This window comes from Lathamus discolor, chromosome 4 (assembly GCF_037157495.1).
Source record: "Lathamus discolor isolate bLatDis1 chromosome 4, bLatDis1.hap1, whole genome shotgun sequence".
Lineage (NCBI taxonomy): Eukaryota > Metazoa > Chordata > Aves > Psittaciformes > Psittacidae > Lathamus > Lathamus discolor.
In genome coordinates this window covers 70,748,264-71,036,621 of record NC_088887.1, presented here as the reverse complement: position 1 = coordinate 71,036,621, position 288,358 = coordinate 70,748,264, and the positions used below count along the sequence as shown (strand labels likewise).

Genomic DNA, 288,358 nt, shown 5'->3' with positions numbered 1-288,358 from the left:
GTTGCAAGAGGTCTCACTTGATCAAGCGGATTTTCCCTTTGTCTTGCAAGACCCTGGCCTTGAGCTGAGCGACACTTGTCAGTGTCAGAGAATTGCCAGGTGTCACTGCATCTGAACACAGTGTGATCCCTTCCATTCTTAACTTATCTGACAGCCAGTTCAGTAAGCATCAATAAGATATAAAACAAGTTGCATCAAATTGTGAATATTTTTATAGTTGCTTGTCTTTCTATACTTAAACAGTATTTGAACTGGAAAAAAAATCCATTTAGGAAGACTGGAGTTTAAACAACATACAATGAAGAAATTACAAATGGCTTAAATGCAGGTGAATGAATAAATGCTTATGTAAAACTAATGGCATTCATAAACAGCAGGAAATCACATTTTCTAATGAATGAATTTTGATTGCTTCACAGTTTTTGCATTTGCATTCATTATGTGTGTGTATGCATTTGGGAATGAGACCATCTTCCCAGTTGTGGTTACTTGCAGGAAGACCAAATCACACCTCTCCATGAGTTTAACAGAAGTGACCACACCAATTGGCACATGACCTTCAGAATGTGGATGGTTGGGAGAGAAGGTGAACTAGAAGGACACAGTTTACTGTTTTGTTTTATTTTACTAATTAAAGCCACATTTCCTGTTTCAAAACCTCTTTTCTCCAAGGGGGGAAGGGAAAAAGTAACTGATTCATGATTATCAAAAATTATCTTCTGTCTCTAGTGGAATTAACACAGCAAGTTAGGTCTACCAGCCACTGTGACTAACAATAATTATGTTCTACTGCATTCTTAAATTGAGTATTCATTCACTCTTCTTTTGTTTATTCTTTGAAAAATAAACTAAGCCTGCAAGCGTTCGAGCCAGTTTGGTATTGACGTTGGGCCAGGATTCAGGTTTTGATATTTATCATTTGTTCGATGAAATGGAACTTTTTAAAGACAGTTAATAAATCACTTTGTCAGCTGAAGAGTGAACCACCAGGAAAAGAAAGGAAGTGGTAAAAAGACTTTTAAAAATATCTTCTACATATTCTGTGACTTCCTGTGGAAACTTCAGATGGGACATTTTCAGTCAGTCTCCTTCAATACGTTCTTGCTTGTCCTCTCAAACTTCTTATGCGGCTGCAGGGTCTAGCATGAGATGTATGTACACATGCCAAGCTGAAAAATAAATGTGGCCCTTTGTTCTAACCAGTCCCTCTGGATAAACCCAGTACATTGTAATGGAAATACAAGTAGGACCTGCCGTTCACCTCTACAGGCTGAAGTAAAAAGATGTATATATCTGGAACTACCAGGACCAACATGGCATTTCTAACAATAGACCAACACCAACAATCAATGAGTGAGAATGCCAGTGAGGTAATTAAATGGCCATTTCACTTGAACATCTGTCTAACTGCCAGAAAGCTCAAAGCACTAAGTTACAGGACTCTTGCAGTATGAAGAGAGTGTGTGACCCTGGGATGGGCACGTAGAGCTCATCTGGGCATGTGGTCAGGCAATGGGATGCCACCAGGGAGTAGGCCAGGACCCCCAAGCTCAGAGGTACCTGTACGTCCTCTCATTTGGGCACACCCATGTTCTTGCCAGGTCAGCTCTGAGGATTTTAACACTAGCAAACCCTGAACTGAATCTCCACTTAAAGCTTAAATATGGACTCCAGTCCACAGTCTTGTCCAGATGTGAATCTGAATGTTATTGCTCAATTTCTACTAACAATGTAATTGTACAGTGATATAACAATATATCATGAAAGCCCTGAAAACGTAATCCTGCATTTACATCCCTTTTTCACGTAAAAGATCCCATCTGTGAGAGGAAGCAGTCCAGTATGAATACAATATTATTGGTTAAATTTCCTTATATGACCCAAAAAATGTAAATTCAACCAATGCAAATATTTCAGAAGGAGCCTGGAATGTCTTTCAAGACTATTATTAATGTAGGTAATTACATTCTGCAGCAAAGCCAATTTATTCAACATTTACTATATTGGACGATAGGTGTCTTTTGTGCATGACAGCAGGTAACAAAGTATAGCGCCTTTAGTAATCAATTCTTTTACATCAGTGACTGTGTTGGAGCATGTGATTGAGTGTGCAATATTCATGTCACCATTTTCAGCAATTTTACCCAAAGCATGACAATTTTTATTTTGTAACAGTTGAAAAAGCAATTCCACTATGCTGGGATTTTTCATTAGTCTGCTTTGACAATTACGGGATGTCCAACATGCTCAGGACAAAGATAGGACAAATTACAACTGCCACCCTTTTTGGGTGCACTGTTCTTCTTTCAATTGCACTTTTATCAATATTCAGCACTTCAGGCAGTGGGATGTTGTGGTTTGCTTGCTTTTTGTATTTCAAAGCAGCCTTTGTAAAGCCAAAGCTACACATTTAAAACCTAAAGGAGTGATGAGCTAAAGGAACCTGCTGCAGTTTTATCAGTGCACTCTTGGCTGACATATTAGAGCAGGGTAACTCCACTTATTTCTGCTGCTTCAAGAAGCTGTTTCTGACCATGTCAAGCAGAAGTGGGCCAGTTGGTTGTACTGAAGTGTGGGGCCTAAAGACATGCTTGCTGGTGGAGGTGTGTGTGTGCTCCATCCCTGTGGGGAAAGTACTGGAGAAGAATGTAGATGCTCACAGTCTAATTCTCAATTACAATAACGACCTCTCAGCTGTCAATACAAGGGCTTTAGAGCATGACAAAGGTACGGCTGCACTTACTATTATTTATACTCTGTCATACCGTCAAAATGGAATTTCCAGATCCCTGCCCTGATGGGTCAATGAGGACCAATAGCGTTCACCTCTCTTGCGTGACAAGCCTGGTCATCTCTTTACAGCTTCAACCCCATGAGTAAAGGTTTGGTTTAAATTCCTCTGAACTCAATAAAAAGGACTTTGTAGAAGATGAAAAGCTACGGCCTTGATACTAAAAGCATTTTCTTGTTTGGAGCATTTTACTTGGTTTGTCCCCTTGTATTCAGTATCTTCCAGACACGCTTTTTCTTAGGGTTTTGCAACACATTGATGGGAAGTGCAGAATAACTGCCAGGACCTTGGTTTTGAGACTGCTCAACACAAGCCCAGCTCTCACATCCTCACATACAATGAGCCTCAAAGTCTTACACACATCTAGTTTTGTCCTTCTCAGAAGACCTTGTGAGAGAAAAGTAATGAGCATTCCTGGTCACTTATATAAGCATATGGTCTTATTCTCCATATTTTGTTCTTTCTCTCCATGTTCTCCCCAGTTTGGTACCAATGAGGTTCATTGGTTTGTTATGTCAAGTTAGGATGTAAGCTCTTTCAAGCATATGTGCCATCTTTTGTGCTGGTGTAACATCTGATTCCAGGATGGCCATTGCAATGGACCCCAGATCCATGTTCACCTTACTGAGTTGTGCCACTAACTGCAGATAGTAACAATAGTTTCAATACCCCTAAGAACGTATCGTTAGTGCTACATTTTTGTTTGTATAATGGTGAAGTACATGACTGTGGGGGTTTTTCTACGAAAAAAAGCCCTGTTATTTCAGCAGCTCTGTAGGCTGATTTCATGAGCAAGTAGTACAAGAGCAAATTCACCCCAGAGCCCTGATAATCCAGCAAAGCTTTTGCTTTTGATTCCCATGACATGACTCCTTTGTGAGGATATGAATTCTCTGAATACTTATTTTCAAGGAATATCTCCTCTTAATGGGGTGAGGTGATGTAAAAATATAACACATTATGCAAACACAAAGCCACAGTTAAGTTTTCAAGGACAATATATAGCCTTGCTTTCAGCTGCTTCAGTTCATTCAGTTTTTCTTGAAGTTGTGTATTCTCCAGAATGCTTCTTCCAACCAAAGAAGAATAAAAACTTTTTCATTTGGCATTAGCTATTCTATTTCTTTACAGAAAAGAGCAGCAGCCTTTGTAGTGTTCATGCTCTGCTATTACGGGCTAAGAAACCTTTTCCTTAATTATATTTTTCAGACAATGCCTTCATTTCACATTTCCCAAGGCAGACAATGCCACATTACAACACATCAAATCCTGGCACACCAGCTACACACCTCATTATCCCAGGTCACAGGATGGAATACAACAAGCCTGGTATAAATGGATGTCATGAAGCGCAGTGTAGGATGTCAGGGATGAGTCCTTGACATGCACTACTTTTCTGCAAAGTGTAGCGTGGTGAAAGAGCACCTTCTCTTAACATTCCAGCATCTAAGAGCAACAAAATCAAAGCATGTGCATAGAGAACTCCAGACCTTGTTAATTTGATCCTTTTTCAAATCTTCTAAACAGAGGCGATTACCTGGTCGAAGTTGCAAGCAGAAATGTTTCAATACAATAAGACTTCAGATAATAGGAGTCTCTTCCTGCTTCTCATCTCTCAGGATCCAGGCCATTCAGTTTTGAGAGACAGGATTTCTGTCCCTCTGGGAGCCATCGAAGTCAATGACGCATCTTAATTTTCTCTACAGGAAAGCATGGCCCTTACTTCAGAAGCATTTCTTTGTTAGATACCTAAAATGTATGTATGAAGCAAATTGATAAATTAGGCAGACTTACTACATTCCTTCCTTTTATTTCTTCTGTTAGAGGTATATTTGTCTTATTAATGACTAATTTATTTAATGTATGGAAACCTTTTACAGATAAAAAAATAACCTCTAAAAAATTTATTTTATTATGTAAGAACAGAATTTGATTATTTTTAATAAACTAATCAAGATATCTGCGTCAATCATTTAGAAGAAACAGAGTTAAAACTTCCTGTCATCTGAATGAAAGCAGGAAATAATTTTGAAACCAGAATCCATTTTTAGCACTTACACATCCTGTAGCCATTAGGGGCAGGGTACGCATAACAGGGGGACTGAACTGTAATAAATGAAAATGGCTTATTCTTTGGGAAAAAGAAAAGCTATCAGCTTTCCCAGGGAAAAAAATGAAATAGAAGAATCGGGGCTCCTCCATCTCATGTTCTATTCATCAGCCTCTCATCACCTCTGGCATTCTTGCGGCATATTTCTATGGTGTTGTCTCCAGACTTGAAATGCATTGTAATATTTTGATGGCACATATAGTGCTCTGAATCCTGTAAGTAGCATTCATTCTCTCAACTTGATGTGGTTGGAGACAGGCAGATTTGCTATTTGTAACAACAAAATTGAGGAGGAAAAGGATCACTCAGAGCAGACTACTTTGAGTGTAAAAGTATTTTGTGCAAGACCCCCCAAAATTGTGCTGTTTCAGCTTGAATGGGTCTATATTTTTTGAGCTGTTTCACTGAAGCCTGAAGTACACAAATGGAAGCAAATTTTAAAACACTTTTGCTTTCTGGGATTTTTTGTAGCTATTACATGAATTATTTATACCTGTTAGATAAAATGGAGGAGACTGAAGAGGGTTCACTTGCTGCTTAGTGCTCTTCATTGAAGGTAGTTCAAAATCCCTCCTAAAACGAAAGTGCAGTCCTTTTGCAGATGTGTGACAGATGAGCATAAAGCTCAGTAAATGTTGCAGTTACGTGCCCATTTGCACGTTGTTTTGACCTGAAACAAAAATGCTTGGGCTACAGCTCTCTGTTTTATAAGCCTACATCATTTTGCAAGGCCAGAACCCATGCAGCCGGTGATGCTCTTGCAAAACACCATACTTATATGGTGCCACCTTCCACTCCTCCCCAGCATGGGAGAAGGGCATTTGCCTTGTGCTCTGCTTCTTCCGGACTCCTCACCAGGGCTGACCTCTGTGTTGAGGAGCTGTGAGAGCACCCCTAGCACTAGCAGGCTCCTGAGATGCAGGCTGCACTGAGTCAGGCACACTGGGATTACAAAGTATTGTATCAATAGAAAAGGACTGCATGAACACAGCATGAGTCTGTTTGTCTTCCCTAAAATTTACTCGTGTGACTCATGACTGGCTTTCTCTGTGCTGTTAATGGGATAATTGAAATACTTTTCCAGTGGTCAATTTAACATGCTTTAAACCCAACAGTCAGATGTCACGAATGACAATTGTACTCACACGCATTCTGTAATGTTTTCAGTCTCCACAGGCTGGGTAGAATATATGCTTGTCTTCTAAAGGTATGGTAGTTTGTGGGTGTGCACCACAATGCTGAACTCTCCCCACAGCTCACGCAGGATATCAGTGAGCCGTAGGCCCTGGCTGGAACGGGATCAAATCTGCCTATGTGTTGCTCAAGCCAAGATGGCAGAGAGGTAAAGAAAGGAAAGCAAGGCAAAGAGCAGCAAAGTGACATGAAGGGACATATGGACAGGAAATGTTATTAATGAAGTAGCAAGAGAAAAAATGTAAAGTGTGGGATGATACTCAATGGATGGCTGGAAAAGAGCTGATCCTGGTACGAGATATAAATGAAGATAAGACAGATAAACAGAGAGACAGTGAAGCAAACTATTTGGGTTGGTGCAGAGAAGAGGGAGCGTTGTGAAGTGTGTGCTGTACAGAAATGAGAGGCTGAAGGTGTCCTGCTGCCTTCCCTTTCATTACATGTCAGCACTTGCTGGTTGTAGAGGAGCAGCCTCACAGAAGATGCAAGCAGTAGTTCTCACTCCAGAGCCTGCCAGGTCCAGCAGAGCTACAGGCTGTACTGCTAGTACAGAGCTACATTTCACACAGAACAGTATTCATTGTCTTTGTGAGGAGTTTGGGCAGCCAAATTCGTGCTGCTGACAGCACACTTGGGGGTCAGTCAGCCTTGTCACACAGGCAATGCTTCTCATGACTGAGCTGTTGCTCTTGGCCCCTGCTAAGAAAGCAAAAGTTGCAAGCTGTTGCACTGATCGTTTGAAAAGTACCTCTTTGTCAGTTAGAGAATAACCTTGGTTTCTACAGCAGGGGCATGACTCTATGTCACATACCTAAGACTGAAGATGCTTAGAAGAAACATCTTTTTGGGTGAATTCGCTTCCTGGGACTGACTCTCTAAGTTACAAATTCTGCAGCCTACAATGTACTATTCTGATGTAACTCAGTACAAGACTCTGAACAACTTGAGCTGGACCTGATTCCTTTGAGTTGACGGCAAAAAAACAGATCTCAGCTTCCTTTTTTTGCCATTTTTCAGCATTGACCAGTGCAATGACACACACATGCACTCGAGACTCCACACAAGGCTGTTATCTGGGTGCACTCAACGGTTGTTTATGCTGGTGATGTGCTGGTATGGCCATACAGCTTTGGTTTCCATGTGAGTCCATTCTGACCCAGACCCTGTGCAGAACAAACTTTCTTTGACTCCCAAAATTTCCTCCTGTATCAGAAAGATTCACACATGGATGTTAATGGCAGCCTTATAGGGGGGCTTTGCTGGGTGAAGGATTTCACCCAATGACTTCATGGCAGCTTCCTAGCTCTGTATTAAAATAAGGACAGAGAAGTTTTTATTTTAAAAAGTGAATATTAATATCCTTTGAAATACCTAACTGGAAAATATTTTTTTACAGCTAGATGGAATGATTATAGCACTTTAAAAATCAATCACTGTTCCCCTTTTAAAAGGTTCTTTGCATTTACCAAGCTGATGAATAGCCTAATTAAATTCAAAGGAGTTAAAAAAAAACAAGTTCAGAAACTGAAGCATGCCAAAGCGCTATTTTGGGGAACACAAAATATGACTATGTCAAAAGCCTGTTTGGTGAAACAGCATGTGATAAAAACCATCTTACTCAATTAAGACTGCTCCCTTTCTAACTCTCGTAAAGATTTTGAATGAAAAATAGAAGTGCTGTTCTTTCATGATTGGAGTTCTTGTTTCATCTGCACCTTGCTCACTTCCAGGAGTGATGTAAAATAGGAGGAAATTATAAATGCAGAAGTGTAAGTTACTGCTCTCCATTTTTATTCTTTGTGGAATTATGGATGCACAATCATTTTTATGGCTTATTTTACTGCCCAGGCAGAGCAGAATTTTGTTGTGCAAGGCACTATGCAAAGCATATAGTGGGCTGAGTAACTTAAGTGTAAAAGGGGCATGAGAGAAAGTAGAAAACCTTTTCTCCTCCCTTGAACTGGGAGATTTAAGGGATAATCCTGCATTGCTACAATTAAAATGTTTTAAATTTTGTATCTTCAATAATATAGCTAATTTATATTTATTATCTATTTATATTTATTTATTGTTTATGTCAATTTATGTTCTATTTTGAATTTATATCTTCTTTACACTTCAGTCCAGTGAAACAGAAGGATGCTATAGACATTTATGTTTGCTCTTTCTAAACGTCTAGTGAAGCCACCTTCTAGTTTCTCAGGCTTGTTTAGTTTTCAAAGACAACAGGAGGAGATAAGATTTCCTTAAAGACGGTCACTGGATCTCCAGTGTGAGAAGTTCCCTAATCTTGTAGGGACCTGCTTTACTCAAAATTTTGAAATATTATCTCAAATAAGGTGAAAGAAACAAGAAGGGACAAAGACTATTTCGGGTATTATTTGTACCCCAGATTTGAAAAGGCTGGCTGCAAAAGAACTTGCAGTTGTGATTAGAGAAAACATATCATAACATCTGCGGTTGTGATTAGGGAAAACATACTATGCAGGCAAGTAGAGATACTGTCCAGCAAGAAACTTGATTGGTAGGTGACAGATGGAGTTGAACTTGGGCAAGCAAAAAAGTGGAGGAAATAAGAGGCAGCTGAGGCAGAGACTCACAGCAGAAAAGTCAGAGGTGGTGGAGTAAGGGAGGAAAGTCAGAGGACTGTTAAAAATGAGAGCTGCAGACAAACCAGAGTGCCGTGTCTAAAAAACATGAGAACGAAATGTTAGCAAAGAGCTTATTAAAGCAGTCCAATGAGAAAGAAAGGAAGAAGCAGCAGGCATGGAAGAGTAAAATCCAGCTCTGCGCTGGCCTTAACAGTGAAGTACCACAGCTCAAAGGAAGGGGCAAGTGTCAGCTAATGTGAGGAAAGGGACAAAGCAATAGGGGAGGACACTGAACTAAAGTGATAGATCTGTGTTTTTTAAACACTGTGCTCTGTGAAATGCGGGTTGACTTTTCCTCAAACTGTCAGGTTTTGAGGCATGTTCAGGATTACCCTTTGCCCTGGAGGAGAGAGAATAAGAGATTTCTCTGATTTTTCTAGTTGTACATCAATGCTTTAGAAAAATAAATAGAAGAATTTCAGGTAAAAAGAAACTGCCAGCAGCTCCTTTTCTTCCTTGGGTTTCTTTTTGCTAGCACATACTGGAGTTTGACATTACTTTCTCTTTGCTTCCAGATGCATTAGCACATACTTTTCTACGATAATAGTGTCACTGGCAGGTTTGGACTGACTTCTGCTACTGACTGACTTGGAAAGTGAAGCCTTCTGGGGGAGATAAGCTTCTAAGTAGCTCCATAAAATTTCTACTTGTTTCTTTTTTTACATTGTGCAGAGGTTATCAGGCAGCCAAAGTTCATGCGCTCTCAAGTGCAGCTCACAGCTCAGGAATATACAGGTGCCAGAAGAATTTATTGCAGAGTGGCACAGCCTGATTTCAGTGGGAGAATGGTCCCTCCAATGAAAAATTCATAGCACACAGAACCTGGAGTTTCCAAAAAGCATCTCACACTGAAAAGTTGAAACCTATTACAAACTTAATAGGGTTTTTTTGCTAACTTTTTTGGTTTGTAAATTTCATGTGTTTGGGAAAGGTATCAATCTCCTGGCCATTTTATTTAGACATTACAGTTGTTAGTTAAACTCTCATTTTTCTTCTTGTTTCCATTCATTTTTTTTCTTTCTGATTGAGTTTCTTTTCCCTTTGCACCTCAGTAGGCAATAATCTTGGTCTAGTACTAACTATACAACCTTCTACCAGCAATTCACAGAAAATGGCTTGTGTGTCTCTATTGGGTAGTGAACACAGCAGCACGTTTGGTCAGTCGAATGTTGGGAAGTTTTAGAATCTGGTTTTGGTCTTGTATGCTGAGCCAAGTTTGCAAAGCCATGTGGGGTTAACCACATCAACAGGTTGATTATCATTGCCTGCTACTGCTTTGTGCTCTTCCCACAGTGTGCCGCAGTTATGTGTATGTGCAAACAAGACATACATACTGCTTCTTCATGTTTAACTTAAAAAAGGTATGTTTGGTTGGCCAAACTGCTTCTGTGTATCTATGCTCTATTTTTCTTTTCAGCTTGCTTCATTTGTAAACCCTGTGCTCTGTGTGCACAGAGATAGGTGACCTCGAGCCTTAGTTTCAGTAATATGAAGATGTCATCCCAGGTGCCCAAGTTCATCGTGGCACTTTCATGAGTCAGCTCTCAAGTGAAAAGATCCTCATCCCTCTTGACTTCTCTGAACTGCAGACTGCTGGGAGCAACAATGAAGAACTGGAAGACTACCTAGCAGTGATAGGTTTCACTGAATATTTGGGCTTCTAAGTTTCTGAATGTTCATTACCAACTTTTACATGTATTGAATCTAATTTTATTTAAAAAAAAAAAAAAACAAACAAAAAACAAGGCTATATTTAAACGCCATTACTGCTGCCAACCAACCATCTCAATGGGGGTGGGAGTGTTCACATATTAATGGTATGGGCTGCTATTTACACCAGAGCAGGATCTGTGCCAGGGAACAAGCAGGGCAGCTGCTGCCCATGCAGGTAGGGGAGCCAGAAGCAGAAGGTGACACCCAAGCAAGAGGAGCAGAGCAGGTCCGGGGAAGGTCACCTGGCTCAGGTGAGAGTCCAGATGTCCAGGGCAGATCATGGCAACAAGACAGGGCCAAGATCAAGATGGAAAGCCAAGTCAGCACAGCAAGGCCAGGCTTAATGAAGTACAAGACTGAGCATTGCTTTTCCTGTTGTGTAGCACAGCTAGTGACAGGGGGCTGAGCTTGAAGCTTAGTTTAAGCCTGTGTTTAAAAGCAGACACCAAGTCAAGAGATGGGTAGGACCACTTTCTCTGACCCAGCTCCTTCCCAGCCTCCTGCCCCCAGGTGACAGAGCTGAGCCGTACCAAAGCTGGCTTGAGCATTGGCCAGGTGAACCTAAGGGAGGTGAGAAGGTGGAAGAGGTTGCAGAGCCTATTCATGCCATGAAGTACATAATGATTGCATAATACATGAAGTACATAATCAGGAAGCTCACTGTCCTGCTCCCCATCACCTAAATCAGGGACGTGGCACTTGGTGGCTCATGCCTTGCCTTTTCTTCCAGTGGAAACCAGCCTGTAGGGAGAGAATGGAGAAAACACAGCCAGAGCTCTTATCTTAATGCGTAGTCCGGACCTGCCTTTGGGAGCTGAATGACAACCTGGTCCTTATTGTTGGAGGACCTATTGTTTAGGTCCTTCACTCTTTAGAGATATCAATGAGAAAAGTAGCATAAGTGCCCACTAATTTTTATGTCCAGCCTGAGACTACCAGATTCTGGTGTTCCAAAGTTGCTACTCTTTTGCAACCCATGACACACAGGTATTGGGGCCAGTTTCATAAGAGTTAATGTGAGAGTCTGCTGGAAAGAGTTTGGAGTGGTAGCCAGGGAGTACATTTTATAATAGCATTACAGTGCTTGTTTTGGGATCTCAGGCCAGCATCTAAGTTTATAAAGTGAAGCCACCATGTTCATTCTGGGGAGCACAGAGAACCTTGCAATTCCATCTAGCTAGTGCTTAGCACAGATAACACCTTCAGCTACTGTGATGATCAGACTCTATTGCCGCTACCGGCAAACTAAGCATGTCTATTAATTTTCTAGGTTGTTTACATTTGTGCAGATCTTTATGGGAGAAAAAACATACATCATGCCAATAAACTCAAAGGTTCTTTTTTATAGCATGGGAGCATTTGTGCTCTTCACAAAAATACTTTTAATAGCAGAAAGACAAAGAGCTTGTCCCCAGTTTCCTTTTTACCTAAAATCTTGCGAGAAACTACTAAATCCAAACAAATTTAGCCCAGAACTTTGGTTAATCTTTGGCAACATTTTAAGTAACTGGAAACAGAGTCTTCTAGTAGAATGTGTCAGGCGAATTGAACTGTAGGAGGGATTGTCAGTTATACCTATGATTTCTTATACTCATCTCCTATTGGAGATATCACTATATAAAAATCTTAAAACATAATTAGCATGAGCACTGCACCCTTCCTAATAGTTTTGCTTATTTGAGACTGATAATTGTCCATTACACCACATTACTGCAGTTAATCATACCCTTCTTCACAGGTTTGCTTGCTTTGCCGTCAAGTTTTGCCTCAAGTAACAGCTGTTTTTAGTGTTGTTGCCTTAAGGTCTAGCAACAATCTAGTTCTTGTTTCTGGTGTCTTGTGACATGCAGATAGGATAGTTGTCTTGAACTAAATCCAGGAGGAAATGCCATTGCCACTACTTGAGAGACCCATAGAGAGCACATATCTAGCTTTTAATTGTCTGAAGTTAGGTTAAATTAACCCCATCCCAGTTGGAGTTATTCACTATTACCCTCCTCACTATCAGACAAAGGACAAAGAAACACAAGCAAATCCCCAAATTTTCACCTTCATTTGCAGGTGTCACTTGACATTTTAATGTTATTCTCCAAGACCAGTGAGGATAGTATCCTGAACCCAAATTCAAACTAGGCAAATTCAAACCTATGCAATCAAATAAAGAGATCACATCTGCCAATTCTGAGGACTAACCAAGCCTAAAAGCTGTGCTGTCATCCAAGGTCATAACAATCTAAAGGACGAAGGATCTGTAAGCCATCTTTAATCATAGTATGGCCAATTCTTTATTTAGAATCCTCTTTAAAAAAAAAAAAAAAAAAAAAAAAGTAATAAGATTGTGATTTCCCTCTAATTCAGTCCAAGAATTTCTCTTTTTTTATCACTTTGCAGAATACTGATCCAAAACAAAAACCCTCATGGCTCTGAGGAAATATCAGGTCTCCCCTTCTCAACACATCACATATGGATTCTTGTAAATCTGGTGGGTTTTGTTCCTATTGGAGAAGCCCTTCCATTCTCCAACAAGTAAGAGTCTGATAAATAACAGAAAGCCCTTCCTTCCCATCATCTCTTCCAACTGCTTCAAGCCAGATGGAGTGTTCTCTTTCTGCTTCTCCCACCTTTGATTTTGGAAACACTAAACTATTTATTGTTCAACCAGAAGCCACAGCTTGTCTTTCTCTTCTTATCCTATTTTGTGTCTCCTGCTGCTGTAAATAGTTCCAGACTGTCACTGTGACTCTTCTTCAAAGCTTCTCCAAGCTTATGGAGGAGGACTCTGACCCAAGTTTTGTCAGTTGCTCAGCTGTCCCCAGCTATCCCAGCATTACTACCGTCCACAGCAATCCCAGGGGTACCAATTCATCTTATTCTAAAACAGATACCTAGGAAAGATAAAGTGCCAAGGACCTCATCCAACCATAACAGTTGGGAAAGCTGGAAGCAGCAGTAAAATCACTGGCAGCTTGTGCCCATAACTTCAAGGAAGACAGCATTGCTCGTCATTCCTGCTTCATGTTCAGGTTTTCATCTAAACCACACAGGCTCAAGCCTTTTATTTCCATACTGATATTTAAATAAAGCTAAAATTCTACTCTTGTTTGGAAGAAATGAGGTTAGAGAGGAGCTGTTTCGTCAAGTCTTACATATTTAGTAACTGACATCTTCCACTATATTTAGCTTGTGTACTGAAGAGCATATAGTTGATTATACAACAAATTGAACTTTTTCTGACCTCTTTGCAATGAGCAGGGCATTCAGCACCTTGATTACAACTGTAAACAATTAATAATTATTGTAATAAGGACTGTTATTAATCTAGCATTAAACTTCGGAGATTTTCAAAGCATTTTACAAAATAATTAAGACTCTTCTTTTTTGGAACTGAGGATTAAGGTCCCGAATTGGAAAGGAATGAAGATGATACTGACTCAGGTTTCAGTTTTAGCATTAACAATATTGATAACATTTAATTAAGTGTTTAAGCTCGTGTAACTTCTGTGCCTGAGTACAGTAACTGCTAAATTGTACTAACCTACAGTTGGCCAGACTTTTCCAGAAGTTTTGCTTGCTATTTATAATGAAAGCACAATTAACCCAAGTGTTAATGGACTTATAAATCCTGATAGTGTAACATTTGTTAAATGCGTGAGGAAAAAGAGGAAGGCTGGAAAAAAATTCATGCAGCAGAAAGCCAGGCTTTTAATCCCCAGTTAATGGTGAACCAACCATATAAGTTACCAGACATAAGGATTTTTTTTTTTAAGAATGGTATTTTTGTCAGTGTTTAATTTCATGTAGTTGGCACTTTCCAAAGATTACTGAGGAAGTGGATGGCATCGAGACTTTGAGATCTGAAGAAATTTCCCCAAATACCCAGGCCTTTCATTTCTCAGCACTCTCCTCTAAAAATTAAATTCTCACCCTCCAATGAGAGAATGAAACAGATTTCTGAAGCATCATTACTGAGCTTTATAACTCCAGAAGCAAATCAGGAAAGAAGCTGCATAAGAAATATGTATCTTATACTCTTTGGTTTCTCTCGAAGTGTTAATTATCAGTGCTATTCTTAAAAGCTCTATCTGTTCTTCTTTTTGTGATTGATCTTTTGATCATTTAAGAAATTACCACGGTAAACAAATTACTTTGACTGGTTACCTGTGCTGTAAATTGGCTGTTATTACAGCAACATTTCTTAATACTGTGTTTCTGTATACAGCTGTGGGTGAATTGACTAATGTTAAATCAGTAAGGAAACCTGCAGTTCTTCTTTCTAGTTTCACAAAAAGAACCCTGACAAACCAGTATTCACATTTGAAATAGAGAAAAATTTAAACATAATCTCTGTAGCTGATTCTACCAACTTGCTGTTGTTTGGTTCATTCACGCTTATGCAATGTGTGGGCTTAGCCATGATACGCATTCCAGTTTTAAACCATTTAAAAACTGCAAATTTACTGTTGATAAATTAATGTATATTTTATCATCTGTTGAAGTGTCAGCCCTCGGGAGATGGATAATTTTATATTCTGTATTCGCTAAGGAACCACACACTACCTGTACAGTACCACACACTGGACACAACAAGCGGATCAGTTTAATTCGGAACAAGCTGTATCTCTCAGGACAGCAGGATTTGCATTTGACTTAATGTATGCTTTTTGCATTATTAATGCATGCAAATTAATTGATTACTTTTGGTTTTCTTCGGATAAAGACAGTCTTTCACTTTCCTTCACTTATTTATTGACATTCTGATGTAACTTTTAATGTGTCATAAGTTCTTTTCTCTTTTAGTAAAACAACTGCCACTATATTTATATATATATATAAATATATATTTATATCTTTTTGTGATAAACAGTAACTTCAGGTTTAGCAGAATTTCATATTCAATATGAATATGAAATTATAATTATTATGAAATTATTATTTGATATAAATATGAAATATTTGATATTAGATATTCGATAATCTTGTTACAAGCCACTCTTCCAAAAGAAAAATACATCAGAACTAAAGAGTGGTAAAAAGAACTGCCCAGTTTCCATGTGATCCTATCCTTCCTTAACTCAACATGCAACATCACTGATCAGGCAGTACAGAGGCAAAAACATTGCCCACCAAATTAATGATAAAACACTACATATCTCCTGTCCTTTCACTTTTCCCTTCTCATTTAGCCTCGAGGGAGAAGAAGTTTTATGCTCTTTTCTTTCCTTCTGGTGTTGTTTCTACAGTTTTGTGGGTTGGGTGTGGTTTTTTTCCCTAATAGCAACCCTTGATATTTGCAGAGCAATGGACTAGCTCATCGACTAGTTTCCTCAACTTTAATATCTGTAATTTTTCTCTCTGGGGAAGAGAAGGCATCAGATACAATGGCTGAAGTCCTGACTGCTTTGTGACATTAATTGGGAAGCTGACATAGAGAGCAGCTCAGATGAGAAGCCAGCACAGATGTGTCAGTCTCCAAGCTCAGGCTCACACAGCCATCGTAACTACCTGATGGCTGACCCACGACAAATGTGCCCCAGCTCAAGACAAATGTGATACAGTACGATTTAACTTAGCCCACTGTGAATAAGGATAACAGCAAGTCACTTCCCATGCTTTCGTCATGGTCTAGGAACTGTGTTTCTCAGCAGATGTGCACTAACATTTTACCCTGCGACAACCTGGTCATGTATCTGAGCCTAGTGAAGAAAGTGCTAACATAGAAAAGCTCAGCTACAGGGAGCTGGGGTGGGAAGAGAGAATATTTTGTTGTAGGCACAATGTGTTTGGAGTATGGTTAGAAGCATTTGGCATGCCACATTTGGCTTCCAATGCATGTCTTCCCAAATGTGCTCAAAGGCTTAACATTTTTAATTGAAGACTTTTGTTTAAATTACTGAGCACTGGGAGTGTTAAGAATTTCCTGGGTGACAACTGTATTACTTATGGCAGGCTGCTCAGTTTCCAGTTAGCAATAACATTAAATTAATATGACACCAGTATAGAAGTCAGATAGAAAACCATGGAGTATCATATGAATTCATTTGGGAAGTCACTGTATCAGAGGCTTACTGAGATTAAAACTCAGCTTTGAACAAGCATCTGATATATACACACAGCAGATCCAGAAACTTTAATTGTTTCTGAATTGCTGTTATTAGTCAATTTTTAGTCTGTTAGGAGTATCTCAACACACATGTTAAGCAACACAGATTACCATAGTTTAGTATCTTCTCACTCATCCTTCCATTTTTCAGCCAGTAGGTCTGTTATGAATCACAGAATCACAGAATCACAGAATCCCAAGGGTTGGAAGGGACCTCAAAAGATCATCTAGTCCAACCCCCCTGCAAGAGCAGGGTAACCTACAGTACATCACACAGGAACTTGTCCAGGCGGGCCTTGAATATCTCCAGTGTAGGAGACTCCACAACCCCCCTGGGCAACCTGTTCCAGTGCTCTGTCACTCTTACAGTAAAGAAGTTCTTCCTGATGTTAACGTGGAACTTCCTATGTTCCAGTTTACACCCATTGCCCCTTGTCCTATCACTGGATATCACTGAAAAAAGCCTAGCTCCATCATCCTGACACCTACCCTTCACATATTTGTAAACATTGATGAGGTCACCCCTCAGTCTCCTCTTTTGCAAGCTAAAGAGACCCAGCTCCCTCAGCCTCTCCTCATAAGGGAGATGTTCCACTCCCTTAATCATCTTTGTGGCTCTGCGCTGGACTCCTTCAAGCAATTCCCTGTCCTTCTTGAACAGAGGGGCCCAGAACTGGACGCAATATTCCAGATGCGGCCTCACCAAGGCTGAGTAGAGGGGGAGGAGAACCTCTCTTGACCTACTAACCACTCCCTTTCTAATGCACCCTAAGATGCCATTTGCCTTCTTGGCCACAAGAGCACATTGCTGGCTCATGGTCATCCTCCTATCCACCAGGACCCCCAGGTCCCTTTCCCCTTCACTACTTTCCAGCAGGTCAACCCCCAACCTGTACTGGTACATGGGGTTGTTCTTCCCCAGATGCAAGACTCTACACTTGCCCTTGTTAAATTTCATCAAGTTTCTCCCCGCCCAACTCTCCAGCCTGTCCAGGTCTCGCTGAATGGCAGCACAGCCTTCTGGTGTGTCAGCCACTCCTCCCAGTTTTGTGTCATCAGCAAACTTGCTGAGGGTGCACTCAGTTCCCTCATCCAGGTCATTGATGAAAATATTAAACAGCACCGGTCCCAGCACCGACCCCTGAGGAACTCCACTAGTCACAGACCTCCAGCTAGATTCTGCGCCATTGACCACAACTCTCTGCCTTCTTCCTTTCAACCAGTTCTCGATCCACCTCACTACTTGATCGTCAAGCCCACACTTCCTTAGCTTATCTATGAGGATGCTGTGGGAGACAGTATCAAATGCCTTACTGAAATCAAGAAAAACTACATCTACCGCTCTACCATCATCCCTCCACCTAGTCACTTCCTCATAGAAGGCTATAAGGTTGGTCATACATGACTTCCCCCTCATAAAACCATGTTGGCTGTTCTTAATGACCCCCTCATCCTTGATATGCCTAGTGATGGAGTCAAGAATAAGTTGTTCCATCATCTTTCCAGGGATGGAGGTAAGGCTGACCGGTCTATAATTACCCGGGTCCTCCTTCTTGCCCTTCTTATAGATTGGTGTGACCTTTGCCATCCGCCAATCCTCAGGCACCTCGCCCATTTCCCACGACTTACCAAAGATGATGGAAAGTGGCCTACCAATGACCTCCGCCAGCTCCCTCAGCACCCGTGGGTGCATTCCATCCGGACCCATCGATTTACAGATGTCCAGTTTGCATAGCTGATCCCTAACCCAATCCTCATCTACCAAAGCAAACTCCTCCTTTGTCCTGACTCCTTCTGGGGCTATAGAAATCCGGGGCCCTCGGGGAGAGTCTGCAGGAGTAAAGACAGAGGCAAAGAAGGCATTCAGCACCTCTGCCTTCTTTATATCCTCTGTCTCCAGGGCACCCACTTCGTTCAGCAGTGGGCCTATATTGCCTCTTGTTTTAGTTTTATTTGCTATGTATTTGAAGAAGCCCTTTCTATTGTCTTTAACCCGACTAGCAAGATTGAGTTCCAAGGAGGCCTTAGCTGTCCTAATTGCCTCCCTACATCCTCTAACAACTGTCCTATATTCCTCCCAAGCGGCCAGCCCCTCCTTCCATAATCCATAGATTCTCCTTTTCCACTTGAGTTTGCCCAGCAGCTCCTTGTTTAACCACGCCGGTCTCCTAGATCCCTTACTTGACTTCCTACTCATTGGGACGCTCCGATCCTGAGCTTGGAAGAAGCGGTCCTTGAATGCTAACCAACTATCTTGAGCCCCTTTACCGCCTAGTACACTTTCCCATGAGACTTCCCTTAGCAGTTGACTGAAGAGGCCAAAGTTGGCCCTTCGGAAATCCAGAACTGTGGCTTTGCTAGGTATTCTATTCCTCCCACACAGGATCCTAAACTCCACCATTTCATGGTCACTGCAGCCAAGGCTGCCATTGACCGACACCACTTCAACCAAACCCTCCTTGTTGGCGAGTACTAAATCTAGCAGCGCTGCTCCCCTAGTTGGTACGTCCACCATTTGCATTAAGAAATTATCATCGATGCACTCGAGGAACCTCCTAGACTGTGAATGACTGGCTGTGTGAGTCTTCCAGCAAATATCGGGGTAATTAAAGTCCCCCACGACGACTAAGGCATGTAGTCGCGAGGCTACTTCCAGTTGCCTGTAGAAAGCCTCATCAACTCCTTCGTCCTGATCAGGAGGTCTGTAATAGACCCCCACAACTGTATCACCCGTGCCAGTCAGCCCCTTGATTCGTACCCACAGACATTCCACTTGCTCCTCATCCGACCCCGGACAGAACTCAATACATTCTAGTTGCTCTCTCACGTAAAGAGCAACTCCACCACCTCGCTTTGCTGACCTATCTTTCCTAAAAAGGACATAGCCATCTATGACCACATTCCAGTCATGTGAACTGTCCCACCATGTCTCTGTAATCGCCACTAGATCATAACCTTTAGCCCGCACACAGACTTCTAACTCCTCCTGTTTATTCCCCATGCTGCGTGCATTGGTGTACAGGCATTTCAGGGAGCCAGTCCTAGTACCCTTTTTCCCCTGCGGGACAGGGTCTAAAAAGCTATCCTTTCCCACAAGTGAAACAAGAGATTGATAGTCCTCCTTAGCCCGCCATCCTTCAATCCCTAGCATGTTCCTCTTGGGCTTGTCCCCAACAGGCCCAGTTAAATCCCCTCCCCCCTTCATAACTAGTTTAAAGCCCTGTCAATAAGCCCTGCTAACTCCTGCCCCAAAACCCTTTTTTTTCTCTGGGACTGGTGTATCCCGCCTGTCACCAGCAAACCAGGTGTCCCATACAGCAGCCCGTGACTGAAAAACCCAAACCCCTGCCTTTGGCACCAGTCACGTAGCCATACATTAACCTGCAGAGTCGTATATATCCCTTCACCCTCGCTTGCAACAGGTATGGAGGCAAACACCACTTGCGCTCCAGACCCTTTAACCAGCCGTCCCAGGGCCCTGTAGTCTCTCTTCATCGCCCTTACGTTCCTCGTAATAATTTCGTCACTGCCAACCTGAAAAACCAGCAGTGGGTAGTAGTCAGACGGCTGCACCAGTTCAGAGAGCTTCTTTTTAACATCTCTAATCCGAGCCCCAGGCAGGCAGCAGACCTCCCTGTGGGGTGGATCCGGTCGACAAATGGGCCCTTCTGTTCCCCTCAGAAGGGAGTCACCCACCACAATTACTCTTCTTTTCGCACTATATTACTTCTAATCTTTTGTTCTATTTTAACCTAGGACAACCCACTGCCTTTTGTTCACATATGTGGCAGAATGTCACTATGGTAATAACTGTGCTATTTTTTCAGCTGTTTTAATGGTATGTTAATATTTGCTGGAAGATAGAGATTTTGCTGGGGTACTATTTCTCACATCTGGACTATATTGACCACTGAGGTTTGCATTGTTGATTCAATTACTGATTACAAATCCAGACCTGAATTTTATTGTTCTCCTTGGTTTTCACTGAATGAACTAAATTTGTGGTTTTGTATTCTTTATGTGTAATTTTCCTTAAGACACTCTGTGAAAATCACTATGTAAGAGCAATTTGTGCTGCATGGTGTTATTAAGTATTCTCTTTTAAGTTCTACAATGAAAGAACTGTATAATTCATTTTGTGGTAGCTTCCCAAACAAATATATTTTGCTAAAATATTTTTGATTTAAAATCAATGTGTCATGTAGCTTCTTCCCACTGATTTTAAAGTGAACACAAATAGGATTGACTGAAGGATTTTCAAAAGACATGCTCGTCTCATGTATTTTCTTCAGCTTAAATCTGAAAAGGCTTCCACTGTTAAAATACCATTTCAAAGCTACCACATGCAATTTCCTATGCCAATATTCCTATGGAGGTCAAGATTTTAGAGTCAGATCATCAGTAACAGAATGTAGACTTCATAGTTGATGCGAATCAATCTCCTTTCACTTTGAATTTCAATATTTCAGATCATAGTATGGAGCACCATGGTATGCAGTACTGCCTAAAATATTCTGCTGGTGAGAAGGCAATGTGAGAACTGCTATTTAAAATAAAAAATCCCATTTTTACGTCAGACCAGGAGGTGATTATGCACTGCTATTTCGCAGTTCACTGTAACAGCAGTGAATAGTGAGTGACTGCTTCAAAAACATGGTTGGCTGAGTTTCTAAACAGATTTTAACCAAACTGCACTTCCACAGTAATCACCTATGGTGCATTAAACATCTAACAGGTTTGTTTTTTCTGTTGTACCACAATATATTGTGGTGTACGAAATTTGGGAGGTTTTTTGAGAACAGTTCTTACAAAACTTGCCTTTAATTCTTTGCAAATGGATAGCTTTGTGTGTGGAGCCACAGCCAAATTTTATCCTCAGAGCTACATGATCAGCTTCTATCTTCATAGTACTGACAAATGTATATACAAGCTGATCTAATCTCATTGTGCCATAGCTTACAATGATCAAAAAAGTTCCAATTCAGATCAATCCTATATATTCCCTTCTTTAATAACCGTTAAATTTGAATCAAAATGCAATTGAAACCTAGGAATATCTCCAGGTTTCAATATGCACCTGAGTTCCACTGAAAGTAATAAAGTTACTCAATCAAATCTAAATGGAAATACCCTTCAAAGTGGGGAAGTGAACTGGATATGAGTTTATGTGACTCAAAAATATCTTTAACAGTTGAATTATGAAGTTACAACTGTTTTTTGATTTATTGACATATCCAGAGCACAGCAAAAGTTTAGATCCTCTGCTAAGCTCTACTGTAGTCCTATTTTTATTTGTTCTTGAAGGAAGCATCATCTTTCTAAGTCACTGCATATGATTACATCTCCTCTGCTCTTCTCAATGGCCCTTTCCATCAGCTTCAACTTGGCTCACCACTCCTATTCTGCCTGCTCTGCAGTCTTTCCATTCCTCAGTCAACATATTGCTGGCATATATTTTTATTTTCTCTACCTTTCTGGAATCTCACTTCCCGAGAAACCTCTTTTGCTCCATATTCTCTGTGAACAGTCTGTTTTATACTTGTAGCTTCTTAAACCTATGTCTGCTCCTCTGCCCAACTGTTGGAGGTGGGGAGGCAAATCTAGGCTAAGTAACTCAGAAGCCAGACTTCTGCCTCAATTTTCTGTTCCTAGTTCATCAGTTCCTGTAAACTAGATGAGTCTGCTCTATAGCTAATAGAGTGAAGAGTGTGCTTTTGAAAGCCTTCAGGAGGAGGCCCTATCTGCCTAAATTTTAAGTGCAAGTTAAAAGCCTGTGTGTCATGTTCCATGACTCTCTAGATGGAGATATGAGATATTGTTTAGGCCTGTACTTCCTCAGTTTAAGACTCCTAAAACTGAATTACCTTTCTTCATATCCCTCTCTTATGTTATTGTCATTGACATTTCAGATCTACTTTCAGTGATTCGGATTTCCACCTGTGTCATGCTTCTCATGGGCGGCTTTACTTTTCTGACATCCTTCAAAAGCTATCCTTTTCTTTACATCTTCACCAGCAAAATTTATGTAATTTTCATGTAATTTTCTTTTCCAAGGTTACAGTACCCTTCTCTTCCTCCAGTTTCTCTCACTGAAGATTTCTTTCTTACAACTTGAACATTCATTCAGTCCCACTCTAAATTACAACTGACATGAGTTCCAAGAACCTCAGTGGGGTCCCTGTATCATGTAAGATAAAGCATTTACTCTGCTCCCTCCTGTTGAGAGAACCCACAATAAGTTACTGCATAATTGTAGTTCTTCTCATTTGAGTGTCTTTTCACTCTTGTACTCCCTCTCCGCTTCCATTCTCCTACTTTGTTTCTTTCTGTGCCTTTTCTCCCTCTTTTGGAGGCTTTTCATGTAGCTCTAGCTTAAGGTGGTGGAGGTGGGAGCAAGGCATAATACATCATGTTAGATTTCTGTTCCCAGCCAGCCTGGCAGGACCCTCTTCCTCTCTCCATTGGCTATAGAAGGAGGCAAAGACAGCAAGCCTCTGTTGGGCCAGCCCCCTGTTGTGTCTTCTCCTATACTCGCCCCTCTGATTAGTGATTTTCTTGTAGTACATTAAGGAGCATACAATGTCTTCCTATCCAAAGCCTATTTGTCTTCAGCCTTCCAATCCAGCAATGATTCCCTGTGTCATTGCCTACTAGATAGGGTCAGCAGCATCTTAAGGTTGGATTGCTACAGATAGGAAAGGATTTTATCCTTTTAAATCTGAGAGATATTGGTAATTGTGGCACCTGTACAAGATGTTCTCATGTGCAGGGAGTGCTGGCTTCATACTATATCTTTCATAACCTTTATTTCTACAAGATTTATTTTTAATATCAAAACATTCATGTCAGAAGATGTTTTTTAAACTTTCCTTGGTTTTATGTTGAAACTGCACTGAGAGTAATATTTCGATTAAAATATTTGTCTTAGACTTGAATGTCAGAGCATATATTAATGACGGATTCTGCTTCACAGGAGCTGCAGAGAATGAAACAATCTTTACAAAACACATTTTTTGTTCTGCTCACTTGAACAGTGAATGATTATGCTACCTGCCTGTGAACTGCACTTTTTGTCCTAACTGTACTTTGAGTTCCCAGAGGAGGGTCACACAGGACAGAAAACATCCATTCATTCTAGCAGAAGTCGGGTCTAGTGAACTTCCACTCCACATAAAATAGTATGAGCTGGTCACTTTCCCACAAAAATGCATTGCAGTTCCACACATGTATGACCATGTCTCACTGACCAAAAATTCTGACCTTTTTGCATTAATATTCTGACTAGAATGTTATTTACAGGAAAAAGCAATGGAAGACTTTAGTTATCTGCAGCTTCCTTTCCGTTCACAAAAATCACTACTCTCTCTTCACTGGCAGGTATTACTAGCTCAACAAGAAGAGAGGGCTCAATCCAGTATTTATATTCAAGGTTGTTTTACTGCCACTGCAGAACTTTATTTCTACTTATTTCTTGTCCCATCTGACTTCATATGATGTATTACTTAAAGTGAAAAATTATTCAGAGGTAACATCTCACATCACTCCAGTGCAATCTCACATGAAGATAAATGCTTGAAGTGCTCTGAGTTTAGGCTTGTAGAAAGGAAAGACTGAAGAAGCTCAACAAAACCAAACGACAACACAAATGGGCTTTCAAAGAAAGATTAGAGTGGAAGTGAGATAAGTGAGATAAGATGTTACTCCAATAGAGGACAAAGCCTTGTTTGTGTCTGATCAATGTTCCTTGCAGTTTGGGAATGAAAGGAAAGGAAACATGACTATTAGACAGTTTTGTTTGAGGAGTGAGGTAGAGTAAAAATAAATACTAGATAGCCAGATCCCTGGCAGAGACTAACCAGAATGACACAAAACCTTTTCTTAACAGTTGCTCAGCACTGGAAGTTTCCTTTACATGGATAGCTTCAGACAGAGACTTCGAGTGTTTGCTCTGCTGGGTTTACGGCATCCCCATCTAAAGCTGGTGTCAAAGGTCTTGGCCTCACAGCCAAGAAACTGAGTTTAGGATGTATAATGTCTCCTGCAGTTCCTTCTGTTTCTCCTACTGGTCTTGGACATCTTAGTGGAAGAAACGGCACAGCTAGTAAATCTGCCCCAGTTTTCTGCAGTGTTTCTGCACTGACTTTGGGTGATAGCCTGCAGGTATCTCTCTGAAACACAGCAACAAAGATGAGAAGACTATGGTGTAGGAGCCAGGAAACTGCATCCCTCAAAAAGCTGTTTGAGAGCTAACACTCAGAAGTAGCTCCTTCTCTAGCCATCTCTTTGAACACACAAGGTTCTTAGATGTGGCAGCTCATGCTTGCTGAGGAACCTGTATTTGTCACTGACTCAGAGCACTTATAGGTACAGAAACAAAACACCCACCCCATTGATAGCAGACCTTCCTTGCACAGATGCCACTACTAGCTCTGGCAGAGCCATGCATGACTCCATAAGTCCTGGAAAGCTTTCACTCAGCTGTGAGCGAGGAGGAGAGGAGGGCTTTGAAGACATCCTGGAAGGGAAGCTGGAAAACATTTGGTAGTCACTAAGCAGAAGCCCTGCTTTGTAGTGCCATTCTGCCCTGTGACCCCATATAAAGCACCTAACCCCCATGGAGCTTTCTCCACACAGAGAGAGGCCTGGTTGCCTCCTACATCTTGGACTTTGCAAGGTCTGAGGCATATATGGAAGCTAGGTTGTGGGATTAGAGAAGTCTGGATATAACAAGAGCAGCCAAGGTGTCAGTACATAGCAGAAGAAGAGGGCCTGAAAGTATCATGTCCTGACTGTCCCTGGTGGGGTCATTCTATGTCATACAGCCTTCTCAGAACAATATTTCTGATACATTTGACAGTGTCCATTATGAGTGAAGCTCTGGCTGCTGTAGACATGGGGATCATGCAGCACCAGGGGAACAAAGGAGTCTCTCCTGGCAGTCACTCCTCTGATTAGCATCACTAGCACCCAGAAATGGAAAAGCGGCATCTTTCTTACACTTCATCAAAAAGAGAGCTATGCATGAGGATGTGGGCCTTAAGCTACACTATCAGACCCCAAAAGGGCAGGGGACAGCCTGTGGATGTGGTGAGATCCATGATGTGAGGTCGTTGAGAGGACCCAAGAGAGAGCCAGAGACCAGATTCCCAACTGTACAACTGTTTTGGAGGAGGATGAGAGATTCCCAGCTGTACAAAAGCACCCACTTTTCAACACTCCCGCATCCTTATAAGACAGCGTTAAGGACAACACATGCTGTGCATCTTCATGTCCTGAAGATGCTCTTAGAAATTCTCCTACAAGACATCATAGACACAGTCCATACAGTCCACTTTCAGCATTCTGACTTTAAATAGACATCTTTCTCCCCAGAAGTAAACTCTTGTAGCATCTAAATATTTTGAATTTTGATGCTACGCTAATGTATCTGAATGCTTTTTCCATACTTACAGATTTATTCCTAGCAGAAGATGCTCTCTGTTTTCCCTGAGGAAAAGTGTGTCTTTGCCTACAGTCAAGCAAAAAAGAAGTAGCAAGCAACTTCAGTCCCTGCCATGCAGAGTTGTTTTAGATGTCAACCAGCAATCAGCTACTGCTCTCCAGTTAGAGTACTAATTCTTGAAGAAGTTTTAACCTCAGACTTTGCAATTAAAGGAAATTAAAAGCCAACATTGCTACCCAAATTTTATTTCAGAACAAGTAAGCTTTGTAATATCTGAACTGGCAGTCAAAATTTGCTATATTAGGAACTGATGTCAAATGCAGCTATAATCAAAACCTAAAACTAACAGAAAAGTTTGACATGCTAGAGTAAACAGGGTTCTGACAGACAGCTTCTGAGAGAGGCAATCTTACCATTCTTGTATTGTGAAAAGTATGTTAGCAGTAGAGCACAGTAAGTGGTATATATGCCAGTATGCAACAAAACCTGCCTGGAATTTTGTATGTTACTTGAAAACAGGTGATATAAAGACAGCTTCAACTTTTCTTTGTTTGATTGATTTACAAGAACAATGGAAAAATCAGATAAACCTACTTAGAGTATCTAAACTGCTTAAACTATAATAACTTTTTTACTGGTTTGTTTTCTGGGTTTGGGTTTTTTTTCTCCCTGATTTTCAGGGTAATAGATCACAGAATCACAGAATCACAGAATCCCAAGGGTTGGAAGGGACCTCAAAAGATCATCTAGTCCAACCCCCCCGCAAGAGCAGGGTAACCTACAGTACATCACACAGGAACTTGTCCAGGCGGGCCTTGAATATCTCCAGTGTAGGAGACTCCACAACCCCCCTGGGCAACCTGTTCCAGTGCTCTGTCACTCTTACAGTAAAGAAGTTCTTCCTGATGTTAACGTGGAACTTCCTATGTTCCAGTTTACACCCACTGCCCCTTGTCCTATCACTGGATATCACTGAAAAAAGCCTAGCTCCATCATCCTGACACCTACCCTTCACATATTTGTAAACATTGATGAGGTCACCCCTCAGTCTCCTCTTCTCCAAGCTAAAGAGACCCAGCTCCCTCAGCCACTCCTCATAAGGGAGATGTTCCACTCCCTTAATCATCTTTGTGGCTCTGCGCTGGACTCCTTCAAGCAATTCCCTGTCCTTCTTGAACAGAGGGGCCCAGAACTGGACGCAATATTCCAGATGCGGCCTCACCAAGGCTGAGTAGAGGGGGAGGAGAACCTCTCTTGACCTACTAACCACTCCCTTTCTAATGCACCCTAAGATGCCATTTGCCTTCTTGGCCACAAGAGCACATTGCTGGCTCATGGTCATCCTCCTATCCACCAGGACCCCCAGGTCCCTTTCCCCTTCACTACTTTCCAGCAGGTCAACCCCCAACCTGTACTGGTACATGGGGTTGTTCTTCCCCAGATGCAAGACTCTACACTTGCCCTTGTTAAATTTCATCAAGTTTCTCCCCGCCCAACTCTCCAGCCTGTCCAGGTCTCGCTGAATGGCAGCACAGTCCTCTGGTGTGTCAGCCACTCCTCCCAGTTTTGTGTCATCAGCAAACTTGCTGAGGGTGCACTCAGTTCCCTCATCCAGGTCATTGATGAAAATATTAAACAGCACCGGTCCCAGCACCGACCCCTGAGGAACTCCACTAGTCACAGACCTCCAGCTAGATTCTGCGCCATTGACCACAACTCTCTGCCTTCTTCCTTTCAACCAGTTCTCGATCCACCTCACTACTTGATCGTCAAGCCCACACTTCCTTAGCTTATCTATGAGGATGCTGTGGGAGACAGTATCAAATGCCTTACTGAAATCAAGAAAAACTACATCTACCGCTCTACCATCATCCCTCCACCTAGTCACTTCCTCATAGAAGGCTATAAGGTTGGTCATACATGACTTCCCCCTCATAAAACCATGTTGGCTGTAGATCTTTGATTTTACAATGCTCTGTGTTGTAGAAGCCTCATCTTTTGTTTTGTGGTTAACAAAACAAAAGTACAAACAGATTTTTGGACTGTTTGTACTTCAGGAACATCTAACAGTGTATCTGAGCTATAACAAGAAAAACAGAATTCAGCCCAGTAATTACATTAGGGACTTCTACTATTCAGTATAATGCATTTTTAATACATATTTCCCAGTCTTCTTTTATAGACTGGCCCTTATAGCTTTACACAGGCAAGCTAGGCTTTTTCCACTCCTGTACTTTGCAAGACAACAAATTGGTAGACATCTCCTATTCATCACCAAAGTGGCACCTCTCTAATACATAAGTTCAGTAGTCAAATGTAATTAAGATATGCATTATTGATGTGTCTCTGCAAGAAAAGAAGCAGCAAAAATGTATCTTTGTCATCAGGATCAAAATGAATATGATGGCTATTGAGGTGCAGAGATGGCAGCCTGCCCATGCAAGTTCACTGCAGAATTTGGACATAGCAGGCAATATAATGCCTTTAGTACCAAACCATCTCATCCTCATAGCTGGTAATACTGAGTCATGGTTATCAGTCACAGAGGAGTAGAGATGATTCAGAGGATCATTAATTAAGAACTCTTTTGACGTAGCTGGAAGCTATGCTAATTAGGTTCGGAGATACAGCCAGAAGATTCAAGAATCTTGTTGTTCCCTTTTGTTTGCTTGTAATTTCTGCAGTACAGCAGTTTTCAGCACTAAGGGATTTATTTCTAGTTACTATAGAGTATTATGTTACCCTTTAATGTAACTCTCTGGTGACATTTTTAAATGATTCATACCCATTTTATATGTACCAGCTTATTAAATGGAAGATGAAGAAGAAAGTTGTAAAAGATACACATCTGTATTGGGAGCCTCGCATTCGAGGAGTCAGTGATCTTGGATGGGCCACATCTGATCTTTTAGGGCTCGTACTTAGGTCTTGAGAAGCCATTATGTTATTAATATAATCTGCACTTTATAGTATACCTTTGGGAAAGGTAAACTCTACATGAATCCAGGGGTAGTATGTACTGATTCTGACCAAGAGAGTACTGTTTGTGCCACCTGCCCAGCCTTGACTTCATCTAAAACGGTAGCAATAAGTTCTTGTGTGAATATCCCTTAGGAATAGAGTTATTTCCTTGTGTACAGTACAATTCTTGTATTATACAATAGCTTGAATGGCCAAAAAGGGAACGCTTCTCTCCACAGACAGGATCTGCTTTGAGCAGCACACTGGGAGAAAATCCATCCAGACTACACCCGATGCTGTACTAATGCAGGTGTCCAGCATCTGAATAACATAACATTTACTCACTATCTATATTCCTCTTTCTATTATTTCTTATTAAAGCAGTTATCTTACTAAGCCTTTTGTTGACAGGCCTTTCTCACTGAGATCCAGGAAGGGCCCTGCACAGGCTTGCCCTCTCTCTCATCCTCCTCCAAAACAGCTTCCCCATCACTCCACTCACTGCTCCAGCACTGTGCAAAGTCACTAAGGCTCTTAAACAAGCACTAACCTGATATTTAAGAGATAGCTAAAGAGCAAAAGCACAAACTAAAAAAATAGCAGAGTGAAGCAAATATCAGTAACTAACTGAATTCAGGACTTCCACTGAATGATTTAGTTTTCTGTGGTCACTGTCTGTAAAAACCAGACTGTTCCCATTTATACAGCTTAGTAACAGGAGGCAAAGCAACACAAGGGAGGAAATAAAATCCATGGTATATTTATTGTTAAAATATTACTCTGAGCCTGGAAAACCAGCACCTGAAGACTTAAGATACTGAGGGAAGAAATTTGGTCGGGAGCCTATACGCTTAGAATAATACTTAGATTTCTCAGGCAGAAAGTCAGATGATGATATGATTAAAACATGGGAGCATAAATCAAGATTCTCATCCAGGTGACTTTCATGAGAAACTTTAATTAAAGTTTGATTAGGTGTAGATTCGAGAGGAGAGGTATTTTTGTCTTGCCTATCCACCTCTGTGTTCACCTCTCCGTTTGTTCACTGTCTAATAATCTTTGAACCTACCAGCCAGTTCCAATCAAATATGACAGGTCAAGGTCTTAAATACATCAGGCACAAGGAAGCAGTGACTGGGTAGAAAAGGGTCCCAACTAAGCACTGCCATGAAAGGGGAGGCAGTGATTTCTCAGCTATCAATCCTATCAGTCCCTAGGAGAAGATGTCCCCTATCAAACAGCAAGAGTCTGAGGGGCAGCTGGCCGGGGCATGACAGCCCTGAGCTTGGCAAAGCTCAGATTAAGCTGGAAGAACAGTCTGTGCACTGAGGGACAGGCAGGACAAGAGCTGGGGTGAGGAAAACCAGCTCTCATCCCCTTGCAGCACAGGGAAAAGCAGAACTCACCAGTTCTGCTGCTCAGAGAATTATTTGACTTTTCTTCTCTCTCTCTCTTTTTTCTTTTTTTTTTTTTTTTAATCTTTATGTTGTGTAAAAGATTGAAATGTTTCTGTCCTTTTTTGATCAGTTCATAAAATCAGTTAACCCATAACCTATTTCCAGCAGCAGCTGGAACAAGAAAAGCATTTGTGAAATTACAGCATTGCCCATCTATAGTGAGACCCCTATTCCCACGCCCTTTCAGTTAATAGCTGTAGCTTGGACTGAACTTGATTTTTATATCACTTCTCTTTCCTAGGTTGGCTTTCTGAAGGCAAAAGGAATTCATGACTGCTCTGCCCACATGCCTGTGTGTCCAGGTGTGTCTCGTGCCCACCAAAACCATTGAACTAACTAGCTGGTTTTTAGCAAAACCTGAAAAAATAAGAGAAGCCAGTGACAAACCAGTGAAAATTGGTAGTTCTGGAAAGGGGCTCATATAAATGTTCCCACTGAGAAAAGGTCTGGCAAAATTCAGCCACAATACACCCACTTTGGCAGCAGCCCAGGAGCCAGCCTGCACACAGAGAGCTACACTAGCGCTGCCTCTGGACAATGAGCATTGTCACCTGGGGAGTTAGGGCTAGGGCACACTGGGGAAAAGCAGATGAGAAGGCAAAGGATACAGTAAATCTGTTTTATCACTGTTTACAGACAACTTCAGAGACTGTTGTTTCCCTAGCAAGAAAAACAATAGTACAAAATACACATAATTTTCATGTTAGTCTCTTCATGTTAGCTATTCTGGAAGAAAGGAAGGAAATGCTCTCTGGCACCAGAATAAAGTTTGTACAGAATATCTGCAGGGAGTACCTCCATTGTACTAGCAGAAGCTTTAACCAAAACGCATGAAGTGTGTATGAATTTTTTAATCCATGTAAACCAGAGCTGTTTAATTACATAAAGAAAAGGGTTGCATAACCTCTGTAAGGCGCTGAATATTTCATCTCAGCCTAAGAATGCTAGAGTACTCCATTAGCTGAAAAAACCCTTGAGGATGTGTGAAAATGGCGAGAGAGAGCATCTCTATGAATGTCAGACCAGGAATGCATGAATATGTATCTATATATATGTGTGCATATATAAGGGAGGAGAGAGTATACGGACATGTAATACTGTGAGAAGTAAGTTGTATCTCACTGAGAGGAAGCGGGTATTTATAGAGAAAGATACAATCAGCTTTCATTATAAAATCCTATTTTAATAGTATAATAATTTTGACTTGAAACATTGTTTTGCCTTGAGTCTTGCCTTTGATTTTGTTTAAAGAGAAAAGAGAATGCTTATGTAAAGTTGAATAACATTCATGAACTCTTATCTGAGTATCAGGATGTAAAACAATATCCTGCCTGTAATATTTGGCATTTTCCTAAGATGTCTTTGTTTCTATGTAATCAGCTTGCTGCTGAACATTCACACTCCTTGTGGCTATTTGAAGAAAACAAGATTTAATTTAGCAAGGTATTTATTGTTAATTTGTTAGATAATTTGGTCTCCACTGACGTAGATACTTTATGCATTCAGTCATTTACTTTGCTCCTGGCTTCAGCAGACACAGAACATAAAACACATGAATTCTCCTAATAGTCCAGAGACGGCATACACTATGTTCCCTGCAGTTTAGGATTACCAGATTACACCTTCTGAAGAGCAGGGCTCTGAAATGAGTCCAGCACCCATGTTGGGTGCAGGTAAATTTGGCTATCCAGCCATGCTCACTTAAGCAAGAACATCCCTCTCTCAGTAGGTACTGAAAACTGCTGCTAATACATGCATTTCATTCATCTGTCCTTGAAATGTCTCCTAGATTAACCCATTAACAGCATGTAACAGTTTAACCATTCAAAGCTGTCCCATATTTAGCCGTTATAAAGCATAACACTTGGCTTTTCTTGCCTGCCACAGACCTGCAGCACAGGTCTGCTCTCAGCAGCATTCTAGCAAAGTCCAGAAACATGGGGACCACATTTCTCTGTAGGCACCAGGCACCTGGTCCAGAAGGCTCCTCTGTAGGTACCTGGCCCAAGAGACCTTCCTGCGCAGGATTACTGCTACAATGTGGCAGAGCAGAGCAAGTGAGGAAGAAGTTCAGCGAGCACTGTTGTCACGTACAGGGCAGACTGCAGTTTGCCTCTTCTGTCTGACCTCCTCATAAGCCCGTCTCTCCTTCCATATATCTTCCCTAAAAGACACAGAGACTTGTGGAGTAGGAATCTGGGACAAGCTTCATGGTACAGGCACTGAAAAATCCCTCACCAGGAGCTACGTGGCCAAAAAAAAACCAGTTTTATTTAAAAAAGCATGCTTAACTAAAGGTCTGCAAACATCCAGGGAAAGAGCTGAGGCAATAAATGGCTGGTCTTTGCCATAAAGAACATAAGCAGGTCTGACAAGCAGTCACTCTCTTCCTCTCCTGGTGAATGAGACTGCTGCTTTGCTGTCTCTTCTTTGATTTCATCCAAGCTGCCTGCAGTGCTCCTTGGCCCATTTTTTTATTCAGCATGTTGTGGTTTAACCCCAGGTGGCAACTAAACCCCACGCAGCCTTTTGCTTACTGCTGGTGAGATGGGGAAGAGAATCTGAAGGGCAAAAGTGAGAAAACTCATAGGCTGAGATAAAGACAGTTTAATAGAGAAAGCAAAAGCCATGTGCCCAACCAAAGCAAACCAAGGAATTCATTCACCACTCCCCATGGTCAGGCAGGTGTTCAGCCATCTCCAGGACAGCAGGGCTACATCACAGGTAGCTGTTACTTGGGAAGACAAAGATCATCACTCCAAACATCCCCCCCTTTATGTATGTCATGTATATGCTTCCCCCAGCTGTATATGCTGAGGCTGACACCATATGGTGTGGAATATCCCTTGGGTCAGCTGGGATCAGCTGTCCCAGCTGGGTCCCCTCCCAGCCTCTTGTGAACCCCCAACCTGCTCGCTGGTGGGGTGGGGTTAAAGGCAGAAAAGGCTTTGACTGTGCGCAGGCACTGCTCAGCAACAGCTAAAACATCCCTGTGTTAGCAACACCATTGCTAGCATAAGCCTAAAACAACACCATACAAACCAGGATGAAGAAAATTAACTCCAGCCCAGACAAAACCAGCACACAGTGCCACAAGATGGAGGTTATCCCAGGCTCCTCACTGGGAAGGCCCTTGGCTGACCTGCCTGCCCCATGTCTGTATGTGATGTTTCCTCCAGGGAGCATGGGGTGAACAGCAGAATCAGCTGAGCCCATCAAGCCGTCCCTTTCACGATGCAGGAAAGGTAAAGCCCATGCTAAGGGACAGCAGAGTCTTGAGCTTTCCCCTTTAACATGCCCTGGAACTCTTCAAAATGCTGAGCCTTCAAGTTGTGTTGGACTGGTACAAGTGCAAGACAGGCTTGGGTTCAAAAAGATATTCAAAAGTCCATGCTGAAACACAGTGTCAACTTAACCTTGTCATCCAGTATGATGTCAGGGTTTTATTTCATCTGACAAGTTTAAACAGGTTGTTTGATGAAATCTGTCATGGGGCTCAATCACAGAAGCAAGCTTTCCCGAGGTAACCCTGGGAATGCCATCAGCATACTCTCTTTTCTCTCTTGCTGAGGCGTTCAAAGTTGCAGCTCTCAGGGCTACCAGTCAGCACCTGCCATAGAAACACATTGGATATCTCAGCAACAACTGCATCTCAGTTTCAAGGGCTCCTCCCCTGTGTTAGGCTATGGTCTCACAGTTGCTCTGATACAATGGTGTCACCGCCGAATAGGAGAGGATCTGCTTCTCTGTCCTCTTTTCCCACAGTAAAACCAACAAAACCCCACAAACAAACAGAAATGCTTCGCTTTGTGCTGGGACAGCAAACAAAATTTGTCTCCAAAAGCTCAGCAGGAGGCATATGCATGCAGAAGGCACCAAGGCAGACTGAAGAGGAAGCAAGACTTCTCAGTTGGCAGTGGTGGATTTTAAATCTGTTCCACCCCATCCTGCAAAAACTAAGTTATGAGCATAGAGAGGTGAGTGGCTTTAAAATGGATCTTACCTAACCACAGTCCGAGGCAATTTAACCAACAATTCAGTCTGTTCATTTAAAAAGCTAATTACAGCGAGATACTGATTGAGATTGCTCTAGGCAAAGTGCATCAACGCTTTAGGATTGCTGTCAGTGCCTCACCTTGTCCGCGTGAGGAACACCCCCTAAATCCCATTTCTCCAAAATAGATGCTTTTAGCTCTCATTTTTACCTTTGGAAAAGAGCTTTATCAGTCCTGGTTATCACCTGGAAGATACAGTTTCACTCAATGGGTTTTTGCTGTTCCCACAACTCCTCTAGGCAGTTTTTTCCAAGAGATACCTCATCTTTGCTTCACTTACTGTCCTCTTTCCCCTAATCTGTTCCTTTAATGTCATATAATCATTCAGAATACTACCAGTTAGTCAAATTACAGAGCAGATGACACTCTATCAGCCAGAAGGAAGGAGGGGAATTACAGAGGCTGGTCCAGCAACATGCCAATATCTAATTAGTTGACATCTTATGAAATCCTGTGATATTTTTGGACAGCGGGGGTAGGCAGCAGAAGAAAGGAAGGTGCTGGTGACCATTTTTTCCAATAGTCTCCAAAGGAAGTGGTTGATACCCCTGTCTTCGAGTATTTTGAAAATTGCCATAGGTAGAGCTTTTTTCTATCTCTAAGCATTTTTCGTCTCTACTCTCTATGATGCTGCCAGGAAATACTTCAGAGTTAATTAGAGAATATTTGTAAATCGCTTTAAATACTCAAGTGCTGTGTAAGTACCAAGGTATCATTAACTACGATCCAAATGAATTAGGGAGGAAATTTAGACTCCAACAGCACCAAGCAGGCACTGCTGCCAGGCTGACTTACAGAAGAGGGAAGCTGGGAGGGCAAAAGAGGGTTTCAGAGATGTGTTGCAAATTCACTTGAGGCAGGTGAGCGGCAACATGAGGAGGTGACCATCCTAAACACGCTAAACCAACAGTCACCGAAATGGTTTACAGGTATAATTCTCCCTTACTACTGGTTCCTAAATAGAAATCTCTGCAGTACACCATTAGTAGTTAGCAGTTACTAGCTGGGAGGAACAACCATCAGCTTCCTCTTTGCTACACTGTTCCAGTCTCTTTACGTATAGAGGATAAAGAACTCGGCCCTTTTGGTGGGTGACCATTTTCATGTTGACACTTTGATGTTATATATGGAACATCTCACACATTCCAGCTCAAAGGGAACAACTCTTCTCCTAGGGCTCCTGCTGAGTTGAGCTTTTCAGATTGATACTGTCCCTCACCTATCCACAAGCAGAAAATTAGAGTGATGCTTTTGATGATGTTTTGGTAACTTCCCACCATACTGAGTTACATGAATAAAATTCATCAGCAAGCTGCAGCTCACTGAGGGAAGGAATCTGGAAGGCTTCTGGTTGGATACATACCTTGAGTTCTTTCGCTACTTGTGCTGCTAAGCTGGGCTATATAAGTTGGAGGGAGAAGAACCTGAGGCCAGGGAAAAAGCACTTTCTTATAGCAGCCTGCTGCTCTGTTAGTGTTCACTCTTTCCAAAAGACATGGTTCCTTTGAAATCCCTCCAGCCCCTACGCATGGTTTGCACCAGAGATCTGGTGACCTGCGATGTTAGATTTTGGAAAACAGTTTGTTTCTATCATTTTTTGAATCCACAGAGAGACAGGTAAGCCATTTTATTTGCCTTTTGTCTTAAGAGAACCATGGAGATCCTCATGGGATGGATTTTTCATTCCCTGGGAGTATGCTGTGAAAACTGTGATTGGCAGCTACCACGACAAAAGGGTCTTACTGTGTGTGCAGAAGTCTCATAATCCATAGGAGCTCTGACTGGCTACCGGGTTTTAAAATCAGGTCTTTTATGTTCAATGAACACAAAATATGTAACTTTAGGTACCCAAAAGAAGTACTTCGAAATCCATTCTAGTGCACTGCTTGTTGTAATTTTCTGGCGTTTCTTATCCTCTTCCATTGCTCTCAGCATGGTGCAAGTTGGACAGTTGTCACATGCCCATGCTTCGGCTTCGAGCCATGAGTTTGCAGGCTGAAATCTGAATGTGTTTGTACAGGAAGGTTGTGGTCCTCAGCCTCTGCAATGCAGAGGGCCAGTGCTTTGCTCTTCTTACTGGTCCACTTCACCTGCCTGCCCAAGTTTTACCACTACAGGCCACAAGCCCCAGATATCTTAAATGTCCAGTAGTGCTTCAATAATTCATTCAGGCCTTTTAACACTGTTCATAGATGGGAAGGTGCCGCAGGTGGTGAATCAACTTCAGTTCCAGCGGGGCTTCAAAGGGTCTAGTCACAGGACTGAGAATTACTATGAGAAGTAGGGCTGGGATTATAGCTATTATTCTTGCTGGCAGGAAAGGAAAAAATCCCAGCCTGGTGACAAAGCAGGCTTCACAGCACATGAGGTTGGAACATCCCCAATGGCACACTTAAAAAACCCAAACAGTTTTAAGCAAGCTGATAAAATGGAGAAAGTAACTAATGATTTTATCAATTAGTAATTAATTAGTAACAGCATTTCTTTTTGCCCCCACTGGAGCCTACGTGATGGGGAAAGGAGTGATTCCTGCCCCTTTTGGGTACTACTGTTGCAATGCGGCTACTTACCTCTCCTGCAGGACACTATTTAGTCCTATGATCATCCAGGTTTCCTTCTCAGACATTTGAGAATACCAATGTAGCAGTAACTCAAACTGAATCCTCCAGCCAGAACCCTGTCAGATCAAACTGCACCGCATGGGCAATAACTTGAATGAGTTTAAACAAAGAGGTCTGCATCAACATTACTTTCTTTGGGGGACATATGTGGGGAACAGAAGACTGGCAAACCTACTGTAGTGTCAGCCTAGGAAGCCCAAACCATTACAAGTCTGTGGGACTGCTGCTCTTGTCTCCTGACAGAAAGTGGCAACCACCCCTCCTCTTCAGTCCTTCTATTGTTGCAAATCACTGTTGAACCACCAGGAATTGCCCTTCTCCATGCTTATACTCACTGAAACCTGGACCCCAATACTGGGAAGCTCTGTCTCTCATCCCTGTCAAATGGATAATATAGGGGCTCTATTATCTTCCTGGGCAGCACTGGTATCTGTTGCAGCTCTGTCCCACAGTGGGGATTCCCTTCAGGAATCTTCCTGTAGTAAGTAGCTGTGGCCCCATTTAACAACCATTTCTGTCACCACTGCTTTGCTCCTGGTTGTTGCCTGTGCTCCTTCCAGTTGCCAGAACTCTCTTGTCAGTGGCATCAACGAAACACCATTGCTTTCCCTAACGCTTTCATTTATTTTATTCTAGAAAGAAAGAACTGCAGTACAGCTCCTGCCTGCACCTGTGCCACAAAAAAGACAGCCTTTGATGGCCTATTTTTGTTCTGCTTCTCTTTCAAGGCCACAGCAGCTAACTGTGGTGGCTCCTTCCCCAAGATATTTTTAGCATAATTCTCTCATTCAGATATTTTCAAATAACAATACAAATGCATGGCTTGTCACTATATGTGTGTGCATATATCTATATATATAAAAACTTGTACCTATAAATGGTATATACATTTAATTGGTGTGTATATATATATATAGTGTGTATGAATGTATATATAAAATGGTGTTTATATATGCCTGTATGAGATATACATATATGGGGTATGTTTTAGGAAAATGTCCTGAACTGCACACAATTCCTAGTTGACCCAATCAACAAAACTTCTCCAGTAAAGGCTGATAACTGCTCCCTTCGCTACTTGAAGTTCATCAGCTTGATAATCCAGATGATCAGATGGACACCTCTCTCTCTTCCCAAAGGGAAGTGAATGGTAACGTTCTCTGCAAGGTGTCAGACTACATGCCTACAAATGGCTTCAGAAAAGGAACCTGATATTTTGCTGTTATGATCAGGGTCTGACAATAAAATCTGAAATTTGTATTAAAGCAATGGGGATATTGGCACAGAGAATGCCAAACTCCAGGAGCAGCGAGGACAATTGAGAAATGCATTTTTTAATGTTTATCTCTTTTCATTAATACACTAACCTGTCACAATCTGTTCCAGTAATCTTTACTTGAAGTACTGTTAACACACTGAGACACGTATTTTTTATTTGTTTTATGACAAAAATGACCATAATGACTCAAATATTTTCAGCATGCTAGTAATGGTTTTGCCAGGTGACTGCACTCCATTTCATATCAAGTGACATATTAGCTTTATTTTATAACAAGTATGAACAACAAAAATATAGATTAAAGCAAAAGCTGGGGCAAACATTTCTACTGAGAGTTGGTTCTGAGGCTGACAATACTTTGTTGGTAAAATAAAACAGGGTTTGGTATTTGATTCACTTCTAACTGGACAAACTGAAATAGAAGATTATGAGACAAGAGTGTATTAACTATAACATCTGAAAAGGGGTGACTCCCTTAGGACAGAAGATGATGAAATAAGAGTGGCCACACTGGCTCAGATTAGAGATCCCTTCAGCCCATTCCCCCATCCTTGGCAGTAACCAGGGGTAGACGCTCAAGGAAGTATGGAAGAACAGGACAAACATGCAGGATGTTTCTCCTGTCCAACATAGAATCATAGAATAGTTAGGGTTGGAAAGGACCTCAAGATCATCTAGTTCCAACCCCCCTGCCATGGACAGGGACACCTCACACTAAACCACCCCACCCAAGGCTTCATCCAGCCTGGCCTTGAACACTTGCAAGGATGGAGCACTCACAACCTCCCTGGGCTACCTATTCCAGTGCCTCACCACCCTAACAGGAAAGAATTTCCTCCTTATATCCAATCTAAACTTCCCCTGTTTAAGTTTTAACCCATTACCCTGCCACTACAGTCCCTGACGAAGAGTCCCTTCCCAGCATCCCTATAGGCCCCCTTCAGATACTGGAAGGCTGCTATGAGGTCTCCACGCAGCCTTCTTTTCTCCAGGCTCAACAGCCCCAACTTTCCCAGCCTGTCTTCATACGGGAGGTGCTCCAGTCCCCTGATCATCCTCGTGGCCCTCCTCTGGACTTGTTCCAGCAGTTCCATGTCCTTTTTATGTTGAGGACACCAGAACTGCACACAATACTCCAGGTGAGGTCTCACAAGAGCAGAGTAGAGGGGCAGGATCACCTCCTTCGACCTGCTGGTCACACTCCTTTTGATGCAGCCCAGGATACAGTTGGCTTTCTGGGCTGCGAGCGCACACCGAAGCCGGCTCATGTTCATTTTCTCATCGACCAGCACCCCAAAGTCCTTCTCTGCAGGGCTGCTCTGAATCTCTTCTCTGCCCAACCTGTAGCTGTGCCTGGGATTGCTCTGACCCAGGTGTAGGACCTTGCATTTGTCGTGGTTGAACTTCATAAGGCTGGCATCAGCCCACCTCACAAGCGTGTCGAGGTCCCTCTGGATGGCATCCCTTCCCTCCAGCATATCAACCGGACCACGCAGCTTGGTGTCACCGGCAAACTTGCTGAGGGCGCACTCAATCCCACTGTCCATGTCAGCGACAAAGATGTTGAACAAGACCGGTCCCAACACCGATCCCTGAGGGACACCACTCATTACTGGTCTCCAGCTGGACATTGAGCTCTCCAACTTTTTGTGGCCTGTACACTTAGTGGTCTATAAGCATTAAATAACTGCTACTTGGCTAAGAATCATAAGGTCTCTGAATCCATAAATGTTTAGCCCATGAAAATGGATCCTGGAGTTTAATGATACTGCGTGCAAAGATATACAACCAGTTTTGTTTGCTGCATGCCAGGTTTTATACTGGGAGGTAGAGAGGAACCTATTCACCCTCAGCATGCCACTCATCTATTTACAGTCTTCTGCCTTACTCCCCTCATTTCTCATTCTCAGACAGCTTCCAGCATCCCAGTTTACTAAGAAATGCATGAACTTGCTCAGCTTTGCAGCTGTTCTCTGAACTTCTTCCAGCTCTGTTTTCTTATTTCTCCTGTCTGGACATATTTTTGTATTCTTCCATTTTTGAGATGAATTGAGTAGAACTGCATGTAACGAACAACGGCACTGTGGCATAACAATGTTCTGTCCTACTCTCTGTACCTTCTGATAATAACTCTTAATGTTTAGGTTTTAATCTCTGCCAGGCATCAATTCAATGTTTTCATCAAAGCATACAGAAAAATCAAAACTGACATTTCTGAATACATGTACGTATACATATATATGTATAATTACATATTTTATATATGATACTCTCTTTCTTTGCCCTCATTTCCCTGAATGATTTAGTATTACCTGAAACATTACCTTGCCACATCCCTTTCTCCAGGCGCATGCACATGTTCCAGTATAGATCTATGCAGAACTCACTTATAATTTCTTTCCTTTTAAGGAGCTGAAAACTAATTTCTATACTGTGTTTCCTTTTCCAACCAATTACTTGAACATAAGCCACCAGCATCCCCAAGCAAAAGAGACGGCCAACACCATCCGGGCCTGCGTCAGCGGGAGCATGGCCAGAAGATGAGGGAGGCATCTGTCATCCCCTTCTGCTCAGCACTCGCTAGACCACATCTAGATACTGTGGCCAGTTTGGGTCCCCCAGTACAGGAAAGGTATTGATCTATGGCAGCAAGTTCAGTAACAGTCAGGGCTGGAGCAGTGCCCTTGAGAAGGGGGGCAGGGGGCTTGTCCAGCCTGGGGCAGAGGTGGCTTTGGGGACACTTCACAGATACCCTGGTGCCTATGGGGAGGTCATGAAGGAGATGGGAGTCAGACTGTTCAGTGTGGTGTGCAGTGGTAGGATAAGACACAATAAGCATAAATATTCTTCTCTGAAGTTTTGACTGTTGTATCAACCAAAAACATTTTAAAATCTGTATGATGTATGCACTGACTTAAAGACCAGTATGTTATGCCCATGCCTCACGGTCTCTTAAGGCTCACAGAATATAACTCCTTTATTTTTGAGGATTCAAAAGTCTCGGAGTCCCATTCTGAGCTTGTTTTCACCTCACAATGACTTGCAATTCCCTTCGTGATTGCACCTTCCTCATCCATACCATATTCCTCATGAATTCATAGGCAAGGGCAAGTTGAAGACTGACTCCAGAAGGCATTTGGAGCTAGTTATATGAACAGGACAAATAGGTGTTAGACATCCCGTTGGTGTGATATGGAAAAAAATCAATAAATTTATTGAATTAATTATTAATTAGATCTAAGGATTATTTGGGAGTTTGGATAAGTAAATTAGCAATTGAAAAGGCCTTTTCCAATTTCCCAGTTCTATCTGAACTGTAAAATATTTTGAGCATCTAATCAAATCAAAAAAGAGCATCCAGTAGATATTCCACGCAAAGATTACTAATTTACTTTTCTACTACCAATTTATTTTTCCAGAACGAATGTTTTTCTTCTAATACAAAGACCTAATTGCTAAGACTTCAGAATAATGAACTAATTTATTTTCATCGCTCTGCAACATCCAAGGTGTAATTTTTTTACAGAAATGCTGAATATTCAAAGTACAGAATTAAGGACACAGAACTAGAAAGCTGCAGAGTTATCCTACAATATTTTTAAGGGACGACTTAGAGCAATGAATGATGTTTCAAGTATGCTCACATAGAGCAACAGTCACATCTAGTGGCCGTAAAGTTAATTATTTCTGTATACTTCGCATGGTTAATCTGAAAGGCATTTTTTAGATTTGGTATCTGATGCTATTATTTTCTATTTACATTGTATGCATCTTAATAGAATTTAAAATTTAAAATACAAACATGTATCTGGGTATGCATACTTTATAATTCTGAATCATTAGAGAAAAAATGTTACAACACTAATGGAGGGAAGAAGAAGAAATTCAGAAGGTATTTAAAGATACTCATATAGGTAAAGAAGCCTTTTTGATTTTGGCATAGGATGATGCCATATATGAATCCAGTATAATGTAACATTTGAAATGGTAAAATAGCCGGAATTATCACAGAGTTAAGAGTTTTATACCCTTGAAAACAGAAGGAGGACCCTGAGGCTTGCCATAAATCACAGCAAGCAGACGTGTACAGCATTTTATTGAACTAATCCTTCAGGGCATGTTAGACCATATGGTTGAAAACCTTTCCTTGGCTAGTCCAGATAAATTGCCCTTCTGGTGGAAGAGATATCTGCCTGGGAAAGAAAAGGAAGGCTTCCCTGAGATTAGATGGAGGCTCCATGGCCACAACTCTGAAGGACTTCAGGGAAGCGATACTGATTTCGCTGGCTCCCCCGGCATTCGCCGCAGCATCGGCACCCATCCTTCCTGACTGCTTCCACACATGGCTGCCAGTGCCTTAATTCCCAACAAGGACTGATCAGCAGCATTCCTTGAGCTCCCCAACCAAAAGAGAGAATATGGCACTACAACTGGACAAGGGATAACTCTGCTTCCCAACTCTATGTGGGATAAACTGCTGTTCCATCCAATGCAGGTCTTCTCCTCTGGCCTCCCTTCAAAGAATTACACAGGCAGGACGGGACTCCTCATGATCCAACAACAGTCTTACAGATGGGCAAGAAACATTTAGCTTGTTTCTTGCCCATCTACTAACTGCTACTAACAAGTTAGCCATCCCGGAAAGTGATGGATTAAGTCCAGCCATACAGCTAGACGGAGCACTGAACCACATGCTTTTTCCATCAACCGAGATGCAGTTCACCTTGCACACCATATAACACAACCTTGCATGGTCAGGTCTCCTTCATAAACCTGCATGCGCATGCAAAACCCACTGCCTTTCACACCATCACAAGTTTCATTCTTTTGGTCGACACAATATTCTTTCAGGATCCCTTCCCTAAATTTTCTGTGCCTTATGATGAACTGGTCAATATCACCACGAGTGAAGAATCTAAGTATATGTAAATTACTTGAGGATTTAAGGTATGCGATTTTGATAACACATCCACAGTGTATACGTTCGTGCGACGAAACTGCAAGTACTTCTGTATAGTGCAGTTTGGTACAAACCAGCTACACCACACAGAATGCTATCCAGTTTTCCTCAGAGCTAGAAATAAGCCGTAGAACAAGCAGAGGACAACCAAACTCTTTCAATTGTTCCCTGGAGCTCTGCATCACTTTCAGAGTTTGAGGGCATTTTGTGTTCTAGGACACGAAGTAAATTCAAGGGAAGCAGGTCATTCCTGGGTCAGGCATACTTTCTGGCAAAGAGAAAAGTTCTGAATCAGTTTTATCAATAATACCAATGTAGCAGTAAAATGAGACTTACTAATGTACATTTGTAGCACTGTCAGCCTGAAAGGTTACACTTGTCTAATTCATTCTTTTCTCTAGCTTCATTCAAAGATTACACAGAAGTCAGTTATCTTCAGTAGTAAATACAGCACTAGTTCAAACTGTTCTTGATAGCTCTTTCCTTAATGAATGAGGAAAGAAAGATTGTTCCTTTCAGGCTTATATGAATTTGATGACAGCTAAGAGTTCGCCCACCACTGGTGCAGCACGTTGCACCAGTACAAGTAGTATCAACAGCTGGTGTTGTGTTGAGGTGTGGAAATACTTCCTGAATCCTGCTGCAGACCTACTGACCACTGCAATCGTTTGCATTTACTTGTTCTGCCGCATAAGCCCACACAAGAATGAAGCCACATGGGAGACACACAAACAGGCAGACCCAGCAGCTATGCTGGTAGTTTTTCTTATCTTGTTTGTAGGTTTTTCCTTCTCTCTGTCTGAAGGCAGAGCACTACATCCATGGTAAAGACTCAATAGATAGAACATAGCCAGAAATATCATTCTTCTTGGCTGGGCATGTGTGAATCACCAGAGCTGTCCACAGCAACTAGGCTTCTCACAAAGCCTTTGTTTGAGCTCCATTACTATGAAAACATGTTAAACTTTATCACACATGACTGCAACAATGCACAAGAAGAACAAACAAACAAAAAACCTGCTTAATTTTTAGTGGATGACCACCGTTTTTGCACCTGACCTTACAAACAGTGGAGACATTATGAAATGTAGGATATGTTTCTACATCTCAGTTACTCTGTTTTTAGTTGGTTTATAAAGTGAAGACGTGGTTTCATACACTGCATTTTCCGCTTAAGCTTTCAGGCTTCACCCTTTAGCATAAGAGATACAGAGCTGTAAGTAGAGCTGTACTCTGAACCATGGGGGCCAAAGGACAAGCTATCACTGGCTTAATACAAATTCAGGATATTCTTTATGACACCATTAAGAAACATGAACAACTTTCAGTTCTGAATGTCTGCTGCCCTCAAGAGGAGAAAAGAGAACTTTAACAAATATCTATTTCATGACATTAAAAGCAACGACCTAGGGGTGCTGGTTTTTATGTTTTGCAAAACAAAAACACATCCAAGACATTTTATCCTCAACTATTATGTTTTTAAAGGGTTTGCAGAGTCTGAAACACTTAGCTTTAGATTTATTCATATTTTCAAATCTGATAAAAACAAAAAACACATACTAGATGGCTGTAACCCCACCACTGCCAACATATAGTTTCAAGTAGAGATTAAATATATATTTGGAAGACAGATCCATGTAAGGTTACTATATAGACAGGTCTTATCAAGTTCAGAAGGCCTCTTGAGCTGAAAATAGTAGAAGTTCAGGGGATAACTCACATAATTTATGTTTGCCCTGATTTTACTCCTCCCTTAGTGTCTGACAGTGGACTTCACTGAGAGATAGAATACCTGATCAGCTGGAGCCACCAGCCACTCATAGGTTCTGAGATATAGTTTCCAAGTGCTTCTAAAGTAACCTAGGAAATATTTTGTGAGCCAAGTATCCTCATTATCTCCTGAAAAGAGCTCTGCAGCTCTTAATGAAAGGCATTTCCTGGAAGCAGTTAAAAACTTTCCAGGAAATTCTCAGTAGTTTGTCCTTCTAGCAAAATGCTACCAATGGATTTACAAACTATTCTGAAATTCCTATTTAACCACATCTTTGCCTTTCTGAGAAAACTGAAGAGTAAGAAAAAATAAATGGAATTAGAGAGCAACTTAAGAACAAACAAGCAAAATAAATAGCTTGAGTATTTAAGCTCAAAACCAAACTAAATAGTTCCAGGTGTCATTCAAGCCTTCTTCTGTGAAATACTTCCCTTAATTGCTAGATGTTCTTTTAGCCTTGTGCTGCTCAAGAAACGACATTAAAGGCTCATATATGATATACAGTTAGAACAGTGTGCCTGTGATACTGTTTAGCTGATGGGAATCTCAACAGAAAATGATGTACCAGATGTCTGCACATGCATATAAAACACTGAAACTTGAAACAACAGTACCATAAAAGTCAGGAAGAGGTTATGCTGTTCTTTGTCACCCACTGGAAAACGGAAGACAAGGTCCTTGTACAGGACCTTGTAGTTTTCTCCTGCATTTCCTTTTCTCTTGTCAGTCTAAGTTGTCACTTCGCTGTCTCTATGATCCTGAAGAGAAACAGCAATATGCCCACTGAGGGCTACTAATGTGTTCAAGCAGTCATTAAAAAATCCCACGGAAATTACTTACAATATGCAAAAAGTTGCTACACATAATAATTAGTGCGTATGAGGTTTGTAGCTGCCCCCATTCTAAAATGGAGGTAAACACTCACTGAATACTTGTACCATTGCATGGTGCACAACAAGAAGGAAAGATTTAGACAGATATGGACATCATTATCTACAAGAAAAGACCTGCTCCTGTTTGGAGAGATTTCTCATAAAAGACAGCCCTTATGTTAAAGGAAGTTCACAGTAACTTCTCTTACTTTGATGCAGCTTTCTGTTTCTTTGCTTTCAGGACAAGCTGGTAGTTAAAGCACATTCCTTAATCCTGACTACTGGAATCTAATAGCTGCTGCCCATTTTCCTATTTGTGTAAGCCAAAGAAAGATACTTAGCGTTCAGATTATCAGACAGAAGCTCATGAGTTCCATTATGGGGAATATGTATATGTTTCATATATGTTGACAGATATATGATACACTTTTTAGCCTTTCTAAGATGGAGCTTTAGAGTTTAAGCAGATACAGTAAATTTTCAGAAACAGCTTGTAAGGATGTATGATTTACATTCCATCATAAATAAGCATGAATTACTGTACTTAAATCTGTAATAGTGTGTGCTGGCTTTAGCCATAGTAGCTGGCATGCGGCTATTAATATGGTTTATATATATGCAGCATATGTGGTTCTTTTGGATTGCTGGTGATAAACGCATTAACTGCAGAGTAGCTATATAGTGATAACAATATCTGAGATAACAAGCTGAGACACTGGAATCGGTTGCCCAGGGAGGTTGTGAGTGTTCCATCCTTGGCAGTGTTCAAGGCCAGGTTGGATGAAGCCTTGGGTGGCATGGTTTAGTGTGAGGTGTCCCTGACTAAGGCAGGGGGGTTGGAACTAGATGATCTTGAGGTCCTTTCCAACCCTAACTATTCTATGATTCTATGATTCTATAACAATATGATTGTAACAACAAGCTTAATTTCCTGGGTCAAAACACTCAGCATAGCTGAAAACATGATTCTTACTAAAGGCATCCCTTCCAGCAATGGCAAGAAGGACAAACCCATCACTCTCTCCCTATGATTTGGTGTCAAAATCTTGTCCCCCACTTTGGTATGAAATCAGGGTATTTTTATACCTTGTTAAATATTATTGCACACAGTGTTGTGGGTGCACTATGACCAAACTTTCTGGACATGTTGTACAGACCAGTTATACTTGGCAGCAGGTGCTGGTAACCATTTCTTGCAAGATCTTGCAATATGAGTCCATGCAGAAGGGACAAGCTAATAACAGAAGAATGGGACTGTATGCCTTTGCCCCACTTCCTGTTCCTCCCAAGAGCCACAGCAAGACAAACCACCAGACCTCCATCTGGTTTCGATGACTGTTGCAGTCACACTGTGCCTCATTGTCCACCTTGAACTTTTGCTTTTTCTTCACTGTTTTATGCTTCCAACAGTTATGTTTTGGATTTGTGATAAAAATGGTGCTGATAACATTGGAACGTTTTAGCTGTTGCTGAGCAGTGCTTGCACAGAGTCAAGGCCTTTTCTGCCTCTCACCCCAGCCCACCAGTGAGCAGGTTGGGGGTGCACAAGAGGGAGGGAACACAGCCAGGGCAGCTGATGCCAACTGGCCCAAGGGACATCGCATAGCATATGGCATCATGCTCAGCATATACAGCTGGGGGAAGAAGAAGGAAGGTCCATCACTTGTGGCAGAGCCCTGCTGTCCTGAAAATGGCTGAACACCTGCCTGCCAATGGGAAGTGAATGAATAAATTCCTTGTTTTGCTTTGCTTGTATGTGCTGCTTTTGCTGTACCTATTAACCTGTCTTTATCTCAGCTCACAAATTGTCTCACTTTTACCCTGACAATTCTCTTCCTTATCCCACCAGGGTGGAAAGAGTGAGTGCTCACATGGTGCTTAGTTGCCAGCTGGGGTTAAACCATAACGCAGTGTAACTTGCAGAAGACAATTTGCATTCATAAATTTAAAAAGAAACAAAGCTGTGGTATCTTACAAAATTCAACTAATTAAAAGTCTAAAAACCCTGAAGTGACATGTTATCAGTACATGACATTTTTCAGCCTTTGCTTGGTATTGTTTCTTCTGATGCTTTTACATATATACATTTCCGTTTGTAATTCATTCTATTAATTCTTGTATTTCTGTTACAAATCTCTGCATGTTATGCAAGGCCAAGTCTGGGAATAAGGCTCAACTCTGTTTTAAGCTTCAGAGAAAACTGAAAAATGAGCGGCATGCTCAGCTCTAGAAATAGCAAGTGTATATTTATAACCAGCAATCTTTGCTCATTATGCAGCATAGTTATAAAAGACCCCACAGACTTTCCTACATCTGTCCTCTGCTGCTGAAGATATGGCTGTCTCAGAAAGCACAGCTGTCTCAGTTTCATTCATGTTCTTAAACAGAACATATTACCTTTGCTTTGAATGCTGTCCTGCTAAAAAAACAGATGACGGAGGCCACATGTGCTCTAGTCTCATCATTTTGTGTTATACCATTGCAAAACCTCATCTGTAAGTTAATGAGACAATTACATTCTCTCATTCCTTTAAATGTCTGTCTCATCTCCCCCATGTGGGGCAAAAATTGCATATTTTGTCTTCTTAGGGAAGGCAATTTTCTGGACATTCTGCAATTGGAACACAGCCTCCAATTATGCAGGTGATTCTGAACTAGGAATTCAGAGAGGAATATTTCGTATAGGGTAAAGTGCCAGCCGCGTTAAGGGTCTGTGGTGACCCTCAAGGCTCTTTCTTACAACTAGGAATGTGTCAGAGGCAAACACTCTCTGAGCAGGTTCTTTGAGATATTCCAAACAAGGAGGGCTTCATGTTTAATACCAGATTTCCTTCTTTGTAGATATTCAATGTTTCACAGGATTTTGATTGATGTACTAAAGGCACAAGTGCAATATAGCAATTGTGATACACAATACAAACCTGATTGCCATTAGCAGTCCCTGTATGCTCATTGTTATGACATTGGGCACCCCAGTGTCCAGGAAGGAATACATGAGTTGAAACCAGCTCAAGTCAGTTCAGTTGCTCTCTTCAAAGTTCATTTTCTCAGTTGTTTTGCTTATATACTTCTAGGTTTGGCTGAGTCACATACACACTTCTCCACCCATGCTTTCTCTCCCGATTATCGCAGGCAAAGCTGTTTACACAACTCAAAACCCCATTGCTACGGATGGATAGCTAAAACCAAGGTCACCCTCAACACCCTTTGTGCTAAGTTCAGCTTTCCTTACAATAATTGGTGGCCATTCCTTATATTGTTCCTTGCCCTCATCACTTACACCCATGTCCTTTGAGCCTTCTTTCATTGTAGGCGTTTGCTGTCATATGCTGTGATGCTCTTATTTCTTTTTATACCAAAAAAGCGAACTTGAAAAACATTTGTTAAGTTACATTAAAGAAGCGAGTATGGCATTTGGTTTTGTGCCTCTATTCTCAAGGAAATATGTCTTTTAAAAGCAACCCTACTAATAATTTTGTCACAGAAGACCACGAGATGTTTGGGGCTTGGCTGGTACTGAACTTCAGCTGCAGCTTTTTGCTGAGGCCAGGGTCTTGCTAAATGAACCCTAACTTTTTTAATGTTCAGGACTAATCAGTTTTTTCAGGAACATTATTGAGAAAGTGTTTAAAGCAATATATGAACAGCTTTTCATATGGATATCATTTCAGACAATTTTTAATGATTTTGTAAATGACAGCATAGCCTAAAACCATTAGCTGGGACTCAAGACTCTGTGACAGAGAACAATGATTCATTAATTTTCACTTCTGCTTTGACAGGCATATTTGAAATACAATTATGTGGGAGAGTAACAGCCAGCTGTTGTTGACTAATGATCTCATAATTGTATGTGTATACAATGATCTTCTTATATTTATCAAGGAATGAACATAGCAAACTGACCCAACCAGGTAAATAACTTCATGAAGACAAAGCTGAGGACACACTGTCCAAGAAGGAAGATCTGTTATCAAAACTAAAAGATGGGTATGTGCTTTTCTCTCTATGAATAAGAATGCCGAAGTGCTCATTGCGTGGAGCTGATACCTTTGTCAACGCTGAACTGTTCTGTGTTAATAAAAAAGTACTAAGATTGATCCTTCTTTGAAAATCTTTATGAAACAGATCCACCAAAAAACTTACACAGGCATGTAGCTACCCAGGCACTTTGTGGAAGTCTCAGTACAGGGCCTGGTAAACAAAATCCAAATCCTGTAAATCAGCTTTCTCTTCCAGAATGCACTAAGGACCACATGCAGTGGCCAGGGCTCTCCATGCAGTACCACAGTCCCATGGCTGTTTAACCAGCAAGTGCTGCACTGTGAGAGATCACCTCCACTCTGCACCAGCACAAGAATGATAGAGGTGGCACAGGAACCTGTCTCAGGTAAATGCTCCCGACTGCTTTTGTGGGATAGTTTTCAGCCAGATTTATTCCTTTAATTACTCCACCATGAAGCCACACCAGCACACATGACCAGGCAAGAAGAATAAGAATGAATGGCCTAGGATGAGGCTGGGAGGGAGTGGGAAACTGTTCTTTCCTGAGGACTTGTTTTAATTTACACTTTCATGGGAATAACTAGAACCAGTATTAAGGAAATGGAGACAAAAGGCAATGGCAGGAACTAGGTACATCTTGACATCTACCTCATTCAAGGATAATCTATCCCCATTATAAACTAGAAGTTAAATTCTGAAGCTAACCCTCTCTCATGAAGTGGGAATGGAGAGGAGTCTGTACCTGAACACCTCAGATTACTGAATAACACTCAGAATACTGAAGTGCCTACCTTGCCTAATGTGATTTGATCAAACACCTCCTGTCCCAGTCTAATTGGTAGGTTCATTCCTCCCCTCAACATGTTGTAACTGAGGCAGGGTTGAGACATGAGTGGGTGAAATCTCTAATATGGTGACTAAGGTAATTGCTGGCAACTGAAATTTAATGAGTTCTTACACTCAATTCCAATTGATCCTTTGCATATAATAATTTAATTAGAGAAAGAATGAAAACCACAGTACTTTCCCATCCATGTCAGTGCTTGCACCAGCAAGATATTAGGTCATGTCATCTCCTGTTCACTTTGGGATGCTTCCATGCAAAACAGATATATTTGACTCAGAGAGAACCCTGCAGCAGCTAGAGCATTTAGTTTGCAGAAAGATGCAAGCTCAGATAGAATGGAGATTTGAACCCCAGCATCCAACTTCTGGGTGTAACATCAGGCAGAAGATGCAGCAAGTATCCTCAGCCTCTAAGGTGCGTTAAGGCTGCATGTGAAATCAAAGGGGACTGTTGGCTTGGCTCTGCACCTCAACAGGCCTGCTTTGAGAGAGGTGGGGAATGGCTCCTCAGGGCTGTCAGGACTGAAAGAGCTCTGTTGGCTCTCAGGAGCAGAGCTAGAAGCACATCCACACTGGGAGTATTCAGAGCTGAATCTGGATGGAGCACCATAGGCACACGGAGATCTAGCCACCCGTAGATATCTAAATGTTGCCAGGCCTCAAACCTATTTTACAGCAGATCATTTACAGAATGATTGTTAGGGAAGATGTGTGGCCCTGGTGTTCAACGCTTTCCAAGGGATCTGCAAATTATGTGCACTCATGAGAATCAGAGTCCTGGGATGTGGCAGCAGTTGCTTCCTCCTTCCCTTTGGTTCCATCCCCAGATTCAGATGCAAACAGCTGAGATGGTTCCTAATATGGAGATGTGAGTCTATTTAACACAGCAAACCCAGATAAACTACTGTACAAGCTTAGACCCCAAGAGAGGCTAAATCATTACCGTAATGACCAAACCGCATTGTCTCAAGAGGTCTTCTGACAAATTGTGAGTTTTCAACATGGCAGCTCTACTTTTGCCTTTACTTCTGTGGAACAACAGTAGTATTACTCAGAGCAAAACAAAGCTCTATTTATTACAATTCAGAAACTTAGACACAGTAAGGGGAATCAGTGTTGAGTGTGCATATTACCATTATAAAATACATATGTTGCAGAACTTTTGTAAAAAGCTCTATAAGCAAACTAATATCAGAAACCTGAGATGCTCAGAATTAAAATTCAAAAAATCTCAGTATGTTCAGCTCTGCAAAGGCTCAGTAAGATGCACAACCTTAACGCTGTATCCTAACAACACAACTGTACTCATACAACTGATACAGTACAGTCACCTTTTAAAGAGTGTAACCAAAATTAGGTTTTTCTTTCCTCCCTCATGGTCTTGCTTTAAAGTCGGTCAAAAGATGATTGGCACACCTTCCTCAAATCCCAGTATTTCCTGCAGAACCTGCCCTGCTACTTGCCAGTGCACATCACTGAGTTATGTATACCTGCACAATTAATGTACCTGCCAATTAGGTGACTTGTTTGTGGTGTAACTCCTTAAGACCAAGGCAACAGAACACAGCAGAACTTTTCACAGTTAGTAATACGCTTCCAAATTTTAACATACAGCCAGTTTATTGAATGAAATAGGAAACATTTTCAGAATTAAATCTCAAAATATACTTGCAATAGGATATATCTAGCGTCTGTTTTATCTGAACATGCTGCCAGAAATACAAGCCTCTCCCAGTGAGATGCGTCAGCAATGATACACAGACGGGAAACTAAATTAAAATGGGCAGTCAATTAGGTACTAAACAAGTGAAAAAACACCTTGTCAGAATAATGATCTCCCTGGATTAAAAACAGTCTATGCCTTATGTAATTCTAAAAAAGCCTGAACATGGCTGCCAGACACCAGCAGTATTCCAAGAAAGTCAAGCACATGGTACCTACATATAAAAATGTAAAATTTTGACTCATGACTGAAAGCAAAAGAGGGGAGCAGATTGAGCTGCACACTAACTACATATGGTACAGCTTTGACTATTTATTTATTTTTATTTTTTTTTTGTAGAATATGTATTTTTAAGACTGTGATCTTCAGGTTAATTTTAGTACTTTACTTGCATAAAAATTCTGTACATCTCCAAGTCACTGATGAGCTGAAAGTCATTGCTGATGGTAGCCCATAAAATGGGGAAAAAGCATAATGTGCCACTATTTGCTAGCAACCCACCCTCCCCATTTCTGCTAAGAATGAATAAAAGCCAGATTTACTTCAAAGATTAATGTGTGATATTCAGTAATAATTTCAGCAGACCCATGAAACAAAAACATCACACAAATAGAACAATTCTCAAAAGCCAAAATCCTCCTTGCTTTACAGTGAACACATCCATGTAGTCAGAGAAATTTCACCTGCTTCCTCTGATGTAACTCTCTGCACAGAAACTTGCTTGAGAAAAGCAAAGTGATACTCAAGTAACCAACCAGCTTGTACCATTATTGCTGGCTAAAATGGCTCAAAGCCACACGTCAGACACTACAACTAAGAAACAAGACATCTATTTAAAATAAACTCTCTGTATTTGGTTTCAGCTTTCTCTGGAAGCTTGTAGGTGACCACAAAAGCTAAAAATTAACCTTAAAACCCCACCTCAAAGTACTTTTTCCCTTGAATACTTGACAAATAAAAAAACAAACAACAAAAAAACCCCACACAACTTACTTGGAGCTCGACATAACCTTTAGTTATTTTTTATATTTATTTTGTCTTTACTAAACAGCAGCATAAGCAGCAAACTACCTTCCAACACTATACAAATGCCGCATCAACCCACGGTAACCGGGATACAGCGCTCCTGCGGGCACCGCGACATGTTTTATCCCGGATAATGAATCAGCAAAATTCAAATAAATAATAATGAAAAAAAGAAAAGTCAAATCGCACATCGGTTCTCCTGACTCCGGAGAATTTCGCGTCTACAGCACCGCCGGGTCCTCTCAGCAGTGCCTGAGGGGGCTGTGAGGGAAGCCACCCGCCACCCGCCACCCGCCACCGCCGCAGGCCGCAGCCCGACAACAGCCCTGAGGCAGAACCGGGAGCCCGAGGAGGCGGCCCGCAGCGCCGCCCCCAGGGCAGCGGGGCCGGCAGCGGGGCCCGCAGCTGCCCTCGCACCACGCCAGGGCACTCCCCACCGCCGCCGCGGTACGTGGCTGCCCCAGCGCCGGGCTCCGCTCCCTGCCCGGCCCCGCCCCGCTACCGCCCGCCCCTCCCCGTTGCCGCCCCTCGAGCCCGGCAGCCCTGCCCGGAGTTCCGGCGCGTGGAGCACGCCGCTTTTCTGATTGGCTGTCTTCCGCCGCGGGCCCCTCCAGCTCCGGCGCGAACGCCGGCCCGCAGCGCGGCCCGATTGGTCCATTTAGCCCTGGCGCTCTCTCGCTGCGGGCCGCGAGAGGGTGCACCTCCCCGCCGATTGGTGGGGCGCTACGGCGCGTGCGCCGCCCATGGCCTCGCCCGTCCTTCTGGCCGCCCGCCCCCCGCCGTCACCCCCCCTCCAGCCGCAGCTCCCAGCACCGGGTGCGCTCCGTTCTCGCACGGCTCCCCGTCACCCCGTTATGGCGGCCGCTGCGGAGGAGCCGTTCCCTTTCCACGGTCTCCTGCCTAAGAAGGAGACCGGTGCTGCCGCCTTTCTTGCCCGCTTCCCCGACTTCGACGGGCGGGGGGTGCTGCTGGCGGTGCTGGACACCGGCGTGGACCCGGGGGCGCCGGGCATGCAGGTAACGGGCGGTAGCGAGGAGCAGCCCCGGGCGGCGGCCCTGGGTTACGGAGGTGGGCGGCCCTCAAGGGGCGGTGGGAGCACCCGGGCCCTGCCGGGCTGCGCTACCTGGGGGCCGGGGCGCTCGTCCGGGTGCGGCCGCAGCCGCTGAGCGGCCGTCGGTAGCGGGACAGGCCCTTGAAGGGTTGTCTGGGGACTTGCAGTTTGGGTGTTTGTTTGCTTGCTCACAGTTCCCGCTAAGCACACACTTTGCGTGAGCGTGGGCTCTTGCTACGGGAAGGCGGGGATTCCTGCCGATGGGGCTCCGCGCGGGTCGCTTCGGGTGTTTGTGCAAGGATCCTCCTTTTAAGCCCTTCACAGAGCTTTTAGGGTACGTAAATCTCTTTCATTGTCTTCTTGCACGTAGCACTCGTTGTGAAAGAATAGTCTGTGGGTTTTGTTAAGCTTTAGCAAACTTCAACAGAAGGTAGCTTGAGGCTACGAACAGCGGCTTAGATCTTTTACATGAAAAGTGTATTTCTGGCAAAATTTGCATGCCTCTCTTTCTCAGTGTGTTTTTTGTGCGTCGTTTTGCAACAACAGTCTGTGTCAGATTTGGTTCTGCCAGCTTTGTTTGATCGTACCTCAGATCGTTCAGTGATTGCCGTAATTATCTCAATCTCAGTTTTGTAAATTTCTGTATATGTGATTTTAATTTTTGCACTCCTCAGCACTTCCTTATTTCTTTTAACTCTACCATGTAAGTTTGTATGTGGCCTTTTGTTTCGCTACTCCTTCCTGCTTCTTGTTGGCATATTTTCTCTGAGATGTTGCAAAGGAAGCCCTGAGAAGTGATTCAGAGAGAGTTACAGGGAACTTGCTTGGGTATGGAATCCTTTTTTTCTTTTTTTTTTTTTAATTAAGCAGGGCCTGTGTTGTTTGTATTGCTCTTTCTTTGGCACAAGCATAGATTTTAGTCCTAAGTGACCTACTTCAGGGACCTAACCCTGGCAGATCTTTAGTTCAGTGTTCTGAAATGACTCCTTATGGATTTCAGCTGAGAGAAAGGATGAGTGACGAGGACGGGTAGGGTGAAAGGAGGGGCTGGGTAGCTGTAACTTCAGTTGATTTAAGCTGCAGTGAAGCTAGTGATTTTGGCAAAATGTTGAGGGTAAGTGGAATAGTAATTGGGCACACCAGAAAGTAGTGAAAGACAATTAGGAAAATGTGAATATAAATGGGGTGTGCTTAGTTCTGAAGTTTCACATACGAAAGCAAAAAAAATCCTAAGTCTCTAAAGGTTATAAGTGAGGAGTGGTCAACTAAAAAAAAGGTGGGGGGGGCATGAGTTTATGGACAGCAGATGGAAGCTTTGTTCTGAGATAGGCAACCCAAGGCTCATGAGGGATACTTATGAACCATCATGATCTCGGTGTTGATGATACCAATTTTATTCAGCCTGCTTTATGTGGAGGATAATGTTACAGGTGGTGAAGTAAAAAGTCTGTGGAGAACTTTGTGAGTGTGTGTATGTAATTAATTTTGTGATGGGTGAGAGTGAGTTTGCAAGGATGTTGGAAAAACATTTGAAGAAGCTGTGTGTTCTTTCCATGCTGCTATAGAATGAGTAGTTACTGGGCTTAACAACCTTCTTGCATCTGGTTTATTTCTCTGTTGGTTGGCTGGCTTTGCCACACAAAACATTTTATTATTTAACTTCTACTTACTTTTGTGTTCTTTCTGAATCATTTTTAGCCAGTGCACTCTGGGGGAACGCTTTTCATCTCATCTTGCCTTGCTTCACACTCCACCTGTTGATGCCAACTATGAAGTTCAGTTGGTCTGCTTTTTTCATGCTAGTTTTTTCCCTTCTTCATCTCTTTGGTAGAATCTATTTCCTGTTGTTATCTGTTGTGTCATGGCTTGTAATTCCTCATTAAGGCACAGCAAATGGTAAAATTTTAGGTGGGCAGATAAGGTACATTTAATGGACGTGATGTGGTTGTGTATGTAGTCTTTGTTCAGCCCCACCCTGCCCTTTACCTGTTGCTGTTGTCTCTACTTACGTTTCACAATAGATAGGACTGTTCATCTGCTTCTTGCAATTTTGATTATTCTGTCAAGTTCCTGTTGGAGTTGTTGTTGTTATAATTATTATTATCTAAAACTAGCTCATACTTTTATGGGATGATGTTTTAGTAGTAGCAGCTTGAGTTGGCTTGACTTCTCAGCACTGAGTTAATTTTCAAATAATTTCCCTTTTTATTTGTGATGATGATCAGCTGTCCTGTGACCCAAGTGCTGAAGAACTTGTTCATCTCCTGTTGCTGCAATAGCTGTCAGTTGGAATCAGTAACACTGTATCCTCTGGCAAAAAACATGCTCAGATGCATCTGGCTTTGCCTTTTAATTTGGGATTGTCACAGATACTGGTGTTCCTCCGCTTCTGATCAGCTGCCAGGATAACGCATATAGATTTGGAGGGGGTTTTTTAGTGTGTTTACTAAAATTTACTGATTTATTTGCTTTACAGTGTCAGAGCTAACATGAGAGTATGTTTTTCAAACTTCAAACTTAAAAGCATAAACAAGTCATAAACTTGTAGACTATTTCGGGTATTTTTTCAAGTGGCTGTAGGCAAATCATGATATTAAAGGTAGAACTGAGGGTTCTAAATACACTCCAAATATTTTTGTGGTTTAACACAAAAGGTACTAAACATACCTTGTTTTTGTAATAAATTCATTTTTTCCAGTTTTCTTCTGTTCACATGAGGGGGTTGATCAAGTTCACCTTTTTTTATTTTTTTTATTTTTAGTTTTTCCTCAGAATTATAATCCTTGGAAGAATCTTTGGGGGAAAAAAAACAACCAACCAAAAAAATCCCCAAAAACCCAGTTGAACTGAGTTTCACTGTACAATTAATACCGGCGGGCAGTATGTCAAACTGGTCCATGACAGCAGAAGCAGCCACACTGGTTACTTGCACTAAATGACAGTGAACCTGTGTGGTTCACTGCCATTAGGAATTGAGTCTTGGACCCTTGCACCTGAAAACGGGACCTTTGCACCTGAAAACCAGGCCTTTGAGTCTGACTGCAAGACTCCAGTTTGTCAGTTCTAACTGTACAAACTTACATGCACCTTTGGACCTGCTGTTCAGCTAGGAGGTGAAGTGCCGTGTAGTATAAGAATTGTTCATTGTCTTGCTGGCCAGGAAACAACTTTAAAAACTACCCAAGCTCGCTGTGGCATAAATCTGTGTTCTGGCCACCTGTTGCTGTATAACTTGTCTCCTTCCAGCAAGTCACCTTGGATTACATTTTCATTCTTGTTTTCTTGTGCTTTGATAGCTGAATAATTCACTTTCTTTAGACGCATATTGAAAAATATCCAATTCTGATAATCTCAGGGTTGTCTTTGCAGTTGCTTTATTATTGGAGCAGCTCTTGACTTTTCTGTGAGTAGAGACTGGCATTTGGAGATATTAATTACAAACACTAGAAAACCATATGGTTTGAGTGCCTATGCACTGTGTTTCCCAAGTAAATTTTCACTACTGTGCAGCTGTTGTTCAGTTGATGTTTTACCAGGTTAACAATTTTCAAACTTGAACATGAATTTCTGTAAACTGAATAACAGTGCTGGTTTCTGTAATGGAAATTTTTCCTTAGCAAATCTCTTCTTAAGCAGTGTTTGTTACCTTCTGGGAAATGAAATAAATGTCCTTCTTATGGTTGTTATGAGTTTAGGATTTCTGGGGCTTGGTCATTTTTTTCTGGCCTGTTGAAACCTGCTTTTATATGGGAGAGGGGTTGCCTGTTACTTTTCTGTATGTTGTTTTGTTGAGTTTGGGGTTTTTTGAGGGGGTTGTTTGCAGGTGAGTGGTTTTCTGTTTTGTTTGGGGTTTGTTGGGTGTCTGTTGTGGAGGGTTTTTTCTTTGTTTGTTGTGCTTTTGTTTGTTTGTTAAGGTTTTCTCCTTAATCATAAGAATTTGACACCTTGGAAATACTTATTTGTTGAAGTGTGATAAAAGCTTGAACCTTGTTGTCTTTTTGACAGCAATGGAGTGATTTTTATGAAACAGCTTGGTCATGTTGTTAACTTCAGCAGCTGAATTCACAATTCCAGAGCATGATTTGAGCAAAACTACATGCCATGTATGTTATGTCTAGTATCAAAATTATTGATAGAGAATAAAGGCAACAATACCAAATATTTAAATGGTAGAGAAGAGCAAATATTGCTGCTTTTCTGAACAAGAAGCTTTTTTCACTTTCAGTGTAGTTATTGTATAGAAGGTGTTGAGAAGATTTTTTTTATTTTATTTTTTTTTTTTATCTTTAACATGGAAGCATAAAAAAATAGATGTATATGACCAATTCATAGCTTCATAGAACGGTTTGGGTCAGAAGGGACCTTTAAAGGTCATATAGTCCAGCCCCCCTGCAACGATCAGGGAAATCCTCAACTCGATCAGGTTGCTCAGAGTCCTGTCCAACCTGACCTTGAATGTTTCCAGGGATGTGGCATCTACACCTCCCTGGCCAACCTCTTCCAGTGCCTCACCACCCTCACAGTGGAGAATTTCTTCCTCATAGCTAACGTAAATCTACTCTTTTTCAGTTTAAAGCCATTATTCCATGTCCCATCCCTGCATGCCCTGAAGGAAGTCCCTTTCCAGATTACATGTTGACCCCCTTATAGGCACTGGAAGCTACTCTTAAGGTCTCCTGAGAGCCTTCTCTCCAGGCTGAAGAAGCCCAACTCTGCCTCCCTGTCTTCATAGGAGAGGTGCTTCAGCCATCTGAATTCATACTGCCTTTCAAGAAAATACTGCTGTATATGGAGTATAGTTTATTTCCCGAATGAACTCATACAATATCTACTAGATGAAGCATGTTATTACAAGAAGACAGTATTGAATATTTGTGTAAATGTAAAATAACATAAAAAAATCTTAATCATAGTCTTGGTAACTGTGTAGAAGGTTACTCTAGATGAAAGGAACTTTGGATAGGTTAGTGGTTTCTTTTGTGATGTTTAGTTGCCTGCAACTACTGTAAAGTCCATCAGGGCTAGTTTTTGTTTAATTTGAAGAGGCTTTAAAGTTATGGTCGTTAACTCTTCTTAGCTAGTCAGCTCCCTTTCTTCTCACCCTGGTAGAAATACTTCTTATACAGTATTAGGGTATATAGCAATAGTTCCTAAGACTTCAGGCTGATTAAAACAAGTAGAATCCTTGACAAAGAAAAAATAAGATTATGATAATTTGTGTTCCTTTTCAGTTTAAGTTCAGTTAAGAGACTCAAGCGTGTGAGTGCTTGCAATTAAGCACCTTTCATTTTGTTAGAGTTGTGTGTTCATGACGGTAAAATTTGGCCAGAATGGTGGGACGGAAGCAGCACAGCAACTTATTTGAACACATTTAGTAGTTTTTGCAAATTTCAGTTTGGTTTTAAATTGGGGCTCCTGTGCTTTATTGATACAACGTTTTTACTTGTTTGTCTTCGAAATCCTTTTTAGAAATTAGTTAGTAAATTTGTATAAACTAGAAAGATGGGCACATTGCTTTTAGATCATTGAAAATTTAAGTAATTTCAGGTTGGTTTTATGTCTTTCCATTTAATGTTGGGTGCTTAAGAAAGTTGGTTGATATTTTTATTAACAATCGAAGCCTTGGGTGAGATGGTTTAGTGTGAGGTGTCCCTGCCCATGGCAGGGGGGTTGGAACTAGATGATCTTGAGGTCCTTTCCAACCCTAACTATTCTATGATTCTATGAATCATGAAAAAATTAATGAATTTTGTGCTGAAGGGTAATCAACTACGTTTTCAGTTTTCTGTATTCATATTTTCAGATTACAACTGATGGGAAACCCAAGATAATTGATATAATTGATACAACAGGCAGTGGTGATGTAACTACATGTACCATTGTGGAACCTAAAGATGGAGAAATTGTTGGTCTGTCTGGAAGAACTTTAAAGGTGAGTATTCATAGCTGCAGAGACACTACTGGGCATCTTTTCCTTTTTTGTTTAACTACAGATTTAGTACTTATTTTAGTTTCTGCAGAACTTAGTTTCTTTTAAGCAGATGTCATGGTTTAACGCCAGCTGGCAACTAAGCCCCACACAGTCATGCACTCACATTCCCCCTAGCAGGATGAGGGGAAGAGACTTGGAAGGTAAGAATGAGAAAACTCACTTGTTGGGGTAAAGAAAGTTTATAACAGGTTAAGCAAAATCTGCACTTGCAAGCAGAGCAAAGCAGGGAATTCATTCACTGCTTTCTCTTGGCAGGCAGGCATTCAACTTGTGGGGAGATAGTTCTAGAGACAGAAAAACCTGTGAGGACTTGGTTGTAGGCTCACTGCATTCTCACTATAAATAGAACAGAAACCCTGTAGGGTTTTGAAAAGAATATGATGAGATCTAGCAGGGGTCTGAGCTTAGAACTACTGATGCTACTGGCATAATTTAGTTGATGAGGTGATATGAGGGCATCGACTCTTTGGATCTTCCCATGATATCAGCTTTCTTCTGAATTTTGCACAGAATACGATTGTAAGGGTGAATCTGTTGCGCTTTTTTTGCTTTTTTTTTTTTTCAACTAGGAGTAGTGGATCTGATATACTGAGAGTCTAAGCTGCAGTGAGATATGAAAGTAGATATTCAGATGTTTGTCATGACTTCAAACCATAACACCCCTTCATGCTATGGTGCTGCTTTTCATTTATAGCGCTGTTATTTTCCCAGACCTCTACCCAGTAAAGTCACTGCTGAGGCTTTATGTTTTCAAAGTAGATCATCAGGGCAGTGGTTACTTAGTTGTTCAATGGCAGTGTCACATGAATTAATAGTGATTCCTTTTGAACTGGATTGAAAATGCCATGTCATGTTGTTGAAACTTAGTGCACGAGTTACTGTCATAGAGGCAGGGAATTAAATTGGTGATATTTGTAAGTCTCTCCTCTAAGCTCTCTTACAGTGTTGATTTTTCGGGGTTTTTTTTTCTTTTTAATGAAATTGGTTAACGGATTTCTGAATGTACTTTTCTGCAGATTCCGGCAACCTGGGTAAATCCTTCAGGCAAATATCACATTGGCATAAAAAATGGCTATGATATCTATCCTAAAGCTCTTAAGGAGAGGATTCAGGTAAGGAATTACATTTTGCATCTAGTGTAGTGTATAGTCATACTTCACTCTTCTGACTCCTATTTTTCTAGGAAACTATGGTATGTGATTTACTAACACGTGTAGGCTGCTAGCCATCACTTGAAAGCTATTCTCTCACTTATTGTTGCTTAGTTTTGACATGATCCATGTCTTCTAGAAATTACTGATAGCAGTTTCTTTTGTCTGTGTGGTGGTTGATGTTCATTTATAGTATAGTACTGAACTTTTCTAGCTATTGTGTCTCAAAGTAGAATTTTTATATTACTTTTGTAGTATACATACTTGGACATAGGTATTTGTCCATATATTGAGGAACCTGGTTTTATTCTACAGAAAGAACGCAAGGAAAAGCTGTGGGATCCCATTCACAGACTGGCTCTAGCAGAGGCCTGTAGAAAACAAGAAGAATTCGATACGGCTCATAGCTCTCCCTCCCAGGTTTGGATAAGTAGATTTATAAACTTGTTTGCAACAATTTGTTACTGGTTGAGAGGATTAAAATACTTTGTTAGATGAGTGAAGGAAAGATAGTCGTGGTTCTTTTGGCAGATTGCTTGCTAGGTTATCTTCTGATTAATTAAAAAAAGTCTGTATATGGATGGTTGTTTCATTTGCTTAGCGCTGTTAACTTTCTAAACTTGTCAAATACAAAAAGGGTGTTACTTCAGATACTTTGTAGCGGGTTTTTTTTTAGTAAGTTTTATTTTTAATTTAATATGCTGGGTTTTTTTAAGGCTGTCATCCTTGGTGTGTTCAAAGTTGGAATCTTCTAAACATATCCTTTATTTTGTAAGCTAGGTACTATTTCAGTGAAGTACCAGGAATACCTCAGGTCACTTCTGTAACATTTGATGACGTGTAAATAAATAAATAGATAAGGGCTTTAAACTTTATAATTACAGAAATTGGAAATAGTTATGCAAAACGGGCCAAAAATAAACAGTGCACTGTTGGAAGACGATTAAACTTCTAGATGTTTGTGACTCCTTGTGCATTCTTGGTGAAGTGACTTAACAAATGTATAACATCAGAAAGAAGTGTAAGATTACCTATCTTGTAACAACTTTAGAAATAGTCTAATTGTATTCTTGTTGCCTTACTAGGTAAATAAGCTGATAAAGGAAGAACTGCAAAATCAGGTGGAACTGTTGAATTCTTTCGAGAAAAAATACAGTGATCCTGGCCCAGTATATGACTGTCTGGTATGGAATGATGGTGAGACCTGGAGGTAAATGCCTAAACTTGTGTAACTTGTCATCATCTACACGTAAAAATCCAGCTTGCATTAAAGGCTGTTGTCGTGGTTTAAACCGATCCACACAGCTCGTCCACTCACCCCCTCCCCTGACCCTCCCTGCTCCCGGAGGGATGGGGAGGAGAATCAAGAGAATGTAACTCCCACGGGTTGAGATAAGAACAGCCCAGTAACTAAGGTATAACACAAATCACTACTGCTACCACCAATGATAATATTGATAAGAGAAAATAACAAGAGAATACGATACCACCGCCGAATGAGTTCGACTCCCCCCAGAGAGAGAGTGTGCCCTTCCAGGTAACTCCCAGTTACCTCCCTGGGCATGATGTGCTGTGGTATGGAATACCTCTTTGGCTAGCTTGGGTCAGGTGTCCTGTCTCTGCTTCCTCCCTGCCTCCCCTCGTCCCCAGCAGAGCATGAGACTCACAAAGTCCTTGGCCAGATTAAACATTACTTAGCAACAATTAAAAACAATTGGTGTTATCAGCTCTCTGCCCAGGCTGGAAGTCAAAACACAGAGCTTGCACCAGTTACTAAGAAGGAGCAAAACGGCTCCTGGTAAACCCAGGACAGCTGTGTTAACTTTCAAATCTACTGTCTTTATAGAGTTCTTAAATATTATTTGCTTTAAGATAATCCTACTGCATCATTTGAATTTCATGACAAAGTTTGAATCTCAAATGAAGATGGGGTAAAATGAAGTCTTATTAAAGACAGCATGGTGCAAAGGGTAAGCCTGTGGGATTTTCCTGTGAGGCAGAGTAAAATTGCTTTGAGTATCCATTGGTGAGAGGGGGGAAAAAAGCCAACAACAACCAAACTGCAAAACAGCAGCAACAATAAAAAACAACCCCCCAGAACAGAAGTCTTTACATAAACTTCAAGATGTAACACGGCACTTTTCTTGACTTATAATGTGCATCATACAAAACAGTGGGGAAGACTTCAAATGTTTGTGTACCAGCCCTGAACAGCTAGTATTAGTAAGATTTCTTCCTTGAAGAATTTGCTTGAATTTCCATATGCTTGCTTTTCTAAGAAGGATTTATTTTAATTCAGTAGCATCTGAAAGTAAGTTTATTTAGAGATCTTTGCAGATTCTGAATCTTAAGTGCGAACAACCCAGTTTAAAAGTATTGACTTAAAGAATTAAGGTACTGTAAACACAGAACCAGACTTCTTGAAGTCTTTGTGGTGGTAGTCTTTGCTGGGGGGAGGGGGGAGGGAGGCGGGGCAAGATTACCAAAAGCTTACAGCAGCTGGAAAATAACCATTTTGTTTGGTCAACAGAGCCTGCATAGATACAAGTGAGAGTGGTGACTTGACAAGCTGTACAGTGCTGAGAACCTACAAAGAGGCTCAGGAGTATGGATCTTTTGGAACATCTGAAATGTTGAATTATTCTGTGAATATATATGATGATGGAAACCTTCTTTCTATTGTGACAAGTGGAGGTAAATGAAAATAATAAGAAAATTTTGCTGCTGAGCAGCATAGTTTTTGGGTCTTGATTTTGATACTTGGGATGGCTCAAGGCAGCTACCTTAATACAGCATTCATTGCTGCGGCAGTCAAGATCAATATTCAGATTTTCTGAACTATAGCTATAATGACAGCTCATTACCAAACTTGCTTGCATTTTTGTCTGAAATAGTTAACTATATATGTTTAAATGCCTACATATATACAGTATGTACAGCTTAAGTGCTCTATAAGGTGTTCTTGCATCTTAATGCCTAAAACAGAGAGAACCTTCTTTCAATGTACCTTTTTTTGTTTTGCTTCTTAAATATAGGTGATGACTGATTTTTAGTTTCTGTGCTTTGTGCTTGTATAATTTAAGAATCTTAAATAAGACATAGCTGTGAACAAAAGGTGTACTGACCTTTATTTTGGTTTATCCAAACTTTTTTGTGATGGCCGGTGTCACTATAGCTGAGGCTTTAGCCACTCTGAATGTGTGTGTTCTTTACCTAATCTTGTTATGTTTTGGAAGCATCCTAAGTGGTTACAGTGATGTGGATGTATTTGGTTTGAAAAATGCTCTTAATTTATCATTAAACAATCCTATGTCAGTAGAACTACAGAAGCAGTTCTGGTTTCTAAATTGATGATAATTTTTTGAGAGATTCCTTTTTATCTCAACAAAAACTTTTGTGCAGTTCTTGTTTTGTGGCTTTGTTTTTTGTTTCTTTGGGTTTTTTTTTTGTTTTGGGTTTTTTTTCTTGTTTGGTTTTTTATTTTGTTAGGGTGTTTGTTTTGTTTAGTTTTGTTTTTACTTAATCCCCACTGTCTGAGTCATCTCAAGTATAATTTTCTTAACTTAGAGGAGGAAGTGTTGAGCCTTTAAAGCAACTTCTGTTAGGAGAATTAAGTTAGTACATCCTTTTTCTCTGCCTCTTGCCTCCTTTCTCCCTTCAGAAAGCTGTTTTACTTTCCAGATTGCTGCTGTTCGCTGGGTTGTTTTGTTTTTTTTCCTTAGAATAACAGAACATTTGTTTAATAAGTAATTTAAATCCTGGGCTCATTCTACAGAATTGTAGAACAATTTAGGTTGGAAAAGACCTGTAAGATTGAGTCCAACCGTTAACATTATGGTGTCCCTAAGCAGCATGTCTACACCATATTTTTAATACCTCCAGGGATGGTGACTCAGCTACTTCCCTGTGCAGCCTGTTCCAATGCATGATAAATGTTTTAGGGAACAAAATTTTCTTCCTAAAGCTGCTCTGGCTTAACTTGAGGCCAGTACCTCTTGTCCTATTGTTTGTTACTTGTGAGAAGAGACCAACCCCCACTTCGCTACAGCGTCCTTGTAGAGGGTAGTTGTAGAGGGTGATAAGGTCCCCCCTGAGCCTTGTCTTCTCCAGACTAAACAACCCTAGTTCCCTCAGCTGTTCCTCAGAAGACTTCTTCCCCAGACCCTACACCAGCTTTGTTGCCCTTTTCTGAGCCACTCCAGCACCTCAATGTTTTTCTTGCAGTGAAAGGCCCAGTACTGAACACACGATTCAAGGTGCAGCCTCAGCAGGGTCATGATCTCTTCCCCAGTCCTGGCCACACTGTCTCTGATACAGGCTGGGATGCTGTTGAACTTCTTGGCCACTTGGGCATGCTGCCAGCTCATATTCAGCAGCTGTTGACCACCACTCATGTCCTTTTCCACTGGGCAGCTTTCCAGGCACTCTTCCCCAAGCCTATAGCCTTGCATGGGGATGTTGTGACCCAAGTGCAGCACCTGGCAGTTTGCCTTGTTGAACTTCATACAGCTGGCCTCAGCCCAGTGATCGAGCCTGTTCAAACCCTCTGTAGAGCCTTTCTACCCTCAAGCAGATCAACACTACTGCCCAACTTCATGTTACCTGCAAAATTATTGAGGGTGCACTGGATGCCCTCATCCAGCTCATTGATAAAGGCATTAAACAGAACTGGCTCCAGTCTTGAGTCCTGGGGAACACCACTTGTGACTGGCTTGTAACTGGATTTATATACTTAAAGCTCAATAAATGAAAATTAATTAGTGTATTAAATCTGTGTAAATGAAGTTCCCTAAAGATACAGTGATACAACTTTTTGTTTCCTCAGGAGCACATGGAACACATGTGGCTAGTATTGCAGCTGGATACTTTCCAGAAGAGCCGGAACGAAATGGTGTGGCTCCTGGAGCTCAGATTCTTGCAATCAAGATTGGTGATACAAGACTAAGTACAATGGAAACTGGCACTGGTCTAATAAGAGCTGTGGGTATTTCACTGACTAAACAATTAATTTCAGCTGTGTGACTTAGTGTTCCACAATATTCGACAATTTTGTTCTCCACTTGCTCATAGGGAGTGCTTTTATAGTTCTAGAATATTTCCAGCAAAAAGAAGTAAGCAAGCAAATACCAACAAGCCTTCCCCTCAAAGAAAATCCAGAACAAACAAAAATAAGCCAACCAAAAAACCCTGCAAAGTATACCAGAATGTATTTTAAAATATATCTTAATACTAATGTTTTAGTATAAAACAAGTATATGTTTTAGTGTAAAACAAGTCTTCTGTTGTACAGAGCATTTAGAGATTTTTACAGGCTAACAGAGTTGCAGTGTGTCTGGCTAGCTTGACATGGGTGAAGTTACTTGTATGCATATTTCTAGTTCCTTATTCTGTGTTGTGAGCATGTTTTTTTATAATTATATAGGTAACTATAGAATACTTAAATCTAGTGCAGTGACTAGTATCTGCTAATATGGATGATTTGGTTTTTGTCGGGTTTTTTGTTTGGTTGGGTTTTTGGTTTTTCTTTTTACTCACTTTTTGAAAAGTGAGGAAAGATATAATTCCTTTTTAATGAAAAAAGGCCCAAGACCTTTTCCATATAATGAATTGATGGGGGATAAAAATCACACAAGAAGAGGAACAGAAAACTGTACTTGTGGCCCATAGTATATCTTGCTATAGCAACACAAAGGTGTACTATAATGTTTTTACAACTTTTGGGAATTTAACCAAACTGCACAAGGAAAGAGAATTTTATGTTATTGAGTATAGGTATTTAAAGCAAATACTAATGAAGTCTGCAGTTTTCTCTTAGGGTACTGTTAATTTATAGCCTGGAACATGACAAAAGTAAGGCTGTTCAGGGACTGGTTTTTTTTTTTTTTATTCTGTTTATTCACTGGGCAAATAGCACTTAAATAACTGATTGAAGTAAATTATTTTCTAGAATCAAAAGAAATTAATCCCATTTTCTTAGATCTGTAGCAGATCAATTTAAGCAGATGTTCTTTGCCATTACTTATTTGACTTATTCTACAATTAGAATGTATTTTGGCTTTTATTTTTACTTTATCAGATGATAGAAGCAATAAAATACAAATGTGATCTCGTCAACTATAGCTATGGAGAGGCAACACATTGGCCAAATTCTGGGTGAGTACCACTGTGGTTAATATAAAGTATTCTAGTATGAATTACATGCATTTGTTGAGCTTTGTGTAAATGAACTGTCAGGCTTAGACAATTCATATACATTAAACCGTTGCAGTTTATATTTTTAACTGCCTATAGTATAAAAAATTTTTCAGAATAATAAAGATTTTTTGTAGTTGGAACACCACATAATTGGGGGGCGGGGTTTGAAGACCTAATTTTGCTACATAACTTACTTTTTTTTAAAACTAGAAAATATTTTTTGTGGTCAGCTTCTGTATTGGAACTGCCTCTGCCAGGTGTGGGGAGCAGGCTGCATAATATTCCTTGTTCTATGACTGGTCACATTGATTCTACAGGAAATGGGAGTTTTGCCCTGTGGGAAGAAAATATTTTTGATTAATTTTTTTTTTTTATCTTATACATCAGGAGAATTTGTGAAGTTATTAATGAAGCGGTGTGGAAACACAACGTAATCTATGTTTCAAGTGCAGGAAATAATGGCCCTTGCCTTTCTACAGTAGGATGTCCTGGTGGAACTACATCTAGTGTAATAGGTAAACCATTTTCTTTGGGGGTGGGGGGGGAAGTGTTGGCAGTATTCAGCTTCTGTGTAATTGTAACCATCTGAGAACACCACTCGGACCCTTACCTGCTGGTAAATCTGACTGGTAAAAATACAAGCAAGTTGGATTCTAAGTAATGTTCTGGAAGGCCTTGTAAGGCATTTTGAGTTGTGAGAATCACAATTTTAGATCTTTTGTCTTCATCAGATACTCTAATTTCTATTTGTAGTGAAACAAAGCATTTAACTTGGATGTAAAATGATCCCATGTGATGACCTAGGCAAGTCCTTCTAGAGGAAGAATTCTTTGAGCTGTAGTACCACTTCTGTGCAGGTCTATTACTGCCAAAAGAATTTGTTTTTCTGAATGCCTAAGTGTATGGGTTTTGATATTTCAGTGAAAGATTGAGATATAAAACTTGGCAAAATGTCTAGCATTTACGGGTAACTTCCCTAGTCTTTATTTTTATATAAATCTGATGCTGCATTACTAAGTTACATAAGCTGATTGTGAAATCTCAAAATTCTCATGCAAGAAGACTAGCATGTAGATTTGAAAGTTGGAGAGTCAGTATTTCAGGACAGCTAGTAGAACGCTGATTACTTTCTGAAGTTAATCTGCAATTCACTAATGAAACAGGGGCTGGAACTGGAACTTACAAGATCTTTTCAGGTTTGCATTGTCTTTGCTCTTACAGCACATGTACTCTGTCAGTTCAGTGTACTTGTATCACCCCAGGGACTGATTGATCATTCACTCTGCATGCTCTTTTTCTACCATCTGGAGTGAACCAGATAGGCTGGGGATTTTTTGTTTGTCTTTTGAGGGTAAAGCAAAATCAAGTTGACAAGTTGGCTTAGTTCACACAGGCAGCGTGGATGCAGATCTTGCCAAATTTGTTTGTGAGCTTGGTACGGTAATTTTCTACTATCCTCATAGTGCTTGTGCCACAGAGAAAATGGAGTGTACACTGTAGGTGTGTGGCACAGGTGCAATGACATTGTGTTTTAAAAATACAACTTTAGCAGACTTTGACAGTCATTTACATGCTCTGGGCACTTTGAACTGGTACATAGGAAAGTAAGTGATGAGTGCCTCATTGCTGTGTTTGAGCTGTGTGGATGTGGCCATCTGCTCTAGGTGGTGTAGCTATGAGCCATGTGAACATGAACCAACTCACACGAATTGCTTTGAGCTGTGTTTGGTGTACTTTGTAACAGCGTAAACACAGCCAAAGGCGTGTGGGAGAGAGCAGAGACATGTAGAAGTAGTTTGTTGTGAAAGAAATTTAGAAGGCGAATACGTTCTATTCCAGCTGAATAAAAATGAAACTTTGAAGTTTACATAATATTTCAATATTATAGAACATTTTTAGTCCATAGCATGCTGCTTTATACCTGCTTTGTAAAAATATCTGGGTGGAGTGATATGGAAAATGCATGTTTCCATTATTACATGCCAAGCGAAAAATTCTTATAATGAATTTAAACCACAGAAATTTTTTTTTTCTGTTAATAAAAATTCATTGCACATTTAAAATACTTGAACTTTTTTGCAGGTGTTGGTGCCTACGTTTCACCTGACATGATGGTTGCTGAATACTCTTTAAGAGAAAAACTGCCAGCAAATCAATATACTTGGTCATCCAGAGGACCTAGGTATGTTATACTGAAAGAACAAATTCATTGGTTTGGGGTTCAGATTATGTAATTCAAAATCCAAAAAGTGATCATTAATAACAGCATAAGGGTATTTCTTTCCCATGGGAAGAGCATAGGTAGTAGTCTGCTGTTCTTGGAAGGCCTTTGTACATGGGCCAGAACTCCTGGGGAAGGGTGAAGAGCACTGCGCTGCCTCAGCACAGGAGAAAATGTGTCAGGAAAGTGTATTTGACCACAGACATACTCACAGATCATAAAAGTTGTTTGGAAATTTGATCTTTTTCTGATTTTTTTTTTTTTTTTCCAGAGGATTTTTTACATAGCATTTATTTCATTAAGTTAGTGTGGTGAAGTTAACTGTTTGCTTAGTGTTGGAGATTAAAAGAAAAACTATTACTGCAATGGCATTATTTCTGGCTTCAGTGACATTGCTGTGATGGCACAACTTAAGGATTTTCCTTGGGTCCAGTAGAGGTGCGAGCAGGCAGAAAAATTTGCTTTTATGCTTCACATTAGAGAACATTTTCTTAAAGACCTGTGGAAGAAAATTATGGGGCTATGAAAACTTCCGCTTTTATTTCATGTCTCAGAAACATTTGGTAGTAATATGGTAGCCAAAAAAGGCAAAAAAGAATTGTTCTTGCATGGGGCAAAATTACAATATACTATATTTGCAGTCAGCCTACAGTAGTAGTGGGTGAAAGAAAAAAATAAAAAAACATGAGGTTTGTCATTGGTTTATTTGCTGGTTACATAGCAATCTTCAAAGTTAGCTGTCATGGTGTTTGTATATTTACAGGCAAGTATATTGTTTCAAGAACCTTATGTAGAATTGTCATGTTCCATGTAGGGAAAAGAGAAATGTGGTCTCTGCCTTCAGCTGAAAAAGGGAGAAAGATTTGTAATTAATATCAGTATACATACACAAAAACTATGTTTTGTGTGCTTTGTCACTTTGCGTTGTAGAATAGTCAGAATGAGCATATGTCAGCTAAAAGGCCCAAGTCTGGCTAAAGAAGGATTCGCCTTGTGCAGGGTGTAACACCCAGAGTTCCTAAACCTTTCCTAGAGCAGGCTTGGGCTAAGGGATGAGTCTGTCCGAGTAAGCAGGAAAGGCTTTCAGGCAGATGCACTGTGCACTGCTTGACCAGAAGTGTCGTGATACAGAGCCTGTCATTTACATAGGGCTGTCATAAAATATGTCCAAAGGTCACATTGCAGTATCATCCTGAGGGTACTCTGATTTAAGGCAGATTTTAGATGGATGAAGGTATTAGTGTGGGACATAAATACCCCAAAATACCTTACCTCTCCAGATAACTTAATAGCTCAGGCACAATGCTTGTTCTTATTCAAGTGGTGCAGTTTTTGTCTATCCAGAGCAAAGAAAACTGAGTATATCTGGCTCAGACCATTGAAAGCTGCTTTCATCTGTGTCACAGGTACTCACTCTGGTCTTAAATATATTTGGGCAAGAAAGAAAGATGTCTTAGGCCCAGCGGATCCTGATCCACCTGACATTCCTTTTTATTTTTGTCTTCTTCCCTTGCTCTCCTTGTCTCAGGCTCTGTATTCAGAATTTGATCTGGTAGTTGAAGTGGCAACATGCAAAATTAGAGATCTGCATTTTTTTTATCTTTTCTAGTCATCTCCTCCCTTTTACTATTTTTCTGTTAAGGCAGTAACTGTTAAATAGGCTATATTAAATACTGATTTATTTTTTTAAGTGTTTGATAGGTCTGTTTGTGTGCATTTTCCAATTCAAATCCCAGAAGTTACTCTGCTGACTAAACTGAAGCGTGGTGAGAAGAGTATTGAAGGAGTGTAAATTTAGAAGAGTTTCACTGTAAGATAGGCATAGCTGATGATTAATGTGACATTTTTAGATTGCTACTTAATGGCATGCTTTTTCTTGGGTTTAATGGGTTAATGGATTTAGTGAAATAATATGCTTGTGGACATTCCCTAAAGCTAAAATATTAAGTGCACAAAAAGCTTTTAGGTAAAGTGTGCAGAAAAGAAATTTGTTTTCAACCCTTCTGTTTTACCACTAGCACTGATGGAGCCCTGGGAGTAAGCATCAGTGCCCCAGGAGGTGCTATTGCTTCTGTTCCGAACTGGACTCTGCGAGGAACGCAACTCATGAATGGTACATCCATGTCTTCTCCCAATGCATGTGGAGGCATTGCATTAGTATTGTCAGGTAATATGTTACAATATTAAATATAGATGCATAGTCTAAAAGAGATTAGATTCTTCTTTTTTCTTCTTAAAAAAAAAAAAACAAAAAAAAACAAAAACAAAACCAAACCAAAAAAACTGTAACTTTCTAATATTTTGTCGTATCCAATAATACCCTTATTTCTAATTTCAGGACTCAAAGCTAATGATATTCATTACACTGTTCATTCTGTCAGAAGAGCTTTAGAAAATACCGCAGTGAAAGCTGAAAACATAGAAGTATTTGCACAAGGACATGGTATTATTCAGGTACTTAATAACAAAAACCCCAACATAATATAAATAACTACCAGTGGAAACCTGACTCAAAAAAAAAAAAATAAAAGCAGCTTTCTAGATGAGCGCACATTTGCTTCCATGCTGCTTGATTTTCAGATCTGATGGAGGGAGAAGAAGGGAATGTAGTGGGAGGGGAGGAGGAATGAGATTGTTCTTTCAGTTTCAGCATGAAGTTGCTGTAGAATAAATGTGTTAACTAGACACATTATTAGACTGATAAAAAGGGTACGTGGGCATAAAAGTGGGATGTGGATTTTTATCGCCTACATGTGGATTTGGATGCCTAAATTCTGTCCTGATTTCTAAAAATGTTCTTATGCTATTGTCAGAGAGAGCCGAACACATTCGGTGCAGACAAAAGCTGCAACTGTAAATTCTGGGCAGTGAAAATGAAGATACCCACACTGGTTCACCAAGCAGTACAACTGCAGTTGTTTGACTTTGCGACAGAACTGCACTGAAAACTCTGGGTGTTTGCTGTATCTTGTGTACAAGTAGCTTGGAAATTTGTGATGCGATACTTTGTATGATGATAGTCATTCCCTGTCTCCTGCATAGTGAAAGACAGTCTACCTGTGCATAAGCTTAGGTTCTTAAAGAGCTGCTGGTCAAATAGAGGTGCTGAGATTTTTCTCTCATGCTTAAAGATGCTAGATATGAAATGCTTAGCCCTAAACTCACGTTCTGGAGATGCTAAAACCTAGTAGGTAATAGCTGCTAAACACATCTGTTACACCGAGTTTGATACAGAAGGCCACAGAAAAATTAAATGCACCAGTCATATCTTACAATTTGTCTGTGATTAAAGCATGTGTTAAAACATGGTTAAAACTGATCTGGGAAACTGAGGCTGTATACTTATCTCAAAGGAGAGTGCCCTTATCTCCACTGGCAAGGGTATCTCACTGTGAAGTAGAAGAGAATGTAAGCTTTTGGACCCAGAAGAATAGAAAGTGAGATAGAAAGGTGTCTTTTTTAAAACAAAAAGGTGGGCTTGTCATCTGAGTTTATTCTGACAGCTCATTTACTGAAATCCGGGGTTGGATTTCCTGACATGATTATCTTATATCAATATATAAAGATTACATGGGCATCCTATATTGCTTCTCTCTTTTGAACTGCTCAACTTCTTGTATATAAGGTTTAAATGCTTAAGTGTTGTTCCACATATGAGAAAGGCATCTAAAATAGTATGGTAGGTGTGGGCCTTTGAAGACCTCTTTGTCTTCGAAGTCATCTCTGAAAACTTTGTTACACATCTTTTGATGGATTTATAGCTAAGGGGATTCATTTTGTGGCATTTTGGTTTTTAAATTTTCATGCCTTTGAGCTCTGTGTGGCTGTTGCAGACTGAAAATGTTGCCTCATTTTCTATACTAAGTATCATGTAAGGCACAATCAGTCACTCAGGTAGCGTGTCAGTTACTTTACTGTTTGTTGCTTTGATTGCTGCAAATGTCATAAATTATGATTAAGCTGAAGTTTGTTAATTTAGAATGTGTTCTTTCTAACAGGTTGATAAAGCCTATGACTACCTCATTCAGAATTCATCATTCACAAGTAACATAGGCTTTACAGTTACTGTTGGCAGCAACCGTGGAATCTACCTCAGAGATCCTGCCCAGACAGCTGCACCTTCTGATCATGGTGTTGGCATAGAACCTGTCTTTCCTGAGAATACGGGTAGGAAAGAGCTTTTGCTTGTGGGGTGGGGAAGAAAGTACCCTGCTTTACTTTATTAAATACAAATTGGAACTCAGAAAATTACCTATGTGTAGCATGATGTTTAAACAAAAAGCTGTGATAATGAGGATTGATGGCAATCTGTACTGTAAAAGCAGTAAGTGCAACTCCAAATTTCGTAGTACATGATGGCATGCAGCTAAACAAGTTTCCGATCTAACCTCAGAGTTATAGCTGCAGCACCTCCATGTTTTGCTGTTTCATGCTGCTTCTCGCTGGAAAGAGGGATGTCTCTTTGTTCTGAAGAACTTACTAACAGGGTAAAACTAAATTGTGCAAATGTAAGGTTTGACATGTTTTATCCATAAACCTTTTTGACCTGCTTTATTAAATGCAAATTAAGCTCACTGAGAGACTGAATTACATTGTCTTCAGAAACTGGTGCATGTGAGACCTTGTTACTGTGAGATTAATTCCTTTCTTAAAACCAGTGATGCCAAGAAGGTTGGCATGTGACAAAGGGGCGAGTTTATTTGGGGGAAGAAAGGGTATGAATCAGGACAGGTTACTGACTCAGAGCAACTTAGATTACATTGCAGTTGGTGTTCTTAATTTTACTCAATGACATGGAGAAATAAAGTAATTGTTCAGTATGTCCTTCTGCTGGAAGCAATCAATCTGAAAACATAGACATTTGTAATGGATGACTGGCTTGTAGTGTGGTGTTTCCCTAGTACCTTTCCAATTGTTACTTCTTTTTGGTGTTTTCAACAAGACTGTTAAGAGAAACTGTAGCAAGAGCTTAAGGGAGGCTGATCTGCTCAGTCTGACAAAGTTCTCTGAGCTTTTATTGCTTCTCATTTACCAGTGAGGGAATTAGATCTGATAATAGAGTGCTCTTTACTTAACAAAGATGTAATAAAATGTTTTAAAATTAACCTAATTAAGGTTAATTAGGACTAGGAAATGGGGGGGGTGGAGGGTGGGGAATCGTTAACCTTAAAGTGTCATTAACCTTTAGAGCAGGAGAAAGCTGGTTTTTAATCACTGAAACATTACAGCTAGGCTTGAATGTCTTTCTGGAAGCTGTGCTTTAACCCATAGAATCATAGAATAGTTAGGGTTGGAAAGGACCTCAAGATTATCTAGTTCCAACCCCCCTGCCATGGACAGGGACACCTCTCACTAAACCATCCAACACAAGGCTTCATAGCTTTTTTGACTTGAAAGCTCATTTGCAAAATCAGCTAAATTGACTATTTTGTAGAGTCAGACTAGATTATCATAGTAATTTTAAACAGACTTTACTTCTTGCTTAGGTTGCTCTACAGTGTAATTTGCTAATTAGCATAACCTTTTGAGTCAGTTCAATTGCTTTTTATTGTATGTCTCTGTATTAGGTGAGACTTTTTGTCTACACATGAGTGTATACCTGCTTCCAGACTATGTTGGGGGTAACTGAAGCATGGCTTACTAGCCTACCTTTGACTTCTGTCAGGTTTTACTGTTTTGGGGTGGGGGGAGGTGCACAGTGGGATTTCAAAGGTGGTACATCCTTTATTTTATTGTACACTGCTGCTCTTCTGTTTTTCTCAAGAGAAATAATAGAGAACAATTCAATGGCAAATACTATGTTATAGTAGAAAGTGAGCATGCATTTGTGTTAGTAAACTGTCTTTTAAATTTTGTGTCTCGACAGAAAACACTGAAAGAATATCTCTTCAGCTTCATTTAGCTTTAACTTCAAATACATCATGGGTTCAGTGTCCTAGTCATTTAGAGCTTATGAACCAGTGTCGACACATAAATATTCGTGTGGATCCACGTGGCCTGAGAGAAGGACTGCATTATACAGAGGTATTGAAGTACTGGTGTTCTAAGCAAGATTATGTGCCCTTTCCTTTTCATGTGGTCCTGTCAACTTTTCATAGAAGTAATTTTTAAGGAAATAAAAGCTGTGTGCTGTACAAACCAGAAAATAATGCCACACTCTATTCCACTATACAGGCTCAATCCAGGGCTCAGCACTAGTTATGCTATAGAGTGCTGTGTATAGCACATGCCAATGAGACTTTGAGAATCTGGTTTTAAAAAATAAAAGCATATAGAAAATATAAACCAAGTAAATATTCATTTAAGATCTTTTTCCTCTGGGTATATTTTCACCTTTGACTATCTGGCTCAGTCCTATATTGTTACTGAAGATAGAGATCAGTGGGTTTATGTGCTTGAGATCTTAAATACTTTCTTTCTGTGGTGGCTTAAGGACTGGCCTAGCTTTTGTGGTGTTGCCGTGCAGTCTTATACGGACCCAAGATTTTGCTTTACCTAAAGGAGTTGCTTGGATACAGTGATGGAACATATTATCTTGTTTCCTTATCTCTACCCCATCCCAGTTTGGAAGGTGAAGGAGAGTAATGCATGGTAATGGTTGTGTACAGCAAAAGCATTTCACTGACTTCAAGCATCTACATTCAAATTTAGAAAAATTTAATACAAAAGCCATGAAATTTCTCATTTTTGCTCCCAAACATCCTATTTCACTCCTGCAAAAGAAACTCACCAACAAAAGCTATTTTTCAACCTCTTCCATCCTCATCCCAAACCTTATATTAAGGTTGAAATGTTTCCATTGCTTTGTAGTTGTTCATAATGAAGATATCATCAGCTTGCTTTTTAAAAGTGACTTATTTAAGATGCTTAAAGTTGTAAGTTTCTTAGGGTATCACTGAGAACATTTTAGCCAAATGACAATGGAACAGATTTTCAGAGATAGTATTTAAAGCTTGGCCATGAAAGGCATGGTAAATCAAAGTGTATTTTCTCAAACATAATCATGAGAGATGTCGTGGTTTGAACCAATCCACACAGCTCGTCTACTCACCCCATCCCCCCCCCACCCCCCCTGACCCTCCCTGCTCCTGGAGGGATGGGGAGGAGAGTCAAAGAGAATGTAACTCCCACGAGTTGAGATAAGAACAGCCCAGTAACTAAGGTATAACACAAATCACTGCTGCTACCACCAATGATAATATTGATAAGAGAAAATAACAAGAGAATACAATACCACCGCCGAACGAGTTTGACGCCCCCAAGGAGAGAGTGTGCCCTTCCGGGTAACTCCCAGTTACCTCCCTGGGCATGCTGTGCTGTGGTATGGAATACCTCTTTGGCTAGTTTGGGTCAGGTGTCCTGTCTCTGCTTCCTACCGGCCTCCCCTTGTCCCTGGCAGAGCATGAGACTCACAAAGTCCTTGGCCAGAATAAACATTACTTAGCAACAATTAAAAACAATTGGTGTTATCAGCTCTCTGCCCAGGCTGGAAGTCAAAACACAGAGCTTGCACCAGTTACTAAGAAGGACAAAATGGCTCCTGGTAAACCCAGGACAGAAGACAAGCATTAAAATATTTTTAATGCGACAACAAAATAGCTGAAGTAAAATAAGGGTGTTTGGGACAAACTCCAGTTTGGAACTAGGTTGAACTTTTGATGTAGGGACTATCAAATGTGGGTTGAAAGCTTGAAAACTTCTGGGGAAAGACTGAAATGAGTGTAAGTATGAAAACAATTTTTTATTTTTTTTTTTCTTGGTAAGTGATGCTGTTTTACTGTTTCTAGGGTGACAGTGGTCAAATGAGGATCTTTCTCAGTGATAACAAAAATTCAAAATAATCTGCAACTAGTTCTGAGTTTAATTTTATCTTCTATAATTTCATTTCAACCAAAGATTTTGAGTCATTGTATTTTATTTTGTTAGGTGTGTGGATATGATATAGCAATGCCTAATGCAGGCCCTCTCTTCAGAGTTCCAATAACTGTTGTTATACCAACAAGGTAAGTAAACCCAGGCTTTATCTGCATTTTCAAGTTTTGTTTAGTTTTCTGTGCCCACTTGACGTGTCGTTTATCTTGCCACCTCCTTTCTCTAGGAGTTCTTGAACTTAGTACTAACATTGATAAGGTAGAGGAGTTCTAAAAAGGTTCTCTGGCAGACTTATGCACCAGTGGCTTTTTTGCAGTTGTGGTCCTGGCAGCCAGGAGGCAGGGCTTAGCCACACTGGCAGCAGCTTCCTGGTCCGTCAGAATACATATGACTTCTGGCCCGTTGACCAAAGTATCAAGATACTCATATGTGTAGGTCAACTGGAATTTGGTGTTCTGGTTTTTTTTGTTTGCTTGGGGTTATTTTGGTGGGTTGATTGGTTGTTGTTGTTGGCTTAGGTTTTTTTTGGTTTTTCATATCTGACTGGTGGACTAGAGTGCATAAAGGCGGAGGCATTATTTGGCATGTGAACATTGGGATAAACTTCCATGATGATTTTAATGCAGCGAATTTAAAGAGTTAGTGTGATGCTTATCATTGGTTTGAACATATGAATTTAGTGATGTTGAGAAGGGGAATATTTCGTTAAATCTCTTCAGTGGACGATCTCTCCTGAGAAAAAAACCCTCTAAGTTTTCTATAATTCACTCATAGAAATACACCTTTTTATATACCTTATCTCACTTAAGTGGAAAGTCTGTCACCCAGGAAAAGCAGATCCACTGAAAACTAGGATCCTTTGGTACTTACATTTAAGCACAGAAACTTAAGGGGGGGGTTGTGCCCACAAAATGTGATGGAGCCGATGTTTTAAATCCTTTAGACACATTGTGCTGTCAGATTCTGTACCAGTACAGACTAAAATAATAGGTGCTGAGGGCCAGATCTCCTCGTTGTACACATTTTTTTAGAGTATTTTCGCATTTAAAAATGCTTTTTAAAAAAATATGTTGCTTGGTTTCTTTTTGACATACAGAGTAGATGAATCATCAAGCTATGACCTGACATATACAGATGTTCATTTTAAACCTGGTCAAATCCGAAGGCACTTCATTGATGTTCCGCAGGGAGCTACGTGGGCTGGTAAGAAAAATAACCACATTAATTAAATAAAAGAAATGCATCTGTCAAACTTGACAAAGTTGTCTGGAAATCATTTTGAGTTCTACCTAAATAAGAACTGAAGGATTTGATCCATGAATATGTAAAATATTTATTTGCTTTTAAGCTCTTAAAGGAGTGATTTTGAGTCATTTCATGGTTTCTGTATAGTAGAGTCCTGATTCTCAGTCTTGTAGAAAACAGCAAATACAATTTGAAATGATGGAGGAATAGCCTATATTTATGGAGAAATATCATTGTCTGAGATTTGCCTAGTTCTTAAGGTTTATGGTTGTAGTGTTGAAAGATGTCTTAAATGTGGTTTTCATAATAGGCAAGTAGCTCATAATTCAGGAAGGAGGGAAAATGGGTTTATTGTCTTCCTGTGTGAGATTACTAAGTAATAATCTTTTCAAGAATCTTTCCTTTACCTTGAGGTTAATGATAAGACTCCTAATTTGGAACTCAGCAGCAGTCTGTCCTGTACAGATTATATTTCTGTACTGTGTGATTAATTTTCACTGGTTAGTTCAGGCATGGTTCACTTAAACTGGTCTCTGAATTTAGCTAGTTTTCCTTAATCTGAAAGAGTCTTTGCAAATAACCGATATATAAGCGTTACTCACATATGGAGCCACTGTGGATACTGTATGACTATTTTTTTCTGGTGATTCTCTGCTTTCCTTCTAAGATTCTTGGCTCTTTAAACTCAGGTTTTTTTTTTCTTTAATCTAGAAGTGACAGTATGCTCATGTTCAGCTGATGTGACTGCCAAGTTTGTGCTTCATGCCGTTCAGCTAGTGAAACAGAAAGCATATAGAAGTCATGAGTTCTACAAATTTTCATCCTTACCAGAAAAAGGATCAGTGACTGAAGCTTTTCCTGTCTTAGTAAGTACCTTAGGGCGGCATGGGGGAAGAGAGAAAAGTAGTATTTCAGTGCAGTATAACATAACTCGTTCTGGTTTTGGGTTTTTTTTTTCCCCAAGAAAAAACCCAAACCCAAGAAATCGTACATCTGTTCCAGTAGTGAACGCATCTGGTTTTCAGTTCTGAAAATATCCCTAATAGCTTGCTAGTGTGTTTTAATTATTTGAGAATGCCCTTATGCGTTGCTTTCTTCACTTTATTGGTACTTGTTTATACAGAGCAGTTTTTTTCCCTTCCATATAGGGGCTATGACTTGTTGGATAGCTGTGTTGCAGATTATGTTAAGTTTTACTGAATTTTTCTGTATTTTGTTTGTTTGTGAAAGTTATCTATAGGGATATCTTGACTTAAGAAGTTAGCCTTTATGTTAGCATGGGTTGCTGTGCTACTTGAAAACTGATACTGTGTAGCTTGAAGTCCCTGTTCTCTATTACATGTTAGCCTTAGTCCTTAGGCTAGACCATGACCAAATCACCTAGGGTCCATTGTATACAGGATGAGTTATCTGACAACCTAGCAAGGTAGAAATCTAGCCAGCCAACCTGGCAACAAAACTTACTTTAAAGGTGCCCTGAAGTAAACTGCCTTCATTATAATGCTAAAAAACAGACCTGTGGATCTAGAAGACCCTTGTCCAGGTGAAGACGCTTCCCTCATGCAAGCATAGTAATGGAAAAGAATGACGCAGCAGATACTATGTGCAGATCACTAACCAATCATTGTAACTGGGAGTGTACTACCTTATAATTTTTGTGTATAAATGTGACAACAAAATTGGCATGGGGCATGCATGATTTGTGGAAATTCCACCTAGCACCCAGCGCTGCAATAAAGAAATGCCTGCTTCTTAATGCTGTATTGGTATTAAGCAGTTTTATTTTCCTTCAGCTTTCGGTGACAGCTGTAGTTCAGCATATCTAGCCATTACAGCTGCATGTGAAAATCTGGGACATCTTGATGCTGAAGCCGGGCAATAACTGACTGTCTTGCATTCATACTGCTTAGATACAGCAGGCTTAGCTCTCTTTGGAGCTCAAGAGTCCAAAACAGAACCAGGGACTGAGCTAACAGTTCAAGGGTGGGAATGACAGGATCTACTTCTTGAGTTTGTTCCCTGCCTTATTTAATTTAGTTGCATAGCTCTAAAGTCTAAGGGTGCTATTCGCTCCCTTACCCTCTGTGAAAATGTCAGGTGGGGGACCTAAGCTGAATTTGTCCCACTGACACTTTGTGAATTCTATGGCAACAAAAAAACAACCACCAAACCACAAAAAAAAAAAACCTCTTAATCTTCATGTCATCTTACTGAGGCAGAGAGTATGATCTCTTTTTCTGATACACATTTTTACACATTTTTTCTGATACACAGGTTAAACTCATCTGTGAACTAACTTGACTGCCTAGTTTGAAGGATAGGGAAGGAAGATGTAATATTTAAAGGTTCTGTAGAATATACCCCAATATTCTTTGCTTTGATGCAAACCTCGGGCATCATATTTTGTTGGAGCTATCTTATGTTTTCTGCACATGTGTCTTATTTGGTACTGTACAAACATACACAATTGGCATAAACTGGACATAACATCATGGGTTTTGAGCTAGACTCCAATTATTTTGCCTTGGAATGAGGGAGTCTGGGGTGAATAGAAGTGAAAGATGGAAGCTTGAGTCTAATTGTGTGCTTTTGTTACCCAGGCTGGAAAAACCATTGAATTTTGTGTTGCTCGGTGGTGGGCAAGCCTTAGCGATGTTAGCATTAATTACACAATTTCTTTCCATGGTGTACTTTGTGCTACTCCTCAGCTAAACATGGTAAGTTTTCCAGAGTTATTTGGAACATATAATATTTGACTTTTCTGAATTTGAGTATTCTGAAGTCCTAGGGTATCTCAGAATGAAAGAAGCTTTGCTTCATTCTTGTCTGTAGCTAGAAAGATTTAAAGTATCTTTATACATGAGATTTTCATGTTTTTTCTTAAAAACAGGTTAATAGGAGCTTGATCCCACAGAATGGAAGTGCCATATTGTGATTCCTGTGGCTCTATGATACTGAAGGATTAAAAAAGTTGCTAAAAACATTAGTATTATAATGTTTACAGTACTTTTGTCTTTCTCCTTTATTCTTTACTGTCCTGTGCAACCTGACTTGGCTTGACTTAGCCTTAAAGAGGGCTCTCTTTGAGAGCTGAAATGGCAATACCTCTGTAAAGCAGCAACATGCTAATTTATACTGGCTCCTTCCTCTTTTCTTTTTTGGTTTGTTTGGTTTTTTGTTTGTTTATTTTTTCAACTATGGAATGGAGCAAATTATAGCTGTCCCACAGGTGAACTTGGATACATTCAGGCTCTAAGAGCTGAATAAACTGGGAGAAAAAAAAGTGGGTGTATTGTGTTAAGGTACTAGGTCTTAAAGCTGTAGAGCAGCAAAATAGAGCTTGTGGTGGTGCTGTGCACTGCAGCTTCCCCCACCCCAGCAGGATTACATCAACTGAATAATGGACAGTTGAAAATGAGAGAATACAGTAGTATTGCCCTTTCTTCTTGATCCCCTATAGCTTTCATGAAATAAATTTTAGTAGTGTGATATATTGGTCAGTTTGTCGTAGGACACTGGTAGGAAAAATTTCTCGAATTATTTGGCCCATTGCTAGCCTGTGTATGGCAATGCTGTTACTTTTTCACAAAATTAAACCATTCTGTAATGATAACCCTAAGCAGAAGCACTGTAAAATATCTGTTATAAGGTTCTAGATGAATAATACTTATTAAATATTCAAAGGAAATCATCACAAATGTACAAACAAAATTTAGCCCTTCCCAAAGTGTGACAGTTCTGTACAAATACAGTCTAAATACAAATTATTAACATGGAAACAAAAATATAGAGAAGACTTCCACTCCAGTTGCTAAAGTTTTGCAAGTCCCAGTATATCTATTATTGTAAAATACAGGTAAGCTTGCGACACTTGTGCACTGTTCTATCCAATAGTATAGTTAAATACAGCTTGCATTACGTTTTTGATGGTACACGTCTGATGTTATAAGTTCACAGAAGCATAATTGTTATATGCTCTTTCTTTAGCATGCTTCAGAAGGCATCGTACGATTTGATGTTCAGTCTCTGTTGAAGTATGAAGATATTGCTCCATGCATAAATCTGAAAAGCTGGGTTCAAACACTCAGGTAAAATTTCTGGGGAACTGTGTTGGGAAAGTGGGAAAATTCTTTGTATGTACTTGAAACAGTAACAACTGAGCAGTGAAATTTAGGATAACAAGTGTTCTTTGCAAATTTTAAGTAAGTTTGGAAGCATCAATTAATAAAATTCCTCAGCATTCTCTTTTTTGGTTCCTTTAATTTCAATAAAATTTGAGGATTATGGTGACTTTTTTCCATGCAAATTGTTTTCCTTAGCTAATTAAAAGGGGGGAAGGGGGCAAAAATATTCCATTACTTTTGAAGGAGCCACTTAGATGTAAACTGCACGGCTTATTTGGTGCTACTATTTGTTGTTTTGTGGGGCTTTTTAAGCAGCTGCTTCAGATCCTGCTGAGTTTTGACCTGGGAAGACTGTTTTCTTTCTCTTGCTTGATTGGAAGTGTTCTTGTAGGATCTGGTGCAGGATTTCTTGGGGAAAGTTGTGTTTATCTTGTCAGTTTGACACATGCTGATTTGGAGGAAAAGCTTTGGAAAATTCCTAACCAGTGCAGCGATTACTGGTCACTTCAGGTGGAAGAAGAAATGCTGTACAGTTTAACCAGTACTTTTAAGACTTGAGCCAGACAGATTACTTAGTAGTCAGTAATGCAAACTTTTCCATAATTTGGGCCTCTCTGTGGAGACCTTGGTCTCTCTCTGGGGCTTTTGAATGCTTGGAAATGGAAGTGAAGTAGCTAGGAGTTAGCCACTTAATATTAGATTCAGAAACTGACAATTTGATATGCCTTAAGTGAGGAGATAAAACAGTCCCCTAATATATCTTTGCCTCGTTCTTGGTTTGTAAAATGGAAATGTTCTTGCCTCCATGTAATATTTGAGACACTCATCTGATAGTAAACAAACTACAGTTAAGTAAACTAATGATAAATATTTAAGTGCTTAAATTAAGGCATGAATAGTGTCTCTTGAATGAATTAATGAGTTAACACAGAGGCGGGGGGAAAAGTACTGAATGGCTCCTCATTCAGTCCCTTGAGTTTCAAATGCTTGAAGACAGGGTGAATATCAGGGAGACATGTCATGTGTGGTCATGTTGGTTCTCAAGTCTTCTGTCAGCAGTCTATCTGGTGACTGCCAGACTAGGAAACATGGGTTAGATTGACTCTGTGGTATGATCCAGCAGAGATATTTTAGTGTTTGACTTGTCTGTACTCTTAGCAATAAAATAGCTGGCTGAATCTTACAGAGGATGCCATTAAAGGTTGTCTGAATGAAATGAGAAGTTAAATGATGCCAGGGCACACTCATTCCACTCCTCTATTTCTGAAGCCCTGATTTTCGTATATTATTATTATTTAGCCTATATTCTTTGCTTAAGATCTAAAGATCTATAAGGCCTTTTACAAACTTAAAGATTCCCTTCTGATATAACCTTCTATAACAAACAATTATCAACTATTTATTCTGTCTTCTAATTACTATGCCATTAATTTTTCGCTCTGTGAATAAACAAGTCTGAAGTCTGGGGGGTTTTGAGGGGTTTTTTGGTGGGGTTTTTTTGTTTTAATTATTTTTCGGATCAGATTTGCTCGCTTTTAGTTCTGTTGGCTTCTTTCCTTGGCAGTGTCTGTAATGTTACTAAACCTTATTTTTGTATGGACAGTCATTTTAACTGATGAATTTACACTGCCTGGACAGTTATAATTTTTTAAGAGATGTTATTGTATGGGCTGAATTCAGTTGTACTTCAGAATATGCTTCTGCTTAAGTAAGACAAATTTTGATAGAGGATACATGTTTAAGTGTACCATCTGTAATTTATTGTTTATCTGCAGACCAGTGAGTGCAAAAATAAAACCTTTGGGCTCCAGAGATATTTTACCAAATAATCGACAACTGTATGAGATGATTTTGACCTATAACTTCCATCAGGTAAAGGGTTCGTTGTTGTTTAAGCCCAGCCGGTAACTCAGAACCACACAGCCACTTGCTCACTCCCTCCCCCTGAACCCTTCATCCCACTGCTCCTGGAGAGATGGTGAGGAGAATCGAAAGACTGTAAATCCCATGGGTTGAGATAAGAACACTCCAGTAACTTAAGGTATAACGCAAACCACTACTGCTACCACCAATAATAATAATGATAAGGGAAATAACAAGGGAAGAGAATACAATCACTCGCCACCCGCCAACCGATACCCAGCCCGACCCGAGCAGTGATCTAGCCCTTCCGAGTAACTGCCCCCAGTTTATATAGTGGGCATGACGTGCTGTGGTATGGAATACCCCTTTGGTTAGTTTGGGTCAGGTGTCCTGTCTCTGCTTCCTTCTGGCTTCCTCTCCTCCCTGGCAGAGCATAAGGCTCAGAAAGTCCTTGGTCAGAGTAAACATTACTTAGCAGCAACTAAAAACATCGGTGTTATCAGTGCTGTTCCCAGGCTGAAATTCAAAAGCACAGCACTGCACCAGCTACTAAGAAGGAAAAAAATGACTGCTACTGCCGAACCCAGGGCAGGATTATAGATGATTGTGTTTTTTAAAAAAGTCATTAATAAATACACTATATTTTCTAAAGCCAGTTGTTAACTTTAGCTTTCTATCAGAAACAAGGTATAGATTTATACTGTGGACTCTCTACAGTGGAAATTCTGATTTGGTTCTTTTTAGGAGCTACTGTTGCTTGAAGTGGGCTTTAGTTCAGGTATTCTTTTGAATATGTGTGTAAGGATTGTACTCATTTTATTCAGTTGTGAATTGTTTTGATCTTCCTTTTAATAGCCTAAGAGTGGAGAAGTAACTCCAAGCTGTCCGCTTCTTTGTGAATTGTTGTATGAATCTGAATTCGATAGTCAACTGTGGATTATTTTTGACCAGAACAAAAGACAGATGGGTTCAGGAGATGCCTATCCACACCAGGTACAGAACAATGTATTTATTTTACCTTCTGTTTTCTGCACGTTGTGAAAATCTTCATTCTTTTTTACCTTCCAGGCCTGCTGTTAGCTCCTAACATTTCCTGATGCATAGATAAAGTGTTCTTATATCTTCACAAGAAGACAGGTTCAGTGGTGATGTATTTGTCTGGAAAAAAAAGTAATGACAGGTTTCTTTCCATGACATAGAACATTATAATTTTTTTTCCTCTTCCAAAGAAGGAGAAGGAGTGATAGTGTGCTTTATTTTACAAAAAGCTGTTAATTTGTGATATCTTGTGATGTTTTTGACTGCTGCTTCTCAAGGAGTGAATTCAAGTTCTTGTTTTCTTTATCATCTTTGTATAAAAATCAACATATCTTGAACTTTTCTGTTTAAGGTGGAAAGGATCCATTGTTTTTTCTGTAGTCTGACTTGTCTGTTGATAGATCAGAGGCTTCTGTATCCATGAAGGCTGTCTTCTGTGCTGTTGATGTCTTCAAACAGCCTTAAAAGGCTATAGCTTGGTTTATTCCTGTTGCTGCCTTTCAAATGGAGTTTTTTGCACGAGACTTATAGATACTGTACCCTCAGCGGCAGTCTTTCTGCTAGAACAGACTATGTTTCTGGATCATTCAGGGAGGAGAATAAAAAAGGAAGACAAAAACAAGGGAGAAACATTTTCTATAGGATTGTTGTTTTTGTTTTGTTTGGTTTTTGTTTTTTTTGAAACTGGTTTTTACCAATCCAAAATCACTGTTGAACTTCATCGATGTTATGTTTATTTTGGTTGATTCATCATTCTAGAAGTGTACAGGTGATCAGCTTTAAAGCATGTATTTGGATCTGGTAAATCAGTTTCAGAAATTGCATTACTTAAACTTCTGTTCCTTAACCTGCATTTTTTAAGCTGTTACAAAATCTAAAAGTCACCAAAGTAATCTGTTACTTACACCTTGTGGACCACCACACTGTGTATCTCTGATGTTGTGCATCATGGAAAACTCTAAAGTAACTCAAAATTAACTATCCAGGAAGAAATGCCAGCTGAATCCCTAACACAGGAGAGTGAGATTCTGGGAGCAGGGTAGTTCTGAATTATTGTACCTTTCTACTTAGGGCTGCCTTTCTACAGCAGCAGAAAGGAAGGTTAGCATGTTACTGCTCAAAACATCCACATGGTGCCCTTTTGGGTTGGTAGAAGTGAAAGAATGTTTTCAAAACTAAGAATTTGAGAGTCTGTTTAGGGGAGGCAGTGTTTCTGGGTTTTGCTTTTGGTGGTGGTGGTTGTTTTATATAAATGGAGATGATGTTATCTGCATAACTGAATATATGAAAAGCTCAGGGCAAAGAGTCTGTCAGCTCTTCAGAATGCAGCCTTAAATCTCACAGCATTACTGGGTCCTTCAGTGTGAAAGCTAGTACAGTGTTTGAGATAGTAGAAGATATTCTGTGATCTAAACCACAGAGTATCCGAAGTTATGTAGTAAGCTGAAAGTGTATCAAGGCAAATCTGCCAAAAGTTTTGAACTGAAATAGCAAGAATTCTGATTATTATTTGAGCAGTTAATGGTGTTACAATAGAACAAATTATGTCAGCTTATTTTGTGGTCTGAAAACTTTTGAGGTTTTTCAGTCAATCCAAAATGTGTTTTGGCTGCTATCAGGTCTTGAAAACACTGTTTTCGGGAGACACCCAAACCTAAGCAGTCTAGCGTATTTTAAATGACTACAACTATATGGATCAAGAAGAACATATGACAGTCTTATTTCTGGATTTCTTTGTGAATGGTGAGGTATTTAATCTTGACATTTATGAGAACTTCTTTCTTTCAGTATTCTGTGAAACTGGAAAAAGGAGATTACACTATTCGGTTACAAATTCGTCACGAACAGAACAGTGAGCTGGATCGCATCAAAGACCTTCCATTTATTGTTTCTCACAGGTTGTCTAGTACCTTGAGCTTAGATATTTATGAAAACCATAGCCTTGCTCTCTTAGGGAAGAAGAAATCCAACAGTTTGACATTACCACCAAAACACAGTCAGCCATTCTTTGTTACATCTCTGCCTGATGACAAGTAAGTTACTGAAGTCCTGTTTTGTTTTTTTCATCTACATCTAACCAGCTGCCTCTGCACCTAACTAAAATGATACTTTGATTGTGTCTATCTGTTTAGGCTTGGTATTTCCTCTTGTGTTGCTCTTTCACTGTTCCAGTTCTTTATTGTACTCCTCATGGCACATTAATGAACCTGGTTTTAACACTGAATTTTTTCTTTGAATAGAATACCTAAAGGAGCAGGACCAGGATGTTATCTTGCAGGAGCTCTTACACTGTCTAAAACAGAACTTGGAAAGAAAGCTGTGAGTATTTGAAATGGATGACAGCTTCTTTTTCTGAAATTTTCAAAGCGACTAAATTGCATGCCAGGAAGTGCTTATTTCATGATTTTAGTGCATTAGAGCACTAGGTTTATTCATGTAACACATTTTGGAAGCAGTTGTTTCCTCATAAGGTCAGAGTAAATTCTAAGCAAGTCTACTTCTATTTTTGTCTTATAATTTCAAATTTAATTGCGTTTTCCAGATTTTGAATTCTAATTCTTTCCCTCTGAATCCTTCCATTTGTAGAAACAACTGCTTTTTTTCTGGTGTGGAGCCTTTAAAAGTGATCTTGTGTGATTGCCTAGCTTAGTATAATTTTGTAATGAAAAAAACATGCATATGCAATTTTTTGCATGTTGGTTCTCTAGTAAACAGCTTTACTCTTCCTTGCATGCATACAATTTTCAGCAGACAAATGTGCTTTCTTAGCACCTACGTGCTACTGTTAAAAAGCAGTAAGAATTTTGCCAACCAAATGCATAAACAGATACTTGCTGCACACCGATGTTGTCAACCACTAATATGGCTGTATGTTCTGTTAGAATGATGCAAGATCTCTGTATGTGGTGCTTGAAAGAAGTTGTAGGGTTGTTTTGCTCATTAATCCTGTAGAAACTGCTTTCTAACTTGTATGAATCTGTAGTGCAACAGTGATTATAATAACCAGATCCCTTTTGTGTGTATCTGGTGCTAAAGTACTTAGAAGATTCATTTAGCTATTTTAAAATAGATTGCAAAGCTGAGAACAAATTTGAATCAGTCCTGGTGATTGTTAGTATTTAGAAATAGTCCATATATCACTAGATGTGGCTGAAAACTATGTAGAAAACATGTATAAAACTAGAACTGTATAAAACTATGTTTTCATAGAAAATAAGTTTCTGTGAGTAGATGGGCACATACCTTTAGATCTTGAGTCAAAAAGTTTAGTTCAGTCCGATTTGGTTGTATGTAGTACTTCTGGGGCAGGTTGCATGTAACTGTAAATTATATGTCTGTCAGGACAGTTTATGTATCAATGAGGAAAAAAACAGTAACTAAGAACTCTAAAATAGATCTAAGATAGACTCTAAGATAGATTCGTGCAAGGTTGCAAGTAAAAATCTATGAGATCTGTGGTAAATTCATTACAGTAGTGTAGTCTATTTTCCCTAACTTGAATTCTGCACTTCTTTGAACTATTGGTTGCAGTTCTCATCTGTCTTATTTTAAAACCAGACTAAGTGGTTATATACCATGATTTCTGGGATGGGAGAAGTAAGAGATAGGTATTCCCTGTCATTTCATGTGATGAAAATACTGAAGAGCTTACACAGAGAGAAACTGTAGCTGAAGCATGTCATAGTCCAAGGTATTACTGTTAGGTCATATTTCACTGGAAAAAAAGGATGGTACCAAATAGCATCAGATACTTTATGCTGCCTTTAGTGAACCTTGATCTGTACCAGGAAACAAAAAAGGAGGGCTAGGCAGCAAAGTTGTCTCTAAGTCAATAAGTGGATGCAATGTGAGGGGAAAGTGTATCTACTTTCTGTATATTTATATGAAATAGAACAATGCCACTAAACAGTCAGTTTCTCCACTTTTGAGGCTGAATTTCTGTAATTCTGAAATTAAGCTAAGTGGTTAACAACACTTGCTTGTCTTACAGGAATAACGGACTGTATAAACAATGATGCATTGGTTTATTAATTTAAAAAACATGAAAGAGCATGCTTAAGAGCATGTTTGATCATAGATGTGGCTCTCTAAAAGTTTAAAAATCTCTAGGTTGAAAGTATAATCATATTTGTACAGAGAAGGTGTCTCCATCCTGTGTGGTGTGTGCATGTTTTCTTACAGTATGTTATTCTAACTCCCAGGGGCAGTCTGCAGCAAAGCGACAAGGAAAATTTAAAAAGGTACTGAATGTTAGTTTTTGAAAAAGATATACTTAAGTCTTTTTGCATATGACTTGCAGAATTTGTCTACCAGTATTGGTTTTTTAATTTGTCTCCCTCATCTACTTTCTTAGTCCTGAGTTACTTACTTCAGCACCTTAAGTATGTCTACTGGTAGAATGACAAAACACTATTGTAACACAAAGCTGAGAGGCACGTGAGCATCTGGATTCTTCTGCAATAAGTGCTGTAAAAATGCATGTGGTGATTAGTGGTCTGTAATTTTTCTTTTTATGAAACACTTTGGAATCTTCAGTGTGTAGTGTCAAGATTTTCTGTGGCAAGTGTTTTTGCCTATTCTATTCTGTCTGCAAATTGAGAACTGAATACATGCCTAACACTGTAGAATTGAATATCTAACTGTATACCAACTCTAGTGAGTTGAGAACTGGCTTCATTACAGCCATAGAAACATGCTGTAGTAGTCAGGTTTTTCTTGGGAGGGATGGACTTGATTGAACAGTCTCTCAGTTATGATTCTACTCAAACTGAATATAACTAACTGTAGGCTAGAGTTTATATAATGATGTAGTAGGTAGTAGAATTTACAGAAAGAATTTTGTAAGCATGTATTAAGATACTTTGAATAAGGAGTTAGTGACTTTTAACATAGTAGCATTTAATATTGTGCTTTCTTTTACTTAAGGTAGTATAATATATTTTATAAAGACTGAAAGAGTCTTCATAAAAAACCCAAACAACTATTAGTGGCTACGATTTTAAGGCTTCTGGGTATTTTTTTGTTTTATTCTGAAGTTGTAAGGCTATTTACAACTTCATGTTTTGAAGGTACCATGTTTTGGAGCGATGCAGGAGTTAGTTGGCCTTGTCGGAAGACATGAAAATCGTCAATAACAGTGTATAGCTGTAATTGTTTTCTTGTTAACAGTGAGCTGGTAACTGTACCAGCCAGCTTAGTCTGATCTTGGTGTAGTTAACAAGTGTGAATGTGATTAGGCTTTACAAGAAGGATTTTAATACGCATTGCTGCAATTTTAATATTGCATCTGAAAAGCGTGCAGATCACTTCCAGCAAGGAGATTTAAAAGTGTGCAACTTCCTGAGGAATAGGGTATAAAGTCTTCACTGAGTGAATCTCTTACAAGGGAATTAAACTCTAATCATGATTTAATTTGTGTAAGAAACCCTATTAAACAGATGCAAGAGGCTGCATGGTCTTTTTTTTTTTTTTCTTCTTATGTTTCTAGAACAGAGATTTGTGTTCAGATCTGAGCAGTATGCCCACCCAGTTCAAAATTAAAAACTGTTCTTGATACTTCTACCTATTACTTGTGAGGCATCAGCATACTAGCAGCAAATAAATAAAACTGTATTTCAGAGCACTGATCTTCAAAAGCTCCATTAATGAATGTTTTTCTGAGAATGCAACTCTGCAGGCTTCCTAGTTTACAGGTTTTGAATATTTACCCTGCCCTGTCATGAGCTTACATGTCGTTAAGATGCTTTCCAGCATAGAAGGAGAGAACTTGTTGGCTTGCGCCTATGTGCATGACACTACCGGAAATCCAGGGTGGGTATTTCTGGTTGTTTGCAAGCACTGTTATTTTCACAGAATAGCTGAGGCTGGAAGGGACCTGTGGAGCTCATGTGATCTGATCCACTTGCTCAGGCAGAGCCTTCTAGAGCTAGTCTCCCAGAACCAGGTCCAGGCACCTTTTGAACTTTTCCAAGAGTGGAGACTCCATGAACTCTGGGCAACCTGTGCCCGGTATTCAGTCACACCTACTATGAAAAAGTATTTCTTGATGTCCATGGGAACCTCTTGTTCCTGTTAGTGATCATTGCCTCTTGTCCTGTCAGTAGGCACTGCTGAAAAAAAGTCTGCATTTTACTTTGCACCTTCCCTACAGATACTTACACAGATACAGAAAATCAATCCCCAAGTGCCTCCTGCCCTTCCACTCACCAAATGCTTTCTCTATGCCGAACAGTCCGTGTGTTCTCATCCTTTCCTTATAAGAGAGATGCTTCAGTCCATCAGCTTTGTAGATCTTCACTGGACTCTCTCCAGTACATCCATGCGCCTCTTGTATTGGGGAGCCCAGAACTGTACACAGTACTCGAGGTATGGCCTCCCCAGTGTAGAGGAGGAAGATTGCCTCCCTCTACTTGCTGGTAGTATGTCTAATGCAGCCCAGGATACCATTAGCCCTTTTTGCATCAAGGGCACATTGCTGGCTTGCATACAAGCTGATGTCCACTGGAATGCACAGGCCCTTTCCTGCCAAGCTGCTTTCCAGGTGGGTGGCCCCCAGCATGTACTGCTGCATGGGTTTATTTGTCTCCAGGTGCAAGACTGCATTCTCCTTGTTGAACTTTTTGAGGTTCCCGACAGACCATTTTTTCAGCCTGTCAAGGTCCCTCTATATCAGCCACTTCTGCCACTTTGGTGTCATCTGCAAACTTGCTGAGGGTTCACTCTGCCTCATCATCCAGGTCATCAATGAAGATGTTGAAGAGAATTCAATCCAGTATTGACCCCTGGGGTACATACAGGTTTCTGGCCTCCAACTGTGCTGCTGATCACCACCTTCTGGGCCTGGCAGTTCAGCAGGTTTCAATCCACTTGACTGCTCATCCAGCCCATAGCTCAACAGCTTCTCTAGTTTAGCTGAAAGTAGTTTGAGGTTAAGCCAGGAAACAGCAGCCTAATTTTCAAAGAAGATAACTAATTTCATTTATAACAGGAGAAAAGTGTTAGTGAATTCTTTCTATGGAATATGCAGGTGTCTTTGTTTTACTAGACAGGAGATTGAAAGTCTAATCTGTAATTTTCTGCTCAAAGAGCTCTTTTGGAGAACTTAATTTTCCCTAAAAACCCCAAACCAAACTCAAAATAACCCTTCGACATGGGTTTTTACTTAATGCCTTCTTGTCTTAGTGGGTCTGGACTTAAAAAAAAAAAAATAAGTCAATCCAATCTCTCATACATATATCATAGGATCTGTATTCAGAAGTTCAGAGTTCAGTGATGTGTTAACTTTGAACTGATCCCCACTGAAGTAGAGAGTGCCCTCTGGTGTACCCTTAGAAGAGCCCTTCGTCCGTAATAGGGAGGCATGTGCTAAGCAACTGTGTGAAAAACAAACTGTTTCTACATACCTTTTGTCTTTGACAGCTTAACTTCTGTAGCACAGTTGCAATCTGATTTTTTTTTTCCCACTTGTTTTCAAGTTGTTGTTGTTTTACCTAATGCAGCTTTTGAAGAGCAATAGGTAACAACTGGCTAAGGGGTAAAACATTTCTTCATCTTCCTACTTTGCCATCCTTTTCTCCAGTTTCAAGCAAGAAATGCATTGTGCAGATATTGATGAATAATAGCTTCATTCTTTTCCAAATGAATGAGTATTGCTGTAAAAATGAGCAATCTTACACAAATTGTATACATCTTAAAATTGATATAAATTCCATATGCACATTCAACTGTCTATGTGAAGATGTGCATGGTGTTTATTAAATGGAAGATGAGACCTGGGATGTGCTCCTTTAAGGAGCTTTTTCCTGTTGTTACTTTTCCTATGAATGTTTAAAGGTACAATTAACAGTAGTTCATGTATCTTTCCTATATAAAGTACCAGACATTGAATCATCAGACAGAAATCTAAATGTTCAAACAAAATCAAGTTGCCTGTTCTAAACTCTTTTAAGAGGTGATTGTGTGGAGGGCACTGTCATTGTTTATGTATACAGTTTGTAGTTCTGTTAAAAGTAAACTCACTGAGGCTTATCAAGCTGTGCACAGAGTACACTGACCAAAGTGCATATCCTGTATGCTTCCAAAGTTTTTGATACTGGTTTTGGGCTTTTTTTGGTGGTTTTTTTGGTGGTGTTTTTTTTTTGTTTGTTTGTTTTTGGGGTTTTTTTTTTTTGTGTTGGGTTTTTTTGTTCTATTTTGGAATAGTCAAAGGGAATCTTTCTCATTAACTTGGAAGTTTCCTTAAAGTAATATTTTCAACAGATAATATGCTCACTCGTGGCCTTCCTTTGGCTATAGCCCTGTATCCTTTCATAGGTATATATAAAATTAAATCCTGTACACCAGCAATTCTGTTGCTGTGGAACAGTTATAGTGAAATTTGAATAAGAAAACAGATTAAAGCTGTGAATTGTGAAGAACTGCCTTTCTTCTCCTTATCTCTAATGATTAATGTTTCTGTAATGGCAATGACAGTGTCATTCTGGGATCTTCTAGTATCTAGGGGGTTGCCAAGTTCTATAAATGGTGCTAGTGTTTACAGACAGAATAGAGAAAAGAAAGAAGATGTCAGTCCATCTTACGGTCTTGTGATAGTTTAATTAAATGTGATAAGCACCTAAACCTTATTTATCCCGTGAAATAAGTTTGATGTCTGTAGAGGAGAATGCATCTCTTTTCTTATAACCTCTTTTTCAGGAGGGTGCCTAGATGTGAAGCGCATTGTTTTCCTTTCAATGATCATAGCTTGTAATGCTTGCAGTATCTCATGAGACCAAAAACACCCAGCTGAGAGAATGGGGAGATGACATTTTCTGTTGATGGTTTAGTTACATAGAATTAGTCTCTTAAATGAAAGTGTTCATCCATGTAAGTGGGATTTTATTAATCTGATTACACTTGGCTTGAAACTTAAACCAGAGTGGTAGCCTTGTCCTGCAGAGAAGGCTTGAGAATGCAGAGACTGTTCAGGTGCATAACTCCAAATATCTTGCCAAGTAAGATCAAAGAGGACTTTCAAGAATGAAATCCTGAAATATTAGAAGAATATTTCTAGGAAAGCAGGTTTCTTTCTTTGGAAAGTATTAATCTCAATAAAGAGGACATCTTTTAAAAAAGCACTGCATACTACTGATTCAAATTTTTGTGCTGAACTAACTTTTTAGGCATCTTAAAATGTTTGGCTTGCTTTAATGAACTGTATTGTTGCTTTCTAGCATTCTAGTTACCTTAGACAGCTCCATACATGACTTCGTATCCTCCACTACATGTGCTTGCTTCCAGAACCCTTTTTGTCATGCTCTGGCCTAGGTCTTGCTGAAGTTGTAGGGGTACTGCCTGATCATCCACTTTGTGCTTTAGAATCGTATGTACAGGATAGTTCTTGTGACAGCTATATTTTGATGTAGATTAGTGATCTAAACTGGGTTTAAAAAAAATATGTAAACATGAATTTTGTGGTTCATCTGCAATTGCATATTAAGTAGCTGGAAAACTTGTTTAAGGGAATATTGATGTCACTTTCTGTTACCAGTATTCAGTAACCTGTAGTGAGCTGTTGGTCTTCTGAACTCCTTAAGTTCAAATAAAATTGTTCCATGTCAATGTTCAATGTCAATGTCAATAGTTTCAGAAGTGTAGTATCGAAGTCCATTATTTCAAGGTTTACATATCAATTTCTAACCGTCACTTTTTACTCACTAAGTAACCTGAAATAACTCCGTCTTGTGCACAAGATTTCATTTCATTATGCAACGCCGACCTGGTTTATGGGCAACATTCTCACAGATATGTTTTTGAATAATTGGCGTAAATAATTAAATTGCCATGACAGTTGGGCATGTAGCACAGTATTGTGCACAGTGTTGAGGCGGAGTAACAGTATGTAGAGGATTTAAACTGATCTGCTCTGTGAAATATCCTGCTTGTAAAACAATAGGACATGTGTCCTCTCTTGCTGTTTTAAAAATTTCAACTTTAAAACCAAACCCAACAAAAATAGCCTCCCCCAGCAATTGTAATGTCTTAGAAGCAATGACTGAAATCTAATGCTGGCTTATTTGCCAATTTATATGTAAACCATTTTGGGAAATGGACTGAAGAGCATGGTGTAAGATCAGTTAGGATTTTCCTTTTAAATAGCAGTAGCTGATTTTCTCATGGTAGTCCTTGACTAGTGTAGCATGAACTCAGACTACTCCTGTGCTAGCATATAGGGTTTAAAAAATGTCTTGCTGTTATGTCTACTTAATTTCAGCACAGACACAGGTAAAACTTCAAAGTCCATAGCAGCAAACTGGAAAACAGTTGACTGTGGATGCTTTAGCTAGTTCAGGAGGCACATGGAAAAAATACTGTCTCAGTAAATACCTGAGCATGGTATGACTCATGCTTTTTTTTATCCTATTGGGGTATTATTTTTTAGAATTCATTTCTCTTTATTAATTTGCTTGTTGCCAGATTTGTAGGATAGAATCTCTGATTTTTTTCCTTTTGCCTTTTAACCAAGTTACTTGCTTTTTTATAAGCAAACAAACCCCCCCACCCTTCTGATTCTCTAACTAGTATCATGTAAAATCATATGAACACAACAATGTCAAATGTGCTTAATTTTCGGCTTTCTTGTCTCTGCACCCAGTGTGCTATTTTAATATTTACATCCATGTTTTGCTTAAAATAAAAACTTAAAGCAGTTCCTGAATACTTAATGACTAATACCTTTTCAGAATCCTTACTCAGTGTATGCATTGCTCAGAGTAGTTGCTTGCTATGATTTAACTTTTATAAAGCATCAGGAAAAAAAATGTACTGTATCCGTCTCAGTATTTGTCTCTTCCTACCTACAGGATGTCCTTACTGTTCACTATCATCTGATACCATCACCATCAAAAAGTAAAAATGGCAGCAAAGACAAAGAAAGAGAACAGGAAAAAGAAAAAGATGTAAAAGAAGAATTTGCTGAAGCTTTAAGAGATCTAAAAATACAGTGGATGACCAAGTATGTCTGCTGTCATGACTACACAAGCTTGAAGCAGCTGTACAAAAAAATAGCCAGAATCTGTGCTTTCATGCTATGTCCTCCTCTCTTCTAGACTGGATACCACTGACATGTATAATGAGTTGAAAGAAGCATTTCCTAATCATCTTCCATTGTACGTTGCAAGACTTCATCAGCTGGATTCTGAAAAGGTCATTTAATACATTTTAAACTTGCTTGTCTCAATACTTCTGTGTAGCCTAAACAAATGAATCTTTCTTCCTGCGTGTTTGGTCTTGAAGTGACCACCAAAGCTATAGTCTATACTATAAAGCAGAAATTCCTAATTAGATTGTCAGCTGCCTCCCTTACTGTGGGATTTACTTAATCCCACAGCAAAATGAAATGGAGTATGCCTACCTAATGTGTTTGCTTATCATTTACTCCTTGTTAAATTGGACACATTGTAAGTTTTCTTACTGGCTTCAGCTGTAACAATATTATTCTAAATGGTGGTTACAGAGACAATCACACATTCCGTTCTACTCCTCTACTGGTTTGGTAATTTCTTCTAGCAGAATTGCTCAGTCACCTGAGGACAGTAACCCCTTGAAATGACACAGCTAAATCTACCATCTGTCACTGTCTTCAAAAATTAGGAGCATGATTTCATAGTGTTAAACACCTTTCTTATTCTTCTTCTAGGAACGAATGAAAAGACTTGATGAAATTGTTGAAGCTGCAAATACTGTAATTTCTCATATTGATCAGACAGCATTAGCAATATATTTTGCCATGAAGACTGATCCCAGGCCTGACGCAACTACTATAAAAAAGTACCTACCCAGTAAATAATTTTCTTGCATCCTATTTCTGTAATTTATGTACTTCGTCTCTGCTTATAAGAAATGGAATGACTGTAACTTTGTTGAATAACTTGCGCTATTTTTAGGGGTTCAGGTAATTTCAAATTTGACTGCAAACTTATTTTGTTATTTTATATCTCTAGAATGCAGGAACACTGAAACCTGCACATTTTTACTTAGAAATAGTAAATAAGGGTGCTTTCAGGATTTAAATGTGTGAGGAAAATGTAGTTTTGTGTAAAGATCAAGCCTGATACAAGTTTAACCGACTTTGTATCAAGATTAATCTCAGATCCAAGGGACCACTAGAACATCAATCTAGAGGTATGTGTTTTGAATGCTACCTGCCTTTTCATAATACCTTGCAACCTTTTGGATCTGTGTTTGAAAACGAAATTGATAGCAGTATAAGAAGTGACCACTTTCATTTGCGAAAAGCATGACAACTATACTTCAGAGTATTTTTGAGGCCCATTGTTCAGGTTTAGATTGTTCCTGTGTATTACCAGCATATATACTTAGGAAGACAGTATTTTGATAGTCACCTTAGTCTGGAGAATAACCAGTGGATTTCAAGCGTGTGACGTGCTGCTTGTTTAGTCACAAATAGAGCAGCAGATCTGAAAATTAGGCCCTTAAAATGGGAGATGCATACTTGTTGATTATTTTAGATAAAATACCAGGTTTCAGTTCTAAAACTCGGTTCTATCTACGCTGAATATTTGTGTGTAATTCTGGAATTGCTGATATAAAAGGAAAGCTCAGACACAGTAAACGTCATTCTAATACCATTTCTTGGTAAGTTGACCCATTAGGTCATGTGGTTGAATCACAGAATCACAGAATCCCAAGGGTTGGAAGGGACCTAAAAAGATCATCTAGTCCAACCCCCCTGCAAGAGCAGGGTAACCTACAGTACAATCTAACATCTGAAATTGAACACCAAATTCAGCGGTACTTTAGATGGGTGCAGTTCCTTTGGAGTTGGCAGACTTGTATCTGTTTATTTGTTAGTGGTGGGTTTGACTCTTTGTTTATAATGCCAGGAACTATAAAGCTGTATTTCTGGATGCTGGCTTGTTCAGTTTTGGAATCCTGAGTTGCCCTTGCCTCATCAAAGGCATTTCAGACTTAGAAGAATGATTGAGCTTGTTTAATGCATAGTGTCTCTAATTTTTTTACAGTTTATTTAAGTAGCTGTGCTTTAGGGGTTTTTTTTTGTGCTGATTTTCATTTTATGTGTAGTAACTGCTGCAAACATTTTACCTTAAGCACAGTACAGCACTGATTCTGTTCTTAATGAGGTATCTGCAAAAATGTCTAATATTTTACATACTGCTTTCTTCTAGTGAAATGGAAAAACAGAAGACTACTTTAGTGGATGCACTTTGTCGAAAAGGAAGTGCGCTGGCTGACCAGCTTCTTCATCTGCAGGCCCAAGAAGGGGCTGCTTCCAGTGATGCAGAAGGCAAAGATGAGGACCATGAGAGCTGCTCTGAAGCTTTGACAGAGACGTTCTGGGAAACAACAAAATGGACTGATCTTTTTGACAGCAAGGTAAGAGAGCAAAGCAGAATTTTTGGATTTTGCATGTTGGGTTTTTTGATGGTTTCTTCTGGATTTATGCACCGCCTTTGTGTGCACAGCCTCATACATTCCTCCCTTGTACTTTTTCACTCTGTCCCATATATTGTGCTTCCTTAATGACCTTTTTTCCACAGAGGTTTTGCCAAGCCTGTCAAATCCATGGTAAGCTCATCTCCATGCATGTGAACGTAGAAGTTAAGGGAAGGGTGTAGAAAAGTACCAGACTTCCATGAAAATGCTACTTGCTTTATTGAATTGCTTCTTTCTGTACCTTTCAGGGAATATTTCTGATTAACCCCTGCGCTGTTCTAGCTGTACACACACAGAAGTGTGCAGCAGCCCTGCTCTATTCACTTCTGCATTCTGTAGCCTCTTCTACATTATGGACAAGAGAAGTTTTATGTTTTGCTGTCAGTAATGTTTGTAGAGGTAAAGGAGAAACCCTTGGAAATAATTACACTTATATATTTATTAGTACAGATTTCCCTGTCATTTCAGGGTTCCTAATCCTGAGATTTAAATTGTTGTCTGCTTCATTCAGGACAGCTATTCCAGAAGAATAAAACAATCCATTGTATGTGATCAGTTATGTAGCTTTTAATTTACGGAGTTTATTACTTTTTACATTCAACCGTTGAATTATTAATTAGTTGCTGTACTTAATTCTAACATATGGCTCTGTTTTAGTTGAAGGTGAAGTGACCAATGTTTGTTTATAACTCAGTTAAATTGCCAAAGCACTTCATATAGTCACAAACAAAAAACTTTGAAATTAAAAAAACCTGCTTCATTTCCTTGCAGTAAATAATCTTCCCAGTAAGAACTTGTGCTTTAGCTGGAGGCTTGAACAAAAAAAGTTGATGGTGGTTATCCTTACTTCTTTTAATGTATGTTTCCTTGTACACCTACATCTTCTCAGCATATCTCTTCTAATCTTTACCCGATTATAATATCCTGTGGTAGCAGGTTTTGTGCTTTAATCATGTTGTCAGGCACATGATTTTCTTGCTGTCTGTTTGTAAATACAGTACTGTGTTCCGGCATAGTGACATCTGGTTTGATTTTTTTTTTTTGATTTTTTTTTTTTTTGAGGCTGTCAGGGATAATTTCAGTGGAAAAACAGCCAACATAGACATCTTGTTGGGAGTTTATCACTTCGTTACAGGTTGCTTTTCTTCTAAGACTGATATTGGTTCCTGGCACTCATGAGCTGTGGGCTCGGGGGGCTGGAATGAGTAACTGATTTGAATTGCACAAGTCAGGGATTGAACCTGTCTCTTTGGTTGCCTTAACCATGGATTTCTCTAAGTGCGTATTCAGTTTTTTCTCTGAAAATTGATGTCTCCATGTAATTGAATTGGTACTGAAAGGACTACAAAACTTTTTAGGTCTTTATAGTATTTCACATGGAAATAACTTCCATCCTGTTTATGCAGTATGTTTGTCTGCTTTTTCCTCTTGGTTTTACTAGTCAAATTGAAATATAAAATGGTTGACTGTCATGAGCCCTACACAGTCACTTTCTCTCTCCCCTGGAGCAGGAAGGAGAACTGGAAACATAAAACTGTCTTTATCTCAACCCATGAGTTGTCTCAATGTAATAGGTAATGTAAAATCTGCATGCGCAAGCAAAGCAAAAGCAGGGAGCTCATTTGCTGCTTCCCATTGGCAGGCAAAAGTTCAGCTATCTCCAGGACAGCCGGCCTCCACTGCACGTAACGGTTCCTTGGGGAGTAGCTCTACCTTAACTCTGAACATCACCCTTTCCTCCTTCCACATATCTTTTATTACTGAACATGATGTCTTATGGGATATCCCTTTGGTGCTGGCTGCATCCCCTCCCAACAACTTGTGCAGCCCTAGCCTGCTCACTAGTCGAGTGAGGAGCAGAAAAGGCCTTCACTCTGTGCAAGCACTGCTCAGCAACAGCTAAATTATCCCTTTGTGATCAAAACTGTTTTCATTGCAAATCCAAAACCTAGCCCCATACAAGCTACGATGAAGAAAATTAACTCTATCCCAACCAAAACCAGCACAAGTGTCTTGCTGATTTTAACGTGAGCTTCATCTGCTTCCAGATGGCCAATGCCAGACCTTCATCAACCACAGATCTGTTCTTCATGCCTATTTAATTATGTGAGGCCATCAGATCAAAAGGGAATGCTAATAAGCTTTCTGCTGTTGTTAGCAGTACAAGCCAGATGTGACCACACAGGAACAAGGTTCTGCTATCAGTTCTAGGCACCTCACCTCTCCCATGGTAATTGTTCAGTAATTCTAATCCCAGCAGTACCTAGCTAAAAAATAAAAAAGTTTGAAAAGAAATACATGCTGCTACTTAAAGCTTTCATGTGATTAATGGAGCTGAGACTTTAATTGCTCATTTTTATACTTTGAGGTTTTCTTCTTCTGGAAACTCTTTGAAAGGGATGAGGAGTGAGAATCACGTGGCTTGGGCTGTGATGGGTTTGAGAATTTTGCTTGGAAAGGAGATGATAGAGCACTGTAATGATTTTTTTCTGATAGCAGATTTGTGGGGAAAAAAAACTGTTTTGTTTTTCCTTTATTGCTTCCGAGAAGTTTCACACTTGCTGCTGTTCATATTTTTTGATTTCCTTTACTAATAGATGTCATGTTCATCTAGAAGTTTTCTTAGGAGCTGGCTGTAATAATGATAAAAATGTTTTCTGCCCTACACGATGGGCCAGTGGGATGTTTTAAATATCTGCAGTGGCCGTTGGTCATCTTCCTTTGCAGCTTCTTCTGTCTTTTTGGAAGAAACAGTTGTATAAGCCTTCACCTTGGTGTTACATGCAATATGCTGTTGTGTTTCTGGAGTATTTTGCTGTTTTAAAAACAAATTGAATAGCTTAGTGCAAGTAACTTTATTTCACAGACTGTTAGAGGAAAATTTGGAATTCCCCCATTTAAGGGAAACCAGACTTTTCACGTAGCTTGCTTCCTTTGAGATGGAAAGTTTAATGAACAATGTAATGCTTAAGGCTTCAAAACAGGTTCTGTATAAGAAATGAGTATTTTTGCTAGGGTAAGGGTAAAAGTTTCTCAGTCCAGCTGACTTGTTTATGCTTGGCAAAATTCGCCTTGGTAGGGAATAAGAAATTATGGCTTTAACAGCCTTTTTGTGATGCTACTCTGGACTGGCTTAGGCTGGACTGATAAAATGAAGTGTTGTGACATGACTTTATCACCTAACCTTGCATGACTCACTTGGCTTTTGGGGGAATAGATTTGGAAGGAGGAAGGGTAGAGTGGAGTAGTGATGCAGGATCTGGGATAGACCTTGTGTGAATGTCCTTCAAATGAGTCCTCAGGAGGCAGCCAACTTATTCTAAAGCACGATGTTGGAAGCAAAAATGTGGAGGTCTTCCTGTATGCGAACATGGTTTTGTGGCATTGGCACTTGAAAGATGGAGCAACTGGTTGAGAAAGGATGGAAATAAGGCACTTGAATACTGCACTGATCATTCAAAGTATATATGGCTTTGGATTTAACATTGTTTTAAGTTTTTTTACCTCTAAGTTTTCTGGAAGTCTCAGATCATCCAGATGTCAATAATTAAAAGGTGAAGTAAATTTCTGAAAACAGAGACCATGTTTTCTTCTATGTTGTTTTCAAAGATGAATCAGGAACTTCATCACTTTTCTGTGCGTTTCTGCCCACCATCTAATAAAACAAGTACTATCACTTGTTTCACCTCTCTTCTGCAGAAGTAGTACCTGTGTTGCCACTGGGCATTTGTTAGTTCTTTTGAATTGCCAGTTTTTCATTGAAATACCATGCTTGTCCCCATATTGCAGCAGGTATGTAGGAAAGCTGGTGCTGACCTTTGATAGTAATTGCATTTGTTCTCATTTTCAGCTATTCTAATTAGATCACTTGTCTCTGAATAATTTATTTTGAGTGAAACATGAAAGAAAATATTTATGTCCCATGCATACACTAAAGTGGTTCAAATAAGCTCCAGCTGAGACAGCTTTATGCAGCAAGTATTTGTCTGATTATGCTAACACATTTGTGATAGTGCTTTAGGGGTTTTAGTAATGGAATATAAGATGTGCAATTTTTCTTATTCCCGGAACATAGCTTTAAAATTTGTAGGCCCAAATCCCCAGGCTTAAACAGAACTGCTGCAGGAGAGTAGTAGAATATTGCCTGTTTGTTACTGGGAATGTCTCATCTGTAGAATTTAATGCCCTTCAACCTTTATATTAACTGAAAAGCAAAAAGTCATATCTAAAACTAAGTTTAAAAAACAAATGAAAGGCCTGAACCTTTCTGTCTTGTCTATTAAACATCTTTGGCTGGATTGTTTTTCATATTGCTGTTCGCACTGTCAGATGCAGCTGTCTTTTCCAGCTGATCGTATTCAGTCACTGCCGAAATTCTGTTGAATACTTGATTCCCTTAACTCCTCTCCCTCTCTTGAAAATATGAGTCAACTTTTTTATTTGAATATTGCTTTTATTTATAGTAGTCTAGGTGATAGAGCAGAGAGAAACCAACAACCGTAGCTAAGAAACCTTAGTTTATTACCATAGATGTATTAAACCTGGAAAAAAATAATTTCCTGTTACTAGTATTTTACTTATTTATAAACGTAGATACATTTTGATCAACTATTGGAAATAATAAAGTAACTGATTATACAAGTCTTGTTTTCCTCTCAATAGGTAACAAGCAGTATTGGGATACTAGAAAAGTTTAATTAGGTAGTTTAGCATTGCTGGATTCAAAAGTGTGTTCAGGCTTCTGAATACTTTAGCCCCGCAGATGGCAAATGTGTGAGGAGAGACTGTTTCAGCATTTTACTGTCCTAACTATGCATCTTTCTGTAGCCAATGGCAAGTTAAGCAGCTATCTAAGACATGGACGTCCAACCTCTTCCATGGGTCTGGCTCTTCACACACTTAGCATTGCAGGCCATTGCCATGGGGAATAAAATATCCATCAGTGATTCCCACCACGTTACCAGTATCCTCAAAGTACGGGTTGCTTTTTCTTACAACCCTTTGTTTATTGCTCTCTGGCCAATTTCTGGGCCATAGCACTTGTCCTGTAAAAGCTAGTCTTAATTATATTTATTGAAATTATGAAATAACGCCAAATACTTTGAATACATTCCTGTTCTTTCATCTAGGAACTGCTTTTAGATACTGCAGACTGTTTCACTTGCTGTTATTATACATTCAAATAGCAGCTGTTTTCTTGTTTACATCTTAATAGCACTCCAGTTTATATTTTGTTTACATGTATCAAGGAATTATAATCTTCACTTCTGTGATCTTTTAAAGCTTGCAATATTTTAAGGCTTAATTTGACCAATATGTGTATAAGATATAAAGTATTATTTCTTACCTCACATATTTTGTTTGTAAACTTATTCTGATATTAAGCATCTCATGCATTATTCTTAACTTCTGAAGTGCTAATGAACCTTTAGTATTTTTACTTAACTTGTATGCAGTGGATTGGGTTGTTTGGTTTTTTTTCCAAGCACTAAAACGGAAATTATTGTCTTTTATCAAGAGCTCTTGGAGCATTGTTTTCAACCTTTTGGTCCAGCAGAGAACTTTTCTCTCATTTAGAAATACCCAAACTTTTATTTGGCCAGAGCAAGGGTGTTTCGTAAAATGCTTTGTTTTCTTGCCACAAAAACTCTAGGAAGCCCTGTTACGAAAGAAATGCTGTCAAGTGGCTTTCCTCCTGCCTTTATCACTGATGTTCAATAACCATTCAAAACTTACAGGGTCAGGTAAGAGCTTTCTTAATAGAGCAGTGACATTATTTCTGGATAGCCTCCAATATGTTACATTTGCTGAGAGCTGAGATGCATTTTACATTTTACTTTTTATTTGTTATGTTTTTGTTTTGTGGTTCTATCATCTTTTATAGAAGGGAATTACTGTTTTCTTTATAAGCTTAGTTTAATGAACTAAAGCTGCTTATGGATCCACTGAGCAGTTATTCAGAAGTGTTTGCTAATGTGTTTTGCTTTAAGAAAATATCCAAAATAATTGGATGGAGAATGCAGCATGCAAAGTATTTTTCCAATAGCAATATTTGGAAAATCTCTATGTGAATGATGCTGTATGCTCATTGTTGCATATGTGTGTGTTTTAAGCTATGACACCTTAAGTGTGAACACCTCAACACAACAAAAAAAGTACTTGAAGGCATAAGAAGAATGAGCAACTCAAAGTGCTTGGCATATACTTTAGAGCTTCAGAATTACATCTTTATTTGCTTGATAATTAGTAAATTATTTCTGGTTTGGTTTTGTTTTGTTTTTTGTTAGCTCAGTTTGATCCTGCAAAGCCTTGTGCATGTGATTGACATTCAGTGGCAGTGTTCAGGTAGATAAAATTAGGCAGGTTCTTCAGTCCTTGTGGGATTCAGATCTCAGATTCCTTAATGTTTTATGTTCTTATGATTGTTATTTTTTTTCTTTGCTTTAATGCAAAATATTTATTTCTGAACATCCTTGAAGTGTGTTTGTTAGCTTTTCTTAACAGGATATTTTAAGTGGGCATTGGGAAAATGGAACTTTTGTTTGAGGAGTCAGAGGATAGGAAAATGATACAAAGAGTGAGGGGAAATGAACAGCAGACTAATATGAGATTTCATAAACTTTGCAACAACAGAAACACCACCATGTTAACCAACTTCGCTGGTATGTTGCTCTTCAGTAAAAAAATAAAAACACCTTTATTTACTATGAGTGTTTGTCCTGGTTTTGGACAGTGGAACATGACAGTGTTCCAAAGGGAATATATGAAACCATGTCTTGACTGCACTAATTCTTAGTGCTGTAACTGGTGAAGTGGTATGAACTATCTTGCAACACCCTGAAGGCTGTCAGTGCTTGGGTGTTAAGAACCCAATTTATTTTACATTAGGTCTTAAATAGACACATTTATTTGCACGTGTTAATTATAGTATTGATGAATATTGTGAGCTGTCTCTAGAATTAATGTTATCAAAAGGAAGCTTTTTATAATCTCTTCTTAATAAATTACCGATAGCGAGGAGCTGACCCCAAACTTGAGGCTTGTCTTCATGCTTACTTGTCTTCATTGCTTGTTTATAATTATGTGCATTTCTGTGTGTGTGTGTGTGTGTATCATTCATTATGTATGGTCATACTTGTTTCTACAGTAAGTTTGTGACTTACTAGGAATCAAACTTCTCAGCTGGGTCTGTTTCTGTGGGTCACAGATATACCTGCCTGGTTCTTGATATTTTCTTTTTTTTCTTTAATACCTTGCAATTGCATCTACAGAATGAAAATCCAAAGAAGGTAGAAATGTGATGAATAAAGAATTAGAATAGTGACATCTGTGTCACATAAGATGTTCTGAAGTCAAATATGTTCATGAAGTCAGAAATAGTCTCTAGAAAGTTCATGTTTATAATTACTCCTGTGAATTGGCTGTTTTACTGCAAAAAAAAAGTGAACTATCTTGTGTGTCGTACTTTGTTTAAATCACTTCTGCTACCTGAACAGAATCTGCTATTACTTGTTAAGCGTGCTAAGGTTAAAATATTGAAGTATCTGATTTATTTTTGTTTTCACATTATAGGTTTTGACTTTTGCCTATAAGCATGCATTGGTAAATAAAATGTATGGGAGAGGACTCAAGTTTGCCACAAAACTTGCAGAAGAGAAGCCAACGAAGGACAACTTGAAAAACTGCATCCAGGTAAGGTATATTTGGTAAAGGAATGCACTATGTTCATGCTGCATAAGCTTTTTAAAGTAAGATAGAAGTCTTTCTGAATTTTTGGTACATTGTAGAACTCACTAAATACAGCTTTAAATTTTAACTTTATCCAGGCTTTTGTGGCTTGGCCTCCATTTTTAATACTGATTTCTTCTTTTTCTGGAATAGCTACTTTGTGAGTGACTGTCATTTTTAGCAGATTTACATTCTCAAACCTGCTTTGGTGCATAAAAGACAGTAGAGACAACTTAGACAAAAATTTTCTGCATATTTAAAATCCCATTATGTTGCTGTTTAACCACTGTTATTTTTACTACTATTAATCACAATTATTGCTAGTAGAACATAGGTAGAGAAATAATGGGAATGACTGTAACTCCTGGGAAAAATTTCTGCGTGTTGAAAGACTGTAGATCATGTAAAATGGTTTTCCCCTTTCAGGAGCAAGTAAGTAGGAGATCACCAGTTCTCCAGCCTGTTAGCTTTCTGATAATAGACATATTTAGTAAGATGTTGATTTCAGTGCACTGTTTGATCTTAAAAAGAGTGAGACCCTAGCGCTTCTCATTGTTTTTAATGTTTGCTTTTTTTTCTTCAGCTGATGAAGTTGCTTGGATGGACTCATTGTGCAAATTTCACTGAGAATTGGCTTCCTGTCATGTACCCACCTGATTATTGTGTATTCTAGAAAACCAACAATTGTAAACTTAAAGTGATTTTATATGGGTCAGGATATTAAAAGATAAGTTTGACTTTTTATTGGAACGCATGTTTTCATTACTGAATGCTGATTATTAAATTGTGTGTATTTATCAGTAGAGGCACCTGGGTACAGCTTAATACCGGTTAACCTAACTCCTGTCATCAGGAAGTTTCCTTATTGTGCATCCCATTGCTGGCAATGGACATGCCAGAACTGCCAACACTTAAGGATTTGGAATTAGGCTGGAAAGGCTTACTGCATGCATGTTAGGTTCTTAACTGTTACTTTTAACTTCAAACCTGCAAAAGCTCCATATTTTTTACCGTAAACTGAGTTTTAACATGTTCGATCTTAATTTCGATTGTATGAAGGCCTTAAAGCTACTTCAGGAGTAGCTAATATCTTATTTATTAGACTAAAGTAATGGGACATCATTACCTGGATTATTTGCAAGAGTTTACATTTAATTTTTTTTTTTTTTTTTTTAAGAAAAATTCAACCTCTCAAACTGTTACAGTGTGTAACTCGGAATTGCTGATGCATAGGTGCTCTTGTAAATCTTCATTTTGGAGTGATTTCAGGCAAACTCAAAAATCCACATTAAGCAGGGTATCAAGACAGGCTGATACATGTATAAACGTGCCAGACAGTTAAATCTCGATCAGGTATTGTAAAGCTATACGTATATGTTTAATAATGTTTAAAATGTAAACCACAGCAGAATAAATGTGCAAAGCTGAAGATCAAGAAACACCATGTGCGCTCTGATACTTTAAAAGATTATTTTATAATTAATAAAAACAAATTATAAAGCTATAAATTGCATTGGTTTCTGACAGAGTACATAAATGAAACTTGCTGAAAGAAAACATCTTTCAAACAACTGAAGTTCAGTGCACCCTAGAAGATCAATGCTTTCTGTTGAAGACTTTACTAACGGTTGCTACTAACACTGTTCCTTCAGTGGAGTGAAATTGGTCTGTTTGAACAAGTCACATGTATCAACCAGAGACAAACTGCTTTATCATTTGTCTTGCCAGTTTTTTCATAACTTAAAACACAACACTTGGATACAATTGCAGCTTTACAAACATAAATGCACAGAAGGTGCACCCTAATGCTGCAATGCATTACAAACTCTTGACGTGCTGACACTAAATCAAACTTAGGAATAGTTTTCTCTTTAATTCTCTCTTACTGTAACTTTAAGCAGCTTGACATCTGATTCTGGAAATTCTGCTAGAATCATTGTGTTGAATATATTGCTGAGTTTTTCCAAAAATTCATAGTCTGCAGTGAATCTGAATTTATTTGCCCATAGTAATACTGTTCCTGGCTTACAAAAATACACCATTGTTGCTAGCAGGGCTTCCAAAGCTGCATGATGATATACAACATCACTTGCCAGTATGAAATCATAATGGTAAGTGGATAGAGGAAAGTCTTCATTGAGGCCTTCTCCCCATACCAGTTTTCTCACTTCAGGTTTGTGCATATTCATGTTTTGTGTATTTTTTGAAATATTATATGAGAGATTTTCAAGAACTTCAGGCAAATCAGTAGCTGTAACATAAGCTCCTGAAGAAAACATGAATTTGTTTCAGTTCACAGGTATGCAGTTGAATGTAAACATATATAAAACTATCTGCAAAAGTTCCCCAGCTTCCCCCTCACAAATAACTAGGGTAGTTTCTTAACAAAACAGTATTTTACAGTACTTTTCATTTTTAAAAAAGCAATGACAAACAAAGTTTACTAAAACTGTTGCTTTATTGCCTTAAAGAGACAGTGGCAGATCTAGATCATCTTTCACAAGAAATGCAAAAGGAAATATGAATTTACTAACCTAAGATACAGGCCACAATGGAAACTAAGCCTGTTCCAGCACCAATTTCCAAAACTTTTTTGTCTTTGAGGTTGAATTGTTCTTGATTTGATTCCAGATACTGAGATAAAGCCAGTGCCTAAAACAGTTAACACATCCATATGAGGGTAACAGGTAAGTTGCGTAGAAATTCAGTAGATGTTTTTATACAGGGTTTGTTGTTTTGGTTTGGGTTTTTTTATATGCAATGAAAAACACTAAAGGCTGTAAAGTAAAAATGTAATATGGAAAGAATTATGATGTGTCCTGGGTTTTTTATATAAAAGAAAATATAAACAGCTTATTTTTAGGTTTAGGTTTATGGAATATGGATTTGCTACACAGATTTATACACTGTGAGTCTTCTCACAGCCTAAGGTAGGCAGTGTTTAGATGAGAACCATGCAGTCAGAACAGCAAATGAGGTTCAACAATATCTAAAATGTAATGTTCTGGTTTATTATCATAAATGTTATGGTTTATTATCACTATGATAAAGTAGAGTCTGGCTCCAGCAGAGATTTTTTTTGAGAACTTTTTTTGAGAACAAAGGTGTTTTTTTGGGGTTTTTTTTTTTTTTTTGCAAAGGAAATATAAAATATTTGTTATTTACCAACTCAACACTTGTCTATTGGTAATGGTATAAGCTTTAAAAATCAAAAAGCCAAACACCAAAAACCAGCACTGTATGTGAGTATTGCTTATCAGACCTCTGTAAAAACCTTATCAATAGAATATTAATTGGCTTTTTATGAACAACATAAAGGAATGCCAAAGAAACTACCTTCACCCCTTTGCTTCTCTTCTCTAGAGTTGTGTTATTGTTTTAACTCTTGTGCTTTTCATAATGCAACGCTGGCTACCTGTTCTGGGAAAGCTGACAGCTAATGAATCACCAGGCCACTCTGTGCAACCTCTCGATTTTCCTGGAAAGGTTTACCGTTTGCATTCTGGCACCTGATCAATGTGAGAACTGATGATCTGACACTTCAAAATACAATACTGTTTCACTCCTCCATACGCTTTCTTTTCTCTATTGTTTTGAAATTGTCTGCCATTTTCTGTGAGCTTTTTCAATAAATGTGGAACTGAAAAATTTTGAAATCCTAATTTTCATGTCTTTATCAGTTGACCCTCGTTTCCCCCAAAGGCAGTGTTCTTGGTTCACATAAAATTCTGGTTTTAAGAGCAGGAGAAGCAAAGACTGAAGAACTGTTTGCAAGTACAGTTTTCCATGCTGTAATGGAACTGTTCTAGCCTGCTCTTTAGAAGAAGTGTATGAAAGTTTTTGTCCTCCTTTATGTAATCTGTTTTCTTTTTCAGCTTTCTTTTTGTACTGCTGATTGTTTATTTCCCAGCAGTGAATTGAAAACATGGAGAAAGCTGAACACTTCTTCCCAAGTTCCCTTTCTTAATTTTTTTTCAGTATCTACATCCAATTCACAAATACTTGGGTGCCATAATCTTTTTGGCATGAGCTGGCAAATTAGCATAAGGCAGAGCTTTCTGCTGAATTTCCTCACAGCTTTGTTTTGCATAAGGAAACCTCTGCTGTCCAAAGTGTGCTCTAAGAAAGCTTCATTAATGTTTGTGTGCCACTGTCATGGTTTACTCCTCTTCTGTTGTGTCAGCCTTCTGGGTTCTGTGTCATGTACTTACCCCCGGCCATACCACAGCTCCAAAGTGTTCTATGGACTCCTGAATGACGATCTGGTGGCCAACATACGTGTAGTGCTCTTTATCAAAGTAGTGCAAAACCCGAGGAGCCCAGCTCTGTAGTATTTTAAGAGTTACTGGCGAATCTGTGAGAGAAAAGATGAAATCTGTATTGTTACATGCAGGTGTTGGTATGGAGCTTGTTAAAGATAAAAATAATACATGGGCACATGGGCTAGGAAAACTGTCAGGCCATTGGCCTTGAGACTGGTTGTTGTCCAGAAGTGGATGGTCTGTTTGGCCAGGGACTGAAAGGAGAAATGGTCATTTCCTGCCATTCTGAGTGTTTGTATGGGCAATTTACAGATAGAAATGAGGCTTTTAGAAAAGATGCACTGATTCAAATATATAAATCTGCTAATACCCACTAAAAGACTTTCAGGACTAAATTAGCCTGTATTTTTTGGGTGTTCATGCTATGCCAGAGTATGCCATGCAGGGGGTCGTACTTATAGTTTTCATCTAGAACATGAAATTTCTTTTGTAAAAAGGAATTAGGATTTACCTCTTACATTGAAAAAAAAAAAAAAATGAATAACTAGCTCCTTTTTGTGGTTATTTATCCTTCCATAAAAGAAGGGCTGTAAGATATTCCAAGGATACATTGACATATACAGTGTTGCTCAGCAAGTCAGTACTACAGTAATGCTGTCCTGTAGGCTTGTAGTAGGCTTGTAGGTGAGGTTTTTCAGGACAGCCCTGCTGAACTGCTCACTCTGAAAACAAGGACATGGTTCTGAATGACTGTGCTGTTGGTGGAAGCCTGTTAGGATATGCACAGATGATTAACTTCAAAGAAACGTTTTGCTCTGGCTTGCACAGGCTTTACTTGACGCCTGCCTGGAATCCTTGGTAGGTGTTTGAGCAGTTTAGCCTGTTGAAATGTGTAATACCACAGCTTCAACAGTGACAGCCCAATTAATGCATATTATAATCATATCTGTGTAATTGAGAACTAATTCTCAGATGTCTAAATAAAATCCGGAGACCTTTTTAAACATCCATCTTAATTATGGAGATGCTCCTTTTTGTGATTTGGTCTGATAATAACTATAAATGTAAGGAAAAATGGTGGGAAAAATTATAAGAGATCAAAAGGAAGATTGACATGGTGACATCTCCTATTTGAAAAGAGAATAATTAAAGTATGAAATGCTAGCATGTTATAGCAATTGCAGTGTTTAAATTGGATTAAACCTGAGTCACACTCTGCTGTTGATGATGCATGGTTGGAGCTGCAAGTGCAGTTTTCAGAGCCATACTGCTCTTCGCAAATTTCTTCTTCCTCAGTTGAGCAGTCTATTACTCTTTGAATTTTGCTGGGGAACGGTGGCTGCTGTGCAGATATCATGGCAAAAAAAGCTGAAATGGAAGGGAGAAAATAATATTGTGAGAGCTTGCAGGCACTCTCTTTTTACGAGGTATAACTAGAAGCAGACAGTGAGTGCTTTGGGTGGGCTTTGGTTTGGGGCTTCTTCAATGATGGGAGGAAGAGGCAGGAAGCCATGATGAGAGGCAACATCCCCTCTCCACTGGAATTTGGTGCGAGCACTTTCTGTAGTGTAGTTGTACTGTCAAAAGTTTTATCATGTTCATCATGTTTATTTTACCATTTATGCAAAATCTTAGCATTATGTCACTGAATCAGTCTTCAGTCAGAAACATGAGCTACGTGCATGGTACTTCTATCAGCTGAAGCAATAGCTGAGAAAGATGAGCAGTCTTTTAACACCCATGACCTTATATATGTGATTTACCATTTCTCAACTCAGGACTTGACATTCCTGTGATAAAACTGGTTCTTTTGTTGCAGCCAGTGCTCTTAATTTTGTCTCCTTGTGTAGAATTGCTTTCTCTGCCTGTTTCCTGCAGGACAGCTAATTGAAGTACTTTGAAATGTACTGAACTGCAGAACATGCGGATTGTGGTCAGGAAATAATTGCAGTGAGAAGTTTGAATCTGTAAGCTTTTTTTGGAGAACTCTTTGTTACAAATGACTGCATCTCCGGTGTGCAGGGCAGCACCCAACCTAAGAAAGAACTGTTTGACACAGCTAACAGGCAGTAAAAGCAGGAGTAGGGCTCAGTCTGAATTTGCTTGAGGAGAAGTATGCCAGTGAAACTTCTAGCATAACTGGAGTTTTCTTCAGTGATAGCACCTGTGAGTATGTGTAGATATGTACACAGGTACATATGCATAAATAGGAAAAAAAACCAGGTTCTTAACTTGCTCTGGCCAGAGGCTGTACAAGGTCACTTTTGCCACATATCATGATGGCTGGAGTGTGCCGATTTTATCCATGATTTGCCTTACTCTGCTCATTCTTGAGAACATGTATTTGTTTGCTCTCTCCAGCCAGGTGCACTGCAGCCAAAACGTTGTATGATTTGGGTTGCATCATGTTGCAGGAGCCTGTTCTGGATATCCTGCCCAGAAGGGGGAGAGGTTTGGTAGCAGCCAGAAGGTTCAGCAGTGCCCGCAGGTAGTTTTTAAGGAGCAAGAGTGACTGCTGACTTGTGGGGGTGGTTTATTTGTACATATGATATTGACACCATTGCAGTTTTAATGATACCTAGTACATTCCTTACTGGTGAATAAGGACAGGATTTATTTGCAGGGACAGGATTTGTGTTCTACACTCCTGACACTGCATTTGTTCAGTCGTGGCAGTGGCTTTGTAGTGTTTCAGAAAAGAGAGTGCTCCAAAGTAAATGGATTTTGGCAGATGTATTTTTTTAAATACCTCTTTTTCCTCAGAAGGCTCTAGCTTGCTAGTAACAAGTTCTGGCTATGCACCTCTTTTGTATAATTCAAGGTATCATGATGGTAGATAAGAGACTTAAGTTAATGCTGCGGTTACCTGACATCTGAGTGAATGCATCTATGTTCATGTCTCACATGAAAGTGTGCCTCCTTACAACAGCAGTGGTAATCAAAAGTATACTTCCAGTTTTCAGCAATGCCTCTTTTTTATGCTTTGAGCTGGAGTAAAATCTGGTTGTGTTTCAGTGATTAAGGAAATCTCTAGGAAAATACATCAAGACCTGTGTAACTGGGAAGGTGAGTAATGGAAAGAGAAGGATCTGTTAGAACTGGTGATGGCTACAGGCAGAAAACCGTTGCTTGAAGACCCAGTCTTCTGAACGTCTCATGTTAAAACATGCAAAGCACATTTTCAAATTTGGGGATTTGGGGTTGGCTGGTTGGGCTCTTTTATTTTTGGTAAGGCTTTTCTAGCATGAAGCTTGTGCTGTTTAGGTGGAAAGCCAATCCTGAAATTACATAGCAGGAGGAAACTTTGCCTTGTCTGGTACTGTTTCATGTTAAAAACCAGAAGGGCTTGTTTAGTGAGTAAACTGTGAGTCTGGGTAGAAAGCGATACTTCTGTATTTTTTGACTTGCTTAGACAAGTTCTGTCAAAATTTCAGTTGGCTGTGGGCAGCAGTGACTAGCAGGAAATAGCTTGGAAACACGCTTAATAAATATACACTTGTTGCATATAATTGCATTGCTGATCACAATATATATACTCCATGATAACTCAGTACAGACTGAATGTTAAATTCAAATTAAAAACTTATACTTTCTCCTGGTTTGTCCTTGGAGCTCCTCTAAAATAGGAGTCTGCTTAAATATTTATAAAGGCACTTTGCTGGTTCTATTAAATCCCTTCTTAAAATCACAGAATGGTTTGGGTCGGAAGGTACCTTAAAGATCATCTGGTTCCAGCACCCCTGCATCTAGAAACTGGGGCTTCTGGATGCTATGGTAATACCATTATCTTCTCACAGGTGTAGATTTTGCTAAACAAAGAATTTTATATATATATTTATACATATCCTACTACCATAACTGTTAAATTATTTTCATAAAATGTAATTAAGTTACTGGATAAATTTGATCTTATCATTTCAAGAATTCAAGTATCTTCTTAGTATTTTGGCCTTGATGATGCACAGTTTTATCATTTTAAATGACAAACCACACCTGAAGACTACAGAACCAAGTGAGTATTGAGTAAGCTATTTGCAAATAGGTGGTATTTTCATTACGTGTAACATGGTCAAGTTGCTGCTGTGCTTCTAGAATTAAAAAACCTGGCATTGCTTACTATTTTGACATTTTTTGATCCGTATTTTACTGCAAATGCTACACCTCTAAAAGGATTCTGATTGAATAATATTGAAGCCGGAATCTGTTCCCTTATAAGATGTTGACTCTTTCTGAATGTTAGCAGCTGCCTTCTTTCCAAAATTGTCCTGATGGGAAATACTCATCTAAATTCTGTGCTTTCCAAAATTTTTAAACCAGTATTGACTTCATTAGTAGTCTTAAACTGTTGTGAATAAAATAACGTACAAAATCACATTTGATTCTTCAGAACCTAAGGAAGAAAGAATAATTCACAAAATTATGTCTACTTAATAATGCCACATAAAACTAACAACACAATTAAACACTGAACGGCAGATTGTAAGATGATGATAAACTTTAAGGTAATGGTTTATCCCCTATAAGAATAAAGTTTGTGCACTTGAACTTCAACAATCCATTGCTTGGAGAGAGCTTTTCACATCTACCTACATGTCCAAAAGAAAAGTAGGTTAGTGAGCAGTACTGTGTCACTGGGACTCCAGCTGTCAGCACAGCTCTGCTGAAATGTGTTTCTCTCACCTCCACACAAAGTTGCACAGCGTAGTCTGTTCTAGTCTGAATTACTTGGGCAAAAGCCAGTTCCATTTGCAAACATGGGAAGCGCAATTGCAGCATATGCTTTGCGAGATAGGGTTAGCCATACACTCATACAACACACTAACATCCATGTTTCCTAGAGCTCACACAACTTTCTCATGTTATCATGCACTAAATAAACAAATAATAATATAAATGCTAGGAAGTAAAGGAAATGTCAGTGCTAGGACCATCACTATAATAAACCTACATGCTAATTGAGTCCACAAGGTAAATGCATCCACCTACTGAAAACCTCAGTGATAGTCACTCCTCACGAAGAGTAGGGGTTAGGTAAGCTGGGTTTCACTGGCTAGCAAGAGCTGACCTGGAATACAAGAATTCAGACAAATGTTATTTCTGTTGTTAGTTAGCAGAGAACACAAAGGCATGTCAGACACCTTAGCTGGACAGCTGTTGTAGGTACCTGCTGTGACGGAAGACACTGGAGGGTTCCTGTGTCAGATGCATACCCCAGAGGTTTTTTATACTACCTGGAAGGAGGAACTCCCAGCTCTGCCCAGTCAGATTGCAGGCTATTTCAAGTAACATTACCAGGCAGCGCTTGAAGAACTTACTGTGTTACACTAAACACGCATTTACATGTGGAAAAATGCTCTTAGGCTTTGATTTCCCAAGAGAACCAATGTTCAGAAATAAAATCTCAGCTGCCTCCAAGCTCTTGCTCTGTTATTTCAGATTAAGTGTTCCCTGTGTTTGCTTTATGGTCTGCAGTGCTGACCCAAACAAGCAACTTGCTGTGGGCAAACTAGCCCATAAATAACGTGTGGCCACTTGGCAGTAGCCCAAACACAGGGAAAAGTTCAAGCTCCTAATGCCAGGGAAAGGTCAAGTCTTCCTTACTCTGCTGAGTACCTGGCTGGGGAAGCTCTGGGTGTCCCATTCCCCCAACCCTGAGTCATGGAGAGCATAGAGAACTGACAGTCCTGAGGAAATCAGCAGCTTCCCTGTCATTTTTAGAGCAGGTCATGACCACAGGAAATGTTGTATCTGCTAAAAGAGAGGGTGCAAACATGAACATCACACTTTCATCAGAAAATCTTGCAGTTCCTCGTTTTGAAACAGATGGATATTATAGATGTGGGAGATAAACCAAATATGTATTCCTTGCATGTCTCCAGAATTTGAGAGTTCTATATGCATTTACCGTGTTGCTGCCCTTCTGTTGTCCCTTCTTATTCTTTTAAAAAACACTGTAGTTCAGTTTCTTTCCAAGGGTACAAGAATTTAAAGGCACTTTGCAAGTCGTAAAGCTAGAAAACAACCCCCTGCTAATTAATGAACAACTGAAGGTTGGCAATAGAAATGGGGGGTGGGATGTAGATTCTTTCACTCAATTTATAGACATTTGCATCTTTGGATGGACAGCTTTTTAGTTCAGGTAATGCTTGCTTGAAGAGCAGCGAAGGAAAAAATGAGCTTTTTCTGTCACTGACACTGTGTATTACATACATTAGCTGCTGCGTGTCTGTAGTAGTCACCAAACACAGGAAACACTTGGCTGCTCATTCAAATGTTTGTCTCTTCTGAAATGTGATAGCTAAAAGATATATATTTTTTTTTATACTGGGGCCTCGTATTAAGATATTACGTGTATTAATCTGATATTGTAAACATTGCATCTCACAGACCTGCCTGACTTTACACGTAGTGCAAATGAGCGGTCCTGAGCTAGGTCAGTAGCTGTTATTAGAAAGAAAACAAGGAGATACGCTGCTGTTGGAATGGCTGCTGTACCCTTTTTTAAAGACATGGTCTTTTAGCTGGCACGTTCCAGCTGTCATGTTTATTGCATTTGTCATTGAGGGTGAATGTAGCTCAGACTGGTGCTGCTGGTGAAGTTCTGTCCTAAGCTTTGGCAATGGCTGAACATAAATAGTTTATTTTTTAAATCAGAGGAACTGCCTTACTGTGTGTTGTCTCTTGTGCTAAGGATGGCAAGTGTAGAGCCAGCGTTACAGCTTGCTTATAAATCATGTAGGTATGGCTTCATTTCTTGTTTGTAAGTGATACAGCAGTCAACACTGATAGTCTGAAACGTAGCTGCTGTTGACATACATTTATTCTATAATTTGTACAAATGCCTCTTATGCTACATTCTGTCTCCAAGCATTTCTTGTGGAACACTGAAAATAAGTGTTGTCTGGAGGTGTAGCCCCATGGAATTAAGTCACCAGTTGGTGCTGTGGTTCTTTTTCCTCTTTAGTGCTATGAAGCTAGCAGGAAAGCTGGAAAGAGTGTTCTTACAAACACTGCCTGTCACTGAACTCAGCAGTAGCATCCTTTTCAGTGTATAGGCCAAGTAGAATCATATTTATCTTATTGGATGATAAATTAGTGATTTAAATTTAAAACAAATATAAAAGCTCCTCTGCTATTAATAGTACCAAGTTCAGTGTAAAATTATTTAAAATTGTTAAAATTTTAATTAAAAGGCTGTGAGAAATAGGCATTAAAATTTTATGATCTTTTCTGAACCCATTGGGAGCAAAAAGTCTGCCAGATTTCTGCTGAAAGAAGGCAGAATTCATAGAATCATCATAGACTGGTTTGTGTTAGAAGGGACCTTAAAGCTCATCCAGTTCTAACCCCCCTGCCATGGGCAGGGACACCTTCCACTAGACCAGGTTGCTCAAAGCCCCATCCAGTCTGGCCTTGAGCAGTGCCAGGGATGGGCCAGTGCCCTGGGTTCAGCAGTAGCAGTCATTTTTCTCCTTAGTGGGTGGTGCAGTGCTGTGTTTTTGAATTTCAGCCTGGGAACAGCACTGATAACACCGATGTTTTTAGTTGCTGCTCAGTAATGTTTACTCTGACCAAGGACTTTCTGAGTCTCATGGTCTGCCAGGGAGGAGGGGAAGCTGGGAGGAAGCAGAGACAGGACACCTGACCCAAACTAGCCAAAGAGGTATTCCATACCACAGCACGTCATGCCCACTATATAAACTGGGGGCAGTTACTCGGAAGGGGGAGATCACTGCTTGGGTCAGGCTGGGTATCGCTCGGCGGGTGGTGAGGTGTTGTATTCTCTTCTCTTGTTACTTCCCTTATCATTATCATTGGTGGTAGCAGTAGTGATTTGTGTTATACCTTAGTTACTGGGCTGTTCTTATCTCGACCCATGGGAGTTACATTCTTTCAATTCTCCTCCCCATCCCTCCAGGGGTGAGGGAAGGAAGGAGGGGGTTAGTGAGCAAGCGGCTGCATGGCTGAATTGCCAGCTGGGCTTAAACCACAACAGACAGCCACAGCTTCTCTGGGCAACCTGTGCTAGTGCTTTATCACCCTCATAGTGAAGAACTTCTTCCTTAATGTCTAATCTAAATCAACCCTTTTTTAAGCCATTCCCCCTTATCCTATCACTATATGCCCTTGTAAAAAGTCCCCCTCCAACTTTCTTGTAGGACCCCTTCAGGTACTGGAAGGCTGCTAGAATGTCTCCCCAGAGACTTCTCTTCTTCATACCAAACAACCCAGCTTAGTTAAACCAGAAAAGTGAAAATATATTCTCATCTATGAAATTAATAGTCACAAATTGCCAGGACCAGATGGCAATTACCCAGAACTCTGCAGTGAAATTACCAGCTCCAAAACAGAGCATGGTGCTGCTGCTGAAAGTAGACTTGATATCCAAGCACAAGAAATGGTACAAATGTGTGGCATATTTCTGAGGGGGTCTTGGAGGGACCTAGGAAACAGTGGGCCAGTAAGTCTGACATCTGTCCTAGATAAACTGAGAAGAATGATTGTGTTGATGTTAGCTGATTAATAATAAGGCATACATAAAAAGGAAAGCATTTCTTTCCGCCAATCTTCTTTTCTTGGGGGAAATACCTAGATAAAGTTAGAAAGGTTTAACATCTACAGAAAGATCTGCATAATTAATGTGATTGGGTTTAATTTTGGCTAGTAACTAGCAGCTGTACTTGTCACCCATGTAATAGTCTAACCATCATGTAGCACGACGGCTCAGAAAAGGGAGTTGCAATTGCTTGTAGAAGGCCATTCTTCCAGCCTAAGGCAGGAGCAGCTATACCTTAATCACTCCTGGCAAATGTGTGTCTAGGCTGCTTCTTGAGACTCCCAAGGAGGTACAGTCTCCATTTTAGAGAGGACACTGATGGGCAGCACATTGCAGAGGCAGGGCCTGAGTGCCAGGGTGAGAGTAGGTTTGCACAGTTTGGTTTTGTACAGCCTCGGGTTGAAGCTCCAAGTCAGAAGATCACTCAGCTGTAGCACAGCCATTAAGGACATTCCATATCCCATTAAATATAATAAGATTAGATTGAAAAATGTATGCAAGCACTTAACTGAATGACAGTTGCAAATTCATTTGAGCGTGAGCTGGGATTACTTGCCACCTTGCTCAGTGGCACTTGTCACCAAGTGATACTGCTTAGGGGCTTGACTGAGACTTAGATGGCAAGAAGTTGCTCCAACCCCGTATGAGCCAACAAGATTCACCCGGAACAGTAAGAGTCGAGTGTCCTCTGAGTTAAACTGTGCTTCTTAGCAAGACTACGGGGCAAATGCTCATTTAAGGAGAAAATAAATAGCATAGGTGGACAGAAACCACTCTGCTCCCACCCCCACTGAATTTCAGAGCTGTTTCTAAACTGCAGAACGTGTACGCGACCCACTTAGTGGGTGCAGATGGTGCAGACGTCTGTTCTCTCAGAGAACTGCATGGACAGAAGTTCCTCACTTTGGCATGGGTTGTTTTTTTCCAAACTGCATCAGTCTGAAGACCGGACAAGAATGTACTCACTCCTCAAACCCGGAATGAGGTCTTGCAAATATATCCAGCATATATATATCCGGCAGAGTCTTACAGACTCAGAATTATCTCCAGCATCTGTGCAGGAAACATGAGAAAGGACATTCTCTCTCCATGGTTTAAGATGTTGCTAACGAGAGTAAGGTTGCCTCCACTGTTTCTTGTCAACTGCCCCATGCACATTCAAGCTAGTAGATCATTTCAAGCGCTCCCCTTCAACACCAAAGTGCTAAGGGCTCTTTTCTAAAGGCCACCATCTAACAAGCCTCGCATTCTGTAGTACACCTGTGAAAGCAAGAAAACTTGTCTAAGAGCATTCTCTGTGGCATCTGCCACTCTTCTTCTGTAGGAAGCTGTTATCACCAGCTTGGGTGTTGCCTGACTAGGAAAATACTTCACCTGAATGGAGAATCTGGGACCAGTTTGTCATTGTCTTGGAAGAGGCACTTTACTGCTAAGAACTAAGGGCAATGCTGGCATGCCTACTATGTATGGTAGCACAGCTCTTCTCAGTCAGCTGCTATCTGGGACCAGGACAGCAATAGCCAAAGCCACTAGAGTCAACTTGAAGTAGCCAAACCAGTGTAAAATTGATGCAAAAAATTGCACTTTCAGTGTTTGAAATCATTGATGAAACAAATACAGCCTCAGTTGAAGGGGACAATCTCTGCAAATGTGCTACTTACATCTTAGTGTTTTAAACATTTACTTCTGCACTTATAACATCTGGCTATGGTGCTCTGAATAGGAGAAGGCCTGCTTCTATGCTCAGGAGTTCCTTTAGTAAGGATTTTTGATTTGTTGGTTTTAAATGACAGCTCACAAAACATCAAAAATTCTTATCTGCTACAATAAATACGTAAAAAAACAACAGGAAAAACATGCGCAGAGCTGAGCTGCTTGTGTTTAATATTTATCTTTTCATTTAAATTCACCAGTGAGTAGTAGTGACACATTATTTAGGAGAATGCCTTGCCAGTGTTTGCTAATCACTCTCCCTAACAGTAACAGATACCCCGTGTGGTGAAACAGATTGTAAGGCAATCTTCAGATTCAGTGCAAGGCAATATCCTGAAAGAAATATTACTTTGGCAGTTTGTGACCAGCAACTTGAATTACAGCCCTGATACTCCAAGCATCACACTGTTTCATTTAAGAAGCATGACCACATGTTTGCGAAGTGAGGACTGGTTTTTTATTTCATCACAGAAACCAAGTTAGAAATCATAAAGATAGCATGATAGCAAGAGCCTGCTCTTCCAGAGGAGGGAAGATCAGAAACTGTTAAGTATAAGAGGAAAATAATGATAAATAACATATGTATAAGTGTTTATATTATATATAATACTAATTATAATACTGGGCTAAAGACTATTTATTAAGAGAGCTTCTGAGCTTGTTCCATTGCTCTGATTTCTGACTACAAATGTGGCATTCATTTTTCCATTGTGAGTACCAATTCTTACCAATTTATCGGAAACATTTAAATGACCAGTGTCCCCTGTCTCCAGAAAGGGCCCTTTGACATAATTCAGGTTCTGCAGCATTGCTGAAAGCTGGAACAGAAGAGAAGCAAAGGCCAGGGGCTGTCTTGCTTTGCATCACCATTGGTGATATGAAGGATGAGGCTATGACTCTGCAGGCTCTTGATGTCAAGAGCTGATGTGGTTGAGCACGTGGGGTTAAGCTGAATGGCGCCCAACATATACAGGGAGAACCTGCTCCGGTTATTAATCCAGAGGAACAATGATGGGAGCTGAACACAAAGCCTTTGTTGGAGACAAAATAAATCAGGAAAAAGTATTCAGGAAACCCTTCCTCCATCACCCCTTGGCAGACAAGGCAGGGTTGGGCAGGGGGACACCTCGATGGTATTCAAGCCAGCTAACACAAACCCCACTGATAGGTGAGGAGCTGCAGAAGGAGGAGAGGTGAGCTGTCGTGGTCCTGGTCTCCTGCCATGCCACCCAGAGCCAGACAGGGCATTTCTGACCTGCTGTCTTCAAGTACTGCTTAACTCAGCTTCATACAAGCCATGAGCCCCTCCTGAGCCAAGCATCACAGCACCCATCACTCAATCCTAGTTCTGACCTACTCAACCCTCCATGGGGTGGGAGGAGACAGCCTGCACAGGCCCCTGAGCTAGTTCCCAGCAGGTCAAGGGGTTCTCAAGGACAGGAGCAACAGCAAGTCAGGGCTTGGGCAGCTTGGCAAAGCAGCACCCATCTGCTCAGCCATCTCCACATCAAGAGGGGGACACCCTCAGCGAACGTGGCCAGCAGCTCCCAGCTACCGCAAGCATGCTCGAGTTAAGGATGTGCTTAAGAGCTTATGCTTTACCTTGGTCCCCAGCAGAAAACTCCTTTGGACTTGATGTGGAGGTAAGTAATCTCTTCTTCAGTTAAATCTGTCCTGGAAAGCAGCTGGTTAATGAGCTGCCGGTGGATTTAGGGGTCTTCATATTTAAGATTACTTCTTATTTTAAAAGAGCCTGGGATGTTTATTTTTATCAGAGGGTGGAACTCTTCACAAGTAATTATTACTGCAACCTGGAGCTTCCCACCATCCCCCAGCACTTTATTCCTAAAAGCCTTTGACTTTACTATACTGAAGGATCCTCAAAGTGTTGGAAATAATCTGTTCCCTTACCTCAGTGCACTTAAGATGTATAACCCTCCTGGAATACCCCTGACAATACATACACCTAAGAGAAATCATGGTTAGATTGAAATATGTATATTCATACGCATGTACATGGACTCTACACACACATGTATTTGACATGCACGCATTTACAAACGTGCAGTGAGCGTCTTGAACCCAGATGAACACATCACTCCCAGCACCCTTGAACTCATCTGGATCCTTAACTCTGCTGCCGGATCCCTGTGGCACTGGACACAGGCAGGCACCACAAGGCCAGCGCTCTCCTGACTGTGTTCACCACACCTCTGAGGAAAAAGAAAATACTCTGGCATGGTTCTTCCCCGGGCAACTGAAACTTGGAGTCAGAAGCACACACCACAGCCCTGCTGTTGCCTCCACTACGGATCCACCGGGATGGTGCCAGAGCCGCCTCTGGAATCTGTCATAGTGTCAGAGCTGTTAACATCCAGTTTACAGGAAAAAATGAGCTCTGCAACCAAAGGGAAAGGCTGATTCTGCCCTTCCATAAGCTGGGAGATTTGTGTTCCTTGGGAGAGAGGGGGTTTTACCATGAAATAAAATCACTGTGAGATGTGTTTCCATTAAATTGAGACTGAGGGCTTCTTTTAATGTGCAGCTGTTCTTTCAAAGTACAAGGGACATTGCAGAGACACTTTGCTAATGTATGAGAGTGGGGAAATTAAACTGTCTAGCACTGTCAAAGGCTAAAGTTACCTTGATCAAAATCTGAGACCTCCCTAAGTTCCAGAAGCACAATTTACTTTTCTCCACTTTTATGCTGTTCATTTTATACACCCGTTGGCATGTTTTATGCTTGCAGTTTTCAGAGCCTGTGGCAAGCTGTTATGTGAGTTAAAAAGACTGATGCAAAGAATGGCACCAGGAATTACCCTCTGCACATCAGTATTCAGGATCCCCCTGCCTCTGGGTTACTGGTGAGCAAGAAGGCCTTAGTGGTCAAAAATTCCTTGCGGACACTCCACTTCCCAACTTCCCCATAATAAGCAGCAAGGGAAGAACATCTGCTGTGTGTACCTACAGACACAGCTGCCTTCTTCACTCTCTCACAGAGGTTTGGGTGTCCCTCCTTCAGCAAGCTGTGGTTCCTTCCCTCACCCCAGGATGAACTGGGAGATGCTTGGTCTTGACATGTGCTCCTCAAGGCTGACAGAGGCTGTGCTGTCCCTTTGCAGCTACAGCAATGAGATGGCAAAGTGCTACCTTCAGAAAGCTGATGCAGAAAACAGTGGCCAGAAATTAACCCTATAGGGGCAAAATAAGTAATTTTCTTTGGCTTTTTGCCCATTCAGTTTCCTGAATGCAGCAAGACTTTCTACAGGAAAATCAACCCACTGGAAGAATACAGGAAAAGGCAGGAGAGCTGGGCAGTCACTAACAGGGGAAAAGAGCAAAGTTAAACGGAGTGTAACCTCACATTCCTACCTTCCAATGGGACGTGGACATCTCCTCTCATAGCAGGGGCTGAACTACATGCTTGTGACTGCTGGTAGTCAGAAGAAAATTTAAAGGTGAACCTTTAAAGATGTTTCAGCGGGAGGAGTCCAGTCTGTTCACAGCCCTTCTGCTGTCCTCACTGCCCAGCCCCCAGGAGGATGCAGGCACAGCATCCTTCCCTCCCAGCAACTGAAACAAAGACAAAACCAGGCAGCACCTCTTCCCCCACAGCCCATCGCAGAGGCCTCTAGGCACACCTCCTGACACCAACAAGTTCCCCACAGCACTTTGGGCTGATTGAGGGTGGTGCTCAATTGCCCAGAAAAGGAGAGCCCTTCCAGGGAACGGGACCTGTGGGGTTTGACCCAGCCAGGCTTTAGTGGGTACCTCTGTGCTGCCTGGGGGGACACCTGGGCATAGCCATGATGGATGCTGTGAACTGCAGCTTGCTGAGGCAGGGACACCCTGAACCTGTGTGAGAGACTGAAGAGAGCAGCAGCACTGGACTCAGCCAAGGCTTCGAACCCTACCCTGCAACAAACAAATCACCTTAAGCTGAGCTCCATGCCATGATGTTTTACTGGTTTGATGCTGCTGGGCTAGAAGTGGTGTTGATGGGCTTTCTGAAATGACAGCAATACAGACATACCTCAGGCTGCTCTTCTCCTCCTGACAGGGGTTTTGATGGGGATTTCTGTCATCCAGGAATATCCAAGGAAGAATTATCTGAACGGAGCAGCTGACCAGCAGGGATCCAGCCATCCTCAAAGCCGTCATGTGAGATTTTTCACAGGATGCCAGAGAGGGCACGAAATCAGCAAGATCACAGGTTCTCCAGGCATGGATTCCCAGTCACCCTACCTGTAACTATTAACACAACCATTACTTCACAGTGAACAAACTCTACTCATGCTCCCTTTGCAGACGTGGCATGAGGCTACTCCAACATTTAATTGCAATTAAGCTCTCAAAATAGGGCTTTAGCAAGGCTCAGATGCTGAGTTTGTGCTAGACCATCCAGAGGGAAGTTCATTTCATCCAGCATGTTCATGAACTCCAAAGCAACTCTGGTATAATTAAAAAATAATAAGTGCTGGTTTGCATGTACATGAGCGTATCTGCATATTTTTGTGGGTATTCCCAAGTGCTGGCACCCCATGAAGTTTCTGGCCAAAGATTAAATGGTATAAACACAAACATGAGAAAAGGGTTATTTCTGCTGTATTTTATTGTCTACAATGAGCATGACATTAGCACTACAAATGAAGAATGGGAAGTTCCAAGACTGTGAATGCAGCTCACCAATATCTATGTATTGCAAGCCTCTATCAGTACTCATCCTGTACAGAACAGAAAGCATTACCAATGATCCCTATGATCCCCTGAGGCTGTGATGCTCTAACCAGTCCTTGTGGCTTGGAAAATCCTTTTATCAATTGCCTTCATGCTAGTTAAAAGACCTACTGGCATATACATGGTGTAGTAAATATACATGTATCTCTTCCAAAAAGATGGTCTTATTTTCACAGCTGCTTTGCCATATGAACATTAAAATAAATATGCACTAACCAGCACTGTGTGCACAGAGGGAAACCAGCAATCCCTTTCAAAAGAAGATTCGTGGTTGGTTGCACAGTTCCCCTAGGCAGAAGGAGAGAGGACAAACATTTGATGCTAATGACATTCTTTAATGTTTAAGTTTACAGGGAATGAAAGGACTGAAGAGACTAAACAGATTACCCAGAGTCTGTACATACAGCCTCTTCTTTCACCTATTTGGGGCTATGTCACTGCAAACACAAGGGCTTTCTGCCATAATGTGGTCTTACAAGCCCTCGACAGCTACCACAGCATATGTCATAAATATTTCATTGGCAGGGATAGGATTAAATGACATAGCTGGCTTCTGATTCTCTTCTGTGGTCCTAGGAAAATGCCCTGCCACTGAAAATATATTTAACTGCAGTGATGTCAAAGCATCTACTGAGATATATTTCTGCTGCATCTCCTTCCTTGGGTTCCCACTAATACATATTGAAAGAAAGACTTCAATGATTTTAATAGACTGATTCATTGATGAAAAAGTGATGAAAAACCATTAGTTTCTTCCAACTCTTCTTTGACAACTGACCAATCTCACCAATCAGCTCATCCAACCTCATTCTTTACTGAAAGAAATTCATACCCAAGTTCTGGTTTAGACAAGGTACAGACCACACAAGAGCTTATAATTTCATCCCAGCATCTGGACAATGACAAGAGCTCACTAAGAAGTTCTTCCCTGTGAGGGTGGTGAGATGCTGGCACAGTTGCCCAGAGAAGTTGTGGCTGCCCCATTGCTGGCAGTGTTCAGGGCCAGGTTGGATGGGGCTTGGAGCAACCTGCTCTTGTGGAAGGTGTCCCTGCCCATGGCAGGGGTTTTGGAACTGGATGATCTGTAAGGTCTCCTCCAACCCAAAACATTTTGTGATTCTATGAAAAACAAGCTACCGAACAAACCAACAAAGAAACAAACCAAACCAAGCCAAGCAAACAAAAAACAAAAAATGACACACAAAAAAAAAATACCAAACCAAAACAAAACCTAAAAAAGACCCACAAAACCAAAATCAGAACCACAGGGAGCAAATGACTGAAAGCAGCAATTAAGCCACAAAACAAACAGCGCCATAAATTTTGTCCTGCAGACGATCTTTCCTGAGGTCTCCTTTTCACCACCCCTTTCATTAGCCCTGTCCCTGTCCATCACACTATAAAAAACAAAGCCAGAAACTCACCCTGTGTACCAGCACAAGCTGGCATAGGCATGAGGTAGTTTGCCAAGCCTGCCTCCTTCTGACTTTATGACCAGCTTGCCTCTTGACTCCAGGGGCGGTGTGCCTGATGTCATTGCTCAGACATCCTCAGTCTGATGTGCTGCCATTGGCAAAGACCTACGAATTCCCCATGGAAATGAGTCTTCCAACTTCTGAGTGTAATGTTACTATCAACATTTTTCCCATGAGGCTAAAGTGCAATGGGCTGCTTTTCTTTTGTGGTTGGTTTTCAGCTAATGTGATTAATTGCAGAACAGACATGTGAAGCACCTGCGATCTTAGGTCCAGTCTCCAAAGTAAACGACTGGGCTTTGCTTGTTGAAGTAACTAGGTGATTAGGTGTGCAAGGCTGCATGTCTGAAAGTTCAAAGGTTAAAACTGGGATGATGAGTCCAACATAAATAAAAGCAGTGTGATACTATGTGATCTTTGTGGTACTCACCATGGAGGAAATCCTGTGCTTCATCTTTCTTTTAAACTTGTTTGTGTCATACAATCTATTGATTTACAAGTCCTGAGGAAAAGAAGTGCAAAACACATCTGGGCCTAAAAGCTGTCACGTGGGCTCCAGTAATTTGTTGCCCTTGCAGCATCTTATGGAAGATTTTCCAGTTGGAAATGAATGAGTCCTTCTAAAAGGAAGGAAGGTTTTGTGACATGCAACCCATAACTTCAAGTGAAGCTCAGGGTCTTGGAATGGTGAATGTCACATAGCCAGAAGCTCAGAGAAGAAATATGTCATGACACATCCAGTGGTGTATTAGAGAAGCTCTTTGAGGCTTTGGAATTAAATGTGCCCCATGTATGATGTGAGCATTACTACCTGCACCATTCACAAATCTTCTCTTTCAGCCTATTGAAGATTCTGTGACAGCTGCAAAAGCCATTCCTATACAATTTATAACAGCTTTGGTCCGTTAACTTCGGTTGAGTTCCATCTGACTGACCCTAGCACAAGAAGAAAACAGCAGTCAGAGCAGATCTTTCAGCCTTATTCAACGAGCCTTATTCTTAGTTTGGTCACTATATAATGATCAAGTTTCTATGCACCTCTCTTAAATTTTACACATAAAAGTGCAGAGCACAAACAGGTGGGGTAGAGATCAGTGACACCACACTTAACCATTGTTTTGCAGCTCGATGTAGAAGATGTGGAACACTTGTTAAGAACTGAGGTGACAGTAGACCTGATTGGGATTGAAAGCTCCTGAACAACACTGCTTCAGACTGGCCCTTCCTTCAGTGGGAGATTGCAGAAAAGAAAGGAGGGTGAATGCAGGACAGCTGAGATGGAAAACATATAGTATACAGAAACAAAAAGTGGGGAGTTTCTGCTCAGTTGAGAGAGTATGGGTACAAGGACCGAAGAAAAGGGTAAAGGCTTTTCAGCTAGTGATGTGGCTGGGAACACAGCAGCACTGTAAGGCAGGACATCATCTCTCTGCAGTTGATTTCTCCTGTGTTCAGAAGAGCAGGTCTTGTAAATAAAGAGATCAGCACCAAAGGTACTTAACTCCAAGACAAACATCATTTCTCCAGGTATGCTCAGATTGGTTTTAGATATGTCACTAAACACAGGACTTCAAGAATACCCACCTACGTGGATTATCAAATGCGCTAAGATGCTAACTCCTGAAAACACTGATGCATGGAGCACATGCACCAAGATGAATTCACTAGTTTGCTGAGCACTGAGCGTAGCTTTGCATGACACTAAGCATTCCCCCACCCAGAAATCACTGAGCACAGTTCGGTGATGTCTGAACTGTCTTTGGACACGCTGTGATCTATAAGATAGCTCTGAGTAGCATCAATACTTTTAGAAAGTTCTGCGTGGAGCCATGCATAGCCACATCTGTAGTTAACAGACATTAACAGAGTTGTTTCCTTGCTTGCTAACCCTTCTAACACTTTCAGCGTGCATGTGTGTATGTATGATGAGTATGGATATTTGTGTTCAAAAGAATATAGCTGGTAGCAAACTAGATCCGTTTAACATATGTGAATTCATGAAAATGTGTAAGTTAAAAGAGGAAAATATGGAGAAGTTAATAATGAGACCTTTCAGTTTAACTTCAGTTCATAGGCACTATTAAAGCAAACACACACTTCTGTGTACACTGAAATCTACTTAAAGGTGAACAGTATCCAAGATGGATTTGCTAAGTTGTGTCAAGCCAAATTATTTTTGTCCTACCCCAGAGTAGCAGATTTTGTGAAGAGCAGCTTATATTGACTTTAATGAATGTTCCCCTTCTTCTTTCCATCAGACTAGAGAATCGAGGAATCACAGAATCAACTAGATTGCTCAAGATAACATGAAATAAACTTTCAACAGCAGCATGCACAGCCAGAAAACACTTCTGAGTGGTGTGAGAACACCTCCATTGGAACACAAGAATAAATCAAAGAGAGTGCCATGTCCTCCTTTCTGGAACTCACCATATTTAGAAACATCTTGAGCTACAGAGTAGGTAATGTACTTAAATGTACAGGTAATGCGAGGCTGAAGGGGATTGCTGGAATCACAGAATCACAGAATCACAGAATCCCAAGGGTTGGAAGGGACCTAAAAAGATCATCTAGTCCAACCCCCCTGCAAGAGCAGGGTAACCTACAGTACATCACACAGGAACTTGTCCAGGCGGGCCTTGAATATCTCCAGTGTAGGAGACTCCACAACCCCCCTGGGCAACCTGTTCCAGTGCTCTGTCACTCTTACAGTAAAGAAGTTCTTCCTGATGTTAACGTGGAACTTCCTATACTCCAGTTTACACCCATTGCCCCTTGTCCTGTCACTGGATATCACTGAAAAAAGCCTAGCTCCATCATCCTGACACCTACCCTTCACATATTTGTAAACATTGATGAGGTCACCCCTCAGTCTCCTCCAAGCTAAAGAGACCCAGCTCCCTCAGCCTCTCCTCATAAGGGAGATGTTCCACTCCCTTAATCATCTTTGTGGCTCTGCGCTGGACTCCTTCAAGCAATTCCCTGTCCTTCTTGAACAGAGGGGCCCAGAACTGGACGCAATATTCCAGATGCGGCCTCACCAAGGCTGAGTAGAGGGGGAGGAGAACCTCTCTTGACCTACTAACCACTCCCTTTCTAATGCACCCTAAGATGCCATTTGCCTTCTTGGCCACAAGAGCACATTGCTGGCTCATGGTCATCCTCCTATCCACCAGGACCCCCAGGTCCCTTTCCCATAATGCTTTAAAGATGGGGTTAGAAGGTGAATGTCTGTACAAACGAAAGAAATGACCTGGAGGACTGGTAACTGAGGAAGGGATGGCAGACATCCGCAGAGCCTCAGGGTTACTCTGCAGTTGCCAATGCTCTGACAATTTACAGATAAACAAAGGGCTTCATTTTCTGACCTGTGTGACTCTGTGAATTACAGGTAAAGAGAGGGTCAGTGTAAATTTCTGCATCTTGGAATGAATCAAGTTATTAATGGAAGTGAAAACAGCCTAGGAGCTTGCAACAAGATGCAAAATGCTCAGAGTTCCTGTATTTGGGGGCTGTAACACTGTGTTTATAAATAGTAATAATCACCTGATAAATAACTCTCTTGGATAACTAATGACATGACTTCAGAGGGTATCAGTATTTTGGCCTGAGAATTAAATGTTAAAGAGTCTCAGCTCTTAACACAGTGTTCACAATAACGGTAATCCTAGCAGTGACAATAATGTTCTTTACAATCCCTACCCATGCTAATCTCTTGAAGAAGCAACAGATATAAACAGAGTGAAATGCCAGAGTGAAAATATACATGGAATTGAGTTCAGCACTCAAAGATTGTACCAACATGCCACAACTATTAATTCTTTCCTTGCAGCAGTGGGAGCAGAAAGGTTTGCTCCACTGGCTGTTGGCCAGGTCAGTTCACTGCCAGCCAAGGGGAGACAATAGCCAGAGCAATCTCCTGCCAGCAGTCCGCCATGCAGTCCCAGCACACTAATAAATTGTAACAGCTGCCACTGGAAAACAACATGGTTGCACTTATTGAGAACAATGAGGGAATACAAAATATCTAACAAACACCCTGAGAAATGCATAGCATCCAAAAGCTGCCATCCAGAAATATGTGTTATGATGACATCCTCCTTAATTAAAGGAAGACTTTCAATTTAGCATGACAATTACAAAGCCAGAAATGTTCCCAGAGTCTCAGACAGTTTGAAATGGAAAGACAGTTTTATGCATTGCATATTTGTTACCTGATGTTATCTGTGCTCCCAGAGTTTGTGATCAATATAATGCTAAAAGGGACACCAGACATATCATAGTTTCATAAAAATCAGTATCTAACAAATACACATGACAGCAAGTGTGTTATTGATGTTTTGCAGTCTGAATAGGCTAATTAATGATTGTCAGACATAATGAGAAACCCGAGATCACAGGAAAAAATAGAATAATAAACCAATGATATTGTTATCAATATCAAATGAACAAATTGCTTAAAAAATACATTTCATCAGACTGAATTACAGAATTACCATTAATTATCATTAATAAATGGTTTCAGTAATTCACCTTCTATCTAGCCTAAGGTCCCAATGGAAGTTATAGCCAAGACAGTTTCTGACCTTACTGGTGGTCAATGTTCATATCTGCAGAATGTAAGAATCTGCCTTGCTCCTCCACCCTTCTTGTGGAAAATTAATGCCAAGTTCTCCAGTTCACTGTAAAGACACAGGGATTTACATGCCACACTAAAATCCTGTATTTTTTCAGCACATTATGGTGGTTCTGCTTATTGCCTGCCCATAACTTCCTCCTTCACAGAGGGCCTCGAAATCTTTTCAGCCCCTCAACAAGCATGCTACAATAGGTAAAAGTTACTCAGCATTATGGATATCACTATTACTCAGCATTATGGATACCGCAAATGAAGCCAGCTTCATTTCTGGCTCATGAAATAATAGCTTCCTGATCACTTTGAGAAAATCAGTAAAGGTGCTTTAGGTACCTGTGCACACAGCACGTATATGTGTTGCTCTGTACCCACATCCTCCGGAAAGGAAAAAAATGGAAGGTCTTAGGCAAAAGTAAAGTTTCTAAGTCAGAGTGAGAGGTGAACTTTTAAAACAAACATGTATGTCTCCAGCCTAAAGCAAGAAAAATATAATTCTGATGGTCTTTTATTAAAAATTTTAAGAATAGAAAAAAAACCTGTTTCAGATCCCCTGCCCTTCAGCCTTCATTTATTTTGTGCTGAAATACACAAAAGCCCCATATTGCCTTATATTTTTATAACTATTTTTATACATTTTTTTAAACAAACCTATTCCAACACAAGATTAGTGGGAAAGGTCATCTCTGTTGTTCCTATTGCGTAAAACGTAAGTCTCTGGTATGAAAAGCTGTATTTATAATCCAAGGAAAAGAACAGGGATTGTCTGATGTGCTACTGAAAGTTAACAGGTCCCAAGTTTAGGCTGTGGATAATGTCATTCTTTGATAAACAGTCACTGTTTCTTCAAACCCAGCTGTCTTTGGTATATCAAATCTGTCAGAGATGCTTACAGCAGTGTATAGCTTATAATAATACACAACATATATTCTCATTGAGACATGTTCAACCACATACCTTGCATAATTTTCATACTTTGTGGCAAATTTAGATTATTATACACCGCATACTGTTTTCAGAATAAACATCTATTTCCAGGAGTGATGTAAGGTTATTTATCAAATGAAGCCACACATCTAAGAAACCATGTTTTCTTAGATAATGAATTAAAAACATTAATTCAGAAGTTCAGAAAAGATTTATAGTCAGTATCTTCAAAGGTGGGAGCTTAAACATAAACTCTTAATGCATGTTTAATTCATACTTGCATGTAAAGGAAAGCAATTATGATTTTCAATTACTGCTGGCAGTGAATACTGCTGGATTTCAGAAGTTACTCAGAACACTTGAAAATCAACCAGAATCTACTTAAATGTCCCCCTAAAAGCATAGAAACCTAATTCTGAGGAGCTAAAAATATTGCAGAATTAAAAACCAATACCTAGTTACAAGGGTGGCAATTCCACAAAGCTAGCACCCATCTCTGCAGGCATGAATAAATAAATACCTCGACCCTGTGTATTTATTGGCTTCTTGAAGGCAGGGTGAAAAACAGATCTGGGACAACAGCAGCTTGCTGCATGCAGACAGAATATGAAAATAGTTTTCCAGTGGAAAGGGGTTACACATGTATCTATTTAATGGGAGGCATGATCCTCAAGGACCACTCTGAAAATGGTATGGAATAAAGCAGAGGAAATACAGCAGGTGGACTGAACAGGGAGGAAAAATTGAAAAGGGAGAATGCAAAAATCAGACCAAGAAAGAAGCAAAACACCACCAAAATTAGAAATTATTACCAGAGCACATTATCCATGCAGTACAAGAAGGAAAGCAATGAAGTAGAAAAAGCTAGAATATGAAGATTTTGTTAACTCTTTTTCTTCTTTCTTTCATTACTGTGTGTCGTGGTTTAAACCGATCCACACAGATCGTCCACTCACTCCCCCCCTTCTTGCCCTCCCCTGCTCCTGGAGGGACAGAGAGGAGAATCGAAAAGAATGCAACTCCCACGGGTTGAGATAGGAACAGTTTGGTAACTAAGGTATAACACAAATCACTACTGCTACCACCAATAATAATAATGATAAAGGAAATAACAAGGGAAGAGAATACAACACCTCAACACCAGCCGACCAATAACTCGCCCCACTCCCCCCAGCCAAGCACCAACTGATACCTCGTCCAACCCTGCAGTCCCAGCCCTTCCGGATCACTCCCTTACATCCTGGGCATGACGTGTTGTGGTATGGAATACCTCTTTGGTCAGTTTGGGTCAGGTGTCCTGTCTCTGCTTCCTCCCATCCTCCCCTCCTCCCTGGCAGGGCATGAGGCTCAGAAAGTCCTTGGCCAGACCAAACATTTGAGCAGCAACTAAAAACATCAGTGTTACCAACACTGTTCCCAGGCCAAAAAATGAAAACACAGCACTGCATTAGCTACTAAGAAGGAGAAAAATGGCTGCTACTGCTGAACCCAGGACAGTATCCACCCCTTATTCCATACCATTCACATCATGCTCAGATCCCACATTTTCAATATACCACCACTTTTATCTCAGTGCACTCCTATCTTGGTTCATGGACCAGTCCCTGTAAAGCTGCTGAGTCCATCTGATCCATGATGTCAGGCTCCATCTCTTGTAACAGTCACTCAGAGCAGGAGAGTCTGTGGACAGTGTTCACACTCGTGAATAACCTGGGCAATAGTGTCCATTGCTAAGTCCACCCCTCGATCATGAGTCCATCTCTATGTCGCATCTCTGCTCTGATGGCCTGAAGTGCCATGGGCCCAACAGGTTCAAAATAATTCACTGTCCCCTTCAGCAGTTTCTGCAGCTTGTTGCTGGGGACTCCATAGAGCTGCCTTCCATCTCTGACGCTTCCAAAGCACTGGAGGGGCCCAGTGGACTAGATACTGGCTCATACTGTCCCACACACCCTGCCACTCATGACTGTCCAGCTTTGGGGAAAATCTCCTGTTCCTCCTGTATCGTCGTCTAACCCTAGACAAGACCCAAACCCGGCTCTGCTTAACTTTTGAGATCAGACAAAATGGCCGTGGGTAGAACTCACTCTGTATGCGTGCCAACATGGTGATCCCCATCGCAATCAGCAAACAGGTCTCAACAATATTAAAAGGCCATTCAAGAACTTCAAAACTCTCAAATGATGCTGTGGCTGGTCTGAGAGGGGGGCTAGGAGGGTAAAAGAATGTCTCCTTCACAGGTTGACCAGCCGAGAAGGAGAAAAAAGATGTGAAATTGCTAAGCACCTTTATTATATACCTCCCAAAGTATAAAGGTGGTGACCACACTGGGAACATAAGACTGATCAGTTTCATGATCAATGATTCTATTGTATTACAAGTCATTATCATAAAGTACAATGAGACAAAAACCTTAGCCCAAGCCCCACACTTGAAAAACACTACCACAGCAAATACTGGCTGTATGTAATGTACAGAGTTCTGAACCTGTGAGATCAAGAGGAACAGCTTTGAGAGCCAATAAATCAGCATTGTGATGAGTGACTATTAATGTGGTCAGATCTGTCGTTATCTCAACCCTTCATGCCCCACGTTGGGCGCCAAAAAGAACCGTCGTGGTTTAAACCGATCCACACAGCTTGTCCACTCACTCCCCCCCTTCTTGCCCTCCCCCTGCTCCTGGAGGGACAGAGAGGAGAATCGAAAAGAATGCAACTCCCACGGGTTGAGATAGGAACAGTTTGGTAACTAAGGTATAACACAAATCACTACTGCTACCACCAATAATAATAATGATAAAGGAAATAACAAGGGAAGAGAATACAACACCTCAACACCAGCCGACCAATAACTCGCCCCACTCCCACCAGCCAAGCACCGACTGATACCTCCTCCAACTCTGCAGTCCCAGCCCTTCTGGATCACTCCCCTTACATCCTGGGCATGACGTGCTGTGGTATTGTGGAGAAGTGGCTAACAGAGAAAGGTCATGTTCCCATCAACGAGCTGAAACAAGACATCTGTGTAGAATGGTGCAGACTTACTAGCACCAGATAATGAGGAACTGAAGGACACCGGCAAACAGCAACATGCTATGACCAATCACAGCCAAGGACACTAAGTGATAAGTGCATGAGAAAGAGGATGGTGGGGGGGTGCACGGTATAGCTGCAAAAGTGTAGAGCTTACGCAATGCCTTATTTGTGCCAGAACCAATCAAGTGCCTTGTATTTGCATATTTACTGTTATATTAACCGAAGGTAGAAGCCCAATAAACGAATCGTGCTTATTGATCACAATGGTTGTGTTGATTCCTCCCTGCTGCAACATGGTATGGAATACCTCTTTGGTCAGTTTGGGTCAGGTGTCCTGTCTCTGCTTCCTCCCATCCTCCCCTCCTCCCTGGCAGGGCATGAGGCTCAGAAAGTCCTTGGCCAGACCAAACATTTGAGCAGCAACTGAAAACATCAGTGTTATCAACACTGTTCCCAGGCCAAAAAATGAAAACACAGCACTGAACTAGCTACTAAGAAAGAGAAAAATGACTGCTACTGCTGAACCCAGGACATGTGTTCTGAGTTGAAGTTGAGTTTGTAACTACTTTGGGATAACAAATCTTCACAGTCCTCTTCTGCTGAGTATCTCATTTATAAAGGCTTAATGGATATTAAGTATTACTCAGAATAGTGTGATCTCCACCCAATGTAAATTAATCTGGCATTATTCCAGCATTTCTTTCCCCTAATCTGCTGGACCCCCCATATGTGAGCTATAGCTCAAGGAGCCACTACCTCAACACTGTCTGCCATTCAGCTCCCAGTGAAATGCATACGACTCATGCAGGCTGTGCTTACGCTTTTCATTCAGCTTTCTGCTCCTGCATCTTGCTTTAGCTCGACATTTCTTAAGGCAAGGTAGAAATTCAGACAAACAAACCTTCCTATCTTTTTCAGTTTGATTACAGCTGAACTTCTCCACTTCTGCCCTTAACACTTACACTTTACGATAATAATGCCTGGGCCGGGAATATGCCTGTGGGGTTGGCAGTCCTCAGAGGGCAGGGTGGTCACCAGGATAGTGGGTACATCCCAGGTGCTCTGACGGGTTCACTTCTCATAGGGCTGCAATGCTTGGATGACAATGTTTGACAATATCCAACTGGCAGAGGCACAGCAAGACACTTGGAGCACAAGCCAAAACGTGCTTATTTTCCAGCAGATGGTAAGTGAAAAACATAGTTCCATTTGTTGATGGCATCTTGGATCAGTTACGCAATAGGGTATCTGAGTAAGTTTTATACACTCATGATGGAAGAAAATATGATCTCTGACTTAATACCTTGTCATGTAAGATTTTAGAATTTTTTGTGACATCTGCTCCACCCCCGGCAGTGCCCAAGGCCAGGTTGGAGGGGGCTTTGTGCAACCTGGTCTAGTGGAAGGTGTCCTTGCCCATGGCAGGGGGGTTGGAACTAGGTGAGCTAAAAGGTCCCTTCCAACCCAAACCATTCTGTGATTCTATCTGTGAAACACTCAATATATAAATACTGCAAGTGGTGGTGTAGAATATTGATGCTGTCTTCCATCAGTTTAAGACTGTTTTGAGCACACTAGATTTTTTACGGTACAATAGTCAGCCGAGGGGATAGCAGTATGTTGGTACCTAAAATACTACCCATGTGGTCTGTCTCTCCCCTTTGTGAACACCACGTAGACTCAGTGCCCTGACAGCTACCAGAAGGATCGCCTGATGTGGCTCCGGACACCTAACTCATAGCAAGGACCACATCTGTACTCCTTGAAGCCAGCGAGAACCTGACTTTCTGACCAATTCCTCAGCAGTTTGCCTTAATTCCTCAGGAATACTAACAGCGGCCCATGTTTTCCATGTACAGTGAATAAAAAACTGCCGTGCCCGCTGGCCCCGGCCAGCCCAGCGACAACCACCCTCACCCGGCCACCTCCCCACACACCTCCCACACAGACAACACGCCCTACGCCACCACCTCTCCGCGCGCACGCCGTCAGCCTATCCCCACCGTTGTGGGCGGGGCCTTGTGCACCTGTACACCAATCAAACACCGCGGTATCCGCCGCCCTCGGGAGGTGCTCTCAAACGGTGGAGGGGAAAGCTGTCATTCACGTGACGTCACGGGGTGCAGCGGCATGGGCGGGCGGTCTGAGGTACGGACGCGGTTGTCCTCTGTGTGTTGTCGTGGGGGTTGCTGGACTCTGCAGCCTCTGTACCGGGACACCTGCGGGGAGGGCGGCGGTTGGGGGTGGGTCCCCTCGGCCGCAGCATGGCGAGGGGTTCGTGAGGCCCCGAGCGCGGGGAGCCCCGGGGCGTCACCGGCAGTCGGAAAGACTCGGGCTACCCTGCGCAGGCCGCAGTGGGGCAGCCGCCCGCGGGTCCCTGTGCCTGCTCTGCCTCTGTGGGGTCCTGCAGGAACCGCTGTGCCCCTCGGGGGAGCCGCGAGAGCCGGGGGGTGGGTGCGCTGCCGCTCTGCCCTCCCCTCCCCTCCCGGCTGATGCATGGAGGTAGGTGCGGGCTGAGCCCCGTGCAGGCTGGTGTGTTCTCGTAGCAGCGGCCCTGCTGACAAGCCCCCTGCCATGGCTGTGTCCGGCTGCTGCCTTCTCGCCGGCCTTCCCCGCTTTCGGCTGGGCAGAGGCCTCTCTGAGACCACTGACAACCTCCTCCTGCCCTGAGCTGTGCCGCTGTAGGACCATTACCAAGCAGAGAGAGCCTCTGGGAGGCAGCTGTGGAATGAAGTAGTACTTCATCCCTGCCCTGGAGTGTTTTCACTTTCAGCCGCTGCAGCACATACGGGGACACTCGCTCTGCAGCCCCCTGTCATTCAGCAGAATATTAGCTGGCCTGGTGCCTCATTCAGCTCCTCCAGATGTCTGTCATGACGAGGCTCTCTGCCAGCCTGAAGCTGGCTTTATCTGAACCTGTGCTTTACCTGAACCTTGATGAAAGTTCAGTCTTTGACTGTATAGGATCATGGAATGGTTTGGCTTGGAAGGGACGTTAAAGATACATAGTTCCAACACCCCTGCCCTGGGCAGGGACACCTTCCACTAGAGCAGGTTGCTATATACAGGTGCCATATGCAGGTGTCTGCTCCACAGTGTGCATACCACTGTGTCACTTGACAGTGTTTGCTGGGCTGTCTTCATGTCATGTATTTCTGTGCTTCAGACTGCTAGTTAGTAAATGCCTTGCTTATCTTACCATATCAGTTACACCTGAAATATGTATATGTATCTTGTGACATCTGCCATCAGTTATTATTGAACACGTTATGAGGGGAAAAAAAGGAAGCCCTGCGGGGTTTTCCTTATAGTTGCCTGCAATTTCTAAACTTAGTATATTCAAATCTATTTTTCATACTATTTTTAGTGTTTTCCCTCGATAGTGAAGCTTGTACATGGATCCTACAGCTGCAGTATGAAATAATTGCTGTCAGCATGGGGTTCTCTTAATCATACATACTCCATATGGCTCTACAGACCCAAAGTAATTTGGTTGCAATAAATGTTTAGACACTTCCTTAATTCTTATATTTAGTAATGTCAGTGGGACATGTGAGATAAAAATACTTTTTCCACTGTAGGAAACTGCAGTTTTAGAAGAATTCATATTATAGAATCATAGAATAGTTAGGGTTGGAAAGGACCTCAAGATCATCTAGTTCCAACCCCCCTGCCATGGGCAGGGACATCTCCCACTAAACCATGTCACCCAAGGCTCTGTCCAACCTGGCCTTGAGCACCACCAGGGATGTAGCATTCACAACTTCCCTGGGCATATTTCTTATTTATTTTTAAGTCTTACAGGAAGTTAATGTTTCTTACTGTGGAAGACTTAATATTCAAGTCAAATATGGCGGTTAGCTCTCAAATAGCTATATAGAGAAGGTTGAGAGTTAATGCCTTGAAGCATCCTTTGAAGCTGAGGATGATTCTTTTTCTAATGGAGAAAATAAGGTGTGGAGTGATAAAGTGACTTGCCGTTATTGCATGGAACATATTTGAGCCAGAGGTAGAGTTACCCATTTAGTACTCCTAAACAGAAGAAATGAAATTGGACTTGAAGTTTTGGCTTCTTTCTTAATTGTCTGATTTCTCTTTGTCATAATGTGTAGACTGGAAACATGGGGTTTTTTAATTATATTGGCTTTTGTTTCATTTGCAGGTTAAAGTGAAAATACCTTTTGGAAACAAGTGTCTCGATGCTGTCTTTTCTGTTCCAGAGAAGAAACCAGCATATGGAGTGATTCTTACCCATGGAGCTGGAGGAGATATGAACTTCCCTCACTTAGTGTCTTTGGCAGCCTGTCTTGCATCCCATGGAGTCCTGTGCCTACGGTTTACTTGTAAAGGCCTTAACATTGCTTATAGGGCTAAGGCCTTCAAAACAGTTGTGGTAAGAAGTGACCAAATTCTGCCATGGGTGTCATTTTCTGGGTTTCTTAAATCATGACCAAAAATTAGTCAAGCAACAGCAGGAAAATCAGAAGTGATGGTTAGCTAAATGGAGCACTGCTTGTGAATGGGAACAGTAGGATCATTTTTTATATGAGCAGTAGCATATAGGTGGGTTTGGGTGCTGGGAGAGAAAGAAGAGCTTGAGAAAAGGATGTAAAGAAAGCAAGAGTGTGAGAATCACAGAATCACAGAATCCCAAGGGTTGGAAGGGACCTCAAAAGATCATCTAGTCCAACCCCCCTGCAAGAGCAGGGTAACCTACAGTACATCACACAGGAACTTGTCCAGGCGGGCCTTGAATATCTCCAGTGTAGGAGACTCCACAACCCCCCTGGGCAACCTGTTCCAGTGCTCTGTCACTCTTACAGTAAAGAAGTTCTTCCTGATGTTAACGTGGAACTTCCTATGCTCCAGTTTACACCCATTGCCCCTTGTCCTGTCACTGGATATCACTGAAAAAAGCCTAGCTCCATCATCCTGACACCTACCCTTCACATATTTGTAAACATTGATGAGGTCACCCCTCAGTCTCCTCTTCTCCAAGCTAAAGAGACCCAGCTCCCTCAGCCTCTCCTCATAAGGGAGATGTTCCACTCCCTTAATCATCTTTGTGGCTCTGCGCTGGACTCCTTCAAGCAATTCCCTGTCCTTCTTGAACAGAGGGGCCCAGAACTGGACGCAATATTCCAGATGCGGCCTCACCAAGGCTGAGTAGAGGGGGAGGAGAACCTCTCTTGACCTACTAACCACTCCCTTTCTAATGCACCCTAAGATGCCATTTGCCTTCTTGGCCACAAGAGCACATTGCTGGCTCATGGTCATCCTCCTATCCACCAGGACCCCCAGGTCCCTTTCCCCTTCGCTTACAGCTTGAAAAAAGGGAAGTATTTAGGATGGAAACAGGAGATGGGTGTTCTGCAAGGGCTTGGTGAGGGGAAGGGGAATTAAGGGAAACAGCTTTGGAAGCAGTTTATCTAGGAAAGCTGACCTGGGAATTGTGCTGAGCCTCTGAGGGTTGGCAGCTGGGAGAACAAGACTTTGGGGAAGGACTTCAGGTCACAGGAGGAGTTGAAGCACAAGAGATTAGAAGTAGCATATGACAGGCCTATAGCCTAAATCTTTGACTTCAAAATCGATTTAAGCTGTTACATGTGTGTGTTTATCTCTGCTGTTGCTGCCTTATTTAAAATGTACTTATGTACCTAGGTTTTGTTAAAATGAGCAATATTTCGTCATGATAGTACCAGCTTAGAGTATCTTCCTGTTCTGGAGCATGTAGGAAGGAGGGGAAATTTTCTCCTGATTATCTAGCTACTTTTACTGGGGCATGGGAAGGCAGCTTGAGCACTTTGCATTGAGCATCAGACATTTTTATAGGGGAATTAAGTGCAGTTCTTAAGGAATTAATTGTGATTTTATGTACATTAATTTGAAGTTAGACTTTGCTAGATCTGCTCTCTATTCTTTTATGAAGAACATAATGTTAGTGAGTTTATACTAATCTGCTGTTGTGCAAAGGCAATTCAAAGGCATCTGCTAAAATAACATCTGGTTAGTCACTTCCTGAAAACTTTGTTGCTGAATTTTATCTTTTCTGTCAGACATAACTGACAGATAACTGACTGTCTTAATCTTTTAATTGAAAATACATGACCTCCGTGAAGGACACTTTTGCTAACTTATTTTGCCTTTCCACAAGCTAAGAATGTGCTTCTGGTTTGTTACTGCAAGTTGATACACAGTAATTGTTTATGTTTTGGTAACTGGATAGGGCATCTGATATTTTAAACTTGGCTGAGAGCTAATGTGAAGTTGCTTATGTTTATTATGTTGTTGCTGCAAAATGTTAGGAAATTATTTATATGAAAAAAGAAGAGAGCAACTTGTATGTATCTGTTTTTTGCTTAATCTGCAGTGCTGAAAGAGCTTCATGTTTTGTGTTTAGTAGCTAGAAACAAAACAATCCCTAGCTTCCCAGCTGTCTTAATTCCGACTTGTAATGCTTCTCTTTATCTCATTTCTTTAGGAATACCTAAAGCTTTCTGATGATTATAAACTTTCAGGTGTCTTCCTTGCAGGTATTGTTTTTATTATCTGTAAGTTTCACTCCTATACTGTCTCTAAAGATAATATATAATTACTCCATTGTTGAAGTTTGTCCCACTTTGGTAGAAGGTGGATGAACAGATGTGGATGACAGGTTTCAGTCTGAGGTGGCACTAAAAGCTTGCTGTCTGACATAGAAACAAGCTTAATGAGGCCCCACTGGTCAGTTGCCTAGAGAGAGCAGTTCAGCTCTCTGTTGACAGCTGAATCTTCTAACCTTCATTAATTGATTAGTAGTAGACTGGAAGCAGCAGTGCAAAGCCTGTTGACAGCTCTGCATTTGGGTCTCTTAACCTGGAGCTGAATGCTGCCAGCCCAGTAGCTGGTGGCTGCACAGGGCAGGTGTGCGGCTCAGCTGTCTCACTGCTACTGGGGTCACACATGGAAGCATCCAACCTGCCGCTGTCTTCAGATTCCAGACCTGTTTACCCTCCTTGTGATGCCACAGATCTTGCTCCAGAAGCAGGAAGGAGAGAGCATTAGACCATGTACTTTTGGAGAAAACTCCCTTGTCACTTGTAAGTCGCAGGGCATGTGTTCTCTGATAATCAATCTGTACCTTTTAACTGCAGGTCTTGAACAGTTTTGGCTACTGATATATGGGAAACCATTTTCCCAAAATAGGTTTTGGTAGATGAAACCTAGTGGCTGGAAAAAAACCCAGTTATATGAAAAGGGAAATAGATGGGTGTGATTAGGAATAACTTGACACAAGAAACTCTGAAAATTCTCTAAGTGAAACCAAATCTGCGCTGATACAAGGTAATCCCACTGGAACCAGCCACTTCTAACACTCAATTACAGAGCATTGTCAGCTCATATGCCTCCTCTTTGGGGAGATATTTTGATACCTCCTTGCTGTTGTAGACTGACCTCATGCTACAAGTTCACACTTTAATATTTTTTTCCCACCCTTCTGCTTGTAGGCTGAAGTTTGAGGTGTGCATAAACACTTGCTGGATTTATTTGGGGAGTAAGATGCATAAATATTTGGTTTTAATTTGAGCCGATTAAGGTTGTACAAACAAAAATCGTACAAGATATTAGCATTGCTATCTCAGATTTCAAGGGTCTGGAGTATAGGACCTGTCTCTCTCTTCCTTATGCCACTAGGATGGGCTTTGTTCTTTCCAGTATTGCAAAGGATCCCTCTCTATTTATTTTTCCTTCCCCCCCCCCCTTCTTTTTTAAGGGGGCATGTAAAATCATAATATAATCAGACAAACATTTTAGAAGAAAATATTGAAATTAAGATTAGTACTTTTCATGGAGTAGATGAATAAAATTATCTCTAGCATTTTTTACTACCTGAAAATACACTCATTTTTAGTTGTTTACTCAAACAGAGTGTAGATGAGGTGACAGCAGGTGTACTTTTTTCCTTTGTTTTAACATGGGAGAAAGGCCGCTCCATGGGCTCACGAGCTGCTGCAGCGGTGGTACGTCAGCTTAGCCAGGGTGATAATGATGATGACTTCGTTCAAGGTCTTGTATGTTTGTCTTACCCATTGCATCGACTAAAACTTCAGTCCAAGCTCCGGGATGAAGATTTATTATTGATCAGGTGTCCAGTGCTGTTTGTCTCGGGATCAGCAGATGAGATGTGTGAAAAAGTGAGTACCCTTGTAAATCCTGCTGTGAAGGGGCAGTAGGGAGGAAGCCTTGGGTAGGAAATGTCATCGGACATCAGGAAGCGTGGTGGTGCTTTCTGGTGCTGCTTAAAACAGCAAATACAGTGGCTTTCTGCCTTGTTCTCTTGCAAAATGGTACCTGTTGTTCTTTAACAGTTCAGCTTGAATTTGGGAGCATGTGCAATTAGCATTTCCATGCTTGGGCAGTTTCTAAGGAGTCAATGCTTTCATGAGGAGTTGTCACCAAAATAAGTCAGGCTTGCAAACAGCAGATCCTTGGAGTGCCCTCTTGATGGGGAAAGCTCTTAAGACTTTTTGAGCTGGTTCTTAGATATGTTTGCTGAGAGAGTTGAAGGGAGTCAAGGCCAGTCTCCATATAATTATATTGCAGAGTTCTGACATTTTATTGCTGGCGCAGCCCTTCAGCAGCAAGAGTGGATTCTTTCATCATTGTGGGGAAGGAGCCTGCACAGGGTTGTCACTTGCAGCTTTAGAAGTTCTAACTTCCTGCTATTCTGTTTTTGAGTGGGGGTGAACCTTTGAGCACATTCCATTAGTGAACACGGGATCATTGCATCTTTTCTGTTAAGGTGTTTTTAATGTGCATGCAGATCTGTTTTGTTTTTGAGAGCTGCCTGTTACATATTGCACAGGCAAAGCAAGAGACGCGCAGGAGTTGCAGTTTGTAGCAGCTGTGATCCTCTGACTTTTTCATTCTTACTCTCTCTGCAGCAATTGCTAGAAGGCGTGGTAAGCAAAATGAAAGCCCCTAAAAAAATCCACTGGATTGATAAAGCAAACCATGGGATGGCAGTCAAAGGACGAACAGCAGATGATGTCATGGAAGAAATAAATGCCCAAGTGTTTTCGTGGCTTAGAGAGAATATGGAACTGGAGCACAAATGATTTGCAGTGTTTAAGCAATGTCTTTGCTTCGTTTTTCATTAGTGTGGCAAATTACGTTGGTTTTTTCTGAGAGGTGTATTTTTTAAACATATGTTTTCAGAGGTCTAAGTGTCAATGTAAATAAAAATTTTTGTATGAATGAAAAATAATACAAAACAATAAAGACCTTTTTAAAGGACAAAGTTCACAAAATATTTAAAATCAGGGCAGCATCATTTTTCATGTTTCTGTGCAAATAACTGTACACCACTTAGTAATGCAGGCCACTCAGTAAATGCTTTTGACTAGTGTTTGAATATCTTAAGATCATCTAGTTCCAACCCCCCTGCCACAGGCAGGGATGCCGCACACTAGACCATGTTGTCCAAGGCTCTTTCCAACCTGGCCTTGCACAGTGCCAGGATGTGAGCATTCACCACTTCTTTGGGCAACCCATTCCAGTGTCTCACCACCCTACCAGGAAAGAACTTCCTCCTTATATCCAGTCTAAACTTCCCCTGTTTAAAGTTTTAACCCATTACCCCTTGTCCTGTCACTACAGTCCCTGAAGAGTCCCTCCCCAGCATCCTTGTAGGCCCCCTTCAGATACTGGAAGGCTGCTATGAGGTCCCCACGCAGCCTTCTCTTCTCCAGGCTGAACAGCCCCAACTTCCTCAGCCTGTCTTCATACGGGAGGTGCTCCAGTCCCCTGATCATCCTCGTGGCCCTCCTCTGGACTTGTTCCAACAGTTCCATGTCCTTTTTATGTTGAGGACACCAGAACTGCACACAATACTCCAGGTGAGGTCTCACAAGAGCAGAGGGGAGGGGCAGGATCACTTCCTTCAACCTGCTGGTCACGCTCCTTTTGATGCAGCCCAGGATACGGTTGGCAAATCTTCACTTTGGACTGGAAGCATATGTATTAAGTTTAGAATTTGGGAAGTTTAGACTGGACTTTAAATCCACCTACAGATCATTTTGAGATGACATTGATATGCCCAGAAGTAACAGCTGAATTACTTAGCGTCAGTGGAAAGCAGGTGTTCTAAAACCAGAGTAGACTAGACTGTTGAAACAATGATCAGTTTAGTTTCAGTGGTCACTGTTCAATGCTACTTAATTCTTTTCATACTGCTAAAGAGACTGGTTTCATTGACAGTAAATCTGCGAAAATAACAAGCACAACTAAGAAGTATCTGCATTTCCACGGCGCCTCAGGACAGAAACACGTGACTGATACAAACATATATTTTATTAAAAAAAATTATAAAAATGCTTTGAACAAGGCCCTGCAACCGTTACACTATAAAAAGGAAACAAGGGGCACTTGGTTTTCTTCCATATGTAGATCATGATACTGTAAACTTCTTTAATACCGGTTGACATTATCCGCTGCAATTTTAATCCAATTTTTTCTTCTTTCCTTAAGACGCAGTCTGAATGTAGGCAAATACAAAAAAAATTACTTGGGTTCTTTCTGTCAGAGTTCATCTTTGGCCTGCGGTCAAGAAACAAGAAACACTTTTCAGTTAATTGGAAACTCAAATTTTACCTGTCTAGCCCTGCAAATACATTAAGACATGTTTCTGAGTTCGATAGGTGCTAATGTCTGGTAACTGATACCACAAGGTGCTGAGCAATGCCTCTTCCAGCGCAGCAGAAGCAGTAGTGAAAGCATCCAGCAAGCTACATTTAATGCTGTATGTACTATACCTTTTTTCTGTGGCAAGTACATGGAAAAAGGTCATCTTCAGGCTGCTGGACTTTCTCCATCCCATCTCTGATTTTTGGCTCGCTCACTTGCAAGCTGGCGTACTCCTAGTTTTAAAAGAGGAAGATATCCTTAATGTATAAACTTGTTAGACTGTACATCTGGTTGTAAAGAGTGCACCAGCTCAGATGAGTAATTCTGTAAAAACTCCAGGGCTACACAATCATTACTCCATATGCAACCAACCATATGTGTACACGCTCCATGTGTAACCAGCATGGGAAACAGACCCGTAACTGTAGATGGGAGCCCCTTCTGGTGCCACACTGGAGCTTCGGTTATCTCAGTGCTAATGCACAGGTATTTTCAGCTGTGGATCACAGGGTGTGTGAGGTGGAATTCTTTGATCACTGTGGGCAACATATTCTTGCAGATTAGATCAAGATTTATGGGATCCGATTGCTTCTCCCAAACCACCAGCCTTAAGGGCCTTCACAGGAAATAACTGCATACAGTGTTCATAAACCTACTGAAGTTTCCCATTGCTGCTGCTTGCCTTGTGGCTTCAAGTACTGGACTGAACAATTTCCAGCAGCTCCATTGCTCTTCATTCTTTCTGTGCGATTTCTGGTTTTGTGGCAGTAGCTATGAAAAATGTACTAACCTGGAAAAGTTTGAAATAGTAACAAAAAATGTGATCTCCCATGAGATTGTTTCTTGCAAATTCTTGTCCAGATTTTGCAATATTTTTTGCCTGTCAAAGAAAATAAAAGTCAGGCTTATTTTTTTAATTCTAAAACCACCAGTAGTTATTTCAGGCTGCCAGTATTGATTCTGGAGTTAAGTGTTGGTAGTTTAGCATAACGGCTTTATTTTTATTTAAGCATTCTTACCTTTAAAAGTAAGTCATTCTTACAAATATACTCTTAATTTTGCAAAGTTCAACTTCATTTCAAATTAATGGATGTATTATACGCTTTTTTAAAAGTATTTTTCTGGTTTGTAGAGTTGATGACAATAATTTTTAAGTCCTTCTAATAGATTTTTATTTTAAAGCAATGCAATTTTTGCTCTATTTTGTCTAGAAACATTGCCGAATACTTCTAAATGTATATTCACCTCTTCATCATGATCTTTTGCCCACTGCAGTTTTTCTAGCAGATCACTCAGATCACTTTTAAATGGGATGTAGTGTTTCCATGGCTGCAGCTCATTATAGAAATGCTCGTAGTAGATGGAGTCTTGCTTTAGCACCACGCTGTCTCCTGCTAGTAGATAAGGCAATCTGTATGCTGCCACTGTGCCATCAATGTTAATTTGGTATTTATACTGGAAAGAAAATGAGTGTCAATTATTAACAAACACAAGATGCCAGCAGCTTGGTTAGGTTATATTATTCTGAGGGCACTGGTATTACTGATTTGCAGATATTGAGCAATACAGGACTGGCTAGGCAAGCATCAATGTTAAGTAGCATTTAGCATTTAGTTTGGAATTCATCAGAGTGCAGGGTACACAGAGATGCCTGCTTCATCAGTTAAATTCTCCAGAAATTCTCAGGCACTTATCCTCGGATGTGAGGGAAGATGTGCCACTTCATCCACCGTTTTTCCCACTATGTTAGTAGTCCTGATCGCTGAATCACAAGGTTCTACAGAACCTTCAGATGTAAATCAAACATCATCATCCCCAGTGTAAGAGCTACACAGCAGTTAACCCACTGGAGGGATACCTATTCACGCTTGTTACTGGCGGTGTGCTGAAAATCTAAAGGTCATTTTATTATCAGTAATACCTACAAAGTTATTTGATTATGGGATACACCAAGAACCTAGCTCTATGAAAAATGATTAGTGTCTTACCTTAAAAAAGTCAAAAAATGAAATGTGCTTAACAATGGGGCCATAGAGGCTTTCGTCATGTTTGAAAAAAAAAAAGTTTGTGAAAGCAGCATCTATGATCTCTGGATATTTTCTGCTGAGTTTTACAAGTTCAAGCCTCTCCTTGCGGCTGTCACGTCCTCTCCAGAACGCTGTGGTATTCTTGTCTTCCCATGACGGGCCAGTATTTGCCTGCACTGACATCATGTCCAGACTGACTCTGGAGGAGAAAAAAAGTGATTTAATAGTGAAGCCTGCTGGAAATGTTGTTAAGTGCAATTACTTAAAGGAGGTTACAGTACCAATAGGCAAATACCAAGGATGAAGTTAAGTCATGAACACACCTGTCTGTGTATTGTATCTGTATTTTTGCAGCAACAAAACTAGATGAGGAATGTCAAGTTCAGAGGCAAGACAGCATTAGTTCAACAACATGGCATGTGGAAAGAGTACTTGTTGGTTGTCATTGGAAAAAGTAGCTAAAAGTGTATATGGTTGCCAGACAAACAAGGGTGATGCAGGGTAATGTAATTAGCTCAGTACAACATATTTCACTTCCTTAAGTACTTTGCTAAATTAAAACACATAAATTAGGTGGGGCAGGGAATTTAGAAAAAGCCTTGATAATAAAGAAAGAACCAGAACTAAATGCAGGGAAATGATAAACAGGTTCAAAATGGATTACAAAGAACTCCCAGAAGTTGGCTTTGTAGTGTTTCAAGACAGCAATGGAGCTGTTACTAAGGCCAGTAACGGTAAGTAATCAAAGTGGGAGATAGTAAGTCCTAGGTAAAAAGAATTCTGGCTACATTAGGCTTTAAAAGGTAGAGAAATAAAGATTCTAGGAAATCAGGAAAAAAGAGACCTGGCCAGTTGTTAACATGTTCATGGGTGGGAAACACAGCAAACAAACAAAATACCTCCCTTGAAGCATTCCTTCCAAGTGCTGTTTTCAATGACTTGAACATGTTTAGATTAATTTTGATTTTTTAAACAAAACAGTGAAATATTTTAATATGCCATTTATATCCGTATAACTTAGTTAATGTTAAGCTATTGATTACACAGTTACTGCCTCCCTACAGGATGCCAACGTCTCGATGAATAAATAAAACCAATATACTGTTAATACAAATATCTTTTTGGAAAATCATTCACTGTGAATTTTGTGGAAATTTTAAGCAATTTCTTACCGTCCCATAGTCTCCAAAACTGAGTCTGTTAAGTCATATGTTGGCATGACAATGTCCTTTGACTCACTGGACCCACACCATGAGAAGATGGGGTGCAGGTTCTGTGGGGACTTCTTTTTCTCTAGAGGCCAGTCCCCCAAATTAACAAAAAATTCTACATCCGGCATTTTCACCTAAACAGAAGCAAAGTAGGCACAAATGCATTTTAATACAAAGCAGTATTGTTCTGCTGGCACCTTGCATTTTGAAAACAACCTCACTAAGAGAAAAAATAGCCAGGTCTCTACTTAATGTACTTGTAATAAGTCTCTGAAGTTTAGAAACATGTTAGAAGTACTGAGACCACAGAGTAAAGCCTACAAGATAATATATTTTTTAAAGATTAAAGTCACATAAATGCTCTTTTTTTTTTTTTTTTTTTAAGGAATGGGAACACTCCAATTTAGAGGGTGGTCTCTTGTTATACTTTACATGATTGGTCACACAATCTTTGTACCAGTCTAGCACTGGGATCTAGTAAGCAATGGTATAGTTCTTAGGAAAGGTGAACCACCTCGGCTGACTGTCTGCAAAATTGCTGTTGGTTGGTAAATGAGTTTGCTGTAACACGAGTGAACTGATTTTCCCTGTGTCTGCCTGATGACTAAATCCAACAAAAGAGAAGTTACAGAAATGAAAAGCCATGATGGGAAGACCACATTTAGTCAGTGCTGGGATTAATTACTAAGCATAACATCCTCACTTATCTAAAATAGTTGGCAGTATGGAACCATATCTGAAATCACTGTTGTAGCCAAACAGCAGGAAAAATACTGTTGCTGATGGCCAGGAAATGTAACAACAGGACAGAGGGCATTTTTTGCTGCTATATGAAATTCAGATGTACTCCCATCTTCAACATTGTGTGTGGTTCTGGCATTTGCAAACAAAGTAAGAGAAGGTACAAAGAAATGCATCCACTCTGACAGGGACAAGACCAGCTGCCTTATGAGGAGAAACTGAAAACAGCGGGGCACTCAGTTGAGAGAGCAGAAATCTGAAAGCAACATATGGTTCAGTTTTATGGAGCCCTGAAGGCATGTATAATGTCAGTGCAGAACTGATGCCCTGTTCTTAGTTCACCCCTTTCATGACACTAATTTTTTTTTAAATATCAATCTCAGCTAGATTGCCGTCACTTGCCTCTTTCAAAGCAAAAGGGTCTAAGTCAGATTAGCTTGTCCTTGCACGGCCAAACAGCCTTCTTGCTGTGCAGTTGTTTTTGAGAAGGTGAAATGAGAAGTTTACCATTTTTACAAGACAGGCATGTCACAGGTTTCACACTATGACATAATCTTTCTTTCTTTTGTTTTTGTCTTCCTCATTAATAAGTCATGGTTGGGTATTTGACCATTATGAATATCCCATTATTATACTGGCATTTTTAGAAAACTATCTTAACACCTACACGAGAAAATATTTTACCTGAAGAAAGAACAATTGTGAATGTTAATAATTCTCAAATTAAAATATACATAACACCTAAAAATAAGGGTTTAAACATATTCCTGACTCCTCAACATATATATGTATCAAAGCATTTCTCCTCTCAAATCCCTTTATTCTTCAGATGCAAATGGCTGGACAAAGGCTAACATTTCAGAATTCTTCTGTGGCCCAAACAGATTTCATGAAGTTTCTAGTTTATCTTTATGGACAGAGATAGAAATCAGTAATTTAGCAAATATCCAACACCCTTTTAAATGGCTGATGATAATTCTTCTCTAACTTGATGACATGGGGCAGCCTTTGGCAGAGACATCCAGAAATTCTAAAGACAAGAGACCCAAAGCATTACTTTTTGTCTTCAGTATACAGACTGACAAAAAAGGTTTTCTTGTTTGGCTACACAGGGGGGGTTTGGCTACACAGTCTAATCTTCAGCACTAAACTTTATTAGTACAGCGGCATCTAATGGTTATAATGGACATGGAAGAGCTACAAATCGTATTTTATCTGCCTCCTCAGTGGCAGAATCACTCAACAGGGTCAATCTTCTCCAACTCAATAGATCTACTGTTTTCCAGTGACAGTGTCTTAATAGAAATTCTGAAGTGTTTAATGGGGATGAGACAAACTGTGTTTTACTAGATCTGTAAACAGTTTCTGTCTTTGGAGTTAGCAAATCTTTCCCTACATTTAGCCTGAATACTTCTGATGCAATTTAATTCCATTATTTCTTGTCCAACACTACTGACACAGAGAACAGCTTACTTTTATCTTCCCTAGAGCAATCTTTTAGATAATTAAAGGCTACATTCATGTCTTCCTTTAGACAATATTTTAGATTATAATATTTTTATATTATGATTTTATAATATAAAAATATATAATTTTAATATATAATTTTATTTTTTTAGATGAGAAAAATTTCTATTATAAATACCTTTTAGATGAGACAATCCCCACTTAAATGAATCTGCATTTGTATGTCTAGTCATTCTTACCCCTTTCCTGTGCAATCCCCACTTAAATGAATCTGCATTTGTATGTCTAGTCATTCTTACCCCTTTCCTGTGCAATGTCAGCAACTGAACAACCTTTCTTGAAGCTGACACCCAAAAGCAAGCACAGGAGCAGAACTGACCCATTACTAATCCGGAGTATAGGGGAAAGGTTACTTTCCACTTCTTTCATGTGTTTAGCTTTTTGCAACAGCATGCCACTGTTGACTCATGTTAAATTTGTGATACTGTAACCTTCACACTTTTCTGCAGAAAAGAACCACTCACTCCCTGTTTTAAAATAGGTGTCACAGCTATATGATTTATCCAGCCTTTGGGTAATACCCTGCCCTTGTCACTTTATTTTATCCATTTTTCCACAAAATTTCTCTTACTTGTTAAGAAATACTTTAATTACGATGCTGTACCAGGAGGCGCTTGCAGATTCTTTCAATTTTGTTTCCTGAAAATTCAATAAGCCTATTCTCTAGTCCATCATTCAGCCAAAATATAACTGCACTATTAAATGGGCACTGAACCTAGGACAAATCTCTGAAAAATAATGTTGTGACACCTTTCACCTCTCTGGAAACACTGGCAACTGTTGTTAATGTAAGGCTATCTAAGAGGTTACAGTAGTTTCTTCACGGCGGTTTTCCTATATTGTTTATGAGAACCTTGGGAGACTTGCCACGAAAAGCCTAACTAAACTTATGACACTTGACATCCATATAGGAAGCCTATTATCTTGTTACAGAAAGAAAGGATAAAGCCACACTGTTTCATACCAATTACCTTATCTTTCAGCTGTTTATAAATAATGTGTTTATTTTTTTATTAGATTTTTAAGGATTTTTCTTTTTTTAGATGAACAACTCCATACTTCAGAAGCTACTCTCTATTCTTTCCCTCCTTTTAAAAAGACAAAGTGTGTTGTAATTTACAGTCAAAAATAGGTATTAACTTGGATATCTTTGTATTTCTTACTATTTTCTTTATGTAACACATATTTGTGATTATAGTCATGCTATATGCTGTCACTTTATGCATAATGCCAAGTTTTTTTCCCAAGTTTCCCTAGGAAAGGGTCTGTATGGTGTTTTTTGCTTGTACATCAAGGGAGGTCCCCTGTGCTTTTGCTACTCTTTCTCAACCCTCCCTGTCTTTGTTTTTGGTGTACAGTATTCAGTGGAGAACGATATGCATTCTCTATTTTGGTACTAGCAAAGGCAAAATTTTATATGAGATGCTGCAGGATGATTTATTTTGTCTACAGAAAAAAAACCAAACCGCATTGTATCCAAATCTATTGAACTCTCCTATAAAAGCCTGTTATTAATTAACATTTGTGCTACTCTGATCAGAAAGCATTCTAGAAAATGACAACTTCAAACAAGGAAAGTCCATCTGACCTTTCCATTATTAATCAAAAAACAAGAACTTTTAAACAGAAACAGCTACAAATATGATGAAGTATATTTGTTAAGCCCAGACTTCTATAGATCAGGACACATAGAATAAATGACTACTCACTTTTCTTGTCAAAGAAAGCAGTATGGCATCCATGAAAATTCTGAAGCCAACATGTTCCCCATACGTCTTTATATAAACCTGAAAGTAAACGCAGATTTTACTGGTCTGGTGTTTTCATTTCAGAGAACAGCTGACATAATTTAGAGCTCCTTTAATCACTTAGTAACTAGTCAGACAGATCGTATGGCTGTACAGATTTATGAATCAGCTGGGAAGCTTTAGAAAGCTCGTCTCTCTAACTCCTCACAGGAAAGCGACCAAAAGAAAAGGACAAGCTTTGCCTGCTTTTGCAGATGTTTTAGGTCTGTCTCATGGAAACAGAAGCTGGTTGCCTGTTGTGTTCCACTGTTCTAATTACCATATGAAACTCTGCTAAAGTCAGTCCAGTTGTGTTAAAAAGAACTGCAGCTCTGATCCTCAGTGGAGATAAAAGTGGTATTTTTTTACCTCAGAATTATGCTCAACGTAATTTATTGGTGCATGTCAAATTAGATGATCATGACACTCCAGAGCAATATTACTCAGAGAACAGGAAACTGAATTAGCATTTAGGAGACTTGGGTCTGTGCCCAGTGCTCATACTGATTGCTTGGAAAGTAACTGGTCTTCACAGTGCTTAGGTTATAACATGGACAAAAAGCACTTTACAAAGTAGGCCAGATAGTGTTATGCTCACATACAAACTGCAAAGTATTCAAGAACAGAGAAGCAAACAAAGGAAGTTTCTTAAAGAACTGGCTACAAGAAGCCTTTCAACTGGGGACAGCCAGACAGCCTAGTTGTATGACTTGCACCCAATCCCTAGATGGGCTTCAGATCAACCCATTCCATACCTCATTATCTTTGATGGTGTAATGACACAAACTCTGTCTTTGCCCAAACCTCTGCGGAATTTCTTTTGCAATCTTATCTGGATCAACAGTGGGAAAATTTGCTAGGTCTCTCTGAATCTGTGGGATGCTTTCAGGGCAGTTCATCTCTTCCAGCCATGCACTGCTCTCCTCCTGAGGGCAGTCACAGTTTTCATGATAAACAGGTCCTGTCAGGAACACAGTTATTTTATTTTTAATAAGTCACACCATGGAGCTGTTGAGACCACCAGCCGAGGACCAAACTTTCGGCAACTCTAAATGGACATGTTTGAACTTTTTTTTTCTCCAGAGGAGTCACACAAAGCTATATAAGCTTCTGTGCGAGCTCTCTTCTCTATATATTATTTGCGAGGCAACAGAATCACGGCATTTGTTTCTTTTTATTATTTTGAATAGTATGCACAGAACACTTATAATGAATCCATAATTCCAATGGCATTTGATAGCCTGGAGAAGTACCAAGGTCCTGCATAATGCTATCCTAATGCTAGAAGACATTCTGGGACAGAGTTTGTGAGGAAAAGCCACAACAGGCTTTGTGTGTAGTGCTGCTTCTTACCTTTTAAAATATATGGAGACTTTGCAACATGTTTATCTCCAGTTTTTATTTCTATCTTCAGGCTTTTGTAGCTTGCATACATCCTGTATCTCACAAGGAAGGAACCATCCTTCCTGTCTAATACTTGCACACCAACTCGAGTGAACTGTTCCTCAGGAGCAGTGATCTTCACCTGGAATGCATTTTCACCTGGTGACGAAGTGAACCTGCCCAGAGAACAAGTGGGAGCTTAATAAAAAATGAAACACACAACAGCTTTCTTGGTCTGATCCACTCCTTTTCAAGTTGGCAGATGATTTCACTGAGCCATGCTAGGTCTTTATGAGCACATACTGGTGTTCACAAGCAAGGCACAATTTTTCTGAAGAGAATTTTGTTAGGCTACCTAAAATGTCTCATGCTATTAGACGGTATCAGAAAGGTTCCACACAAGATGCTCCTGAACACATCTCCAAAGTCACTTGGTGCCCTGCATATTGAACAGTGTTGGAAATACAGTCTTATCAGAAAACAGCACCTTTAAAAATCCTGCATAGCTCTCGATTAGTAGCAGCTCAAATGCAAAATGATAGGAAGGTAGAGAGCACACAGATAAATGGACCTCTGTAGATGCATCTTGGTGTCCTGTCTGTAGGGAAAGGACAAGGACAACAGTTTTAAACTGAAATAGGGTAGATTATATTAGACATTAGGAAGAAATTCTTCCCTGTGAGGGTGATAAGGCACTGGCACAGGTTGCCCAGAGAAGTTGTGGCTGCCCCATCCCTGGCAGTGTTGGACAGGGCTTTGAGCAACCTGGTCTAGTGGAAGACGTCCCTGCCTATGGCAAGCAGGTCTGACTAGATGACCTGTAAAAGTCTTTTCCAACACAAACCATTCTATAATTCTATAGGTATATATGAAAAAAATAATACTAAACAAGATTCACTTTAGTAGCTTAATAAGCCTGTTATTTTACATACAGAAGCAAAATGTTACTTTATTTTCCTAGTACTATTTAAGGAAGTAAAGAATGAAGTTAAACTTTATCATTATGACAGCTCATATGGGGGGGGGGAAGGATATTACAAATGCCAATGTCTTGGTAGGGAAAAATAATTTAGTGGGATGGTGTAATTCAATATGTACTTATGAGATCCTCCTAAAATGCACCATAAATAGAAAAACCTCTATAAACCCAAATAAAATTTTAAAAATCATTAAGTTATCACATACCATTGACATGTGTTGAGAAAGTGACATTTATTAACAAAGTTGGCACAGTCAAAATGCTGCATCTGCCAACTTCCTTCCACTCCTTGACAGAGTCCCAAATATGTAAGGAGAGCTTGGGACAGAGAGAGGAGGTGGGAATAGGTCGACTAATGGATTGCAGCCTGGCAGCCCATTCACCTTCCCGGACACTCTCCCAACCACACTAGAGAGCTGCCAGTTCAACTAAATGCAGGAAATATTTACACTCTCAGATAAACTGAATTGGCAGCTTCCAGACTCACACATGCCACAGTGTGTCTAATCTGGAAAAGCACTCTGAGCTATCTAGCTTGTACAGTCAGGGTTTTTTTCCTGTAGAAATGTAAAGCAACAAGCGCCCTCTGAAAACTAAACTTACCTGTCTCATCCCAATCAAGTTTACCTAATGGCCTGTAGCGTAATTGCTGAATGACTCTAATGACCGTGTGCCTATGCGTTTAGGAGAAATACTGATGTTCCTAACGGCAGAAACAGGCTGGACACCTGAGCAGGTATATCATAATTAAACATATTAGCTGCTGTCCAGGTTTTGACAAGCTGAGAAACCTGGTGCATAAATTCAGCACACTAATTTAACACACATTTAACATGCTAGTATGTGTTTTGTTGTTGAACATTTTTCACCCTCTTCCCATCCCATCCCCTTGTGCAGGAACTGGATACCCCTAAAAAGATTAATTAGCTTTTTTCTAAGTGCCAGCCAGGGAAAGCCACGTCGGGAGCCTTCAGCCTTCCCTATTTACACGAAAATCCCAAGCACATTTCTGCTCAGAAGGGGAAAGGGGCTCAGGTGGGACACGGGCAGGCAAGGTCAGCCTCGCTGAGGATGGGGCACCGCTGCCATTCAAGGCCGAGGGCGGCAGGGCGCTTCCCTCCCTTACAAGGGATCCAGCCATTAAGTCGCGGACCCAAGGCCCCGCAAACACTCTAGCGGGGGGTGCCGATGCCGGGGGAAGGGCGCGGGGGAAGCTCTGCTGCCCGCGCCTGACGCGCCGCCCCTCCGGCGCCGGGTGGCGGGCAGGGACCCCGGCGCTTTTGTACCCGTCTCTTGGATGCGTCCCTCACCGCCATCGTGGTGCAAGCAGCCGCCCCGCCGCGCTTACCTCTGCCCTTCGGGGTCCACGGCCTGCACGTAAAAGTACCGCGCGGGGAGGGCGGCCGCGGCGCGCAGCCCGGGCCCCCATACCGCGCTGCGCTCGGCGCTCAGCCGGCCGGCCGCGGCCGCCGCCGCCGCCACGGCTCCGAGGGCAAAGCAGAGCGGCCACAGGCCACGCATTTACAGCGCTTCCCCCGGCGGAGAAACACCGCCGAGGCGCGGGGGCCGCGCAGCCGGGGCCTTCCGCCTTCCCTCACCGCGGCACCCGGCAGTCCCGCCCGCGCCGCGGCTGCATGGAGCGGAGCCGGGCGGATCGCGGGGCCGCTGCCTCCCTGCCTCTGCGCCCGGCCCCTCAGCGAGCCATTCCCGCGGCGCCCGAGGGCATCGGGGCGGGCCGCCCTCCCGCCGCACCCACCGGCCCTCGCGGGGCGGTGCTGCCGGGGGGCGGCTGTGTTGGGACCCGCCTCAGAGGAGCGGGTATGGGGAAAGCCGGTTCTGCCGCGGCTCGGCGTTCGGTGTTGCCGTTCTCTCCGTACTGGGGCGCCTGGGGCAGAGGTGAAGGGGCGCCTCGCCAGCCCACAGCACACTGTCTCCATGAAAAGCAGCCGCTGCCGTGCGTCCAAACGCACACCCTGGGTGACCCGACGGCACTTTCGCGAACGATCCAAACACGGATTGCAGAAAGCTAGTGCTGATGCTGTTCTTAACTACATGTAGCATAATTTACGTTGGAAAAGACCCTAAACACCATCGAGTCCAACCGTTAGCCCGGCGCTGCCAAGTCCACCACTGAACCGTATTCTCAAGTGCCACATCTACAGTTCTTTAAAATACCTCCAGGGATGGCGTCTCCACCACTTTTCTGGGCAGCCTGTTCCAATGCTTTACAGCCCTTTCCGGGAAGACATTTTCCCTCTTATCCAATCTAAACCACCCCCGGTGTAACCTGAGGCCATTTCCTCTTGTCCTACTGCTTATTACTTGGGAGAAGAGACCAACACTTGCCTCACTGCGACCTCCTGTCAGGCAGGCTGTACACACACATACCCAAATGCTTTTGTCATTTAGCTGCAGAAAACTCAACAAAACCAAGGCTTCTTTGTGAAAGAACTTTAATCCCAAAAGATACTTTAATTGTTCTTTATTGCTTTATTCTTGATAAGGCAATACAGAAAACTGAACATCATCAAGGAGTCACAATTTCAATGAGATTTTTTATTTTGCATTTTGAAATAAAGAAAAGTGAACACACACACACACACACACACAAATCACTTCCTTTGAGAAAACTACAAGCTGAGAAAGGACCACTTGAGTCAATGAATGTAGTCTCTTCCAACCAGCAACCACATCACAAAATGCCTTAAAATATTACCAAGCTCCCAACTTTTGAAGCCAGATTTTTGCCACCCCCCTTCCCCTCCTCCTTCCCCCGCCCCATTCCTATTGACACGATTTCTCAGGACATCCAGCAGTTAAAAAGTTTGCAATTTCCAGTCTAAAAATTCCTGCAGGCCCTACTTTATATCCATGACCCTTTAGTTGCTTTTGCTTCCCCATCTTTACACCACCCACCCCCCCCACCCCGATGTATTTTACAGGCTGAAATCACACTCCTTCTCAACGTATGTCTTGCTGTATGAAACAACCTAGCCTCCTTTAATGGAAGAGAACTTTAGAAAGAAATGTCACAGCTACAGAATTCACAGAACATCCTTCCTCTTCCTAGCAGGGCGGCATTGGCATGTTAAAAAAAGCACAGCAGCAATGAAGTCAAGGTGACACACTTCTACACTCCTGCCATTCTCTCCTCCAGCTTTTCTCCCCCACATTAAATGCAGCTTGGGGAATCTGTGTAGAGATCTGGCACTATTTGTTAGCACCCAAACAAGTTGTAAAATCAATCATGCAACCTAATTTTAGTCCTGGCTGGCAAAGCCAACGTTGCTGTTACCCTCATGCCTATAATTTGGCTCAAAGAGGCAGAATTGTTTAATTACTCCAAAAGCTGTTGGCCAACTAAAGCTCAACAGCCTTCCAGCTGGCAAAAGCATAAGGGATGCTCTCCTTAATGAGAGGCAGGTTGCCTCAGGGAAAAATCACATAGAATTTTGAATCTGATCAAGTCTCCCTTGTGTCCAAGGGATGGCAAACTCGGCTGTGCCCATGGCTACTACAGATCTTATGTAGCTCTGCTCTGCCTAGCCACTGAACACTATCAAATAACTAACACTGGAGGATTCTTCCCATTATTTGCAGCACCTCTCTCAGAAGCTGTTGAGGGGGATAGGGGCTCTGAGGGCACCATGGAGTCATCACTAGCATTGGATCCCCGGTCAGCAGTAAAGGACACCATGTAAACTTTTGTTCTTCCTGGGTTTGGTCAGTATTTTCCTTTGTTGTTTTTATTTTTGTAACTACGTCATCATAAAAGCAATAATGATTACAAATCTGAGTATTTTAAAACCAATACATTTAAAATAATTGTGGCAGTACCGGAAGCACTCCATTCATGTCTTCAGTGTCACTATGTTTAATGGTGTTGAAAATATACTGGCTGCAGTGAAGATGAGATGGGAAATACCTTCAGTAGTTTCAGACCTGAAATCATCATTTGTTCTTCTTTACAGTTTTCTGGAAGCATTTCTGTTACATGTATTCTTGCTACGGTCAGGGAAACCAAGAGACACCTGTGCAAACACAAGGCCCAGATACCTGCCCCTTGCTCCCCAGGAGCCCAACACTCCCTGTCATGAGCCTGCACCTCAACGGGAAGGTGTCTCCACGCTAGAAGCACGATACCAAAGCTGAGCCAACACTCGCTGTGAGCAGAGCCTACTTTAACCCGACGACAGTTCGGGGCAGCAGGGACAGCCTTGATCAGGCATCCAGCTGCCCCCGGAGCTTTGGGCACGGAAAGGCGGCCCCAGCCTCGCCACCACCGGCAGCCCCAGGGCAGGGACGCCCACCTAGCGGAAGCGGCGGCACTCCAACGCCCGCACCCCACGGGGATGCGGGGAGTGCCCCCGGTCTGCCAGGGCAGGCGTCCCCGCGGCCGGCAGTCCGGAGCCAGGCACCTGCCCTGTATGGCTAGCGGCGGCGGGCAGCTGGGACCAGGATTTTCCGCAGCCAGTACCGCAGCGAAGCTGGGGCCTCCGGCGGCACAACCCCCGGCGGCACCTCACAGCTCCCCACCGCCATCCCTGAGCAGCTTCCGCACCTCCCGCCCCCGGGGCAGCGGCGGACGAGACCATGAGGGCGCATACGACAGGGAGGGAACAGCCAAAGCGATGCGTGTTGCAGCGCCAAGGCGCAGCCGCAGCTCAGCAGAGTGACGCGCAGGCGGTTCCCCTGAGCCACCATGAGGGCCTGCAGGGACAGCACGGCCGCCACCACGTTCAGACAGCCCCACGTATCCCCCCGCCCGCCGCGGGAGTTGGTGGCGGCCGTCGGCGGCGCTGCGGAGGCGGGGGCGGTGGGGGCGCAGGTGAGCCCGCGCTGCGCCGTGTCTGTTTCCGGCGTGCTCGCGTCCCCGCTCCGCCGCGGCCGGGGGAGGCGACGCAGGCGGGCGCCGCGCAGGTAACGAGCCGGGAGCGGGGCCGTGACCGCCAGCAGCCGCCCTTCCCCTCCTCTGCCCCGCCACCGGCGCTGAGGAGCGCAGCGCGCCCCTCCGCCCTCCTCGCTGGCCCTGCCGCCGTCGATCGGCGGCCTTTTCCCCCGGCCGGCGGCTGCTCTCTCTGGACCTGACTGGCGGGGGGCGGGGCCGCAGAGCCGCGCTGAGGCCCCGATTGGCGGCGCCCCCGCCCCGCCGCCCCTCCCCGGTGTTGAGGCCGGGCATCCTCCCGTACCCCGTTCCGTGGGGAGCTTTGCGGGCCTTCCCGGTGCGTGCCCCCGCGGGGCTGGTGTGAGCGGGAGCTCCCCGGGCGGGTCGGGTTTGGGCGCAGACCGGCTGCCCTCGCCGCTGCTGCGGTGCTGAGTGGTGCTGTGTTCCTGCGTTACCTTGCAGACTTTCAGGTAGAGCAGGGCTTCCGGAGTCCCAGTGGCGGGGCCGGGTCGTGCGCTGCTGCATCAGCTCAGGGAGCAGGAGTCAGTGCTGCCGGAGTGGGCTCTCGAGTGGGACTCCCCTTTCCGCCGTGCCGGGTTTCCCGTCTGCGGCGTGTCTTTGCGCCGCGGGCGTGCGAAGTGCTGCGATGACAGATAACACACGCTGTCAGTTTGCTTTTCTAAAAAACGTTGTTAAAAGCAAGACAGGCTCCTACATTTGGTTTTGGGAATTCTTAGCTGCTGTAAATAAACCCGCTTTCCCTACGTCTTGAAGAATAGGAGGCGCATAAAAATACAAAGCCTTAACAGCCGCGTGAGGAAAGTAGTCAAAAAGAGGGTAGTTTTGTCAATTTGTAGTCAAGAGAGATAATAGTTACTGTAATTTTCTGTAAGCTCGAACTTCAGTAGGGGCAAAAGTACGTGGAATTCTTCTTAAGTGACCTTAAGTTGTTTTTGTGATTTGCTAATTTGTATAAATGATTTCTTACTCTGCCTCTGTATTCTGACTGTAAGGAATTGAAGTGATCCACCACAACTGCAGAAATGTAGGAAGATTTATCATTAATGTGTTCGTTTACATGTGCAATTACTCATGATAACTTCATCCTAGTATCATTAGGGCGTATGCTGGGCATCTCAGAAATAAACGCTGTTTGTAGAATCTAAAGATGCTTTGGAAGAGACGTGGTGTATGTTGTGACATATCTTGAAGGATATTTCAGCTTTTATTGGACATGATTATTCAAAGATGAGCTTTGTGGTGTGTTATTGATTCTACTACCTTCTCATTTTCTTTCAGGTACATCGTCAGTACCTTGCAGAGGCAATGGAGATAATGATGCAAACTCTGTTGTAATTAAAGCATAAAGAAAAAAAAAGCGTTCTTGGCTCTACAGTACTCTGTTAGTATCATTCAATGCCTAACATTTCAGAAGATGAAAAGGAGAATGGTTCTGGAAATAATGGAAACACTGAAAACAAACCTGGGAAAGAATCCCCAGAAGCTTCTCTGCATGATCCTGTTAAGCCGTACTGCATGACAGATGCCTCTACTGTGTCCTTGGTGTCGAGGGGAAATGGGCATTATCCATGGGGATGTCCTGTGACTCATACACGAGAGAAATTTTATACCATCTGCTCAGACTATGCTTTTTTAAACAGAGTAACATCCATTTGTAAGAGCCCAAGTGCTTCAGTTAGTGCCTGCCTGTCAGGCAGTGCTGCCTTAAACGTTGGAAATAACACCCCTGGCTTACTCGGAATTCAAACTGGTGCTTCAGATATAATCTACAGTGAAGATGCTAACTTGGAAGGCTTGTCTGGTGACCTTGGAAAGCTTCCCCTGGCATGGGAAATCGACAAATCAGAGTTCAATGGCGTCACCAACAATCTGAAGAACAAAGCAGGTGAGGTGGATTCAGTGGTATGCTAGGAGACACTTTGTGTTTATGACTTATTTGTGGAGGGGCCTGGTCAGCACACCTATCTCTTGAAGAAGTCCTATAGAAGAACGTGTGCATGATTTCAAACAGCTTGCTCTCAAACAACCTGCTTGCTGGGAAAGGAACGAGTGAAATGGGAGGAGTGAATGTCAGGTGTAGCTGCCTGGGGAAATGGCTCTAAAATAGGGCTGGCTGCTGCTTAACTGTGTGGGGCTTTTGGGTATTATTTGGGATGCCTTCTGGTTTTGTTTATATTTGTGTGCTCACCTGCCCCCCACACCCTTGGGTTTTTGGAGTGTTTTTTTTCTTTTAGTAGCACCTAGTGGATTGTGCAGTGATTACTTCTACCTGATAAGTACAGGTTTGTCACTTGCAAAATGTTTCAAGTTACTTCAGAGATCTATTTTGAAATGAAAGACCTGGTTTATTATGACAAGGGGTAAATGAAATTATTATAGTTACCTGGGACAGCAGTTTATTTCTGTTATAGAATTGTATTTATTTTTATTTGCTATTAGTATACATTGTTAGGGAGCCCATTTCTTTGCTACCTCCTATGTTCTTTCTCTGCTTGTTCCCAGATTGCATCTGTGAATCAAGCACTTGCATACACACTTGGTTTCCTTTGTCCTGTAATCCCTCCACCTACTTATAGGGCTGTAGATTTTTTTCTTAAGGGCTTGGCTAGCTACTCAGATTTCTGCTTTCTCTACCTTAGTATGAAACTGGTTTAGTAAAACTTAAAAACATCTTTGGCAAATTGGCTTTGCTTTTTCATATGTACATGTAGTGTCCTTTAGTTATAATAAGAAACAAATGGTAGTATCTTACTATCATTACAGGATGGTCATTTCTGTTAAAATATATGTGGTATGTTTCATTTGGAAGTGATGGCTTCAGAATGGGACAGCAATACTACTGCTCTAGCATGTGGCCAGATTTTTCATTTCCACTGCCATAGTGGCTTACAAAAAGGAAAAGACCTTGGGGGTATATTATTCTTACTGGATTTGCATATATATTTTCATCAGAAAGTGTAGCTGGTTACAGAGTTTGGCCGTGGAAAACATGTGTTTCATTAAATTTTTCTGTGCATTTAATGTTAGGAGATGGGAAGTCCATGGTGGTCTAAGTGCCTGTTTCTGGGATAGCTGATTTATCACATTAGAATAATCAGATTGACTGCTCTCTGAACAGTCAGGCAGGTCATCATTAATGCTGTGCATGATCTGAACACAGTGATGTTTACAGAGCTGATGGCAGCTTTACAAACCTGTTGACAATCTTGTTTATGTATTTGAGCTTTTTCCTTCAATTAATGTTTAGACTCAGTTTGCAGTTACTAACACAGCCAGCATCTCTATTCAAGGTGTATGCTATTACTAAAAATATTTAAGAAGAAAGATAGGAAAGGCAAACTCGGCATGCATTTGTTTCTGAAATCTGTTTTGCAGGCAACATGAAGAAGCAGGTGACAAAGAAAAAATCTGTAGACAAAAAAAGCAGACACCACAGGGAGTGTCCTCAGCGTTCTGCCCTTGAAGATGTGAAGGAGAGGAAAGTGTTGGACCTCCGGAGATGGTAGTGTTTATTAATTGTGTTTATCTCCATACCGTTTGTTAGTAAACACTGTTGCTGGTTATCCGATTTCAAACTTAATAATGTCTTCATACTACTTTTTAAGTACAAATGGGGATATGTTAAGCATACATTCCCGAGATCTCTTACTTTCTACAGGAGGAATAAGAGCTTCCCTCCCATCTGTTGAAATTCATAAAATTTTTCTTTGTAAACATTTTTTTTTCTTTCAATAGGGAAAAAAAAATATGTGGGTATTCGTTGCTGAAAAAAAACAAACACCCAAGTTCATTTGTATGGTCAGGCAAAAACTAAACATAGCACTGATATGTTTTACTCCTGATTTTTCTTTTTACTTGGAAATACTTGGCTGGAATCTGTCAGTTCTGTACGACCTATATCATATGAATATAGTTTAGTATGGGGTGTCCCTGCCCATGGTGGGAGGGTTGTAACTAAATGATCTTACGGTGCTTTCCAACACTAACTATTCTATGATTCTACTAAGTTAATTTAGTTTTTGAATCCATCTGTTTTTTACTGTATGTCTGTGACATCAATTTAGACGTCTGTATGCCTATGTCAGATATCTGTATATCTGTGACACCAGTTAGAGTTAGCCTGTGGAATCTGCAACTTGGAATGGCATTTGTTAGTAAATTGGTAAAAGTGCAGTTTAGCACAAGTTCATGCGTTAGAAGAGACTGGATTAAACGGTACATTACATTAGCGCAGAACCACTTTTTTCCTAGTGATTTCTGTGAAATAGGGTAGTAGTATCTCACAGAGAAATTGGTTAACATGTTTACTTTTTTTTTTAAGATGGCATTTTTAAATTTTTCATTTATTTATTTTTTTAATTTAATTTTAATGCAGGTGACATAAAAACATTTAAGATAACATGTCGCACAGAAAAGTAGTTCAGGTTGCTCCTGAACTACTAAATCAAGAACACTTACTAAGGTGTTTGAGGTTTTGTTTTGTTTAGGTATTGTGTTAGCAGACCTCAATACAAGACTTCCTGTGGAATTTCGTCTTTAGTGTCTTGCTGGAATTTCTTATATAGTACACTGGGAGCTGGAAGGTGAGTCACACATAGACTGCTTTGCCTCTAGAGACTCTAAAAGACATAGCTGATTACTTAATTAAACAATTTTTTTTTCTTTTTTCTCTTCCTCCATCACCTACCAGTTTACCACCTATTACTCAAGAAGAAGCTCTGCATATACTGGGCTTTCAGCCTCCATTTGAAGAGATTCGGTTTGGTCCCTTCACTGGAAATACAACTTTAATGAGGTCTGTTTGGGTTTTTTTTGATGTTAACATATGCAAAATAAAATGAAACTGAGAGATAGAACCTTTAAAAACACGGTAGCAGTTCAGTAATAAAAATAAAAAAGAAATGTGGCTGACAAGTTAACTTGTGACACAAGTTAGTCTTCTTACGTTTAGGATGATGAAGCATACCTGGGTACTGTGACAGTACCCAAAGAAACTTTGCAAAGCATTTTTGCACTAGCCATTTTGCATAGTGCAGTGTTGCTGCACAGATCAGGTGGACATGAAATTCTATTTGATGTTTGGTTCAGTTTGTTTAATGGTTGTAGAATGCTCTAATGAATCTGCTCTCCTAGTTAGAAAACTTTTTTCTTTACCTTCATTTTCCTGTCTTAGAAAATGCATGTTAAAGCCACTGGAACAGCCTGAAAAGGCAATTGATACAGACTAGTAGCTTTATGTAAAACATAATTTAAGAACTGAAAATGAAATAGCGAGTGCTGCATCTTTGTTGCAGTGGAGCTGTTCAGGAGATTATATAAAATAAAAAGGAAAAGGTGGGGTTGGAGTCACAGAATGCTTGAATTTCAAATTCTGTTTCACTTCTGCCATTTCCTGATCTTGATGAATTGGGTCTAAAATCTTCGTCCTTTTTATTCTGTTTTATTAAGCTCATTAGGAGTTTTAGGATTAAACAGTAGCATGTCGTACTTGAGTGTTGAACATCTTGACAGGGCTTTGATCTGTTGTCTTCTGTGAGATTTTAAAAAAAATATTGCTGTATTCTTGCCTGTTTCATGAGTTGGATTTGATCTAGCTAGTATTTTTTGAAGCCAGTGTATAGGGTTTGGCACAAAATATGGGTGCTGGATTTGAGAATGTGGCAGCAGTCTGTTCTTTAATGGTAACATACTGGTTAGATCAGTGAAAAGTGTCATGAAAACTTCCTTTAAGAGACTTACATCCGGATTTTTTATCTCTAGTAGTATAACAGGGTACAGCGACCCTTATAGACCAAGCTGATAGATCTTTATGTAAACAGTGTATACAAATGTTAAACTTGTAATTTGTCGTACTTTTCCCCCTTGTGTGCTGCAGAAATGTTACCTTATTAGTTTTTTTTTCTTCCTGGTTTAATCATTTGTAAGTACTTGGCAGGTTGGTAAAAAGGAGCCAACCCCGTCACCTGACATAGCTTTATGCCTGAGGTATTATCTTCAGAGATGTGAATTTGAATCTTCTAATGTGGAAAAGTTGCAGACCTGTCTTCACTTACTGCTGCTGTGAGGAGTTACAGTATGAGACTTGTGTAACACTTGGGCATTGTGAAGCTTATGTGACAGAAGCCCAGCATGGTCTCACTTGAAGGGTTGTGCCTTCTGGTGTCTTACAAGATTCCCTTTGTGTAGCTTACAAATCATGGTTGAACATTGACATCTCAGGACCCAATTATCTTTCTAAAGGCTGAGTAATTGAAAGTTAGAGGCGACTGAACTAAGCACGAATAGGATCAACATTTCACATCCAGCCCTTTTGTTATTACGGATTCACATTGGGTCTGAAAAGGCAAAACGAAGGGAAAGGCTTTAGTATGTATTATCTCTCTAGGATATGTTTCTACTAGGGTACCATGGCTATCTACAGTTTATATACTAGTGTGGTAGGTACTAAGTAGCACTCCAAGACTTTTTTTCTAAACTGTCCAGCAGGAGAAGAGTGTGAGGAAAGAAAATTGCATTTAATTACTCTTTTGAGTTACTACAATCTTTAAGCTTATTGTTTCAGATGGTTTAGGCAAATAAACGATCACTTCCATATCAAGGGATGCTCATATGTTCTGTATAAACCTCATGGGAAGAACAAGACAGCTGGAGAAACTGGTACGTAGCTAATTCTAAAGCATTCATCTTACAGGGTGTAAACTGAAAAATCCTGCAATGTGTAGCATTTGACAGGACAAAACCACTAAGTAGTACTTCCAGTTTGAGATAAGCTGTCAAATAGCTCCAAGTTGCCTGATTTTTCTGGTTTTACTTTTTCTCTTACTTTGCTAAAACTTTCATTTGTAGTTTTATTTTGGTAAAATATATTCTGTACTATATATTCTGCTGTCACAGAATTGGAATTTTAAGGTATCCAGGAGGGCACTGCACATCCAGTTCTTGGTATCCTATGTGAGAATTCTGTCTTGTTTCAGTGCCTTTTCTAGCCTTTTCCCTGAAACTGAGCACTGCAGTCACATTACAAAATACTGTATGCCCAAATGTGGAATGTGTTCCTGAAACTAGGAAGCTCCAAGAAGGTCACAATACTTAAAAGTTTAAAAGCTTTTAGGGGTTTCAGTAGTATCACTGATGTGTGCTATATCTAACTTGGGGCAGTGGGACTGCATTGTGTATTTTGTTTCTTTTTTTACACAACAAGTAATTTTTAATGTAACTTTGATCTAAATAGAATGCATGCTTTATATTCCGTTTCCCTAGTACAGATTACATGGCAGATAGTATTTAATTTCCTGCCTGCTACAGAAAAACCCAAAACAAACAAGAAGTTTGAAATCAAAACTGAATTTTGTGCATGCCTGTCAGGTTATGTCCTCTAGCTTAAAAAGCAGTGTAACTGTCCTATATTATCAGATAGGTCTTTTTTTTGCTGAATATGTTGTGCTGGATCCAAAGCTGTCTGCCCTGTAATCTGATCTTTCTTTGTAGCTGCAGGGGCCCTTGCAAAGCTAACGCGTGGCCTGAAAGATGAGTCAATGGCCTACATCTACCATTGCCAAAACCATTATTTTTGCCCAATTGGATTTGAAGCAACCCCAGTAAAAGCCAGCAAAGCCTATAGGTAAGATACTGTGTTTGTGTTCATTTTAATGCAGGAAACATACAGAAAAATTCACTACAAGTTGATACTGTTTTTATCCCTAGATAACATTTCAGTGTATATTGTAAAAGCATTTATGTCTGAACTAGCAAAACACTGCAGTGTGATTTGAAAGGACTGACTTAAAATGAAACACAACTAAGCAGACTAAATTGAGAGAACTGTAACAGAAAACTATGACCGGTAACTAAGAAATTATTTAGGTACATTTTAGCCAGGTATAGAGAGGGTAGTTACTTACCTGAAGGACAAGTGGAGGTAACTAGTCTGAAGAATAAAACCGTATGGCCTGAAAAAACCCAGATGTTTTCTAAAGGGAAACAAAAGAAGTAAGTGTGTGTTGTGTATGTGTGTGGTGGGATTTTTCTATAGTGATAGTAATCCACTATGAAGCAGGTGTGATAAAATCTGCACTTACAGAAACAGCGTGTATGGTGAGAACAGGTGATGTGTAGGTACTGCAGGATGGTGGTTACATACTGTTTTTGCGGTGTTGACTAATAATGATGATAAACTGCAAATGCTGGAGTGTAAGGCTTAGAAGAATAAAGATACCTGAATAATTTGTTACCAAGAATTGGCAGGGGGTAGGGAGAGGAGCTAGAAGAGGTCTCTGGACTATCACAGTATGTTTGGCTTTTTTAAACCAACGCTTGGAATGCTGAAGCACTTCTCAGAGACCATGTGAAACTTAATATGCCAGTTGGTTTAGAATAAAAATACAATTACCTGAATAATTCCAGGTTTGTCAAGGTAACATTACCCAGGATAAAATAACGGAATAGTTTATACAGATTTCAAGTAAATATAGGTTTTAAAAGAGGATAATAGCATTGATATTCATACTGAGTTTAGGGAAAGTCTTCCATTAAACCCACAAATTTTAAATTTGAAAAATTTCATAATCTTGAGGCAATTTGTCTTTGCTTTTATAAAGCGTTTAACTTGGTGCTGTTTGATATGCTGAGTAGTTTATTTTACCTCGGAATCAAACTGTTTTTCCTCTCTCAGAGTAGTGACAAACACAGTATGTAGTGGAGGTTTCTGCTGGACATTATCAAGGTTCAGCTGTTGGGTGGTATTTATCAGTAGTATCATTGAGCATAAGAAGGCAATCCCTGGCAAAATTAGTAGGTACCAATAGTGGGGAATGCTAAACAGTGACAAGAATAGGTCAGTGATGTAAGGTGAGTCTCAGTCTTGCAGTCTGCTTACCAAGCAGTCTACCTTTGGCTGTATTGAAGGTGTAGAGTCACATCACAGAGTGCAGAATGCTAGATCTACCTTTAGAGTTCAAAATGGTATTTTTTTTGGAGGTAATAAAGCATAATCACCTGAATCTAATTTGTTCCCAGTGTGTGACCATAGGGTTAATGAAAGCTTTTAGTATATGAACAAAAGAATACAGAAGCTTATTCCACTGACATGCCATGTGAGTGAGAAGAGTGTGGAAAATATGTCCGAAATAGAAGTCCCACTGCATTACTTTGCTTAAGTTTACTGAGAGGTTAATATCTTGCTTGCTTGATCAGTTACTAAGAATCTGCACTGAAAGAGCAAAGGAAAAAAAAAAGTATTTACTGGATAAAAAATGCAGTTTGAGAAATAGTATGGTGCAGTGTGTGGAAATTTAGTATGCCTTATATCTAGTTTGAATTTATATTGTTTAGCAGTGAGCAAGAACAAAAATTTTGATTCTTTACCTGTGGTTGAAAGGGATTCTCAGTTACTAGTAATGTTATTTTAAAGCAAATATTAGACTTTAATCCTTATTAGACTTTAATCCTGACAACAGATCTCTTCTAACAATGTAACATGAAGTAATGATTTCAGGGAGCTTTTGTAGCCTCATTTTTGCCTGGAGCTCTGACCAGAAGAACATCCTGTTCTTTTTGTATCTTCTAATATCTTATTGGGAAAAAATATGGTTGAGAAGCACTATCAGTAGATTCTGCAGCAGTTCTTGTTTACCTGATTTTGCATTCTAGTTATAAAGGAAACCTTTTATTTAGAAATCAAGCTAAGTAATGTTAAAATCCCCAAAGAAATAGGCTGAGCTTAGGAGTCAGTTCTTAGGTCACCCACAGACTTTCTATATGATCTTAGGTTGCTGGATTTGGACTCGGGAGACCTAGGTTCAGTTCCCAGTTCAACCACAGACTTCCAGTGTGACTTTAGGTAAGTCAGTTAATCTGTCCTGTGTCTTGGTTTCCCATCTGTACAATGATGGCATACATTTTTATTTTGCAGAGAGTTTTGTAAGTAACAAATTACTACAAGAGTAAGGCTATGTGCTGTCTAATACCCTAGGCAGAAAAATCTCAGCTTTTGTCACAATTGAAGCTGAAATAGTTTTTCATGGGATAGTTAGACACAGGAAGTCACAGAGCAGTCCTTTATATCTCATCAGTCTGCCCTGATGTTTGTCACAAATTTTCCCTGGCGAAGTTACTTCAGGCTGTGAGTTTCTTGGAAGTTGCTCACAAACTTGGAACTAGTGTCAGTTGAGGGTTTTGGTTTTTAATATATGTTACTGTATCCTTAGGAGGAAGCAGTTGAAGTTTCCAGCTGTTTTCTGACTGGTTACTCTACAGCTGTTAGTAACAACTGTCATCTGGGGTATAGTTGAAAAACAGTGGAGGGGCTCTTCCATGACTCTGTTAGACATCACAGATAGGGAGAAAGATGTTTGTTTGGATCTTACACTAGACTGCCTTTCATCCAAGAAACACTTACTTTATGAAGGTCTGTCTTTTTCCTAAATAATAAGCAATAGCTTCTGTCTTGTTCCTAGCTTCTCCCAGAACTTGTGAAACAAAAAGTTTCCCCATATGCAGTTGCAACACTGTTTATAGCACAGGAGCTGGTTTTTAGTTTGGCTGAGGAAACAATTTTAAATATTAGACAATGCTAAAAAGAACAATAGAATGTTTATCTCTCTTTTTAGTATGCACAATAAATCTCACTAGGATTGTATCTTGTATTGAACAGAGGTCGTGTCTTGCAGCAAGAAGTAGAATATTGGATCTTAATTGGAGAGCCAAGCAGAAAACATCCAACAATACACTGTAAAAGGTATGTTACTTGGTAAGAACACAAACCAGTATGGGTTTTTCCAGAACAATTTGTATTTCTCTACTAAGGGTCACCTGGCGCCTTTTTAGTTCTTTTGAGTGAATATACTATAGTTCTAACAGAAGCAGGCACTTCAGTGAGGAACTTCATGTTTTGACCTCTAGGCTGGCTCTGCAGGTTTGTATCATGTGGCAGGATGTGTCAGCTGCTGGAAAGCCAAATCCTGTTTCTCTTTGAGTGTGATGCAGCTCACACTAGTCAGGAAGATGCCTCAGCTGTCTGTGATCATGCCAAATGTGACTTACAGGCTGTACGGAACTTGGAGGAGTTTATGTGTAGTTGAGGACATATACAGGCTGTGTCTGGGGCGTGCACAGGATATTATGCTGCTACCAAGATCTTCTAGCACAGGTGCAGGTACAGCTTGTACTCAGTTGTGTTATTAGCTTATAGAATCATAGAATAGTTGGGGTTGGAAAGGACCTTAAAATCATCTAGATCCAACCCCCCTGCCATGGGCAGGGATTTTAAAAATAAAAATCTATAAATTAAAACAATATATTTATTTTGTATGAGCTCTGGCTCATACAAAATCGGTGTCTCAACTAGACATACAGACTAGGAGATCTAGAGGGTGCTATGTAGAAATTACATTGATTAGTTAATATTTGTCATGATAAATTAATAGAACAGCTTTGTCAGCTTGACACACTAGTTCATAATGTTTAATATTAATTTGTGAAATGAGAGAACAGTCAAAAGAATACTGTTTCTCAAGAAACCAGTTCTGTGGTTAAAACATAAGTTTTAGCAAATAGCTTCTCTGCCACCCCTTGAGTTAATTATGGAGTGATTTTTTTCTTGATGTATTAGGAAAAGAGCTGTGAAAAAATAATAATAGTGATAATAATAATAAAGAAATCATACAGCTTCTGCTTTGCTTCCTCTTCTTTATTCTCTCATTATTTTGAAAAACTGAAAGTGTTTATCTGACAGCTTCATAGCCAGTCCAATCTAACCCAGTACCTAAAGGCCAGATATTTTTGTTTGTTTTGTCAGTGATGTGACTATGTCAATAACTGTAAATAGCTGGATATTTTGGACAAATGAAATTAAGTGCAACAAAATAAAAATCACAGTTATGCATGTGGCTGCTATGCTGTGAAGTGGCATCCTATACATCCCACTGACAGGATTTTGTCCTGTGGTATATAAGCTACAAATGAATAGAGGAAAAGGTTTCTGAAACATACTGCAAACCTTTGTAGTATTATTTCTGATTGTGGAGACAAATTCTTCTTCCAGCTACTATCCCAATGAGAGCTAGCAGAAAGTTCAATGCTTAAGATAGGAGGGCAAGGATTGGGGTAGAAATGGATTTTCTGAATTTGGAGGGTGGTGTTGGAGAGAAGGTGGTAATAACACATTCACAGAAATGAAAAAGCAAAGTGTAGGCTTAAAAATCTGGGATATGGGGACATTTATTTCTGTTGGACAAGAAGAAGCTGTGGAACTCTGAAGAGCTCAATGAATGGGGAATGGTTGAAATGACGGTTTGTTACAGATGGAAATTAGATACAAAGGAGGAGTGAGTTATGGTAAGAGCTGTCTGGTGAAAACAGATTTAGAGGGTGGAAAAAAAAAAACCCTGAACAGATATGAATTTGAAAAAAAATGTATGAAGGAGGAAGAGAGGATTAAATAAGTAAAAGCTAGTGTTTCTCCTTGCCTAAACCACACTTTGCTTCTTCCTTTCACAAACTGATGAACTGGTAAGGATGAGCTATGCAACCTAAGAACTCATGGTGCTCTTTTACTCATTTTGGAAGGTGTTTCCCAAGAGGAGGAATAATAACTGTGAATGCTTTGCTTAAAAGTGACACTTTTATATCTAGCTTGATGTCTCTAATGCTGAGGCTTTTACATCTTTACACATTTGTTTATCTTTAAATCTCTAGTAAGACTGTTTAAAGCTGCAGATCTGTATTTGCATGTGTGTGTACGTGAGTCTTAGTAGTGCTGAGGTTTCATAGATGTCAGCCAAGTGGTAATAATCTTATTCTGTAGGTGGGCAGATATTGTCACTGACCTAAACACCCAAAATCCAGAATATCTAGATATTCGTCACCTAGAGAGAGGATTGCAGCATCGAAAAACAAAGAAGGTAAGGTAAACTTACAAAGGTGGGAGGAAGTACCTTGCACTTCTGAAGTATGAATAACTTCACTAAAAGAAATTTGTTACAAAGTGTTGTTGAAGGCCAAAAACAAATGTGGGTACGTGCGTACCAGAGTTATTTATATTTACTTGCAGGACAAGACACAAAGCAGCAGCAGCCTGGCATTTGCAAGGATGAACCAGGCTATCTGTATATACAGTATATTTAATCACAGTATTTAACCTCATTGGCTTAAAATGTAGCTACAGCAAGTATAGAAATACTCTACAGATAAAATACAGACAGATCCTTTTGGTACATGACCTTCTAGCTACACATAAGAAGGAAAGAAAATGCAGTCAAGGAGGATCAAGCATAAAAGAATGCCTGTGTTAGTCTTGAGCAGACTTTATGGGTCGGAGATGTATTTTCAGTTTGCACGTCGAAAGTCTATGGGAAATAATAGGTTGGAAGAGATAATTTCAAATGTGGCGAAGCTATGGAAGACCATGTCAGAAAGATGAGAAGGGCCCAGAACAGGTATTTATGTGAGGGTGGCTGAGATTAAAAAAAAGACTAGCAGAAGCTGTTATACTAGCCAGTGAAAGATTAAAAGTGATAACTTTAAAATACAAGAAAGAAGGGAGTAATTGAACCTGGGGAACAGTAAAAACTGATTGAGCAGAGTTGTTTGTGGATATGGTTTTGTGGGTTGTTTTGTTTGCTTGTGTGTGTGTTGTTGAGGGGGTTTTGTTTTCCTTTTTTAAAGAATTCTGTTACCCACCCAGATGTTAATTTCAAATATCCATGTATGTTATAAATGCAACTGTGCACATTTAACAGTGAACCTTTTTACTTTGGTTAGGTTGGAGGAAATCTTCATTGCATCATTGCCTTTCAGAGACTTAGCTGGCAAAGATTTGGTCCTTGGAATTTTCCATTTGGAAACATTAGACAGGATAAACAATCCCAAACACCAGGACAAGGAATTTCCAAATCTGAGAGTGAAGACAATATCTCTAAGAAACAACATGGGCGACTGGGTCGATCATTCAGTGCTGGCTTTCATCAAGAATCTACATGGAAGAAGTCTAATCTTCGTGAGAGGAGGAATAGTGGGTATCAGAGTTATAATGATTATGATGGAAATGATTAAAATTAACTTTAGATAATAGAGTTGATATATTAAAGTTAGTTTTAATCAAGACATATTAGGGATCTATTAGTCCTAGAATAAGTATGAATAGAAATTATGGTACAAGATACATCTTCATAATTATTAAATAAATCTAATTTTATGATTGCAGTGGATGAGATCTGATGTATAAGCTGACAGATAAGCACAGGTTATTGTACTTTTGCAATCAAAACTAAATACGGCTACAAAATCAATCATTTCTTTTGAAATAATTGTATTATGTCCTCATCTGTGAAAACAAAAGAGCAGATTGAAATTAATCAGTGTTATAAGCAGGCTTCATTGAAAATACTTAGTATTCACAAGCATGGAAATTTATGATATGACTTTATAAAAAGGATTGTTCTGCAAGTTACGTAAAGGTAAAAGCAAACATTGCCTTCCTTTTGAACACTCCATTTTATTGAGGCCGCCCATATCCAGTGAAAAGGGAAAAAATAAATCATATAGGTTAGAAAACCTTGTCAGATTTACACAGTGAATGTACATTCTCCATTTAGTGCCCAGTGGATTTCTGTCAGTCGGATAATCATATTTTGTCAAGCAGGTCTCAGTTTCTTTTCCCTTAGCTGGATACCTGTTTCAGACTGAGAGGAATCACCTGTGGTGGGAAATGTTTGAGGATGGACCTTCTATACTGCTTTTGCTCTGTGGGTACAGTGACTGAATTCTTACCCTGGAGCCTCTTGAGAGCACAGACTCACTTAACACAAGCTTACAGAATGCGGCGTTAAAAAGCTGCATTTGCCATTAGCCAAATGAGCTAGCTGAACACTGCGTTCTGTTGGCAGTTCTTATTCATTCTTGAAACCCCTGTCATTTTTCTGCCGCTCTTTTCATTTTTGTGTGAAGGGGATGCAAGTGCTGAAAGCTGCTTGCAGCCCTGATGACATAACTCTTGGCTAGCAAACAGCTCAAGTTTTATCAGGTGTCCCTGTGCAGTCTCCTTTTTCCCTAATTTGAAATTTATCCAATTGTTTTCCCAGACACACCTCAGCGGTTGCAACTGTCTGTGCACAGACGTTCATACCTGCTCAAGGATTAATTTTTTGACATAAAAAGATTTGTCATGGAATGCAGGGGTTTTGTAGGTCGCTGCTTTTGTTAACCAAAAAAAAAAAAAAAAGGGAGACTTTTGTTCATTCAATAAAATTTGTTTTCTACTTTGTTGTTTCCTTTTCATTTGTCCTGGGAATGGAGACCTAATGTTTAGTGAAGGTTTTCAGGAAAGTAGGTAAGTGAAGGGTCAGGACTGCGACTCCTGCTTAGCAAAAAGTAGTCGTGGAGGTAGCATGTCTTTCTTTGCTCATAAGCCTGTGCAGCCACTGTGACTTCTGATACTTAATTTCTTAAAGTCTGCAGGCTGATGACTGAGCAAGACCCATGGCTTTTTATTTTCCAGATGAGCTGTTTTCAGACTTTATTTCTGCAAGGTGAATTTGGGCTGAGGCCTCAGATTTCTTTAGAATACTGTAATTGTGTTCTTTAGGGGCCTTCAGGTTTATGTGAGTTACACAAACGTCTTAAGTTTTACTTAATAATCAGTTGCTCTGCGGAACAGGAACTCCGCTCTGACAGTAGCCTGTTAGTCTATTTTGCTTTTGGGTACACTTCAATGAAGCGCATAGGATATTCCAGCCTTCCGGCATTGGCAGGATGCGTGTCCCTGGGGACCGGCAGCTGGGAGCTTTCCTAGTGATTCGCGGTGGAGTGGGGGGGGGGCAGTGGGGATGTGTAAGAGAGTGGAGAGCACGGGACGGGGGAAAACCATGTTCAGAGGCACAAAACCACTACTGTTTTCGCTTGTGCGAGGTGGTGTGTGGCATTTCGCCCACCCGCAACAGGCGCTTGGCGCACCGCCTCGGGCTTCCCCACGGGCGGCTGCAGCCGTGAGGTCCATCTGCAAGGGCGGCGCGACCCGCTCACCCACGGCAGCTAGAGCCACAGGGAATGGGGCTGACACCGCACCGCACCAGCCACAGCCCCGCAGAGCCGTCCGCAACAGCGCATGCTTCAGCGGGGCGGGGCGGGGCGAGGTGGTGCATGCGCAGGCCGTGGGCAGGTCTGCGAGGGGCTTCAAGGCCTGAGGCGGGCGCTGTCGCTCTGGCTCTGGGGTTGGCGTTTGACGTCCGGCGCAGGTGAGTGCAGCCGTGTTCCTTCCGCCCTCCCCAGCCTCCCCTGGTGCCGCCGCCCCATGCGGCCTCTCGGCCGGCCCGCAGCAGCTGTAACGCTGCGTCTGAGCGCAGTTCTAGAGGCTTTTCGCGTACCGCCGGCTGAGGGAGTCGCCCGGAGCCGGCTGGAGAGGCTCCCGGGCCGCCATCCTCTCCCCAGCCTGCCGCCTTGCCTGTTGTGCTAGTAACGCGTTCGCGTAGTAAGGTGTACGTGGAGCGTAAAACCTTTGGGTTGTTCCTTCCGTTCTTCCTAGAGTTTCTCAGAGTAGCTAAGAGAAGGCAATGGGAGTTCAAGGACTTTGGAAGCTGCTTGAATGCGCTGGGAGACCGATAAACCCTGAAGTGCTAGAAGGAAAAATTCTTGCCGTTGGTATCCTTTGAAAGTAAAGCTGAGGAACCGGGTTTGCGAAGGAGGGTGTTTTAACTGTTGCTCTTATATCTGCCTCATTACCTTATTTATGTGCTTATTTCCATTTTAAAACATGACCATATTTTGATAAGTAGATCTTACACACTATAATATGTGGAACACTAAGCTTTTCTTTCTTGGTTTTTTTTTTTTTTTTTTTTTTAAAAAAGGAGTCTTTTACTAGGTTCCTTACACAAGTGTTGGGCTGTAGGATTTTGTGCTTTATCAATTAATGTGCTGCTCTCGGTAAGACTATAAGATGCAAAAATGTAAACACTTATTGTATCACTTTTCCCATCATATATACTTGGTTCAATACTGGAAAGACGTGGAAAGAAGTTACCCTTTGTTTATTTGTAAGAATAACTGGGGAGGTACTACTTGTTGCACAGTTATTTCAGCTCTCATTTTTGTCCAGGGCAATAGGGGCAAGAATTTTTTCTTCTCCAAAGTTTGCAAGTATTTGAGTAGTTTTGGTTTCAATAAGTCAAGCCTGGAACAGTAGGCAAAACCCAATTAGTCAAATAGGTGCACTTTATAGAAACTATTAATGTGGTATACGCATAAGGTAGCACGTTTTTTTCTTCTTAACTATTCTTTCAAGATATCAGTATTTGGTTAAACCAAGCAATAAAGGGAGCCAGAGATCGCAGTGGTTATTCTGTACAAAATGCTCACCTCCTCACTCTGTTTCATCGACTTTGCAAGCTACTGTTTTTCCGGATTCGACCTGTCTTTGTTTTTGATGGAGGGGCCCCGCTTCTGAAGAGGCAGACCTTGGTAAGTGCCTTTCCTGAGTCATTGTAGTGCTAAACAGGGTGTATGTTTGCTAATACTAAGTGGCATTTTAAATTTCCTTGTTACTCTGCTTATGCACTGTGAGGATGGGAGGCTTGAAGTGCACTGCTATGCAGGTGGTCTTTGCAGTCTCACTCTTGGGTACCTGTTGGAGCATGCAGCACCTCCGTTTTGATATATTCAGGTTTGATTTGTGCAGAAAGTGGCTTGTAGAGATGTAGATGATGGTATAAGCTGTGATGTAGATGATGGTCTGGCTTCAGAAGGAACCTGAACACTGTACTTACAAGCGTTGGTACCCAAAAGCTGAAAACTGTTACTGGGTCCCAATAGAGGAGATCAACATAGTCTTCAGGTCCTCCAGATCTCTCTATGTCCCCACTGATGTGGGATGAGTTAGGGATTGCTCATAGGCTCAGCGCACAGAATTATAACAGTAATTTGCCAGATCTGTATCTTCAGCATCCAACAAAATCATGTTGATGTTTATCATATTTTCACAGGCTCAGCGAAGACGGAGAAAGGAAATCGCCACCCATGATTCCAGGAAGACTGCGGAGAAAATCTTGAAAACATTTCTGAAGAGACAAGTTATCAAAAATGCTCTTAAGGGCAAGAGGCAAGAATAAAAAGTGTTTTACCCTTGTTTATAAGCGGCAGGGAAGTTTTTGTGTCGCTGTTAATCACTGGAGTTTTTTTCTTTCCCTAAGCCGTGAAGCATTTCCCAGTATTACAGAAGTTCGAAGAGAAGAAATTGATGACATGTATGTATTGCCGCCTTTACAGGAAGAAGAGAAGAACAGGTAGGTAGAATTAAGAAATATTAGCTTAAATGGTAGTAATAAACTTGGATAAAAATACAAACCACATTTTTTTGATGCTGCTGAAAGACCTTTGACCCATGAGGCTCCATAATCTATAAGGTATGTCTCTTTGTTTTATTTCAGTTTCTTTTGGAGAGTTTAGTTTATAGGTGTGGGTACACAAGCCTTCTAGTTATTTATGCAAAAATAACAGAAGCACCTAAGAGTCCACAGATTAAATTTGAAATTGGATTAGTGTTTAAGGATAAAAGTGCTGCCTCAGTCTCTGTGGCCATGTCTGTGTGACTAAATGGAACTGACTGTTCAAGCTTGAGTAGCTGGTGTGTGGCAGCTTGATTCCCTTCATTTAGTAGTGCAGACATGTTCAGCAGAAGAAGGCTTTGTATGAACTTGTCAAACTTATGACATCTTCTTAAGTGATATTAGGTGGGAATGTGGAGGTATCTGTTGGATTACTCTTTGCATAGCTCATATATACTTTAAGCTCTGACCAAAGAAGAATGAGGTAATGACTTAAACAGTAACAGCTGTCTCAATCTCGTTTTAACTGACATAGGTCTTGCTTTCTGTTCAGATCTTTTTGGCTTGTGTATGTATTTATATGTGTGCACATGAGTGTATGTATATGCGTACATATATTTGTATGCAAATTTTTGTACTTGGTGAAGTGATGACTAAGGTCCTTTTGCTTAAAATACGAACTTTATTTTCCTAGGTAAATATCTGTAATTTTTTTTTCTCATTGTGATTTTTAGCTCAGAGGAGGAAGATGAAAAAGAATGGGAAATAAGAATGAACCAAAGACAGATGTTGCATGTAAGTGCATCCTAATCGAACTATTACTGTGGATAATCCTCTCATTCATGTGCTATGCTTAAAAGACAAACAAAAAGGTTAGAAAAAAAAAAAAGGGAAGTGTTCAGGGAGGTATGGGTCCTACTATATAAAGAAAATAAATAAATTTTCAGTATTCTGTGAATTCCTGCTAATAAGGAAGTACAAATGTATTTATGTATTTTTCTTCACAGCAGAAATACAGAAGAATAGGAATTTTGTATGGTATCTTTCTTTTCTGACTACTTTCTTTGGATACGTGGAGAAGAGATTGTTTGTTTCTTGTGTGATATAAGCGAAATGTATGCATTTGTGGGCATGTGTTTGCACACATAAGACAGCATATTTAACAAAATTCCTGTTCTTCTCCAAATAAGAACTGATACTGAAGCACCCCACTCCTTGAGTTTTCACAGATAAATTCTGTATTTCCCTCTGATGTGCAGATCTCACAAGAAATGAAGAAGAGAAATACGTAATCTAAGAAGATGGCACAATAGATAATTTTATTATCTGTTTTCATCAAATAAAACAAACAAACAAGAAAATCCCTAACCCAAACTCTTGAAACTTGGTGTCGTGGTTTAAACCCAACCACAAAAGCTTGTTCACTCACACACACCACACCCCCCCCCCCCCTTCTTTCCCTCCCTCTACTCCCAGAGGCTGAACCCAGGACACTTGGAAATACTGTTTATCTTTGAAGTAGTTCACATTCAAGAGAACCTCCTCGGAGGGATAAAATCAGATTAACTGAGGCTCTAGGACCTTCTTCTGTAATTTAGACTTCTCTTTTTGTAAAAAGAATAAACCCAAGTTTCTCTGTATAGAGTACATCAACAATTATGTATTTTATTTTATTAGGTAGTTATTGCATTTGGTTCTGTTTGTTTTTGGCTTTTTTGTGGGTTTTGTTTGTTGGTGGGGTTTTTTTTGTATTTTTTGTATTTTTTGTTTGGTTGGTGGTTTTGTTTTTTTTTTTCCTTAACTATTTTCTTCACAGTAGCAAGAAAGGTTTAGGTGATGGGTGGTTGTTGTTTGAAATGATGTTCTAAATATTTTATTGTTCTTGCTGTGCTATAATATGAAATAGATGTTTATATTGTTTTCCATTTTTATAGGAAGCATTATGTGAAAATCCTCAGTCTGTAGATATTGAATCAGAAGATTTCAAGAAGCTGCCTCCTGAAGTAAAATATGAGATCTTGACTGAGATGAAAGAATTTACAAACCGAAAAAGAACATTTTTTGAAGCGATGCCAGAGGTAGTATTTAAAATGGTTTTTAAGCCATCAGAATGGAGCTATTGCCATTAATGCAGATGAATAGTACAGAAGAGTATCCCATCTGGAGAGTTTTACCCCCGGGCCTGTTTAATAAGAGATATTACATTGAGAGGAAAAAGCCCCAATGAAATAATGACTCTTAACAGAGACTTCACGTTTGTCTATTCAGGACCCTATCGTAAAGTATCCAGGAGTGCAGCAGTCGCTGAAAGACAAATGTTACCTGCTTAAACCTGTTACCTCTCCAGAGCATGGGAGATGAACTTTCTTAAAAGGTGCAGCTACATGGAATTTTATTTAAATTGACTTGTTTATTTGTTTGTTTTAAGGAGTCCAATGCCTTTTCCCAGTACCAGCTTAGAGGTTTGCTTAAGAAAAGCAGCCTCAGTCGGTGCATAGAAAATGTACAGAAAGAATTGAATCAACAGCACACTGGTGAAATCCAAACACAATATGAAAATGAAGGTGGTTTTGTGAAAGAAGTGGAATATAGAAAGGTAGTCTCGGAGGATACTTCTCACTATATCCTAATAAAGGGTACGTTGGGTCTTAATTTTGTAAAACCTCTTGTTTGGTATCTGCAGTCTACAGCTCTGTTTAAAAAAAACCAAACCCTGATTATTGTTTACTGGTGCATGTAGCCAACAGTTTGTATGAAATCAGTGCATTACTGTTAGACATAATTATCTATGGTCTGTAAGTGTGTAGAAAACTGGTCTATTAATCTTTATACAATGATGTTCATTCTATAAAATGTAACGTTAGTATAAAGCATTTTTTTACTAAAAAAATATTCAACAGAACCCCTTTCTTTTAGGCATTAAAGCAAAAGAAGCCACAGGTCAAGACTTGGAAGCTATTCCAGGGCCCTCACCAAAAATGCCTGAACTTACTAGATTGAAAGAAATCATTGAATCTCCTGCTAATGCAAAGCTAGTTGAAACTGAGAAACTGCAGACAGAGAAAGATAATGTGGTGACAGCACCACCCTCTCCTCGGACTTTGCTTGCCATCCAGGCAGCTATGCTAGAAAGCAGCTCAGAAGAGGAACTGGGGGATGAAGATACAGGACGACTGAACATGGACCTGTCTATAGCAGAGGAATGCAGTGTGTCTCCAAGAACACTGCATGCAATTCGTCGAGCTCTGAGTGATGGTGATGATGATACGAGAGAGGAAGTTGTTACTGTTAGAACTGATAGAGTGCTACCAGAAAGATCAGAAGTGAAGGATTTGCTGCTTAGTAGCTCAGATGAGGAAGACCAGATTCCTGAAGTTAAGGAGAGAACAATACCTACATCTGCATTTAATTTGTCAAACCGGGTAGTTATGCAAGATGGTGAATTTGAACAAAAGAGTCAGGAGTTGGACAAAAATCATATTACAACCAAGGACACTATTATATCCAGACTTGAAAATTATTCTTGTATTGACAATACTAGGAAAGGCAAAGAAGATGTAGACAAAGAAGGAAATAGTTCTAAAATAGAATTAAATTGTTTGGGAGATAAGGATATAAACTTGTGCATGCAGAAGCCAAACTGTTTTCCTGCACAAACTAGTATAGAGGCTTTGATTCATGCTGAGACAGCAGGCCTTTCTGAAAATGAGGGAAACCTGAAAATTTCTCTAAATGTGGAGGAAGAAGTGTTGCAGACAGAAAAGAATGTACCTGAGGTACAAAAGGATATTATATTTTTCTCAGAAGCAAAAAGTCCTGAGGAGGAAAAAGAAGAGATGTCACAGTCTGCAGACAGTGATTCTGATGGTATGTGCTTTTTAATTGGGTAAAAACATAAGAAAATGGGACCTTACTGTATTAGTAGTCAGTTGAAGTTAACCTTTTCTCCTAGTAAGAAATGCTTTAAAATACTTCTATGTGCATGTATGTAAGAGGTGGGAAGAAAATATGAGCTGTTTTTTCCCCTTGGTATTGTGTTTTATCATCGAAACCTGAGTATACAATACAGAGAGTCAGGAAAGTATGTTCTTGTGTGCATTGAACTTAATTGGTATAGGAATGATCAACCACTAGGTTTCTGTAATCTCACGATACTTATATATATTTACTGCATGTAGAAGAAAAATCACGCTTATGAATACTCTTTTTTTTTTTCTTTTTTTTTTTTGGCAAGCAGTAGGAAGTTGAATTCTTTATTTTCCTTTCATAGGAAGTTTTATTGAAGTGGAAACTGAAATCAGTAATGAGGCTGAGTTTCCTGCTAAATGTGATGAAGAACTGAGTGATGAAACAGCACTTCCAAAAGTGGAGACAGACAGACATGATACTGTCACACAGGAGTTGCTGAAGGAGTCTGAAGTGCAGCTGGCAAACAATCAGAGTGTTGAAAGAGAAGATGATGATAAAGATGCAGAGGATATGTGGCAAGACATCAGTATGGTAACACCTTGTTGCTTGTTTTGAGCTAGTAATTTAAGTGCTGTGTCCCCAAGTAGTTCTTAAGGAAGACTACTGGGCAGCTTCTCACTGTTTTGTGGCATTCTCATATGTGCCTATAATTCTGTGGGAACTTATCTTTCTTTAAAGATGGTGGTTAATCATAATCTCCTTGAATTCAGAGGGAAACTTTAAGGTTTTAGCAGTCTGAATAGACCCATCTCTGATTTTATTATTTACCGTGTCAGAGAGGCTATGTCAACTTCCAAGTATGAATTAGTGTAGCACATGCTACTAGAATAACTATAGTTGGAGACTTAGTGATTTACTTAATTAAACATACCTGAATTGTTGAAATAATGAAAATCTTGTTTTGTTTTTCAGGAGGATCTAGAAGAATTAGAAAATGACCTTTCTGTTGAGCAGAATAAGCTTCAGGCTCAGAAACAGCAGCAGGAACGTGTTGCCGCTTCTGTAACAGGACAGATGTGCTTGGAAAGCCAGGTCGTATTTGTTGAATCATTTTGGCTCGATACAGTATGATGTCAACTCCAGTCAAATGTTTTCTCAAAAGCTATTAGTAATTTTGCTTAATTGTAGGTCACCTTTTTTCCTCTTAGGAGCTTGTTTTCTTCAGCCTGCTTGATTTAAAACATTACATGTATTGAGGCAATACTGAATTCTAACCTATAACATTATAGAATAATGATATTCTAGTATGGAATTGGTGTAATCTGGATGTTAGCTAAATTGTGATTTCCCTTGTAGATTAAAAGATAAAATCTTACAAGAAATCTGTGTGGTAACCCAGGTTTATGCCCTGGTAACTGATCTTAACGAATCTCACCAGTAATACCTGCATAAGCCTGTAACCTCTGTTTTAGTAGTCGCATTTAAAGGTTGATACAGTCTAATGCAAGGACTACTTATGTCATTGTGTTAGGTTTAATCCATAATACAGGAGACTAGTCATAGTATCTATCACATAATACATTAATTATAAGAAATATAGAAATGCTTTTATTTTAGCTTAAAATGCTTGAAATTTTTGTTTCTTTGTTAAATACTTGCTCATACTTGTTTCTTCAGATTATTTTTTTTTAAAGGCCAGTGCTTTTGTAATATTATGTGCCTATAATGGTAGATATACCATTATAGTCGTAAGTCTCTTGACCTTGCGCTTTTGCTCTTCAGTTCAGTAAAAGTTTTAATTCTTGAGATGGACTTTGTCAGGGCGTAAAAGCCAGCTGCAGTGAGGATAAAAGAAAAAGTGTGTTTATGCACAGATATATGTATACATATCAAATATTTCATTAATTTTATAGCTTAGGTTTTGCAGTGATTGTTACATCCAACCTTGGAGCAGGAGAATAAATGGAATTTCTGGAGATGACTTAATCCAGAATTCCGTCTCTAACCCAAGCCTGTAAAACTACTGTGTGTGAGACAGCTAACTGAAGTTAAATAATATATTCCATAAAACCAAATTGTCTAAAATGCATTAAATACATGTGTATTAAAACGCTATCCAAAGGATGATTAGTCTGCACACTGTTTCCTGCTTGATATGAATGTTTTTCATAGGCTTTCATACTATTCTCTGAAGTGATGACTTTTTATTTTTTATTTAACCTTCATCTTTTTTTTTCATGGAGGCCACACAATTGTAACACGTTTTTTTTTTTTTTCTCCATGATATGCAAAGCACAATATTTAAGTATGCTTGTGCAAATAAGGTAGAAGGCTCTTAGACTGTATAGTAATAGTGTGATCAAGTAGTGCTTGACTCACGTGGCACTATCTGCCTGAGATGTGTGATTTTTCCTTGACTTAACTGTATTTGACACTTCTCAGCAGAAATTAAGATTTATTGTGAAATATTAAATACACCCCAAGTGTGAATCTAGCAGTTCTGAGTAAAGCAAAAGTATAACAGAAGTTCATTCTTCAGATGCAATATTTACTGTTTTCTCTCCATCCTACAGGAACTTCTCCGTCTGTTTGGCATTCCGTATATTGAAGCTCCAATGGAGGCAGAGGCTCAGTGTGCTGTATTGGACCTTACTGATCAGACCTCTGGGACAATTACAGATGATAGTGATGTTTGGTTATTTGGTGCACGACATGTTTATAAAAATTTCTTTAGCCAAAACCAATATGTGGAGTATTATCAGTATGCTGATTTTCAAAACCAGCTAGGTAAGCCTCAGGTATTGATTTGTTAAATACAGTCTTTAATAAGACAGTACTGCCATCTATCTTTTTGAAGTTGTAATTTCTACAGAATTTTGTGTGTCTATTACTACAATGCCTGTTCTTTGAAGAGTCTGTAAAGACATTTGGTTGGTTTTATTGCCATATGACCCCCCTGAATTTTCAGGCACCTGCATTTAATACACTGAATTAGTGTGATGAATATCAAGACTGGAGATATGAACCCTGGTACCTGTTTCTGGGTAAATGTCAGCATGACTTCTCTGATGTGGTGAGAAAATTATATTCTGATGTCATCAAATTTATAGTTTTCTGGAAATGGAAGTTAATTTTGAACATACTGACACATAATGTTTTAGGAGAGGGTCTGGCATATATATATGGTCTGTAAAAGGTTTTTCATTTAGTTATGCTGACAGCTTTTTTTTTTCTTTCAGATTACTTTTGTACTAGTCCAATCAAATTGTTGCTAATTACAAGCTATAAAACTTCAGTGTCACATAGTGTATTAAAGAAAATATGAGCTAATTTTGACTTCTTATGCCTTGTTTAAGCAGAACTCTTAAAATCAGTATTGATGTTTTCAAAGTTGAGAGAGGCTATAGACTTTGAAATAATATTTTAATGCCTTCAGCATGTAAAATTCCACAACATTTTTATGTGGTGAAAAATGTCTTTGGTTTCTTCTCCCAGCAAACTACTTAGGTGTGCTACCATAGCTTACTTGAAAGATTTGCTATGTGATTTTTTTTTTTTTTTTACTGTTATTAATATAATAAACCAGAACTTTTATTTATTTACTGGGGGAAAATAGTTGCCATCAGTCTTCATGTAACATTCTTCTGTGGTCTTGTACTTTTTACTCCTTTTGCACACATTGTACCATTCTTCTTTCACCACAATTGATGGATATCCTGGGTAGCATGCCAGTAGTCTTGCTTTGTGTGCTTAGACACACATCCCTCCTGTTATCCACTGATTTTATTTATTTATTTAGATTGTTCTTTAATCTAAACTCCTGAAGCTAGTCACTGAAAATCAGCCCGATTGCCTCAGATCTTGCAGCATACCAAGCACAAGTGGTCAGCTGTTATTCCTCCTTTCTGGCTATTTCACAGGGTCTTTTTGTCTGCTTAATAACTGCACTAGCAAAGGCTTCCAGTTTGGGAGCACTTTTAAGAAGCAGAGGCATTGATATTATGGACTAGAATTCAAATTTAATGTTTTTTTTATTTCTGATGCAGGTGTTACTGATTGCAGGTCAGCATTAGACGAGAACAGGAGAGGAACTAGAGATATATATGTAAAATAGTATCTCTTAGCTCTTAGAGTTTCCAGATGGTCTCTACATTGTAACATTTAATTTTGGCAAAGATGTGTTTGTCAAGTTAGCACAACTACCTGTGCTTTAGCTACCATGCTCCAGAATACAATTTAGCAAATTCTGACATTGAATTAAATGTACTTTTACAGAGTTAGTATCTTTGAGTTCCTTTTGGGTTTTGCCTTTCATTAATTTTTTTTAATTTGTAAGGAAATGTATGCTGGATCCACTGGTTTTAATTGGTTTATGCATTTTCTTTTACAGGGCTGGATCGAAGCAAGCTAATTAATTTGGCATACTTGCTTGGAAGTGACTACACTGAGGGTATTGCAAATGTTGGCTTTGTAACAGCGATGGAGATTTTAAATGAATTTCCTGGGCATGGTTTGGAACCTCTCTTGAAATTTGCGTATGCTTCATCATATTTTGCTCTTTCGTCTTTCTGTAATATTAGTGAATATACTTTGCTGCTGCTTAAGCATCAACCATCATTAAGGAGACTAAGTTAACTGTAAAATACGTGACTCCATTATGTCACTATTTGAAATGGCAGGTAAATAAGGTGACATACTGATACAGCTATTACAATGAGACTAAAGAAGACAATAGAACAGCTGTAGAACTGTGCGACTGCCTCTGAATTCATTGCAGAGTTGGATCCATAGTGGAGTGGAGGTTTAATTCCCCCTGTGTTTGTGAGAAGGTGCTGTAGCTTGCTTGTAGAGAAAAGAGACTTGATGAGTGAGGAAGGGATGACCTGGAAAGAGACAGACAGGTAGGCTGTGGGGAAGAACAAGATTTGTAGAGGGCCAAGCCAGTTGTATTGGCAATGGCGAGAATGATTAGAAATATTTTTAGGTTTTATTTTCTTTTTTTGCACACCAAAAAAACTTTAAAAATTATCACTGTATATGGAACATAATTCCTATGTGTGGCTAAATTTAGGGCCTTCTGTTTAGCAGTTTATGGGGAATCCAGATGATGTTTTCTACTGTGGCTTACAACAGCTGTGTTTATGTTATGTTTTGTCTTTTCTGCTTTCAGGTTATGTCCTTTTGGCCATTTGGAAATTTTCTACTCACTTTATGTAGTAACTGAAGTAGGGAGACTAGACCTATTGAAATTAGCATGGTGGCTTTTGATATTCCAAATTATACCTTATGGAATACTTTTCTCTGTTTTTCAGTGAGTGGTGGAATGAGGCTCAGAAGAATAAGAAATTGAGACCTAATCCATGTGACACCAGAGTCAAGAAGAAGTTGAGGGACCTGCAGCTTTCCTCAGGTTTCCCAAATCCAGCAGTGGCAGAAGCATACCTGAATCCTGTGGTGGATGAGACAAGGGGTTCATTCATCTGGGGGAAGCCTGATGTAGAACAAATCAGAGAATATCCTTTTACTGTATAGCAGGACTTGTCAGCAAAGAGTGCTCAGATTAAAGTTCGTAAGGCTTGTGAGTCAGTGACAGTGTGTCCAGTTTTTAATGTCTCATTGGTGCGAGGGGCCCTCAGTCCCATCTGCGTGTGATATCCTACAATGGTACCAGCTCTGGAACTGAAGGGCATGCAGCCATGCATGTGTAGCACACAGGGTGGCTCTGCCCTCTTAAGAGAGTAGGCTGTTTCACATTACATGTAAAGAGAATCTCATAGCTGTCAGGGACGTGCTACTCTGCCATCTTTCGCAAATATGTTTCAAAGTGTAGTCAGCAGAAATGGTGACATAGGCTGCATCACTTACTGAATTTCTTGCAATGTATTTCTTGCATCCATTGCAGCTTGAGCTGCAGCAAATTGTTAAAAAGTACATGACAATGCATGTAGAGCAAATGGTATTTTGAACAGTAAATGAAACTTTCAGTGTGTGCAAGTGTAAAAATAAGCTTTGCTTTGTTGTGTGGCAATGCTATATAGCCAAAATGAGTTCTGTCCTCATTGAGACACTCTTGGAAATGTTGATATTAGAGAACAAATATCTGTAATTAATAGAGATGTAGCAGCATGAGTAGGATACGTAATGTGATACTGGAAGCATCCACGTAAGTCAGCTGTAGTAACTTAAGAGTATTTTCTCTGGTTTCATAGTAGGAAAAGCTTTGAAGTAGAGAAACTTTCCTCTAGACATTTTTTATTTGAGAAATCTTTATTTTATGTTTGCAGAATACTAGTAATAGCCATTGTGCAAAGTTCCTTAACTTTTTGCACGTTCTGTCAGAATCGCTTTGGCTGGAACAGGGTGAAGACAGATGAAATCCTTTTGCCTGTGTTGAAACAGCTGAACTTGCAGCAGGTAAAATATAGATCTGTGTGTAGTTTAAGGGTAACTAGAAAAGTGTAAGAGCTGTTTTAAAATGAACAGCAAGGTTTTAATCTGAAATAAACTTCTCAGAAACTGGGGTTTGGCCATTTTTTTTTAAATATTCATATTATATTTAAGATTTATTAAACTTGCTTCTCTGGACTTAATTTCTATATGATTTTGGTGCCCTTTAAGGAACTCTACATAATTTTGATTACTGTTTTCAAATTTTGTTACTTATCAGGCACCTATTCAGTTCCACGTTGCTATTTGTTCTGGATGTAGCTGAAATCACAAGTACTTCAAGCACCTCTGGTACTTTTAAAAGACAATATGCCATCTCTAAAAATGATTTATAAAAATACCTCTAAGATTTTGGTGAATGGAGACTGACCATTTGGTATCATACACATTCTTTGAGGAGGAGTGCAGACTGAACTGCTGATCAACATTAATAATATTACTCTGATTTCCATATAAATGTTCTGTCAACTTTAATAAAACTGAAAAGTGAATAGTGGTGCATGCTGCTGTACTGTGAAAGTCAGTTCTAAAATTGATCACCAAAGGTCAGATTCTTCTCTCCTTTTGCCATGAGCAAGATAGATCCTTAGTCTAAACCAGTCTTTTAGGTTTTCTCTGTTGCTCAAAGGAGTGAAAGGTAACAAACCCCATAGTTAAAGCCATTTACTTTCAGGTTGACTGGAACATTCTTTGGAAGCATTGGTTCCTTTATACAGTTTTAGGGAGAATATAGAGAGCTATCTTAGTTTATACAGCAAGACTGGCTGTGGTTGGGTGGCACAGACCCTTTGTGTATGGCTACTTTAGTTCTGCTCTTAAATCTTTACACTGTAGCAACATATGTTACAATGACCTTGAGTCAGATAAGCCCTTTTTGTTGCACTAGCATATGAAATTTAAAGTGCACTTGTAACATTTGCTTAATATGCATTCTGTAGTTCTAACAGCTTGAAGCTAGCAATGTGTTGGTAAGGACATAAGAGCACTGCAGAGAGGTTGAAAATAGCAACATATGTCTAATCATAAAGCAGCACAATGTTTATGAAATTTCACCAGAGTTTGCTGCTTATTTAGTTTCTGTAAAGGTTCTTGTTGCAGAACTTGTAATAAAGTATAGCTATGTCTGTAATATTGCATCTTATTGTTCACATCTATTTGTATTATTTATGGTTATATTAGTTTTGTAAGTCTTTTTCTTACTTTAATTTGGGATGCTTTATAGTATAGTTAACTGAATTTCTATGACAAAAACCTCCAAAGGTATTTCTCTGTTTTATTTTTGATAGACTCAGCTTCGAATTGATTCATTCTTCAGGCTTGAACAGCATGAAAAAATAGCTATTAAAAGTCAGAGACTGCGCAGAGCTGTGACTTGCCTGAAGAGGAAGGAAAAAGAAGCAGCTGATGATATTCAAGAGATTGAACTTAAAGAGCATGAAGAAAGGAAAGGGGAAGATACTGCAGACTGTGCATATCATCAAGCTATGGCAACCGAAGTCCAAAATGGAAAGAGAAGAAAACATTCAGATTCTGGAAAAGAACCTGTCTGTGGAGGTGGTTTTATAGGGAACTTGCATCTTTCAGAAACTTCTAGTGACTCCTCAGTAGAGGAATCGGAAAGCAGGAGTTTAGGCAGGTGCAAAAGGAGGAAAAAGGTCTCTGCAATGGAGTCAGCAGACTCTAAAGAGAAAAAGAGGTGCAGTAGCTCAAGTGGTGAGGATGAAGAATTGGGAAAAATAATCTTGGTGACTGCCCAACCTGTATTTGAGGGAAAAAAAAGGAAATCACAGAGTAAGAGAAGACTAAAAAAGATGTCTTAAGGAATAGAAGTCTTGAAAAAGAGAGGCTTTGTGTGGGTTTTGTGACTTAAGCTTTGTAAATACTGTGATGAATTTTTGGGAAAACAATAAATTATTATTTGTCATGTATTTGTCCTTCTGTAATCTGATGTGCAGTGATTATTTATGTTCTGAAGTAAATGTCAAGTTTCCAGATTTGGAGTTACATGACCATGTCCAAAGACACAGTCTATTTCAAAAGTGACATTAAGAGGTATCCACTGGTTGCAGAACTCATGGCAGATTAATTTGTGAGAGAAACAATGTGTGTTAGGCTCAGACTTCCCCACCTACCCACCTCTTTTCCTCAATGATAGTAGAATTTATTTATAGCTCCTGTAGGCTAAGGTGAAAAACCACAGAAGCTGCCAGTCATACCTGTGTTCTTACATTACCTTTTAGTCCTTGCTGGTTTTCATCTTCTTATTTGACGTTCTGACTTCATTTCTCATTGTTTCATTGTTTGAAAGTCCAAGTCTGTACAACTAAGTTTCATAGGAAACTGAAGGGTGAAGACCTGAACTGAGCTGTCTCGGACTTGGCCTTTATAGTTGCAGAGAGTCTAATACTTAATGTACAGTGCTTACTGGGCAGAAATTTTGATATTACTTTTGGAAAATATTACCATATTTAAAGCAAATTCTGAGTCTGACCAGTTTACAGTAGTGTTGTAAATCACTCACATAACTGAGTTTTGCTTTAGCAGTGTAGATCAGGTCTTGGTGATTTGTTTGGTTTCTGTGTGGAGAGGAGATATTACTAATTTCTTCTGCCAGGTATGGTAAAGTACCGAAACCTTCAGTCCTCTGAAGTATTTTTGTACAACCATTTATTATTTTTCAGTGGCGCCTAGAAACCGCAGCTGAGGTTGAAGTCTAACTTTGCTAAAAACTCTGTCCTGAATTTATTACAGCCGGATTGAGAGAAGTCTTAAAGATACCAGTATTTTCCTATGGCAGGAATGGGTTGTGACCTGTAGTGTGAATGCACATCTTGTCTGTGCTAAGGAAGAGTGTTATGTGTATATTTATGCACATTAACAGCTGTCTTAGGAGGTGAAGTGTGCTAGGATTTTCAGGGGAGGGAGGGGGTTGTACCTTGTTACAGTTCTGTGTTCCAATGTGGGCACAGATTTATATATCCCTGCCCCTCATGCACCCTTGTCCCTTTGCAGATTGCCCTCTGTGCTTGGAATCACAGAATGGTTTGGGCTGGAAGGGACCTTAAAGATCATCCAGTTCCAACCTTCCTGCCGTGGGCCTTTTGAATCTGAAGAATGACCTTTTTGCTCTTCAGTTACTTTTGTAGTGACAGTGAGTGGTTGCTAACACCATGCTGCTACCTTACATTTGTAAAAACTACTCTGGAGTTGGTTCCTTTGTTGGTAGGTGCTCCCTTGACCGGGTGCCTGCTGCTGTTACAAAATCTGCTCCCTTACGTAAGGGACGCGGTGCCTGGTGCCCACTTTGTGATCGTGCCGCAGCTGTCAGGTTTTGTTATTGCTTCTGCTGTGGGGATGTTGGCAACGCGTGGCATGCGCTTCAGAGCACACTCCTGCTCGCGGCTGCGGGGAAAGCAGCCCAGCAGATAAGGACTTCTCTGTTGTCCGACTGTCTTTGTTAACGCTGCAAGAGAAACAGGTAATGTTGACAGAAACCCGGTGGATGCCTGTGGTTATGTCATCTGTTTCTTTGACTCAAAATGACTTTGTATCCTTGCCTTCAAACAGTGTTACTCAGCAGCTGTTGAGATGCATGTAGTACTGCTGAACTTGCATGTTAAAGTCAGACAGGTTTTTGTGCAGTTCAGTGTACCTTAAAGGATATTTTTAGAAGGAAAAAAAGTAAGAGGACCACAAAATATAATATTTTAGGGTGGCTTTATACTGCAGTGTTGCTTGTCCTTCAGAATGCAGAGGGACTGATACATATATATATTTATATATATAATAATATATAATATATATAATATTATATAAATATATATAAATAACCGACTGTTATTTTTATCCCCAATGGAGGGAAAATGTGTCGTCTTATATTTCCAAGGTGGATGACAAGCTGATGGATGTGTGTAACATTTACTGCTTAATATTCCAGTAGTTTCTAATGCTGCATGTTGTTCTGAACATGAATACAAAAACATTGAATCCCTTTTCTGTTTCCCATGTAATGATGTTACGATTGCTAAGTTCACAGATAGACATAAATATAACAGTATTTTTCTGTTATGGTAGTGTGTAATAAGCCCCCCTAAGTTATTTTGCACCTTCAAATAGGTTAATGGCTGCTGGCACTGTGGTAGTAAAGTTGAAATGTTAAACCTGTGTGTCTCTTGTAGGTTGAAATCAAGAGAATACAGTGTGTCCTCCTAACAAGACAGGGCTGTTCTATACTGTTGTCTTTTGTCTGAAGTTTTGAGAGGAAAACCTGCCTAAAACTTTGCACTGTGGGGAAGTTTTCTCCATATTCAGCATATGTTTTGACTTTGATCATATTCATTCACTCATTGACTTATCTAGTGACTATTCCTGCAAAAATCAGTCAAATTTCCATGTAAACAGTGCAAGAGCTTTAAAAGGATCAAATATTGATTTCTTGATTTATTTTCCTTTTTAGTTTTTCTTCCCTTTTCCCCCCTCCCTCCCTCCTCCTCTCCCCCCAGTGTTTTCCTAATTGTGAAATAGCAAGATATCAAGAACTGGAGGCTGCTGGTTGTCTGTCTGCCTGCCTTTCTGCAGGCAGCCTAAAACTGTATTGTCCGCTGTCATACTTTTCCTATTGCTTCCCTCCCCCCTCCCCCCCACCCCGAATCTGTGTGTTTTGTGTTTGTTTATATAGGCATATACACATTCTGTTCTGCATGTTGTCTGTAGATCCTGCTTCCTACTTACTCTCATATGCCACTTTACTAACAGGTTGTTTCCTTCCCTTCCAAGCCATTTCTTTTTTTCCAAAAAGATGAGCTCTTTTTGGTGCGATTTTTCTTCTCTTTCACAGATTTGTTACTATCTTTCTTTTTAAGTGTTTATAAAACTACCAACCCTGATTTTAATTTTTTCTAATTTTAAGATTTCATAAAAGTATTAAAAGTTTATCAAAGCTCTTTTATTTATTTTAAAACTACTTTCAGTTCAACTAATTTGCTGCTTCAGGTTCTTTCATGCTTTGAATATTGATGTTTATCTGTCTATATGTCAATATTGCCAATAGAAGTAAATTATAGCACAATATGCGTAAAACATATATGCATATATATATTTGTGAAACGTCATGTGGGAAAAAAGAAATAATCATTTTATTCAGTCAGGCTTGTGTTTCTCTGTCCCAGGTTTTGTGGCATAGCATGGATTTGATATCATCACAACATAATCATCTACAGAATGAACTGATAAAAGAAAGACAAGCAGGTAAACGTTTCTTATTTCACTATGTTTTATCTTTGCACTTCTGAATATTTTTAAGTATAATGAGCAAGGTGTCTTGCTAGCAATGAGCTATCTTCTAATTAGGTTTGTTGTTTTGTTTGTTTGTTTTTTTTTCCTGAAGAACTGTGCTTATGGCACTTGTACAGAAAATACAACAGATAGCGCTGTTGTAGTATTCTAGCTATGCCGTAAATACTTGCTTTATGTGCATACTCTGGTCCCAGCAATTTCCTTCCAGTGCCTGGCATCTGTCCTCTGGCTATTCGCCTGTGACTGGTTCCAGGGAATGAAGCCATGTCTATGATCAAGCTATTCAGAAGAGGTTTGTTTGCAGCCTGTCAGTTAGGGAGAACTGGTTATTACAAGCCTGATTTCTGCACAGACAGCCTTAAACCTAACCTTCAAATACCTTTAGGGGCTGTTGGCAGCTTTTTCTCATAAGCAAGTTCATGGCTGCATGTCTTTCAATATCCTAAAGCACCATGAGTAATCTGCTTTTTAGGGGTCACCAGAAGTAGACAAGGTTTTAGGGCAAGTGTGTGTGTTTCAGGATGGAGTCTAGTTATGTTCTACAGATGAGTGTGGAAAAAATAAGAGTGTTTTATTATTTTTCATAATGTTTTTGTTCAAAATCTCAGATGAGTCACAGTCCATATAAAGCCAGAATTTTGTTACCTGTTCAGTGTGGCTAGGTGGTATCCCAAATTGACAGCCCCCTCCAGAAAGCTGGTATTGCACAAGAAGATGGCTGATAGGGATTGGTAGGGACTGCTGTTCCACAAATCACTGTTCAAGTACCAGAATCTGGAGATTTTCTTTGATGCAATTCCCTTTCCTATCCCATAATTCTCACTTAGATGAAGAGCTATGCAATGAAAGCTATGCAATGAAGTATGATTGCTGAGGGGAGAAATACCTAGAAGAATAAATATTAAAGATAGGATTACTAAAACTAAACTATTGATGACTGTCACTAGGTATTCCATAGTACCTGAGGGCTGAGATAAATTTGCACAGGCATTTCTATACTTCTGCAAGCTTGGTTATCTAATATTGATACTCCCCTTCATGCAGGATTCAGGGCAGGGAGGAGAGAGTCTGCATGTAATTTCTTTGGGTTTTGAATTATGAAAATAAGTTGACTTTTGGGACATTAGGTCAATGTATGAAAAAGAAGTTGGTAGGGCAGAATCTTCAGAGCAATTGCAGAAATATGTTTCCACTTAGCTAACAGAGTAACTGTGTTGATAGTGGTAGCAGGTGGCTCTCCTCGAGACAGTATCCAGAAACACTAGATTAGGAGGATGAGGAGACATGGAGAATGAGATCACTTCAGAGTTTCATCTGACACCAGACTTTGGCATATTAAATTCTATACCAGGTTCTGGAGGTGAAGGGTGCTGAGCCTGCTGCACAGAGACTTACCTGCTTGATACCACCCTACGCCTGTTCCTTCCTTATTCTCATACTTTCCCTCTACCACCTTCCCATTCCTATTTCATTAATGGAAAACTAATTAATTTCATTAATCTTCACCTACATGGTCTCAGTTTCTGCTTCTAGGGATTCTTATTCTAGTTTGGTTTCTCTGCTAGTTCCAGTCTGAATTCTTTCTATTCCTTTATATGCCTTCCCCTTTCCTTCTCAATTGGCTTGTCACAAGTTCTCCAGGTTAAAACTCCTTATTCTTGTTCATGACTCCCATTACTACTGCTTCTCAGCTTACAGGTAGATCCTCAGACTGTCTGATCTTTCCTCTGGTGTCTTTATCTTACTAGTTCTTGGCCACATCTGCATAGTTAGATGTCTCTTTTCTTTCCTGTCATGATTTCTCTTGATTATTAGTTTTAACTGTCCTTGGCTAAACTTTTCTAATATCACACTTTGTCACTTCCATTTTCATTTCTTGGAATACTAAATTACCACAGTTGTATTATATAGGTTCATCCTAGACTAATTTTATCTGAGACAAAAGGAGGAGAGCAAGTTTGCAAGGCGTACATGTCCTTGACACTCCATCGTCTCCCTTCACTTGGCCAGGGCTCAGTTTTTAATCCATAAATATCTGAGAAATTGCTGACCTGGTAACCTTCACATATCTCCTGGCACTGTAGAAGGGCCACAGTCCTACTCACCCTGCTTGACAGATGTCTTAACCGATGGCAACTAGTGCCATCATTTCAAGTCTCTGGGTGGAGTCCAGAAAGGTGCCTTAAATGGGATGTAGCTGGAATGGAGGCAAGTGAGAAGCAGCATAAGTCGGTCTCAGAAGTTAAGATAAGAAGAGGGAGTAACTTAGTGTCTCTTTCCTATCTCCTGGGTTACTTTTAAAGATACTTATGTTTCTCACTCCCTTCCTCACTGACACTGTTCCATTTACTTCAAAGACTGTTGTAAAATGTGAAAAACATCCTAGGATCAGAGGGTGGAGCCTGAAGCTGCCTTTTCTCAGTGTGCAACTCACAGCTGGGCTTTTGCTTGCTGCTTGTCCTTCTAACATGATACTTGCAGTCCTACTTTCCTGATAGCCTGTTTCCGACAGTAATGGAGTAAAGGGGAAGCACCTGGTTCTGTAGGGCAGTTGAAACACACCCTTCAGGTGAGTTGTGAATTTGAATCCTTCTGAGGAATGTCCAGCGCCCAGTTCCTCCATTTTCTGAGTGCTCAAACTGCTGCACCATTCTTTATATAGTTGGCTCTGCTGGTTAAAAACTGAGCCTATTTATACTGTATATAAATTACACTTTGGCTGTCTTCTCACCACCTGCCTTTCCTTCTTCTATCTTCTTCTTTTGTCTCTTAGCTTTGAATTATGCCTCTCTCTTAAACAAAACCTCTTACAAACAAAACCAAAAGAGCCAGACAACCTCTTCCATTAATTCTCATCTCAAAAGCATTAACTCCCTGCCCTAAGCTTGTGGAAATTGCACAATTAGCTATTATTATTAGCTACCTAATTTTTTTTTTTTTTTTCACTGCAAGATTGACCTGCAATATCAGAACTCAAATGCTATTCCTCCTGGGCAACAAACTGCCTCCAAACCAAACAAGCCAAAAAAGACTAAAAAGAGGTAGTGTGGTGTAAGACTTGAGTATAGCCCAATTAAGGAGTGACTAGAGCTAAACTGCACCTTCACAGCAAATCAGAACAGTCTAAAAGTATCTCTTCTCTGAATTTGCCTCTTGGCTATCTCATAGTAACTTACCTTTCAGCTCTTTTGTTTGAAAGTGGCAGCATTCAAGTACTATAGTAGCCATCAGGTGTATTAATTTGAATTAACATGTCTCAGTTCCTTTTCTTCCCCCTTGACAAGTAGACTTGCTTTTGCTGAAGACATTACTAAACTTAAATGGAAAATTCTTGTGTATAGATAAAACACAAGTTAGAGGCACCACTCAAATAATTAAAACATACTAACTTTGTAGAGAAGTCTGTAACATTCTTCCCTCTCAGCCGTATGCCTGTCTTCCCTGTTTTCACGTTTCTCTTTGCAGTAGCTGCATTTCAACAATAAATCAAATGCTTCTCAACTGCCACACAAGAAAGGCGGCATGATCGGTGTTTCAAGGTTACTTTCAGGTCCTTTCCTCAAAGAAATATTTTAGATAGTAGTAGTAGCAGGGGAACATTGGCAGGCATTTTGCTGAGTCCCTTCTGTTCTGCTGGCTATGGTATCTAGCACGTTCTGGCATGTTGCTATGAGGAAGTAAGAGCTTTCAATGTCACAATGCTTTCTTGACAGGACAAGGTAAGAGATGTGAAAGATTAGACTAGACAATGGCTTACAGTGTCTGAATTACTCTCCCAGGGCCTTCCTATCCATCAGGAAATTGGCTGTCGGCCTTTTATAGTGTACATTAGACCATCTAATTTAAGAACACAGTCTGCTTTTGTAGTCAAAGGGAAATCATTCAGTTGTTACCTTTAGAGATTAAATAGCTGCTCAGCCAAGACCTGAAGATGTTTTCAGTGACAGACAAACATGATGAAGTAACAAGGAAAGTGCTTGGCACATCTGATTTCATTATGTGTTCATGACATAATCTGACTATGGTACTTCTATTTTCAGCCTTCTAGTGGTTTTGGATGACCTGTGACTTGGATGGAGCTGGGATATCAGTGGTGTGAATTTCAAATTGAAAATGTGCCTCTTGAGACTGAGTAAATACATAGACTGGCTATTGTGAGCATATCCCTCTCCTGTTCCTGTCTTCTTGTGCTCTGAGCTAAGTGCATCTTGTCTCGTGGCTGAGAAGGGGCTGCCTGTGGGCGTCAGTTTTGTATTTCTGCATTTCAAAGTATAAAGTTTCAGGTGTTATATACCCTGACGTAGTATCTTAGATCAATCAATGTAATATACCTTGTCATTGCAATCACTTCAGCAGTTTGAGCTTGTAATGGATGTACTAGAATGCCTACACTTGGTTATGTTATCATTTCCCTCTTTTTTCCTTACTTCATCCTGCCTGCAATTAACTGTGTAGCTTAGATAAATACTGTTCCATTACTTTGCTTTATATTCTCAGAATGGTGTAAGTTACATCTGACTTCTGGAAAGTCAAGGGCATGATTAGATTTCCGTCCCAACCCCTTTCTTTAAGGGTGCTTAAGCTGTAATGGAATGTAATGAAATAGAAATAAGTGGAATGAAATAAAGACACTAAAGTGATACCACCTGGAATCTGGGGACTATTCTTTGATTGTGTATGTTTCCATGGAGCCACCTGTAGTGGCTCCTGAGATGTCAGTAGCTCAGAACAAATTAGGAGTCTCCAGAGTACCTTAGAACAAGACCTAATGTAGATCTGGGGCTAACTTCTGAACCAGTGGAAATACCCAGATGGATTCACAGGGCTACCTGCTGAACAATCCTATCAGTGTAGTAATGTAACTCTTCTCCAGTCATCTCTTATGGTTACAGAACTGGTTGCAGATCTATTCTCTTGATAACCTTTCTGCAGGCATCTTCTTGATGCTGGGATATAAGGATAACTATTGCATAGATCTATATAAAAATATACATAATATACATAGTGCATATTATACATATTTTTATGTGTGTGTATATATATAAATCTTAAATCTTTACTTGGATGATTCCAATTCCATGTGTCCTAAGGGGGGAAACCTGAAGAGCCCTAGCTATCATGATTCTTGGAACTTTCTCTCATGCATTACTCAATCAGTAATGTCAGCACAGGTAGTCCTCCTATGTTCATTAAACTCAAGCAATTGCTGTGAAGTCTCAGAGAAATCATGTATGTCTTCACACCTGTTGATACACCGCTCTTAAAATACTTGTGAGTGTAAGTCTAAATGATAAATTTAAAATCTAAACTGTGCAGGTGAGAGTATACTGTTTCTGAAGAAGGGAGAATGTTGCTGTCTTTTGGCTGAACTTTGCCAGGTCAAGCTCATGATGAAGGCTTGGATTTCATTCCTTTTGCCAGTTGGAGAAGATCCATTAAAGCAGGTGAGAAGCAGAAGACAGCTGGGTCTTGTTTCCTTATTACGTAGGGCTGGGACACAATTTGACCTCAAGGGATTAAGTAGAGTCAGGCCAGGACTTGAAAGAGACTAATCCGTATTTTTTTCCTGTGTAGGTTGTTTCGATGAATTATTGGTTGAAACTATTGTTTCTGTATTAATGCTGTTTAATCCATTAGCAAAGTACTTGGAGGATGTTTTGGTACTGTGTGCTATTCGTCTGAAAATGGAGATATTTACTGATAGAATATTCTTCACAGCTTTCACATGGAAAAGTCATTTTGCTTCAATTTTTAACCATGTTTTAATGCAGGTATTTAGACAATCGTATCTATTTTATTTTTTTAATGTAATTTTAATTCAGCCCCCTTATCTTTGCTGCTTTTCCTGCATTTAAAGTGATGCTTAACAGTGCCTGTTTCTGTTCCCTTTTTATTCAGTGGAGAATGCATTAATGTAGGCAGTATCATTAGTTATGCAGTGGGAGAATTAACATATGCTGTTAATTGATGGAAGATACACAACTGAATGTTAAGTTTACTGTTTCCTGATGGAGCTGCACGCTCCCAAGCATAATTTTATGTGTAAAGGGAACAGTTGATCATGTAACAAACAGGAACTATTTCTAGTCATTCTAGATGCTGTGTTTTGCAACTTGTTCTATTCTGGCCTGGTCTTTCTCCTGCTATTTTCCTTCTGCCTTCTCTTGTCCACTTGAAGGATTTCTCCAACTCTGTCCCAGCAGATTTCACATCTTTTTCTTTCTTAATGTTTTTTTTCTAATATTAAACGCTTCATTTGACATTTTGAATGTGTCAGCAAAATCCTCTGTTTCCCTACAGGACATTTTGCAGTTTGACACACGTTGCTCTAACTAACCTGCCACTGACTTTGTAGCTCCATCCTTCCACATGATTTAGTATGTCTCTTCGAAAAGCTGTGTTCGCGTTTCAGTTGTAATAACAACAATTGCTTTGCCTTTGAGAATGATTACACTCTTTTCTTAATGATGTGGTTGATAAAGTGCAAGATGTGTGAGCAGTATATGACTTTTCTCCCCCAGCTGTGACATCAACTTATAATCGAGGGAGTTCAATGAACATGTTCCAAACTTTACCTTTAAAAATGCTGTAAGAAATTAACCTATTAGGCAGAAAGTCTTCAGAAATTTAGATGTTCACATTGTATTTCCAGAAGAATTTGGAGCATCTTAGATAGGAACTTCTTTGTGAACACGATTTCAAGACCTAAGGAGCATTCTCTATTTCACTAACAAAAATAATTTCAAGTTCTGTATGTTACCTGAACAGGATCAGATTTGTCTCATCTTGATGTAAATAAGGTTCTAGCACCTGAAGCTTCAGTGGTTAGTATATACACATGCTCATGCAAAGAGACGAATAAGCTGAAGAAAATAATTCTAAATCCAGGCCTCTTCAAATGTGACCTACTTCATCAAACCCAGGCAAATGAAAAAGGGAGGAACCAGCCCTAGCAGACTTTTAAGTCTGACATTTTAGTATGGGTGTTCAAGTAGTATTGCTGGAAATGCCCATCATGCACTTCATTTCTTACAAGAATTGAGAGACAGGTCAGTCAAGCCTCCTCTTTCTTGTTGACCCTATTCTACTGATGAGTGAGCTCTTCTTGTCTTAAAATGCCATTAAAATCCATTCACTGAGTCATAATTCTAAGACTTTTTCTTCCCGAACAAGAGAATATGGACTAACACAGATAAATTCTACTTCTGGGAGAATAACTTCTTATCAGATTTTTACATCTGTTACCAAGAAACTAGTTTGATCCAAGTATCAGCAGAACTTTCTCAATGTTTGCAGGTACTAAAAGACTTAATCTCGCTTGGATTTTGCTTACTCTGTTAATAATTTTCTTGTTCCTTGAAAGATTCCCCACTAGTTTGTTGTTTTTCTGCTCTGACTGCTCTGAAGGCAGTGACAGAAAAAAAATAATTTTCCTCTTGTGCAGTCTCACAAGTAGTTCAGTTATTCTGACAGATACAGAGCAGAAAATAAAGGAGTGCCTTTTGCATTATGAAGAGAAACTTGTGTGTAAGTAAGCAAATCTGAGTAGAAGTCTGCACTCCTTATGTTGTCAGCACTTTTCATCAGAAACATCAGCATCCTGATCATGATACAATTTCTCATTAGGGTTTTGAAGCCTACTTATCATATAATGTCACTGACTCACAGACTATTTTGATTCTCTGCAATAATATCTTGTTAAGCAGAAGATAAAAATACAAAAATCAATGTAAACTTCTCCAAATAACCCACCTGGGGGATTCCCAAAGGGATAAGATGGCCAAAGATTTAAGTGGTATTACTGATCAGCAGATTTGTGATTCTTAGTTTATGGGTGTGGACAGTTTAGCTCAGGTAGGGAGCAGTGGCCTCCAAATTTGTTTAGTGTGAGTGCTATGCAAGCTGTAAGTAGGAAGATTGCTGGTAAGGTAAGGAATAGGTGGGAAATGTTTATTGAACACTAGAGGGGTAGCTGTAATACTGCTGAAGTTTTATAGATCTGCTGGCAGAAGCTTTGTATGTTAAGACATTGTAAGTTATGGTTTCTCAACAAAATTGGATTCAAAACAGATATCAAGGGAGGAAGAATCAAGAAAAATGGTTGTAATTGGGAGGTAATAGAAGGAATAGCTTTTTATTTCCACAGCTAGTGCTGATCATAGAACAAGATCAGACTGCTCTAAGCAATCAGAGAAGATTAAAAGCAGGCTATATCTGGTATGCCTGGAAACAGGATGATATATTAAATACACGTACGATATGTGTAATAAGATAGCTTCATATTAATTCTTCCATCTGAAAAGATTAATTTTGCCCTGGAGCAGCATTTCTCTGGCACTTAACTCATGTTTGTGCAGAGTTCCCTGATTGCAGGCACAATGACGCATGTGTTTTCTCTCAACACTAGAGGCTTGCAGAATATGCAATGGGCTGCCACACGCTACTTATTTCCTAACATCTTAATATCATAGTTTCAGTGTTGACTAATTTAGTTGTTATCTTTATAAAATTATACTGTTGTGGTTTGTGCTTTGTTTCTTTCTCCTTCTACAACAAGGAAGGGAGGAAAAACTTTGCTAATAGGTTATGGCTATTAAAGTATTGAGGCATACGGCAGAGCAAATAACAACACTCGAGGCCATCATGTCCTGTGACTGCAGTGGTTTGAGGGAAAAGAATATGTGAAGAATCTTCAGTAGGCCAGTGTGATTTATGTTGATGAGAACATAAATGTTTTGATTTTTAATAGACATTGGATCTGCAGTTTCTTTGCAGATCCAGATCTGTGATTTTGATGGGAACTCATAGGTTTGGTACAGAAATTCTGCTTTGGATGATGTGGTAACCCTGTAACCTGTATCTCTAGCATGCTTTCTAGGAGGTGTAGCTGGTAAACATGTTTTGCTCTAGCTAATTTGCAGAGGTGTCACAGGTGGCTGTGAAAGCAAATTTCCTGTGAAAACTTGGAATGATTTTAGACTTTGCTTAAGAAAATACTCTGGACACCTTCACTTTTTGTTTTAGATCTACTTTTTAACATTGTGTTGCAGCTTTGTGTTATCCAGGGTTATGTTAGCTCTCATAAATATCCTTTGCTTAGCAACAGGGATGGCATTTGGGATATCAGGCCAACTGGAAAGAATCCCTCTGACAGGGCTCTGTTGGGGTGGGTGGATAAGCTTTCCTGACAACACTAGTTCTTTTGCTGCTATCTGTCATAACTTGTGTTGCTAGGATCTGTTTCACAAGTTTTCTGACAGACTTCTAAATGATGCTGTGGCTCCTTTTGTTTACTGTCAGAAAGAAACACAATGTGGAGAAAGTGAACAGTGAATGAATATGTAAAATAATTAAAAATCTGTGCACATAAGACCATGAGTGTCTGTACTAGGGCAGCTGTTCTTGAAGGGAAAAAGAAGTTAACTTTCATTTGGATTGCTGAAACGGAAAGCAATATATGGTAACACTTCATTTCTCTACTTTTCAATGAGCTTGGTTTCTTCAGCAAAACAGGAAAGAAACTAGTCATAAACTGAAAACATAAATTAGAATTCAGATTTCCCATGTTTGATGCTCACCATTAATGAATGTATTTTTATTCACAGATGTAATTCACATTCTTGCTTCTAAATCAGGTTTTCATTATAAATTGGTAGTTTCATTACCAGTCCACTCAGCCTGCTTGACCTTTCATGCTTTTACTTCCAGGGGAAAAAGAAGATGAACAGATAGTTGCAGAAATCATGAGAAGGCGTTTTTTCCCTGCTGTTATAACTCATAAGGCCTGGGAAGGCTTTCACTTTGCTGGCCATGAGATAAGAATTACAGAAGCCATTGATTGTTATGGGGCAGTCGTCTGGCCATCGGTACAATATTTATTCAGTATTGTTATTTCATAATTTTGGAGTCTTCTAGCATTTTAATTTCTTTTGCCTGATTAAATACATTTTGTTGTGTGTTGTAAACCTAAGGAATACCTTCTGTGCTTCTCTGTTTCCATTCTGCAAATCCCAAACCTGAATTTAGCTTGGTGTCCTATGGATTTCTGGTTCTCAAAGCTTAAATGGTATTTCTTGTTTGTGCCTCTCTCATACAAGCTGTATGATCTTGTGTCCCCTCCTTACCTACCAGTAACTTTTGATCCAATTTGATCCAAATTGGAAGCACCTTTTGAAGGAAAAAAGGCAGTCTTATGATGATTACATTTCTATACATCCTATAAATAGCTGTACAGCAGGCAGAACCAGGATGCGGAAACAGCTGTGATAAGAGTTCATGATGTATTAGGACTCATAGAAGCTACTCAACACACTCATATGGGAAACAAACTTACTTTGTAAATATGTAGACATGGGAAAATGTTCAGTTGGAGCTTTCAGTTTCTTAAACAGCCAGAAATCTAGTGGGAGAGAACCATTATCCTTAGCTATTGATACAAGAACCATCAACATGCCCACCGTAGAGTCGTCTTCAGAGTTTTGATCTGTGCGATGCAACTGCCTGTTTCAAAATAATTAAGAATGAAAGAAACCGCTATGTTCAGGGAGGTGCCAGGATGCACCATTGACACTTGTGGCATCCAGAGAACATTCCTGAAACAGAATCATCTCCAACAACCCCCATAGAAAGGACAGAACTAAAATCCAGGGGTCTACATTTCTGTCCCAGTGGCATTAACCTCCTAGGATCTTTAAGAAATTTGGCCATAGTACAGCTGAGGACATTAAGCATTCTCTGCTGTTTTGAACTTCAAACAATTTTCCTTATCTTAGCAGATCTGGACTAGTCATTTATACTATATATTTTAGCAGCCTCAGTGCAAGTCTTTCCTATAAGGGTTCAGCCAGTTTAGCTGTGGAAGGAAGGCAACCATTCTTTCTGTGTCGTTTCATGTTCTGCCTTCTAGTTCCATCCAGCAGTATTTGAACCCTTCCAAAAAATGTCAGTCAAATTTATTGAGAGAACAGAAACTTTGAGGAAAATAAAGTTTCTGCATGTTTCATGGGAAGGAGGGCAGATTTCAAAGTTTCCATAATTTAACCCACAGAAATACTGATCCTCTGCCTGCAGTTTCTACAACAGAATATGGCAAAACTCCAAGGGAAGGAATTATAGGAATATATGGAGCTAACAGGAAATCATAGTATAATGTGGTTTTAAATGTCAGCCAAACATCAAACACAATCTTTAGGTACCTGGCTTTAATTAGTCCTGGTTCTCACAGACATATTTCTATATCAAAGCTTTGTTGAATGTGAGACATATGGAAGTTCACATAAAAAACTCTACTCTTTTTTGCTCTGAATTAAGAGGTAGAAAGCAAAAAACTTGTTTGCATTTCTAGCATGTTAACATTGGGTCAATAGTACTCCTGTTCCTTTCTTTCTGCATCTTAATTGGTTAAAAACAAATATAAGTGTGTCGTTTTATTGTGCCAGATCAAGCCGCTAGTAATTGCCTTTCCAAATAGTCACCTGTATTGCAAGAAGTTGTGGCAATCATCATATGTATTTGTCAATAGAGACTATATAATTATCGAAGTCTGTGAAAAACTGTGGGAGACAAGCTGGAATCTATCTTTGCAAGAGCAATAAAGTTAGAAACTTCTATTTCAGCAGTGAACTAAAACTCACTGGTCAGTATGAGTCAGGGCAGAAAAGGTGAAGAAGCTTCTTAATGACAGTTTATAAATGCATATGTGAGGAGTCTGTTGTAGAGGGTTCTTTGGCTTTGCTCTGAAAGCTTGCTAAGCTTAACAAGGAAAGCACATAGAAACTGAAAACAAACTGAACTGGAAGAAAAAGGGTAAATCTATTGGTCCTTTTTTAATCATTAGGTATTTAATTATTGTTAGAAATAATTTAACTGTTGGAATTGTTTAACAAGGGTTGTGGATTTTCTCTCACAAACAGTCCTTATATCAAGATGTCTTTGGGAAGGACGTGTTTTAGCTCTACCAAAAGTGCAGTTATAAGCAGGATCTGGTGACTGGAGTTTTATAGCTCATGTTATGCAGCATGACAGACTATTTAATTGCAATTGTTCCTCCTGGCTGGAATGCTTTGTAAGCCTATACTGAGGCATGTTGTGGCACTTATTTTGTGAGCCTAAAGAGCTTGACAGTGCTTGAATGATTATTGCTTATTTGAACAGACAAGAATTTTTTTGCATGCTTTTAAATGACAATGCATATTTAGTGAAGGGATTTATTTCATTTATTTGTTCAGTGTGTTCATGGATTCCCTCCCCTACAGGCTCTTGTTCTATGTTATTTTTTGGAAACTAATTCTAAACAATACAATTTGGTTGACAAAAATGTGATTGAGATTGGAGCTGGAACTGGGTTGGTCTCCATAGTAGCCAGTTTACTGGGTGAGTACATGCCATTGCTCTTATACTCTTGGAAACATCCCTCAGGTGAATACCGGATGGCAAAGGAAGTGGGTCATTTCTTCTAAAAGACTTGTTTGAAAGCTTTCAAGGCAAGAAAAAGTAAGTTTCAAAAGGCTTGTTTGGAAACAAGTCTGTAAAGCTGTGAGTGACTCTACTGATGCAATAAAGGAGGTCCCAATAGATGATGATGTCATTAACAGTGTTAAACAAGGGACCAAAATAAGAACCTGTGGCCTGTCCAGATGTGAGTGGCAACCAGATGAAGCCAGATGTAGGCTTGAGCAATGCACCACCTTCCATTGTCCAGATAGTTCTTTGGTTGCCAGGTCATTTTTGTTCCATTTGTGTTGAGCATTTTCTTTCAGGAGCTGATCAGCAACTTAATTTTTCTGCTACAAACACTGCTGTGTTTTTTCTCATGGTAGCCTATTTTTCCTCAAGAGTGATCCAGTTCAGTGACTCCTGCATTTTAACAGACTTTTAACTTTCTGTAGTCTGAGAAAGCTGATTTATATGTGAAAAAGAAAGAACCCAAGGCAGTGCTTAAATCTCATGCTGACTTCTTGGTGTGGGTAACTGGCATTTTTCAATCCCTAGTTGCTCACTGTACTTTTAACCAATATGGTATTAAGATCTAGTATCTGATTTCTCCCCACTCATCCCCAATTGCATTCAGCTGGCAATCTGTAAAGTAGAACTACTGGGAACCAAATCTTTATTTTAAGCACAATGGCTAAGAGCTATTTGGATTATTTGCATTGCTCTGTTCCCCTTGGAGAGCTACATGCTAAAGACAGTTCTTTGTCCACGTAGCTTTCATTTATACCATATATTTTACTCAAGTCTTGAAGTATACTCAAAGTTTGTTTGTTTTCTCCATCACAGGTGCACTTGTGACTGCCACAGATTTGCCAGAACTGCTTGGAAACCTCCAGCACAATGTTCTCCGAAATACAAAGATGAAATGCAAGCACCAGCCTCATGTTAAGGAATTGTCTTGGGGAGTTGATCTGGAAAAGAATTTTCCTAGGTCTTCCTGTCACTTTGACTACATTATGGCTGCTGATGTAGTTTACCACCATCCCTTCCTGGATGAACTCCTCCTAACTTTTGATCACTTGTGCAAGAAAGACACTGTTATTCTGTGGGCTATGAGATTTAGGTTGGAAAAGGAGAACCAATTTGTTGGCAGATTTCAGACACTGTTTAATTTAGAGGTACTTTCTGATTTCCCCAGTTTGAACATAACCCTATATAAGGCAATGAGGAAAAGCAGGATGACAACCAGACCTTCCAAACTCATGGTCTAAAAGAGAGGGAGAGGGAGGTGACAGCTTCAGCTGTTCTGCAGCTTGTTCTCTTTTCAGTAATTTCCACATTAGTAGCTGGTAACACCTGCATGAATGACATTTTTAGAATTAGCTAAAACAAAACATCAGATTCCTAGTGCATCTGTAACAAATTCCTAAATTCAATTTGCTGATACATTTCTTCTGCAGATGAAGCTATCTTTGATGTTTTCTTGACTTCTATGTGTTAAGCTGACAATATTAATAACTTTTGCAAGTCTTACCTTTATTATTATGGGTTATGTAATGAATATTTTCAATAGCTTTCAATTGCAGCTTTGCATGGTGTCTTATAAGATCAACTGATCATTTAAATCTTAAGACTACAATAAATCTTTATATTTAAAAATTGTGGTGTTAAATCTGATCTTTCCCTCTTCTCACTATTGTGTAAATCCTTCATTTGAATAGCCTTTATAGCATATTAGCTGAAAACAACCAGCCACCTGGGAAATATACTGTCATAACAAAGGGACAGAATGTATTAGTTACCCTTTGATTTAATGATTATGCTTTTTTCCTCTTCCATTTTTTATTTAGATTCAGGGATTCTTCAACAGACAGCTGCACACACAAGGCAAGAGGGTTTTAAATGTTTTGTTGCTTGAACAAAGGTCTTGGACAAGAAAAGTACAGCATATCACCAGCTGCCCTTTGCAAAGACCTTAAATTCTTGGAGGTCTGCTCCTCCAAAAATAGACGGTTATCTGGACATCAGGGAACAACAATGGAAAAAGGACAGTGGCAGTCCAAAGAAGTTTCGCACTGCCGGCTGGTGGTGTCTGGAGGTATGAAAATAAACCAGCCTGACACAGTGTGGCTGAAGCATGGGCAGGCTTATATGATAATTTGTTTTTGTAGTGTAAGAAAACAAAATACATTTCTTCTAGCCAATCAATACTGTGTGCTCCTGTTCTCAGTGCTCAGATTAATGTCCTTAGAAGTCTATGGGAGAACTTTCTTTGGGAAGATTAATAAAATTATTCTTTGCACACTGCATATCTTCTGATTCTGTTTGTAATTGAGCGTGAGACACCTTCAAATGCCTTGCAGACTAGAAAAGAAAACCTGTCTCATGTGCTAATATCCAGGTGCTAATGTAACCATCTCTGCTGCACGCAATTGCTCTAGTAACATGAGGACTCTGGGCCTTGTCAGTCTTCATTGGTTTAGTTTCTATTCACAGTCCCTCCAGGAATTTTTTATTTACTGTCAGATTTGAGCATACGAATTTTTTTTTTCCATGCTGTGTAATAGAAATAATTCAGTTCAAGTGAATAAAGAAAACATGGATTTCTGCCATTTCAAGATTTTCTCTCCCTGCTTTCTTCCTCCTAACTCACTTGCAACCATCAAATCCACTGCAATTGAAATTCTAATCCTTTCATCCCAAAGGGCATCTCTGTTTACAAAAGTTTCATGGATAAATGGATTGGCGCTGTAATTAATGAGAAACAGCAAAAATATCCTGTGAACTCCCTAGTGATGAGGGCTAAAGAGGAAGACTACAGCAAAGTATTTAAATATGATCACTTTTAAATAGGTGTTCTGCTGATTAGCTCTCCTATTTGGGCTACAGGCTGTCCCCCTCCTGAGTTCCTGTTGAAGTCAACAGGAGATGTGTTTGTTGAATGGACTGGGGATTGGGTGCTTTAGGCCCAAGAACTTGTTAATATTTACTGTAGTGAACAGTAAACATTTGTCCTCTTTCTCACAAGTCTGTCTAGCACTGCTGTGTGAAACTTCCTGAGAAAGCTCTAGCGACTGGCTGCTCCATTGTAAAGCCACCTTTTGTCCTCTGGTGTGATGGGCAGGTTATTAGCCATGATCAATGGAGGGTGAGGGTGTATGTGGCATTTGCCCGTGGAGCGTATTTCTGTTTTTTTGAGAACAAGTCTCACATTTATGTTGAGTATTACTGACTTCTAAAGTCAGTCATAATTTCAATAATCACTTTTTGTTCCAATATTTCAAGTGGAAAATCCACGTGTCATTCAGTGCATTATATTGCTAATACACAGAGCATTTGTACCCATAGTTTGTGAAAGGAGGAGTGAAAAAAGATCAGTTAAATTTGTGGGTGAAAGAGCTTTACTTGTGAGGAATAACAGAGAGGCTGCCTGAGCTGGTAGGCTTTTACAGTGTCTTATAGGGTGTTATGGTAATCATAATAATGGAAGAGATAAATTAGGATGTAGGATGTGGGTTCAATCAATTCCTTAGATTTTCCATATTCTAACCTAAGAATAATTTATTGACTGACAATATAGTTAACTCAACTGTATTTTGTTAGATTTTCCAGGAATGATATATTTTTCAAATGCTAATGTTTTCAGGAAGATTTCTTTTTGTATAAAGCATATATAAGATCAGTAGGGTACTTTGGGATAATGGCTTTAAACTAGAAGAGGGTAGATTTAGATTAGACATTAGGAGGAAGTCCTTTATTCCGAGGGTGTTGAGCTACTGGCATGGGTTGCCCAGAGCAGTTGTGGCTGCCCCCTCCCTGGAGGTGTTCAAGGCCAGGTTAAATGGAGCAACCTGGTCTAGTAGAAGGCATCCTTGCCCAAGGCAGGGGGGTTAGAACTAGATGATATTTAAGGTCTCTACCAACTCAAATCATTCTATAATTTACTTTGCTGCTTGTTTTATAAGATCTCCATCAAGGTCTTACAAATCATTGCCTTTTCTTCCTTGGGATTAAAGTAACAAACACTGAGAAGATTTTATGGTTTCTACATGGTCATATTGAGTTTTTGGTTTTGTCTTGATAAATCTTAATGTTGCAGCTCTCAATGATGTGATTTTATTTGCATTATTAAACCCAACAGTCTGGGCTTCTGCTTCTTGTAGCAGCTATAGGAAAAAGCTGTAGCTGCTGAATATTTAGAAAAAGCATTCAAATGACAGTACAGATCTACTGTGCAAACACTGTTTTCGTTTAGAAGCAGTAATGGAGGCCCAGCCTAAGAAATGCAACTGCCAAAACAATACTCAAATACATACCCATGGCACAAATGGCAATTGAATGATGAACAACTTAGGTTAGCTGTTATACAAGCACTAGCAAGTGTTATGTAAACAAAGAATACTAGCTGCCCCATGTGTTCTCCTTGGTGGTGATTTGCATTAAAGACTGTTGTGTCAGCACAGATAACACAGTCATCTGGAGAAATACTACATTTACCAAACAACAGAAGAGCCTGAAACCCAAATAGGTTTAGAAGACCCAGATTCAGCTAATGCCCTTTGAATGCTGGAGACCTGAAAGGTACAGGACTTTTGCTGCTTCATAGCCATTAATACTACACTGGTAATCATCATGAGATGATCTCAAATAAGTTCAGTGAGAAAGATAGATAGAGGTTTTCAAGATGTCATTGCCCCATAGGTATACTTCAGAAACTGATATGCTCTTTCTTATAATAGCTCTGTGACTCCAGGGATATATTGTTACACAGATGTAAAGCAAAGAGGGAACTGAGCTAAAATGTTGGGTGATTTAACTTCAGTCACAGTGGAAAGTCCAGTACCAAAGTTCTTTCACAGTAAAAATAACATTTCCTGTGTTCTGTTGTTTGAAGTTCCTCACACTGAAAAAAAATAAAAATTATTAATTTATTAAAAAAATATTTTTCAAGTCACTCTGTAGATGCATTATAAAATCCCAGAGAGTATAAGAGCTCAGCAACAGACAAGAATAAAATGTCAAATTTCCCTTTCACATAGTTATGCCAGCCAACCAAACGATATACAGACTGTACTGGCTACTGTGAAATTTCAGAATCATTCAGATTGGAGGCATCTCTGAAGGTTACCTAGTCCTACATCCTGCTCAAGCCTGGGCCAGATGCAAAGTCTGAACAGGTTACTCAGGTTTCTGCAGTTGGTATGTGAAAACCTCCAAGAAAGGAGATTCTACGACGTAACTAAGCAGCATGTTAATTTCTGTTAATTCCCTGTCGTTTCCCCAATCCAACTGGAATTTCTCTTGCTATATCTGGACATCTATCTTTTGTACTTTTGCAGTGCCCCTAGGGCTTCATCTTCTCAATAACACTCTTGTTTGGTGTAGAAGACAGCCATTAGATATTAGATACCCCTAATCTTCAGGCTGAACAACCCAGAACTCCCACGCTCTGCTTCCTCCAGCTGCCTTCACCATTTTAGTTATCCTCTTTTCTGGATTCTCTCTAGTTTAAGATCTCTTTCAGTAGTGGCTCCACAACTGGACACAGTACCACAGGTGGGGTGTCACGATGCCATGTAGAGAGCTAATAATCACTGTGAATGATCTGTTGGCTACACAATTGCTAGTGCATTTAGCTTGCATCAATTGCAAGACTACACCACTGTGTTTCCTCCTGTTACATTAGGACCTCCTGTCCTCTTCTGCAGAGGTGCTTTCTAGCTACTCAGCTCATGGCTGCTGCCATTGCATCGTGGTGTTCTGTTTGGACTTCATGTGGTTTGTGCCAGCCTGTTTATTCAGCCTGTCAAGTCCCACTGAGCAGCTCTGCCCTTACCCCAGTTTGGAGTCTGAACAGCATTTAATTTCAATGTATTTAATCCTTTGTTCATGGAAATGCTTAATGACATTGGACCCTGTCCTGACCTCACCTGCATTACTCCTACTGGCTGATAGCTGGGCTTTGAACTTTTGCTCACTACCTTTTGAAGCCTAATGTTCCACTCAGGTTTTTTGACCACATTGTAGCCCGTTCATCCAGTCTGCGTCTTTACAATTGAGCTACAAAGCCTCCATAGGTAGAAATGTGACAGACTTTACCAAAGAAAAAAACAAATAGCATCCATCATGCTCTACTTATCCAAAAGAACAGCCATAACAATTAGTTTGTTCAGGTCCCTAAAAAATTTGTATTGGTTGTTGGCAGACATCTTACAGGAGGCTTTGTTGCATAGTGTTCTTGGGGACTCGGATGAAACAAACTGGGCTGTAGTGTTGTTGAGCCTCTCTCTAGTTCTTTCTGAATAAGGGCTAATATTAGCCTTTTTCCAGCCATTGGGAGCTGTCTCCAACTGCTACCTTTCAGAGTTTATACATAGCAATCTTACAGTGGCATCAGCCAACTCCCTTGGCATCTTTCTTGGCAGAAACATTCTGCCCTGCCCCATGTGTGCTCAGTTTATTTAAGTGGGCCCCAACTTGATTGTCCTACTCTACTACTATATCTTTCACCAAACTGCCGCTGAACAAGAGGTGGAAATCCTGAGAGCTGACTCTTGCCAGTAAATACCAAGGCAAAGAAGGAAGGGATTATCTCAGCCTTTTTCATGCCCTTTGTCATTCAATTCCCTGCCCCATTCAGCACTAGAGTAACATTTTCAATAGTCTTCCTTCTGCTGTTGATATAAGCCCATTCACCTCCATATCTTCTAATGTAGTTTAGCCTTGGCTTTTCTGACTCCATTACTGTGTGTTTGAGTAATGGCTCTGTGTGCCTCCTGAGTAGCCCTTCCCTGCTTTTACTTTCCATTGGGTACTTCCTTTTTTTCCCTATTTACTGAGTCAGGACAGATGCCTTCTCATGCATGCTAGTTTTCTGCAGACCTTACTTGATTTTCCACATGATCACCACTTTTCACCAAGCCTTACAAGGCCATTACCACACATCTGACAAGCTCCTAAATTAAGCTACTGGTTTGGTTAGCTGTTTTTTCTTTCCTCATTGATGACACTTCAGCCCTCTGATGCCATTTTTAACTAGCCCACGTGATAAAGTGCTCATTTAACAAGCTGGTAGCCAGTCTGGAGACCCCAGAAAACAATGGTTTGGTTGCTTCAACATTTCTTGAGCACACCATATTCAGCCACTGCTGTCAAGATTTCATCATATGAATGACTGCAGGAGTAGACACACAGGCTTGAGAGGAACTTCAGCCAGAAATCAGATGCCTGAAGCAGGAAGGGCTGCCGGGTGTCTGACCCCAGGATTTCAGGCAGCTTTGCCACTTACCTAGCTGTTAACTGCGTAAGCTGTCTGAGTACCAAGGCACCATAATGTACCACAAGGAAAAAAAAAACAACAAAACAAACAACTAAGAAAGAAAAAGCAAACGCAAAGTGAACATTCTCCCTGCCCATGGCAGGGGGGTTGGAACTAGATGATCTTAAGGTCCTGTCCAGCCCTAACTGTTCTATGATTCTCAATTTGCAGCATTCTTTCCAGAAGAGCCATTGCATGTCCTGCAGCACTAACATAGACTTTTCTTCTTGGGCACCACGCATCAAAGCAGATGTTTAAGATGACTTACCTGAAATCCCTGATGTAGGGCAATTCTAGAGCAACTTCCCTGCTCAGCTGTGAATCTGGGCTTGGGTCAGAGGAATTTTGGTCTAAACTTATCCTGTATAGATGGAGAACATTGGAGCTAGGGTGTCCTCATCTTTTCCATTAGAGATCCAAAGCACAGTGCTGGGGGCACACTGGGGACGTCAGCTGGAGGGAGAAGGAGAGGCAAAGTGAGAGGAAGAGAAGGGCGGCCATGAGGAGTGAGCAGCAGTCATGAGGGGAGAGAAGGGATGTCCATGAAGGGAGATCCTGAAAGGAGAGGAGGGGCATCCATGAGGGAAGATCGTGAGGGGAGAGGAACAGCAGCCATGAAGAAAGATCATAAGCGGAGAGAAAGGGCAACCATAAGGGAAGATCATTAGAGGGGATGACAGGTAGCCACGAGGAGTGAAAGGTAGTTCTTGAGCAGACTGAAACCTCCTCTCCTGAAATGTAATGCCTGTATTCTGCTATTTGCCTTTTTCACTTTTCCTAGAATATTTAACCACCATCTCATGGTTGCTGCAGCCAATGCAGCCACATGCTCTCATAGCCCTGACTTTATCTATGAGATGCAGATTCAGGAAAGCATTTTGCCTATCTGGCCAGACTACCATCTGCCTCAAAAAGATTGACCGCAAGGCACTCCAGAGACCTTGTGAATTGTTTGCAGTGTTGCGAGTTGCCTTTCCAGCATACAACAGGGTTGTTTAAAGTTTTTTGTGAGAACCAGTGGCTGTTTACAAAGAAGGCTTGTTCACTGTCTTGTCTCTACCAAGTGTTCTGTAGTAGACGTCCCTGCTGGTCTCCCCTCTGATCTTCCCTGTAAACTCTTGTCTAGCTCATTGCCTCATCTGAAGCAGGGTGCCATGCATTTGAACAAAGAGTGCAACTCCCCCCTCCAACTTTGTCCTCTCTTCCTGTCCTTCTTAAAGACCTGTAGATCAAAGCACTGCAGTGGTGCTAGTTATCTGAAAGACAAGGCTCTAAACTGTACCACTGTGACCCTATTACTATCTCTGAGGAAGAATGGTAATTGGAAATCAAGAGACAAGTAAATCAAGATTACTTAAGAGATGCTGCAGACCTTTAGAAGCTATTCACACATAAAGTCCAAATGCACTGAAATGCTGAGTGCTCATGGTCTAGGAGGTCCATAATTGAGTTTTCTGCAGAACATTATTCATCAATTATTAGAGATAAATTAATAGAGATTCTGTAGTATCAGATTTTTGCATTATTGGGTTGCCCAGATTATTATTATTACTATAACAAATTAGCTATAAATTATCTGTGTTATTGATTCTACTATAAGTTATCTGTGTTATTGATTCTACTAACATCCCTTTCAGGCTTGAAGTCAGTTCATGAAAGCAGAAAGTGTTGTCGCTCTCATGATGCTTGCAATTATTACACCCATGTGTGTAGCAATGACTGTTGGCACTCTGAGGTGCTCAGCCTTGACAGCAGAGTAAAAGGATCATTAGATATTGGCTGTGTTCCTGCCAGGAGTCAATCAGCTTATGGTAGCATTAGCACTCCTCTATTAATTGGTAGAAGTGTATGGGCCCTCTGGATGAGTGAACAGATTTCTTGATGGTGGAGATCACCTTTGGAAGGCACAATTTCTCATTGTTTCTTTTACTGATCTCGCAAAATAAAATTGTTAGCAATGTTCCCCAAGTGGTCTGAACAATCAGAAAACATGGTCCTGACGACCTCATAGCAAAACCCTGGAAGGCTCTGCTGTCATGCTGCTGTAAAAAGTAAGCAAGAAATCTGGCTCCATTCCACTTCATTGAATCATGGGCAGCATTGCTTTGATTTTCAATGAGAATACACAGACAGGGATAGATGGCAAGTCTGACTTAGAGAATCAGAGACTACAAGCATAAAGAATACTTTATTGCCTGTTTCTGCCTGATACGGGTGCCTGTTAAGACATTTTAAAGTGCACTCCATAGTCTGCCTCTTTCCAGACTGGATTCCTTTATCAAAGAAAGGAAGCTTTTGGGGAGAGCTTTAGTCTGAATTAAGTTGAAAAGCCTCACACTTTCAGAGAGCCATCTGGATTTAGGTGGTGACAGTGAATGTCTAAGGAGCCCTGTTTAGTGCCCTGTCTCCCAAAAATGAGCGGTACCCAATGCTATAGCGCAGGTACCTGAAAGACTGGCTCAGACTAAATGGCAGATAAAGACTCTTCAGCTTTTGAAATCTGTTTTTCCTAGCAGAGTGGTAGGCAAATAATTTCAGTCAAAGCATGTTCATTGGAACTGATACGTTCTGTAATACTAGTGTTTTATACTGTAAGCCAACTTTATTAGAAAAGTCCCAGCAAATTCTAATTAAGAAAATGAGATGGGAAAAAATGTGTTGAACAAGCTGTGCAGAAGGTTGCAGAGACAAGAAATCATACAGAAATTTTCACTGAGCTATGTAAAATATCCCAGCTTTACTCTGTACTTCTTGAATGGGGTCTGGTGCCCATTTTTAAGTAAACTCCTAGCAGATAGCCCGTATAGTAGCCATAAGCAGCTGGATACTAGAGGCAAGTAAAAGTTCATATAAGAAAAATTGTCTGACACAGCCCGTGAAGAGGAATCTGCCTTTTACAAAGTTTATGAGGATGCTCACTTGTAATCCCATCACTACCTATATGGAATGTTTAGAGGCTATCTGGGGTGTCGCTGTAATTTGGTAAGGTCTAGCCAAGGAGAACAAAGATCTCTTTTTAAGTCTGTCATTGTTGGTCTCACATCAACACCAAATAGAGAAATTCTGTACTTACCCTTTCTCTGTTATCATGGTTTAACCTCAGCCAGCGACTAAGCCTCATACAGCTGCCCACTCACTCCCCTGTGGGATGGGGAGAGGATGGGGAGAGAATGGGAAGGATAGAGGTAAGAAAAGTCATGGGTTGTTATAAGAACAGTTTAAAAATTTAAATAAAATACAATAATCATAATAACAAATATTTGGATTGAAAAGGAAAATAACAAAAATGGTGATGAATAAACTCCAAGAAAAACAAGTCATACAAATGAAAAATAACTGTTCACCACCAATCGACCAATGCCCATCTTGTTCCTAAGCAGCAGCCCACCAGCCAGTTTTTCCCCCTTTTTGTTGCTGAGCATGGCACCATATGGTATAAGGGTATCCCTTTGGTCATCTGGGGTCATCATCCTTTTAAGTTGTGTTGGTTCCAAGTAGATACAGATACCAACAACTCTGTTGTTAGAACATCTTTGAAGCCTCATGTACGCTGGGGAGCTGGTGTTTCAGATATCAACATAGTTCTACATTTTTTCCTAGTGTACAGACAAGTGATTGACATTTGTGAGATTTTCACTGCATTACACATAGACTTTGCCTGTATGGCAACGGCCAATTAACTAGTATTCCATACAGTGGAGTACTGCCCCATTGGATGCAGCCAACACCTTCAGTACACATATTCACTACTACTGTGATACTTAAAGTTTCTTGTCTCGATCCTTCCAGTCTTTCAAAAAGTGCAGTGCTAACCACTCAGTTTTCAGGAAGCAACTAATTTTCACGTGAAGTAGTAGGCTTGTCCTCCACAGAAAACTTCCACTCAATATTTGCATCTCCAGACATCCTTATTTCACTTGAGCTGTGATCCCTAGACTATTTCAGGCCATTCATGTTTCCTTATCTTTGTCTTCTGAAAGCCATGAAGTTCCCACAGAGACTCATATTGCTGTGTTGCCTGAGCAAGAGGTAATCTGGGTCAAAGCATTTTAATACGTCATGAGTTGTGAACCTTCTTCCTTCTCTCGCTCTTCTTTCTTCTTCTTTCTGACACCATAATCTTACACGTTACATGTTTTCAAAATGCACGCATCTAGGTTTTCCTGTGCTTCAGAATTATCACAGAAGAATGCTGCACCTGGTATAGCATCCCAAGTTTGAACAATGTTATTTGTATCTCTGCTGAAACCCAAACCCTATTCTCCAGCTGCTTTTCACAGGGAATCTTCTTACAAGGGCTTGCTGCAACAGGAAGGCAGGAAATGCAAGAAGTCTCAGTTGATCTTGTGTCAGTATTTGGAGTTCATGCTGTTCCTTGCCATTCAGGTTGACAGTGGCAGGTATCACTTCTTTTAGCCAGAAAGTTCTTTCCAAACGGCTGAGAGCCTGTTCTCTCATGTGAAATGCAATCCCCATATAAATGAAGCTCTGGAAAGTAAGAAAGGGGAATTGTGACATCTTTTTTTTGCATATTCAGGGCCACCTAATAGAGGTGCATAGCACCACCGTTGTCTGAGCCTTTTCTCCCAGGTATTCATCCTTACAGGGGACCAATGTGTTGAGCAGTGGGTATGTTTGTTTCCAGTGTATTTTCCCAAAGCCAAGAGCACAGTAGTGACTGGGCTGAATGATGTATAGAAAGACTGTCACAATATCTTGCAAGCGTTGACTGTTTTATGGGATTTTAATAATGGGAGAACAAGGCTCTTCAGGAAGACCCTGGTTGTACCTGTCCACAGCTGAAAGATCTAGAGGGCTTGCTATTTTGATGCAAAGGTATAACAAGGTCCTGTGAGGATTAGAAGAAGACTTTGTTGCATTTAAACTACTTTACTGCCTCCATTTTGGGCATTTATAGGCTGATACTTGGAACTTTCTGTTATTACTGGAATGTCTTGGCTGGTTGCATTTGTCCTCCAGTCTTTTGTTCAGCCAAGAACCTCCTCATCTCTCAGGTTTGTGTGCTGCTGTGAGTCACCCGCATGATGAATGAACAAGTAGGCAAGCTCTTTCTTGAAGCAGAAAGAAGTAATATCTACCCCTTCTAAAGATGTATTATCTTTAGAAACTGTGATACTTGTCCTACCAAGGCCTAGAAGGATTTCCTGGAAATCTCAATTTGGTATTGAGGTGGAAGGACAGGAAACAACTGCAGGTACTTCTGGGAGTGGGAGCCCATATATGACCCTATAGATACTGCAGAAGAGAAATTGTACTGCCACTATTTGTGTCTGTGTACATGAACTCAGTACTACCATATTGAAAGGACAAGTTAGATTTGCTTTTCCATGACTTGATTTAATCTTAAAACCATGTTTTTTATCATTTATGCCTATCAACAATCACAGTACTGACTGTATCAGTATATGTCCTTGAAAACCATTAGCCTGGTAATATTTTAGTATCTTGGAAACAATAATGAAGACTGCCACCCACAATAATTAGTACTGGGTACTGAGTAATGTGGTAGCTCCCATCTTGAGCAAAGTCTGAGGAGGTTGAACCTGCTGGCTTGGGTGTACGTACGTGGCAGCACATGGAGGGGCTGCTAACAGAATAACATTTGCCATGCTATGGGCTATATAAGGCACTACACAATTACATCTCTTCTCCTGTGAATGTTCGTTTGTCCAGCATGGGAAAGGTTTATCACCTGAAAAAAGCTGTTGCACTTATTGGAAGCCGAAATACATAAAGTTGTGGAACTGTAGCATCAGAAAATACTTAGCTGCTTAGTGTATGCTTTTCTGAGTTGTTCTGCCACACACTGGCTGTTCATTTTTCTAACCCAAATTTTGCTTTTCCGTATTTTATAATATTTGATGGGTTATTTTACAGCTCGTGATGTTTTTCATGTTTGATAAGGAGGCATGAAATTGGTCCAACTAAACTCTAAATGCAGAGATGCTGCTAGCAGGATTTATAGATAAGTAAACAAGCCTTGTTTAATTAAAGGCATACCAGCTAAATAAATGGCTAGATAACGAATTCTTTAAACTTCTCTCTTGTTACCTAATTCGAGATAACGAAGCTTCTTAGTCTTCAGCTTTGATCCAGAAGTACACGGATTCAATTTCGGTCTCCATTTCCAGACCCACCGGTCACACAGATAATAATCAAGGATAGTTTTACCTTTCCTAAGTCCAGAAACGTGAAAGGCTCATGTTGGCCACTGGAGGTCACTGTAGCTCTATAAAAAAGGAAAGAGACCTTAATTAACAGCTGACGAGGGAAAGGTTTAAAGATTGAGCGTTCTGGGACTTTCTGTGTTTACTGTGTGAAAAGTGTGGGATAAAAACAATAAAACCCTACTGCAAAATGTGACATATTTTGGCACACTTCTTTTCTTTTTCAATTTGTGCATGTTTAGGATTTATTCTGAGCAAATAGTGTAGGAGTCCACTTCCCACATACTCCTTCTCTACATGCTGTGAAGATCTCAAGGGCTCCATGTGAGAGAGGAGGCTAGTGCCCATCCTCTCATCTTTACATAGGGAAGGAATTTTCCCAGCAAGAAGTGTCTCGAGCCTCAAGTGACTGTTATCTGAAGCCTCTGCTTCCCTTAGCTGGCCCCCTCTTTAGGAGAACTAAAATGTGTGAATAAAGAAAACACAGATCACTGGGTTTTATGCTTTCTTGAAATTTCACCTTGTTCTTCTCTGTCCTCTCCAGACAGCAAAGCACAATATCCGCCTTCCAGCAGGCACATGACATGCTCAGCCACAGAAAGCCATGGTATGCCCAAGCTCTTGGGGCAGTACCCCAAACCAACTCTTGTTACTCCTCATCACTGATGCATAAGCAAGCATTGTAACTGGCTACAGCTGCTCTGACACTGACTTGCCTTAATTTAAACTCATTACCTGCTGCATGTATAGCAGTGACACTGAGGAAGGCTGCTACCTGAAAAGGTAGCTAGATTTTCCTGCCTTTATCGTGCCCTGAGGCTCCTTGCTGCTGCAGCGGTACTGCCATCAGCTGTTGAGCCAGACAGTTTAAAGCCAGCTCAGGAAAGATGACATTTTGGCAGTAGCACACAAAGTGCTTTCCTGCGGCAAAGCACTTCAGCATATGCTCAGGCATAAGCATGTCCCTGCCTTCAAATCGTGTGTAAGAATAGAGTCGGAGAATGTAGAAACTTCTTAAAAGACACAAAATTAGTTAAGTTCTTGTATGAGGGTGCTGATAAAGCTTACTATCTCTTGTACACTGATATTGTCCCTTGGAGATCTCTTACAGGAAAACACAGATCTTGCCACAAAAAAGTCTTCAGCTGAAGACAATCAGCCGACAGTTAGTATGAAAAATACAAGTGAGGGTAAGTGCAGAGGGACTAAGATTCTTCAGGAGTTCTACACCCACAAAAAGCGCTGAGGTGGTGGTACATCCTACCCAAGGTACAAGCTTCAGTTTCCTTTTACAATTTAGCTCTGAGGGGATTCCCTCTCCCTACCTACTTTGAGCTGGGCAAAAGGAAGCATATGTGTGAGTGAGGGTTGACACCTTCCCGGTACAGAAGTAGCCACCTTTAGGTGACCATTGTGCCTAGTGGTGAGTAAGACAAGCTGTGCTATCAGCAGCATGAGAGACCTGGCTTAGAGCAATCTGCCTGTTTCACTTGGAAGAGGCTTCTTGCAAGCTGGCAAACCAAACAGCAGAAAAGGTCACAAATGTGGTGGGGTTTAGAGAGAAGCTGTGGTCATGCATATCTCTTTCTCTGAGGCATGTGGTAACAAGCCAGCTTAGCAGACAATTCATGCATGCTTACGTGTTGGTTATTATGTGTATTAATATCTGGTAATTTATGCAAATAGCCCGCCCACATGAGTCTGGACACTGATGTTGCAAAGTGTGGCTAACACGCTTGGAAGACAAATGTGTTGTGGATTAAGATAAAAGATGACCAAATCATGGACTGGAAGCCTATAGATTAATCTGTCTGCATATACACTTATACTGCATGAAGTCAGCATGTCACACCTATAATAGGCTCACGCAGAGAGCAGCAGCCCTGCAAGGTATGCAGGGAACTTACGTATTATGTCTATTACTGTACTGCTGCTGATGATTTTATTGCTGTATCTCAATAAAGAGGCAACTGTTTTGGAAAGAACTTAAGATTTTATATTTTCATTTCACATGTTCATTTCATTGTGTTGCTTCGTTTTCCCTGGTGACAGAATGTCCAAAACACCTCTTTGTTTCCTGTTAGAGATGCTCAAACTGATTATGAATATGATTCATGGTCATGATTCTTGAGTGTCCACCAGCCCCTCCCTTTAGGAGGACTGACACTTAGGTCACATTTTTAGGGCTGATGTTATCTGTTAAAGTTTTTTGGTGTCTCCATGGATTCACACAGCATCTCTCACTCATCTAAGGAGCTGTTAGGACGTTAATATTGACATGTTTGACTTCACTATGTGTGTGTGATCAATAAGTCATTAAGTCTGAGTCCTGAGCTAGAGTTTGAAGTAGGATAGGGAAATGTTATTCCAGGGCAGTTCATTGCACTTGGCCCATGCACAAAAGATAGCTAAGGTAAAAATACCTATGAAGACTTAAGGAGGTGATTCTGCCCCTCTGCTCTGCTCTCATGAGACCTCACCTGGAATATTGTGTGCAGTTCTGGTGTCCTCAACATAAAAAGGACATGGAACTGTTGGAACAAGTCCAGAGGAGGGCCACGAGGATGATCAGGGGACTGGAGCACCTCCTGTATGAAGACAGGCTGAGAAAGTCGGGGCTGTTCAGCCTGGAGAAGAGAAGGCTGCGTGGAGACCTCATAGCAGCCTCCCAGTACCTGAAGGGGGCCTGTAGGGATGCTGGGGAGGGACTATTCATTAGGGACTGTAGTGATAGGACGAGGGGTAACAGGTTCAAACTTAAACAGGGGAAGTTTAAATTGGATATAAGGAAGAAATTCTTTCCTGTTAGGGTGGTGAGACACTGGAATCGGTTGCCCAGGGAGGTTGTGAGTGCTCCATCCCTGGCGGTGTTCAAGGCCAGGTTGGATGAAGCCTTGTGTGGGATGGTTTAGTGTGAGGTGTCCCTGCCCATGGCAGGGGGGTTGGAACTAGATGATCTTAAGGTCCTTTCCAACCCTAACTGTTCTATGATTCTATGACTTTTGGGGAGAATGGGGAAATGGGGAAAGAGGAAAATAGGCTTGTTCCTGGTGTCATTGCTGGGCATTGGTACCATGAAATGTACAGACCTTCTGGCACAAAAGGGGTACTAAATCCTTGCCTGATACAAGGCTTGTCTCCAGAGGTTTATAGACAGAAGGGAGAGGCTGGTACAAAGGACGCCATGTGAAGGTCAAGGTGTGTGCTCTGCTGCTTCCAGCTGGCAGAAATTGGAGAGGTTTAAAATGCTGACTTTGAAGTTTGATCTGATTTTACTATCCCTCTGGATTTGTTTCTTTGACAATCAAGTGTGGGAAGAGACCTTATTTGGGGCCTGCAATTTTCCTTCCACTGTGGGAGCTTGTGTTTGAGTTGTGCCAAAGACAAGCAGAGAGCAGTGGCACCAGGTTTGCTTGGAGTGGCACAGCAAAGGCTGCCAGGAGAAGGAGTCTGGGCTGAATACAGAGGCTGGTCTGAATCTGAATGATGTACCTGGGTTTCCTGGGTAGACCAGAAGAAGAGACAAGGAAGTCTCCAGGTGCAGTGGTGATCCCTGAAGCAGAACATGTGCGTGCATGTGTCCAGGATACGTGCTTAGAAAAGTCCCAAAGGGAGGCGGATGATGATGCCCCTGTTTACTATTCCTTTTCGGAGAGAAAATGGAAATCACACACTTAACGACTCATCAGCCAACACGGTTGTTTGCAAAATATTTTGTGTTTACATCCTTTTTCTACCATTGAATTTCAATATGAGACAGGGAGAAGGATTTCAGAGGAAGATAAGGTAGTTTCCAAGGGATTTGCAGCAAGGATTTCACTATAGGACAACTTCTCAAAGGAAATATTTAAGAAACGTTAACACTTGATCCTTACCTCCAGTGTAATTTGGAAAATTAGCTCTCTAGCTCCTGATTAGAAAGTGTGACTGACAACTCTATAAAAAACAGCCATGTTTTAAAGAGGAGACCTGGCATCTGAAAGATATTACCCATCAGTCTGCCCTTAACACCACATCAGGAGAAGCAGGACCAAACACAGGGTGACATACCTGGAGCTCAGCTTCACTAATTAGCTGTAACTGCCTGAGTGATTCTGGGCAAGCCTCAACACCATTGCCTCTGTTTTCCTATCAAAGATGGTTTTCCTGCTGTGTGAGTGCTGTGATGTCTGCCTTCTCTCAGGCACTCCAGCGTTCCAATCTGTTTACCAGTTCCTCTCTCCGTTTTTCCAAGCTTGATCTGTTACCATATGTTTGACAGCGATATCTGACAGCTGTGGCAGAAGTTGCCTTTCCCTCCTAGATCTCGCCAAAGAGCCTATAAAGGCTATGTGGCACCTGTTTCACATGGACCCATGTTCACCACAGTGGCATGTATGAGAGCAATAGCTCAGACCTTCTGGGTCTGTCGTTTCAACCTGCTCATGGGTTCCCTGGTCTTCCTATCAACACCAATCCTAGTGAAATGGTACCCAGCCTCTAGCTGGTGGGGATGAGCAGGTTAAAGTAAATATCTTTGTGTACGCTTGTGAGCCTGGTTAAGTGAAAAGCTTGTATTAATGTGGGTCATGAAACAGAGGGGCTTGGTAATGATAACGGGATGTATTAATCTATGCCAGCAGTTTCACCAAGGCCTTTCTTGGCTCCTTTGTGGCAGGTAGCCTTTGGAGGAACAATTTTGTCTCTGTCTCTCACTTTCTTTTCACCTTTGGTAGGCTCAGTCTTGTGTAACCTGTTTTGTTGTTCCATTTTATTCATCTGAACTTTCCAAGAGTACATCTCCACCTCCGTCCCATCTCCACTGGGATGATTTTGAGGTGCCAGGGGGGTGTACGGGTGTCTCTGTCATCCAGAAGTCATGGTCAGAGCCGTGGCCAGAGCCGTGATCAGCTCCAGGGATCAAGCACATCAGTTACAGGGGCTGCATGAAGTCCTCTTCTTATTGAAGCAGGTGAGCCTTATCTGCTGGCTGCTGTTAAAAGCACTGCCAGTGAATTGCAAAAAAAAAAAGAAATACCAGCAAAGGCAAAGAGAACTGTAATGGTCTTTGCAGGGACAACTCTGTGCTAAGAGTGAGCCTGTTTTCGAGCTTCATGCTCACGCGGAGGTGGAAGGTTTGCCTTCATTATCTATTACAGTAGCTACATTTGAGACAACAGAAGGAGAAAGAGCTCTGTTTTCCAAGCCTGGCTTCCTTTCTACGGGGACAGACATGCCAAGACAGACTGTAACCTCCCTGTTTTCCCTTTTTTCCCCACTTTCTGGGAATATCCTGGGGGTCTGGGCATTTTCTTGGCTAGTAAATGCTCTATTGCATTTTGAGCTACTGGAACTTGCTTCTGCTGGGAGCTCAGAGACTTGACAATCCTCTGCCACAACTTGCTCATGTCTATTTTTAACATTTTAACCAAAAAACACAACCACCCCCAAATGAACAGTTTGTCAGATCTGAGCTATCCACCAGTGAAGGCACATTGTTCCCCACCTCAGCTTGACAAGTTTTGGCCATGTGACAGTGGGTGCGACAAAGACCCAGAGAGAGGGAGACGGTGGACACATGGATGCAGTCATTCAGGTGCTTGTGTCGTGTGTACCATTGCTTTGGTAGAAGCTCACTTCCCTGCTTTACTTATCTCGCATGGGCAATGGAGGTATTTTCTTTGACTGGTCATGGTGCCGTGTTTTTTTAAGTAAGGTGGGCAGCTAGCATGGCTTGTTTCTAGCTTTGGGATATTTTGATATTTGCAAAATGCACAATTTTGGACATGTTTCTGGAATATCCTTTCTTGCATTTAAAAGATCACAAAAGAATTACATCTTTTATTCCTTCTCAAAAACAAACAAAAGAGATCTTTCCATGTTTGTAAAAAGTTTTGCTGTGGGCCATATCCTGGATTGCTATTCTGACTTCCCCGTGGTAGGTAGATACTACAGTAAAATACAATCATACATATCCGCCCATCTTTCACTACATATTGTACATGGTGAATAATAATGTCTGACTGTGGGCCACAGTTTAGAGAACATAAAGTTGGGCAATTTGCAGTAAAATGTGGATTTAGACACATTACTGCTAGTCTCCATCACTCCCAGTATAACAGACGGTGGAAAAAGGCATTAAAATAATAAATTGTCCACTGAAAAAGCTGTAAATCCAGACTCTGCTATGAATTTAGCACCGCAGGACTGCCTTAATGAGCCATGGGCTGCCGCCTACTGACATGCTGTTCGACAGGAGACTGAAAGCAAGAAGGCCGTAATGTTAGAAATGTTATGGGATTCACTGGAGAGCTGCAGAGGTATGAAGAAATAGGTAAAGAGAAAAACCATTGGTCTGTTCGTGTTCAGAGCAGGAAATAACGGCTACGGCTCAGTGAGGTGGTGGTGTCATTCTGTAACTGCTTAAACATCACTTAACTTGTGGTAGGATTTTTTTTCTTACGGTTTATTTGCAACTGCCCTTCACCTTGAAAAATGGGCATGATATTTGGTTGGTGCTGTCACACCAGAAGAGTGGGTACTGCAAAAAAAAAAAAAAGGAAGCAGGTAAAGGAGGCAGGTTGGCATTCATTTGGGCCAGTACAACTTGAAAGAGTTCATGTCTGAGTTAATATGCTCAAAAGCAGAAAGCAAGAGCCACTACTTTTGCTTTTCAGACAAGTCTCAAGATTGTGAGGGTTTGATTTAGCACTGCTGAAAGCTTCAAATTATCAAAACTACAGCTATCCTAGCAATTGAGATGCAACTAGAATTGCTGAAGAAAACATACTCTGAGCTGGGAATTATTACTAAGTTAATTGTTATTATTTAACAATAGAGATATAATTACCTTAATAAAGTAATAATTATAAAATATACAATACCATTTTGTTATTAAGAAGTATTTAGGTTTTAATATTTAGACATTAAAAGAAAAGAAAAATTCCTCTGATGAGTGGGCAGTTAAAAGAATTACTCTGGTTATACTACCGGGGGAATTCATCTTCTGCATGAAAGAATCAAAGCTTTATATGGCACAGCAGAGGGTTTTAAAATGTAAGCAAAGGTAAATGATTTTTCACTTCCATTTTGTGTCTGCCATTACGGGAGGTACAGATGAATGTATATTTCCCAAAACTTTGGCACAGTGCATGCAGGAAAGGGCTAGATCACTATCTCTGGACTCTGGACTGGAATTTATCTTGTGTAGTTTCAGACACTTATGTTGTTATCTTCTACATTTACTGCTAGATAGCAGACTTCCTGAGTGCCTTAAAATAGAAGATTGAAAATGCATTTCACCTCTCCTGCTTTAAATGTCTACCTAAGGATGAGATGAGTCATGTTCCTCATCTATGGTGGTGAAGAGAGCTGACACAGCAAGTTCAGACAAGCCCACCCCGTCTTTCATTTGAGTCCCCAGAGAGCAGACACAGTTGGAAATGGCAGCAGAACATTTCCCAAGTACCCTACAACTTCCTGCTCCCCTGGAGTCAGAAAAGCTAAGCAGAAGGGGAGAAAGGGAGATTCAGTTTCTCTAACAAGGTCTACACAATCTCGACAAGCAGCTGTGAAAACATTTGCCACACAAGGTGCCTGTTGGTGCCCAAAAGCTTTGTCTACTTTCAGGCATGCAGCCTACAGGCAGCTCATCAGGGTCTTCCCGGGCAGACTTTGGCTTTTGGTTTAGCATGGAGGTGGGCCGGCTCTCAGACACTGCACAAACATATTTCTCTTTGCAATTCTTGCTTTTCTGTTGTCAGGAGAATCAAAGAAGGCCAACTGGGTTGACAGTTCTTGTGAAGAGGGCACACAGTCACCAACATCCTGGCTGAAACAAGCAATTATTACCCAGGTGAGAACATTTCAGTGACAAACTGTGTTAGGATAAGAGAACAATAGAAGCAGAGTAGGGGACACTGTCCATCTTGATGAGACTATGCTTCAGAAACTTGCAAACTTCAATGAAAAACTAATCAAAATTTAGCCTTGTTTTTTTTCCTTATAACCAGCCCCCTCACATCTTACAGCTGATGAATAATTTGCTTTGACATCTGAGTTGCAAGAAGAAGGGGGAAAAAGGGAAACTCATGGCAATATGCCACCTAATTATATCTACAACACAAAATCACTGCTTCAGCTGTATCTGACAAACATCAGGGAAGCTTTAAACCTAGCTATGCATGAAATTTCTAACAGACTTACCACATGTGTGAAAATCGCCTGCAAAACATTAAAAAGGATAAATTCTACACTTTATTGTGTTCTAATTAAATAGACAATGAGGCACCGTATCTGTTTTTACTATTAAAGCTTTAGATTCTTGCGTATCTCATTATAATAATTAACAATACCACTGCAAGTGAAAATCAGTTTTGAGGGAGCTGATGCCCAAGTTGTCATGAAAGAGAATAGTGAGGAGAATTGCTTTCTACTTAGAGAAAAGCAAGCTGTGAGATTTCAAAAATAATTATCATGACTGTGAAAAATCTGCTTGGCAGCTCATTTCATTTGTGTCTCAGGGTTGCCATTCTTTCTTTTCAATGATTTCTTGCTAGGTCTAAATACAGACCTCTAGTCTGAAGTTAATTCCCCCCTTCAACTTTTAAACTCACTTTTGAAGAGAACTGGGAAAGAATTATGTTTGGTGACTTCCATGATACTTGGCATTTAACTGCACTTTATTTTCACTCATGGATCCAGACTTCAAAATGCCATAGAGCTGTTCATCCATCCTCCAGTGTTTGCCATTTATTCCTACTGTAAGTTCTTGTTTTGCTGTGGTTGGCTTGTTTTGCTATGGATATGCAAAAATGCAGGCTAGCCTTAGCAGGGGTATCAGGAGCATGTATCCAAGGACTTCACAGTCCGAGGTCTTGCTTTTATAGGTATTTGTGCAAATGCTTAATTTTACTCTCTTTACTAGTCCCAATGTATGCATTAAGGTATATTATTTTTTAATAAAAAGGAAAAAATGAGGAACCCTTATAAAGTTTCAAATGTTAAGCCTTGTCATAAAGAAACACTCAATACTTTACAATGTAGAAACAGCACTCTGTTGATCACATATAGTGCTTACCTAGTTTTTAATGTGCTGCTATGGGAGTGTCAAGGGCGTTCCTATAATGGGAACTGGAATGAGAATTATTCCTATAGGGGGGACTTATTATGATCTCCTGTTAGGACTAAAGACTTGAAACAAAACTAAACTCTGCTCTGTTACATTTTGTCTTGGCTCTGCCCCCTGGAAAAAAAAAAAGGCAAAACAAAAACCATGGAGGATTCTAAGTGCCAAAAAAGAATGGGATAAAATGGAGGTGTTGCTGGTATTTTTCGAATATCAGACATTTTGGGCAAGTGCTCACACTGATGGGCAATAACAGAAAATGAGGACACTGATCCTTGCCCCCTTTCCCTGTTTCTGATGGACTCCGTGTGGCTGACATGAAGTGTAGGGTTGGCTGTCCTCAGCTGTTAGGTCCGAATTCCTCCCTAGTGCCCTAGGACTATTCTGCACCAAGTTACATGGATGGTGACACGACAGCTGCTGTTTTGAAGCAAAACAAATTAAATGTCACAGAGATCAAAATTCTCTCTAGAAAACTCTTTTTATTCCAATGGATACAATCTAATTGCTTGCTAGTGTACATGAATGTAATAGAAGGAGACGCTGCTTATAATGTCTGAAGGATGAAAACACCATCCCTGGTGCTCAAACTGCTCTGAAACGCAGTTTTCTCTGCTTACAGTTCTGAAGCATTCTCCTCTCCTGCAAATGGTTAATTGAGACTACTCCATTATTTAGCAAAGCAAATTGGGAGGCAGTTTTTAATAAAAGATACTATTAAAAATACATTTTATTGTAATATCAAGCTCTACATTGCAACTGAAATGTTACTACTGGCAAATCAACAACAAACACAAGTGATGATTTGTACATTCTGCTCTGACCATCAGAAAATGATTGTTGCCGTTTAAGTGTTATATATTAATTTTCCGTCTCATCACAAGCTAGTCAAAAGTAGCAGACCAGAAAGGCACAGCCGTTTCTTTCCGTGAACATTAGAGAAAAATTCATGTACCTATGTACTGCTGTGCAAAGAATATATTCAGGCATTAATGGCCATTGTGTCAGGTTGACTGATCCCTCTATGACTGACTCCATTTGTGGAAAGCAGAGCTGTCTATTTCCCTCCATTTCTCCTGCCGTAGCTCCGGCTCACCTCTTGCTTAGATGCCAGTCACCCCCATACCAATCATTGTCTTTGGTCACAGGAGTCTGTCATCTTAAGTAAGTCCAGGAAAACTCTGAGGTGATGGACAAAGAAAGGTACACATCCTGAAAAGGCTGTCTACCAAAAACGCACTTCTGATTTCAGCTGTTTTGAATATGTCCTCTACCAGCAAAAATAAAATGATATTTCTATGACAGCTTAAAATAATTATCAATACTTTAGCCAAGAATTTTGCCACACTGTAAAAATTTGAAGCATGAATATATTTATTATCCATGATTTTAAAAATACATCTCAGGGAAGAGCAAAAAGGCTTTTCAGATAATGCTGAAAAAAATTAAAATGTTAAGGACCGTTTTGGTCTTTTTACCACAAGACTTTCAGTTTCCTTGTGAGCCTATAGACATTGTTTGACCATGAAGTATCTGTTTATTACTTTTATTTCCCCTGCAGCCAGGCTGGATAATGCTGCGCCCACTTTTGCTGCCTCAGCTACTGCTCTTCTAGTGTGGAGTGCTGCTGAGCCCTGGGCCAGCTCTCTGCACAGTTGACTGTGCTGGTCTTATACTCACTGTGTAGCTCCCCAGAGACCTCCTCAGATCCTCCACCTCTGCTACTCAGATTCCTGTGTCTGGACTTCAAGGATTTGCATTTAAAATGCACTGTCTTTCAATCCTTACAGGAATGGGATAAACAGATACACAGTTTGGTTCTGAGTTTGAACCTGAAACACTTTTAGCAGTCTAGGCTGTAAATCCTTGGACTGGATGAAAAGAGAGTTTATCAGGGGAAAGATTAAGTTTAAACCCAGCATTTCCATGTTGATAAGAGCATTATTATTGCCATCAAGCACATGCACAGCCTATCTCACCGGTAAGTAGCTCTAGCACGTCATTCAGCTTCAAGGGTTGTTCAAAGGATTTTTTGCTGTGCTCTTGTTAGCTTTGGATTGACCTTGCTTTCTTCCCTTTTATGTTTTTTATGTTTTGTTTGTCTGAAGGACAAGTTTTATAATAATTTTATAAGTATTTACAAAGACAAAACTAAATCCACTTAAGTAACCTTATGACAAGGTACAAAAATACTCCAGCTAAAAGTTATGTTATACAGTTCTATTTTAACTATATATGTGTATTTCTAGATATACATTTCAGAAATAATATTTAATATTTGGTTTGTCTTATTTAGGTGTGGCTGTTGCAAGGGGAAGAGTATCTGCGTTCTTGCTGGCTGAAACTTTATCGCAAGCAGATACCTACACATTCACTTCTACTTTCTCTTAGCCTCTGCATTTAACCTGGTCCAGTTGCCCATGGTGTTTCTTGGTGACTAGCCAAGGCCCTGGGTTGAGGAGCTGGGCTTCTGCCCAATGTGTTTGGAAGATTTGTGGTTGCACATGCAAAGAATATTTGAAAAACCTTTATTTCAGATTAATCAGTCTGACATCTTAAAAAATTTACGTCCTCTTTTCTAGCTTCCAACAGTATTACTTTTTCTGATACTTCTCAACAATGTCTCTCTCTCTCATCCTTGTCAGTGGTGACACTCTTTCTTAGACTTACAACAGTGTCAAGACCAATTGTGTGCGGCGGCTGTTTCTTTTATCACATGCTGAAGTTTGAATTGACTGGACCTCTACAAACCCATTGTTCTTTGGCTAATTCCACAAATTACACCTGGTCAACATCACACACAAATGATCTTCTACATGTTCAATATCATGCATAAACAATCTTCCATGCACCTTGTGATCAAAGAACATTCACCTTCAGCAGCTGCATAGTGGTCCTAACAAGTAGAATATGCTGGAGCATGTTGAATAATGAAGTGGTTTTAAACATAATACCTGGGTAGTGTTTTGGTGTTCCTAAACATAGAAGACCAAAACAGTAGTACATTTTCGTAAAGCAAATGAATGAAAGTCTTTGTAGTCCATCTTAATTTCTTGCCAGTCTCGGCTGGTCTTGTTACAGGGTTTGAAGGATATCAGCACAGATCTCTGTACCTTGGGTTTTTTTATTCTGGCATCCTTAAGTGATATACTATATACTTCTAAATTGTTATTCTTCCTTATTTGCAGCCCTCCAGTCATTTCCTACTGGTATTTCAGCATTACCACTCTGTCCACCTCTTGCTCAGCCTCAGAATTACACAGAGTAGGAGTATTCCAGGATCTGACTTCAGGCATCTGCTATAGGTGTCCAAACTAGAAATTAGCATAGCGAGTCCAGGGAAAGAGTTCAGATGCTGCTTCTCTGTGCAGACAGCCTAGGTTTCCAGGTCAAGAACCTGCCTTTGACTCCTTAAGCTGGATTGTGTTGCAGCAGGATGGTGCTGTTCACTGTATGCTTTAAAACTTTTCAGTGGTTAAACATGTTCCACTATACATCATTTGCTGAGTGTAAATCGGTTCAATGGTTTTCAGTCATGCAAGCAATCTCTCCTATCTTTCACATTTGTTTAAATGAAAACCTGCAAATAGGATTCATTTTGCTTGGTAAAGTCTTGGTGATAAACTTTGGTGGCCAGTGTTACAAATATCATTGCAGTCATATAGAATCATAAATTACCACTTGAACTGAAACTCTATTTGCTGATGGATTGTTCTTCAATACATGGGACTTCAGATAGTCTGAAAAATGGGCTAAAATTTCTCTTGGTTGTACAACAAAATTGATCCTCATAAGACGGAAAACCTCTTACATCTCCTTTTAAAAGCCTAGTATGTTGCCATAAAATGAATTGTTTCATATTAATGTCTTAGTTCTATGATTAATGATAAAACTAAAGAATTTTTTTTATGATACAAGAAACTGTTTAGCTCTGTACAGAAGAAAATATGAAAGTACAAGTGGGAAACTCACTAAACAAGCAAGAAAGTTTGAGAGAGAAGAATTTTTTGGTGACCAAAGGTTACAGTTTTGCAGTTTCTGGCTTTTGCTTTGGTTGCTCGTCTCTCTAAATGTAATTTGTGTAACTATGATAATGTCATTAGGTGCAGAATAAAAAATGCTGTACAAAAGTCGGATTTGTATGTGTATATGTGTGATGGCCCCGTGACTTCATATATGGTGGGAGTGGGTTCAGGCAAAAAGTTTGACACATAAACTTTATAACAATAGTGTCTGAGCAATCCCCTCATGACACTGTAGTGCCTCACTCAGGAACAAATGGAGCTCTAAACTCCTGGCTTGCTTGATGGCAGCTCCCTTATTCCTTGTCTAACTTTTAGCCAAGCTATGGCTTCAGCCTCTGCTGCTCCTTATACTCTTCACTTATGGCTAGAGCAGTGCCCAGCAGCCCAGGCTTGCCTTTTATGACTTCAGGCCATACTGAAGCATGTAGAAATGGCTAAGGTGCAGCTCATAGATGCCCTTTGGGATTCTCCAGGGTACTAAAGCCTGGTCCTGGCAGATATGCCATGGGACTTGGGGGAGATCTGTGCTCTTTCAAAGGGGCAGGTGTAGGCCAGGTGGGTACTCTGGGGCATCTGAAATAGTGCTGGCTACCAGTGCTCAGGCGACCAAATCACATTCTCAGAACTTCTCTACAATCAAAGGAGAGCAATAATAATTTTTAGAGGATGGTTCAAGACACTAGGTAAGTTGAATCATGCTGCTATATCTTTTTCTGTTGACTGCAGAAGACTCTTCAGATGATAACGCTCCCAATGCTAAGCATCTCAGTTTGATTAGATTTGGGTTTGTACATCTAGCTGTTCCAGATGACACGGTAACTATGCAAAAAGCATATGCTGATTCTAATTAGTTTCTGATTAGACCCAGGCAAAGTGTTTTTCTCTGAATAACATATTTACAAAAAAACCCCTACAGTTTCAAGGTGGCTGAAAATAATTTATGATATTTGTCTCAGTTTTGCCAAAAGACTGGGCCGCATTAAAGTGACAGCAAGCTGTAAGGAAAAGTCAGAGGAGTTTACTTTAATCTTTTTTGAAATGCTTGTTCCCACATTTGTCTGCTGGGTGAGGTTCTCATACCAACAGGAGAAAAACGGAACAGATCCCACATTGCCACAGGAGGAAAAACATACTGCCTCTTTTTCTTCATACAAAGTTCTCTTTATTTTCCAAATACTGATTAGAAGCCTGTTAGTCCTTGGCAATGGTAGGTTGGCTGGTAGACTGAAGCTGTGGCACATCATGCCACTTAGCACTGCTCCTCTTTGCTGCTGTTTTGTTTTTATTCCCTTGCTGTCTTGGAGCAGATGTCACCTTGTTGGAGGCAGGGCTGACCTCCCTGCACTGGGGCTGCACCCCTGCCTCACTCAGGTTACTGTAGACAAGGGTTCACCTTCTTCCCCTGCTTAAAGATTGTTTCTTCTTTTCCTTTCCAGGAATGTGGGGTGAATGTGATGGTCTTCTGACAACACTGCCTCAGCCTTTTCTGCTGATGCCACTACCTTTGTAAATGTAAGCCAAGAAAGACCTGAATTAGAGAGGGGATTGGGTCTTAAATTCCCCTCAAAGCAGAATGAGAATGACTTTTACTGATTCATTCTCATTCTGCTTTGAATATTTCAGGATATTACACAAAGCATAGAGGCATCAATGGGAGGGATTATGACACCATCAAGAACAGCCCATAACCTGGTCCTTACAAAGCCTTCCTGAAGCAGGGCAACCCTTTATGTGTGACCCAATATCCCAAACGTGGGTGCTGTAACCACAGGGCTGCTGGCCACAAGATGTGCTGCCTCCTTTAGCAGGCTCGCAAATCTAGTCGTTCTGTTTTCATTCCGTTTCCCCTCTTTTTTTCCTCCAGAGAGCAAATGTCAGGATGACAGCACATTTTTCAGGGGTATTGTTTTCCTGGCTTGTTTTGACAAGGATTGGCGCATAGCACGGCTCCATCCCCAGGAATGTGTCTGTGTGTGAAATAATGAGCAGCAGTCATTGCAGAGCTTTCCAACTCTGCACACAAAAGGCAGAAGTAACCTGAGAGATCTCAGCTTAAGCAGCCAGGACTGCCAAGGCTGTAAGAAGCACCTAATTCTCTCCATTAGCCACACAGTGAATAAACTAGTCTAGTGGGGAAGAACTGGTTCCCTCAGTGCTGATCCTATCCAGCTGCAAGATGAGCATCTAAGGCAGGAGGGCCCAATGCTCTCTCCTCATCTTGACTGCATGCATGGGCAAACACTAGAAAAAGCAGACGAGCGACATTAAAATATAGTAATAGAGTATTAGCACAAGACATTGGGAATTCAGTTTATTTGGGAACTTGAGTAAATTGCCTTTTAAAGGCTTTCTGTGTATCAACAGGGATTGCTGTAGAGAGAATCCTTAATTTATTTACTTGCTGTATTAAATTGGATAATTTACACAAATTATCAGCCATAAATTGGCCATGGAGGAAATCAACCTGATTTCTATGAATTAGTTTATCTGTGACCTGTTTTAAGCTATCTGATAGGATTTTGATGCATACTTAATTAATTAAACAAGACAAATGTCACTGAATGAGGTTCTAGCTTATTCATCTTATGAATCATGGTTGTAGGTGTTCACCTCTTGGGCTGTGCATTACTCCATGATATACTCCCAATCTGAAAGATTACTTTATAAAAAAAATCTATAAAATATTCTATTTGATACCCATCGACACAGTTGCTTATTTCTATACTGCTGAACTAATTTCCTCTGCGGTAATTGAGTCAATCAGTTCCTCATTATTTAGCTGATCCAGCTCCAGTATTTTAATTTTAGATGTTCAATAATTTCTGGTACATCAGCTTCTTTGATGTGCACATCTCTTTATTACTATATATTAACAATTTCCTTATTATTAATTTTGATCCAGTTGATATTTTATCACTAAGAACACCTAAGCATTACTTGTGAAATTACCCTGTGTTTTGAATTATTTTTATAATGGATTTATTATTAATACATATAAATAACATGAAATGTGAAATAGATGTACAGACATTTATATACAAAATTATAGACATTAAAACTCAGTTTGGTGGAAAGCTGAAATAGCTATTTGATGGTTGTTTTAGCTAAAGAATAGTCAGCTATTTAAATATCTATAGTACAAAGACATTTACAGAATTATTTGTAATATTAACACATGTATTCAGCAGCTGGAAGAGGAACAGATACCTAACAGTAAGGAGAGAAAGTAAGAATAAACAATACATATTTTACAATTTTAGACATAAATTGCTAAGCATATATAAGAAGTTGGTATGAAAGACAGAAAAAGAAGAGAAAAACATTCTTACCATGCAGTGTCCTCATTTTCCAAAAGACTTTCCCTTTGTCAAGGAAGTTGTCCTGCCTCTTTTATTTTCCTCTCCATTTAACTGTGTAAACTTACAGCATGGAATCCCAGAAAATCCCTTTGTGAGTCTGTATAAAAAGTCCTTTATTTGCAGCAGGCCTAGAATGTCACCCTTTGAGTTCCCTGGCTTTTGGCACTTTAACCCCCTTGTCTTCAAGGATGTGCCTGTGATAAATTAGCACTAAAAAGATAACTTTCAAGGAAACCTTGAGCTAGTGCCTGCTTGCTAACTTGGTCCCTTTAGCCATCCTTTAGCTGGAACTATAATGAGTTAGAGCACTCTGCTTGGAAGCTGCTTCATGGATATTTGTGATATAGACACATTTTTATTTGTGCACTTTGATTATGGTGTTGTCCTTAAGACATAGTTATCTGTGAGTTTGGTGTTGTTGGCCAACTTGAATGTGTTATATGTTGATTGCACAACGATTGAGAAGTACATACAAACTAGTGTTCCTTTACTACAGTGTCCTGGGAAAGGAAACCCCTTCCTGTTCTCTAGCAAACAGCATCCTCATGACTGCAATGCTCTGGGAGCTGAGCCTTGCCTGGCCTGACTTTGTCCCAGGACAAAGGGTGTTGAGGTAGACATTGCCCATGGAGGTTCTGCCTACATGGCTTGTCTGTTCTACTGAACTGCAATAATTTATTAACTTTATCAGAAAACTCAATGTTCATGTTTTACCCTTCTGAGTGCTAAGATAATGCCTGTGAATTTAATGCAGGGTGTGAGTCTGCTGCTGGAACCAGAAAAGTGGTGGAAAATACAGCTGCAGCATGAAAAAACAGAAAATAAAAGAGGTAGGGACAACAGGCCATGCACAAGTCAAGTCAGCTTCTAGGAAAGGTCAGTTCCATGCTTAGAAGAGGGGAAGAAACCTTAGGCCAATGAACTTGCATAAATTGACTTATGGCACTCCATACTCTCTTGGGACTTTAGACACTGTAAGGCTAGCAAAATGTAGACAAAAGCTTCAGTTCATATTCTCTTTGTTTGAAAAAATAAATAGTTGAAGAGAGAAAAAGACCACCCAGAGTGCATAAAAGGGAAGAGATAATGACTGCTGAGCAATTATTTTCTGTCTCGATTCTCTCTTGTGTGTTGTGTGCTGGATTGAAATTTCACTCGAGCAAGTCGTACTTTCTTGTCACAGGCTTTACTTTGATTCCAGTCCCCATGAAGACAAGCTCTATGGAAGAGAATCTGATAGAATACCTTCTGCAGAAAGAGGATACCATTCCCAGATAAAATCTCCTGCACTACTGTTCTTCAGACTTAATGATTTATATGATCATCAGACCCTTCCCTGAGTCCTCTCAGAGCAATTTCTGCCCTTGCAAAATGTCACTTACCTTTGAGCTGTCTGATCCAACACAATGCAGGTGTTGCCTCCCCTGTTATTCTGCAGTTCTTATCTGCAGTAGTGAGTAGCGAGGTAGTACTAATACTAGTAGTACTAATAAGTAGAAGTATGTAGTGGTATCTAGTAAGTGCACCTAGCATGAAGTAGATCATGAGCTTCAGGTCTACAAACCAACTCTCAGAGCTTGGATATTCTAGAAATTATTTATAATTCTAGAAATTGAAAAGCGTCTTATTCATATGCATGGCTGTTTTTGTTGGTGAGCATAAACCACATCAATTGGTGGGCACTACCAGTGTGCTTTTTTTCTACTTGTTAAGGAACTAGGCAAATTAAAATTTAAATTGGGTTTCATGTACTGTGTATTAATAGATCAATTCTCACCTAGTACCATCAGAGCAGAGCCAGCACTCAGATTGTTTGTTAATATGTTTCTGAGTTAGCTAATACAATGTGACGTTGTACTTAAAAGTGACCTAAAAGCCATTTAGAGGAAAAAAAGCCATTTAGAGAAAATTTAGGCATAAAAATGCTGTGTGTATAAATATTTACATGTTTGTTAAGAAGATTAAATTCAGCACTAATTTTAGCATTGTGGTAACACCAAAGAGGGCAGGATAGTTTTATAGTTTTCCTGAACTTTGAGTGAACATATGGCATACATTACCGAGGTCTAGGTCCTCCGCTGTCCTTGGAGAGCAGTATATGTAAAGACGAAATTTGTGACCCTGTAAACTACTCTGCAGTGACAGACTGTGTCACTGGCAAATTATTGTCAGTGACTCAAGATGAAACATCTTTCCAAACTGCTGTTCTCTCAGTGCTTTGCATAGTTTGAAGATACTGCCTGTGAGAAGGCAAGAATGAAAAATCAAAACATACAGGGTAACTTACATTCAGAGTCATGAGGGGATCCTCATGTCAACTGTCAGGATCCTCAGGTCAACTTCCTTCGTAGGCAACAGGGGGAAACAAACATCTCTAGGCTGAACAAGGGAGGAAGAAGCATCTCGCTCCCTAATTAAGATGTCAAGCATAGATCAGACAAAAGATATCTGAAAATACACCTGCTAACTGGGCACTTGAGATGACTAGCTTAGAGGTAGATTGTAGACACTGGAAAAATCAGGTGAGGATGAATCCCACTACACCTGACTTCTCATTTTTCTGAGTATTTTACATTGTGGCAAATTCTTATTGCTCTAGGAGCTTTTGATCAGTCCCAAAAGTTATTTGCTTCTGGTGCCGTCTTTTCCACTGAGGTAAGCATATGTGTGTAGCTTTTCTGTTTCGAATGTAATTTAAGTAGATAAATGTTGCACCATTCCAGTGTTGTCCCTTACTGCATTAAAATTTGTCATTTTCCTTGAGGAGAGAACTGAGCATACAGTGTAGAACTTCATTTCATTGCACTTCTAGGTATGTGTATCAGCAAAAGCTTGTGTTATAAGGCATACTTTATGCAGAGTTGAGAGTCGTGAAATATGAGATGGTTTAGCATTTCACTTGAAACCATATACCACATTTGCCATGTCATTATGTTGCTGAAGGAGAATAAGAGATATTAGTTCACCTACTCACTGTTTATCAGGTACACAAATGCTGTACTGCTTACTGCTTTTCTGAGCAAGATAAATGTTTCTGCACCTTTAGAGGAAAAAACTGATTGAATCTTACTGAAACCTTTTAGATTCTCAAGTCAGGTGAAATGTGGGTTTGTGGCAAGCTACAAAAATATAATTAGAGGAGGAAATATATAATCTCACTAGAAAGTTTAGATACTTCTGCCACAAGGACATGCATTTTTGTAACAATAGACAAATCTCTTTGTAATAGAGCAGTGCAGACTCAAAACAATTTGGATACATGTCTGTAGCAATGATAGAAAGATCATATAGCCTGATCAATTTTTGTCACATGCAAGGTATCAGGGCATTTTCACCCAAGGGGAAATAAGTTGTTTCATGTTGCATATCATCATTGTCATGCAACCTATCAGTCTCAGTGTTTCATATTTTACAACACCAATTATGTGAGGACTCCAAAGCTTAAGTCTCTATTATTTCCCAGAAGTAAGAAGATTGGCAAGGAAATGAAAAGATCTATCATAAGCCTACGTAGCTCTGTCTGTTTCCTGCATTGTCCGACACATAAACAGGGGCCTTGAACTCCTGACAGCATTCTGAAGCAATGTTCATCAGTTCTTTGCTCTGGGCAGCACTTATTTGGCTAGCTTCAATTACTTCAAAGTTAAGTTCCTGGACTCCTGTAACAGTTAATGAGGAGAAATCACCACTTTCAGGGTGTGATTCATCTCTGCTGGTTTGGACATCTTGACTGGGGCTTGCACTCCACCCAACCATTTCTATGGGATCTGTGGCTAAATAAAAGACATCAATGCTCTCATGCCTATGGGTGGCTCCTCTGCAGCCTTTCGTGAAGAATAAATGATCACAAAAAAATTAAGAAAAATGGAGAAACTTTTTACTTGAGTGGGAGAAAAAGAGCACCCTTTTCAAAAGTGAGGAAAAAAAAAAAAGGCATAAGAATCAGTATGTGAGAAGGAGTGAAGATGGCTAAAGTGAAGGAAAAGAAACTATAGCCTAACATATTAGACAACAATATCACTCTGGATCTGCTTCCATTTATTTTAATGGTGACATTCCTGCCTACTTCATGGAATAGGATGAAGCCAAAGGCAAAGACACCTTTGCAAATGAACATATGTCTATAGGGAAGTTAAAGATCACTGTGATATAGTGTTTAGAAGACTGAAACATAGGAGTGTTTAGAAGACTGAAAAATCAGGCCAACTTTAAACATTAAAATTGGGGGTTGGAACTAGATGAGCTTAAGCTCCTTTCCAACCCTAACTATTCTGTGATTCTATGATTCTAATTAGTAAACATCATACTTCTTGATAATGGTTAAATCTTACACAATATTAGTCATCGCCATTTTGTATACAAACCTGTTAGTTTTTAATACTTATCCTGAATATGTATGCAATATCAAGGAGCTGATGTTGTGTAGTTAGAATGGATGACTATGGTTACTGATGGTTCTTTTCCTTTGTCACCAAGGTTGAAGTGGTCAGGCTTGAGAGTTCACCCATGAGGGCTGAAGAGGGCTGTCTTCTACAATGTACCCTGCTTACACCTCGTGTTTTTCTGCTATTGCCCTCTCCCTTCTCTCAGAAAGGGGTCTTCTCTGATCCTGGTACTGTTTATCTTGTTTTTGATTTTGCCAATCATTCTTCTTGTGTGTTTGGGAGGATGTCCTGCCTACTTGCTGTCCCTTGTCCTATCAGTGTCAAATAGACATCAATTACAGTTAGACATTGTTACTGTGTTAATAAAAAAACACAGGGATGAAAAAAGTCAGAGCTCAAGCATTGAGATGTCTGTTTTATTACCCAAAACTATTGTCTGAGTATCTGAGTTCAAAATAAAGTCAAGAAAGTAGGAAGAAGGAGTATTAAGGTCCTGCAGAAATAGAGAAGTTTCCAATGTACACTAAGTTTGCTTACCCCAGTCCAAAGGAAAACTTGGAGTCCTGACTCCTTAGCAAATCACAGATGCCTTGGATGCTCTGCATGGTTTTCTGTAAAGCATTAAATCTAATCCAAAATCTGAGTTTTTATTTTGAAGGAGCATTGAAGCTCACTTCTACACCTAGCAACTTCTCAGTTAAGAACCACGGTTAATAATCAGGAGAATGATTTCCCTAGAAAATCCAGATCATCTCATTTAAGACTTATGCAATGGTGACTTTCTTTACTTAGTAATTTGGAAATACCATAATATTACAGACTCCTTGTTAGTTCCTTTTGATGTATACTGGTGTACCTGCAACCAGCTGAACACCCAGCACTGTGATTACCTGGGAACACAGAGCTTGTCTCCTATTCCTTGTTCTGCTCCAAGCTGTAATAAGCATTAGCTGTGTCTAAATGAATCCACACAACAAAATGTTAGTTTTTATCCCAGGGGCTCATGCATCAAGTTCCTGAACTCATGGGTATGAAAGCCAACAAATGAGGTAGGACTGTTCTTTTAGGGTAGTTCATTTAAGCACTTTTTGATGAGGTTAGGGCACTGGGGTGCTGTGTTCATAACTACCTGGTGTGCAGTGAGGCTAAATTAAGATTCTCATTCCTTTTAACTACTCACCCCTGTGAACAGTACAAATTGATACAGTCCCTGAGTGTTTTATTTGCATCAAAAGCAATGCTTGTAATGTATCTGAGAATGTAAAACTTGGGCAGTTCTGACCTCTAAATTCTCTAAATTTCAATGAACAATAGCTATAGTACTATTTTATTTCATGATGCAGTACTCATTGATCGGTGATTATATTGAACTTTATCCTTTTTTGATTTTATAGTTAACAGCTGAGGAAATCAGGATAGTACAGTGCAGGCAGTGTTGCTGGAACTCATGTAATGATTAGCTTGACAACATATCCTTAAAGCGAATGCAGGATATTTTTTCATGCATCTGTGGGAGAAAGAAGTAATAATAAGAATAATTTTGTGAAATGAAGCTTCAAATTAATTCTGTACTTTCTCTCTATAATTTCTAAGTGAGCTATGAAAATGTCTCTTGAAACTCAGGGATAGTTCACACTTTCTAAGTTTGGATACTAAAACTTTAGACACAGCCTGTCTTAGGTGGTAATTTGGCTCTAATTCTAAATATAAACTCCCTTTAGAGAGAGAGAGAGGCTGCTTTAAGGGGTGATTTAAAGCAGAAACATAATTTTGAGTGATCTGAGGTTGCATATAGGAATAAAGCTGTCTCATGGTATCTTGCCATGTCTTGCCTCAGAAAGGGAGCCACTTAGCATGTACAGAAGCAAACCCTGTGGTGGTGAGCAGTGCAGATATTGCTCCTGTCAGTTAAGGCTCTGGAGTGAAACTGGGCAAGTTTCTATGTGGTGATACCTTTATCTTCCCATTGTGTGTATAGGGAGCTTAGGAAAGCTACTAGGTTTGGCTGGAAATGCTAAGTGCTAAGTCTAAGTGGAAATATTAAGCCTAGCAGCCTGTTCAGCCTCTGGGTTCACAGCCTTTATAACATCCTTTCAGGAAGGTAGTTATGGGCTTTCATACAGATAAAACGCTTTCACTCTATGGCAAGTGGTGCAGTTCTCCCTTTTAACTGTTTTTTGGGATTTTTTTTCTTGTTTTTTTTACCTTTTGGTTCTTTTAGTTCTTTCCCTTGCATCATGAACTAAGCTAACAGCTAAGTACCAAGCAGCCATTCGCTCACTCCCTGCCACCACAGCTGGATATGGAAGAGAGTTGGAAAAAGGCAAACCTCATGGGTTGAGGTAAGGACAGTTTAAGCATTTAAATGAAGATAACGATAGCAATCACAATAGTGAAAAATAAAAAATAATCAAGACAGACAAGTGATGCACACTACAATTGCTCACCACCTGCTGACTGATGTCCAGCGAGTCCACGAACAGGAACCAGTGGCTCCTCCAGTTTATATACTGGGCATGAAGTGCTATGGTATAAAATATCCCTTTGGCTAGTTTAGGTCAGGAGTCCTGTCTCTGCTTCCTCCTGGCTTTGTGTGCCCCTCTTCACTGTCAGAGCATGAAAGACTGAAAAGTCCTTGATCAGGGTAAGTGCTACTTAGCAACAACTAAAACATGGATGTGTTATCAGACTGAAGCCAAAACACAGAACTGCACCAGCTACTGAGAAGTAAAATAAACTATCCCAGCTGAAACCAGGACACTCTGCTTGTCTTATTCGGGTAACATGTTTTCAGACTTACAGCCAGAAATTTCAAATCTGTTACCTAAATTTCACGAATTGAAGTTTCTATTTGTTGCTATTTAAATATTCAACTTGCATTTATATGTGTAAATGCCTCTTCATATATGATCAGCATATTTTTAAAAATCATCAGTGATTTGCATGGTGACAATATACCCTGTTAGTGCCAGTAGCTAGGTGAAGAACAGTGGAATTAACTTGAGTAATTTATGGGAATTATTCTGATGCTTCTGTAGGTTTTTTTATGGGTTCTTTTTTAGACTGTTTATAGGCAAAAAGACACATGAAGGAAGAGCTTGAGTAGATAGAGACCATAATCCCTCACAATTCATATTGTACCAGCCATTAAAAATATCTCCACTCCTTCTAGGCTTCAAAAAATGGCTGTTTCATTAAGTAAAAAATGCAGACTAGACATGATCTTTCTTGCAGTGCACACAGAATTTTAAAGATGCCTCTTAACTGTGAAATTCCAGATCTGTGACAAAAGGATTTGAAGAAAGTAAGACACAAGTAATATTAATTCATAAAAATTATTTCCAACAGAAATCTACTACAGAATTCCTAGCCAGCCCCATTTGAGGAATACCGGCAGAAACAGGCCCATCTACTGGGACTGTCTTCCCTAACCCTCACCAGAAGGTGGTTGATTTTAAGACTTTTCTAATCTGAATGTTGTAATAGAAAATTGTTCTTAAAAAAAGAAAAAAAAAAGTCTGATTTAAATCTTTACAATAATAAAACAATTCTTCACAATGAGGGTGGTGAGGCAGTGGCACAGGTTGCCCAGAGAAGCTATGAATGGCCCATCCCTGGCAGTGTTCAAGGTTGGATGGGGCTTTGAACAATCTGGTCTAGTGGAAGGTGTCCCTGTCCATGGCAGGGGTTTGGAACTGGTCGATCTCTGAAGGCCCATTCCAACCCCAGCCTTTCTATGATTCTATGATTTTGAAAGTCTTAAACTAGGAATGAAAAATTAGCTTGTTGTTGTGTAAAAGCTCAAGAGTGTTATTCCAGATGAATGATGAGCAGAAAAGTCCTCAAATTGCACAATCTTAACAAATATTTTTGGACTACAAGGGATTGGGCTCTGTGAAAAGTGTTAAGTATTTGGTTAGAAAACATAAACATAGCTCCTATTTTCATCTGAAGAAAAGGACAGATGTTTTGCTATAAATAAGTGATTCAAATAAAGCTGAAAGTGTTTTGTTGTTTTTGTTAACAAATAAAATAACAAAAAATATAATAATGAATGAAATAATTTAGGAATCCTGTTCGGTTTTAGTTCAAGATTGGTACAGATTGTCTGCAAAATCTTATAGAATTAAATGTTTTCCAATACATTGAAGACTATGTGTTTGTACACTGTACATTGCATTTGCTTGCTAGGAAGTCTCTGGAGAATTTGCAATAGCTAGGTTACTAACTCTGGAAATTATTTTAAAATATCATTTGGACTCTGTCGTGGTTTAAGTGCAGTCAGTAACTCAGAACCACGCAACCGCTTGCTCACTCCCCCCTTCCTTCCCCCCCACCCCGGCTCCCGGAGGGATGGGGAGGAGAATCGAAAGAATGTAACTCCCACGGATCAAGATAAGAACAGCCCAGTAACTAAGGTATAACACAAATCACTGCTGCTACCACCAATGATAATAATGGTAAGGGAAATAACAATGGAAGAGAATACAACTGCTCACCACCCGCCGACCAATACCCAGCCTGACTGAGCAGTGAACTAGCCCTTCCGGCTAACCCTCAGTTTACATCCTGGGCATGACGTTCTGTGGTATGGAATACCTCTTTGGCTAGTTTGGGTCAGGTGTCCTGTCTCTGCCTCCTCCCAGCTTCCCCTCCTCCCTGGCAGAGCATGAGACGCAGAAAGTCCTTGGCCAGACCAAACATTTGAGCAGTAACTAAAAACATCGGTGTTATCAATGCTGTTCCCAGGCTGAAAGTCAAAAACACAGTGCTGCACCAACTACAAAGGAGAAAAAATGACTGCTACTGCTGAACCCGGGACAGGCTCATTGTTTCAAAGGTGCAGTATGACAAGCTAAACTGGTTATTAAACAATTCAGTGCAATGAACTTGACTTAAAAAATGTCCTCAAAGTTTCAAAAGAACTGTGAGAATACTGCAGCACAATTCAGGATGATTTATTAGGATCACCAGTTCTAAAGCTTATGGGCAGAAAGATAAAACCTTCAGCACTGACACCTTGAAAGCCTTCTGAAACAGAGAGAGCCCTGCAGATGTTATAAAAAGAAACATGGGTCAGGAAGATGCTTTGATGAGAATGCTTCCCAGTCATCTTCTTTTGAAGACAGAGAAAATGTGAGCTTTGAAAATGAATGTGCTGGAACTTTCGCTGTTGCCTCTACTTTAAGGTTACATGCTGTAGCCTTGTTAACTATAGTGGAGGAAAGGCGACACTGTTGTAGAAGAAAGTGGAAACAGCTGAACACAACCAGCAATGACATTGTCTTTCTTGAGGTCAGAGAGAATGCTTTGGCAAAGGTAACTAACTGCCTCTCTGGTTGCTGAGAATACAGGATCCAGAAAGTGCTAGCACAGCTCTGTCTGGGAAATATACAGTCAGCTGCAAGAGGAATTTGATAGAGAACAAAATAAGGGGATATAAGAAAGCCATAGTGTTTCACTGGAAATTCATAGTGTTTCAGAGGTTGTAAGCAATGAGAAATTTCTTAATAACAGATGGAACAGGAAACTCTTACCAAAACTAAGAATTGTTGGAGGTGTTACCTGAACATCATTCATTTATCCCAATTACTTAAAAATGCTGTGTTTATTTTCACATCTTCTTTGTCTTGGTTGCTGATCCATTGAAAAACCAAACCAAACCAAACCAAACCAAACCAAACCAAACCAAACCAAACCAAACCAAACCAAACCAAACCCCCAAAATGCAGTAGCTATCGTTGCAAAAAGATAATGATGTCTTCCATATATGACTTATCTTGGAATTAGGTCCAGGAAGAAAAGAGGCTTTGCCTTGTGAAATGTTTATAGGATAAGTTAGCAGAAAAATAGTACGAAGAATCTCTCTATAGTGTGGTACTTCTGACTTGATCACTATTCATGCTCTGCGAACTGTGAACAATGTGATAGAAATGATACTGTGACCTAGGAATGATGGTTTTGTTATCTCAGGGCAAAAGTTTATGATTCTAAGTATAAGTGGTCTGATTTTCAGATGCATTTAGCATGGGTACTGCGCTTGTGCTTTTCAAAATCAGTGTTAATTGCCCATATTCTGCTCAGAGAAAGCAATGGAAGCTGTGGATGGGTGCTAAGTATCAGTTAAAAAACAGGTCACTTTTTCAAGGAGGCTTTCATACTTGGTGTGGGCCTTCATTCTGGATATCCAAGTTTCAAAATATTGAGTTTAATACACATTTATGAAGGAAATAATTTATCTCTATGCTTCTCACTGCTTTTTGTTGCTGTTGCTAAGGAAAAGCAGTGCTAAGTCTCTAAGCAGATAAGATTATGATGAGCTGCAGTAGTTTAGTAAATTCTCACTCATTTTATAACATACAATAAAGCACGTATGGCAATATTTTATAGGATTGTTACAGGTCAAAGATCATCATTAAAATTGACAGAAGGCAAGGGACCAAATTCTTCTGTTAATTGCACATATGCAAGCTTGCAGGGGACAGTGGTGTTTTAAGGGTGCAGTTAAGATGAAAATGTATCCATTTATATATCTATAAATGCATTTTAGGCAGATTAAGAGCAAAAGATATCTGTCTTGTATATAATCGGTTGCACCTGGTTTTATAAAAATTCAGAGCTCTTGGTATCTCCGATGAGAGGTCTTTGTAAGAAGACTTACTCTAGCTTATCATATATTATTTCGTATATATTATTTTGGCTAAATTATAAATCCCAGGTCTGCTAATAAAAAAAAAAAAAAGGTTAAATTAGGTGTATATAATGTAAAAAGCGACCTGTTCTTTAAATACATATTCCGAACATTTATTCTGAACCTGATATCTTGAAAGATATTATTCAAGATGCACACTTAAACAGACATTTAGTAGTTATTATAGATATGTAAGCTTTCCACCTCCCATTCCCCAGGCTTTGCACCAATAACACTGCAGCAATTGCACACAGTTGTAGCTGAACTTGGGATTTGACTGAACACAAAAGAGGGTGAGACCAGTATTTCTGACAGGTGAGGAATGGAGAGAAAAAAATCCCTTGCAAGTGTCTGTGCGAGACAACTGGCATCCGCTGGGAGTTCTGCCTTGAGTCCTGATACTTGCCATGCTCTTGAGTTAACCAGGTAGAAAATATCTTGAGTGTCAATACATGTCTGGTTTAGAGACTAGCAATTCAGGGACACTGAGGGGAGAGAGGCCCACTGAAAGTGCGGGGGGAGCAAAGTCTGAGTACACGTCACTGTAAGAAATACAGGACAGGGTGCTAGTTGTTGAAGTCCTCATTTCTGATTTATTCAACACAGAACCAAATATGTAAGGGCTTAGTGGATTTTTGGGTATGCTAATCCCATGGTGTGCAAAGAGGTAATGATAAGAACTGCAGGAAATTGCATGCATTAAAATATTAACATAAATTAGAATAAAATAGTAACAATGAAATGAAATATTTACGCTGTTATAGTGTCTCCTGTTACAACTTCCCAGTCCTGACAGCACTGTGAGCTGTCTCTTGTATGGATTCCATGTCTCAGCCTCATAGCAGAGGATAACTCAAAGCCTATATATATTTCAAATACCACTAGTTTAATTGCATAAGTCCTTCAGTCACTCAGGTAATCACAAGTGGGGGAACCTCTTCCAATGGATATCTGACAGCAGTACTGCAGCAGAAGTCTCTGCCTGTTGAAAACTCTTATCACAGAGAAGTAAGGTGGAGTGTGACATTTCCTAAATCTCACTCACGTGTCACAGTACAAGCAGAGAATTCTGAATACCTAAAGCTGCTAAATCATGACACAACTTAATTGGGAACTTCATCTTGAAAGTTAAGGAAAAACCACTTAAGGCTTGGGGGGAGCTCCACTATGCTATGTGCTGAAATCCCTCAGTTGTCTTTTATAGGGAGTGGAAGCATGAGAGACCCCAAAGAGCATTTCCAATTCTAAAAAAAGATTTCTGCCTGGAAACATGCTTCAGGCTGTTTCACCCTGACGAATTAAGTAAAGTATCCTCAAGTCAGGTACCTGTAGTAGACAAATTCATGTGACTTCCTCTCTAACAGATTAGGTGTTCAGGATGAGATAGCAATCCCTCTCTCAAATCAATGTCTGCTGGATTTGTTCCAGTATGTCCTTCTCTTTCTTGTAATGGGGACTCCCCAGACTGGATACTGTTCTTCAGCTGTGATTTCACAGGTATCAAAAAGTCCTTCCCTGGATCTGTTGTCTGCACTTCTATAGCCAGGATACCAATGGCCTTCCCTGCAGCTGTAAAGCCTGTTCCACTTGTCCACCCCGACATCCTAGCTAAAATTAAACCATATGACTAAGAGAATTATCCAGATGCTCCTTGGACTCTGACAGGGTGCTGTGACCACTTCCCTGGGAAGCCTGTTCCAGTGTCCGACCATCCTCTCATTGAAGAACCTTTTCCTAATGTCTAATCTGAACTTCCCCTGATGCAGCTTCATTCCATTTCCTTGTGTCCTAACACTGGTCACCAGATAGAGGAGATCAGCATCTCTCCCTCTGCTGCCTTCCTTGAGGAAGTTGTGGGCTGCAATGAGGTCACCCCTCAGCCTTCTCTTCTCCGAGCTGAACTAACCAAGTGACCACAGCTGCTCCTTATAAATCTTGCCCTTGAGGCCTCTTTCCATCTTGGTTGCCCTCCTCTGGACACATTATGACAGTTTTATGTCCTTTTTATACTGAGGTGTCCAAAACTGTACACGGTACCTGAGGTGAGGCCGTGCCAGTGCAGCGTAGAATGAGTCAGTCACCTCCCTTGACCCACCAGCTATGCTGTGATTGACGTCCCGTAGGAAATGGTTGACCCATTTGTCTGCAAGGGGACACTGTTGAGTCATATTCAGCTTGACACTAACCCAAGCCCTCAGATTTCTTCCCATGGGGCTGCTCTCCGAACTCTTGTCCCCCAGTTTGTACAATAACCAGGATTATCCTGCCCCAGCTGGAGAATCTCAGACTTGCTCTTGTTAAATTTCCTACAGTTGGTGATTGCCCTGTTCTCTAGCCTATCCAGATGTCTCTGCAAGGCCTTCTTACCCTCAAAGGAGTCCACAGCAACTCGTTTCGTACCATTGCTAAACAATGTGCAGTCAACTCCTGCATCCAGATAATTTATAAAACTGTTAAAAGTTTGGCTGACTTTAACAATATCCCTGTCAGCCTGTCTCCAGCTTGTCTAGGTCCTTCTGATTAGCAACACATTGACTGTACCTCCACATTTGCTGTCATCTGCAGACTTGCAGATGGTATACTGCTATTCATGCTATTAAGGCACTAAACACTGTTGGACCTGGTATTCACCCCTGATGGATGTCACTATTAGCAAGCTGCCAGCTGAACTTTGCACCACCGAGCACAATTCTTGGAGCCCTGCAGTCCAGTCAATTTCCCACCCACATTATTGTTCTCACATCTAGCCTGTATCTTACCAATTTAGTGATACTGAGACTATGAAGACTGTGTCAAAGACCTTGTTAAATTCAAGGTATGTGCTCTCTTCCTTATCTACAGTACCAGCCACCTTGTCACAGAAAACAATCAGGTTGATCAGGCATGATTTGCTCTTGGTAAATCTGTGTTGGTTGTTTTTAGCCACCTTATCCTTCATAGGACCAGAAAAGTTTTCTAAGAGGATTTGATCCATCATCTTCCCAGGGGCTGAAGTGAGGCAGGCTGGCCTGTAGTTCCTGGATCATTATCAATGAAAACTGAAGCAAAAAAAGGAATTGAGGCTTTTTCTTGTTACCTGTCTGTCCTGGTTTCAACTGGAATAGAGTTAATTTTCTTCTTCATAGCTGGTAAAGTGCTGTGTTTTGGACTTGGTATGAAAATAATGCTGATAATACACTGATATTTCAGCTGTTGCTAAGTAGTGATTACCCTAAGCAGTGCAACCTTTCTTGTTGCCTTTTTCTTTTTTTTTGTTCACCTGAGGATCTTCTATCCACATTTTCTACAAAATAACCAGACCTTGAATCTCTTTTGTCCCATGTGCTTTTCCTAGAGTAGAAACATCAAGACAGATAATGACCATATAGATGATTTGCTATAGGATGTAGTGAGTCCCACCTAAGGATGTGTGGGATTCTCTCACCACAAAGAGGTCCTTAGGTGGGTGAACAATGATCACAGCAGGATCTCTGCAGCCTGCATTCCTTAATTCTTTCTTCAACATGAACTAGCATAAACAGGGAGCAATGACCATCAGTGCAATGAACTAACTGGTACATTTGAACAACAAAACAAAACAAAACGGATTGGAGTTTAACTAGCTGTGGTAGAATTCTATAAAGGTGGTTATTTTTATCCTAGTAGCTATGCTGAAAACATTCATGTACTTCATAAAATCCTGTAGTATCAACAAGAATAAACTTCTGTAAATAAAAGTTTTAACTTCTGTATCAGATGTAAGTATTCTTTCTGCAAAGTTGTCTTTCAGATAGTAACCTTTTGCTCAGAGTTTATTGGGTAATAAATTCCAAGTATTATATTTACAGAGTTGTATGCACAGCCAGCATTATGTTTTGCAGTTTCTGTAGTTACATCTGCATCAGCCACGTGGGGTGATGCAGGATCCATGCCATGCAATGCATAATGACTCATGTCCCTATGCCTCAAGGCTGGCCCTACCCAGGATTTGCTTCTTGCATTCACAGCTGCTTGACCTTAGCCCTTACTGTGTTACAATATCAACATCATTGTCTTTATGTGATTTTTCAGTTCAATGTGGCTGAAATAATGCAAGTGGTTGCGCTGCAGCCCATTAGGATAGTGATTTTACAGCATGCAATGGAATATCTATGTTTCGCAAGCACATGGGAAGTCATATGTGAAAATAGTTCTACAAGCTGCATGATGGTGGATGGGTAGGTATGAAATTAGTGTGGAAATGTAGTTCCTTAATGTTAAATACTTTTTTTTTAAATGAGACTTTGCTTTAATTAGCAAAAATTACCAGATCCTTCTATTTTTCACCTGACTCCACCTCTAGTTTCATTTTAAATGTAGTTTATGAAATCTTTTTACAGCTCTTGCTAGCGATGATAGTTTTCAAACGCCAAAAACTGCTCAATGTTTAATGTGCTTTCTATGTCTTTAACCTTAGAGGTTGTCAGGTTAGATGTTTATTCCCTAAAAGGGGGAAAAAGAAAAGGAAAATTTGCCTGGCTGTTGTTAAGAGTATATACTAAGACTGTTCTAATGAGGTTTGCATTAAGGCATGATCTGTCATTACCTAAGAAATTGCAAAGGTACTATTAGCTATTACTTTTATATTATTACTGGAGTATGAATCTTTGAAAAATATTGTTAGTTTTCAGAAACTGAAACAATGTTCCATTAAATTACTGCCTTATCCACAGCACAGCTCGAAGACACAAAACTCTTCAGAATTTGCTGAAAACAGCAAACTTTTCTCTCTGTACAAACTTTAGGAAAAGTGGCTGTACATAACCATAGCGATTCTAATAACATATTGATGTAGACCTGGAAGTCTGAAAAAGGCTGCAAACCTGCATGAAAGTTGTATCTACTTTCCACCTGGAAGCTGTATAAGGCCTGTTTATTCAAGTATATACACGTATCTCTGATTGTGGATTTAGTGGCCCTAAGGATTTGCTTATGGTTTTTCCTTCAGCTTTCTTTACAAGTATTTTATTGTAATGTACTTTTAAATAAAGTATTTCTACAGTAATAAGAAACCTACCAGTGCTGACTGATCAGTGCTTTTCTGATAGGAAGGCAGAATGTTGTGTAGCATGCATTCACTTCAGATCTGTGGGAATCTCCCACGAAGACCTTGCCAAGCAATGGGAACAGATAATTTGGGTTGTGTTTTATTTTTATTTCTTCACAGAAAGTTGAAACCATCCAAGTACATTGTTGACAGAAAGGGATTTCCAGAAGATGCTTGCCTTTGATCTCCTGCCATACTGTGCTGTGGAAGTTATCAAGTATTCTCAGAGCTGCTGGAGCAAAATTTGCCCTCTAAATGCTCTTATCCATCAGAGCTGTGTCCCCTATCTCTAACAGCTGTCACAGTTTTCTCACAGAGTTATCTCCATCTGAAGGGGAGCAGGTGTTATTTCTAGCACTCCTTCACGGCCTGGCATCAGCAGTCTCTCGCTGTCACCACAGGACCATGGCAGTGCTCCAAGCTACGCGTTTCCCACAAACACCGGATGGCGGGGATGTAGGGAGTAACGAGAGGGCCCACACCTCATTTTCTTATATAAACTACATCACTCAGGTGCTTTCTTTCACTTACCTCTGTTCTTTTACCTCTAGTTATATTAGAGGAGTATGGGAGTTCAAATGACTATCATTCCAAGAGCAGCGCATCCCATTTTCACTTGCTTTGGGCATACACTCTGGTCTCATGAAAATCATGTTCTTAGCTATATGAGAAAAAATGCTTCCTTTTCCACACCTTTTTCAAATATGCCAAACAGATGGCTCTCTCCATGTTTCATGACTGTCACCACTTGAAGCATCTTCAGTATTTGAATTTGACACGTGCAAGTGCACTGCTCTCTGCTTTAATGCATCTTCCATATTTTGAAGATATTTAGGGTTGTTACCAGACACTAGTTCTCAGCAGTTCTTTTGGCTAAGGCAGCCCTATAGTGTAGTTGCTGTAACATCAAGAAAAAAAATCCAGTCAGTATTATGGAGAACACCATGCTTAAGGGCAGTTATACCTCTGTATTTCATGGTTGTCCATTCATGAAAAGTGACTGTCAAAAAGGAAGAACTATCTCTATTTCACCTCTCTTACTCAATTGAATAGATCAGAGCACCATCTAGGTTTATGACCCCTTTCTGCTAGCCAGAACAAAATCACGTACAGGGACCTGATTCTTCTCCAGATAGCTCTAGAGAGCTCCAGATAACTTAGCTTGCCTGTCTAAAGTTCCTATTTATCTATTTTTGATGATGAACTTTTTCAGGTAAAAGCATAGTCTAGCCTGAGAGATGAACTTCTAGAAATCTGAAACAGTCAATGTTGGACTCATGAGCCTAAGAAGCTCCAGTTTTTTACTTTTGGATTGTTTATTTGCATCCTACTTGTGCTCCAAACTGTGGCTTGCTAATTTTGGAGATTCTTAATGAATGAGGGACATTTATCAAAAGACTTTGAGAAATGTAAATAGTAATTTCTATACCTAATTATTTTCAGCAATCAAGTTTTTTTTAAAGATTACAGAGTAAGATTTTTAAAAAATGAAAGATGAATAGTAAAATTCCCTCAGTTTTCAGTTAATATAATATAGTAAAATTTCCCAAACTATTTTCAAGGAAGCTTATGTTGCTTGCTTTCCACACTGAAGTCAGTTAGAACCTTGATGGTATCTTAAATGGTAACATTCAGTACCCTAAGTCAGAAAAAGAATTAGCATGGAAGTGACTCATAAATTCAACACATAAATTGGAGAGCCCCTGCAGTGACATACTCTCACATACAAAACTTTAGAAAAAAAGGCAAAACCTTTATAAGTTATCATTATGATTCTGAGTTGCAGAAAAGAAAAGCACTAAACCTATTTGGAATGCTTATTATTTCTTTCTTTTCCTCCAGTGACGTTTCTTCCTCTATTGACTTCATGAACAGCTAAAGGAAACAACCATTTTAGCTGTTGTGCAGAAGATGAATGGCAGCAGTATTATCATCTTCTCTTTAGCTTTATTTAAAATGTGGAGTATATTAACAGCCAATTACATAACTCTGAAAATTAAATATAGGCTGGTCTTTGTGTCCGTGAGTCTTATTTTCATATTCCAACAACTTTGGGTACATTCCTTTCTTCACTGAATTGCAGCTTGCTAGCTTATGTTAACCTGCCACGCCCTTCTTTGCTCCAGAAGCTGTTGCTGTGAATCCCTCTCTCAGCTGCCTTTCCCTTCCTCTGTGTCACACGTGGAGTTCAGGCAGTGACCTTTGCATGCTCATCTTCCTGAGCTGGGCATCATTTGTTTGTGGGTGTAGTCCTAAATGACTTGCAAGGTTATCCCAGGAAACATTTGACTACGCAGTAGATTCAACCCAGCTTCTAAACTGTCCTTGAAACCCTTCTTCTAATGTCTACTTGTCTTTGCATAAAATATCCAGGCAGACCGCATTGCCACATCAGCCTTTTTGCAAAGAAGCTTGGGATGGTTGAGACTGTGCGTATATCAACTAGAGATATACGTTTCTATTTGAAACGCTGTGCATTACGTTGAGTACTACAATGGCCCTCCTAAACAAATAATCGATATCTGAAGCTTCCTGTAATTGGATGTTCTACTGATAGTGAGGATTAAAAGTGATGATATGGACAATGCAATAAAACATGATGAAAGGTAATGAAATCCTGCACTTTGTTTTACTCACTTTCTTTTGCTGTCTTCAACAGGACTAGAAACTCAAGCTGTGCAGTCTACTGTTTGTAGGTTGTGATATCACCCAAACATGACATGCCTTTCAAAGAGACAGAAGAACACTACCTCAGCTTTAAAACATGATACTGATTTTGTGGAGAAAACCCATTTTGCAATGGCGCTTTCATAGCTTATGTTGAAGAATGCAACAGTTACATAGAAGTGATTAATAGGGGAATAAGTAGTGAAGCAGCTCATTTCAAATTAGTTTCTTTTACAGCTTGCAGTAGTCTCATCAACTTGTAATCTGCCTTCTAATGTCAACGTATTTGGCGGGAGAAGGTGGGGAAGTGAAACTTAACTTTGTAGTCTGAAGTATAATAAAGTAATAGCCCATTCTGGGAATGAACACTTTCCAGACCAGAGATGCTCAAACAGTTTTTTGGTTTTTTCCCAGAAAGCACATATATTCTCATCCCTTTAATCCATTTCTCCTTTCCTGCATCTCATTCATTTAAATCAATGGTGGGAAAGAATGACCAGTTCATTTGGTCATTCTTTCTTTGTATTATCTGCAAAGGGTGGCTCTTTGGAGAGAAAAGTGTTCCTTTGGATATCAGAGTGTTGAAGTGATTTAATTTCAGCTCCCATGGTTAAGGATGTACAGTTCAAAATTTGAGGGTAAGTGAGGTTGGCATTCTAGAAAAACTCAATACAGATCAAGTGGGGTCCAATTATTTTCTGATTCCTATCCTAGAGAAGAACACCTGGGTTACAAAACAGAAATAGTGGTAGAGGTTCCTTGCATATCCCAGCAACAGTTAAGAGATAAGCTAAAAAGAGAGAGGTTCTGATCTCAGTCATGCCAGTGCTAGAGATGGATTTACAAGAAGGATTTAATCCCATCACCGTTTTTTAACCCTTGATCATCTGAGTTCCTATAATGCAGAACAGCTGTACAATGCCTGCCTTAGCCTTACAGTGTTACCTCATCCAAACTTTAGCACACTCACATCAATCTGTAAAGGAGATATCAGGAAAATGAGTACCTCTGAAAACCCCAGTTCTCTTTATTTAGTGATTCATTTGAATCTTCAATGGACGAACTCCAAAAGAATTACCAGATAACAACAGTAGCAAATAACACTGGACAAGATCTCTTTCTAGAAGACTTCATAGCACTTCTCTCTTTTCCTGGACTATCTGGGGTGTTAAAATCTTGTTTTAAGAAAACCAGTTCCCTCAGGACTGAAAATCTGAATATAGCTTATGTGCCAGAACTAGGAAAATTTTACCCACCCCATGTGAATTTTCAGTGACATCTGAATAGATTAATATATTTTATGTGTGTGTGTATATATATATGAATATTATGTACACACATATGGCAATATCTAATTAATGTGAAGAAAAAATCCTCTTTAGAAAAGATGTTAAGCCATATAAAGGTGCGATATATATATCAAGAGCCAAGTAAGAAAGGACTTTGCCATTTAAATTGCCAAGTTAAATACAGCACAATTGAAGCAAACCTGTCCCTCCAGGCATTCATAAGCCTATGCTTGGTAGCTCTTGGAGGCTAACTTAGCACCAATAGTATCTTATTTAACTTGGCCATTTAAAAGGCTAACCTTTTAGTAACTTGGCTCACACTGACCATATCACACCTTTACATGACTGACCTTCCCCTCTCGACTTTCCCTCATTTGGTGCATGCAAAATGTTTTTGAGCAGATCTGATTTACGTTATTTTGGCAAATTAACGTGAAAGACAAAAACAAAATCTCTGAAAGATAGGTCTGTGAACATAAAATATAATTGGATGGAAATAGACCTGTTCACATTCTTTTTACCTTAGCTCAGTGTTCGAGTGTTAAGTGCTAGCTGCCTGTTTTTGCTGACCATCTGTGCCACCCTACAGGGAGCTCTCTTCAAAGCCCCATAGTTGAACCTCCTGTGCTCTTGTGCAGGGCTCATACACCACACTAGAAGCAATTTTCCCCCGCTCTGTGAGAGGATCTGGGTTGGATGCAATTAAAATGGGAAATGAAGAGGGCAGCTGGTGCATTACTGAAGACTTCTGCTGTCATATGTCAGGTCATGCATGCGCTAGAGCCAGATGATACAGTTAAAAGTGCAAGGAGGTTCAGGTCTTGTTTCTGGTAAATACATGCCTGAAAGGGACTAAATTAGGGTATGGGTGTCCTGTGATTAAGTGTCAGTTATGACTACCACAATGAAGAATGAAGGATCCAGTAAAGAAAGGAATTTAACATCCAAATGATGTTGCCATGTATGGCACAGGGAACTGAACTTTTTCTGATCTCAGATCATGCATATATTTAAAGACACTCCCAGGTAGACTTCTATCATTTGAGTCAGCAAAATCGGAATTAATGACAATGAAAGCTGATAGAAACATTGTGTTGCAATCTTTGTAGATTATTACCTATGATAATTGAATGCATACAAGTTGTAGTAATGAGAGCAGTACAAAGGCTTGGACCGATTAGATAGAAAGAACACAAAATGACTTCCCTGAGGTGTGTACATCATCAAATACATGGACTCATATCATCTTATGATCTAGCATGAAATTACAGGTTATGTAATAAAATCTCTTCATTCAAGGTGATCTGTGGATGGAGCTGTGGGTAGAACGACGGAAAAGGGGTCATATATGGCCCCCAGGAACACTGGGGTGGATAAAGATGGATTTAGTGGTGGGACGAGGAGGGAATGAGTGTGTCATCCATCTTCTTGGTGTTAGTGAGTGTGTAACACATGGTGTGCAGCACCTATTATGCTGTTCTGCCAGCACATAGCCCTACAATAACAAAATTTGCACATGGATGAGTGGAAAAAGAAATGTACAATAAGTTTTGCTAGCCAGGAGGTGCAACTTAGAATAAACTGAAGTGATGCTTCATGTTCTTGTCTTTGCCAAGCCTCTCATATTAATTTAGGCCTTGATTACATGTGACTTGCCCTGCTGTTAAACGAGAGATGGGCCTAAGGTCTCAAGGGTAATCATTGCTTCTTAACCATGTTGTGTGGAATTTGTGGTAAAATTTTATTTCTTTTTTTCCATCTAAAATGTTTATAATGACTAGTTACAGTTCAAAACATTATTAAAATTAATGAGTAATACAATAGGAAAAAACACTTAATAATACTCTTGTACTAATTGACCTCTATCTCCTCTTATCCTCTTCTGTTTTCTTCCTTGAAATCAGGTAAAGTATTTGTTGGCTGACAAGTTATAAGAGCATAGGACTGGAAGTGACTATCTCTTGATTAACACCTGCCTTGCATTGTAAAAAAAGGTGTTTTGTGGAGCTATTTCAAAACGTCAACCTGAAATGTCACTGTGCTTCATTACACATGTCATACATCACAGGCAGTGAGCAGAAGAGATAACTGCTAATGGTGTGAGTACCTGTAATTAATAAAGGAAATTTATTTAATCAAACACTGGGCTACAAGGTAGCCTAAAAAGTCCATCAGTTCCTTCCAATCTTACCTGGGGAGGAAAAAGAAATATTCCTCCTGTCACCAAACCTTTCAACATGAGGTACCAAAGAGATGAATAAGATCAATACCACCAGGAATTAACAAGGTACAGTTCTACACCGGGTTTCTAGCTATTACCAATCTCCACTGGTAAGGAGGTACATGAAAAAAATGTTGCAGAAGAAATAATTTATACAACTGTTATTAGATCAGTTGAAGATGAATTGCTGAGAATCACAGAAAATATTGCTCTTCTTGAACTAAGTAGAATCTACAAACCTCGTAACTGGTCCAGTGAGGATGTCTGCCATCAAACTTGTATGCACAAGCCTAGACACGTGTCTCTTGTCAGTGGGAAGAAATAGGAATCCCATTATTCCCAGCTTCAAGATGCTTATAATAGATCAGATAAACTATGTTTTGCTAGTTGTCATTTTTCTCCCTTGATTAAACAAGGAAGTCTAAGGAAAGTAGGCTAAATATCAACCATTAAAGTTAGAAGAGGGAAATCTCAGTCTAAGTAAACAGGTTGTACCTTCGCCTTGTGCAGGGGTATTGGAACATATTAATAAAACCAAAGACACAATTACAGAGAAAAATCAGAAAACTGGAAAGTACAAACAGAAATATTAATTGAAATAAACAGATTCTACATTCTAACTTTCTCTGAGATGTATTTACATCATAACAACTTTAGTCATCACCATCTTCTCTCTTCCATAGAGTCCTTTCTATGAGTCACACCCTGTAATCCAAATAAACAAGAGTGGTTTTAGGGCATAATTATGTACAAATTAGTTTTGAAAGAAGTAATGTCTGAAACTTTCCTCATCAGTTTAGTAAAGCTACCTAAGTTATAAATAAGCTCTGGCTGGGTCTGTTTTTCTGTAAAAGTGCAAATCAGGATAGAGGCTGGAGACACCCTTTATTAGAATTATTTACCAAAGCTGAGCAGTTAGAAGTGTGACCCTGGAGTCTTAAGAGACTGACAGCCTAAACACCAAACAGGTTTGAAACAGTCTTTATTGTGGGATGAAATGAAAGAACATTTACAGCAGTGTAAAAGTGACCCAAAACCCAACTGACTAAAGTACAAGAAGGAATACAGTGTGTGCAGTTTTTGGGAAAAATACGCTGAATTTTGTGCAAATATGCTCTTTCTTTTCAAGACTGCCCAAGAATTAGTTCACTTTTTAATATCAAACACTGCTTTCTGCCTTTGAAGAGCTGCAGCCTGTGAAGGTTGTTATAGAATCACAGAATCATAGAATAGTTAGGGTTGGAAAGGACTTTAAGATCATCTAGTTCCAACACCCCTGCATGGGCAGGGACACCTCACATTAATCCATGTCACCCAATGCTCTGTCCAAACTGGCCTTGAACACTGCCAGGGATGGAGCATTCACAACCTCCCTGGGTAGCCCATTTCAGTGCCTCACCACCCTAACAGTAAAGAACTTCTTTCTTATATCCAGTCTAAACTTCCCCTGTTTACATTAGAACCCATGACCCCTTGTCCTGTCACTACAGTCCCTAATGAATAGTCCCTCCCCAACATCCCTATAGGCCTCCTTCAGATACTGGAAGGCTGCTATGAAGTCTCCACGCAGCCTTCTCTACCCTAGGCTGAACAGCCTCAACTTTCTCAGCCTAGAAAGGTTTGCACAGCTCTCTGTGACATGAGAAAAGAATGATGAGAAGGCTGGATGGCCATATGCTGTGAGGATGTAGAGCAAGTGCAGAGGATGGGGGAGGTATCCCTTGTCTGGACAGGACCTGCTTTTATAATAAATAATAGTTTTGACTCTGATGTTACAGAGCATCTCACCTGTGAGCTGAATGGGAGAGGATTCAGCAGCTCTGGCTGTGTGGTGGGTCAGGGGAAACGGGTCCCACTGAGCAATGCTGGCAGAGGGGTTTTCCTTCCACCCTGCTATATGTGTGCCAGCCACTGAGCTGCCATTTTAATGACTGAGGGTAAGCCGGAAACCTGGGCTTCAGGTTTGAATTAGAAGTATTTAAGTGCACAGACAGGTATTTAGGACTTACCCACTCCATTTCGGAGGGGAAAAATGTTAACAGTGTGAGTGTGAGCTGTGACATGCCAGGTATAAGGCTCTGAAAATTTGCCCCACACCAACTTACTTAATACTATATAGTCAGGCTGCGGTCCTGTTTCCAGTTAAGGCCAAGGAAGTGGTGTCTCCTGCAAGAATCATAGAATCACAGAATTCCAGGGTGGAAGGGACCTCAAGGAGAAGAATGAGAAGGACCTTTCCTTGTGCATGGTATGTAGACACTTTGCAGGACTCTTGGCTGTGTAGGGTGAGCATACTGTGGGCTCTGTGAACAAGTAGAATGACATCTTGTGATAAAGGGCATTTTTTGTCTGAATCAACCAATGGGCCAAAGCAGATGACCAAGAACATATCCAGGAGGCTAGTAACACACTGAATATTTGTTTCCTCTTGGTCTCTGGGCTGGTGTTTTCACTGAGTTGGGTGAAAGACTCTTTAACAGAAGCACGTGTAGCTTGACAGCATGCCATCACTGTAGCCTATATTTATGTTGTTTAGAGCTAAAAATTAAACCTATCAAGGTCTGGTTTTGTACTTCACCTTGGTATCTCAGTATCTCTGATGTCAGTATTCTAGAACAATATATGCAAAGAAGCAATAACTTTTTCACACATTTTGTAGTAGATAATATTTATGGTCTTCTTTTTATTTGAGCACACACAGTGCTGACATGTGCTGCTGTGCAATGGAACCATGTGATCGCAGTGACTGATTACTGAAACTCCGGATCTCAGCTATCTTGCTTCTGTCATGCGTCATTAAGTGCTGATATTTTCACATCTCTGTGTAAATATTTCATATGATTTCAAAAGTTTAGCTTCAGGACACAGAGCTAAAAATAAGAGACAAGATAAAATAATCAAGATAATTTAGGCTAGTTAGGAGGAAGGAAGAACAAATGCAGTAGGATGGTAACCTTTTTTTCTTTTTCTTTTCAGTTGAAATAGTAATTGAATGATCTGAGATGACCTGTGAGCTTAAGTCAACTGTTCCCTGGGTATTTTAAGACTATTGAATTAATTTAGTTTGATGGCATAGGATTGGGCATGGAATTCACCCCATAATTTCTGAAGCCAAAACTTCCTGTTGTGAAAACAAAACAAGCCTTTACTATGGTGCTTCAAGAGATTGAGTACTCACTATCATCCAGGCCAGTACTTCAAGGGGTTGATTAAAATCAATATAAACTACAATACAGAATTTCAGCTATCTGTGTTAAGATCTCAAAGCAGTCTAAAATCTGAATTCTCAAATTCCAGTCATCTATGCAGAACCTATCTCCACACAAAAGCAAGATCTACCTGCATGGGTTCAATAGTTAGGAAAGACAGAATCAGTTTGTGCAGGCTACTACTTAATTAGAGCACAGTAAGATGGTGTTGAAATACTTTGCTTGCTTAGGCTGCTTTCTAAGCTTTGCCCCAAAAATACATAGATTGTATTTGCTGCAATTACAGTACACCACTACTTACGACACAGCGGCAGTAGAGAACAATACTGTTCAGCTATTTTGACAAGCTGATTTCTGTGAAAGCTCAGTTGTGGCATAAATTCAATGTAATAGTGCATTACACGAAACTCTTTAATGCAGTCACACTTTTTCTGACTCAAACCAACCAATCAAATCAATGCGGGCTGAGAAGATAAGGCCTGTACTACAGCCAGGAAACTAAAGCCTGCTTTAAAGTTACAGAGCAAACCTGACTGAAAATCAGGTAAATCTTTGTATATTTAGCAGGGTACTGACTGAAAGGGAAAATACATTTTTTTTCCTTAGGATTCTTTGCAGTTTAGAAGTTTTCCATTGCTCACTTGCTAATCCAAAGTGCATATCTTTTAGTTGAACTCCTGTCTCCTATCTCCTGAAATTTATCTGATAAGAAGAGCCATTTTTATCTTTCAAAGATAAAAAGAACTTGAAGTTGTAAAGATGAGACTCTCTGGTAAAAGTGTATGGCACACCCTATTTGATTCATCAGGTAGTTAAAGACAGAAGGAACATTAAACTTTGTGTTCTTATAGGAAATCTTGGAGCTGTTACATAGTCAGTAGTTTTTTTCTCTAACTTTTAAAGATACATTTGCAGAAAGAAAAGCAGGAATATTGAAAACTGTTCCTTCTTTGTCAGTTTTTGATATCAATAAGAAAGGCAACACAAACTCCTTTTCTTCAAAAACTGTTCCTACTAATTTTGATCCCCTTTCCAGTTTTATTTCAGAGCACTTCTTGGTTGGATTGCGCTACTGCAATCTACATTTCTGTTCATCCTTGTGCTATACCCACTTCCGTTTCTATGTTCTCAGGCTCTTGTTGAGGTCAATAATCACTGTAATTGCAGTTTTTACCCACCCTTCTTCCGTTATCTCTCCACCTCATTTCTTTCCTTTCCTTATAGCATCCTCTATGCATATCGTTACTCATGCATTTACATGTGTATTCCTGGAATAGATAAAGTGGTTTTTTGTCAGCTCTCTGCTACTGATCTAGCCAAGGTGTCTGTAGTAGGACAGAGGAGCTCTAATATAAGAAGCCAGCCTTCACCTCTCAGGCTGTGTCTAGTCTTACCATCTGTTGTAGCAATGCAATACGTGGCATTATCTACCAAAGACTGATAAAGGGCTGTCATGTACAATGGTGACTTTTTGGATACAGGGTTTACCTCCTGCAGAAATCAGAGCAAGTGCTGCCCGTGACAGGACTAACATATGCTTAGGTAACATCTCTGCCTGAGGCAGTGGTACCTCTACATGGGCAGAAGGAAGATTGCCTTGTTATATATATACTCCTAAAGGAAACAGGACCAGGACCTGATTCATGCCCATACTGCTGGGGAACTGGTCTCAGCTGTTACCAATGGGTATCGCAGAATCAAATAGCAGCATGGATGAAGTAAACCCCTGTGCTCAGACCTGCTTCCTGGCCACCCCGTAATTTAACAGCATACTCTTGCGCACATGGTAACATTCACCAACGAACTGTAGCATGTAAGAGGTAAAGCGTAGAGCAGACACTGGTTGCTGACACACATCGCTCTGGGATGCTGTTGTGTTGATCACTCTTGGTCTGTGTGACCCTCTCCTTCAATGTACCACTTGAGCTGTGCTCATGGTTACCTTCATTATGGCTGAAAAACTCCTGCGGGCAGCCCCAAGGGCAGGGCATGGTGTCTGTTCTGTCTCTTAGGCATCTTGCAGTCTTGAGGTACTGCACTGTTGATGTCAAAGTGTTCTTCTTAGGGGCTAAATCCCATACCCCCATACTAAATTTTGTGATGAAAGTGAAAATTCACATATTTTGCTAGCCACCTTCAGTTACTTTGGTGGGGAGTCTGGAAGCAGTACTCTACTGTATGGTGCTGTGTGTGCATGCCCTAGTGTCTATAAACTAATCTCTGTGCTCTTGGATTATTTTTATTTCACCTTTCAACTGAAAAACAGGAATATAAGCACCTGTGTTACCTCCAGGGAAAGTCATGATGCTGTTTGGAGGACAGGACTTCTGGTTTTGAGAACAACCAGTCCCTCAAAGATGTGACACAGTGAAAGCCAGTCAAGAGCAGAGCTACAAGGACAGCTTGGCATACAGGCTATGTACTAAGGATGCTGAGATATACTGAGCACAAGTTAACAGACAGAATTAAGTGGTTGAGCTTTCTTTAGGGAATTGGGAAATGTGATTTAAATCTCCTTAGGTGGAAGAGGGAATTGAACTCTGTCCTCCCAGCAGCAAGGGTGATTTGGCTAATGTACGCTGAGAGGGAGAGGATAAAGGAGTAGAAAATGCGTCATCAACAACAGCTGCGTATAAAAACCTACTTGAATAAGTTTGCTCAGAACAAGACTGTTAGACTAAGCCATGAGGAGAAACTGGTGGGGGAGCTCCTTGTATCTAGGGTCTGGCTTGGCTTTGGGGTAAGCTTGTTTCTGACCTGAATGGTGTTACAAGGCATTTTCAGAGTCTGCATGTGTGTGTCACTTAAACTGTCTGAAGAACTCCTGGGTGAAACTGTAAGGTGTCTCTGGAGTTCAGGCATCTTTGCTCAGTAGTTTAGCATTAAGTACAAGAAACAGTTTTGCACATTTGCAAAGGTGTTTATGTATCTGACTGAGTAGCCTTGCAGCACTAGTCTTCCTCCTGTCTGATGTTAAGATGTCCTTTCTTATCATGTAGAAAATGCAGAAGTGACTCTGTATCGCTGTGTGCACTTGAGTCACGTGCTTCTGAAAAGTGTGCCTAAAGGCAGCACACCACCTCCGAACCTGGCCCTGTAGTTCTCTGCAGTTAAACACAAATAACTCATGCAATGCAATTAGCCTTCATAACATAGAAAAAAGTAGAAATTATCTTTTGAAAACTTAATCCCAGGGATAACTCTTATTCTGTTTCATAGTCATTGGCTTATTAACCATAAAAATATGTAATGTTCAAAGTAGAATATAAATGGTATCAAGATCAAATCGTTAACGAAAACAAAAGGAACATTGCACCAAAGATAAAGTATTCTTTTGGGATGAATATGCTCATTTTTTCTATGAGTGGAGGCTCGTTTCCACAGAAGTAGAAATTACTCTAACTGAAGAAAGATAAATAACTTTATCTATTTCGTTAAAGCTTAATCTATCATTAACAGCATGAGTCAGAGCTGCCATAGGTCTACAAGGAAACAATAGGGGAAAATGCATGGTCATTACCCTGAATTTTCTGGTCTCACTAAAGCCAGACAGTTTTGAGTGTTTGAAGGAAAAAATGGGTTTGGGCATGTACTGTTGCATCTTATAACAGTAAATAAGCCAAAGGGAGGGCACTGGCTTGAGGACTGTCTCATGACTGTTTCCACCCTTCCTGGCACAGCTTCAGCTCTTGTGACCTGACAGTCTTGAGTGGTGCCGGGCTAGGGCTGATGGCAGGGACTATTTTCAGAAGGGAGACTGAAATGTGTCCTTCCTGCTTGTGGGGAAAGAGATCTGAGCTTTGTGCGTGTGAGATGGACAATACCACTTGGCTCTGGGGTTAGAGACTGCCCCCCGTTTAATTTTATTAGCAAAGGTATAGTCTAAACTTGCATCTCTGCTGCCATGTTAGCTTGGACTTGTGCCTGAGGCAAGCCTACTCTCCTGTCCAACACAAGTCCGAGTGGTGGCTTGTGGTCTGGCTCTAGTCTGGAGGTAATCAAGTGGGAAAACTAAGCACAGAGACCGGGACTTGCTCATCCTCTTGCTCTGCCATCATGGGTCGTAAGAGCACAACTGGTACAGTGCAGTTGGCTGAGGAATGGGGGTGAAACAGTGCTCTGTGCTCACCACTGCCTGACCTCAGCTTTCTCTCCCAGCTATCCTTGACTCCTCACCACTCAGCTGAAGCTCCTACACCTTTACTAGCATCACAGTGTTTCTAGGTAGGTGTCTGCAAAGACCTCAAGGAGGATTTGTTATCTGTGAGTGAATGAATTGCAGTGACTAATTTGATCATATTCCAGTGATGTTCCAAATACCATAAGTGATTCTGGTGATGCAAAGAGCCCCCAGCTGGTTTATGTTTTCTGACTGTGGGAAGTTTTTATTTTATGTACCAAATTGTTTCTGTGGAAAAAATTCTGAAAAACACCACAAAATGGGTGAAGTGATACAGAATAGAAAGAAAGCAATCAATGTGATGACCAGCCCTCTCTGTGGACAGCCAACTGTGTCTTCATAAAATAATTTTCTCCGAATTTTCTCCCGTCCCCCCTCTCACTACATTGTTCATTTCAGTGTTCTGTCCTTCCACTCCGATGTTATTTCCCTTTCAATAGGCAAAATAATTGAAAGTAGCTTGTGTTTTTCCTTGGGTTTAATGAGTAGTGGAAATGACTGCACAAACGGACAAAGAACCTCAGTTAGCTTGGCAGTGACAGAAGCAGGTCAAGGAAAGGGTGTAAGAGACGTAGGCACATATTTCTGCAGCTTCCAGCAAATAACTATTGAAGTACTTTCTGAGCCAAAACTTGTACCTTGAGCATCATATTAAATTGCCAGCAATTAATTAGTCCATAAAATAGTTTTTTTAGCCACCTCTTCCTCAAACCCAGTTTTTAGATATTTTGCATTAATTTAATTTTGAAATGTATGTATTTATTTATTTATGTATATATTTTTTTTATCATCATTGGATATCTTAAACCTTAAGTATGTCTTCATCTGTGTAAGCTGCATATTTTGTTCTGATTCCTCAGTAGGTGTACTTTTATAGAAAATTGGTCCATATCAGCTATGGGTTATTTTTTGAATTCAGGGTATATTTTTAAAGAAAAAGCCTTGCATGGAAAGAATTTGTGTTCTACATGCAGCAGATTTACTACCGACATTAGAAACACATCACCAGCACAACCTGTAACCCTGACATTTTCATTAATCCCTTGCAATTAATTCCACTTGTGGGGAATTAATTGTACCACCAAATTATTTAAACAGGGCCTTACCATCTCAACACGACCTCCTTACATCTATTTTGAATTCAGATGGGGGAAAGTGGCTTTTATAAACTGTGATGAAATGTCCCAAATGAGTAATGCATAAAGGCAGTGCAGAAGAAGGAGACAGAAGGTCTGTAGTAATTTTTAAAAGGATACATCAGATTACCTTAATGATATCTGGTCAGTGTATCTAATCAGTATATCTGAAGCAATTAAGTTACATTTATAAAATATGAAGCAATGTTAAATTTGTGTGAGGTGGAAACACTGGGTTTGTAATTGCTAATACTTCTCATGGTCAGGAACAATTGCAGTGAATGAGAGAAACTGTGAGCTTTGTGTGCTCTGAGGAAAACCAACCAGATTCTGTGTGTCTGGAACAAAAATTATTCCTTTTCATAATAATATCTAAATAATAAATAATAACATAATAATATCTAAACTATGTAGTAACCAGGGGATATACCACTTAAAGACCTGATCAACTTCCTGTTGTAGTAAATAAGAGTTTTCTTCAGCACTGAGATTTCTTTCCTTTTCTTTGTTTTGTTTTTAAAGTAAATACAATGATTGCAAAAAGTTGTCAACTTATGTGTTATTAGAAAGTCAAAAGTCCAGTTCTTAAGGCTGAATCTCTAAATAATTAAAGTCCAAAAGATGAAAATCTTAATTTCAAGTTATTATTTCTAAAGTCTCATATTTTCTTAAAACCTTATCTGAGGGAAGAGGCTGATTTATGATCTTTCAAGTCTTACTGGCAATTGATTGATTCATTAAGTCCATTGTGAGCAAGCAGAGATATCACTAATATGTTTTTATATGTTCTTTGCTTATATGGACATTGTTTGGAATGTCCTCACTAAATATTGTTCCAAGCCCTTTCAAAGTCCCATATAATTCTGGGTAGAGATGCAGGGCTGGGAGAAATTTGTTAAGGAGGCATGTTTTTGGTTAGTTCAAAGAGGCAACTGGAAGGGCTGTTTTTTTTTTTTTTTATTATTTATTTAATTTGTTTATTTTTCTAAATTCTGAGATATTTTACAATATATTGTAAAGATCTTCCTATGGACTTGCAAGTATCTCACGCAGAGTGCTGGCCCTTCATCTGACTGCAGAGGAATTTGTATAGATCAGGGCAAATCCTGCAAATAAGGATAACTTATTAAGCTCTGACTGCACCACCCAGTTCTTAGAAGGTAGATGCAGGGACTGTGAGAATGAAGACCTTGGGCCCACTGTAGGAGAGGATCTGGTTCGAGACCATCTTAAAAATCTGAATGCACACAAGTCTGTGGGACCTGATGGAATCCATCTGCGGGTCCTGAAGGAGCTGGCGAATGAAGTTGCTAAGCCACTGGCCATCGTATTTGAAAAATCATGGCAGTCAGGTGAAGCTCCCGATGACTGGAAAAAGGGAAATATAACCCCCATTTTCAAGAAGGGGAAAATGGAAGACCCGGGGAATTACAGACCAGTCAGTCACACCTCTGTGCCTGGTAAAATCTTGGAGCACATTCTCCTGGATGGCATGCTAAGGCACATGAAAAACAACAAGGTGCTTGGTGACAGCCAGCATGGCTTCACTAAGGGGAAATCCTGCCTGACCAATTTGGTGGCCTTCTATGATGGGGCTACAGAATTGATGGATAAGGGTAAAGCAGTTGACGTCATCTACCTGGACTTGTGCAAAGCGTTTGACACTGTCCCACACAACATCCTTCTCTCTAAATTGGAGAGATATCAATTTGATGGATGGACCACTCGGTGGATAAAGAACTGGCTGGACGGCCACACACAAAGAGTTGTGGTCAATGGCTCGATGTCCGGCTGGAGACCGGTAATGAGTGGTGTCCCTCAGGGATCGGTGTTGGGACCGGTCTTGTTTAACATCTTCATCGCTGACATGGACAGTGGGATTGAGTGCGCCCTCAGCAAGTTTGCCGATGACACCAAGCTGTGTGGTCCGGTTGATACGCTGGAGGGAAGGGATGCCATCCAGAGGGACCTGGACATGCTTGTGAGGTGGGCTGATGCCAACCTTATGAAGTTCAACCATGACAAGTGCAAGGTCCTACGCCTGGGTCAGAGCAATCCCAGGCACGGCTACAGACTGGGCAAAGAAGAGATTCAGAGCAGCCCTGCAGAGAAGGACTTGGGGGTGCTGGTCGATGAGAAAATGGACATGAGCCGGCAGTGTGCACTCGCAGCCCAGAAAGCCAACTGTATCCTGGGCTGCATCAAAAGGAGCGTGACCAGCAGGTCGGAGGTGATCCTGCCCCTCTACTCTGCTCTCATGAGACCTCACCTGGAGTATTGTGTGCAGTTCTGGTGTCCTCAACATAAAAAGGACATGGAACTGCTGGAACAAGTCCAGAGGAGGGCCACGAGGATGATCAGGGGACTGGAGCACCTCCCGTATGAAGACAGGCTGAGGAAGCTGGGGCTGTTCAGCCTGGACAAGAGAAGGCTGCGTGGAGACCTCATAGCAGCCTTCCAGTATCTGAAGGGGGCCTATAGGGATGCTGGGGAGGGACTCTTTGTCGGGGACTGTAGTGACAGGACAAGGGGTAACGGGTTAAAACTTAAACAGGGGAAGTTTAAATTGGATATAAGGAGGAAATTCTTTCCTGTTAGGGTGGTGAGGCACTGGAATCGGTTGCCCATGGAGGTTGTGAGTGCTCCATCCCTGGCAGTGTTCAAGGCCAGGTTGGATGAAGCCTTGTGTGGGATGGTTTAGTGTGAGGTGTCCCTGCCCATGGCAGGGGTGTTGGAACTAGATGATCTTGAGGTCCTTTCCAACCCTAACTATTCTATGATTCTATGATTCTATGACTTGCACAGAAGTTACAGGGAGGATTAGGCTGCCTAAAAAAGTGTCTGCTGCCATTTTAGATGCTGTAGGGCTATGGTAGGTGTAGCCACGAGACAGGACCTACAGAATACCTGTGACTTCCTAGACTGGCAGTGGAAAACCAGGCAGAACACCCCAGAGCATATCATATCACACTAGATGCCTAAGTTCAGGCAACCAAATTTCACACTGAATTGTGCATGATCTCTTTGTCTCCTTTCAGAATTCCTCCCACCCTAAACCAGCTGTCTGAGGGGTGTGATGGCTTGCTCTCCAGAGGTATCTGTCTTTTCCTACTGACAGTGCTGACTGCTTGTTTTCAGGGAAGGATGAAGGTCGATGCTGAAACCTTGTTTGTAGATGGCTAAATTTAATGGAAATTAAATGGAGACAGTAATACCATTCCACAGCAGATATCTATTAATGAAAACATATTAGTACTCCTTCAGGGTTTTCAATTATCCATCTTCTGCAATTCCAGTTTGAAGACTGACAAATTTCTGGCAAGTAACAGTTATTTTTACATTTGATATTTTAATTTAGTGCTCAGTTTAACTGTGATGTTAGTGCTTCTGGAGCAGAATGCATATTCCTCAGGAAACAGAAGCAGAGATTTATTTTTAGTTCCCTTCAGACCCGGGTAGGAAAATCCAGCCAGGTTTGCTGGGTTGCCATTTCATTATGGTACTATTATGCTGTATTTGCTTTCATTCTGGACATGAGCAAGCGATACAATTAATCTGGGAAAAGAAGGAGCATTCTTGTCAAATACCAAACAGTGGAGGTCTGTGCCTTGGGAGACAGGGAGTACTGATTGTTGTTTTAGATTTGCATCAAGCATGCAGTATGTTAATTGATTGGACCACAAAACAGTAAGTTCACTTTCCTTTCTGGGGCTGACAAAAATAATACTGATTGGCAGAGATTACAATAGTGGGTTTTGAGCATCATAACCTAATTAGTTTGAAACAAGAAACTCATTAAACATAAACTGCAAATCAATTTGCTTGTTAATTCTATTCAAATTGCACTCTTTTCTAACTAACGCAGCACACTATATGACAGAACCAGTTCTCCTACATGTCTTTTGGCCAGCTGAGAAATTATACACTCATAAGAGACTAGAATCATAATGCAGAACTTTTCTTTGCTTGGTTTTCTTTATCTAAGTTATAAAGACCTATCATCCTGGTCAAAGGAAACATACTGGGTGTTCAGAGACTTTATGCAGAAAAACAAATTAAGACAAAAAGAGGTACTAATTTTCAACTAGTGTTTGGGGTTTTATTTTTTCTTTCTTTCTTTTTTCTTTTTCTCTCTGAGAATAAAAAAGTGAAATGTTTGGTGTAAATGAGTCCACATAAATCTATAGAGACAGAAAATTCCAGAGGACAACAAATTCTGTAACAGGAGTCTGAGACAGTGAGCATGATTAACTCTGTGGTGGTGCATCTCTTTCTCTTAGCTGACTAGGGAACATGTCTTTATACCCAGATTTATAGCTACAGACTTAGGTTTGGCAAGTATGATTGTTGCATTGGTGCAGCCCTTACACTGCAGAACTTGGGGAGAGCTAGGATTTAACAGCTATCATTTAAAATTTTAAGGTATGTCTATCTTTAGACATACTTCAGCTCACTTTGCATGCAATGGCTTGAGAATTGGGAATGCAGCAGAGTTAAGACTCAGGACTACCCAGGCTCTCTGGACATGAATTATTGTCTAAAAGTAAACCAGGTACGTTAACCTAGAACCAGCTAAGGAATTCGTGTAGTTTCTTAGGCTGCATTGGTAAATCCATGATTACCGGTATGTGTAAGAGTTAATTACATTTGGTATCTGTTCACCTGAACGTGATGCTTTCAAATTGCATATCCTGCAATGTCTCATCCACAGTCTGTTTCAATGGAAGAATGATTACTTAAACAGCAGTGGTGACTAGGTGATACTGCCTTTTTCAGAAGATGTTCATTCTGGAGGACATGAGAGGAGATGACATTGAGCAAGTTAAACAAGCCGACCTTGGCAAGCCAGGGATTTTTGTTTGATAATTGCAAGACAACTGCGACTGCAAGGCTGGAGGCTACCAGCCTCCCTCAACTGAGAAGCCCATATGTCAGGATCGGTATGGCTAACAGCTAAAGAAGCAGAACATCTTTTTGGAGGCCTCCGAGGAGAGGACACAGATTCCCCAGAAGTCCCTTTTGCTGCAGTGAGATAACCCACTCACTCCAGCTTCACCAGTGATGGATAGACATTGATGCTGCCCAGACTTCTACAGCTGGAGATTTAACAGCTGTCATGTCAACATAAGCCTGTGTCTGGCAACATCAAGCTGTGTTTTTCTGTTTTAGGTTTGATGTGCTCTGGACACATATTGGTTAAGACCTTTGACACGGCTTTGCTCCACATAAAGCCTGGGACATACGACCCTTGTTAGATGTAATTGTAATGGCTGCAGCAGCTGCGGCCTCAGTCCCTCACCTGGAGTTCTAAGTGCGCATATGAATTAAAAAATGTGTACCAAATATGGCATCAGACATCCCATATTCCTTTTAGTCTTCATCAGGTTGCCCAGAGAGGTGGTAGGTGCCCCATCGCTGGAAACATTCAAGGTCAGGTTGGAAGGGGCCCTGAGCAACCTGATGGAGTTAAAGATGTCAGTTGTAGGTGGGTTGGACTAGGTGACCTTTAAAGGTCCATTCTGACTCAAACCATCCTATGATTCAATGATTGATTATTAAACATATTCATTTTACACATAATCTGAGGTATTTTTGTTACATCTCAAAGCCATAAACTTTGTCTGCATGTTAGGTTTCAGTCTCAATTCTTTCCACCTTAAATTACTCCAGTGGGCAAAATTATAAATAACTTCTGACTTTATTCAGTTCAGTGTTTATACAGTTGCTTTAAACACACACACACATAGTATGAGCAAGACAAGCTATTATTCTTCAATACATTTTCAAAATGTGTTGAAAATATGCGTGGAAGCATTGAAGTTTAGCATGGGGAAAGAGTAGCAGCTTGGTGTGTAAGAAAGACATGATCCTAACTAACTTTTGTTGCCCATTTTTTGGATGGATGTAGGATAAAGACAATAGCTTTTTTACTACAGATGTTAGAAACAGCAACTTATCCTTTTCTCTATGAGTGTGCTGTTGCACATTTATGATTCTTCCATAACAGACTTCACTATATTTTCCTGTTTAATCTTCGTTCTATAAAACATAGCATGCCTCATTATGTGCTACCTCCTGCCAAGTGTTAAACTCTTCCTTGGAGGTTATGACCATTTTCAACTCCCCCCAGAAGCGAAACAGCTTCAAGCCTCCCAGAACTCAGGAACATTTTGAGACCCTTTCCCCCACATATGGCAGGTAGAAATAATTTATTCTTTGTTTAATACTGGTCACGTTTCCGCAGTAGTGGAAAGCTACATGTAGGGAACTTAAATTCCACCATTTCAGTTTTGTTTGTAAAAAACCTGCCACATTAATTCACAACGCCTCGGAAGGTCCACCTGAACATGACAAAGAGGTGTATAGTTTCCATGTGTTGATAAAATGGCTCATTCTTGAATTTTTTGGTCAGCCAACCTCTCATTCATCTGAAGTTCTCTGAAAGTTTTCTTTACATAAAAAGTACAGGATTAATGTTACTGAATGTATCCATAAAAAAATTACAGCCGCAAAAAGTTTAGTTTTTGTACTGTTTTGCACTGTTTCTCCTAGAATTATAACTCATTTTCTCCACACACTTAAGACAGCTTTCTGTATGTACTCTTGAATTTTCAGAGACAAATAAAGTATGTGTATATCCAATCATTTCTGTCTGTGGTTCATATAGTTAAAATCTTAAAATTATCAACTACACCAGTGTCTACATGTTGCAGACACCTGGTAATTCAAATTTATTGAGTTCATGGAATAACAAAAATATATAACTCTCTACAAACATTACTGTCTCCTGTTAACAGTGGTGAAACCCCTTGGCAAATCAGGGACAATTTTGTTCTGCTTTCAAATGCCTCCCTTTCAGTGCAGAAGTTGATAATTTCTTACACTTCCAAAATCCCAGCCTGCTTGTTTGCATACAGCTGTCACACTAAAACTGCTCTAGGCTTACGCCCTCAGCTTTGTCTCTCTGTTCATGCTTCCAGCACCTAGAAGACTGAAGATTCAAAGCTGTAACTTTCTATTACTTTGGGGAAGAAAAATAGTTCTAAGGCACCTTGCACTTGTTAAAATCATAGCTTTAGTGCAAATTAATGCTTCAACCAATTAGTACAGTGTAATGACTTTAGTCTGCCCTGGCTGACCTACATGAAACTTTATTTCATTATTAGCTTGTTCCAATTTCATGGTTGATTCATGTCCAGCGAAAGTCCTCCAGCCTTATCAGATCTTCCACATCAAATCCTGTTGCTGCTTAGGGCACTTTTACAAGTGTTCTCTTTGCTGTGTGATCTAACACTAGCAGATGGATTTGCAGGATCATGGCTGGACTTGGTAATGCAAATATCTGCTTGTTTTTTTAGCAATAGCCCACCTTTATTCTGCCTTTCTTTAAATAAGCCATAAAAAAGCTATTAAATATCTTTTTTAGGGAATTAGGTTCAAAGCCAGATTCAACAATCATGGCAGAAACCATGTTAAAAATCAAAGTAGAAATCTTTCATAAGTTAATAATTTTAAAATCTTACTGTACAATATCAACAGAACTTTTCGTTTTGTTAAATATTTCCATAAAGCAATGGCATGTGAAAAAATAGTTTTAAGTAAACCATATATCTTTTAGCTGGTGAGAACAGAGATAATTGTCTATTTGTCTTCTTTTGGTACAAATCCTCCATTTACATTAGCATGTGATGATGTTGATTTTGAATTCTCTTTTTGCTCTGTTTTCTCAATATCTGTCTTTGTTTTGACTCGATGTCTTCTGTAAATACGGTAGCCTGGGGATTGGTATATATTTAGTATTAAATAAAGAAATTACAAAAATTGCCTGAAAAGAATACTGTAGTAACATGTACCCATGCAACATTTTCCTTCCTTACACTGCTAAAGCAAACAGTTTCTTTAGAGATATGTTTAACTATTCTACGTCAACAGCACTCATTGGTGGAAAAGTACTTTTAGAAAATAACAAGGAAAACATTTTAAATCCCGTTTGGTGTTTGACCGCTTTGTGCTCCTGTTGTGTGCAGTGACTTTTTAAAACATTACCTGTCTCCCTTGGGAAGTCTTTGGGATCTTGGCTGGGTCTGTGGGACTGACTTTTACTTCCATGTGAGTTCTGTTTGGCAGGATCTGGGATAAAGTTTGTCTGTCCACACACCATTGCCTGACAGAGAGGTTGGAGTCAGGGCTGCACCTTGCAGGCTGTGTCATTGGGACAGTGCTCTGGTGTTGGGTAAGATGGCTGGTTTGGGAGTGGGAGCTCAATAATCAGCAGCTGGTTTCAGGTGTGAGCAACAGGGACAATGTCCCAACCCTTGGTAGATTAATTGTAGTGGCACAAGTGCAACTCATGAAGGGTGTATGTGGAAGGAAAAAGGGACCTTTACCTCTAAGAGAAGCTATTTTCTCACAGTAGCTGTGAAACTAATGCCTGTTTCCTCAACATCTGGTAGGAGGCGAGTTTGTGGGTATGGTGGCCCTGCTGAGCAGCTGTGCACCCAGGCACCCTGGAGCAGTGGAAGAAGATGCTTTTGGCCTTCCTTTGTTAAAGACAGTAACAATTCTGTGCTCAGTGCAGTCTCATGTGCCCAGCTGTAGCTGGTGGAGATGCCCTCCCTTGTGCTGTAAAAAAGGGGTCTTCCAAATTTTGTATATTCCTAGTTATGTACTGGCAACAGCACAGTGGTGGTGCTTAGTAATCATTATGTACTTAACTATTTTCCATTTGATTATTTTTATCCCTTCTTGCTTTCTCCATATTCATGAAAAATGGGACTGATAATAATCATAATTACAACTCTGTCACAGAAAATAGATATACTTTACCTCCTAAAATTAGTAGTGCAAGCAACAGCTGGAAAATGCTGTAGATGAGTGGGAAAGTAAACATCAGTTCAAGTTGTGCAGGAGTGAATGAGAGCTGTACTATAGTTGAACATAGCTGAGTGTTTTGCATGCCTGTTTCCAGAGACACTGTACGACATCTAAAGAGAATAATACAAAGACAGTTGTGAAATAGCAGCCTTATGCTTTGCATAATCTAGATAAGCAAGAAATACACAGTAATGGATAACTAAGAAAATTGCATCTTTCAGCTCACGTAGTCAACAAAACACTCCTCAAGTCATATGGCTCTTACCACCAGAACATGACAATTTATGGCAGTTCAGCAATTGTAAGGGACTGTGATCCACCTTCAAGCCATGTGTGTGCACTACTTCCCTCTCATTTAATGATGTTCTAGACTGCAAGCTGCTACATCTTCATGAGAAATTTTACTGCACTCCCAACCCACTTATAAGTCAGGCCTGTTTCACTCATTTGAAGTGCAGGACATGGGCACACAAGGGGAAGACGTACGAACATCTGGAGGAAATAGTATATAGTGATATATATATAGTGAGAATCTGTGTATAAAAATGTGCACGAGTAAAGTTTTATCCTAGAAACAGGTTTGGGGAATGAGTGACCCTGAGCATAGCTAATGTTTAGGGAAGATTCTCAACATTTATTAATCATTAAATAAAAACTTTTTTTTCACAGTTGAAAAAGGCTACAGGTCTTTGTCATGGAGAATTCCATACCTGTTCCAAGACAGACCAGCTAAGCGGGCCAGAAAGAATCCCAGAGAATAGCCAGCTGCTGGAAATATGGTGCCAATGATCCATAATTTGGGTGAGATAATCCAGGAGCCTCTATAGAGTATTCCCCCAACCACAGCAATGAGCACGATGAGGATTGCTCCCACAATGGAACCGACCTGCCAGGGAAAAGAGGAAGGACTGTGTGAACAAGAGACTGCAACAAAATTCAGTGGCATCAAACACGGTGTCAAACATGCCGGCGAGTGTCTCTGAATGACTGAAAATTCTCATTAAACATAAAATCCTGAAGTTTACAGCAACGTAATTCACAGCAGGTAGACAGATTAGATAGCTGCCGTTTTTCCCAGAGAGGAGATGTACGATGTACTTCAACGTGTTACTATGGATAAAGACCAAGGCACAGCTATAATAGATATCTATAGCAAGTACCTGTAAAACTAATCTCTTGAAGCCTTGGCTATAATTGTACTTAGAACTGGAGAGTAAAATTAATTTCATAGGAGTGACGTGAGCAAGGAATGGTGCACACATTAGAAAAAATTCTCCAGAGTTGTCGGGAAGCTGGAAACCTCATAGCTGGTAGAATGTACTTTTCCTCCCCACTTCTTGGGCAGTTACACTCTAGGGCTTAGTATAACGTATGCTAACTATATCCTAGAGTGTTAGTGATAGCAAATTATTTTCCAGGTGGAGGGGTAAATATTTAACATGGCTGAAAATTTGTGCTTCAAAACTATGGTTTTGTATAGCATTTCTACATAGATGTAGTCACTGAACTGATCTTATTTCCTGTGGCTGAATATACCAAGATCTTCACCACTGATTAATTGCCAAAAAAAGTGGAAATTCAGCCTCTTCTCAATGTTCAAGAGAAATGTCTGCCCTTATGGCATATGTTGCCAGGGATCTTACTCTCGGACTTCCGGGGCTAAGCTTAGGGTAATCCATTTCTCAGCTAAATGTGTATTTCCATTAAACTGGCTTTATCAGTCTTTGGCTGAAGCCTCTTTAAGAGCACTGAGCAAACAAGTACTTTTGTTTGACTGAGCTATTAACCACATGCACCTAGGAAGAAGAAACATGGTCTGGCCTGACAAGCTTTTTTTTCACCTGGCACACTGTCCTTGTGCTCTTATCTCCATTTCTCACTATACAGACCTTAATCTGACAGCTATGGCTCAATTGAACTTGATGCTTCATTGTCCTGCATAAAGCAAACTGTCAATGGGACCCTGCTGTGGATTGCTCACCCACTTGGTAGGAAAGAGGACAAAATAGTGTTTTGCTGAGAGAGCAAGTAGAGTTTCTTTTCGTGTGAGTTTAAGTCCATGCTTTTCCCTTAACTGATTAAACAGGAACAGTACAGTTTTGAAACCAGCACTCAATAGTATCCAAGTTCATAAGTACTGTGAATGCATTTAAAAATACAACAGAATAAACTGAGAGTCTGGGAAAATTAATTGACTTAAAAGAATCTTATTTGTGTTCTGTGTTTCCTGAGCTGACAGAAGAGACATGATACCAAAGCATAGGTAGAGTAGCAAGTTACCAGAGTAGTTTTCTTCAAGAAAATTTAGAAAATGTATGTGTTAAGTAAGAATAGTTAATAAATACCAAGGGTACTCAGAACATCTGACAGTCACTTTCAGCCTACACCTACTGATAAGAATGATTAATTTGCTGTTAACACTAAAATTAGCTGTAAACATGAAACAGCTATTTTAATAAAATATTTAATAAAAATAACAGTTAATAATTTACTTTATATAATAATATAAAGGGCATATGAAATATAATATTTCTGTAATCTAATATTATTATATTAATAATATAATTTATTATCATTATTATTATTTTTGAGAACAATTGTTTTTTTAAAAAATCATTTTTGATGCATCTGAAACTATCTTGCATAGATATTTGAATTTTCTGAACAGTTTTGTTAGATTTTTTTAGCAGTTGGAACATTTTCAAAATTTTTTTAAATAAAAATTGACTTCACACTCAGAATTGCCCACATAAATCAATGAACTGTTTTAAAAGTAGAAACTTGTAGGTTTTTTTAATCCAGAATGTTTTAATTTTTTATTGCCTTGCAGAGTAAAAACAGCTTCCAGTTGACCTGAATGATTTTCCTTCAATTTCCGTTTACATTATGAACTGAACTCAATTATTATCACAGTTGTAGACAAAGAAAAAAGTAGGTTCTTTGGATAATCATGGTTTCTAATAATGTATGCAACTCATGCATATTAGTGCAGGGAAAAGCAGCGCATTTCTGCAGCATCTCATTTGTTTCCTGCCGAAAACTTCCCGGCTCTTATGAAGTCAGACACTAATGTTATGAATAGCAATGTACTGCCGCTGATTCCATAATTTGTCCATAAATACTAATGCTTCAGCCTTATATATGTCTTACCTTAAGTATGATTTTTGCTTTTCTAGGCCATTTGTGGTTAACATATACTCCAAATGAAACAGGAACTACAAGAGCTACCAGTGAAAGTCCTTTAAAAAAAAGAAGAGAGAAATTAAGCCCAAGTATCGTGCAGAAGTTCATGTCAGGAGGACTGACACCATGCAGCATGGCTGGGGGTACAGAGCAAGCCTTCAAACGATGTTTCTGGTATGTGCACCCCAGAGCACACATACATGCTCTACCCACACCTGCCTATTTCTTTTTCTATAGAGTCTGTTACATTTGGCAGCCTGTTGAAGTAATTGCCATTCTGCTGAGCTACATGCTCATTCACCTGCATCAGAAAGGCAGACAGAAATTTGAGTGTGCTAATCATCACTACCCTGTGATATTAGTAGCTATATTAAATGTTCATTTTGTCTGCAGGTGTTTTGCTACTGTACCATATCAACAAATGGTTTAGAGCTTCTTTTGTCTTGTCCTCCCCCCTCCAGTATTTATTTTGAAAACACGAGCAATGTATGTGATATTTTTTTCTCCCCCAGAACAATAGGAAATGAAATTGAAGAATATGAAAGTGATTCTGCTGGCTTTTAAGATTAGCACAACATGGAACCACACTTGATAAGCACTAGGGCCACAGCTCTGCAAAGCACTGGAGCATGTATTTCCAAACTCTTTGACTATTTTTTCTTTGTAGCTGGATGAGATTTTCGACAGGATGTCAAATGAAGCCACTTCTGGTGGTGTAGATTGCAGCTTTTCAAAGAGACTCAGCAGTTTTAATCACTTGCTTAATTATCCACATGTGCTTAAGTACTTTGCCAGATTATGGCCTCAGCACTTGCACTTTGCAGTATTGTGCTTTAAAGCTGTTACAAACACTTTCATCCAGGGGAAGTAGCTATTCACGTACAAATGATTCTATATTCTTAACCCAGTACCTTGCAGGTCTCCAAACTATTTGGAAAGAAAAACATGTACAATCTTGTGGTAAATATCTGTACAATATTTATAATGACTTCAAGTCTTTGTTCTGCAGAGCCGTGGATGACGTGAAGTGATTCAGGTACCTAATTCCCATGGAAGCTATTATAAAGTAGGAGGATAAATATTTTTCAAAATCTGGGGTAATTTCTTCATGACTCCGCACGATGATGGTATAAAGTCTCCTTTATACTTCTCAGGGGAAGTGCTGCTTCACTGGACTCACCAATGCTGCTGTAGGGGAGTACAATTGCGTCCGCATCAGTCCACATCTTGGTGTAAATAAAGAGGCAAAGTGGCATCATTCCCATTGCAAGTAGTGTGGAGCAAGTTGTCATGCTGATGCTGCAAAGAAATTGTGTAGATGGATAGTTCATCTCATGCTAGTCTATAGTCTTCCTAATTTTCTTATTATGACTTCAGAGCTTATGAAATGTTGGGCAGGAAATGCTGCTGACTACAGTCTATTTATCATGTATTTGAGGTTAGAAAAAGGCTGACTGGAAGGAATGGCTTCTTCTGAGAAGAGAGAAACAAAATATCAACATGTTCTGCAGCCATAGGACAATAACTTGCAGTGTAAATGAGGCAGTCAGACAGGCGTCCATCAGGAAGGTCTGTTGGCCAGTCTGTCTGCATGCTGCCTGTCCAACTAGCTTCGGAGAGGGTGGCAAGCTGGACAGGGTCAGATAGACATTGAATGGAGTTTTCCATTATACCAGCATTTCTGGAGTGTTAAAATTTCACTCCAAAGTCAACAACATAAAAAAATAAAAGAAAATTAAAAAAAAATACTGTCTAGGTTGTGTGTTGCAATAAAATTCCCTTTTCTGGCTTGTTTTGCTCTAGGCCAAAGAGTAGGTGACAAGAATTACCCAGTGAAGCTTAGCGTAAGTATTGCTGCTTCCTTTGTTTGTGTAAAGGTATTTCTGTTTTAAAATATAAAAATCTTGAAGCCATCAGGCCTGAAACACCTTGTACTGACAGATGCATTCTGAGACAGGAATGAAGAAGGAGGAAAAGGGAAGATAGCTAAAATAAGGCAGAAATTCTCAGAATCTGAGCAGAACAGACAAAATTATGTCTATAAATCACACTCCTCTGACATAAAAATAATGAGAGAGGGTTCTGGTTGAGGGACTTTGGAAACTTCCTTTTAAGTCTCACTTCTGATTTCTCTTTTATGTTGCTCCTCCTCAGAAAAGGGACTGCTGATCCTGTCCACACACTGGGCAGGTGCAGAGAAATCTAGAACAGTTACTGCAGAAACCACAAGAATATCAGCATTCATTTTTGTCCCTTTAACTGTTTGTTTCAGAGTCATTGCATAGAACTTTGTAGGAGCCTCAGGCAAGAAAGTTTGTACACACAGAGAAAAAAAAAAGATAAAATAGATAAAGGGGCTTATTTTTTCCTACCTCCAGATTTCCTACATTTTCATGCTGTCCTTGTATACACATCCTGTTCCAGCCTGCACAGTGTCTGACCCTAGTCCCTGTTCTCACAGAAGCTCCCAGGGGATTGGATAAAATGGATGAAAGAGATTATTTTTCCTACCTCCAGATTTCCTACATCTTCCTACTGTCCCTGTATCCTGCTCCAAAGTTTGCACATTCCCTAACCCCAGTCCCTGTTCTCACAGACACTCCTAGGGGAGCTGTGGAGGAGATGGTGTTTCAGAATCAGTTGTTTTTGTGAAATATCAAGAGATGTCAAAACCAGATTTTCCTATGGGAAGCTGGGCCTGAGTTATTGAAAAAGGTATAAAAATTCATCCTTTATCTCCCTGTGATTATATGAGCAGTAGAACACAAACTCCTGCTCTGACTTGCGGTCTGTTTGCTTTAGGAAGTTTTGAAGCAGGACTATAGACAATTCTTGTGGGTTGCTACATATAAACATAAAATATTATCAGCTAAAACCAAAACCTTGTCTGCTCTGATAGGTGGGCTTTCTATCATAATGTGCTGGCTCCAGAAACCAGCCAAACTACTTATATTGTTATTCTTCTGGCAAGAACTGAAGACACTTGCATTGCCATTTCTGCTGTAGGTCACATATTTTCTGGTCCCTGAGTTATTGTCTCAAAGGTACTGACCAAAAGCCTTTGACTTCTTGATGTAAATGTCTGAAGAACAACCTTTTATGGGTATTTTCAATTTACTTCACCCTCTGCCGGCATCACGGGATATAAACCCTACTCATATTTATGTTTATCATTGGTTCTCACTTTTACCATTGGTTTCAGTAGTGTGACTTTGAACATACAGAGCTGAGAAAGCATAGTTTAGCTCAGCACGTTCTCCTAAGGAAAGACCAGGACAGAATTTCAGACTTGTGCTGGATGTCTTTCCATCTGTGGTTTCCTAGACCTGTATTTATTGAAATTAGGTGTCTTACACCTCTCTAATATCATAGGTCTTTTCTCCACAGTGAGGAAGTTGGTGATTAGCAGAGCTGACCTCATGCATAATTTGAAAGCTGGTATTACATTAACACCTGCATATGACAGAAAAGCTCACTATTTTCAAAGGATGGAAAAAATGTTTTATTAAAGCTACAAATATTAACATTCTTAGTCTATTTGCCCTAGCTTGAAATCTTTCTTACTTCTATTATTTTTTCTATTTCTAGTTCAGACTGGCATATGATAAATTGGAGGAATGCTACAATTTATGTTTCTCTGTGGGAAGCAGAAATGATCCTATATTGTTTTTTTGGTTTTTTTTTTTCCTACAGCAAAGTAATCAGGATATAAAAATCAAAAGATGGCTCATTTTTAAAGGCTGTTAGAGTTAATGATGAAACCCCATGGAATTTGCATCAAGAGTAGGGTTCACTTCTTCTGCGTGTTTGATGTCCTAGGCGATGCCAGGTGCCTTACTGCCTTACTGAACTGTTTCTGAGTTCTGAGCACCCTGTCATTGAGACCATCACACTTTGTCACAAAGGTTTTTTTTTCATTGCTTCCCATATGCAGGGCTGCCTTAGACAGTGCCTTCTAGCTTGTAAAACTTGCCTTCAGTTTGAGGACTTTGCTGAAAGTGCCAGGAGCAAACAGAATGACAGCAAATGATTTTCATTTGTATTAGTTCCCAAAGAGATAATCTATGCCTGTCTATTCACCTTTTCTCACAAAAGGAGGGAAAATATCTGTCCACAGGTGGTCTTTCTCAAGAAACATTACCTCAAGAACTATTGCACAGCCACTATTTTATACAGAGGATTCAGATGCTAAAATCTTTTGTTACCCATATTTCTTTCTTTTTTATGCCCAAGATGTTGGGAGAAACAAAAAAATCACAAAAGTAGTTCTAGCTTGGACAAAGATTTCATAACTCTTGGTATCTTAGTGGTCTTCATAAATGCTGTTTTCTGCAGGATCTGAAGATTTGCAATAAAGGCATTTTCTAATGTACACAATTCTGTTGTGGTATTTTCCTCATGAATTCTCACTGAACCAAGGATATTTGCTATTCTGTTTATATTTACTACTATTACAGTAACTAAACATCTTTAAAAGAAAAAAGGTCCGCTATGCATGGGCCAGGAAACGAAGAAAAAAAGCAGAGTAATTCTCAATATAAAGCAGAGTAAAAAGCCAGATGAACTACTTGGGGAATGGCTGGTCTTACCTGAGGTCCATGTCTCCATCCACCCAGTAGGCGATGATATTGGAGGCTGTGCCTCCTGGACAGCATCCCATGATCAGCACCACGACAGCTTGAATAGGAAGTATGTTAAAGGCCAGGGACAGCAAGAAGCCTGTGAGAGGCATAATCCCAAACTGGCAAAGGAAACCCACAAAAATGCCCCAGGGTCTTTTTATGTGGCCCCAGAATTTCTTAAGTTCCACATTGCAACCCATGGAGAACATCACCAAAGCCAGCATGATTGTTAGAACTGTACTTAAAACTACACTCAAAGTTTCATTAAAATTATCTTCTGGTAACACACAAGATGTGCCATTGCAAATAGTAGAATTTGCTGGACAAGCTGTGGAGTTTTCTGCCAAAGGCCTGATGTTAAATTGCTGGGAAAGAAGATATGCCTGCATTTTGAAATACAGAACCGCTCAGTACATCCGAGGCAAACTTTTAAGCCTGTGTAAATGGTTGTCTGTCAGTGTCTGCTTTTAAATGATCCAGGAAGCAATAAAGTGCAATAAATACTTGAACACTCTTACTATTCTTGCAGGGTTTGGCACAGTGCTGATTCATATAGTTATAAAAGTTGCACTTGCTTGGTACAATGACAATTAATCATTTATTCATATGATAATGAGGAATCCCACATCAAGAGAATAGCTGTGTTAATCTTTAAGGGTGCAAAGGAGGCTTGTGGTGTAGTTGAGCACATGAAATGAGAATCACAGGAGGAAGATAAAGTTTACACCTCATTCTTTGAATTTTTTGCGTGCCTCTGGGAGAGCCACTCATGCATGCACTGTCACTGGCATTACAGGGGTCTGAAGGGTGAGAGATCAAAATGCAGGAAACCACAAGTAGAGGTCCTGAGCTAGGATTTGAAGCTGCAACCCTTGCTAAGTGATGCAGCATTCACTGTGGCACACAGGCTTGTTTAAACGTGGCGGGATTCTCATTTGGTTGTATTTCTAGAAGTTACTATTGGTGCACAGTGATAACTCCACCACAGGACTGTGTGCACGTTTGTGTTACTTTTGGCTCCTAAATGTGACTGTTAGGTAATCTCTCTGATTCCTTCTCAGCTTCCATGTAACCCTGAAGATGGTGAAGATCCCCGGCTGCGAAGTTTCCCATGAAGCAGTCTGCTAAAGCAGTGCTTGCACATGGCTTTGACACATGGAGAACCTTTGGTGTTGTGGTATTTCCATCTCCCTCCAGCCTGGGCAGGGGGTGACCACCTGATGGCAGCTCTTCCCTGCTTGTGTCTTGCATTGCTTCTGACCACGTCCACCTCCACACTGATGAACTGTGGAAGAGAGGAGGGGGGATGGAAGGGCAGGGAGCTGCCCAAGTAAGAACATGGTCTGTGCTTATTCGGGCAGGGTGGAGATTTACGGTCATCCTGGCACTCCTGCAGGTGCAGCTGGTGCAGCTGCTGCAGTTATGCTCTGCTCCAGCTTGGGCTGGAAACAGCGGGTGGTGAGAGGAGGAGCATGGGGTTACAAGGGCGGAGGAGGAAGGAGACGGTTTTCCTGTGCCAAGCACGGGGTGTGGGGAGCACGGCAGTGGGGCTGGTGTGCTGCTGTGGTACCCAGTCAGAGCTGAAGGCATCCCTGTTAGCATGGCAACATGTTCAGCATCCACAGCAGAGGATAGGATGCAGGTCACCTTTTTTTGTTGATGTGGCACAAAGGTCAGGAGACAGGCTTCTTGTGCCTGGCTGTTCTCTGTCATGCCCATAGCTCAAAAGGGATGAGGGGCTGAGGCAGGGCAGCTTCCCTGGGACCTCTCTGGGGTTTTATAGCTCTAGGATGGGCACTGGACATGCCATATGGTGTGGCTAACACCTCCTTTGTATATGGGACCAGAGGAATTCCACAGCATCCTCACTGAATTTGTGTCCTGCTGAGTGTCCCTTGATTAATGTCTTTTGCTCGTGTGTTTTTCTGTAGAAAAATATCATGTATCAGTCACTGCTTAGATACCTTTACTGCATTTTCTCCCTACTAGGTGAATGTAGTGCAAAGAGTCATGCTTTGGATAGCAACATAACTTTGTGTCACTGGTATTCTGTAAGCAAAAGAAGGTACCAGAGCAGCCAGATGGGTTCTTCAGGAAAGCAGCAGCAGCAACAGCAACAACAAAACTCTAGAAAGCTGTGATAATTTAGACTATACAGCATACCCAAATCTCAGTCTCAACTTCTCAAAAGCTTACCAAAGCCTTTGTTTTGTTTGTTTTTTGTTGGTTTTTAACTGGGCAAAAGTTTACCCCTCAGGCTTCCTGAACAATTGGACACACTGTAAAGGGAAGAATTTTGATTCTTTTTACGCATACCCAAGCTTTGAGGCGGAAGCAGATTCCAGTGCATATCTTAGACTAAAATC

General features: G+C 40.3%; 8 protein-coding genes and 1 long non-coding RNA gene across 32 annotated transcripts; 5 read left to right on the top strand and 4 right to left on the bottom strand.

The window, feature by feature from the left end:
* The first annotated feature begins 54,305 nt into the window (after positions 1 to 54,305).
* Positions 54,306 to 109,020, top strand: TPP2 (tripeptidyl peptidase 2). 2 transcript variants are annotated; one of them, XM_065677961.1, is made up of 30 exons: positions 54,306 to 54,593; positions 60,432 to 60,560; positions 61,637 to 61,732; positions 62,087 to 62,191; positions 62,857 to 62,981; positions 64,302 to 64,465; positions 66,597 to 66,751; positions 67,848 to 67,924; positions 68,354 to 68,481; positions 70,049 to 70,148; positions 72,206 to 72,354; positions 72,526 to 72,641; positions 74,186 to 74,354; positions 76,054 to 76,211; positions 78,114 to 78,190; positions 79,156 to 79,262; positions 80,016 to 80,170; positions 81,905 to 82,021; positions 83,292 to 83,392; positions 85,204 to 85,300; positions 86,147 to 86,284; positions 88,118 to 88,362; positions 88,570 to 88,648; positions 90,532 to 90,570; positions 97,171 to 97,322; positions 97,417 to 97,513; positions 98,007 to 98,137; positions 99,517 to 99,724; positions 107,357 to 107,476; positions 108,096 to 109,020. In XM_065677961.1, the coding sequence occupies exons 1-30, from the start codon at positions 54,321 to 54,323 to the stop codon at positions 108,183 to 108,185; spliced, it is 3,897 nt and encodes a 1,298-aa protein (XP_065534033.1). In that variant the 5' UTR covers positions 54,306 to 54,320; the 3' UTR covers positions 108,186 to 109,020. The 2 variants fall into 2 exon arrangements, with proteins under 2 accessions (XP_065534033.1, XP_065534034.1); XM_065677962.1 differs by lacking the exon at positions 90,532 to 90,570.
* On the bottom strand, positions 70,873 to 77,513 carry LOC136013701 (uncharacterized). The gene is made up of 2 exons (XR_010612325.1): positions 77,422 to 77,513; positions 70,873 to 71,031 (listed from the first exon to the last, which is right to left on the bottom strand). It is a non-coding gene; the product is annotated as an uncharacterized LOC136013701 (long non-coding RNA).
* METTL21C (methyltransferase 21C, AARS1 lysine) lies at positions 108,663 to 136,926 on the bottom strand. Of its 13 annotated transcripts, none has more exons than XM_065677964.1 (9): positions 136,705 to 136,926; positions 132,843 to 132,938; positions 126,998 to 127,069; positions 126,078 to 126,295; positions 125,417 to 125,477; positions 112,978 to 113,142; positions 111,724 to 111,866; positions 110,047 to 110,164; positions 108,663 to 109,778 (listed from the first exon to the last, which is right to left on the bottom strand). In XM_065677964.1, the coding sequence occupies exons 5-9, from the start codon at positions 125,445 to 125,447 to the stop codon at positions 109,384 to 109,386; spliced, it is 852 nt and encodes a 283-aa protein (XP_065534036.1). In that variant the 5' UTR covers positions 125,448 to 125,477; positions 126,078 to 126,295; positions 126,998 to 127,069; positions 132,843 to 132,938; positions 136,705 to 136,926; the 3' UTR covers positions 108,663 to 109,383. The 13 variants fall into 13 exon arrangements, with proteins under 13 accessions (XP_065534036.1, XP_065534037.1, XP_065534038.1 ...); XM_065677965.1 differs by lacking the exon at positions 136,705 to 136,926 and adding an exon at positions 135,009 to 135,026; XM_065677966.1 differs by lacking the exon at positions 136,705 to 136,926 and adding an exon at positions 134,950 to 134,977.
* A 2,013-nt stretch (positions 136,927 to 138,939) lies between these two features.
* TEX30 (testis expressed 30) lies at positions 138,940 to 146,141 on the top strand. Of its 3 annotated transcripts, none has more exons than XM_065675782.1 (5): positions 138,940 to 138,999; positions 141,072 to 141,244; positions 143,333 to 143,384; positions 144,817 to 145,025; positions 145,776 to 146,141. In XM_065675782.1, the coding sequence occupies exons 2-5, from the start codon at positions 141,122 to 141,124 to the stop codon at positions 145,947 to 145,949; spliced, it is 558 nt and encodes a 185-aa protein (XP_065531854.1). In that variant the 5' UTR covers positions 138,940 to 138,999; positions 141,072 to 141,121; the 3' UTR covers positions 145,950 to 146,141. The 3 variants fall into 3 exon arrangements, with proteins under 3 accessions (XP_065531854.1, XP_065531853.1, XP_065531855.1); XM_065675781.1 differs by having other exon boundaries at positions 138,944 to 138,999; positions 141,014 to 141,244; XM_065675783.1 differs by lacking the exon at positions 138,940 to 138,999 and adding an exon at positions 139,138 to 139,301.
* Positions 146,142 to 147,165: 1,024 nt separating this feature from the next.
* Positions 147,166 to 158,932, bottom strand: POGLUT2 (protein O-glucosyltransferase 2). Its single transcript, XM_065677960.1, has 10 exons — positions 158,520 to 158,932; positions 156,163 to 156,368; positions 155,565 to 155,770; positions 154,732 to 154,809; positions 150,716 to 150,888; positions 149,505 to 149,742; positions 148,762 to 148,971; positions 148,307 to 148,396; positions 147,645 to 147,749; positions 147,166 to 147,429 (listed from the first exon to the last, which is right to left on the bottom strand). Exons 1-10 carry the CDS (start codon positions 158,690 to 158,692, stop codon positions 147,412 to 147,414), a joined length of 1,497 nt encoding a protein of 498 aa, XP_065534032.1. The 5' UTR covers positions 158,693 to 158,932; the 3' UTR covers positions 147,166 to 147,411.
* Positions 158,933 to 161,865: 2,933 nt separating this feature from the next.
* BIVM (basic, immunoglobulin-like variable motif containing) lies at positions 161,866 to 177,331 on the top strand. 4 transcript variants are annotated; one of them, XM_065677955.1, is made up of 11 exons: positions 161,867 to 161,999; positions 163,356 to 163,962; positions 165,453 to 165,579; positions 166,565 to 166,660; positions 166,768 to 166,872; positions 168,640 to 168,734; positions 169,566 to 169,698; positions 171,844 to 171,915; positions 172,729 to 172,812; positions 174,880 to 174,976; positions 175,836 to 177,331. In XM_065677955.1, the coding sequence occupies exons 2-11, from the start codon at positions 163,473 to 163,475 to the stop codon at positions 176,124 to 176,126; spliced, it is 1,590 nt and encodes a 529-aa protein (XP_065534027.1). In that variant the 5' UTR covers positions 161,867 to 161,999; positions 163,356 to 163,472; the 3' UTR covers positions 176,127 to 177,331. The 4 variants fall into 4 exon arrangements, with proteins under 4 accessions (XP_065534031.1, XP_065534027.1, XP_065534030.1 ...); XM_065677958.1 differs by lacking the exon at positions 161,867 to 161,999 and adding an exon at positions 162,143 to 162,393; XM_065677956.1 differs by lacking the exon at positions 161,867 to 161,999 and adding an exon at positions 162,452 to 162,526.
* An 873-nt stretch (positions 177,332 to 178,204) lies between these two features.
* ERCC5 (ERCC excision repair 5, endonuclease) lies at positions 178,205 to 192,675 on the top strand. The gene is made up of 16 exons (XM_065677954.1): positions 178,205 to 178,306; positions 178,594 to 178,709; positions 179,353 to 179,528; positions 180,050 to 180,165; positions 180,257 to 180,349; positions 181,126 to 181,186; positions 182,326 to 182,469; positions 182,820 to 183,027; positions 183,308 to 184,258; positions 184,662 to 184,891; positions 185,273 to 185,392; positions 186,874 to 187,087; positions 188,691 to 188,835; positions 189,613 to 189,813; positions 190,630 to 190,714; positions 192,034 to 192,675. The coding sequence occupies exons 2-16, from the start codon at positions 178,622 to 178,624 to the stop codon at positions 192,565 to 192,567; spliced, it is 3,366 nt and encodes a 1,121-aa protein (XP_065534026.1). The 5' UTR covers positions 178,205 to 178,306; positions 178,594 to 178,621; the 3' UTR covers positions 192,568 to 192,675.
* A 1,472-nt stretch (positions 192,676 to 194,147) lies between these two features.
* LOC136012715 (protein-lysine methyltransferase METTL21E-like) lies at positions 194,148 to 210,783 on the top strand. Of its 6 annotated transcripts, none has more exons than XM_065675778.1 (8): positions 195,487 to 195,502; positions 195,916 to 195,994; positions 200,083 to 200,174; positions 201,359 to 201,486; positions 205,751 to 205,908; positions 208,297 to 208,414; positions 209,321 to 209,652; positions 210,325 to 210,783. In XM_065675778.1, exons 5-8 carry the CDS (start codon positions 205,786 to 205,788, stop codon positions 210,451 to 210,453), a joined length of 702 nt encoding a protein of 233 aa, XP_065531850.1. In that variant the 5' UTR covers positions 195,487 to 195,502; positions 195,916 to 195,994; positions 200,083 to 200,174; positions 201,359 to 201,486; positions 205,751 to 205,785; the 3' UTR covers positions 210,454 to 210,783. The 6 variants fall into 6 exon arrangements, with proteins under 6 accessions (XP_065531848.1, XP_065531850.1, XP_065531851.1 ...); XM_065675779.1 differs by having other exon boundaries at positions 200,083 to 200,196; XM_065675777.1 differs by having other exon boundaries at positions 200,083 to 200,278.
* A 65,899-nt stretch (positions 210,784 to 276,682) lies between these two features.
* Positions 276,683 to 286,416, bottom strand: SLC10A2 (solute carrier family 10 member 2). The gene is made up of 6 exons (XM_065675773.1): positions 285,960 to 286,416; positions 282,551 to 282,669; positions 281,338 to 281,426; positions 278,898 to 279,073; positions 278,140 to 278,297; positions 276,683 to 277,088 (listed from the first exon to the last, which is right to left on the bottom strand). The coding sequence occupies exons 1-6, from the start codon at positions 286,379 to 286,381 to the stop codon at positions 276,955 to 276,957; spliced, it is 1,098 nt and encodes a 365-aa protein (XP_065531845.1). The 5' UTR covers positions 286,382 to 286,416; the 3' UTR covers positions 276,683 to 276,954.
* Between the last annotated feature and the right edge of the window lie 1,942 nt (positions 286,417 to 288,358).

Bases quoted from the DNA above. Each gene is read 5' to 3' on its own strand.
- TPP2 (XM_065677961.1), top strand. From the start codon at position 54,321: ATGGCCTCGCCCGTCCTTCTGGCCGCCCGCCCCCCGCCGTCACCCCCC. The intron at 98,138-99,516 runs GTACCTACCCAG...GCTTTCTTCTAG, and splicing joins GACGCAACTACTATAAAAAA to TGAAATGGAAAAACAGAAGA. The intron at 107,477-108,095 runs GTAAGGTATATT...TTTTTTCTTCAG, and splicing joins ACTTGAAAAACTGCATCCAG to CTGATGAAGTTGCTTGGATG.
- METTL21C (XM_065677964.1), bottom strand. From the start codon at position 125,447: ATGAGAGGAGATGTCCACGTCCCATTGGAAG. The intron at 110,165-111,723 runs GTAAGTACATGA...TAACTGTTTTAG, and splicing joins GAGCTGTGGTATGGCCGGGG to GCACTGGCTTTATCTCAGTA. The intron at 109,779-110,046 runs GTTAGTAAATTC...TGTTTTCTTCAG, and splicing joins CATTGTGGCCTGTATCTTAG to GAGCTTATGTTACAGCTACT.
- TEX30 (XM_065675781.1), top strand. The intron at 143,385-144,816 runs GTATTGTTTTTA...CATGGGAGAAAG, and splicing joins TTCAGGTGTCTTCCTTGCAG to GCCGCTCCATGGGCTCACGA. The intron at 145,026-145,775 runs GTGAGTACCCTT...CTCTCTCTGCAG, and splicing joins CAGATGAGATGTGTGAAAAA to CAATTGCTAGAAGGCGTGGT.
- POGLUT2 (XM_065677960.1), bottom strand. From the start codon at position 158,692: ATGCGTGGCCTGTGGCCGCTCTGCTTTGCCCTCGGAGCCGTGGCGGCG. The intron at 155,771-156,162 runs GTAAGAAGCAGC...TGTTCCTGACAG, and splicing joins GTCTCCATATATTTTAAAAG to GACCTGTTTATCATGAAAAC. The intron at 147,750-148,306 runs GTTAGTACATTT...TTTTAAAACTAG, and splicing joins ACTATTTCAAACTTTTCCAG to GAGTACGCCAGCTTGCAAGT.
- BIVM (XM_065677955.1), top strand. From the start codon at position 163,473: ATGCCTAACATTTCAGAAGATGAAAAGGAGAATGGTTCTGGAAATAAT. The intron at 168,735-169,565 runs GTACGTAGCTAA...CTTTCTTTGTAG, and splicing joins CAAGACAGCTGGAGAAACTG to CTGCAGGGGCCCTTGCAAAG. The intron at 172,813-174,879 runs GTATGTTACTTG...CTTATTCTGTAG, and splicing joins CCAACAATACACTGTAAAAG to GTGGGCAGATATTGTCACTG.
- ERCC5 (XM_065677954.1), top strand. From the start codon at position 178,622: ATGGGAGTTCAAGGACTTTGGAAGCTGCTTGAATGCGCTGGGAGACCG. The intron at 184,892-185,272 runs GTAACACCTTGT...TTTGTTTTTCAG, and splicing joins TGTGGCAAGACATCAGTATG to GAGGATCTAGAAGAATTAGA. The intron at 185,393-186,873 runs GTCGTATTTGTT...TCCATCCTACAG, and splicing joins AGATGTGCTTGGAAAGCCAG to GAACTTCTCCGTCTGTTTGG.
- LOC136012715 (XM_065675774.1), top strand. From the start codon at position 195,931: ATGGATTTGATATCATCACAACATAATCATCTACAGAATGAACTGATA. The intron at 205,909-208,296 runs GTACAATATTTA...CCTCCCCTACAG, and splicing joins GGGCAGTCGTCTGGCCATCG to GCTCTTGTTCTATGTTATTT. The intron at 208,415-209,320 runs GTGAGTACATGC...TCTCCATCACAG, and splicing joins CATAGTAGCCAGTTTACTGG to GTGCACTTGTGACTGCCACA.
- SLC10A2 (XM_065675773.1), bottom strand. From the start codon at position 286,381: ATGCAGGCATATCTTCTTTCCCAGCAATTTAACATCAGGCCTTTGGCA. The intron at 282,670-285,959 runs GTAAGACCAGCC...ATTTCTTTGCAG, and splicing joins GATGGAGACATGGACCTCAG to CATCAGCATGACAACTTGCT. The intron at 281,427-282,550 runs GTGAGTCCAGTG...TTTTTTTTAAAG, and splicing joins ACTCCCCTACAGCAGCATTG to GACTTTCACTGGTAGCTCTT.